This window comes from Mastigoproctus giganteus, chromosome 13 (genome assembly GCF_048544385.1).
Source record: "Mastigoproctus giganteus isolate SK-2022 chromosome 13, ASM4854438v1, whole genome shotgun sequence".
NCBI classification, from domain to species: domain Eukaryota; kingdom Metazoa; phylum Arthropoda; class Arachnida; order Uropygi; family Thelyphonidae; genus Mastigoproctus; species Mastigoproctus giganteus.
Genome location: NC_143587.1, coordinates 70,284,326 through 70,554,818, shown reverse-complemented (window position 1 = coordinate 70,554,818; position 270,493 = coordinate 70,284,326). Strand labels below are relative to the sequence as shown.

General features: G+C 37.5%; 1 protein-coding gene across 1 annotated transcript; it reads right to left on the bottom strand.

Annotated features, from left to right (window-relative positions):
- Nucleotides 1-59,886: 59,886 nt before the first annotated feature.
- Nucleotides 59,887-267,071, bottom strand: LOC150076150 (sortilin-like). Its single transcript, XM_090387580.1, has 17 exons — nucleotides 266,998-267,071; nucleotides 254,156-254,216; nucleotides 242,411-242,481; nucleotides 220,527-220,602; nucleotides 213,378-213,472; nucleotides 190,880-190,985; nucleotides 175,490-175,566; nucleotides 169,286-169,377; nucleotides 154,240-154,424; nucleotides 133,745-133,868; nucleotides 114,434-114,508; nucleotides 108,094-108,213; nucleotides 97,605-97,740; nucleotides 93,440-93,543; nucleotides 76,264-76,411; nucleotides 71,066-71,209; nucleotides 59,887-60,269 (listed from the first exon to the last, which is right to left on the bottom strand). The coding sequence occupies exons 1-17, from the start codon at nucleotides 267,010-267,012 to the stop codon at nucleotides 60,255-60,257; spliced, it is 1,644 nt and encodes a 547-aa protein (XP_090243706.1). The 5' UTR covers nucleotides 267,013-267,071; the 3' UTR covers nucleotides 59,887-60,254.
- Between the last annotated feature and the right edge of the window lie 3,422 nt (nucleotides 267,072-270,493).

The following is a 270,493-nucleotide window of genomic DNA, read 5'->3' as shown; positions in this document are numbered from 1 at the left end:
GTGTCTGTAAATTGCGTATGTTCTATGGTCGATTTGACCATAGAATATACGCAATTTACAGACACAAATACGGGTTAATGTTTTTAATTACGGGCAACCCTAAAATAATAATAATAATAATAATAATAATAATAATAATAATAATAATAATAATAATAATAATAATAATAATAATGTCCTACAGGTGTTCAGGATTGCGACTTTCTGCAGTTCCTTACAGGTGTTCTCTGGGAGACCTATTGCTGCTAGGCTGCGATGTAGAGTCTTTGGAACCATAAGGGGTAGTTGACACTGTGATCGGGATGGTCGATATTCCTTGCATATGCCACATCTCCTTGACCTCATGTCTGACGTTTGTGTGCTTATTAATTTTTTCCTCATGGGTTTTCTGGACATTACGAGTGTTGGGTACCGCTAAGTCAATTAGGTAGGTAGCCTTTTCCATCTTGTCCACAAGGGTTATGTCCGGTCTGTTGTGCTGGATGGTCTTATTTTTATTATGGCGCGGTCCCAGTACAGCTTGTGGGTTCGGGTTTCTAGCATTAGCATCAGCATTAGTAGAGGCATTTGATGCAAGAAAGCAAGCTTATGCAGCATCAGCCAAAAAAAAAAAATAAATAAATAAACAAATAAATAAAAAATAACCACTTCCACTTCACCCCTCTGTTCGCTCGAAATACCTGTCCAGCTGAGCCTTAAACTTATTAAGGCTATCAACCTCCAGGACAAGGGATGGAAGGCTGTTCCACCAACCAACCGCCCGCTGGCTAAAGGCAAATTACCTCACGTCTATCCTACATCTGTCTTTCCTCAATTTGAATTTATGCCCTCTCAGGCGATTATTCTGAGCAAGTGAATCCCATCAGCATTGAGCAGGCTCAAACCATTCAAGGCTTTATACACCTCTATCAGATCACCTCGCTGGTGCCCAGTCTCCAGACACTGTAATTTCCAAAACTTAAGCCTTTCTTCGTAAGGGCACCCCTTTGTTCCATTCACCAATCTTGTTGCCCTTCTCTGTATTCGTTCCAGCATCTCTACATCCTTCTTGAAATGAGGCCTCCAGACCTGTATACAGTACTCTAGGTGTGGCCTGACCATTGCCTTATACAAGGGAATAATCACCTCTTTATCCCTGCTAGAAAAATTCCTATATATCATCGACAATACACTATGAGCTACCCTTGCAGCCCATCTGCACTGCTCAGAAAACTTCATATCTGCCTGCACAACCACCCCAAGGTCCCTTTAATTCTCTACCACTGTCAGTGTAATACCACAGAGTTCATACGTTAGCATTTAGCATTAGTAGAGGCATTTGATGCAAGAAAGCAAGCTTATGCAGCATCAGCCAAAAAAAAAAAAAAACCACTTCCACTTCACCAATCTGTTCGTTCAAAATACCTGTCCAGCTGAGCCTTAAGCTTATTTAGGCTATCAACCTCCACCACAAGGGATGGCAGTCTGTTCACCAACCAACCACCCGCTGGCTAAAGGCAAATTTCCGCACGTCTATCCTAAATCTGTCTTTCCTCAATTTCAATTTATGCCCTCTAAGGTGATTTTTCTGAGCTAGAGGAAGAATCCCATCAGCATTGAGCATGCTTAAACCATTCAAGGCTTTATACACCTCTATCAGATCACCTCGCTGGTGCCTAGTCTGCAGACACTGTAATTTGCAAAACTTAAGCCTTTCTTCGTAAGAGCACCCCTTTGTTCCATTCACTAATCTTGTTGCCCTTCTCTGTACTCGTTCCAGCAGCTCTACATCCTTCTTGAAATGAGGCCTCCAGACCTGTATACAGTACTCTAGATGTGGCCTGACCATTGCCTTATACAATGGAATAATCACCTCCTTATCCCTGCTGGAAAAATTCCTGTATATCATTGACAATACTCCATGAGCTACTCTTGCAGCCCGTCTGCACTGCTCAGAGAACTTCATATCTGCCTGCACAATCACCCCCAAGTCCCTTTCATTCTCTACCACTGTCAGTGTAGTACCACAGAGTTGATACGTTGCTCTGGGGTTGCTGTTTCCCATGTGTAGTACTTTACATTTGTCAATGTTAAACTTCATTTGCCACCTCTCAGCCCATCTGCTCAACCTTTCCAGATCCTGTTGCAGCAGCATAGTGTCAGTAGTGTCCTTGACAACCCTGCCAACCTTTGTATCATCTGCAAACTTGGACATTAAGCTTGATATACCATCATCAATATCATTTATAAATACAGAAAACAACAATGGACCCAACACTGAGCCCTGAGGGACTCCACTAATAACATCAGTCCACGATGAGCAGTGTCCATTGATTACCACTCTCTGTCTTCTCCCTCTCAGCCACCCCTTTATCCATAGCAGCAATTTGCCTCCAATGTCACACTGCTCCAATTTGTGTAGCAGTCTTCCATGGGCAACAGTATCAAAAGCCTTTCTAAGATCCAAGTATATACTATCAAAGTTATTCCCTACATCCAGCTCTTTTGTGACTGCATCATAGTATCCAATCAAGTTGGTCAGGCAAGACTTCCCCTTAACAAAACCATGCTGTGTCTGAGCTATAACTGAAGTCTTGTGTAAATGATCCCGCAGTGCTTCTTTAACCAGTGCCTCCATTAATTTTCCTGGAACAGAAGTTAAGCACACAGGTCTATAATTACTTGTTTCAGCCTTTGATCCTCCTTTGTGAATTGGGGTCACATTTGCACATTTCCAGTCCATGGGTACCTCCCCTGAGTCCAAGGAAGCTCTCATAACTATGGCTGAGGGTTTGCTTACTTCCTTTGCTGCCTCCTTTAATATAACTGAAAAGATCCCATCCACCCCGGGTGCCTTTCTTGTGTTTATCTTCAACAGTTTCTCCTCCACTTTACTCCCAGTTATTTCAAGATTCTGTAGCTTACTGCTAGAGTTGAATACACCTCTGGCATTTCCCTTGCTGAATAACTCCTCATGTGTGAATGTCGATGCAAAATATTCATTTAGTTTGTTAGCTACCTGAGCAGGATCATCAACAGTTGACCCATCAATATCAAGTGGACCAATCTGATTCATCCCCTTCCTTCTAGAGTTTACATAAGTAAAGAACTCTTTGCTGTTTTTCTTTGCATCCCTTGCCAAGCATTTCTCGTAATCTGCCTTCGCCTGCCTAACCTCCTTTGTAACTTGGTTGCATATCAACTTGTATCTATCATAGGCTTCTGTGTCATGTGTTAATTTGTAAGTATCCCATGCATTTTCTTCTCTGCCATATGCCTCATTAGTTCATCTGACATCCATTTTGGCCTAAACCTTGAACAATATTTCTTAGTTGGTATGTAAAGCCTAGTAGCTTCCAAGATAAGTTCTTTGAATGCTTCCCATTTTGAATTTGCTGTTGGTAACATCATCAGTTGGTCCCACTGTATAGAATTTAAATACTGTCTCAGTCCATTGTAGTCGCCTTTACGGAAGCAATAACCCTTCCCTTTACCCCTAATGGTAGTTACCTCTTTCAGTAAATCCCACTTCAGCACACTGTGATCACTGCCACCTAGTGGTTCATTTATCTGCAGATTCTTAATGCATGAAGAATCACTGCTGATAATCAAATCAAGAGTATTACTCCCTCTAGTTGCCTCCCGAACATGCTGATGTAGAAAACAATCATCCAATAAATCCACGTTGCACTGGGGTTGCTGTTTCCCATATGTAGTACTTTACATTTGTCGGTGTTAAACTTCATTTGCCACCTCTCAGCCCATCTGCTTAACCTTTCCAGAACCTATTGCAGTAGCATAGTGTCAGGAGTGTCCTTGACAACCCTGCCAACCTTCGTATCGTCTGCAAACGTGGACCTTAAGCTTGATATACCATGATTAATATCATTTATAAATACAGAAAACAATAATGGACCCAATACTCAAACCTAAGGGACTCCACTAATCACATTAGTCCACGATGAGCAGTGCCCATTGATCACCACTCTCTGTCTTCTCCCCCCTCAACCACCCCTTTATCCATAGCAGCAATTTGCCTCCAATGCCACACTGCTGCAATTTGTGTAGCAGTCTTCCATGTGCAACAGTATCAAAAGCCTTTCTAAGATCCAAGTATATAAAATCAAAGTTATTCCCTGCATCCAGTTCTTTTGTGACTGCATCATAGTATCCAATCAAATTGGTAAGGCAAGACTTCCCCTTAACGAAACCATGCTGTGTCCGAGCTATAACTGAAGTCTTGTCTAGATGATCCTGCAGTGCTTCTTTAACCAGTGCCTCCATTAATTCTCCGGGAACAGAAGTTAAACTAACAGGTCTATAATTACTTGTGTCACCCTTTGATCCTTCATTGTGAATTGGGGTCACATTTGCATATCTCCAGTCCATGAGCACTTCCCCTGAGTCCATGAAAGCTCTCATAATTATGGCTAAGGTTTTGCTTGCTTCTTTTGCTGCCTCCTTTAATATAACTGGACAGATCACATCCACCCCAGGTGCCTTTCTTGTGTTTATCTTCAACAATTTCTCCTCCAATTTACTCTCAATTATCACAAGATTCTCTAGCTTACTGCCAGAGTTGAACACACCTCTGGCATTCCCCTCGCTGAATAACTCCTCATGTGTGAATGTCGATGCAAAATATTCATTTAGTTTGTTAGCTACCTGAGCAGGATCATCAACAGTTGACCCATCGATATCAAGTGGACCAATATGATTCATCCCCTTCCTTCTAGAGTTTACATAAGTAAAGAACTCTTTGCTGTTTTTCTCTGCATCGCTTGCCAAAGATTTCTCGTAATCTGCCTTCGCCTGCCTAATCTCCTTTGTAACTTGGTTACAGATCAACTTGTATCTATCATAGGCTCCTGTGTCACGTGTTAATTTGTATGTGTCCCATGCTTGTTTCCTCTCTGCCATATGTCTCATTAGTTCATCTGACATCCACTTAGGCCTAAACCTTGAACAATATTTCCTAGTTGGTATGTAAAGCCTAGGCGCTTCCAAGATACGTTCTTTGAATGCTTCCCATTTTGAATTTGCTGTTGGTAACATCATCAGTTGGTCCCACTGTATAGAATTTAAATACTGTCTCAGTCCATCTTAGTCGCCTTTACGAAAGCAATAACCCTTCCCTTTACCCCTGATGGTAGTTACCTCTTTGAGTAAATCCCACTTCAGCAAACTGTGATCACTGTCACCTAGTGGTTCATTTACCTGCATGAAGTAGTGATTCTTCATGCATTCTTCATGCATGAAGAATAACTACTAACAATGAAATCAAGTGTATTACTCCCTCTAGTTGCCTCCTGAACACGCTGATTTAGAAAACAATCATCCAATAAATCCAGAAAAGCCTTGCTAGTGTGTGAGTGACCAGCCCCAAATTCCAGTCAATATCTGGGAAATTAAAATCCCCCATTATAAGACTCTCTGATTTACTGGCCCACTCTATTTCCCTACAATTTCTTATTATACTCATCAGAGTCATTAGGCCTATAGCACACTCCTACTCTCGATTTTAATCTCCCAATGCTTATGTCACACCAAACTGACTCGACACTGCTCTTTCCAGCAATGTCGACTGGCTTCACTTCCTTGGATTTTATGTATTTCTTAACTAATAGCATAACCCCTCCTCTCTTCCTATCCTGTCTATCCCTTCTGTAGACATTGCACTACCCAAATTCCAGTTCTGCATTCCTTATATCTGTGTGACACCACCTCTCTGAAATCCCCATAATATCTGCCTTTGATGTTTTGAGCAATACCTCAAATTCATCAAATTTATTTACTAAACTCCTAGCATTGGTGTACACGCAAGTATACATGCACCTGTTCTTTTTCTTAGCTACGCTAACACAACCCATGTGTTTACTTGTACCCCAATGATTCCCAGCAGTCTCGAAAATATCCTGCATCGTATTTTCCAGGCTGCGGCTCATTAGAAGCAGTGCAAGAATCACTTTCACCTCTGCCAGTGGCTACTGTTAATCTATTAGTCCTTGTATCCCCCCCCAATCTAGTAGTTTTCCGACCCACCTAACACAGCCTCGATAGCATCAGCAAACATTCTTGCACCCTTTCTATTTAAGTGTATCCCATCCCTGTAGAAGCAGTATTTCCTGTTAACAGTGTTAACAGGACAGACTGTTAACAGTTAGTACTGCCTGTGGTTCGTACTTTTAGTATGGTACACTTTCTTTGGTCAACTGGTATTTCCTCGCTAGCTTCTGATGTATTATCCTGGCTACCTGGTCGTGTCTATGAGTGTACTCAGTCTGGGTGATCATCTTGCACCCAGCGGTGATGTGTTCAATAGTTTGTGAGGCCAGGTAGCTTCATCGGCATGTGTTATCTGACATTACGGGCTCCTTTGCGATGTATTTTCTTTGTGTTTCTGGTGTTGATTACCTGGTCTTGGATGGCCAGCATGAATCCTTCAGTCTCGGGGAAGAGCGTCCCGCTTGTGAACCATGCATTGGAAGCAATTTTATCGATGTAATCTTGATGGAGGTCATTGAGTGATGGAGTGTCTTCTTTCCCCATCATTCTAACTTCGTTTCTTGTACCGTCTGGGCGGGAGGGGGTTCCTCGCTTAGGTTGACTGAGGTATACCACTTATCTATCTTCCTTATGGCCTGGTGGAGTGGTGCTGTGTTGTCCTCGAAGTAATTCTTCAGGTTAACTATCGCTGTTTTCTGTAGGTCTATCGGGCCCCTTCTTCCCTCTTTCCCATCTATTGTTAGTCTCTCCACTTCAGGTCACTTCGGGTGGTGTTGGCGGCTCTTGGTCATCGTTATCCTTGTGTTTTGCATGATATCTTCTAGCTCGATGTTAGCCCAATCTATGACCCCGAAAGTGTATGTTAGTACTGGAGCTGCATTGCTGTTTATGGTTTTAATTGTGTTCCCTCCATTCAATTTTGCTTTCAGCAGGCTTCTGAGTCTCTGATGATATTTTTCGGTCAGGCACTTCTTAATTTCTTTGTGCTCTAACTGCTGAGCCTGCACCATCCTTGGTATTTATAAGTCTCTCCTTCTGTCATAACTTCGATCCCTTTGCCAGTCAGCAGCTGGTAGTTTCGGCCAACTAAATTTCCCTGGTGCAGTGTGTTGGTCTTCATTTGTCTAGACCAATTATTATTATTATTATTATTGGCCATATGCTACAAGGAAGCCTGAGGCTTATGCTGCAACAGACAAAAAAAAAAAAAAAAAAATCCCAAGTTACTCAGAGAGAGAGAGAGAGAGAGGAATCACCAAGAAAGCGAAGAATGACGCTGTCCAGCTCATGATCCTGGGTGTGCCAAGCCCATTCTCACCAGATGTGAGCCCCTGAGGTTATTTTGAGCGGTCCCAGTACACCTTGTGGGTTTGGGTTTCAAGTACGGCCTGGGGTTCGCACTTGTAATACGGCACACTTTCTTTGATCAACTAGTATTTACTCGCTGGCTTCTGATGTATTATCCTAGATGCCCGGTCGTGTCTACGAGCGTACTCCACCTACATGATCACCTTGCATCCTGCGGTGACGTATTGTATTGTTTCTGAAAATTTGTTGCATCGTCAACTTGTGTCATTTGTCAACACGGAGCCCTTGGAGATGAATATTCTATAGTTTCTGGTGTTGATTACCTGGATTAGGTTTGCAACATGACCCCTTCAGTGTCGGGGAAGAGCGTCCCCTTGCGAGCCATGAATACGTGGGTATAGACATATATTGCATCATTGGTAAATTTGGGGAAAATATTAGAAAGACTGATATATATATATATATTTTTTTATTATTTTTATTATTATATTTTTTTTGTAAACAAATTATGATCATAGTGTGCCCCGTAAATGATTAAATTTACCCATATATGTATTTTGTCTGTAAATTGCGTGTGTTCTATGGTCGATTTATCGGTTTGCTGGAGGAAAAAAATGTTGCTAAGCCTAAGACCGACTAAATCAACCACGGAGTAAAAAGAGCCCACTAAAGTTTCTCGTGTCATCGAAAATTCTCTTCCTTGCGAATTCCGTGAAGGCTAGGTAATCCTCCCTAGTGTCTAGGAGGTGCTGTTCTTGCCCTCTGAGTAGGTTAGTTTGGTGATCAGAATGCTATGCAGGTCGTCGTAGAGCTTGCAGTCGTACATAAGATGCTGCAAACTCTCAAATCCTCCGCAGGCACATTAGGGTGTCCTCTTGGATCCTAATAAGCGACAGTTTTGCGATTATGGGCCCATGGCCAGTAAATGGGTATGCTGGTTGTAAACCAGGGGAGAACCAGCGAAGCATCCTAGGATATACCAGGGTTATGTTGCTATAAATTTCCTTGTAATATCATCGGTAGGCGAGATTTCCCGTCTATTCTGCCAATTCAGGTAAGCGTAAATTCAGGCAGTGGGATTTTTACCCTTATATTTTGGAGTTTTCTCTTGAAGGTTTTTTTCAACTGGCTTCCTGTGAATTCAGGTTGCAGGATGCTTTTACCCCGTATTTGGGAGTTATCTCCTGGGGTGAGCGTATATATATATATATATATATAGAATATTATTAGAAAAAGTAAATCAATCCAATAATAAGAATACCATCAGGGACTTAAGAAAACGCAAAAAAAAAAAAAAAAAAAAATTATTATTATCGCTTTTTACCGACAATCTAGATGACTTCAACTGGGGCCAACCACCCAGAATGAAGGCAAAAAACGACAAAAAGTTCTCTGTTTCTGTGATGATCAATATATGCTAATTAATTTAAATCTAAACCAAATATAAACCAGTATAGGCCGAATATAAATCGAATATAAATAAATCGAATGAAGATAATTAATTAAGAAAAAATTTTGAAATATTAGAATCAAAGGTAAGAAATATAAGTAAAATATAAATGTAAGCATATATTAATCATCGTTGACCCGACAGAGAACGTAATTTAATGATTAAAATAAGATTAAATATATAATACATACTACATTTGACCGTATCTAGGACATAATGTAATAGTCGTCAAAATAATATGTGGTGCCCCCTATGTGATGGATACGGTAAAAATAAATAAATAATTAAATTAACGCAAGGGGAAACATGCAGATAGTAAGAAGAAAAAAACTAAAGGAGTAGGAAAAATAGAACCTGAACTCCACAAAGGCGAAAAATAGTGGTATAGATAAGAAATAGTTTCTCCTACGTCCTCGGATTGCCCTAATAATTTCGGAGAAATAAAAATAAAGAGTGTAGGACAGCTTAAAGGCATTACAAGATATAAGTTGTGGCTCGGGTATGCCCGGGATCGCAAACCCGTTCCTATAGTAGGATCCTGAGCTGAATTTGCATGTTATCTCAGCGTTTTTTTTTTTTTTGGTAGTTGTTGGCGCATCGGCTTCTGTGGCCATATTGCACCTCCCAAGGTTTTTGCAGTACTTTGATCCAAGCCCGAGGCGGGAATCGAACCCGCGACCTTTGGGTTGCCGGGCAGGTACTTTACCCACTCGGCTAGCCCGGTCGGCTTATCTCAGCGTGAATTTAAGTAAATTTAAATGAATTTAACTATATGTATTAAAAAGGTTAACCTAAAGACATCAGTTAATGTCTTTTAACTTTCTTTCCTTTTATCACTAATATAACTATTAATATATACAAAAGCTTTGCTTAGGTTAAGTATACACTACCTAAGATTGCTTTTTCTATTACATTTCTTTTTCTTTTTTCTTTTTTCTTAACTGCATTGATTGATCTTTCTTAATTTTACCTTCATGGATTTATGATTGCGCATCTTGATTTTATTTTATATTTTATTTTATATTAACTTTGCGCTTATTATGTCACTTAAATATAATAATAATAATATACTACATCGGCAGAGTAGGATAAAAGTGACCGAGGATACTATTGTTGCCCTGGATAGTAATCCTAACCATGTTAATACATTGACACATACACAAATATCACACACTTTACAGAGCAGTTTAGCATATAATGCTTCTGGCACTAATATCCGATCTCTTAAATTTCAACCTTGTAATAACAAATCATGTCTTACTTGCCCCTATATGCATCCAAATCATGCTACAATGAATACGAATTCACATATATTCTGTAAAATGAATAATGTTATATATATGATCACTTGTCGTACATGCAATGTTAAATATATTGGTCAAACTAGCAATAAACTAAATATCAGAATAAACCTTCATCGTTCCGATATTAAAACTTATAATAACAAATCCAGTAAGAAAACAGGTAATCTGGAACATGATATTGAATTCAGACATTTCCAAAAACATACTTTTGGTAATATTTTCATTTCAATACTTAACGTAATTAACAACGCAAATGAAAGATTATTGCAAGAAGAAATTAGCATGTTACAATATAAAACACTATATCCATACGGTCTAAATAATAAATTTAATCAAAAATATATGACGAATAATTTAAAAGATATTTGTGTTTATAATATGTTTCAAATTGCCAAACTTCGTAAATATAATCGCAATAGGAAATATAGTAAATCCAACACGTATAAAAGCAACCGAGAACATCTAGGAGACTTTATAGATTTATTCAAAATGTGGGATACGGATCCTATAAATATTAGTAAAATTCACAACACACTTTTCAGTATTAAACTTAGTGTACTCAAAGCACTAAATAGAAAAACCAATGATTACGTCTTTGCATCCTCCCCCCTTATGCACATTATATTGGATATTTTTAAATTCAGAATTAATATTTTGAATGTTAGCAAGCAGTCGGAAAACTCTGTCCACTTTCAAAATAAAATGATGGATGATTTAGATATTCATAAAACTATTAATTTACGTAATGACTTGCTGCCTATTAATAACTTACATATTAATATCAGATTTAGATATTCTAAACCATTTGGTCTTAAAGCGTGTAACTATAAAACAATAGCTACAAACCTTCACAATATTAACATCGGACAGGATACATGTGTTTGTCACAAACCTTCATTTCATAGATACGTGGATCCTAACCATAATCACATTATAACCGGCAATTTAGATATAATCCCATATCCCGAACTTAGAGATATTTTATCACTGGGTTTTAAATTTCGACCTAATCCACCTATTAATAAATCTAACTTTAAAAAATTGTTATATCTAGATTTACTAAAATACTGTATAAGATCAGCATACAAACATAATATACCGGTTGAAGCTTATCACATGTGGTTATTTACAATGCTTAATATCATATCTAACAAATATAATCAATTGAAATTCGTACAGGATAATCTATATAATACCAAATTAATAAATAGGCAGCTCAAAGATATACATGAACATTTTATAATAACTCCCGTTGACAAAGCTGCTTGCAATTATGCAATCATATGTAAATCATATTATATAGATATTATAAAAAATGAACTACAGTCTAGCCGTACATATAAACAGATAACATCTTCCTCTAATATAATAATCAAAAAATTAATTGCATTGCATAAAAAATTAAAGTTAAAGTATAATAACCTAAAATATCCATTTATCTATTGCATACCCAAATTTCATAAATCACCCATTGCTTTTAGATTCATAACATCATATAGAGATAGTTATGCTAAATTTCCCGGAAAAACGTTAGAAAAGTTACTTAAAATTATATTAAATAACTTAAATAAAACTATTATAATAAATAATAACTTACCGATTATAAATGCTATAAAAAATAACAATATTCATCAAATACAAACATTTGACTTTAACAGTCTATTTACGAGTATTAATCTTGATAATTTAAAAGTCGTCCTCCAGATACTATATTTAGAAAATAAAAATGCTATAAAGGTTGATTTAACCTATTGGGATTCTCTAATAAAATTATGCATCTTTAATAATTATGTATATGACGGAACTTCGTTATACTTACAAGTGACTGGCACCCCTATGGGAAGTCCAGCATCAAGCATAATCGCAAACCTTTATCTGTATTATACAGAAAGAGAATTTAAAGATAACCTACTTATATACAGATACGTAGATGATATATGTGTTTTTAATTGTCCACATTTTGTCCAGGATTACAGTAAATTATATCCAGTAGAACTTGTATTGGAAAAAACTAATAGTTCCGATACTATAGCAAATTACTTGGATCTTCATATAGAAATATTCCACATTAATAAAATAGACGTAAACGTATATAATAAAAGAGATGCATTTAATTTTAACGTAGTCAGCCTTACAAACTGGAAATCTAATGTAAGTAGTATAAGGTTGGGGTTCTAACCGACTTCGGCTCTATGAATTTTGGCGTCAATTTTCGTGCGTGCTGCCGCGTCGGTCGCTTGTTTTGCCGTTTAGGTTTTGAGCGTCTGCCGGTGAAGCGAGCCGAGGTTTAGGTTTAGCGGTTGCGCCGAGGCTTAGTTGCGGAAAAATATATTTTAGTTCTTATTTCGCCCGCTAGATGGCGCCACTTATTTTCGCCATTAAATTAAAAATTTTTTTTTTCTTTACCCAGGCTCGAACCCATGTCGTTGCTACTGGTGGTCCGGTGCTTATCCCCATGGCTACCCTTTCAGTTGTAAGAATATGTGTAAATGTAGCTCTTATAGTTAAGAGTGGTGTGAGTGTGACGTATGAAGTTGTATTTCGCCTTTTTCTGATTGGAGGGGGATATGAACCGATGTTCTGATTGGTTTGGGGGTATAAACCGACTTCGGCTCTGAGTCTACCGGTGATTTTCTGGTCTGTTGATGCCGTAGAAATCGTCTGCTTTTGCCGCATTGGTTTTCAAGGTGGCGTTGGAGGGTGCGCAATGAATTGTGGGTTCGCGCACGCACACACACACAAGCCCGAGCTCTTGAGCTCGCGCACGCACACACACACACACACACACACACACACACAAGAAAATAGAGCAGTAGACATTCTTTCCCAAGACAAAGGTTTTGGCGGGAAAAACGTGGACGCTGTAGACATACGGGCACTTGGGGGGGGGGGTCACAAAAGTTCGAGCCCGACGATGGCCACGACAACAGAAGCCCACGAAACAGTGCCGCCATCTAGCGAGTCATTCTGAAAGCTGAAATCAAAGATTTTATTTTATTTAAGGTGTTTAAATTTTTTTTTTTTTTTTTTTTTTTTCCTAGGTAGCTATGACTTTGCCGTTTAAATATATTTCAGTGGCTTTGCAATATGTGGCGCCATCTGTGGAAGCAATCTGAAAGCTGAAAATTAAAAGATTTTATTTAAATATATATATATATATTTTTTTTTTCCCTACATACTTCTTGAACGGAGATTGCCACGACATCGTAACAACCAAGAAAATGTGTCTCCATCTAGCGTGTCATTCTGAAAGTTGAAATTAAGGATTTTATTTAAATATATATTTTTTCTCTCACATACGGATACTTGGTGTCACAATACTTCTTGAACGGAGATTGCCAAGACATCGTAACTACCAAGAAACTGTGTCGCCATCTACCGATCTATTCTGCAAGTTGAAAAGCTGAAAAATTAAGTATTTTTATATGTTTAATGTTATGTTATGTGCTTTTTTTTGATGGTTAAATTTTTATATGTATATATTTTTACCCATAACTATTTATGATGGTTCCTCTTCAAGTTGAATTTTGTATCCTGATGCTTAGTCTATCTTGAAAAAAAAAAAAAAAAAAAACCTGAAAAGTAAAATGTATTCATGTGTATATATATTTATTTACTTTCTTCAGATTCTTTCCACAACTTTGAATTTTTTTTTTAAAAATCTATATTCGAAATCATTTCTTTCCTAAAAGTAAATTCTCAATTTTTTTAAAAAAAAAAGGTTATTGATTAATGGAAAATTAAAACTTAATTTCTACTTTCTAAGAAAAAAGACAGACAATATTTTTCAAATAGACATGTTTTTATTGGTAAGTTTTTACAGATGTTGTTACTAATCACAAAAAATCAACACAAAAACTTACATATGCACATTGCTTTGATCAGAACGGATACTTCGTATATTTCGTAGTGTAAGCAGTTTGAAGTTCTTCGATCATCGAAACTACAGCATTGTACAAAGCATAATCGTTGAACTCAGTAACTACACCTTCTTTCGAGCACTTAGCAGAAAAAATTTTAACACTTGTAGATGGTTCAGCATTTCTTACAAAGTACGCATACACGTCGTTAAACGAAACATCGATAGAGCCAGTAAACACATCGTTCTTTATACGTTCTCTAACACAATCAAGATGCTCAAGTATAACTGATTGCATTAACAGAAATGCGGGTTTTTCGTCTTCTAGACGTTGAAGAAAAGAATCTATGTCTATGATTCTATTAGATATAGCTTCAAGTTCAGAAAGGTGGAGAGTCATTCGTCGTTCTGCAGATAGCGAGAATTGTTTCCAATAGAAATCACAAGCACCGACATCTGTATTGATTCGGATCCCCGGTAGATGGATTTCATCTTTAGATCTGGCTCTTACGGAAAGCAAGATATCAGTCATTTTGTTTTTGAATTCTTCCCACTGGTTTCTGGATAGCATCATGTGCGTATTAGTTGTCTCAATCGTAACATGTGGCTCGAATTCGTGACAATAAACACGAACTGTGCTACTATGGCTCAGACGTCTGTAGAAAGTTACGTTTGGTCGTCTTATATCATCAAACATTTCGTGCTTTGGCATTTTGGAAAAAACTGCAACAGTGGAAAAATTCACAACCACACTGAGAAAGCTCCAAACTGTAATGTGGTCCACTGGCTATAGCATCATGTGATTAGAATCTAGTCGTGTTGTTACTGGCTCATAAGTTCGTGACGTGTCAGGAACAGGTAGAGGCATGTCGTACAATGGTTATATAATACCATATAGCTAACGCAGGTGTTGCTCCCAAAGTCTTTTGTTCAAATTTAGAGAGGGCTAAAGCAAAAGATAACAAAGCTAGTTCAACTTCAAAGGTGTGGGGTGATCACAGGTGGACACATGCCGTACAAAGGCTATATATCGTCATATAACTAAAGGAGATACCACCCCCAAGTCTGCGCCACCGTTCCCAAACCTTTGTTCAAAAACCGCTCCCTTAGTCTTTGTTCAAATGTAGAGTAACAAAAAAAAGCAAAAGATAGCTCACCTTCAAAGATGTCGTTCGGGAACGGCTAGACACATGTCATGCAAAGGTTATATTTCATCATATAACTAAAGGTGATACCAACCCCAAAGTCTTTGTTTAAATTTAGAGTAGTGGTAAAAGCTAGTTCAACTTCAAAGGTGTTGGCTGGGAACAAGTAGAAACATGTACAAAGGTTATATAACTAGCGCTGTTATCGTTCACATGCCCTTGTAGTAACAAAAGGTAAAAGATAACTCAGTTTCAAAAGGTTACCTTCAAAGATACCACACCTACCCTTACTGATGTGTAAGGATTTCGCTCTCATGTCATGGTATTTTCCTATTGGCGGTGACTTTCACATACTATTGAATCTAAGCACTGATTGGCTGACGTCAAATGTTGTTTCAATCCACGAGTTTGCTTTAAAAAGGGGTCAACACGACAACAATTCACAAGTGCCTTTTTTCCTATTACAAGAAATCAAAATGAGTAGTGAAGATATTTTCTTTGGGGACGAAGTAGATTCGAAGTTCATAGATGAAGTTATCAGGGTAGAGAAGGATCATGAAGATGCTAGGATGATAGAGGCTGAGATAGAATTCTGCCAAACTTTGGTATATTCGAGTGTAAGTATTTCTTTTTTCATTACTGAAAAATTTTTTTATTTGATTTTTTAAAAATGTTTATAGAATTATTGTTTGGTAACTGAGTTTCTTTTACGTTACCCTTTCAGAATGCGGAGTTCTTTGGCTATGGTGATGACGGTATTGAGCATCGACCAGGATGCTCACATGACAACACGTTAGAAGGTGCTGGGGGAGAAGAATTGGAGGCTGAGAGTCCGTTATTACTAGATGGATTTTTGAACGATGACGATGATGATGATGTAAGTATACCTATATATATATATATATATATATATATATATTTTTTTTTTTTTTTTTTTTGTTTTTCGCGAAAAACAAACACCTAAAGCTTATGCGACGTTTTTTTTTTAAATTTTAGATGGAAGAGAGAGAAGTAGCCGTACAAGAAAGTTTTGAGCAGTACTACGAAGTACAGGATGGGGTTGCACGTTATTCAAAAAAATATCAGACCTTATTTAAAACGTATGAGGTCCGGTTTACAAACATTGTAAACTTAGCAGACGGGGATCTGTTTTTTTCGAACTTTCGGCGGATGCTAGAAGAGATAATCGCCAATTTAAGTAATCAGGGTGATTATTCTCATGTTAGGTTGTGTTTAGACGCACCCAGTCTAAAAAATCCCATAAACTTGCCATTTATGCCTCTAACCGATCTGACATTTGACCGTGTGATGGCCGCATTTATTGCTGTCGACCAATCAAACAGTGAATTTATGATAACGGACGACTTGAGTCTGGACGTCATTCTTATTAATATCACGAATAGGGGGGATGGTGGTTATCGTTCTGAGAATATTAAAAAAAGGGCAATGTTGAATTTGAATGACTTTTTAAAAAAAAAAAAAGCTGTCATTCAAATCAACAATACCGATAGCTTATGTCTCGCCAGAGCATTAGCTGTTGGTATTTCGGCCCATCAGGATGATGCTAAAACATACAGACAGGTGCGAGAGGATAAGCGTAGTATGCAAACTATCAGAGCTACAAATTTACATGGTATCGCAGGGGTTGCCTTAGAAAGTTGTGGTTTGAATGAAGTTGAGTTGTTTCAGCGAGCGATCCCTGATTACCAACTGGTTGTAATTTCCGCTGAGTGCGGTTTTGAAGTTGCATATCGGGGCCCCGCTGCTGATAAACAGATATTTCTACTCAGTCACGACAGACATTATGATCTTGTGCGATCTTTGAAAGCTCTGTTTGGCAGTGATTATTATTGTCCCCTATGCCTTAAGGTTTTACCTACTCGAGAAAGATTAAACACACACAATTGCTCTTTCAAGTGCAATAGATGCAGAGCTGTCGCCGTTCATAATGAAGACAACCTTCTCCTGTGTAATTTTTGTAATCGTTTTTTCCAAGGCGAAGCATGCATTAACGCTCACAGGGCAAACAAAACCTGCTCTGAAGTGCATCGCTGTGGCGTTTGTATGTGCACTTTTCTTACCAACACAGCACACAAATGCATTGATCCCGACTTCTGTAGCTATTGTAAAACTGTGCACAAAACACAACATTGCTTTGTTCAAAAACCTGAGGACCCGAAGCACGATGTTTCTGTTGTATACTTTGACACAGAAACAGTCTTGCTGGATGGTGAGCATGTGGCTGTGCTCTGCGTTGCTTCTTTTGGCGATCAGGAACGCGTTTACTGGGGCCGCAATTGCATGGCGGAGTTTTTGGATTAGCTGTTAGGAACCCGAGAGACTTTGAAACGAGGTAGTGATGGCCGAAAACTTCGACACATAGAGCCAAAATATAAGAATGTGCGAGTAATCGCCCACAACCTTCGTGGTTTTGACGGTTACTTTGTGCTTTCTTATATTTTCGCGAAACACATAGCTCCTCACACTATCTATGATGGGTCAAAGATTTTGGGTATCTTTCTATCTTCGTTAAACATAGTCTTCTTGGACTCTTATTCTTTTCTAACAGTTCCACTCCGAAAACTGCCAGCTATGTTCGAGCTGCCAGAGGTGCGTAAGGGCTTCTTCCCTCACGAATTCCACAAGATAGACACATTAGATTATGTGGGAGCTTTGCCCGATCAAAAATATTTTAAACCGGAATTCATGAGCGAAGAAACCCGTACGGAATTCGTGTTATGGTACCAAGAGAAGTCACGAGATACATACAACCTGAAATGTGAACTTTTGGCCTATGCCTTAGACGACGTGAGAGTATTGCGAGATTCCTGCAATAAGTTCCGTTCTCTCTTTATAGCAGTCTCTCAAGTTGATCCTTTCTGTCAGGATATTACTATCGCCGGTGCTTGTAGTAGGATCTTCGCCAGAAACTATTTAGAACCAAACACAATGGCTATCCTACCACCTGGCGGCTACATAGGGAGTAACACACAGAGTAGGAAGGCGTTGGCTTGGCTTTCGTGGCAGGAACAACAGAACAACATTAAAATTCAACAAGCTCGATCACAGGGTGGTGAAGTTAGAGTAGGTCCTTTTTTATTAGATGGGGTATGTGGTAGCACCGCTTACGAATTCTACGGTTGTTACTATCACGGGTGCAAGAATTGTTTTCGATCTAGTACTATACAGACACAGAGAAACAAACCTATGGGCGCTCTATATGCTGAAACCATGGATCGCGAGGCCTTCATTAAGTCTCGAGGATATGATGTGGTTTCCGTATGGGAATGCCAGTTTGACAACCAACAGAAAAACGACCCTGCCATGAAAGAATTTGTTGCAGCTTTCATAACGTACGAATCGATTACACCACGTAGCGCTCTCAGAGGAGGTAGAGTTGACTGCTTTAAACTTTACCACCAGGTGGCGGATAACGAGGAGATTCACTATGTGGATTTCTGTTCGTTGTATCCGTGGGTTTGCAAATACGGCGTATTTCCTCGCGGTCACCCCGAAGTCATTCTTAGCGACTTTGACTATAGTCACAATGCATACTTTGGTATAATCCATGCTAGGGTCACAGCGCCCGAAAAGGAGTTCTTACCCATCCTCCCAATAAGCTCCAATGGCAAGCTAGTGTTCCCGCTATGCGGTGCTTGTGCCAAGCAGTTGTCTCCCACCTGTAATCACGAGGATCGGAGCTTTTCGGGAATCTGGTGCACGCCTGAGTTTTACCTGGCTGTTGAGAGCGGTTATAAAATTGATAACATCTACGAAGTTTGGCATTTCAAAGAGAGCCATAAGTCTTTATTTGGTGGCTACATAGACACCTTCTTGAAAATCAAACAGGAGGCGTCGGGCTGGCCCAAGGGGGTTGAACCCGATGCATACATTTCCGATTTTAAAAGTAGGGAAGGCATCTCTATGGACAGGCATGAAATAAAGGCGAACCCTGCTAGACGTTCACTTGCAAAATTATGTCTCAATAGTTTATGGGGTCGGCTCGCAATGAGAACTAATAGGGTGAGCACTGCAGTATGTAACACGAAAGCGTTGTACAGCTTTTTATGGATGACACAAAAATCATCCACGACGTCATGTTAGTGTCGGAAGAAATAATGCAAGTTGCATTTGCCCCGATTGATGGAACGGAAGAACCATACCGTCGGGGTAATGCAGTCATTGGCTCTTTCGTCGCTTCCTATGGCCGAATAAAGCTTTACAAAGCTATGGCCCCTCTACGCCAATCTCTTTTATATTGCGATACTGATTCGGTGGTGTTTGTCCAAAAACAGGGGGACGAACGTCCACCCATAGGTCACTCGCTGGGTCAGCTCACAGACGAATTGTCTGGGGACCACATTGTTGAGTTTGCCTCGACCGGTCCCAAATCTTACTCCTTCCGCACCCAAGGGGGTAAAACAGTGACCAAATGCAAGGGTGTGACACTTAATGCCAAAAACGCGAAGTTAGTCAACATGAATGTTATGACAGCTGCTGCAAAAGGCCAACATGTTGACGTTTCTGTCGATGTACCGTTTTCTGTCCGGAGAGACAAACGTACTTCTCGTCTCCTTGAGTCCTCAGTAACAAAAAGGTTTGGATTTACTTTCGCTAAACGTGTGATAGGAGACAACACACGCACTTACCCTTATGGATATTTCCAAGACACATAGCGAAAGCTAACCACCTAGTCATCATACTATCAACATTAGAAAAAAAACCCAGTGAAATCCCCATGTTTTTGACACTAAGCAGTTTTCAATGGCTACCTCTGGTGACGTCTCCTTTTTTTTTCAGGATGTCGGCGAAGTCGATCGGGCACGTCTTCCCCATCCTATTCCCACCGACGTCACATTCGTGACGGCACTCGGATGGGAATCGCAGGGCGCAGGGGGAATCGCGGCACCCCTCCCACCCATCACGTTGTGATGGGCGCGCGCACGGGGGAATCGCGGCACCCCTCCCACCCATCACGTTGTGATGGGCGCGCGCACGGGGGGATCGCGGCACCCCTCCCACCCGCCACGAAGTGTCGGGCGCGCTTAGATGGAGGAATACACTTTTTTCTGTGTCAAGAATGGTTTCATGGAAAAGACAACTTCCAAAAAAAAACCTTTTTCATAACTCACAGTTTTTTAAAAAAGGGGACAATGTTTCGTTTTTCTGGAGACGTCACCTTCTGTCTTTACAGTTGCTAGTCCTACCTCTCGCATCAGCGCGCGAACACACACATAAATACTTGGTCCAGACTAGCGCGCGCTCATTTACATAATGTTTCACCATCCATTCACAGCTATAGTCTCGGGAGCAACACAGAGTGGAAAGACGACGTTTGTATTGTCGTTATTAGAAAATAGTGAAAGTTTAATTTCGCCACCACCTCAAAGAATCGTCTATTGCTATTCAGAGTTTCAAGATACGTTTCGGTGTTACTCGCAAATCGAGTTCGTGGAGGGTTTAAACATCCCCGAATTCGATCCATCAGTAAAAAATTTACTTGTTTTAGACGATCTCATCAACCAAGCAAAGGATAGTATTGTCGTTTCTGAAATATTTATAAAAGGATCACATCATAGAAATCTGAGTGTTATTTTGTTAACACAAAACCTGTTTTCGCAAGGATCGCAGTTCCGTACTATCAGTTTGAATTCGCACTATCTGATTGTTTTTAAAAACCCTCGCGACTCAAGACAAATTTCACACCTAGCAAGTCAAGTTTTCCCCGGGAGATCACGTGTTTTAGTCGACATATATAAGCATGCAACACGCGATCCTCATTCATATTTACTGTTTGATTTTTGTCAGAACACAGATGATAGGTTGAGACTGCGCTCACACGTGTTACCAAACGAAGGACATACGATTGTTTACATCCCCATATGGCTCTGCGTCTAAAAAACAATGCTAACTTTATAAGGTATCTGTCGGAAGTTCGGCCGAAACAGGCAACCGCTTTATTAAGGAGTTCAAATCAAACAGAAATAAATTCACTCTGTGAAATATGTAAAAACATAGTCAAAGGTAGCATTCCGTTGACAGACAGAGTGAAAAGCAAGTTACAACGCAAAAAACGTCTGCTCAGAACACTAGCAGATAAAAAAGTAGCATTTAAAACTAGGCGGAAATTAATTCTTCAACAAGGAGGTTCACTGTTCCCCCTGATCGCAAGTATAGTGGTTCCGCTCATTACAAGTTTGATTAGAAGATGAGTGAATCTTTCCGTAAATTCTTGCTTGTAGCTGCACCGCCAGAACAAAAACAGATGCTCTCTTTAGACGAGAAAATGTCTGAAATCTTAAAAAGACAGGATTTGCAGCCCGAGTCTAAAGTTAAAATGTATCTTCAGATACTACAGTCATATTTAGGCCTGAAAACTAATGCCGCAAAACAAGCGTCCTCGTCGGCATCAAGCGATATCGAGACCAGCGTATCGAACGTAACGGCCTCGCTACCCACAATTCCATCCTCTGAAGCGTCGGAGCAACGGTACTCCAAGAGCGAAGTTGTAAAGCCTCGTAAGCAGGTCAAGCGCCGATATATGGCTTTAATATCGCCTCGTCGTTTGAGACGTAAACATACGTGGATTTCGTTGTGGTAAGTTTTTTTTCAATAAAACAGACACTTTTTAAAAATAAATAAAATTTTATTTTGTAAGTAAAGGTTCAATTACATGTAATGTGGCTAACAAATCATTTGCCCACAAATCTTTACAATAATATTTGTTTACAATCTTTGACATAGAAATATTTCTACACCGATGAGTCAGGAAAAAAATACAATGTAGTCCACACGCTATAGATTCTGGATGTTGAATCACCACTTTGTTATAAGTCCATTTCTTACTGTTTTGGTTAAGGAACTCTGCAATGTCCGGTGTCGGCGGTCGTGCAAAGCTGTCGAAATATTGACTTTCTCTTTTTCCTAGGAAGATACTCACCCAGTGAGTACCTGGCATGTGTGCCTTGTCTGTATTGATGACTAGCAATGCTGGTTTCCTCTGTATTTTTGACGGTAACTCGTCCCTGGCACAGACACCGATCAGATGTTTTCTCGATTCACTGTCTGCTTCTAAAACCTTTAATATATCTCTAGTGTTCATAATTCACGATGATTGAACGGTCCTTAGTCACAGAAAGAATGTTTTCGAATTCGGCATACAAGATCACTGTTACGTTTTCGGGAAGAGGTTCTGCGAATTTCAGTTCAAGTCGAACACCGCCTCGCCGTAAAGAAGTGATGTGCGTGCCAACAGCGTTACTGTCGGGAGTTAGGTCGAAAGCATAAAGCACATTCCCTTCTGTATAATCCAGGATTGATATGTCGTTTCCACAGTCTGAATTCCATTTGTTTAGCGATGTGAAAATAGACAGGTAGGACCGCGTATAATGTCCATTCTTATAATCGGGTGTTAGCGGAATGGAAGGATGCTGCACACCATCAGCCGTCAGAAGTAAATAGCACAAGTTGTAGTGACCAAAATTGAATGGGTTGGTTTTGAGGGAGCCGTTGAAACTATCACTGGACACAATACCGACTATTAAACGAGTGGGGATCTGGCCTAGATATATATTATCTCGGGTAGAGTCTGACATGCCTTTTGGTATTGAATAGTAACTTACATCAGCTCTATTAATAGGATATACAATAGGATGTTTTTCAAGAACACTCATGTGGGCTAACTGTATGCTGGGGTTAAGTTTAACTTTACGCACAAAAAGACAGGCTTCGCGTATATGAATTTTAGCAGTATTGTCGAGAGACAACAGACAGAACTCGGGCGAACTGCGAACCATTCTTAGGCGGAGCGATAAATTATTAATAATATATTTGTCTTGATGGCACAAATCTAGTCTGAGACGACCCAGAAGTTCCACAGTTTTGGTTTTCGAAAAAAACTTCATACGTTGATTCATACCACTGTCAGGCTGAGAAAACATTTGCGAAACATCCGAAAAATTGTCTTTTACGAACAGTTCTGTAGTGAGCTGTGATTTTTTTGCTCCTCTGTCAAAATTCAAAAGCGTTTCTAAATAAGCTCTATAGGGGTATGTGTCGCTGCTTGGATTAATTAATTTGTCTTGAACGAAAAGATCCACATGTTTAAACATGGAGTGAAAAAAGTTGTTGACAACTCCTACACTCGACTGTAATTCTTTTCCGTCGCTTTGAGTTAACTGTACTTTGAGTCGCAAATAAGTTTTTCCCAGGTCCAGATATTCTTCTGATGTCCCCGGTACGGAAAATTCTATTGGGCCCGGCGTATCCACTGAAGCTAAAGGCAAAAAAGTAATGTATGAAGATCGCTCGATGCATAGATTAGTGGCAGGCTGTGCAAACAGGTCTAGTTCTGACATCATAACTTCACCCATCATTGAAAGATGTCCTGATATTTTTTTTTCTTTCGACGTTTACCTCCACTCTGACTACGAACTTTTTGCTTAATGGCCTGTCCTACTTCAGAAGCTCGATTTATAAACGAGCGTTTCACGGGTGCTCCCGAAATGACATCATCTATGATATTACGACCTGCCGATAGCACTTGGCGACCGATGAATTTGGCTGCGGGCTTCAGAAGAGGAGAGAGAAATGTAAATGCTGATCTGAATATACTGCCTAAACCTTGACCTCTCTGGATCGCTGCTCCTACAAAGTAGGGATTTCCCCCCGCTTGCACTGAGTAGTAATCAACGTACGCGTTCATTGGGGTCGAAAATGTAACTTAATTAGAGTTTTACCACCTCTGAATGGAAATAACTGACCACTGTCTGTGCGAATTTGAATAGAAATGGATTGAATGTTCGAGAGCAGTACAGGGTAATAGTCCAAATGTAAGAATTCACCACTGCTTCCGAACGGTACTACTCGCAAAAGAGGCGCTCTGATATCACCCACGACCTGGTCTTCTATCACACTACTATAAACAAAATAAGAGCCTACACCTCTATTTATATCTCCGGGAAATTTCGATCTCGCTGTTCCTTCGAAACCATCGGGCATACGCTCAAAACCGAGTAACTCACCGAGTCCTGTCTCAGGGAAGCGAAGACGCACACCGCTTTCTATTTCGAAAGAAACAAAACCACGGGCATTAACAGAACCTTTAATTTCGGGGGCTATAAAAGTCATAACCTTTAGAATTTCGGAGATGCTACCGTAATTACCATAAGGAATTTTATGCTCGCGAACATCACAAGTCGGCTGTTGTACGAGTACAAGCTTCCTATCAGCACACTCACTGTTAGGCTTTAATGGTGGTAACACTATTTTACCTTTAGGTATCCACTTTCCTATGTACTCCCCTTTAAAAGTTCTAGATTTGTCAACAGCTTCACTCACTACTACTTTGTGTACTAGTCCTAGAATTCTGGCAGTTCGTAAAGTCATGCGCAACTCACAGCCATTTTTAACGCGAATTGTAAATCTCACTTTGAATTCTGTCTCTTCTACTTTAAGCTCTAAACTGGTATTAAGACCACACATATGTTCAATCAATTTAGACGAATTTTCGTACTCATCGTTCAGCATGTAAACCTCAGGGTTCCTAACTGTCGGTTCTTTCTGCAGAATTGCAAACTCGGCCCAACCTTCGGAAATATTGTCCCATGACTTAGGCACGTGTATTTCTGCAAGTGCCACCTCCCAATTGCCTTTGAGAGGTATAGTGTCGGGCAATATAATAGTAAAATTAGCTTGCGTATTCTGGGGATGGAAATCCATGCATGCATTACTCGGTAGTGTTAAGAAGAACATCTTTAGCCGAAACCCAACTGCTGTAGGAAGCAGGATATCCTAGCCACTTAACACGGAATTGACGTTCTCCTCCCACACGTCGCTCCTTAAGTACTTTTTCAATAAGATATGTATCCTGTGGCAACTTGTCGTGAATATTAACAAGTTGTAACTGTTGCTCATAAAAGGTACCTTCGATAGTGTCGCCTGCTTTGTCTTGTACTCTGTACACAACTGGCTTTCTTCGTTTCAATACTTGAGATATAGTAAAAATTTCACGCGTCCAACTGCCCCAGAATCCTTTGCGGAAAAGATTCGAACCTGTACTTAGAACGACACGATCCCCCACTTTAAATTTAGGAGTCTGTTCTTTGGTTTTTTTCAAGTACAATTTCCTGTAGACGTCTTCTTCATTATGCAAAGTGACATCGGCAGGTGGCATTCCTATAGCTCGATGTGGCGTTCGATTATAAGTAGCTACAATGTCGGGAAGAACATGCACATATTTCTTACTTTCAGAATAAGTTATCCATTTAAATATTTTTTCTTTCAGAGTTCGAATAAAACGTTCAGCGATTGCAGCCTTTTTCTCCGATCTAGTAGTATAAAAATTAATGTTGAGAGATTTAAATAGGGCCCTCACATCTTTGTTTATAAACTCTCTACCTCTGTCACTGTTAACACTGAATGGCGTTTCTTCCTTGAAAATTGATTTGAATGCTTTTACCATCTGCTTCGATGTTTTATTTCTAAGTGTTCTCACCCAGGCATATCTAGAAAAAGCGTCTATACAGACGAGTAAATAACGCACTCCGCCATTAGCATCAGACAGATTGGAAACTTCTGCTAAGTCACACTGAAACGTATGGTGTAGACCAGGAACTATTATTTGGTTTCTAGGAAAATTAACTCTTTGAGGTTTGTGTCTGACATAAGCAGGTTGAGATGACAAATACTCTTTCACGATACGTCTGGGTAATTTTGTATGTTTTTGTAATGCATTAACACCACTAAAACTTCCAACGACGCGCGGATCGTTGTAATCTTGTAACATTTCTTTTTTCTTTTCCAGATGGACTTCTACGAAAACCAGGAGTACTTATGGCGCGACCCCTGTTTCTTTGCATCTTATATGGCGGGTTTGGAAGCTAATGGTTAAAGATGGGGTAAAAATAGCGATGACCCCACTATCTTGTAATTTTTTTTTATTTTTTTTTTTATTTTTTTTTTTTTATTATTTATCAATAAACATATCTATTTGAAAAATATTGTCTGTCTTTTTTTCTTAGAAAGTAGAAATTTAAAAAAATTCAAAGTTGTGGAAAGAATCTGAAGAAGGTAAATAAATATATATACACATCAATACATTTTACTTTTCAGGTTTTTTTTTTTTTTTTTTTTTTTTCAAGATAGACTAAGCATCAGGATACAAAATTCAACTTGAAGAGGAACCATCATAAATAGTTATGGGTAAAAATATATACATATAAAAATTTAACCATCAAAAAAAAGCACATAACATAACATTAAACATATAAAAATACTTAATTTTTCAGCTTTTCAACTTGCAGAATAGATCGGTAGATGGCGACACAGTTTCTTGGTAGTTACGATGTCTTGGCAATCTCCGTTCAAGAAGTATTGTGACACCAAGTATCCGTATGTGAGAGAAAAAATATATATTTAAATAAAATCCTTAATTTCAACTTTCAGAATGACACGCTAGATGGCGACACATTTTCTTGGTTGTTACGATGTCGTGGCAATCTCCGTTCAAGAAGTATGTAGGGAAAAAAAAAAATATATATATATATTTAAATAAAATCTTTTAATTTTCAGCTTTCAGATTGCTTCCACAGATGGCGCCACATATTGCAAAGCCACTGAAATATATTTAAACGGCAAAGTCATAGCTACCTAGGAAAAAAAAAAAAAAAAAAAAAATTTAAACACCTTAAATAAAATAAAATCTTTGATTTCAGCTTTCAGAATGACTCGCTAGATGGCGGCACTGTTTCGTGGGCTTCTGTTGTCGTGGCCATCGTCGGGCTCGAACTTTTGTGACCCCCCCCCAAGTGCCCGTATGTCTACAGCGTCCACGTTTTTCCCGCCAAAACCTTTGTCTTGGGAAAGAATGTCTACTGCTCTATTTTCTTGTGTGTGTGTGTGTGTGTGTGTGTGCGTGCGCGAGCTCAAGAGCTCGGGCTTGTGTGTGTGTGCGTGCGCGAACCCACAATTCATTGCGCACCCTCCAACGCCACCTTGAAAACCAATGCGGCAAAAGCAGACGATTTCTACGGCATCAACAGACCAGAAAATCACCGGTAGACTCAGAGCCGAAGTCGGTTTATACCCCCAAACCAATCAGAACATCGGTTCATATCCCCCTCCAATCAGAAAAAGGCGAAATACAACTTCATACGTCACACTCACACCACTCTTAACTATAAGAGCTACATTTACACATATTCTTACAACTGAAAGGGTAGCCGTGGGGATAAGCACCGGACCACCAGTAGCAACGACATGGGTTCGAGCCTGGGTAAAAAAAAAAAAAAATTTTAATTTAATGGCGAAAATAAGTGGCGCCATCTAGCGGGCGAAATAAGAACTAAAATATATTTTTCCGCAACTAAGCCTCGGCGCAACCGCTAAACCTAAACCTCGGCTCGCTTCACCGGCAGACGCTCAAAACCTAAACGGCAAAACAAGCGACCGACGCGGCAGCACGCACGAAAATTGACGCCAAAATTCATAGAGCCGAAGTCGGTTAGAACCCCAACCTTATACTACTAATGTATCAAAATCAGTGCATGCTAATATAATTTTATCGCAATGTTTAAGGATTGCTTATATCTGCAATAGTAATAAAAATTGTTCAACAGGCTTAACAGCGTTGTACGGCAAGTTGATTAATAATAATTTCCCTATCGCTTACCTGAAATATCACTTCAAGAAAGCAATAAGCATAATTAATTTCAAAAATTTGTTTTCTGAACCTATCGTTTCAATATAATTTTGAATAAAATCGTTATATTTAGTGCCATGTATATATGTAAATAGGATACACTTTGCATTCTTGGTGTCTTACGGCGTAGAAAACTTGTACCCACCGGCTTGCAAATTACAGTGTATCATTTTTTTTTTTTTTTTTTTTAATACATATAGTTAAATTCATTTAAATTTACTTAAATTCACGCTGAGATAACATGCAAATTCAGCTCAGGGTCCTACTATAGGAACGGGTTTGCGATCCCGGGCATACCCGAGCCACAACTTATATCTTGTAATGCCTTTAAGCTGTCCTACACTCTTTATTTTTATTTCTCCGAAATTATTAGGGCAATCCGAGGACGTAGGAGAAACTATTTCTTATCTATACCACTATTTTTCGCCTTTGTGGAGTTCAGGTTCTATTTTTCCTACTCCTTTAGTTTTTTTTCTTCTTACTATCTGCATGTTTCCCCTTGCGTTAATTTAATTATTTATTTATTTTTACCGTATCCATCACATAGGGGGCACCACATATTATTTTGACGACTATTACATTATGTCCTAGATACGGTCAAATGTAGTATGTATTATATATTTAATCTTATTTTAATCATTAAATTACGTTCTCTGTCGGGTCAACGATGATTAATATATGCTTACATTTATATTTTACTTATATTTCTTACCTTTGATTCTAATATTTCAAAATTTTTTCTTAATTAATTATCTTCATTCGATTTATTTATATTCGATTTATATTCGGCCTATACTGGTTTATATTTGGTTTAGATTATGTATATAAAGTGCTTAGCATCATAATACACAGCCATTTCTGAATAAACAGAAAATTTTTAAGGTGGCATCGTTTTAGGTTATATCTCATATTGTGAATACCTTCCCTTCACAACGAGTTGCCATGATATTGCACTACTTCGAATAAGTAACGCTTCACCTAAGGAGAAGACTAGTGTTACTTTTTCTCAGATAGGTACCACCACCCAGACAGCACTGTTTCAGGGCTATTTGGCCCTTCGTCAGTGAGTGGGTAGGTACCCAAGTGATGCAATGATGGCAAAAACAGTTATGAAGTATAACTCCACAATATGAGAGATGCCTGATGGTGTATGATGTATTTAGACTAAGGCGCATTTAGGGCTAGAGCCTCAAGCTGCGAACAAATTTAGACTATGTATATAAAGTGCTTAGCATCATAATACACAGCCATTTCTGAATAAACAGAAAATTTTTAAGGTGGCATCGTTTTAGGTTATATCTCATATTGTGAATACCTTCACAACGAGTTGCCATGATATTGCACTACTTCGAATAAGTAACGCTTCACCTAAGGAGATTTGGTTTAGATTTAAATTACTTAGCATATATTGATCATCACAGAAACAGAGAACTTTTTGTCGTTTTTTGCCTTCATTCTGGGTGGTTGGCCCCAGTTGAAGTCATCTAGATTGTCGGTAAAAAGCGATAATAATAATTTTTTTTTTTTTTTTTTTTTTTTTGTGTTTTCTTAAGTCCCTGATGGTATTCTTATTATTGGATTGATTTACTTTTTCTAATAATATTCTATAGACATTATGGGTGTATTGCATGATTGCTTGCAACTGCATTAACCCATAAATATTAGTTAATGTCTTTTAACTTTCTTTCCTTTTATCACTAATATAACTATTAATATATATATATATATATATATATATATATATATCCTTCTTTTTTTTTTGTGGGCTCCTGGTGAGCATCCTAGGGGTGGGATGCTGGCACCCATTAGTCTTGCACTTCACTAGTGGGTGCGGGAGTCAGGTACATATTGTAGCGTTTATGATAGTAGACCTGGGCTTGGCTTTTCGTGCGAGGGCGAGCACCGGATGATATTTACTCAATTGGCTATCACCTTGTGGCTGAGTGGCCTGTTACTGTAACATACACTGAGTGATCACTGAATTATGACCACCTACCTAATACTTTGTAGGTCCTCCTTTTGCACTCAGTACAGCAGCTATCCGATGTGGCATTGATTCAACAAGATGTCGAAAGCATTCGGGAGGTATGGCCAACCAAGCTGTGTGTAATGTCGTCAGCAATGCAGGTATGGAGGTGATTGGTGTATCCAAACGCCTGATATGCCTATCCATAGTGTCCCACAAGTGCTCTATGGGATTCATATTCAGGAAGATCGGAGGCCAATCGAAATGCTGGAAGTCAGAACAGTGTTCCTGAAACCATTCCTGCACAACAAGTGCCCGATGGCTCGGCACATTGTCATCTTTGAAGACACCATCGGCATTCAGGAAAAAAGCATAACATAGCGTGTTGTACACAGTCAGCAAGCTCTCACGATAGCAGAGACCACCGATACGTTGTTCCACATGCACCAGGGGTTCAAGTTCCAGCCAGTGAAACATATCCCACACCACACAATCGCCTCCACCAGCCTGTACATTTGATACCATGCAAGATGGATTAAGAGCCTCATGTTGTTGGCACCAAATCCGCACGCGACCATCCACAGTGTGGAGTAAATAACGTGACTCATCCGACCAGCACGCACACCTTCTTCCAGTCTTCTAACGTCCAACTTGAATGATCTTGGCACTAGGCATGTCTTTTCCGCCAAAGAACCTTGGTTAGGAGAGGATTCCGTAGGGATCGTCCGCTGTTATAACTCATAAGTGCGAAGCATGGTCATGCCAGATAGGATTTCGTGTTGGCTCATGTTTTACTGGGTACTCAACTATTCAACTGTGCTGCAGCTGTTTGAGCCATCGGACCTGGCGCTCACCTCTAACATCAACCTTTCGCTAACCATTGCAGTTTTGACGTCGGGTCGTTGTTTGACCATTTTGACGCCAGTTCTGGTACACTTTAACTACGGTAGCTCTAGAACACCCCACCACTTCGGTTGTTTGGGAAATCAAGGCGCCAGCTTGTCGAGTACACACAATCTGTCCTTTATGAAAGTCCGATAAATCCTTCCTTTTACCCATCATGCACCGAATTTTACTACCTAGTGAACCACTGACACTTTATCTATGCTATGTAGATCGACTAGCTCCGCACTCTCGTTGTCAACGGGTCACATTCAGTTTTCATAGGGTGGTCATAATTGTCATCACTCAGTGTATAACACACTACATACACTTATATTAACAGTCCACCATATTTGTCATTAGCATTAGTAGAGCCATATGATGCAAGAAAGCAAGCTTATGCAGCATCAGCAAAAAAAAAAAAAAAAAAAACCGATCCCATTTCATCCCCCCATTCGTTCCAAATATATGTCCAGCTCAGCCATTAATTTCTTTAGGCTATCAACTTCCACAAAAAAGGATGGAAGTCTGTTCCATTAACCAATTGTCCGCTGGCTAAAGGCAAATTTCCGCACATATATCCTACATCGGTCTTTCCTCAATTTGAATTTATGAGCAAGAGGAAGTATCCCATCAGCATTGAGCATGCTGAGACCATTCAAGCTTTTATACACTTCAATCAGATCACCCCGCAGTTGCCTAGTCTCCAGACACTGTAATTTGCAAAACTTAAGCCTTTCTTCGTAAGAGCAACACTTTGTTCCATTCACTAACCTTGTTGCCTTTCTCTGAACTCGTTCCAACAGCTCTACATCCTTCTTAAAATGAGGCCTCCAAACATGTATACAGTACTCAAGGTGTTGCTTGACCATTTCCTCATACACGGGGAATAATCACCTCCTTCTCCCTGCTAGAAAAATTCATGTATATCATTAACAAGACACTATGAGCTACTCTTGCAGACCGTCTGCACTGATCAGAAAACTTCATATCTGCCTGCACAATTACCTCCAGTTCCTTTTCGTACTCTACCATTGCCAGTGTAGTTCCACAGAGGTGATACGTCACTCTGGGGTTACTGCTTCCCATAGGTAGCAATTTACATTTGCCAATGTCAAACTTCATTTGCCACCTCTCAGCCCATCTCCTCAACTTTTCTAGATCCTGTTGCAGCAGCGTACTGTCATTAATGTTATTAACAACCTTGCCACCCTTCGTATCGTCTGCAAACATGGATATTAAGCTTGATATACCATCATCAATATCATTTATAAATACAGAAAACAACAATAGACATAACACTGAACCCCGAGCGACTCCACTAATAATATTAGTCCACGAAGAGCAGTGTCCATTGATTACCACTCTCTGTTTTCTCCCACTCAACCATCCCTTTATCCATAGCAGCAATTTGCGTCCAATGCTACCCTACTCCAATTTGCTCAGCAGTCTTCCATGTACAATAGTATCAAAAGCCTTTCTAAGATCCAAATATATGATATCGAAGTTATTCCCATGCATCTAGTTCCTTTGTGATCACATCATAGCATCCAACCAAATTGGTCAGGCAAAACACTCCCTTAACAAAACCATGCTGTGTCCGAGCTATAACTGAAGTTTTGACTAGATGATCCTGCAGTGCTTCTTTAACCAGTGCTTTCATTAATTTTCCTTGAACAGAAGTTAAATTAACAGGACTGTTATTACTTGTGTCAAACTATTCAGTTTGATCCTCCTTTGTGGATTTGCACAACCCTATTCCATTAGGTACCTCTCCTGACTCCAAGGAAGCTCTCATAATTGTGGCTAAGGGTTTGCATACTTCCTTTGCTGCCTCCTTTAATATAACTGGATGGAGCCCATCTACCCTGGGTGCCTGTTTTTGTTTAACTTTATCAATTTCTCCTCCTCCACTTTCCTCTCAGTTATTGCAAAATCATCTAGCTCACTGACAGAATTCAATTCACCTCTGGCATTCCCCTCCCTAAATAACTCCTCATGTGTGAATGTAGATGCAAAATACTCAAATTGTTTGTTAGCTACCTGAGGAGAATCATCAACAGTCGATCCATCAAACTCCAGAGGCTCACATCTGGTGGGTATGGGCTTGGCACATCCAGCGTCCTGAGCTGGATATCATGATTCTTCTCTCTCTCTGTCTCTCACTCTCTCTCTCTCATGGTAACTTGGGAATTTTTTTTGGCTGGTGCAGCATAAGTCTCGTGATTCCTTGCACCATATGGCTAATAATAATAATATCCAGTGGACCAATCTGATTCGTCCCTTTTCTTCTAGGGTGTACATAGGTAAAGAACTCTTTGTTGTTATTCACTGCATCCTTTGCCTGCCTAATCTCTTTTGTGACTTGGTTACAGACCAGATTATATCTATCACAGACTTCCATGTGACCCATTAATTTATGTGTATCGCATGAATTTTTCTTCTCTGCCATGTGTCTCATTAGTTCATCTGACATCCATTTAGGCCCAAACCTTGAACAATATTTCTTAGTTGGTATGTAAAGCCTAATAGCTTCGAAGATAAATTCTTTGAATGCTTCCCATTTTGAATTTGCTGTTGATAACATCATCAGTTGGTCCAACCGTATAGAATTTAAATACTGTCTCAGACCACCGTAGTCGCATTTAGGAAAGCAAAAACCCTTCCTTTTATCCCTGATGTTAGTTACCTCTTTGAGTAAATCCCACTTCATCACTGCCATCTAGTGGTTCCTTTATCTGAAGATTCTTAATGCATGAAGAATCAGTACTGATAATCAGATCAAGAGTATTACTCCCTCTAATTGCCTCCCGAACATGCTGATGTAGAAAACAATTATCCAATGAATCCACAAAAGCCTTGCTAGTGTGTAAGTGACCAACCCACAAATTCCAGTCATTATCTGGGAAATTAAAATCCCCCATTACAAGACTCTGATTTACAGGCCCACTCTATTTCCCTGTACCGTGTGTGTGTGTGCGTGTGCGTGTGTGTGTGTGTGTGAGAGAGAGAGAGAGAGAGAGAGAGAGAGAGAGAGAGAGAGAGAGAGAGAGAGAGAGAGAGAGAGAGAGAGAGAGAGAGTCTTTAATGCACTTCACGGCCAAAAAGCCAGAGGTTTACATTTTTACAGCCTCCCGAAACTTCCGGGAAAATCGAACAATCATTTACAAAAAAAAAAAAAAAGTCTTATTATACTAATAGTATAATAAGAACTATATAATATAGTTCTTGTTATACTCATCAGAGTCATTAGGCCTATAACAGACTCCTACTCTCAATTTTTATCTCCCAATGCTTATGTCACACCAAACTGACTCGACACTGCACTGTCCAGCGATGTCGACTGGCTTTGTTTCCTTGGATTTTGTATTTCTTCACTAATAGCATAACCTCTACTCCCTTCCTATCCTATCTATCCTTCCTGTACACATTGTACTCCTAAAATTCCAATTCGGCCTTCCCTATATCTGTGTGACACCACGTCTCTGATGTCCCAACATCTGCCTTTGATGTTTTGAGCAATACCTCAAATTCATCAAATTTATTTACCAAACTCCTAGCATTTGTGTACATGCACCTGTTCCTATTCTTAGCTAACCTAACACAGCCTATGTGTTTACTTGTTCCTCAATGACTCCCAGCAGTCTCTGAAATACCCTGCATCTTGTTTTCTGGGCTGCTGTTCATTCCAATAGAAGCAGTGCAAGAATCACTTTAACCTCTGCCAGTGGCTACTGTTAATATTTTAGTCCTTGTATCCCGCCAAATCAGCAGTTTTTCGACCCATTTCTCTTTGTTGTAACATCTGCAAATATTCTTGCACCCTTTCTATTGAAGTGTATCCCATCCCTGTTGAAGCAGTCTCTCTTGTTAACAAGTACAGACCAGGCTGAAAAAAATTCTACCCCTTGAGCCCTGTGCAATATTTCCAGGGACGAATTGATCGACAAGACTCTAATCCTAAACTCCCTCCTATTGCGTCTGGGCAGAATTGTAGACACTTTCAAATTCAATCCTAATTCACAGCTTTTTTTCAACAGTGACCTGTACTTGTGAAGTAATTCCGCCGGTCTCCTACTCAATATCACTAGTGCCGTGTACAATATCACCTTTTGTGCCTTTAAAAGATGATATCTGTTCTACAACGTTATCAACCTTTGCCCCTGGCAGACATACCCTGGCCCACTTATCCTTTTTACATACCATGTTCCCCGTTTCCCTGACAATAGTCACCAACAACTACTAGTTCCTGTGGGACCAGCACATTCTGCCTTGGGGATTCCAACTGTGTTGCGTGATGATCAACTGCAAGCTCTTGTGTTGATGTGGGCAGCTGAGAGCTTGATGGGCCCCTCAATTTCGATCCTTCGAGGGTATCCACCGTCCTTCAAGCTATCATATAGGCCCATAATGATGCTTAGTTGTTGCCTCATTTCCGCACACTCCTTACATTGTGCACACACAGACATCCCCCTTGGCAATATCATGTCCCGTATCTGATTGTCCACAATCATCAAGCAAGCAGTGCATTTTAAAAGGCTGTGGGTCAGAGGGCAACTGCCCCCTTCTCAGTTCTGCCATGAACCACAGCATTCCATTTAGGCTGAGCCTTTTGCTTTGGTCTGAGTCATGATTTCAATTCAGATTGAGTATTATGCCTACAATTATATTGGTGGAGATGGATGCAGATCCAGGTGCCACTCTATGACAGGAAACAATGTAATGTTAAATGTAAATGCGAGTCGTGCATTGGAATCCATTTTATCTATGTATTCGTGATGGAGGTCATTACAGTGTCCGCTAGCATGGAGTGCCTTCTTTGCCCGTCATTCTGGCTTTGGTTGAGTGGGGTAGTAGTAGTAGTAGTAGTAAATAGTATAGGCATGTGATGCCAGAAAGCAAGTATGTGGGCTTATGTAGAATCAGCCAAAAAAAAAAAAAAAAAATTGACACATCCATTTCCTCTAAAAGTTTGTCCAGTTCCTCCTTGAATTTATTTAATCTATAAACTTCGACAGATGGAAGCTTGTCCAGCAATCAACTACCAGCTGGGTAAAGCCAAATTTCAGCCCCTGTATTCTACAACTCTTTCCTGAATTTGAATATATATATTCCCTCAGGTTTGTAATCTGAGCATGTGGAAGAAACCCATCAGAATTATTCAGTGTGAGCCCATCCAAAGCCTCATACAGGACCGGATTTAAACTTGTGGCCTTAAGCTATAGCACGTATGAGTGGACATCTCACTGTTACACCTTTGGTTATCTTTAACGCCTGTGGCAATATAAAAAAAAAAGTATTTTTTAAGATGGAGCGAGGCACTGTAGCTTGTTTAGCTTATCTGTAAATCTGGCCCTGGTCTTATACACCTCAATCAGATCACCTCGCAGGTGCCTAGTCTCCAGCCGCTGCAAAACTTAAGGTTTTCTACGTAAGAGAATCGTTTTGTTCCCCTCACCAATCTTGTTTCCCTTCTCTGTACATGCTCAAGCAACTCTACATCCTTCCGAAAATGAGGCCACCAGACTTATACACTGAACTTAAGGCATGGATTAACTATTGCCTTGTACAAGGGGATAATCATCTTCATTTCCCTACTAGCAAAATTCTTGTAAATCATTGACAATACCCTATGACTTACTCTGCATTGCTCACAAAACTTCATATCTGACTGCACAATTACTCCCAGGTATTTTTCATTTTCTACCACCATAAGTATAGTACAACACATTTGGTACGTTTCTCTGCAGTTACTTCTACCCACATGCAGTACTTTGCATTTGTCAATGTTAAAATTCAGTTGCCACTTCTCAGCCCATCTACTTAACTTTTCTAGATCCCGTTGCAGTAGCACACTGCCATTAATGTCATTAACAACCCAGCCTACCTTTATATTGTCTGCATACTTGGACATTAAACCTGATATACCTTCATCAATATCATTGATAAATATACAAAACAACAGCGGGCTCAATACCTAACCAACCCTGGGGGACTCCACTAATAACATTAGTCCGCAAACAGCAATGACCGTTGATTACCACTCTCTGTCGCCTCGCAATCAAGAACACTTTTATCCATCATGACAACTGTCTGCCAGGGGCAAAGGTTGATGACGTTGTGGAGCGAATATCATCTTTTAAGGGCACAAAAGGTGATATAGTTGTACACGTTGGCACTAATAATATTAAGAGTAGGAGACCGGCAGAATTACTTAACAAGTACAGGTCACTGTTGAACAAAAGCCGAGAATTAGGGTTGAATTTGAAAGTGTCTGCAATTCTGCCCAGACACGATAGGAGGGAGTATATGATGAGAGCCTTGTCGATCAATTCGGCCCTGGAAAGATGGTGCAAGGCTCAAGGGGTAGAATTTTTTTCAGCCTGGACTGTACTTGTTAACAGGAGAGATTGCTTCTACAGGGATGGGATACACTTAAATAGAAAGGGTGCAAGAATATTTGCTGATGCTATCGAGGCAGTGTTAGGTGGGTCGGAAAACTGCTAGCTTGGGGAGAGACAAAGACCAATAGATTGACAGTAGCCACTGGCAGAGGTGAAAGAGATTCTTGCACTGCTTCTATTAGAATGAGCAGAAGCCTGAAAAACAAGATGCATGGTATTTCAGAGATTGCTGGGAGCCATTGCAGTACAAGTAAACACATGGGTTGTGTTAGGGTAGCTAAGAATAGAAACAGGTGCAGGTACACTTGCGTGTACACCAATGCTAGGAGTTTAGTAAATAAATTTGATGAATTTGAGGTATTGCTCAAAACATCAAAGGCAGATATTGTTGGGATATCAGAGACGTGGTGTCACACAGATATAAGGGATGCAGATCTGCAATTTGGGGAGTACAACGTCTACAGAAAGGATAGACAGGATAGGAAGGGGGGAGGGGTTATGCTATTAGTTAAGAAACACATAAAAACCAAGGAAGTGAAGCCAGTCGACATCGCTGGACAGTGCAGTGTCGAGTCAGTTTGGTGTGACCTAAGCATTGGGAGATCAAAATTGAGAGTAGGAGTGTTCTATAGGCCTAATGACTCTGATGAGTATAATAAGGAACTGTACAGGGAAATAGAGTGGGCCAGTAAATCAGAGAGTTATAATGGGAGATTTTAATTTCCCAGATATTGACTGGAATTTGGGGGCTGGTTACTCACACACTAGCAGGACTTTTGTGGATTTATTGGATGACTGTTTTCTACCTCAGCATGTTCGGGAGGCAACTAGAGGGAGTAATACTCTTGATTTGATTATCAGCAGTGATTCTTCATGCATTAAGAATCTGCAGATAAATGAACCACTAGGTGGCAGTGATCACAGTGTGCTGAAGTGGGATTTACTGAAAGAGGTAACTACCATTAGGGGTAAAGGGAAGGGTTATTGCTTCCGTAAAGGCGACTACGATGGACTGAGACAGTATTTAAATTCTATACAGTGGGACCAACTGATGATGTTACCAACAGCAAATTCAAAATGGGAAGCATTCAAAGAACTTATCTTGGAAGCTACTAGGCTTTACATACCAACTAAGAAATATTGTTCAAGGTTTAGGCTAAAATGGATGTCAGATGAACTAATGAGGCATATGGCAGAGAAGAAAAATGCATGGGATACTTACAAATTAACACATGACACAGAAGCCTATGATAGATACAAGTTGATATGCAACCAAGTTACAAAGGAGGTTAGGCAGGCGAAGGCAGATTACGAGAAATCTTTGGCAAGGGATGCAAAGAAAAACAGCAAAGAGTTCTTTACTTATGTAAACTCTAGAAGGAAGGGGATGAATCAGATTGGTCCACTTGATATTGATGGGTCAACTGTTGATGATCCTGCTCAGGTAGCTAACAAACTAAATGAATATTTTGCATCGACATTCACGCATGAGGAGTTATTCGGCAAGGGGAATGCATGCCAGAGGTGTATTCAACTCTAGCAGTAAGCTACAGAATCTTGAAATAACTGGGAGTAAAGTGGAGGAGAAACTGTTGAAGATAAACACAAGAAAGGCACCCGGGGTGGATGGGATCTATCCAGTTATATTAAAGGAGGCAGCAAAGGAAGTAAGCAAACCCTTAGCCATAATTATGAGAGCTTCCTTGGACTCAGGGGAGGTACCCATAGACTGGAAATGTGCAAATGTGACCCCAATTCACAAAGGAGGATCAAAGGCTGACACAAGTAATTATAGACCTGTGAGCTTAACTTCAGTTCCAGGAAAATTAATGGAGGCACTGGTTAAAGAAGCACTGCAGGATCATTTAGACAAGACTTCAGTTATAGCTCAGACACAGCATGGTTTTGTTAAGGGGAAGTCTTGCCTGACCAACTTGATTGGATACTATGATGCAGTCACAAAAGAACTGGATGCAGGGAATAACTTTGATATTATATACTTGGATCTTAGAAAGGCTTTTGATACTGTTGCACATGGAAGACTACTACACAAATTGGAGCAGTGTGACATTGGAGGCAAATTGCTGCTATGGATAAAGGGGTGGTTGAGGGGGAGAAGACAGAGAGTGGTAATCAATGGACACTGCTCATCGTGGACTAATGTTATTAGTGGAGTCCCTCAGGGCTCAGTGTTGGGTCCATTATTGTTTTCTGTATTTATAAATGATATTGATGATGGTATATCAAGCTTAATGTCCAAGTTTGCAGATGATACAAAGGTTGGCAGGGTTGTCAAGGACACTACTGACACTATGCTGCTGCAACAGGATCTGGGAAGGTTGAGCAGATGGGCTGAGAGGTGGCAAATGAAGTTTAACATTGACAAATGTAAAGTACTACACATGGGAAACAGCAACCCCAGAGCAACGTAACAACTCTGTGGTACTACACTGACAGTGGTAGAGAATGAAAGGGACTTGGGGGTGGTTGTGCAGGCAGATATGAAGTTCTCTGAACAGTGCAGACGGGCTGCAAGAGTAGCTCATGGAGTATTGTCAATGATATACAGGAATTTTTCCAGCAGGGATAGGGAGGTGATTATTCCATTGTATAAGGCAATGGTCAGGCCACACCTAGAGTACTGTATACAGGTCTGGAGGCCTCATTTCAAGAAGGATGTAGAGCTGCTGGAACGAGTACAGAGAAGGGCAACAAGATTAGTGAATGGAACAAAGGGGTGCTCTTACGAAGAAAGGTTTAAGTTTTGCAAATTACAGTGTCTGGAGACTAGGCACCAGCGAGGTGATCTGATAGAGGTGTATAAAGCCTTGAATGGTTTAAGCATGCTCAATGCTCATGGGATTCTTCCTCTAGCTCAGAAAAATCACCTGAGAGGGCATAAATTCAAATTTAGGAAAGACAGATGTAGGATAGACGTGCGGAAATTTGCCTTTAGCCAGCGGGTGGTTGGTTGGTGGAACAGACTGCCATCCCTTGTGGTGGAGGTTGATAGCCTAAATAAGTTTAAGGCTCAGCTGGACAGGTATTTTGAACGAACAGAGGGGTGAAGTGGAAGTGGGTTTTTTTTTTGGCTGATGCTGCATAAGCTTGCTTTCTTGCATCAAATGCCTCTACTAATGCTAATGCTAACTTGCCCTTAATACCATACTGCTTAAATTCGTACAGTAGTCTTCAGTGTGCAGCAATATATCAAAAGCTTTCCTGAAATCATGTATATGATATATGAAAATTATTTTTTGCCTCCAGTTCCTTTGTAACCACATCATTGTATCCAATCAAATTTGTCAGAACTTTCCCTTAACATACCCATGCTCTGTCTTTATTATTACTGTGGTCTTGTCTAGATGATCCTGTAATGCTTCTTTAAACAGTGACTCCATTATTTTCCCCAGAACAGAAGTTAAACTAACAGGTCTCTAATTATTCGTCAGTTTTTGAACCCCCTTTGTGAATTGGGGATACATTTGCATATTTCCAATCTGTGGGGACTTCACCCGAGTCCAACGATGCTCTCCTAATTATGGCTAAGGTTTTGCTTACTTCCTTTGCCGTCTCGTTTACTAATACTGGGTAGATTCCATCCACCCCAGGTGCCTTTCCTCTGTTTAGCTTCAGCAATTTCTCCTCCACTTTGCTCTGTTATTATAAAACCAATAAGCTCCGTTAGAATTTAATATGCTTCTTACCTTCACTTCCCTATTGATGATCCTGGTCAGCTATCTGAGCAGAACCAACTTGATTCAACCCCTTCCTTCTAGAAGTCCTTGGTGTTTCTCTTAGCATCCTTTCTTAAAAATTCTTGCATTGTCTTTTCTTGCCTAACCTCCTTTATGACTTGATTACCAGTGGCAGCTCATGACTCGGATGTATGGGTGTGTTGCTTCTTAAAGTTACATTAAATTGCCTTGGTTATAAGGCATGTAGACAAAAATAGTAATAACAATGAGTTTAAAATACTACAAAACAAGAACTGGATGCTTAGCATTAACAGACTTGGGGGTAATCTTTAAATTTTATTTAAAAATAAAATCTATTCTTCACTTTTTATTTGTTGAAAATAGATTTAATAGCTTTTTCATTCAAGTTTGGTGCACTATTCAAAAGAACTGCAAAGTGGCAGTGCTCGCTTCAGTTCTTTTGCCTCGTTTTGTCACCTGTGAAAAATGCGTATTGGCAACCTGCCAACCTAGTTCTGGTAGGCACGTTGCTAATTTAATGACTGGGACCAAAACGTGAGATCTGCGTAGTGCACAGTACGGACTATGGTTAAACTTTAGGCCGACCGGGCTAGCCGAGTGGGTAACGTACCTGCCCGGCAACCCAAAGGTCGCGGGTTCGATTCCCGCCTCGGGCTTGGATCAAAGTACTGCAAAAAACGTTGGGAGGTGCAATATGGCCACAGAAGCCGATGCGCCAACAACTACCAAATCAAAAAAAAAAAAAAAAAAAAAAGGTTAAACTTTAAAGTTGAAAACGATTTCGTGTTTTTATTCATTGAGTTGCATTGTTCTTCACAAAATTTGATATAACTCCATTGATTGTATATTTAGATTTCAAAAGCTGGGGGAGCTGTAGCTCCACAACCAAGCCTCCCCTGTTGATTACAGACCAGCTTATATCTGCCATAAACTTCTGTGTCGCCTAATAATTTATATGCATTCCATGGATTGCCGTGACCCTCATTTGTTTATCTGACATCCATTTAGGCCTAAATCTTGAACAGTATTTCTTAGTCAGTATGAAAAGCCTAGTAGCTTCAACGATTAATTCCTTGAATGTTTCCTATTTAGGATTTGCTGTTGGCAACATCATCAGTTGATCCCCCTGTACAGAATTGAAAAACTGTCTAAGATCACTGTAGTCACCTTTACAAAAGCAAAAACCCTTCCCTTTACCCCTGATGGTAATTGTATCTTTAAGTAAACCCTACACTGTGATCACTGCCATCCAGTGGTTTCTTTATGTGCAAATTCTTAATTCACAAATAATCACTGCTGATAAACAGATCAAGAGTATTACCCTCTAGGGTATGCCACTTGTCTATCTGCCTGATGGTCTGGTAAAGTGCTGCTGTTTTTCTGGAATTAATCCTTCAGGTTAGCTATAGCTGTCTTCTGTTGCTTGATGAAGTTTATTAGGCCTCTTCCTCCCTCTTTCCCAGCTATTGTCAGTCTCTGCACAGCTGACTTTGGGTGATGTTGGCGGCATTTGGTCATCACTCTCCTTGTCTTTCTCATGATATCCATCAGCTGGTGTTAGTCAAATCTATGATCCAGGAGTATGGTAGCATTGGGACTGTATAAAAAAAATATTTTTTTAAATATTTAAAAAAAAAATAAATATTACCGGGTGACCATATTAGGGTCACCCGGTAATTTGTTACATATACCCGTATTTGTACCTGTAAATTGCATGTTCTCTGGTCGATTTGCCTGTTTTGCTGGAAGAAAAAACCTCCGTTTCTGGGAGGAGGGTGGGAAAAAATCTAGCTATCTATGCCTCAGACTGACTCAGCCACAGAGTGAAAAAAGCCCGTTAAAGTTCCTTGCATCATCGACAGGATTCGTACCCCAGCCTTTTCCACCCGGAGTGGGGAGGACAGTGATGATATCCCTGTGCAATCCGAGCAGGCACTAGACTGCATAGGTGTTTGTGGCTTTAACTGCGTTTTTTTCGTTTAGCTTTGCTTTGAGCAGGCTTCTGAGTCTCCAATGGGTTTTTTCAGTGAGGTAGGCCTTGTTCTCCTTGTGCTCTAACTGCAGTTACTGCATATATATGCACGTTAAGATATGATATGAATTAGGTGCTGTGACAAGGTTTTGCCTCGGGCACCATTTCTGTTAAAGCCTGTTTTGTTTGTGAGTCAAAGTGACGTAACGATGATTCCTCCAGTCACCAATAGGGAAAAAGACAGGTCGGGATCGCTATCACACATGGCGATCAATTCAGCAGAGCAGGCCTACCTTTTTTTCCTTCTGAAGACACAAGAACAAGAGAGGAATCCATCATGCTCTGACCTTATTCACATTCAAATCATGAATTATGCTCTCCACTGATCCCTTATCCCTGTCTTAGAAACTATCTGTTTCTAATAAATGTCACCAATAAATATAGAATACAGCAATAGACTGAACACTGGGGAAATGCACTAATAACATTAGTCCACAAAGTCAGTGCCCACTGATAGCTACTCTCTGTCTTCTTCCACTTAACCATCCCTTTATTCATAGCAACAACTTGCCCTTAATGTGACAATGCTCCAGTTTGTACAGTAGTGTTTTATGTGCAAGAGTATCAAAAGCCTTCCTGAAATCCAAGTAGGTGTACAGTTGCAATAAACATTGATAAGATACCATAATGATCTCAAGCTAATATAACAGGATGAACACTGGCTCTTCCTTAAAAACCTAAGCTACACAAAAGCCAGAACTTATATTGCCCTACAGGCAGCTAAAAATAACCTTGTAAGGCTGTCTGTCCCAAAATTTCTCATTTCTTATGTATTGAATTAAATTGTGGTTATCTCACTATATACCTCTGTAATCTGTTTGTGGATGTCAGTACCAAAACCATTAAAAACTTTGCATTTGAATTCTAGCTGCTTCACTTGATCAATAAGGTGGCAAAATAGGCTATTGCAAATTTAGATCAACAGTATATGAATGCTTCCCTGTATTACCTTTAAATTCAAAACTTCAGAGGGCTGATTATATTAGCTGAGATGTACATGGAAAATTAGATCACACAAGTCTGAAAGGAATTAGCATTAGTAGAGATATATGATGCAAGAAAGCAAGCTTATACAACATGAGCCAGAAGAAGAAAAAAGAAAAACACTTCCCATTTCACCCATCCATTCACTTAAAATGCTCTTCCAGTTCTTCCATGAATTCATTTAAGCTATCAATTTCCACAACGGCAGATGGAAGTCTGTTCTAGCAATCAGCTACCTGCTGGCTAAAGGCAAACTCTTGCACATCTGTTCTACAACTATCTTCCCTCAAATTGAGTTTATTCCCCCTCCCCTCAGGTTAGTAATCTGAGTAAGAGGAAGAATCCCACCTTTCTGAGCCTGCTCCAACCATTCAAGGCCTTATTTGCCTCAATTAGATCCCCTTGCAGGTGCCTAGTTCCCCCCCCACACTGCAATTTGCAGAATTTAAGCCTTTCTTGGTAAGGGCATCCCTTTGATCCCCTCACCAATTTTGTTACCCCTCTCTGTATATATACTCGAAAGCCTTCCTGAAGGCTCTAGCGAGTATAGAGGTGTTTTTTTTTTTTTTTTGGCTGATGCTGTATAAGCTTGCCTTCTTGCATCATATGCCTATGCTAATGCTATACAAAGGAACGATCACCTCCTTATCCCTGCTAGCAAAATTCCTGTATATCATTGACAAGACCTCATGAATTGCTCTGGCAGCCAGTCTGCACTGCTCAGTAAACTTAATATCTGACTGCCCAAATACCCATAGGTCTTTTGCATTCTCCACTACCTTGAGTGTAGTACCACACAGTTGATACATTTTTCTTATGTTACTGCTATCCATATGCAGTACTTTGAATTTGTTAATGTTCAACTTCAGTTGCCACTTCTCAGCTCATTTGCCAAACTTTTCTAGATTCTGTTGCAGTAGCATACTGTCATTAACAACCCTGCCAACCTTTGTATCATCTGAAAACTTTGACATTAAGCCAAATTTATACTCTGACAATTTATACTACCTTAATCAATATCATTGAAGAAATATACAAAAAAAAAAAAAAACAATGGGCCCAAAACTGAGTCCTGGGGTTCTCCACTAATAATATTAGTCTATGAATATTAGTCTATGAAGAGCAGTTGTAGCAGTTTGTTAAATTAAAATTAGAAATCTTGCGGATCCATACTGTTTTGGAAAGGTACGGGTTGGTCTTTTTCTGTGCTCTTTAATCATAGTACTCTAGAAGTATTAAGTGTAATTCCATGCCATTATTATATATGCCCTTGTAGCATTGAAGTACACTATAGAACCTTTTAATCCACATACTTGGGACCTGAGAGTTGCTGATTGTGGGGTTTTTCCGATTTTTGGACAGCCAAGCTTAAAATGCACAAGAACACAAGAAGAAAAATGCAGGTAAATAAAAAATAAAGTTATTAACTTATCTTTATTCTATTGTTCTGCCACCAAATTAATGTATCCTGAGTTGTTTACATAAGTTATATGGCATCATCATCAGAGGAAATATGTTCAGAAATATCTTTACTTGTTGAGAAAGATGTAGTTTATGGGATATACACAGCAGAAGTTTGTGACTGGAGCTTAGGAATAAATGAGGTACCTGCAGAGGCATGCTTCAAAGCCAGTTTTTGAAACATTTCTAAATTATTTTAGATATTTTGGTCTTACTTTTATAAGCAATTCCTGAATTTTATAGAGAGATGTTATATAGTGCTCTCCAGTAAAGCTTCTCTGTCCCATTTTCCAAATCAATTTTTCTGTAATGTTCTTGTTTAGACTCCGGCACGACCACCAGGGCAGTGGAGTTTACAATAAATCAATCAATACAAAAGTTAATCGTATTTAGCAGTCATAGGCTTGAACCCCGGTCCATTCAAAGAGCATGTGCTACTGTTGTTATTCCGTTTTTAGGAGCATTAGCAACTAAGGCCATATTGCTCTGGGGATATGCGGTGGTCATTCCTTGACCTTTCTGCATCCTCCATATTTGGTGGTCACGGGCTCGAACCCCAGTCTAATCAAGAAGCGTGTGCTACGCACTGCTGCTCCTGCTCACCTGGCTACAGAGGCACCCCATTTGCTACTGCACTTGTGCTCATGACCACTCAGCTACATCAGGCCTGATGCTTATTATTCTATAATAGGGATTCTTTCTTCAGTAGTAGCACCATTCTCCTTATCATCATCATCACTCTCATTAATATCTTTATTTTCTTTCATTACCATTTCACAGATTTCTCCACTGCCCTTGAACTAACAGACACTGTTTGTTAGTTCAAGGGCACTGGAGCATGATCATCACTATGGAGACACTCTTTCACTGCATCTTCATCCAACAGATGAGCTTTAGGGCATGGCAAATCTCTATCATAATTCATCAAGTCAGCAACAATGATCACTATAGTGCTCTCCAGTAAAGCTTCTCTGTCCCATTTTCCAAATCAATTTTTCTGTAATGTTCTTGTTTAGACTCCGGCACGACCACCAGGGCAGTGGAGTTTACAATAAATCAATCAATACAAAAGTTAATCGTATTTAGCAGTCATAGGCTTGAACCCCGGTCCATTCAAAGAGCATGTGCTACTGTTGTTATTCCGTTTTTAGGAGCATTAGCAACTAAGGCCATATTGCTCTGGGGATATGCGGTGGTCATTCCTTGACCTTTCTGCATCCTCCATATTTGGTGGTCACGGGCTCGAACCCCAGTCTAATCAAGAAGCGTGTGCTACGCACTGCTGCTCCTGCTCACCTGGCTACAGAGGCACCCCATTTGCTACTGCACTTGTGCTCATGACCACTCAGCTACATCAGGCCTGATGCTTATTATTCTATAATAGGGATTCTTTCTTCAGTAGTAGCACCATTCTCCTTATCATCATCATCACTCTCATTAATATCTTTATTTTCTTTCATTACCATTTCACAGATTTCTCCACTGCCCTTGAACTAACAGACACTGTTTGTTAGTTCAAGGGCACTGGAGCATGATCATCACTATGGAGACACTCTTTCACTGCATCTTCATCCAACAGATGAGCTTTAGGGCATGGCAAATCTCTATCATAATTCATCAAGTCAGCAACAATGATCACTATGGAGACACTCTTTCACTGCATCTTCATCCAACAGATGAGCTTTAGGGCATGGCAAATCTCTATCATAATTCATCAAGTCAGCAACAATGATCTTCTCTTTCCTAAATCCAGTAAAATCGGGCTTTTTTTGTCATCGTTATCAAAGAACATTGTTGCTGTCTCAGATAAGGCCAAACATGTTTCAAAGTGTTTTTGTCAACCCTGTCCCAGGCTTTTGCAGCAATCCAAATTGCATCTTTGATATTAAAATCTCTTTGAATGACCTGAATGAATCACACTTGAATGACCTCAGTGTTTCTTGATCCATTTCATTTTAAATTCATGAATTTATCTGGCTTGTACAATTAGATAGCAAATACGTTGTTTTTGATAAGGAACTCAGCATCATGGTGTGCTCAACAATTATTAAGAATTAACATTTACTTGCTGTTACTAGGAGCCTGGCCAACACACAATGTGAATGAGCCTATGGGTCAAAATGATTTTCAAATCAATCAAGGAAGATTTCTTTTGTTATCCATGACATTTGTTTGCCTTGTAAATAATTGGAAGACTTTTAAGTCTTCCCAGATATTTACACCAATTAGTTGACAGAAATTACCAGCTGTAGACTACTAAAGAGATTGAACCAATGACACGGGGAGAAACCTGTGGATAACCTGAGGGGGCATAAATTCAAATTGAGCAAGACAGTTGTAGAACAGATGTGCAGAAATTTTCCTTTTGCTAGCAGGTGTTTATTGCTGGAACAAACTTCCATCTGACCTTGTAAAAGTTGGCAGCTTTATAAATTCAAGGCAGAACTAGACAAACTTTTGGAGGGAATGGATAGGTAAAGTAGAATTTTTTTTCTTGGCTGATGCTGTATAAGTTTGCTTTCTTGCATTATATGCTTCTACTAATGCTAATGTAGCTTCTTTCATCTTCTCAACATTCAAGGTAAAGTACGATAGGTTGTAATACCTTTCTTGTTGTTGGGTTTCTTTAAAAAAAAAAAAAAGATCACGGACATCAATTACTGAATCGCTGGTTTTTGAAGTTGAAGTTTCATCAGAGTGAGGATGAACTTTGACAGACAAGCAGCTCTCTCTTTAGACTTTGTGAACCACTGATGGACTGAGCAACACACAGCATAAGCATCTTTTCTTAAAGCTGTTTTCAACATTTCATGGGTTTCTTCTGCACTTTTCCCTAATTTTAAACAAACTTTGGTACAAATTTGTTTTTGTTCAGTAAAATGACTCATTTTAAAATGCAAGACATAAAAAACACCTTCTATTCAATATACTCTAATTGAGACTGACAGTAGATAAACAGGTAATTCACACATTAATATATGTCTAGATGAGTAAGCAAACACATTGCAACAAGAATTGATGGGTGAAATGGCAAGTTTGGCTAATGCTATATAAGCTTGCTTTCTTGTATAATATGCTCCTGCTAATGCTAAAGTCACAACTCATTATGGCACTGCAATTTCAAGGTACAAAGTCAGTCCCTGAACTTTTTGATCACATGTATGTTATTTTATATTTTGCACTGTTTCATCTCCAACTTGATCATGCTTGTAACTTGTTACAGATTCTTACCCATCTAACATAATGCTGCATAAATAAATAAGATCTTTAACTTCCATGCCTGATCTGATATTCTTTAGTCATCTGTTTTGTGATCTTATCTCAAGCTGAACTTTCAGCTTTTTCTTACTGAACTGAGCTTTTTTTTCATTTGAAATTACTCAGGTCTTTGCTTCAGCCAGATCTGTGCTGCTCTCTATATGAATGAACTTTTTTTAATAACATACTCACTTATACTTACTTTTTCTAAACAGTACATATACTGCATTTGAGTAGGCCATGCCATCAAGCAAAAAGTCAAGAAACACTTGTTCTAGAGTATTCAGTAAATTTTTTTTGGTTCTTCTGGTGTGTTTTGCCTTCTCCCATTGTAATATGGTGTGAATATTTCTTCCAATGTGTCTCATTTTCACAATCAACCTTATAGACCCATATCATTTGATTTTATATATAATAATACCTTCCAAAAGGAAGGATTCAAGTCATCTCTATTCTTCTTTTTGCTTTTTTGGAGTACTGTTTAAATCCCAACACTTGCTTTGATCATGTTACCTAACCCCTTATTTCGCTTTAAGGTTGAATTCCTTATCTAAACCTTGGGTTTTTAATATGTGTGCTAAGTTCTTTGAAGCAGAGTAAATTAACCTGATTACAAAAAAAATCCACAGCTTAATTTATTGTCTATACTGAAATTAGATATTGTTGCAGAAAATAATTAATCAATCATTGATAAATCTTGATTTCTGGAAGTCCAAGGGTAGCAAACCTGCATCATGTCTTTTCTCATCAGAATTTCCTTGTTTAAGATCATGTTTACATAATTAAAGGTTTTATTTACAAAACAAAATTATCTGGTGTTTCTCAGCAAATAATTTCATTTTATGCAATGAAGATAATATAAATTTTCTTATGGTGGATCTATTATTATAGATGGACAGATTATGTGCTATATATAAATTCACCTGAATGAAGCTACACTACATGATATGTCAATTTCATGTGATGTTATTTATGACACATAAATAAATTGTTCCAACTGTTTTTGGTAAACTGACATGATTTTTTTGGTTGATAGATTTTAAACAATGATCTTAAAACTATCAAAAGAGCACACTCTAATACCATAAGTTGCCTAGCTGGAATAAATGTTTTCTCTGTTTGTTTGTACTGAGACTATTATTAATATTTCACTGCAGTTTAAAATTTGCTGGCCAAAATACACACAAGTGGGCAAAACAGTTCAAGTGCTTTTACATACACAGGTTGCATTAAGACTATTAAAAGTATTAAATATCAAGTACTGTTGCATGTTTATCATAAAAAAAAGAAGGAAATATGCTCTAATGATGATGGTATCAAATTAAGCTCTGTTAGCATTTTTCTGCCATTTTAATGTTAAGTTCATATGTTACCTTTGTAATTTATATAATGCTGTCTTTGGTAGTGATAACACTTGTAATACAGTTTATGTATTTTTATGCATATATACAGAGATTGATTAAGAACAGAATCAATGAATTTTTTCATTTATAATGAAAACAAGTAATAAAAAATAAAAACAAACATATGTACAGCTAAAGTACATCTAAATAAAACAGTTGCATTATTCAGATAGTTTTTTTTTTTTTTTTTCTTCTGCATGGTGCATCTCCCTATATATTACAAACTGTTTACAATTAAGTTCCAGTTTCATTTTAGTTGAAGAAAATACATCAACTTTACATAAGATCTTATATGATTTCAGTATTCATAAATATAATAAAATACATATGTATAATGTTCAGATGTTTTAAATGTATGAGGATTAGATAAAAAAAAAACAGAAGTAACATACTTTTTGGTTCCCATGAATAATGCACCAGGAATTTTGGTTCCCATGAATAATGTTCCCACGAATAAATGGGTTTCATACATTTCAAAAGCATTTTAGAATGAGCAAAATATTCGCTTCTTAATAATGAAGTGTCTCCATATATCTTCTTATCAAATTCATATTTTTGAAATATTTTCATTATTATCATATAAATGTGATATATAAAAAAATTGTATAAAGTGCCAGTGCAAGAGAGGTGTATTGTTTAAAGGATTACTTCCAAACTATTTGAAAAATTATTTTGGTAGAGATTAGCAAAGTAAGCTTACATGAAGTACATAATTTCTTCTTTTTTTTCCCCTCTTATGTATTTGTTACTATGAGTTACAAATTTTGGAGTAAAAAAAAAAAAAAGTAAAATATATTGAACATCAAGAAGATAATGATAAATACAACACCTAAACAGAGAAAAGTCATGTTTGAGTAAGTTAATGAGGATAAATTACAATATAATTCCATTTATTAGACTAAACAAAATCCTTAAATTATTATTAAATTATTGCACAATATAAGAGAATAACACAAAATATAGTCACCAAGGCCAGCTTCTAGCAGGATCAAATTGTGATAGGAGTGTAAGTTTAAGTTTCAGAAACGAGTGGTTGGACTTAGAGGTGAAACTACAAATTCTGTTCCTGCCCTTCCTCACCCCTAAGGTGGCAGACCGGGCATTTTTTGTTAGTTTTGCCACTGGTTGTACTATTCATTTCAACCAAAGAAGAGACTCTCATCTTCTTTAAAATAATTTGGGAAAAATGTTTTGGCATTCCACATTCCTTGGAGTAAGTAAGGAGAGATCTCCCCTTATCTCTTAAGGCAGGTTCCCAAACTACTGAGATCTATGGACCTTTTCAAAAATCAAAGAGTTCACGGACCCCTTTAAATATAAAAAAAAAAAAGTTTTTGGACCTCTATATATAACATATGTATATGTTATATGCATGTGTGTGTGTATATATATATATATGGCCGACCACCGTTTTGCAGATCCCCTGGAACGGTCTACGGACCCCCAGGGGTTCGAAGACCCCAGTTTGGGAAACACTGTCTTAAGGGAGATAAGGTCAGATTTGTCCTTACTACCTATTCTTACAACTTGAAGGCAATTTATATTATTAGTATTGGCAATATGATGCAAAGAAGCAAAGTTTATACAGCACCAGCCATTTAAAAAAAAAAAAAAAACCAACTATACTTATATATAAAGCAAGCAGCATTTCTCAAGAATTGCCAATAGGTACAGGTAACAAATTACTAGAAATTAATTCTAAAATAATTACTAGATCCTCATGAAAATGTAAAGTAAGGTAAGCTACATGCAAATTGAAGATACAAATTTATGTAAAATACTAGAACTGTTTTTATCTGTTTACTATTCTAAAGATGTTTCTTATAGAGAGAGAGAGAGATCTGACTGCCATAATAAATTGCAACTCCATGGGCTTTAATGAAACCAATAATCCTCTGGAGAGCACTTTCTACAAGTCTTTACTATGTGGTAACTGGAACCTTGCTCCACTCCTGCAGTTACTTCTTTGCTTGAACTAGAACATTTTGTTCTGGCTCCCAACTGTTGTTCTTATTAAAGGTGTTTAACTGGAATCAGAGCTGGGCTCTAGTCTGGAAATGGCAGAACCACTGTTATTCTTCTCAAATTAACACTGTACTGACTATTCTTTATTATGTAGAGTTGTCTATTGATACAATTATGGTCTCTTTACAAAGAATTGGCACAATGCAGGCAAGGCAACACTGTTAAGTATGTCAGAGTGTCAGCTTGCTTCATGGGTTCATTGATGATAGTGTACCAAGTCTAAACTAACTGTGCAGAATGAAAACTACCAAAACACTCCGGGAGCCCTTCTAACAGGCCTAATAATTAGAAACACTAACATCTTGAAACATCACTAAACTGTTTAAGTAGTTTCTATTGAAGTGCTTAGTTAAACTTTAACATTTTCAAGAAAGCAGTCTAATTTTTAAACATGATATATTAGTGTTACTCAGTGCAACATATCCATTAAGATTTGGTTTGGTGTTTAACAGCACGTATTGCACCAGTTCTGATGATACAAGTGAACTCTCTAGTAAAGCTCTCCAGAGAATGATTTTACAATTTTACAGATCTATCTTAAACAGATTTTGAGGCAAGGTCTCAAAACTAGTAGCAATTAGATGGAATGGTAGGATTAATTGTCTAAAAAAGGAAAAAAAAAAAAAAAAAAAATTACAGTTTCTTCATCACTGAAAAGTTGCTGCAATATATATAAATTCCCCTTGGTGCAATGACGTGAAGCACAGCTAGAGCTCATTATTAAAGGAGGGACATTTCCTCCTTTAATAATAATAATAATAACAGAGTATGAAAGAATATTGTATTGGACTGCCTGTTTACAATTCGTGTTTGGGAAAGGAAAAATCTGAATTAATAAAAAGTTACGATTCTGCTGCTTGATATATTCATAAGATGAATAACTACGTAACACCAATCTTTCAATTAAGATTACATTCTAATTTACACTCTTTTATTAAATGGTTCATGAATATTATAAAAATAAGTGGTGATAAGGTGCAGCCTTTTATCATTCTCACTCCCAGTTTAACCTCAAATCATTTTACAATGTTTTCTTCAATCCTTACTGTAGGTGTGCTATTTTTATACAAACTTTTTATTTTTCTTAAAAGATTACCTTGATACCATATTTTTCTAAAATTTTAAAGAAAATATTACCAGGTACTTTATTGTTTGCTTTTAAAAGATCAACAAATCCTAGATACAAATTCCTGTTATGTTTCCATGAGTTTTCTATAATTTGTCTTAGTGCAAATATTTGATTCTGGAATCCCATGTTTGGTCTACAACCTGCCTATTCTTTCTCAGGGTTACACTCAACAATACGTCTAACCCTTTCACTTGAGATACTTGGAGAAGCATTAAACACTTACATAATGAATGTTACTGTAGAGGTCAGACCCTACACAAGAAAGTCACTTCAGACCAATTGTACATGCCATCTGTCTTCTCAAGCTTGAGTAAAACTCTGCTTCCCTATTAACTGAGCCATATCATTACATACCATTCCACCTATAAAATTGATTGAATCTTGCCCTCTGTTTCATCATCACAAAAATAATGATGACCAAATGCCCCATCTCAACCCTTAGAGCTAAAGATGAACTTTCAGGGATATACACTGATCAGGCAGCTAAATTCAATTGTATAAATGTACTGCTCTACTTAGCTCCTGCAAACCTGCTACCAGACTAATTGAGATAATCTCTTTGAGAATGTTGCAAACTAAGAGCTCTTTATTGCTCTTATTTTCATGGGGTAAATAACAGAGATCCCATTGTTGGCTAAATGAATGATAATGAACTTCACATAACAATTTATCTACAATATCTGCAATAATGGACAAGAACTAGTTAATGCCAATAATAAAAATTTCATTGAAACAGCTTCCAATTTCACTCATCTCAAGCTAAACTAGATCAATTTACTAGCATGACCTTTTGTTAAAGCCTTCCCCTGCTATAATCCAGATGACACTTACAGGTTCTCTGTGCAAACTTAGTTGGCATGATACATTGCTATCTGCTACTCATTTGGAGAAGTCTAAGTTCGATTCCCATCAATGGTGGAGGAATCGCTTAAGCCCTCTTCAAATGAGGATATAGGTATCTGATCGCATAGCTGAAACAGATATGAGCAACAAGCTCCAATGCTGTTAAAATAATATTTTTAAATTTCAATTTTTGCCACTCATAGAAGGAAGGCCCATATATCAATCACAGAAACAAACTCTTGAGGTAATATTTAACTGAAGTTACTATACTATCTTGAATACCTTCTTTTTAAAGCCTGTTCATCAAGTGGCCCTCTTTTATTTTTGCTTATGAATTTAACTCATGTACTTTTATTAGTATTTTTACATTAGTTTAATTTATTTTTTAAATTTTTATTTCTTGATTTATTAATTAAAAAAAATTATTTAAATCTTTCCATTTTTTTAATCTTGATGGTAAATCTCCAAGGATCTATTACATAAGTATATACCAAATTCACTGTCTTATTTTTTTGGATAAATAACAGCAGAAACTTCCTGCCCTCTCCTAACAATCTCCATGACTGGTAAACTCATCCTCAGTAAGCTTAAAGATCTATCGAAAAAGTAGGGTTAGTTTTATGGAAACTGACTATTCTTTTCCAAACTTATAATAGAAAAATAATTACAATTCAGAATACAAGACTCTTTTCACTGGAGACTTGTAACAAATATGAGGAGCCAATAACTATTGTCACAATTTTACTAATTATAACAATATTTATTAACTCCTTCTATAGAACATATAAGGTGTATAAAAATAACCAATATCATATTGGTAATTTTAAAATTTTTATTTTCTGAAAATACGATCTTGCACCTTCAAGATGGTGAGACTGTTAGTAACCCTGGGTCCTGAAATACAGCACTTAGCACACTGTAGGTGACCAACCAGGTCTGAACCAATGTAAGCAGGGTCAAAGTGTGGCACCCACACCACACCATACAGAGGAATGCCATCCCTCTGTGTTACCAGGCAGTAGGTGACTCCCATCAACTAGTGCAATACAACCACTTTGCTTACTGGAGGCATGAAGTGGTGGAATCTATGTCCAGTCTCCAGAGCAAAATTCTGGCAATCCCCCCCCCATCTCTTCTATTATTTAGTATGATTGAGGTCTTTTGAGGTTAGGATAAATATTGTGGTGAGATCTAATCTTCCTTACATTTTGCCAGACTGAACCTATTGGTAACTCTTTAGGAGGCTTCTGGATCAGCTAGTGTAATCTCGTTGACTCTATTCTGCCAGACAGAGACTGGAGGAAGTAAGAGTAGTGTGTATGCGGGGGAATTGTTGAGGTTACTTTATGTGAAGGAGCTGGGTATATTCTTGCTACATGTATGCCAAATTCAAAAATTTCATTACTTCATACAGCATATCCTCCCCACCTTCTCTTAAATAACATCATGATATTAACTTCATCATCTTAATATAAACATCAAGAATTGTCAAACTAATAGAACAAACATCTGCGAAAAAATCTAAAACACAAACACTTCCTTGTTTATTTCATAAATATACATGATCGGTTCTAATCTTAATGATGTCCATTTCCACTTACAGTCTGCCAAGTCCCATGTACTTTTTCTCAAAGAATCCCAGTTATAGGCTGATTCAACCACAGTTCATTGCAGTTGTTCGAATAAATTTCTGTATAATTCCTTTCACTCCCAAAATGGTACTTAGGCATATGTCCATCGGATATTCCCTGTTAGAGATTTTGTAACTTGGAATCGCCTCTTTTCAATCTTCTCTGGCTTAAAATCTCTCTACCCATTCTGTCAAATTCATCTGTTGACTCTATCCTTCTCCCAAATCCACAAATCACTTGGAATTCTTTGACTTACTCTCTTTGAAACTTTACAAAGTCAAGTTTCAAAGAGAGGAAGTCAAAGAGATGCCTAGCAGGTCAGCTTTATCTTTCAGCCAAAGATAAAGCTGACCTGCTAGGCATCCTACTTTTCTTCTAACTTGTATATTGATCATCTTGGTAAACCACCTCCTACCACTCCCAGTACACTTCATTTAATGCCTCCTGTAGTCTTTCATCAAAGGATGCTAGAAGAATTTTGAACAATCTCGATGCTAAGAAAGTTCCAGGTTCTGATGGTATTTCTCCATTCGTCCTCAAAACCTCTGCTCCTGAACTTACTCCTGTTCTGAACTTACTCCCCTTTTTTCACTTTCTTATTCAACTGGTGTTTTTTCTTCTGCTTGGAAATTTACTCATATCCAGCCAGTTCCTAAACAGAGTGACAAATTTTTCCCATCCAATTATCATTCTATTCATTCTGCACTTCTACTCTTTCTAATGTAATAGAGAAATCAATTAACTGCCAACTCAAACTATCTAGAAACCTTCCATCTGATCAACAATCACCATTATGAATTCCATCAGTGTAGATTCAGTGGTGACATTCTGGCTTATATTACCCATCTATGGAGCAATTCAATGGAAAAGTTTGGTGAAACTCAAGCAGTTGTTCTTGACATTTCAAAGGCTGTTTTTGACTGTGTTTAGTATAAAGGTCTTCTAAATAAGCTTCCATCTTATGATTTGCCAACTTTTTTTTGTAATTGGGTATCCAGTTTTCTTTCTGACTGCTTACTATGGGTAATGGCAGATGGCTCTCTGACTTCTAACTTACTGTTCTTTTCCCCTTGTATATCGATGACCTTCTTCCCTTGATAAGAAATTCTATCTATAGTTTTTCTGATGATAGCACATTACATTACACCTTCCAGTTTGAGAAACCTTGCCCTACACAAACAACTTCAACTTCTTGAATATCCACTACCAATTCCTTAAATGCCAATCTTCAGATAATTCTGAAGTGGGACAAAGATAACTAAGTTGATTTCAATCCTAAAACTCAGTCCTGTCTTATATCTTGCAAAAAGGATTCTTCTGCTCCTATGCTTATCTTCGATGACACTCTGATTTCTAGGCAAGATCATATATCTCTATTGGGATTACCCTAACTTCTAATCTCTCTTGACATGAGCACATTACAAATATTTCTTCCTCTGCAACTAAAAAACTGGGTTTTCTCTTTTGCTCTTGGCATTACTTTTCTTCCTAACACCTGTTCATTCTGTACAAAAGCATCAGTGAGAAGGCCTATGTTTCAAGTCAATTTATTAGTTCAGCTTAGACACGCAAACAGAAGGGGCAGTGCCCCCAAAACCTCTTTCTGGCTTTAAAATTCTATTCAAAAGATATGGAATTTTAGGCTATGGCATTTAGGCTAATTAGTGACTCATGGCTAACAGTCTCTCCCCACTCTCTGTCTTATAGATGTTCTTTTTCTGCTGCATGCCTTTTCTATCCATACTTCCAAGGGTAATGTTCTTCTGAATTGGCTTCTATAATTCCTGCTCTCTCTCTCTCTCTTGCAAAGCAGTCAACATCCTTTTACTGTCCAACTTCAAATTCACAGAACCAACTTTTCTTCTTCCTTTTCATCATTTATTCATTCAATTCCTGTTTTCAGGAACAACCTTCTTTCATATGTATTTCCTGAAAATTATGATCTATAGAAATTTTAATCTAATGTCAACAAGTATCTTCTTTCAACCTTCAGCCCATACATAGTACTAAGTAGTATAGGTTCTAATACCTCTCGTGTTTGGGTGTTTCACACAAAAAAAAAAAAAAAAAAAAAGGATGGGAATAATAAGGTCATTAACAATAGTTTTTTTTTTTTTTTTTTTTTGCTCTTGTCTAGTTTTTTCTGTAGTGTTATTATTTGAAAATTTCTAGAAAATATTATAGAATATTTTCAAAAGATTGAAATAATTTTTTTTGGTAAAGCATTACTTTTTTATTAACAAGCATGTTAGGAATTATTAAAGCCAATGATATAGTAGAAATAATTTTAGTGTTATTTTTAACATTAAAAAATAGTTATTAATATTAAAAACTTTCTTCTTTAATCAAACTATGGATAAAACACAATGGGATCTACATGAATAAACAACTGTTCAATGTACTGTAAAATACCAGTAAAAACTGATAACTAAAAGTGTTAAAATCAGGGATAGTAAACAATAGTTTTCAGAGGCCTCTATGCTTCTCCCATCAGCTGTAATGGCTAATGCCCTATAGATGCCTTTATAACAAGTGCAACAGAATCATAACAATCAAAAATGTATACTGTATGGCAGCTAGGACACTGTTAATCACATTTATATCAGAAATGGAAGCCTACTACTTTCCATTTCTGGATGTACTGGAACAGAAAGGGTCTTGAAAAACGGCATCAGTGAGAAAGCCTATACTTCAGGTCAATTTATTAGTTCAGCTTAGATACACAAACACAAGGACAGCACAATAAGTCAGTTTTACAAAAGAATTAGGCTTGTAGCAGCAATTTTATGGGATTTGGAGTATTAAGGCATACTTTATTATCTTGCAAGAGTTACAGTACATTTCAGTGACCTGTAATTAATTGTAAAAGGCCCACTGGGTCCTTACTATCAAAGTATATGTGGCTTATTATTCAGACACTCCAGTGAGCACTGATCTCCCAATCAGCTGGGGGTGGGGGGACTACACTTACAGAATATGATAACTGCATAGCACCTTTGAAAAGGCTCTAGTCTATTATTACCCATTTCTTGTAAATAAGGGTTGGTGTTATATATCACGAGCATCTTCTTATAGGTGCACTATCGCAATTTGTCTCCCCTAACTATGGGACAACTTATAGTAATGTACTTATAAGACAAAATCTTAAAATGTTTAATATAAAATTGTAGAAACAATGGTGTCAAGTTTACATGGTGAATTCTGAATTCCATTTGGACAAGCATAATAATTATGCATCAGTGCAATTACTGATTCCTTATACGAAAAGTATAAGAAATGAATACAGCCATTATTATATCTCTTGGGGATAAACTGAATTATTAACAAAGAATTTGGGATGCATATATGTAAAATGAAATTTATTGGCACCAGAGCACAGAGTCTGCTTTTTTTTTTTTTGAGATTACAATTGGAAAAGACATCGTAACAATAACATACTATAAAAAAATACTATAAAAATAATAATAACATACTATATTAGTGCACGTGAGCAGGTAGTGCTATTACCAAGTAGTAGTATACAATTTTGATTGATGTGATACTGAAATGCTTATTAGTGGAGTTATAAAGGCATTAAAGGGGGTTGATGCAGTAGGTTTCAAGGCCTTGAAAAGTTGCTGCGGCTGCTGTCTCCATCTCTGATTTAATAGCTTTAATTTTATTATGAATTGATTAAATATGAATAACACTAATTAAATCACACAAATTGTTGTTATCAAGTGAATTTTATTGTTCAAAACATATCATATTAAATGTTGCTCTGGAGGTTTAATGGCACATCAGCTGCTAAGGCTATAATGTGCCTTCATATTAAATACATTAAGATAATTTCATATAAATGGAATTTACTGCTGAACTTCTAAGCAAATAGTGATATTTCTGGATTTCACACTGATGTACAGAAATGTCACCATTTATCAGACCTGATAATTACTGGGCCTCACCAGGAATGATTTTAAGGCTATTCCTTAACTTTAGAGGACTGAAGGCTCATGTAATGTTAGGAACAGCCACTAAATCCTTCCTAGTTAGGTCTGATGACAGAACGAAATCCAAATCTAATTAAGGTAATACTTTTTTACACAATAAAATTCACTTGATAACAACAATTCATAGTTTAATTAGTGTTTTTAACATTTAATTAATTTGTTATGAACAACCACATTATTTTCTTCGTTTAAAATGTCTTAATTATTGTTTATCAAATTTTAATGTGTTTCACTCACATTACACATACTATTTATTCATTTAGTTCTCAGTAATATGATTTACCAGTAATTTGTTCAGCATAAACAAGTATTATTTTTAATATTTAAATAAATTAGATCTATGACAACAACTTATAGTGCCATAAAATATCCATCAGTATGATGAAACCACTATTTACAGTATGGCTGTAAAAGAATAATAATTTGATTTACTGTTCTTATACAAACGTCTGGAAATGCACAACCATCAACAGAAACAAATATCTGCAGCATGCAATATCACTCACTCACTCATACACGAGAATTTCTCTGTATTCAGCATTTAATACCACTGAGAATTTCAATGACGTAAACTGTAGGGACTGCTCTTCAAGCTTTCAATGGGAGAGTGCAGTATTTTTGCTTATTTTTTCTTATAAATGTGGAAGAAACAGATATGTACAAATTTGATTTTTGTAACTTGTATGAAATTACAATATTTGATGAACTGTTAACTAGCTGTACTATTTCTTGTAGCAGTCTTGGCATGACATGTTTATATTTGGCACCAGAGCACCATTACTCTAAAAGTTCCTGTAAAAGAAAAGAAAAAGGAAAAAAAAAATCTATATCTTTATATATATTTTATCAGATTAAAATATATGTTAAGATCTATATGTACCCAACAGGATTATGTTGTAAATTAAATTACTGGTACATTAGATTAATCTTAAATATGTTATCATATTATATTGATTCTGAACATTGCACAGAAAAGCAAAGACTACAGCTAAAGACTATCATAAGAATTATATAAACACAACTATGAGGGATGATCATTTAATTTGTGGACTGTTGCTAGATCTTAACTTAATTATCATCATCTGAATGTGGATTTGTCCTTCTCGAAATGCTCTCCCTTGAATTTTACACACCTTCGCCATCATCGTACCCATGCATTGAATGCTTTTTCAAGCCAATTCGAGACCGCAAAGTGCTTCTGTTGTGGCTCTGCGAGCATCATTGTTGGATGCAAAATGCTTGCCTTTCAGAGCTTTCTTCAGATGTGGAAACAGGAAGAAGTCACCTGGGACTAAGTCTGGTGAATAAGGGGGATGTGGTAGAACCTCAGCACCTATGGCAGTGATCACTGGCTGCACAATATTAGCTATATGGGGCCTCGCATTGTCTTGACGGAGAAACCATTTCACACTGGAAAGTTCTTGACACTTCTCGTGAATGGCACGGCAAAGTTTGACTCTGAGAACCTCAGAGTATGCTTTCTTATTCACAGTTGTTCCATGAGGCACAGAATGTGTAACAAGAATGCCTTTTATGTCAAAAAATACAAGAATCATTTGTTTGAAAGCTGAACGGGAAGCTCAAAATTTATTTGGTCTAAGTGAATCACAATGCTCCAACTCACTTTACTGTTGTTTTGTCTCTGGATCATATTGGGGAATCGAAGTTTCATCACTTCACTGTTCGATTTAAGAAGTTTTGACTCTGTCAAAACGATCAAGCATTTCTTGGCACAAGTCTACTCTTTGCTGTTTTTGTTTTGGAGTAAAATCAAGTGGAATCAAACAGGCATAGATTTGCAAAATTTTCAGGTGATCTTTCACAATATTGTGAGCACTACAGTATGAAATGGACATTCTAACAGCTAATTCACAAAGCATAATTCACCTGTCTTCATCCAAGGTTTCCTGGGCTTTTGCAATTTGCTCATGAGTTGTTGAGGAGGAGGCTGAGTAGGTTTTGGGTCATCTGCAACAGACTCAGTGCCTTCACTAAATTGCTTGTGCCATTTAAATATGGCCATCCTACCAAGACATTCAACATCATTCACTTCATTCATCTCTAACTTTCTGATCCGTTTAAACCCTGTCTGACACAATAGCAAAGTTTCAAATGAGCAGGAAATTAATTCCAGTGAAATAAGCTTAAATAAGTTCAAGGAGTGAGAATATGTATGTGTGTCAGGATAGCAAACTGTACAAGAACACTTAGTCTTAACTGTTTATACAGTAATGTTAGGAGTATCATCAATAACATAAGTGAATTCAAATTTACGGAAAGGACAATTAATGCTGACATAATAGGGCTAATGGAAACATGGTGCCACAAATAGAGAATGATGAGTTTTGCTATAGTATGCACAATGTATTTAGGATGGATAAGGAAGATAGAAGGGGTGGTGGCATCATTCTTCTTATCAAAAGCAGCCCGAGTATGGCAAAATAAGTTATGCATGATAATACAGAATCTGTATGGTTGTTATTTGTTATTTGGTTTTTAGGAGCATTAGCAACTAAGGTCATATTGCTCTGGGGATATGCGGTGGTCATTCCCTGACCTTTCCGCATCCTCTGTATTTGGTGGCTCATGGGCTCGAACCCCGGTCTAATCAAGAAGCATGTGCTACGCACTACTGCTCCTGCCCACCTGGCTACAGGAGAATCTGTATGGCACCAGTTAATTGGAAGCAAAGGTATAATGAGAGTGGGAGTAATCTACGCACCACAAAATTATGAAAATTATGATGGGAGATTCTATATGCAAATGGAATGGCTAGCAAGTGTGAATGTCTTATTATGGGTGATTTCAATTTCTCATAATTGATTTGAGCATGTGAGGGGGAAACTCATCAAGGGAGCAAAATCTTTAAATAAATTAGATGATTCCAGCTTGTGTTGGTTCCTCCGAACGATAGCTTGCTAGTATCATACACCCACAAAATAGCATTCGACTGGAAGGAAGATGGCTTTGCACAGGGTAGTAAGAGCAATGTCTGGGTCCCCAGTCATACCTTGAGATTCTGGCAATCATTGATGCATATTTTATAATTTTTGTAGAGGTGAACCAGGTGAGGATAAAATGAAAAGCTTAGTGTCTATAATAATGCCAAGGTATTTGATCTGAGAGATGAATTTGATGGAGACATTGCTTAGTGTCACTGTAGCAGGTCTAGTAGGACTGAGGGTTCCTTTGATGAGTATGCCCTGTGTTTTTTCAGGTGAAATGTGGAGCATGAGCATCAGCATAGACAAGCAGTAGTAGGTCATCTGTAAATGCTATCAATTGTGAATACTCGGTTGAGAATTTTGTCTGTGACCAGAACATGGGGACTTGGGTTGACATGCAATTTGTAGCTGAGCTGTGGAAAATATATTCTTTTTGTAGAAATCTATTTGTGGTAATTTATCTCCAAATACACAAATTCAAAAGATGTTAAAAGGAGTGATTGGAAACCTAAACCTTACACTCTTGAATTTCCACATTAAATTACTATAATAAGCACACGTGTGTGGTATAAGAAGTGACAGGCACAAACTAAAATATAATACAACATATGGCTACTAATGACAAATGACCAATGGTCACCAACTCAGCTGTGATTATCAAATGTGAACTGACAAGGAATGATACAATGCTCCTGTTCAGAACACGTGATACTGTTCATGAAAAAATTTAGGTAATAAAACAACATGGATGTGATTTCTTTTTCAAACACAATATACAAATATCATTCAAACAGGAACATACAATAATCATCTAAGATTATATTAAAGAGAAAAAAAAAAAAAAATCATCAGTGTTTTAGTGTTATTACCAAAAATCACTACACAGATGTCTGTTATTTTGGGTAATAACACAAATTAACAATTTAATTATTTTTTAATAATTTAGCATATAGATAAATTATTTCTTAATTTGTTACCATACAAAAATAGGCGACTTTGAGAAGAAGTTCAAGTTTCAATAAAATTAGTCTTAATCAGTGTTATTCAAAAAAAAGATTCCTTTTTTTTGAATAACACTGATTAAGTACCCCCAAACTCTGCAGTGGAAATTTTTCAAATAAAAATTTTCTAAAACAAAACCACGTACGGTACTTTCTCTACAGTATATAATTCTGATATCACTGTGTTGAAGTGACTGACAAATCTGTAATTTCTGGATATATAAATGTTGCTGAACTTTATATCCACTACATGCAAAATTCTTAAGAAAATAAGACTGGATTAATGTGAGAGTTGATCAGAAAATATAATAGTTGGTCGTATTTTCACCAAAATATCAAAAATATTTAAATGCTATAGGTATATTTATGTTTGTTACTCTGACATAACATCAACATTCATTACTCACAAAAGTAATGTCATTCAAAGATAGTTTAAAATGGAAACTTGGTCTTCTGAATAACTTTTAAGGATTTTTTTTTTTTTTTTTTGTGGACAAATGTTATGACAAGAAATTTATCACCAAACTGCTAAGATTTATGGTGAAAATATATACAATATATAAATATAGTGTGGTCATGGCAATGGTGTAGAATAGTGTTTCCGAAACTGTGTTCTGTGAGATGGGAACAAGTGTTCCGCAAAAAATAGTAATTAATAATTAAAAAAATAAAATAAATAAGTTTTGCATATTTGTAGCATACGCCACTTTTGTATCATTATAATTTTTAACATTATTTTTTTTTCAGTTATTAATATACTGGCATAGACTAATAATCAAATAGATCGAGGAACACTTTATTTTGGTGGGCATTGCATAGAAAAGTATGCATAGGGGTAATGACATCTACAAAAAAGTAGCAGTGTAGTGGTCTAATATGCCATTCATATGCAATTTATCCTGGAGTACATAGGTTGAAGGAAAGGAGGAAGCGAACTGATATCATAACTAAACTCACTTCCTTGTATAAATTTTTTTTGATAATTATCAGTATTTTGAAATATTATTATTAAAATAAATGACCATGGATTTGTGGTTGAAAAAAGTAACTTTAAAACGAGAAGCAAAAGTACTTCTAGCATTGCAAAAGTGGTTGATGAAAGCAAACACAATATTGTCACACTTCAAAGTGATGAACAATTGTAGCCTTTTGTTCCCCAAAAATCCAAAGTGTAAAAACAGGAACCAACTAATAAAAGACCAAAACGAAGTATGATGACAGTTATTTGAATTTTGGCTTTACATGTGTTGGAAATAAAGTGCTCCTGATGCACAGTGAATTGTATGTAATAAAATATTAGCTAACAGTTCTTTGGCTCCCGCTAAACTTGTGTTTTGTAAGTGTTTCATAAATATATTGCAAGATGAAAAGTGTTCTGGAAATATATTGCGGGATGAAAAGGGTTCCGCAAATATATTGCGAGATGAAAAGTGTTCCATATATACAGGATGTCTCAAAAATACATGGCATAACTTCAGGAATGAGTTCCTCATATGTGGACAATAAAAATATTTTATATCAACATAGTTCCAGAAATGCTTGGTTCCCAAGCATTTCTGGAACTGCTTGGGAAATGATACAAACGATACAAACATACAAACGATAAGCCTCCCACAGGTGATTTCCTTCATCACAAGGTACTGACAAAATCTAGTGGTTTTCCATTCCGACTATGTACTCAAATCAGGAGCAAGCAGATATGCACTTTATGTACTGTTTGGCGGATGGCAATGCTCTGGAGGCTTTATCGTTTGTACTATGAAAGGTTCCCAGAACAAAGATGTCCAGACAGGAAAACGTTTGAAGGTATCCATCGCCGCATTTGTAAACATGGGACCTCGTGCTGCCGACAGAGGATGACCAAGCTTTACGACTCCTGAAGTAGAGGAGAAGATTTTGGATGTTGTGCATGCCACTCCTGGAATCAGCTCACGCAGAATAGCAATGCAACTGGCTGTTCAACAATCGACTATTTGGAGAGTGTTGCGAGAACACCAACTCTATTCTTACCATCTGCAACAGGTACAGGCCTTGTTACCAGCAGATTAGCCTGCATATATAAAGTGCATATCCGCTTGCTCCTCATTTGAGTACATGGTCGGAATGGAAAACCACCAGATTCTGTCAGTACCTTGTGATGAAGGAAATCACCTGCAGGAGATAAAACATTCCGGTTAATAATTCGGGAATGAAGCATTTCTGGAACTATGTTGATATAAAATACTTTTATTGTCTACATATGAGGAACTCATTCCTGAAGTTTTTCAGTGTGTTTTTGAGATGAAAAGTGTTCCATTACTAAAAACATTGGAAACGCTGGTGTACACAATATAGCATGGGATCAGATTTTGATTTGATTTTGGTTTTTATGGCGCAAGGGCGATTTTGATTTGATTTTGGTGGGATCATAAAATTACTGACACTAATGCACCAGATAGGAGGGGAACAGGGGCTTAGAGGGGAACAGGTATCCTGTGTTATCAGACACTCAGCCTAAAACACTGATGGATCCAATATCTCTCTATTACAGAAGATTTAGGAGAAGTCCGGTTGGCCTGCCTCCCTAAAATCCACTCATGCACACCTTCTCGATGGTAAGCCCTGTTATGTCACTTAGGTGGCAACGAACGTGTAGAGTGGTTCTCTTCAAGATGCCTGGTCAGCGCGAAGAGGAAAAGACCAAACCCTCCAGCATATGAGAGCACAACAATACAAATGGCCCTCAGTCCCCAGCAGCTTTCACTCTCCCTCTTACGGCAGCGAGAGGATCAGAGTGGAAGCAGAGGGTGCTAAGAATCTCTGGGTACGACCAGGCTGCCATGCACGGAAACTGAACTTGGCCTGTTATAACGTACGATCACTCATCGGTGAAGACAGGATATTAGAGCTGGAAAAGGAATTAGAAAACGTGAATTGGAATATCATCAGTTTGGCTGAAACAAGAAGAAGAAATGAATCACTTATAAGTTTATCAAGTGGAAATCTGCTGTACACCAATGGAAACAGTGAAAGGAGTGAAGGTGGAGTTGGGTTTCTGGTCCATAAAGATTTTAAAAACAACATTTTGGAATTCAAAAGTACATCACCAAGGGTGTCAAGACTAATACTCAAGATTTCTAAGAGGTACAAGCTAAAGATTATAATGATTTATGACCAACGTCGAGCCATGATGATGAAGAGGTTGAAGAAATGTACACCGAAATTGAGAGTCTTCTAGATGAGCAGAAAACCCACTACACTATTATTATGGGGGACTTCAATGCTAAGCTGGAAAAAGGCAAAACAGTGCAGAAAGAGGAACTATAGGAAATTTTGGAATTGGTGAAAGAAATAAAAGAGGTGAAAGACTTGTGGAATTTGCAGAATCTCAAGGACTGACAGTAATGAACACTTTTTTCAAGAAAAGGGCGAACAGAAAGTGGACATGGAAGAGTCCAAATGGATTAACAACTAATGAAATCGACTTCATCCTCACTAACAGAAGATATATTGTGAATGATGTTACCGTCCTGAATAAGGTAAATGTTGGAAGTGATCACAGAATGGTAAGATGTACACTTGATAAAGATGTAGGAAAGGAAAAAACTGACTTGAGTAAATAATACAAAGGTCATTGAGATAACAGAGGAGGAGAAAAAGCAGTATGTACTGGAACTTAAGAACAAGTTTGTGAGCTTCTGCAGACTGCTCAGGACCAAGATATCGACGAGGAATATTACAACTTTCTGAAAGTGATAAAGCCCAAGAAACCTATAGGGAAACAGAAATCCAAAGAAGAAAAAATTAGTCAAGAAACACTTGTCATGATGAACCGAAGACGACAAATGAAGAGCAAGAAAAACACTGACAGGGAGAAAATTGAGTATACTGAGTTATGCAAAGCCATTAGAAAGAGACTCAGAGAGGACATAAGAAGATTTAACACAAGAAAAGTAGAACAAGCATTAAGGGAAAACAAAGGATTTAAATCAGCAGCCATGAGCAGTAATACAGAAAGACAAATGATACTGAAACTGAAGAATAGCGATGGTGTACTTATAAACAGCAGAGAAGGCATAATTCAAATAGCAGAAGACTACTATAGAGAATTATACAAGGAGCGAGGGAATGATAGCAGCAGTGGGGAAGATGGATTGCAAAGTAGCAACACATACGACATACCCAATATTCTTCCTGATGAGGTAGAACATGCATTGAAGAAAATGAAGAATCGGAAAGCCCCGGGGGAAGATGAAGTTACTGTAGAGTTGTTAAAATTGGGAGGAAGAGACATAACACAAAAACTAGCAAGGCTCTTCACAAAGTGCATAAGAAAAGGTTTGACGCCTAAGCAGTGGAATAATGCAATCATAGTTTTGCTGCATAAGAAAGGAGATAAATCAGAAGGAAATTATAGACCAATTAGCTTGTTATCCCACATCTACAAGTTGTTCACAAGGGTCATTACTAACAGATTAGAAAGAATACTTGATGAGAATCAACCGAAAGAGCAAGCTGGCTTTAGGACAGGATTCTCAATTATGGATCACCTTCACGTAATATCACAGCTAATGGAGAAAGCAAATGAATATAAAACACTATTATGCCTGGCATTTGTGGATTATGAAAAGGCATTTGACTCCATACAGCATAAGGCAATGTTTTGGGCACTGGAAAGACAAGGCATAGATACCCCATATATTATGATTTTGAAGAAAATATATGAGAGTGCTACCTCCTTTATTAGACTAGACAAAGACAGTAGCAAATTTAAAATCGAGAAAGGAGTTCGACAAGGAGACACAATATCTCCAAAGCTGTTTACTGCTGCCCTTGAGGAAGCTTTCAGAAGATTAGACTGGTCGCAGAAAGGAGTCAATGTAAATGGAGAGTACCTAAACCATTTACGATTTGCAGATGACATTGTGGTTATAAGCCACGATCCCAAAGAATTAGAGGAAAATCTTAATCAGTTATGCACAGTTAGTAAGGATTTTGGACTAAAGATGAATATGGCTAAAACAAAAGTAATAATGAACAAGTATGCAGCAGAAAGGAAAATAATGATTGAAGGAGCAGTAATTGAAAAGGTGGAGTCATATACTTATCTGGGACAAGTTATTAGCTGTAATAATGATAAATGGCTGGAAGTCAAGAGAAGAATAAATTTTGGATGGATAGCATTCAGGAAATATAGTCACATACTGAAGAGCAATATCCCAGTTTGTCTGAAACGTAAAATAATGAATCAATGTATACTTCCCACCATGACTTATGGAAGTGAAACTTGGGCACTCACCAAAAGAATGGAAGAGAAGCTGAGAACTACACAGCGAAGAATGGAACGAATTATATTGGGAATCAGACGGTTAGATAAGAAGAGACACACATGGATTAGGCAGCAAACTCAAGTAAAGGACATTCTTATCAAAACTAAAGAACTAAAATGGTGACACATAGCTCGAAGACATGATGACAGATGGACTAAGAAAATAACAGAATGGTACCCAAGGGGAGCTAGAAGAAAACCTGGAAGACAAAGGCGGAGATGGATAGATGAAATTCATGAGTTTTTGGGTAGTGAATGGATGGCCAGTGCTCAAAACAGAAGGAACTGGAAAGTTGCTGGAGAGGCCTTCATCCTGCAGTGGATTGAAAATGGCTGATGATGATGAATGCACAAGATAGAAGGTAGCAAAATTTTTGGTAGAATACCCAGAAATGTTCACAATACAGCCAGGCCTCGCATAACACGAGTTCGATTAACGCATTTTTCAGTTAACGTGTCTTTTTTTTTTTTAAAGCAATAGTTGAAAAAGATTTGAATCGTGTGTCGGACGGACAATAAACAAACGTTTACCTGCCTCAGTGTGTTCCATCAACCATCGGAAGAAGACGTGTTACTTGGTTGCCACTAATAAAGTCAATGGAGACTTGCATTTAAAAATTCAAATTTTTAAATGAGCCAGATGAAAATGTTACTGCGAAGGAGATAATGGTAAAAGAACTAGATGAAATCTTTTGTATCGCAGAGAACCTCAAACAAAAGGAGGTTTGAGGTTCTCTGCGATATTTATTTCGCCAGGGTCCAGAGAAGATTGTTGTCAGCTATCGGAAATTGATTGATGAAAAGAGAAAGTCAACACTGTTCAAATATTTCCGCAACAGTCATTTCTTCATTGTGTATTTTATGTCAGAGGTTCCCAAACTTTTTCGGTTCACAGCACCCTTAGTGTCTCAGTAATTTTTTCACGGCTCGCCTAGACCAAAAGAAATACCTAACAGTTCCATTTATTAAGTAGTTATGTCCAAACAGCTTAATAAGAAATGTTGAAACTGTGAACTACCTCGAGTTAACAGTTCGCATGGTTTCAGACAAATGTCGAGTATCACTGTGTTTCCCTCGAAAATTTAAAATATCTGCAGTGCACAGTTTGGGAAGCACTGTTTTATGCAATAAACATTTAATTACATAATTATTTTCATTATCTTTTACATTGTACACAGTTAAAAAGTTATTTAAAATTCTTTATGGATATTCCAGGAGGTCAAGCACCAATTATAATTTTTCCTGTTGATTATTATATTCAACTAACGCGTTTCCATTTTGCGCAATGCGCTCGCGGGATGAATTAATCGCGTTAATCGAGGCCAGCCTGTATAGTCCTTTTGCTCCATTTATCTTAATTTATTTCTAAATTTAAAAAAAACTAGGCAATTGTTTGGTTAACAATTTATGACTAGTTATATACACAAAACCCCAGTTTTTTAAACATAGGCACAAACAATATGATTAAAGAATGGCTTGACTGTTTTGGTGAATTATGTGGAAAAATAGTACAGAAATTTATACAGGGTGTCCCAAATATAAAAATTGATAAATTTATTCAATTTATAAGAATATAAATTAAAAGCAAACGACGAAACCTTCCATGACAAGCGCATAACACATACTGAACAAGGATTAGCGAGAAACATCCACGCTCGCGATTTTGTCATCCCTCTCCCCCCACCCACTGAGCGCTGTTTTGACCGGGAAAGATAATTTTAGCCATGCCCATGTTTTTTTATGGTGGAAAATATTCACGGCGCTTTAAAATTCATATATTTTTAGGTTTCATTTTATATTAAATCGGTGATCGCGAATATGCAAAATCGCGAATAGCAGGGGTTTACTGTATATAGATTCATAAGCAAGTTTTTCAATAAAGCTTTCTTTGCATATGACAGGCTCTGAAACTTCACCTTCTGATCAATCCTTATACAGGGTGTCCCAAAAGTCACTATCTATTTGGCTAAATAAGATGAATTTCATAAAAATGTCCAAATGACATGATTATATTTGCATATGCATATTTTTCTACAATATATAGGTATTTATATTGTTCTACAACTTTTCATAGTTTATTAATTAGTATTTTTTCTTTCCAGAGCCAAATATACATATAATATTGCAATTATATGCATAGCATGAATTGTTGAGGAGGCTTCCATCCTGCAGTGGGTTGATAATGGCTGCACTTTACTTTTACATATAATATTGCAATAAAAACAATTTTTTGAAATTTTCCTTCTTTAGCCTAATAGATAGTGACTTTTGGGATATCCTGTATATAAACAAAATCTTATATAGAGAGATTATAAAACTGAGGGTAAATCTTACATCATCTGTATCCTCAAGAAGTGACTTTAATGCTGTCTCTGGTAAAACTTTAGATGGAGTAAGCGAGTTTGCTACTGCACAATTAGCTACAAAATGGTTAGGCATCACAGTCTGAGCATATACAGCAAGAGTGGGAGGAGATGACTGAACATGTATAAAAAAAAAAAAAAATGCATCATCAGAAGTCACAAACAGTTAAAAAAAAATCAAGAAGTCAGAAATATTTTTCTCAATTTATCACTTTTATCACTACTCCTATTTGAGCCCTTCTTTATGAGCCAATTAAATATAATCAGCTTAAACATTTTTTGCTGTTTGGTATGGATTAGTAAACTGCAACAATGGTTATTAAACTGAATTAATATATCTCAAAATATAAATTTCAAAACCTTTTCTGTAAACTTCAATTGCAGCATTTAAATTGAAACCCAAATAAATCATTATTAATGGCATTTCAGCATAAATTATAAACATAAATAATTCAAAACTTTTTATTTTTTTTTTTTTTTCTTAAAGGGAACTGAAGAATATGCAATTAATAACTTCCTTGCCCTTCCATTTCTGACACCATTGGGTGAGTAGTCTGCTTGGTAACCGGTAGTTTACAAATAAAGAAAAAGCTTCTAATTCTTTAATGTCAGCTGCTTGCAAACTATCTTTGAAATATTCTTCATTACAGAAAATACTTACTCATAACAGTAACTAGTTTCAAATGCTGACAAAAGAGAGAGAAAATGCTATTTTCTTTATTGCCAAGAATTCTGATGGCAGCTGAGACCAAGGTAAATTATACAAAGGGTACTAGGAAAGTTTTGCAATACAGCTTTGTTTATTTAATTTTTTCACAGTTATTTCCTCTACATTCAATACACCTCTCCATCCTCTGAAACCAATCTTTAAACCAGTTCTGCCAAGTTTCACTAGGGAGTAAAGCACACTCGTTGTCCCAAGCCCGTAGAAGGTCCTCATCACTGGAAAACTGCCTCCCTTTTAGCTTCATTTTCACATGCGGGAACAGTGCAAAGTCGCAGGGAGCAAGGTCTGGACTGTAGGGAGGGTGCTCGAGAAGTTTCAGTCCTGTTGTGGTAAAATATTCGGTGCAGGCTTTGGCGCGGTGAGCTGCAGCATTATCGTGATGGAGGTACCAGGTGTCCATTCTTGACTTTGGCCGCAGGTTCTTCATAGATCCAATGACTTTAGGCAGGCATTGTTCAGTATACCACTTAGCTGTGACTGTCTTCTGCGTGTCCAAAACGACACGTTCCACAATTCCACTCGATTTGAAAAATACAGCTATCATTTTCTTCTTTACAGATCGGGATTTTCTGACAATTACGGGTGTGTCGTCATCATCAAAGACCCAAACTTTGTTTTGAGCCTTGGTCGGCAGATTGTAATAGTACAGCCAAGTCTCGTCACCTGTCACGATGTTGTTCACATACCGAGATTGTCCCTTATCAAACTTTTTTAACATCTCCCGGCACCAAGTCGCACGTCGTGTCATCTGCTCTTCAGTCAGTTGATGCGGCACCCAGAGAGAACAAAGTTTCTTCACGTGCAAATGATCTTGCAGAATCGAACGAATTGCTGGTGCATTTAGGCCCAAAGTATCCTCTATCTGTTGGTAGGTCACTCGCCTGTTTTCGTCAAGCATTTTCCTCACAGCAGTAACGTTTTCCTCCGTAACTGACATTCGTGGCCTTCCCGGCCTCTCAGAATCCTCCAGAGTGAAATTTCCCCTTTAGAATTCTATTAGAATATGAGCAAATTTCCAAGCAGAAGGAAAAACAACTTTGGAAATAGAAAGTGAAAAAAGGCGGCAAAGAACAGGAGTAAGCTCAGCAGCACAGGTTTTCAGAACAAGTGGAGAAATACCATCAGGACCTGGAGCTTTCTTAGCATTGAGATTCGTCAAAATCCTTCTGACATCCTTCTGATGGAAGACCACAGGAGGTATTGAATGGAGCGTGTTGGGAATGGTGGGATATGTTTTACTAAGATCATTAATACATGAGTTGGATGAAAAATGGGATGCTAGCAGGTCTGCTTTATCCTTGGCTGAAGTGAGAACAGAACCATCTGGTTTTGACAGAGGTGGGAGCAGAGATGGGCAAAATTGCGGCCAATAGCTTTGACAAGAGACCAGAATGCTCAGCTACCATCAGGGCAAGAAGCAAGTTTTCTACTCTTAACCTGTTCAAAATCTAGTTTGGACTGATTAATAACCGCTTTACAATTTTGCGAGCTTTGGTGTAGGCAGAAAATGAAACTGAAGAATTGGAAACAAGTTAATTACAATATGCAACATTCTTCTCTTGAACAGCCTTAGCATATTTATTGGGAAACCAAGGTTTAGATAAAGGATGAGATTTTAAAGTGGAATGTGGAATAAAGGATTCCATTCCTGCAAAAATAATTTCACTGAACCGATCTGAGCAAACGGTGACATCATAAGTTTTGAAACAGTAATCCAACCAAGGAAAAGAAGAAAAGAAATCTCGCAGGTCATCCCATTTTACATTCTTGTAATACCAAACAATACGAGGTTGGGAACAGCAATGAGATAAAGGCTCCATTGGAGAAGAGACAATCAACAAGTTGTGATCCGAGGTATCTAAAGGACCACTCACTTTGACAGCGTACTTAGAAAGGTTGTTTGTGAGAAAAAGATCAAATCAAGTGTGTTGGCTGTATGGTTGGGATTGTCCCGTATTCTTGTAGGTAAATGAACAATCTGTGCAAGGTCATTAGAAATTGCAAAAGCCTCAGCATCTCGACCAGCTGGGTCGGCGTGAAGAGAAAACAGAAGCCAGCTGGAGTTGTGAACATTAAAATCACCAAGGAAAATTATCTCACTGTTAGGAAAGTTGGAATGGAGAAAGTCAAAGAGCTCCAAGTGATTAGTGGAGTTGGGAGAACAGTAGAGACAACAGATGAATTTGACACAATGAGGTAGAGATATTTTAAGCCATAGAAGATTGAAAAGAGGAGATTCCAAATTACCAAGTCTCTGAGACAGGGAATATCAGAATGGACATATGCACAGGTACCACCTTTGGGGCGAAAGGAATTATACAGCGAATAATTTGGGCAACTGAGATGAGCAATATTTGAATCAACCAATAACTGAGATTCTGTCAGAAAAAGTACATGGGGTTTGGCAGACTGCAAGTGGAAATGGACATCATTGAGATTAGAATCAAGACCACGTATATTTGTGAAATGAACTAGGAAGTGTTTGGGAGGTTTAGATGTTTTTGCAGATAAGCTTATTCTATTAGTTTGACAATTCATGATGTATTCAATAGTATGAAAAAGTGGGGAGGGAACATGCTGTATGAAGTAATGAAATTTTTGGATATGGTAAACACATGGTAAGAATATATAACCAGATCCTCGACAATGTCCCCCGCATACACAATACTCTCCATCCAGTCACTATCTGGCAGAGTAGAGGTAGCAAGATTATACACTAGCTGATCCGGAAGCCCCCTAAAGGGTTACCAATAAGTTCGGTCCGGTGTACTAACTAACGGCCGGGCTGCGAACACCGTTTTAGAGCCATATCGAAATGTAAGGAAGATTGGATCTCGCTATGATGTTCATCATAACCTCAAAAGTCATCAGTCATACTGCATGATGGAAGAAATGGGGAAGAGTTGATTGGAACTAGCTCTGGAGACTAAACATGGGCTCCACCACATCAAGCTTCCAATAAGCAAATGGTGGTATTGCACCGGTTGATGCAATGAGTTGATGAGTCATCTACCACCTTGTATTGCCTGGTAACACAGAAATGTGGCATTCCTCCATGTGGTGCGGGCACCACACCTCAACCCCTGCTTACATTGGTTCATACCTGGGTAGTCAGTCACCCACAGTGTGCTTGTGCATGGAGGATATACCCAGGATTACTAACAGGCCCACCATCGTGAAGGTGCAAGCAGAGGATTTGGCTGTCACAGACTGTCTGGACTTCACCGAAATTGGGTCTATTTGACTTGAATGTCACCTGAATATCAGTTCTATCAGTGTTTTAGACTCCCTAGCAAGTACAGCTTGTCCATATCTGAGTGAATGTCTGTGATAACCTCAAGGACCAACCAACTCCAATTGCCTTTACATTGTTTACACACAGTTTTTATGCAATTTACCTGTTTTCCAAAATCAGCTCCTTTATGTTGTTTGTTATTTGGTCTTTAGGAGCATTGGCAACTAAGGCCATATTGCTCCAGAGATATGTGGTGGTCATTCCCTGACCTTTCCGCATCCTCCGTATTTGGTGGTCACGGCTCGAACCCCTGTCTAATCAAGAAGCGCGTGCTACGCACTGCTGCTCCTGCCCACCTGACAGCTCCTTTATACAATGAATGTTCACACCTGACAGTTGTTAGCAGCACATAAACATACTATAGATTGGCAAATGCTTCATAACCTTTTGAAAAGAAATCTAGTTGCACCAACCAGCCAGTGGGGATTAGGAGATCCTGTTGTATAAGGCAATGGTTAAGCCACATCTTGAGTACTGCATACAGGTCTGGAAGCCTCTTTTGTGGAAAAATGTAGATCTGTTGGAGCAAATATAGAGAAGAGCAACAAGATTAGTGAGGGGAGCAAAAGGGGTGTGCTTACCAGGAAAGGCTTCAGTTCTACAAACTGCACTGTCTGGAGACTATAGGAGATTTGATTGAGGTGTTTAAGACTCTGAATGGATTCAGTAAGCTCAATGCCAACGAACTCCTTCCTCTTATTGAGACTATGCACCTGAAGGAACAAATTCAAACCGAGGAAGGATGGTTGCAGGATAGATATGTGGAAATGTCTACAGCCAGCACATAGCTGATTGTTGGAACAAATTTCCATCTGGTGTTGTAGAAGTAGGTACTCTGAATAGATTCAATGAAGAAGTTTGCATTACTAATACACACCTGCACATGATATGGTCTTTTCCTCTATGTTGCTTACTTAACCTTCAGAGATTTCAGTGAATTGATGATACCGATTGTTTTACATTTGGAGTTGCACAGTCTGGCTTCAATGTTCCCACCATAAGCCACAATGAGTATATTGTTGTTCTGGTGCATACACCTCAAAAAAAAAAAAAAAAAAATCCAGATTAACCTTGAACCACCACTGTTCTTGTAGAGAGATAACTCTACTAGTTTTTTTTTATTGTGATATTTTAATAGAATTTTTACTTCATTCTCTTGCTGTTGCAGCTGCTCCTCTTCTTCATCCTCTTCCTCCTCAGTTGATATATCAACTAACACTTGGGTTTCAGATTTCTGGTCTCCTTGAAGCCTTGAATCTTCTTGTTTAAGACTAGAATATCGATAAGCTGGAACTCTATATATAAAAAAATAAGTTAATTAATAACTGATTTTTAATTATTTCGAATATAATAAAATTTGTCAAACTTCCAAGCTTACCACAATATTAAAATTACAGGCTATTTTTATAAATATAAAAAATTATCTTTAATATTTGACCAACTGAGCAATAACAATTACAAGTCTTAGTGATTACTTAGAGTAGGCAACAAGGTTCAGAGATGAAGGCACATGGACCTACTGTCATAAATGGGAATTTTTCTCATTATTTCTATTGATGAAAATGCACATTCCATTTTATACCTTGAACCAGAAAACTTTTCATTTCATAGAAACAGTCAATCTAATATTCAATATATAGACCATTTTATGGTCAATATAGGTTCAGTATACAGACCATAAAATGCAACAGTTATCTTGGATATGCTGTGCAAAGGGCAAGTAAAAATAAATACTTCACTGCCTACAAGAGAATAAAAAAAAGCAGGTGATTCTATAGGGACTGCATAGGGTGTGTGTGTGTGTGTGTGTGAGAGAGAGAGAGAGAGAGAGAGAGAGATGAGAGAGAGAGAGAGAGAGAGAGAGAGAAAGAGGGAGAGAGAGGGAGCAGGAGTTGAGATCTCAGTATAACAAATACCCTTATAATGAAATTTTCAATATGGCATATTTTTTTTTCAAGACTTGGCCAAATGTCTATATGATTAAATAAAATAGATTTAAATATAACAAATTCAATAAAATGAACATCTGAATTGGCTCTAAATGAACTTTTTACTCATTGTAATGAAAAGTTCTGTCCAAGAAATAATACTGCAAACTCACTCACTATGACAGATTGACACTTAAAATTATGGAAAAAATCATTCATTATACAGATATGCTGTGTGCACACACACATGGCTTACTTTGTGTGTGTGTCAATAAACTTCTGTTTGTTGTCTGAATTTCCAATGTTTGTTTAACAGACAACATATTGTGTTCAGCTGCTGTGTTTGAACAAGTGAACATGCAAACCTTCTGTGTACCACTGATTGATGATGTGCAAATGCCTATCCTATTCACAAAGGAGGGGGGGGGGAATCAAAGAGTGAAGTTTTTTTTTTTTTTTTTTAGGAGCATTAGCAACTAAGGCTATATTGCTCCGGGTATATGCGGTGGTTTCCCTGACCTTTCCGCATCCTTTGTATTTGGTGGTCACAGGTTTGTGACTGGAGCTTAGGAATAAATGAGGTACCTGTAGAGGCATGCTTCAAAGCCAGTTTTTGAAACATTTCTAAATTATTTTAGATATTTTGGTCTTACTTTTATAAGCTGTTATTTGGTTTTTAGGAGCATTAGCAACTAAGGCTATATTGCTCTGGAGATATCCGGTGGTCATTCCCTGACCTTTCCGCATCCTCCGTATTTGGTGGTGACGGGCTCGAACCCCGGTCTAATCAAGAAGCGTGTGCTACGCACTGCTGCTCCTTCCCACCTGGCTACGGAGGCACCACTTTTATAAGCAATTCCTGAATTTTATAGAGAGATGTTATATGGTGCTCTCCAGCAAAGCTTCTCTGTCCCATTTTCCAAATCAATTTTTCTGTAATGTTCTTGTTTAGACTCTGGCACGACCACCAGGTCAGTGGAGTTTACAATAAATCAATCAATACAAATGTTAATCGTATTTAGCAGTCATAGGCTTGAACCCCGGTCCATTCAAAGAGCATGTGCTACTGTTGTTATTCCATTTTTAGGAGCATTAGCAACTAAGGCCATATTGCTCTGGGGATATGCGGTGGTCATTCCTTGACCTTTCTGCATCCTCCATATTTGGTGGTCACGGGCTCGAACCCCAGTCTAATCAAGAAGCGTGTGCTACGCACTGCTGCTCCTTCCCACCTGGCTACGGAGGCGCCAAAGAGTGAAGTAAGTAATTATAGACTTGTAAGTTTGGCTTCTGTTCCAGGGAAAATAATGGGGTCAGTGGTTAAAGAAGTAATGTAGGATCAAGAAATAGTAATGACTGGATCAAGTCATCATTATTTCTTACTGTATATTTAACATAATAAATTTCACATGTACATCAGGGATACCATGTTAATTGAATTCATTATTGTTAATCAAAGAAAGTGCACAACTTTGCATTTTGCATAAATCACAGAAGATTCTGTTTTATGATGATCATTATCTGATTTGCTTTTTTTTTTTTTTTTTGCAAACTCCATATTAGTATTAGTATTTAGTACTATTAACAGTGGCAAATGATACAAAAAAGCAGGTTCATATAGCTTCATCCTGAAAAAAAAACCAAAAAAAAAAAAAAAAAAAAAAAACCCCCTCCCATCCCATTGAATAGTTTGTGTAGGTCTTTCTTGAATTTATTCAAGCTATCCACTTCCATAACAACAGATGGATATTTGTTCCAGCAATCAATCAAAGTTCTGCATACCTATTCTACAATTCGTCCTCAATTTGAATTTATGCCTCCACCTCATGTGTGTAGTGTGAGCAAGAGGAAGAAACATGCCTGCACCGAGCTTGCTCAATCATTCAAACACCTCAATCAGGTCACCTTGCAGGTGTCTAGTTTCCAAATGATGCAGAGAATAGGCACTATGAAGTGATTTGAGATGTTTAAGGTTTTGAATGGATTCAGTAAGCTCAATGCTGATGTTGATGGGATTCTCTCTTTTGCTCAGACTACGCACAAGGGGGCACAAATTCAAATTGAAGAAGGATGGTTGCATAATAGATTGTTTGGAAGTTTGGCTTTAGGCAATGGTTGGTTGATTGCTGGAACAAACTGCCCTCTGTTGTGGAGCGGACAGCTTGAATAAATTCAAAGAAGAACTGGACAAACCGTTGGAGGGGATGGATAGGTGAAACGGGATGCATTTTTTTTGGCTGATGCTATATAAGCTTGCTTTTTGCATTATTTGCCACTACTTAACTACAGTAATCCCTCGATTAGTGCACTAAATTTTTTTGATATCAAAAATCAATTAGTGCGGTACGAAAATTCGATTAATGCGGTGGCTATAATCTGAGTCCATATTTTTTGAGCATTTATTTAGTCACCACTTTAATTTCTGTGTCTATTTTTTTTCAAGCGGCAATATAGTCACTGCTTTAATTTCACAACTGAAATCTGAAAGAAAACTGAAAGAAAATATCTTTTTTGTAAACTGCAAGTTTTCTTATGTATGGTTGTCTGCTAAATTAATTGAACAGATGCCAGATCTGTACAACCGTATCAACTGCTAACAGTACATAAATTTGTTTGTTTTTTCTTGAAGTTTAGCAAATACGCAATTTACCCTCAGCTACGAGCAAAAGAAATAGTGAAGTGAAAAGTGATTGCACAAAGAAGAGTTGAAAAGTTATTTCCTTAGAAGAAAAACTAGAAATAATAAAAAAAGCATGAACACAGTGATAGTAGGGTAAAAATAAGATGAGACCATGGGATAGGTGAATCAACAATATGAGCAATTTTGAGAAAGGAGACGAGTACAAAAAAAGGGTAAGGTTGCACCAAGTTCCGAACGTATGCAAACAACTCAAAATAGAAACTATTTGGATTGAAGATTGTAATCAAAATGAATCCTGCTAAGTACTGATATTATTAAATCAAAAGCATTAAAGTCTCTTCTTGTCTTTGAAAGAAAAGGCCACAGAAGATGAAAAAGGGAACAATGAAGAATTCAGTGCAAGTTCTGGATGGTTTGAGAGGTTTAAAAAAAGGACCAGCTTGCATAATGTTTGAATCACAGGTGAAACTGCAAGCCCAGATAAAGAGGCAGCTCAAAAATATCCAGACACTTTGAAGGAAACTGTGGAAGAAGGAGGTTATGGCAATCAACAAATATTTAATGTCGATGAAACCAGAAACACAGAAGATGAAAAAGGGAACAATGAAGAATTCGGTGCAAGTTCTGGATGGTTTGAGAGGTTTAAAAAAAGAACCAGCTTGCATAATGTTTGAATCACAGGTGAAACTGCAAGCCCAGATAAAGAGGCAGCTCAAAAATATCCAGACACTTTGAAGGAAACTGTGGAAGAAGGAGGTTATGGCAATCAACAAATATTTAATGTCGATGAAACCAGATTATTCTGGAAGCGAATGCCTTCTATGACTTTCTTGGCTAAAACAGAAAAATCACAACCTGGTTATAAAGTTGCCAAAGATAAGCTTACACTTTTATTAGAGAGTAATGCTGAGGGAGATTTCAAATTAAAGCCCATGCTTTAATTTTAAATCTCCCTCAGACATTAAATCAAGGATCACTCCCCATAATTTGGTGATCTAACAGGAAAGCGCAGATAACTAAAACTCTATTCGAAGAATGGTTCACAGGCTATTTTTTCCCAACAGCTGAAAATTATTGCAGAAAAAATAATCTTGATTTTAAAGCTTTATTACTTTTGTAAAATGCTCCTGGTCATCCCATTCCTTTTGACTCCTTGTGTGAAAATATCAAAGTGATACTTTTACCACCTAATATGACTTCCTCGCTGCAACTGATGGATCAAGGACTTATCACAACTTTTAAAAGCTTACTACCTGAGGACTTTTAAACAGGTAATTCAAGCAACATCTGGAGAGAATGCAATTTCATTGATAGAATTCTGGAAAAAGTATAGCATCAAAAATGCCACTGAAAACATTCATCAGTCAAGCTTACATCAAGCAATATGAGAGCCGTGTGGAAGCATCTTCTTCCTTGCTGTGGAAATGAATTTAAAGGCTTTCCAATAGAAATGGAAGGCATTGTTGAAGAAATAACTCACATCGGAAGGACCTTGGTTTTAATGAATCAGACAACCAAAATGTTCAAGAATTAATTAAATCCCATTTCGAAGAACTGAGCAATAGTGATCTTCTAAATTTAGATACCCAACAAGCATATGAAACTGCCGATGATTGTCAAGATGATGCAACTCCTACCCACAAAAAAGAGGTCACTCAAAAGGAGTTTGATGAGATTTTTCACACTACTGAAGTTTTTAAGCAGCAATGCTTAGATGCTAACCCTGATGTAGAGCATAGCAGTAAAATTTGTTGAAAAGTGGAAGAAGCTTTAATTCCTTATTGGCAATCCAGATGTACAATAAAAGGAAGGAGAATACACATCAAACTAAACTTACTAAATTTTTTTAAAAAAGTAGAATATTTTCCTTTATTTAACTTTTAATTTTGTTTAATTTTTATTGTGCTTTATAAATAAATTTGTTGAAAATAATTTTTAAAAAATACAGTACTGTATATTTTTGAGAATAAATAAAAAAGTCACGGAACCAATTACACTATTTTCCATAGGTTAAGTTCGATTAATGCACTTTCGATTAGTGTGGCACTTTTTGTGAGATTCATTAAATGCAATAATTGAGAGATTACTGCACTAATACAGGTAACCCTTGTATAATATGGTACTTAGGTTCCTATAAAATATCGTGTTGTGCGAAACCGTGTTATACGGGACTAAGAAAAAGTACAAAAAGGGGGTTATGTTCCAAAAGCTAACAAAAATACACCATTCTGGATTTTGTGTATCTTCTGTTCTCTTTAAAAAATCATTAATCTGGTTTTGTTTCCTTTTGCTTGATAAATCTTTTTGAATTTCATCCTATGGAGTTAGGCAATTTTGAAGCTCTCTTTTGAATTTTGGGCTTGTTTCATTCAAGAATCTGCATTCAAAAAATAAGATTCTGATTGCTTGGCTAGTTTTATGCCTTCCCGTATGCTTTTTAGTGTAAAATTTGGAAGTTTAGAATTTTCATCTGCGCTATAATCCTCTGAATTGATTTGGTTTTACCTCTGATGCCATTTCCACCAAATCTGCTTCGCCAGCCTCTTTATCTACCAGTAATTCTTAAATGTCTTCAGTAATCATATCTTTTTTTAAATTTTTTTAGGAGCATCAGCGACTAAGGCCATGTTACTCTATGTATATTGTCTATAAATTGCATGTATCCTGAGGTCGATTTTCTGTTTTGATGGACAAACAAACAGAGTTTCTGGGAGAAAAAACCATGCTACCCTCGCCTGACTAACTCAGCCATGTTATGAAAAAGACCCATAAAAATTTCCCCCCATCATTGATGGGATTCAAACTCAGATCTTTTCCACCTGATGTGGGGGAGGAGGGCAATTCTATAAACTGCGCTGCCCACGAGGGCTTCAGCTGTCATATGTCATAGCTGACACCAATGCTAGGAGTTTAGTAAATAAATTTGATGAATTTGAGGTATTGCTCAAAACATCAAAGGCAGATATTGTGGGGATTTCAGAGACGTGGTGTCACACAGATATAAGAAATGCAGAACTGGAATTTGGGGAGTACAATGTCTACAGAAAGGATAGACAGGATAGGAAGGGAGGAGGGGTTATGCTATTAGTTAAAAAACACATAAAATCCAAGGAAGTGAAGCCAGTCGACATCGCTGGACAGTGCAGTGTCGAGTCAGTTTGGTGTGACATAAGCATTGGGAGATCAAAATTGAGAGTAGGAGTGTGCTATAGGCCTAATGACTCTGATGAGTATAATAAGAAACTGTTCGGAGAAATAGAGTGGGCCAGTAAATCAGAGAGTCTTATAATGGGGGATTTTAATTTCCCAGATATTGACTGGAATTTGGGGGCTGGTCACTCACACAGTAGCAAGGCTTTTGTGGATTTATTGGATGATTGTTTTCTACATCAGCATGTTCGGGAGGCAACTAGAGGGAGTAATACTCTTGATTTGATTATCAGTAGTGATTCTTCATGCATTAAGAATCTGCAGATAAATGAACCACTTGGTGGCAGTGATCACAGTGTGCTGAAGTGGGAGTTACTCAAAGAGGTAACTACCATTAGGGGTAAAGGGAAGGGGTATTGCTTTCGTAAAGGCGACTACAATGGACTGAGACAGTATTTAAATTCTATACAGTGGGATCAACTGATGATATTGCCAACAGCAAATTCAAAATGGGAAGCATTCAAAGAACTTATCGTGGAAGCTACTAGGCTTTACATACCAACTAAGAAATATTGTTCAAGGTTTAGGCCTAAATGGTTGTCAGATGAACTAATGAGGCATATGGCAGAGAAGAAAAATGCATGGGATACATACAAATTAACACGTGACACGGACGCCTATGATAGATACAAGTTGATCTGTAACCAAGTTACAAAGGAGGTTAGGCAGGCGAAGGCAGATTACGAGAGATCCTTGGCAAGGGATGCGAAGAAAAACAGCAAAGAGTTCTTTACTTATTTAAACTCTAGAAGGAAGGGGATGAATCAGATTGGTCCACTTGAGATCGATGGGTCAACTGTTGATGACCCTGCTCGGGTAGCTAACAAACTAAATGAATATTTTGCATCGACATTCACACATGAGGAGTTATTCAGCGAGGGGAATGCCAGAGGTGTATTCAACTCTAGCAGTAAGCTAGAGAATCTTGTAATAACTGAGAGCAAAGTGGAGGAGAAATTGTTGAAGATAAACACAAGAAAGGCACCTGGGGTGGATGGGATCTATCCAGTTATATTAAAGGAGGCAGCAAAGGAGGTAAGCAAACCCTTAGCCATAATTATGAGAGCTTCCTTGGACTCAGGGGAGGTACCCATTGACTGGAGATGTGCAAATGTGACCCCAATTCACAAAGGGGGATCAAAGGCTGACACAAGTAATTATAGACCTGTGAGTTTAACTTCTGTTACCGGAAAATTAATGGAGGCACTGGTGAAAGAAGCACTGCAGGATCATCTAGACAAGACTTCAGTTATAGCTAGGACACAGCATGGTTTTGTTAAGGGGAAGTCTTGCCTGACCAATTTGATTGGATACTATGATGCAGTCACAAAAGAACTGGATGCAGGGAATAACTTTGATATTATATACTTGGATCTTAGAAAGGCTTTTGATACTGTTGCACATGGAAGACTGCTGCACAAATTGGAGCAGTGTGGCATTGGAGGCAAGTTGCTGCTATGGATAAAGGGGTGGTTGAGGGGGAGAAGACAGAGAGTGGTAATCAATGGACACTGCTCATCGTGGACTAATGTTATTAGTGGAGTCCCTCAGGGTTCAGTATTGGGGCCTTTATTGTTTTCTGTATTTATAAATGATATTGATGATGGTATATCAGGCTTAATGTCCAAGTTTGCAGACGATACGAAGGTTGGCAGGGTTGTCAAGGACACTACTGACACTATGCTGCTGCAACAGGATTTGGAAAGGTTGAGCAGATGGGCTTCGAGGAGGCAAATGAAGTTTAACATTGACAAATGTAAAGTACTACATATGGGAAACAGCAACCCCAGAGCAACGTATCAACTCTGTGGTACTACACTGACAGTGGTAGAGAATGAAAGGGACCTGGGGGTGGTGGTGCAGGCAGATATGAAGTTCTCTGAGCAGTGCAGACGAGCTGCAAGAGTAGCTCATGGTGTATTGTCAATGATATATAGGAATTTTTCTAGCAGGGATAAGGAGGTGATTATTCCCTTGTATAAGGCAATGGTCAGGCCACACCTAGAGTACTGTATACAGGCCTGGAGGCCTCATTTCAGGAAGGATGTAGAGCTGCTGGAACGAGTACAGAGAAGGGCAACTAGATTGGTGAATGGGACAAAGGGGTTCTCTTACGAAGAAAGGCTTAAGTTTTGCAAATTACAGTGTCTGGAAACTAGGCACCAGCGGGGTGATCTGATAGAGGTGTACAAAGCCTTGAATGGTTTGAGCATGCTCAATGCTGATGGGATTCTTCCTCTAGCTCAGAAAAATCACCTGAGAGGGCATAAATTCAAATTGAGGAAAGACAGATGTAGGATAGATGTGCGGAAATTTGCCTTTAGCCAGCGGGTGGTTGGTGGGTGGAACAGACTTCCATCCCTTGTCGTGGAAGTTGATAGCCTAAATAAGTTTAAGGCTCAGCTGGACAGGTATTTCGAACGAACAGAGGGGTGAAGTGGAAGTGGTTATTTTTATTTATTTATGTTACTTTTTTTTTTTTTTTTTTTTTTTTTTTTTGGCTGATGCTGCATAAGCTTGCTTTCTTGCATCAAATGCCTCTACTAATGCTAATGCTAATGGTAATGCTAATATCATCAAAACCACCCCTCCTACCGACGTAGCAAGTTCTACTATCGCACCGATTCCATTTTCTGCCAGTTCAACCATATTTCGTGAATAAACTGACTATGGCCATACATTTTTCCACATGCATTTAACATTGACAGTTTTAATCTCTTTGAGCGGTAAAGCTATGATTCCGATACAGTCCACAATTGAGAAATGTTTCCATGCCAGCATTAGCATTAGTAGAGGCATTTGATGCAAAAAAGCAAGCTTATGCAGCATCAGCCAAAAAAAATAATAATAAAATAAAAATAAATAAATAAAAATAACCACTTCCACTTCACCCCTCTGTTCATTTGAAATACCTGTCCAGCTGAGCCTTAAATTATTTAGGCTTCCACGACTATCAACTTCCACAACAAGGGATAGAAGTCTGTTCCACCAACCAACCACCCGCTGGCTAAAGGCAAATTTCCGCACGTCTATCCTACATCTGTCTTTCCTCAATTTGAATTTATGCCCTCTGAGGTGATTATTCTGAGCAAGTGGAAGAATCCCACCAGCATTGAGCATGCTCAAACCATTCAAGGCTTTATACACCTCTATCAGATCACCTTGCTGGTGCCTAGTCTTCAGACACTGAAATTTTCAAAACTTAAGCCTTCCTTTGTAAGAGTACCGAGTACCCCTTTGTTTCATTCACTAATCTTGTTGCCCTTCTCTGTACTCTTTCCAGCAGCTCTACACCCTTCTTCAAATGAGGCCTCCAGGCCTGTATACAGTACTCTAGGTGTGGTCTGACCATTGCCTTATACAAGGGAATAATCACCTCCTTATCCCTGCTAGAAAAATTCCTATATATCATTGACAATACACCATGAGCTACACTTGCAGCCCGTCTGCACTGCTCAGAGAACTTCATATCTGCCTGCACAACCACCACCAGGTTCCTTTCATTCTCTACCACTGTCAGTGTAGTACCACAGAGTTGATACGTTGCTCTGGGGTTGCAGTATCCCATATGTAGTATTTCACATTTGTCAATGTTAAACTTCATTTGCCACCTCTCAGCCCATCTGCTCAACCTTTCCAGATCCTGTTGCAGCAGCATAGTGTCAGTAGTGTCCTTGACAACCCTGTCAACCTTCGTACCATCTGCAAACTTGGACATTAAGCTTGATATGCCATCATCAATATCATTTATAAATACAGAAAACAATAATGGACCCAATACTGAATCCTGAGGGACTCCACTAATAACATTAGTCCACGATGAGCAGTCTCCATTGATTACCACTCTCTGTCTTTTCCACCTCAACCATCCCTTTATCCACAGGAGCAATTTGCATCCAATGCCACATTGCTCCAATTTGTGCAGCAGTCTTCCATGTGCAACAGTATCAAAAGCCTTTCTAAGATCCAAGTATATAATATCAGTTATTCCCTGCATCCAGTTCTTTTGTGACTGCATCATAGTATCCAATCAAATTGGTCAGGCAAGACTCCCCCTTAACAAAACCATGCTGTGTCCGAGCTATAACTGAAGTCTTGTCTAGATGATTCTGCAGTGCTTCTTTAACCAGTGCCTCCATTAATTTTCCGGGAACAGAAGTTAAATTCACAGGTCTATAATTACTTGTGTCAGCCTTTGATCCTCCTTTGTGAACTGGGGTCACATTTGCTCATCTCCAGTCCATGGGTACCTCCCCTGAGTCCAAGGAAGCTCTCATAATTATGGCTAAGGGTTTGCTTACTTCCTTTAATATAACTGGATAGAATCCATCCACCCCAGGTGCCTTTCTTGGGTTTATCTTCAACAATTTCTCCTCCATTTTACTCTCAGTTATTACAAGATTCTCTAGCTTACTGCCAGAGTTTAACAATCCTCTGGCATTCCCCTCGCTGAATAACTCCTCATGTGTGAATGTCGATGCAAAATATTCATTTAGTTTGTTAGCTACCTGAGCAGGATCATCAACAGTTGAACCATCGATATCAAGTGGACCAATCTGATTCATCCCTTTCCTTCTAGAGTTTACATAAGTAAAGAATTCTTTGCTGTTTTTCTTTGCATCCCTTACCAAAGATTTCTCGTAATCTGCCTTCGCCTGCCTAACCTCCTTTGTAACTTGGTTACAGATCAACTTGTATCTATCATAGGCTTCTGTGTCACGTGTTAATTTGTATGTATCCCACGCAGTTTTCTTCTCTGCCATATGTCTCATTAGTTCATCAGACATCCATTTAGGCCTAAACCTTGAACAACATTTCTTAGTTGGTATGTAAAGCCTAGTAGCTTCCAAGATAAGTTCTTTGAATGCTTCCCATTTTTGAATTTACTGTTGGTAACATCATCAGTTGGTCCCACTGTATAGAATTTAAATACTGTCTCAGTCCATCGTATTGCCTTTACGAAACAATAACCCTTCCCTTTACCCCTAATGGTAGTTACCTCTTTGAGTAAATCCCACTTCAGCACACTGTGATCACTGCTACCTAGTGGTTCATTTACCCGCAGATTCTTAATGCATTAAGAATCACTACTGATAATCAAATCAAGAGTTTTACTCCCCCTAGTTGCCTCCCGAACATGCTGATGTAGAAAACAATCATCCAATAAATCCACAAAAGCCTTGCTAGTGTGTGAGTGACCAGCCCCAAATTCCAGTCAATATCTGGGAAATTAAAATCCCCCATTATAAGACTCTCTGATTTACTGGCCCACTCTATTTCCCTGTACAGTTTCTTATTATACTCATCAGAGTCATTAGGCCTATAGCACACTCCTACTCTCAATCTCCCAATGCTTATGTCACACCAATCTGACTCGACACTGCACTGTCCAGCGATGTCGACTGGCTTCACTTCCTTGGATTTTATGTATTTCTTAACTAATAGCATAACCCCTCCTCCCTTCCTATCCTGTCTATCCTTTCTGTAGACATTGTACTCGCCAAATTCCAGTTCTGCATTCCTTATATCTGTGTGACACCACGTCTCTGAAATCCCAACAATATCTGCCTTTGATGTTTTGAGCAATACCTCAAATTCATCAAATTTATTTACTAAACTCCTAGCATTGGTGTACACGCAAGTATACATGCACCTGTTCTTTTTCTTAGCTACTCTAACACAACCCATGTGTTTACTTGTACCCCAATGATTCCCAGCAGTCTCTGAAATATCCTGCATCTTATTTACCAGGTTGCTGCTCATTCCAATAGAAGCAGTGCAAGAATCAAATTCACCTCTGCCAGTGGCTACTGTTAATCTATTAGTCCTTGTATCCCCCCAATCTAGCAGTTTTCCGACCCACCTAACACTGCCTCGATAGCATCAGCAAACATTCTTGCACCCTTTCTATTTAAGTGTATCCCATCCCTGTAGAAGCAGTCTCCTGTTAACAATTACTCCAATACATCAATAGATTCGGAATCAATTTTTTTCCAAAATCCATTGTAACAATTTTCTGATGTAATAAGTTTTAAAGGTTTATATAATGCTTTGATCTAATGGTTGAATGAAAGAAGTTGTATTAACCTAGTACAACTGTGGTCGTAGAAACATAACTTCAACGTTTGGATGACTTAAATCTTTTTGATGGCCTGGTATGCTATCCAATAGTAATAAAACTTTGAAATCTATATTTTTCCACAAGTTCAATACCACAAAACATAACACAGGGATTTCCCAACAAAATCAAATGATATATATATATATTTTTTTGACTAGAGAGTCAACAGTGGGGATTCAAAAAGAGTGGGAATGTTGGAAAATTACATCCAGGGCTTTCCCCACACAAAATCTCAAAAATCTCAATGTTATGCGAGATTTGCCAAAATTCTCTAACCCTGTTATACCAGTACCGCGTTATATGTGGGTTGTCTGTACTAATATGGAGTTAAAAAAAAAAGCAAAGCAAATCTGTTAATCATTAACTCATTTAACAGATGTTGAAATTGCTGCTGAAGTTTTTGTTTATTTTACTGAATTTAGATAAAGATAACATAAAACAAATATCCTATACATGATATCAAAAACAAATTACCACAACCCATAGAAAATGGTGTTTTCAAATGGAAGAAGCCATCTCATGTTTAAAGATAGATAAAAATGCTTTTATTTTTATTTATTTTTCTGATATCTCAAGAAACATATGCCGAGAATGGCATATAAAATTGGCTGTTCACTTGATTGTAAAAAATGGGAGAAAAGAAAAAAAGCAATGTACTTTACGCAAACTAAAATAGGCACATCTAAACATGTCAATTATGTTTACTTGACACTCACTTTTTGTTTTCATTTTGCTTTCAATTATTTCTGTACTATTACAACAAATTTGTTATAATAACTAAGTAATAACAAATTTACTAATATAATAAACTTTTAGTTCCTTTTTTAGTTTGTTATAAAAGGATTTAACTTTATATTCTTTCTCATAATGGTGAAAGGGACATATATATTTCAATTGTTGAAGCATATAGTCTGAAGTATATATAATCTATTTATATTAGTAAAAACACAGAGCTGCAAGGCTCAATAACTCTACATTATTACAATATATTTAAATTTCAAAATATAAGAGAAATGAAGCTCAATCCTTCCTACTTAAGTACTTTTTGTAAAATATAAAGATCTATCATAGCTTTTGATAGGAAAATTCTTCAGCCCTATGCTCACATAAAATTGATTCAATTAATACATTATGTAAAAGGACTAAATTTATAACGTGATATAATGCTTTTTAAATATTGTTAATATATACGGGTTTTTTAAAAAAAACTAATCTTATATTCAATTTCCATTATCCACTTACTGCTAAAAGAAAGAAAGTGTAGCCGATGAACATCCACCCACCCAAAATTAAACCAACCAGCAATAACAGACTGGAAATTGAAGACATCTGTCAAAATAACTTAAAATATTTTTAACTAAACTTCTTTATAAGGGACTAGGTTATTCGGTAAGATCCGATCACACAAGAAGTAAAGTGACACACTTAACAATATCCACTCTCTTATAAAATAAGATTCAATTAAAATTAGCACTCTGTGGAAAGATTATTTTTGTTAACCAATGTAAATAGTTATATTTACACATGAGCATAAAGGTCATTGTTATTTGGTTTTTAGGAGCATTAGCAACTAAGGCTATATTGCTCCAGGGATATGCGGTGGTCATTCCCTGACCTTTCTGCATCCTCCATATTTGGTGGTCACGGGCTTGAACTCCGGTCTAATCAAGAAGCATGTGCTACGCACTGCTGCTCCTGCCCACCTGGCTACGGAGGCACCGAGCATAAAGGTCTATGAGTACGAAATAGTGTATGATCTATGTACATTTATAAAGTTAGGATTTAACTTCATTTTGAGTGTTTCGGCTATTAAGAGCTTTGTATATTCATATTGTGTATTAATTACTCTTGCCTCATTAAAAAGAAAAACATGGTTCTCATGGATGGCATGAAAGAAAAGTTCAGATGCACCTGTCTTTTTTGCCATCACAGATACCTGGTGTTGTTGAATTCGCATCGAAAGATAATTTTGGGTAGAACCAATGTAAAAAGAGTTACATTCCCCACACGCAATGTTATAGACTATGTTGGTTCGTTCCATACTAACGATTGTAGTTGTCTTCCTCATCTTCAATACTGTGTGGAGTTTACTTATGGGCTGTGCAGCAATTTTAAATTCCGTGTTTTTAAAAATATTAATAAATTGTTTATACCACTGTTGTATATAAGGAACTTTAAAAAATAATATATTTTTGTGTAGTGTTCTCACTATCTTGTGAGGACGGATCATACTGAAATAACCTAGTCCCTTATAAAGAAGTTTAGTTTGTTGTTTGGTTTTTAGGAGCATTAGCAACTAAGGCCATATTGCTCCGGGATATGCGGTGGTCATGGGTTCGAACCCCTGTCTAATCAAGAAGCAGGTGCTACGCACTGCTGCTCCTTCCCACCTGGCTACGGAGGCGCCCCAAGAAGTTTAGTCAAAAATATTTTAAGTAATTTAAGTATTTTGACAATTGTCTTCGATTTCCAGTCTGTTATTGCCGGTTGGTTTAGTTTTGGGTGGGTGGATGTACATTGGCCACATTTTGCTCTTCCTTTTGGCAGTAAGCAGATAATGGAAATTGAATACAAGATTAGTTTTTAAAAAACCCGTATATATTAACAATATTTTAAAAAGCATAATATTACATTATAAATTTAGTCCTTTTATATAATGTACTAATTGAATCAATTTGATGTGAGCATAATTGAATCAATTTGATGTGACTGAAGAATTTTCCTATCAAAAGGTATGAGTAGATCTTTATATTTTACAAATATATTTAAAAGAGTAAGAGATTACCTCAATCTTTTTGCATAGAATGCTTCCAGTCAATGCTCTCCAAATGTAACGAATAAAATAAAATAAAATAAACGGATAAAATAATTTAATGAATTCTTTCACTCACAGAGATATACCGATTCAACACGCAATGGAACTGAAAGCCGAGAGCCCCATACGACCCCAAAACACATCAAACCAACTCAGCAAGACCATGAATGTGAGAAGACATTGTGTCAGAATAAATAACTAAAATCACAATTAAAAATTAAAATCATGAATAAAAATTTGGATGAACAAACAAATTTAATGAAATTCACAGCTGTTCCCTTCCATAAGCAGACAATGCTTTTCGACTGATTGCCGTGTTCACAGGATGGAAATATTGTGAAGTGACCGTGTGTGTATTAGGCTCTTAAATGGAGAGATTATTTGTATTGACGCATATGTAAAAAGACCAGAAATCTGAAATTAGGTAAGGACGTTGCACATTGATAAAATTTCCATGTAGTTTCATTTCAAGAGTTTCAGCAATTAATAATTTTATGTAATTATGTTGTATGCTTAAAATTTTCACTTCACTGAATAGGATTACATAAACTTCATTGATGGCATGAAAGACCAATTCCGATGCAGCTGCGTGAGATGTGCGGACCGAGTAAGTGAGATTCATCGAATGAAGGGTAAACTCGGTGTACTCTAGATTTACGCGCCAAGAAATACGGCGCTTCAGTCTGCACATCGTGTGCAGCTACATAGGAATGGCTTTTCATGGCATCAATGAAAGTCACGTATTACCATTCAATGAAGCAAAAATTTTAAGCATACAACATAATTACATAAAATTATTGATCACTGAAACTCTTCAAATGAAACTACACAGAAGTTCTATCAATGTGTGACGTCCTTACCTAATTTCGGATATCTGGTCTTTTTTATGCATGCGTCAATACAAATAATCTCTCCATTTAAGAGCCTAACACACACACACTTCGTGATATTTCCATCCTGTGAGCGCAGCAATCAGTCGAAAAGCACTGTCTGCTTAAGGAAGGGAAAAGCTATAAATTTCGTTTAATTTGTGTGTTCATCCAAATTTTTAATCGTGATTTTAATTTTTAATTGTGATTTTAATTATTTATTCTGACACAATGTCTTCTCACACTCATGGTCTTGCTGAATTGGTTTGATGTGTTTTGGGGTCGGATGGGGACTCCTGGCTTTTGATTCTGTTGCACATCGAATTGGTCAGTGAAAATTTAATTTATTATTTTATCTGTTTATTTTATTTTATTTGTTACATTTGGAGAGCATTGACTGGAAGCATTCTAAGCAAAAGATTGAGGTAATCTCTTACTCTTTTAAATAATCTATTTTTACAGAATAAAGTTCGTGTAATTTTTAGAATTTCAGCTAATCATTTTCTTCTGATATAATGACATCACCACTCAAAGATGTTATCTTTATCTAAGTTCAGTAAAATAAATCATTATTTGTGTACTGTAGAATTTTTTTTTTTTTTTTAGTTTGAGTAGTTCTAAGGGATAAACTATATCTAAATGAATATTCTCTCCTGCTGAGAAACACGAACATTATATAAATTAATTGGCTATCATCAAAATTGGTCAAGAATCATAGATAACCAAAATTTGAACTTACGATTTATTAAGCTGATGAAACTTGGGTATGAAGTAAACTCCCATAGCAATTATTATTCCTATTACGGTTAGGATTATTACGACTATAATAATGCTCATAGCACCCTACGAAGAAAAAAGTTTAAAATTTCAAATACAACCATTCAACCAATACAACCAATTTCAGATATTTCAAAGCACTTTTAAAGTTTACAAACAGTGACAGAGCATATTTTTATTTATAAATTAAGAAATTAGACTTAATGGAAGATATTATTTCTTTATGAATCGAAGCGTTAGCCTTCAGGAAACTTTTTGCCATTCAGAGGGGAGGAGGAAAGAGCCATATATCACTTTTGCCAAACACATTTTTGCGATGATCAATTCACTTAATCCTACTACTGTACATAAATCTAGTATTACTATTACTGCAAGGAAGCAAGCTTATATAGTCCCCTCAAAAAAAAAAAAAAAAAAAAGACTGTAACCAGTGTCACCTTAATTCCTTTATCTATTTTTTTTGAAGTACATTAAGTTAATTCAATTTGCAGAATGGACCTACTTTAATCTTCTAATCTTTGAGAGTGGTCATTATGACTACAGATTTTTCACCTTTAATGTACCTGTGCCACAAATTACAGTTTTCTTCACACGCTTGTCTCCATAAACCTCTCACACAGGCTGTAGATCTAGTACATTGTCTTGATGATGCTACATTAGTATTATACTTATAGTACAAAGAAGCCACAGGCCTTTTTTTCTTGTACTAGCCAAAAAAATATATATATATAATAATAAAATAAATAAATAAAAATAAAAAATAACAAAAAATATATATATAAGACAAAAACCCATGTGTTCCCCTCTTACATAGGTAGTTACCTACCTGAGTTTTGAATTTTCTCAAACAATTAAAAGCTTCTTACAATCCAGTATAAATCGCTTTCCTTGTAATTTGAACAAAAAGACTCTAGTTCTTGAATTATTCAAAACAGTGAAAATTTTGCCTTCCTTCATTTTATCATCCTCTCTCAGAGGTTCCTTCTAAGGTGCCTAGTTGCCAAGCTCTGTAGACCACACATTTGAAGTCTTTCCTCATATATGCTCATGAATAACTGTGTCAAAATAACTAACCAGGTTAGTTAAACATGATTTTCATTTAACAAAACTATGTTGTGTATCTTTCAGAATTACATTTCTATCTAAATCTATTGCACTCTTCATTAGGGTCTCACAATTTTCTCTACCACCGAAGTTAGATTTACCTCATCCATAGCTAACTCCTTCACTCCCAGAACTGCCTCTGTGCATATGCTAGTGATATGTTGGCACTCCTGCGACCCAGATAATTCTCTTACTCTCAAGTCCAATGATGCCCTCATAATTAATTGATTGTAATGGTTCACTGCATTCTCCTGCTGTCTCCTTCAAAATTCCTGTGTATATGCTACATACTCCAAGAGCCTTACTTAGCTTTAGGCTCAAAAGCTTTTCCAATAAATAATAAACAAATTCCATCTCACCATCCTTATGCTATATATTCTTAATGGTGTGTGTGTGTGTGTGTGGACAAATATGCATTCACTACACCAACAACGTGTAAAGGTACTTGGGGGTCTGGATGCAAAGGGGTTAAGGGGCCTCATTTATTTATGTCGAGACTTTGATGGCTCCCTTAATTGGGGTCCCCTAGATCAGGGAACCTGGCAAGGAGCATCCAGTGCACTCCCCATTTGCATGGCCCACACTCCACCCTCTTGTATCTACTCAACTGATAAAAGCCACGAAGAATCTTAAACTGTCATAACCCCTCTCTTTAAATTAAACCCCCCATCCTTTAAACAAATGCAACTTCTTTCTTCACCTTCCAACTAAGGACTGCAGATTCCCTTCTTGCTAACAGTTCCTATACTGCGAGCCTTATGATCATCTGGTTTGCAGGTAAAGATTAGAAATGGTTAAATATACTTTAGTGCATAAACTATATAAGTCTGAACAATCCCACTAAGTTATGGCAAGAGTGTCCAATGTAATCTGCAATGCTACCTTCCAATGTTGGCACTGAGAGTAAGCTGGTTTCAATTTGATGATTTTTTTTTTTTTTTTAATTACAAAAGGTCAATAGGATATAGCTTTGATTACTGCAATCTGCATTAATCCAAAAATTGGTAATTTTACAGAGCTATCACTGTCTCTTCTTCGCCTAACAATGCCTAATGGTTTTTTCTTCCATATCCAAATTTTTTTGCTATTTTGCTATCGGGAAACATATTTCTGAATTTTGCTCCTGCATGATTAAACACAACTCAGAGGAAGATTATGTTTTATGAAAAAAGATGCAAATAAATATTCAAAACATATGACATCACTGTCACCAAGAAATAGATCTATTTTTTGCATTTCTTTTTATGCACTGCATGCTGTCTTTATGCTGATTTGTTTGCAAATGGGCCAATTACATTACATTTCCCACCATTTGAAATTGAAAAATCACATTCACATATAGTACAGAGGGCAAATCAGATTTTTTCAATTCACCTTTTCAGATTTTACAATACATGGAAAATCTTGTATATATATCTCATCTGAAATTTAACACTGTATTTCTTTGGCACCTTGCTGAAAGACGTTAATTAGTTTCATACTATACAAGTACAGTCGATTCCAGTTATTTGGGACACATCGGGACTAGTGCATTTTGGCCCGATTAAGCAGCTGCCCCAATTATCTGAAGTTTCACGTAAATAGTTAAAAATACAATGCCTCCCCACCCCTTTACAATTGGTTGACTGTACAATCAAATCACGTTACGATGGAGTCACCATTGTAAAGTACCGTTCACTATATGATGTGCAGTAAGCGCCGGTCATTGTGATCACATTTGTGAATTGAATTTGAATTTAATTAAACAGCAATTCTAATTAGCAAAAATAGGAGGAATATTATCCACAGGCTATAAAAGTAAAGATATATTAAGTACAAATTTACCCTTTATTACCTTACCAATTAAAAAATTAAATGATACGTGATAATCGGAAGAATTAATACGTACTGTAATATGTACATACGAACTAGTTGACATTTCTGTTCACTGACATTTGTGGGTGGGGGTTAAAATTTAAAACAGTAAAAAGATAAGCAATCAATAACAAAGAACACGGCACACACAAATTTCAAGTAACACGATATGCGCAAGTGAGAACGGAGTAACAAATTACGAAGCTTTAAAAATAGGAACGAAGAGAAGATTATGAAAATTATTTTTTTTATATGATTGAAGATTTCATGGAAGTGTAAACACATTTTACCATAATAACCCACAGAATTCCATCTGTCGGTATTATCGCAAATTCAATAAGATCGAGTTTACTGTCCGTTTATGATAGATTTCACTAACAGAAAAGCCCAATAAACAGGTGACTGCTAATTGTTTTTATTGTTTTATGGTTGTGACCTCCAGAAATCCGACCGAACCACGTGGTTCGGTCGGAGACAATCGTAGGGTAATCTCCAGTGCTGCGGTCTCCTGCCCCGATTAAACAGCATGCTGTCCCAATTAAGCGAAGTAAACCCTGGCTATTTTCTCGATTGGTTTCTGTTTTTTAAGATTTGCCCCAAATAAAGAGCTGCCCCGATTAATCGGTGGCCCAAATAACCGGAATCCACTGTACTATGAAACGAATGCACATTAAAAAAATGCTATTAACCTGTGTTTCTATTTTGCAAAATGACACAGACACCTGATATCCAATTCAATAACAAAAATAAGCAGAAATTTGCAAAATTAAAGTAAAAAAAAAAAACAGAGAAAAACTAAGTTTGCAAAAAAAACAGGAGAACTATTCTGACATTAAATATATTGATGATGATGAAACAAAGAAGGGACAAATTGAGCAAAAAAGACAAATTCTCCACTGTCAATCTGGAAAGTTGGCAGCTATGGAACTGGCATATAAATGGTATGCATAATAAACTTTGTCAAAAATATATTATATTTTTTTTCTGTTGCCAAATGTTATCATTCAAGTTAAAAATTTCAAATTTGAGCACTACCTAAAGTGTATTTCATTTTTGTAGAGTGTGTTTTATTTAATATTTGAAGGTAAAAAAAGTTAAATTGACATTTCCCCACTAAAAAATTAATAGCAAAGTAATTAGAAAGAAGCAAACTAATTAGAAGTACACACATTTTCTCTATCATCAACGGTGAGGTTCCCAACAAGATCTTTATCTCCTTCTTTGCATTGTTTTCTCATTGATTTTTCTTTTGACTCTCCAGGATCCCATCCTCCAACACACTGGTCACCAGGAACTTTTCGATACCTGTAATTTTGATAGAGAATTGATGATTTGGTAATCTTAATTAAAATGTGATAATGGATATAACATCATACTTCCTCCTTTGATTTGTACCATAATGATTCAAATTTAAAATTTAATAACCTAAAGAAGAATATGATTCATAAATAGGAGGATTCTGCTTACACCTATGCATGCTTACAACTTTAAAGAAATCAAAATCTGTAAAAGTTTCAAAATAGTTCCACCTTTCTCACAGAATGTGCCAGGAGGACATTCAAAAATGCGTCTTCCAAATTAATAAAAACAATTTTATTAATTAATGCTTGTTATATAAACAACGTAAAAATTATGTATGCCATCATGAAATACAGCAAAGTAAAGTAATTTGCATTACTGTTATATTCTAAAAGTGCTTTTTTTGTTCCTTTTGTTCGTATTGACTATTAAAAATTTTTGTTTCAGAATCTTGTTTCATAAAAAAAAAAAAACTCCATAAAAATATAACCTTACACATGTAAAAAAGACAAAACGATTGTTTAATGCCGGTTACCAAAACAAATACTGAAATTAAAAGATAAACAGATAAATCTTTAACCTACCAGTAATGGTATATAATCGGAGTCTGCTGATGAGGCTATCTGGACAAGCAAGTTTTTCAAGAGTTGCTAAATGAAATTTAATTTATTGCTTAAAAATTATTGTTTTTTATAACTTTTGACTTTAAATTAGTAGTGTAGTAATTATTTGTGATCCTCTGATTAAGTTCGTGCATTTTTTCCATACTTGGCCTTTGTAATTGCTTAAAAATTCACAGTTGACTTCTGCTGCCACTGTGCGATTGTATTGATAAGAACATTCAAATAATTGGAGGTTTCTACATAGTTTGCAGTGTAATCAGTATCAGAAGAAGCCTATAAACTATAATTTATAGCAATACAATCATATTTTAATAACTTAACTTTGTCATGTTCAAAAGCTCATAGAGCTTTTGAACATGACAAAGAACGACATTAATAGCCATAGAGCTTTTGTATCGGTGTTTTGGCGTGAATAAGTATCATGTAACTAGTAGCGTAGTGCATGGTAGTGGAACTGTAATTGTGGTAAAAAAGTAGCTCGAAGTTTCTAACCAGATAGGTTGGAGTATATTTGTTTTTGTTTTAGCTAAGGAACTCTATTCTGGTAAGGCTAAAACTAATTTAAAACTCTATGTGGTATAGTGTAATATGTATTATTCTCAGATTAAATTGAATTTAACTTAAAATCATGCCTCAGACTAGAGTAGCAAAACAAAGGGCTCAAAATAGTAGGAGTGCTTGAAGAAGAACTGAAGGGGGGGATTGTTCTTCTACAAAGCATGGCCTAATGAAATGTACTACTTAAATTAAATTTTAAATAAAATTTTCTGTTTATACTCCGGCACGACAACCAAGTCGGTAGAGTTTACAATAAATCGTCAATACAAATATTTATCGATTTAGTAGTCATGGGCTTGAACCCCGGACCTTAAGAAAAGCATGCTATGCACTCTAACTCCTGACCACTGGGCTACGTCAGGCATTACTTGTGCAATGTTTGTGGATTGTCTGGAACAGGATATAATGCAATAACAGAACATGATGGAGCGCTAAGGAGGATGTCTTTTGGTGTGTTTGGTGCAAACTACAAGGAAATTGGGCGCGAAATGAACATTCTGATGGGTGTTTATAAGAGCTTGAACAACAGGGGGATGCCCTCAAAGGAATTAAAATAGGGGCCCATCAAGCCCTCACATGCTGGTCCCAAAGCAGATAGTTATTGTTGGTGACTATTGTCAGGAAATATGTTGTGCAAAAAGGATAGGTGGGATAGGACTAAGGTACGTCTGCCAGGAACAAAAGTAGATGATAGAGCAGATGGGTTTTTGGGTTTTGGTTTTATTGGCGCATTAGCTACTAAGGCTATAATGTGTCAAGACCAGGTCATTTGAAAAAAAATTTTAAAAACTTTCAGTGACATAATTAGTTAGGTCACTTATGTCAAAAGGTATAGCAAATATATAAAAGAAAAATGTAAAAATTTTATATACGAGTAAAAATATTTATTGATTTTAAAAAGTTAAAAACAGCAGACACATTGTCATTGTCAGATAAAATCTGACTGAGTGTACATGGCTCAGTCAGATGTTTAAAAGCGGTAAAACGGATATTGCTAAAATCTGGACATTCAATTAAAATGTGATGAATAGATAAAATGGTGCCACAGTTCTCGCACATAGGACAGTCATCTGCCCTCAGCAGAAAAGAATGTGTAAGATGACTGTGTCCTATTCGGAGGCAAGCTAGAACAACTTCCTCCTTACGATTCCTGCGCAGACTGGACTGCCACGGTTCAATTACAGGCTTTATACGATATAATTTATTCACAGTCTGTCTATTCCACGAATCCTGCCATTGGGAATGTATCTTTTGATGTATTATTTGCCTGTAGTCTGTATAGGGGACTAACAGGCAACGGTTATTATTGGGAATTGCTGATTTGGCTGCGGCGTCAGCCAAATCATTTCCCCTAATCCCAATGTGGCTGGGAATCCAGCAGAAGCGGATGTCATATTTGCGTTCATGGAGAATGTGAATCTTCTGCCGAATGCTAGACAGAACTGGATGAGGATTATATCTCACAGATATTAAAGCCTGCAACATGCTAAGAGAGTCGGAATATAAAATGAACCGTTGTTATTGGCATTAACTAATATGATCCAAGGCTAACTCTACAGCGTGCAGCTCTGCAGTAAATATGCTGCATTCAGAGGGAATCTGCTCTGATATAGTGCTGTCTGTAAAGACAGCAGCAGATCCCACATATGATTCTGACTTCAAACCGTCTGTGTAGACTGGCACGAAGTCGGAATATTCAGTTCGGTGTGCTGAATGAAGCTGCAGGTAGACACATGATGGAGTGTCCGACTTGCCCCAGTTTCTAAGCGACAAGTCGCATGCCGGGACACGAGCATGCCAGGGTGGAAAGGGTTGCTTTGATGTTTGGGCAACCTTGTCTACCTTGATATTAAGTTCATTGAGTAGCTCTTGGAGACGAATACCAAAAGGACGATTGGCAGTCTTACGGGTATTCCCATCGTGGCTCAAAAACGAAGGGCCACGTAGGATGGTCTGGCAGGGATTTCAGTTTTAAAGCGTACTTTAAAGACAACTGCTTACGTCGAAATGATAACGGTGGTTCGTTTGCTTCGACGTATAAACTCTGGACAGGAGATGTTCGAAATGCTCCAGTAGCGATACGCATAGCCTGATGATGGACAGGATCCAGCCATCGAAGTACACTGTCTCTGGCTGAAGAATATACTTGGGACCCATAATCTAATTTGGATCGCACAAGTGCACGGTAAAGCCGTAGAAGGGTGCATCGGTCTGCACCCCAAGAAAAGGAGGAGAGCGAGCGGAGCATATTAAGGGCTCTTGTGCACTTTGTGCGGAGTTGACGAATATGACCCAAAAAGGTCAATTTTTTATCGAATATGAGTCCCAAGAATTTTGTGTTCGCTGCTACTGGAATGGCATTTTGTCCGAGCCTTAATTCAGGTTCAGGATGAAGATTACGCTTGCGACAAAAGTGTACGCAAACGGTCTTCTCCGGCGAGAACCTGAAGCCATTAGTAAGTGCCCAGGAATTCAGACTATCAATGGCTTTCTGCAGTTGTCTTTCAATAACCCTCATGTTGCATGACTGGCAAAAAATGCTAAAGTCATCAACATAGAGGGCACTGTTTACAGTTGGAGGAAGTTGTTCTGTGATGGAATTTATTTTGATGGCAAAAAGCGTGACACTTAATACTGATCCTTGTGGTACTCCCTCCTCTTGGCTAAAGGAGCGAGAGAGTGAGGATCCCACACGAACTTGGAACGATCGATTGGCTAAAAAGTTTTGAATAAAAAGGGGCAGATGCCCTCTTAGGCCTAGGCTATGTAAATCTTTTAAAATGCCAAATCTCCAAGTTGTGTCATACGCTTTCTCCATGTCAAAGAACACCGACACCAAGTGTTTGCGTTTTAGGAAAGCATCCCGGATGGATGCTTCCAATCTAATAAGATGGTTCAAAGTGGACCGGTTCCTTTGGAAGCCGCACTGGATGCTGGAGAGAAGGTCATTTGATTCTAAATACCATATTAAACGAGAATTGACCATTCTCTCCAGGATTTTGCACAGACAGCTAGTCAGAGCAATAGGACGATAATTGGTGGTGACTTTTGGATCCTTTCCTGGCTTAGGAAAGGCAAGAACGATTGCCTTTCGCCAGGAGTCCGGAAACTGCCCTTCAGTAAAGATTCTGTTATACAGAAGGAGCAGACAATCCATAGATTTTGGTGAAAGATGTTTAATCATTTCATAATGGATGCCATCTGGTCCAACAGCACTTGCTTTGGAAAGAGTGAGGGCTCTTTTCAGTTCCTCTATAGTGAACGCCCCGTTGTAGGGATAGAGGCCCTTGGACTTAAAATTAAGTGCTTGTTTTTCCAGTTTATGTTTCAGGACCAGGAACTCTGGGGAGTACGAGGATGTTACGGAGATGTTAGAGAATGTTTCCCCAAGAGCATTGGCTATTGCAGTTGGATCTGCAATAGCGCATCCATTATAATCTAGGATTGAAGAAGGGTGGGATGTATATTTTCCCTTCATTTTCCGGATTTTATCCCAGACTACCTTAGAGTTGGTAGACTGGTTAATAGATGATGTAAAACGGATCCACGATTCCTTTTGACTCTGACGGCGGATATATCGTGCTTTGGCTCGTGCACGTTTAAAGGCTATAAGGTTGGTCGTGGTAGGATATCGTCGGAATATCCCCCACGCTTTGTTTTGAGCCTTTTTTGCTGCTGTGCATTGTGAATTCCACCAAGGTTTGGGAATTGGTGGAAACCGGGCAGATGTTTTTGGAACAGCAATCGCAGCTGCTTGGACAATATTTTCTGTGATGTACTTAACTGCATCATTGATAGGGTCTTCACTGACTGTGCTAAGATCAAAATTTGCCTGATGTTGGAAGGCAGTCCAGTCAGCCTGATCAATCTTCCACCGTGGTAACCTGAAGGGAAGACATGGTCACCCACTGTGTAATGAGGTTATCACAGGGAAGTGATCACTTCCGTATGGATTCTCCTCCACTTCCCAAGTGAGTGAGGGGAGTAGAGAAGGGGAGCAGATAGAGAGATCAATGACAGAGAAAGTACGGGTAGGCATGTGGAAGAAGGTATTTGTTCCAGTATTTAGAAGGGAAAGGTCATTGTCATTGAGCATACGCTCTATGACTCGTCCCCTCCGTTGATGTTAGCACTACCCCACAGGGTGTTATGTCCGTTAAAATCCCCGAGAAGTAAGAAAGGGGGAGGCAGCTGCGTTAGAAGATCATCAAGGTCTGCCTGGGAAATGTCAGTCCCAGGTGGCAAATAGATGGAGCACACAGTTAATAAAAATCCCACTGAAAGGCGAATTGCAACAGCCTCTATGCTGGTTGTAATTAGCAAGGGCTGCACTGGGGTCTTGTTACCCACAAGGATAGCCACTCCCCCATGTACAGAGCCATCTGCAATTCTATCCTTTCGAAAAAATGTGATGTTGTGCATGGTGGGATCATCATTTGCCTTCAGGTATGTCTCCTGCAAGCAAAAGCAAACTGGCTCGTGCTTTTGCAGGAGGGCCTTGATGTCATCAATATTTCGCCGGAATCCACGACAATTCCACTGTAGGAATTTAGCCATTATTTTGGCTTGGTGGGTCCATCAGGCGGCTTCCGAGGTGCTGAGGGCTTACTTTTATCAGTCTTGGATTTATCTTTTTTGGGGAAGAATGGACTCTGTCCCGTGTCCATTTCTTCCTCTGCAAAGAGTTCCAAGACTGAATCTTCGGGTACCTCCTTCTGCTCGACATCCATCTTTTCTTGGGTACTAGGGGGGACTTCCCCTTTCTTATTCTTTTCTTTCAAAATTACCTTTGTTACTTGTGGAGCATTAGGAGGTACCGATATAGGAGTGGCAGCTGATTGGTCCTTCTGTGCAGGTTTTTGGGAACTTAAGAGATAACGCGCGATGGGAGTGAAAGACTCCTTTGGAGGAATGGTCATGTCCGTCTGAGTTCCGACGGAACATCTCCCTGCTACCTTCTGGGCATAGGTAGGTCTGTTGATATTCAGGGGTTTGACCGATTTCCTTGCCTCCTGGTATGATATATTTAGCTCTGCCTTCAGCCGTTGAATTTCTTTTTCTTCTTTCCACCTCTGGCATGCCCGTGAGTAGGCCGGGTGTTCGCCTTCGCAGTTAATACAGGTGGGTTTTGCGGCTGAACATGCTGTTGTTTCGTGGTCCTTTGCACCGCATCGAGCGCATGCAAGGACTCCACGGCAGGCCATTTGAGAATGTCCATACTTCTGGCATTTAAAACACCGTAAAGGGTTCGGAACGTATGGACGTACTGAACAGTTGATGTATCCAGCTTTAATCTCGTCAGGAGGGTTAGGAGAGTTAAAAGTCAGGTTAACGCTCCTGGTTTTAACAAGTTTTCCATCCCTTCGCGCAGTAATTCTCTTGACAGCAGTAACTCCCTGGGGTTTTAATTCGGAGCAGATTTCCTCCTCGGTTACGTCGAGAAGGTCCCACTCCGAAATGACACCTCTCGATGAATTGAGTGTTCTGTGTGGTGTCACTGTTATAGGGATTCCTCCGATTGATGTTACTCGGAGTAGATGTTCAGACTGCCTGTCATTTTTTGTTTCAATGAAGAGGTCCCCAGAACGGAGCCTCTTAACTGACTTGGGTGAACCTGCTAACCCATCCAACCCTTTTTGTATAAAAAAGGGTGACATTTTACCAATTGGTGTTTCGTTAGTGGAATGTATTATTAAGAACCTTGGGACAGGCCCTGATGGTAGTTCGGTTCGCTGCCTCTTTGTAGCAATAATGCTATCTGCCTCTCCGTCATTATTTTCAGATAGGGACCGGGTTGGGGCCCCTGAAGGAATATGTTTATCAGGATTCATGAAGATTTTTATATTGTTCAGTGCCCGGGCTCCCCACCCACCACGGAGCCCAAAGGGACGCCCACTACCCGGCATGCAATAAATGTGCTCGGGAGTGGAACGCCAGGACTACCCAGACACTATACCCGCACCGCCGCCAGCCTGAATCCTGTCCCTCGGACCATGAGGGTAGGGGCGTGGCATTGACACGGTTGACCCTCGCAGGCGAGCCTACTAGCCGATTGATCCTAGCCGGGCCTTCCAGGACCACCCGTCTTGTCGAAGCAGGGGCCAAAGTGGTGTATTGAAGCTGGGCCCCCTCAACCACCAGGATCCCCCTTTCCGAATTTCCATGGGTCGCAGCGCACGGCAAACACACCGGATTCCATTGATGTAAGCCTGGAACCTGGGCTGTGGGCGTTGGATCCCAGTGATGCTAGTCTGGAAGTCCAGCAGCGTCACTGGGAGGTCCCCCTCACCACGTACAGGTGCCCACGTCGAGGGGATAGAGCAGATATCATCTTTTAAGGGCTCTATCACCTTTCCTTAAAATATATCATCTTTTAAGGAAAGGTGATATTGTTGTGCAAGTGGGCACTAATGATCTTAAGAGCAGAAGATCAGAGGACTTACTAAAAAAGTACAGGGCAATGTTGGGAAAGAGTCGCGAGTTAGGATTAAATTTGAAAATGTCTGTAATTCTGCACAATAGAAGGGAGTTAAATTGAATCTGGTTTTGGAGAGACTGTGGAAGGCTCCTGGGGAAGAATTTTTTTAAGCGTGGTCTGTGTTTGTCAATAGGAGATACTGTGTTTTTACACAGCTAGGATACACTTAAATAGAATGATTGCAAGAATACTTGCTGATACTACAAGGCAGTGTTAAGTGGGTCAGGAAATATAGCTTGGGGGGGGGATACATAGACTAACAGATTAATTAGAGCCACAGGTAGAGGTGAAAGTGATTCTACACTGCTTCTACTGGAACACGCAGAAGTCTGGGAAGCAAGATGTCAGGGATTTTAAGCCCTGCTGTGGGTCATCATGAAACAAACAAATACATGGGCTGTGTTAGGGTAAGAACAGGTGCATGTATACTAATGCTAGGAGCACAGTAAATAAATTTGAAGTACTGATTAAGTCATCAAATGCATAATATGGTATCACTCAAACATAAATGCAAAATTTTAATATGGGGAGTACAATGTGTACAGAAAGGAGAGACAGGACAGGAGGAGAGTGGGGTTACGCTCTTAGTTGAGTCAGTTTGGTGGGATATAAGCAATGGGGAAACAAAAATGAGAGGAGTGTGTTATAGGCCTAATGGCTGCAACAATGGCTCCCAGAAATTATAACAAACAACTGTATAGAGAAATAGAGTGGGCCAGTAAATTAGAATGTCTTACAGTCAGGGTTTAAACTTTCCAAATATTTACTAACTTGTTGGTTAGCTACTCACATGCTAGCAAGACTTTTTATGGATTTACTGAACTGTTTTCTACAGCAGCATATAATCTGTACACCAAAGGAAACAAACATGCCTATTCACAAAAGGCTCCATGAATGAAGTTGTGGTTGTAAAGCCACCAAGAAGGTATATTTTTGGCCCCAGAGTTTAAATTTTTCTCAAAACTGATTAAAGTGGTTAAAACACAGGTTAAAAGAAATGTGACATAAACAAATAAACATTCATATAAAAACATATGCAAAATATGCAATGCTTCTTCACTCACTGTCTTCATGTGGAGCACTTGAAAATACTACAAGCTCTTTCTCTGTTGTTATCCCTTCCAGAAAATCTCCACTAAAAAGTCTACCCATAACAGGTCAGCTGCTGCGCTTATTGATATCATTCCCAGTATCTTTTTTTTTTTCAATAGTAAAGAGTTTGAGGAAGACTTAATATACAGTAGACTTTCATAGTAAGAATATACCCAGATCCTTGACATAACGTGGCCTCGACAATGCCCTCCACATACACACTACTCGGACTCCCTCCAGTCACCATCTGGCAGAGTAGAGGTAGAAAGATTATACACTAGCTGATCCGGAAGCCTCCTAAAGAGTTACCAATAGGTTCGGTCTGGTGTACTAACTAGCGGCCGGCCTGCGAACACCGTTTTAGAGCCATATCGAAATGTAAGGAAGATTGGATCTTGCTATGATGTTCGTCATAACCTCAAAAGTCATCAGTTATACTGCATGATGAAAGAAATGGGGAAGAGTTGATCAGAACTTAGCTCTGGAGACTAAACATGGGCTCCACCACTTCAAGCCTCCAATAAGCAAAGTGGTAGTATTGCACCAGTTGATGAGTCATCTACCACCTTGTATTGCCTGGTAACACAGAGGAGTGGCATTCCTCCATGTGGTGTGGGTGTCACACCTCGACCCCTGCTTACGTTGGTTCATACCTGGGTGGTCACCCACAGTGTGCTTATGCATGGAGGTTATACCCAGGATTACTAACAGTCCCACCATCATGAAGGTGCAAGCAGAGGATTTGGCTGTCACAGACCGTCCGGACTTCACCGAAATTGGGACTCCTTGACTTGAATGTCACCCGAATATCAGTTCCATCAGCGTTTTAGACTCCCAGGTAGCCAGTACAGCTTATCTGGCATATCTGAGAGAATGTCTGTGACATCCTCAAGGACCAAATTGCACTTGACTTTTATTTATGAGTGGGATATGAAGGATTCCCCTCAAGATGTATATTTTTGAAATACAGGATGTGTTTGATCCCAATCAAGTTTACATGATAGATTATGCCCATCAGCCATATCATTGCCACTGGTTGGAATTCTACTATCCCCATTTGATTTTAATATAACTTTGCCTATCCATCAACCCCATTTTTGAACAGGTAATAACCCAGAGGGATAGCAGATGGTATCATAGGATACTGCTCAAACAGTTACTAAACCAGATGATCCTGTCATTCTGCTCTGGTAACACTTCATTAGTCTGTTTATTTATTGTAGCGTTGTTCTAAGATTTTATGCGGGACAAAGACATTCTGGGATGTCAAAAGCTACTGTTTTCTTTTTATCTCGTTTTTATCCTGCTTTTATTGCACTTTCACTTTATTTTAATTGAATATTTTTATATTTTTATTTTATTTTACTTCTGTATACTCAGTCAGTTGGAGTTATTAAAGGAATATTTTGATAATATACAGCTGCTTAATTGTATTTTTTTTTTTTTTTCAAATGTTACTCTGAAGTAACCATGTGTGCATGTTTATATGCATACCACATATATATATACAATCCCAATATGTCGCTTTTTATCAGCTGTATATTACACCATAATTCTTTTGAATGCTAGCTTCTCTATGAATTATGCAAGCTGTATATATTCACTTACCCAGAAGTTACAATTTCTATTTCCTGTCCTTCTAAACAAATGTCGGGTTCTGCTCCTTTAAACCGGATGTTTTCTTTACATTCAGTATCATCAGGACTTGGCCGGTAAAATCCAAATTCACTTGAAGACAAAAGAGAAAAAGTATTAAAGAAAAAACAGTAACTATTGCAATAATTATAAATAAGTCAAATGCTGATATTAGTATTCTCTCCATCTTGCCAGCCTGAAATACCCATAACTCACATATTTGATAAATTTTTTATCATATGTATTTTTGCATGCCACATGCTTATGCATATATATGTTTAGGAAAATGTGTATTAATCATTCAAAAACTTATGATACTGACATTGCAGCTAACCTTACTTAGTGGATTAAGTGATCCTCTGCCTTATTTGGAGCTTTATTGTTTTAGATTATTATGCAACCTATTTAAATATTATTAAATATTAACAAGAATAATTTTTGCACCATTAGACAAACACTAAATAAAGCTAATTTGGGTCTACAGATCATTTAGGTCGTTAAATGCAACAGACCATTTGAACTTATTCTGCCCTTTCATAACTGATATCCAAAATAACCTTGTTTCTGGATATCACATTTCTGGAAATTAAAATTACATTTAACTATAAAGTTCAAATTTTAAATGGCATATTTATATAGGCTTACTACTAGTAATTTATGCATTTTTAAGCAATATGGAGCCTAATCAAAAAGTATCAAGACTGAATTTGAGAAAATTAATATCTCATAAGTAGTCAATAAATCCTCTAAAGTCATAAAAATTCCGGTTACATTAAAATTCTATCAAGCACCAACCAAACCATGAAAAAAAGAGCTGAAGGCTTGGTTTAGTTGTTTTGGATTCTGCACCAAGGTAATTAAGGCCACGAGGCACTGGTGTGCAGTGTCTGTAATAAATTGCATGTAGTGTGTGGTCAGTTTACCTGTATGCTAGATGATAATACTCTGTTTCTGGAAATGAAAAAAAAAAAAAAAAAAAAAGCTCATACAAGTTCTTCCTGCTCTTCACAGGGAGGATCAAGTTCACAAAACTGAAGGATCATATAAAATTTTTGTTAATAGAATAACCATATGCATTAAAAATGTTTAAGTCAATTAAATAGTACAATTAAATATACTATTTAATTGATTTAATTAAATGTACTGTTTAATTCATTTACTTTCATTCCACATGCTAACTGATTTTAGCATGTGGAGTGAATTTACTTTTTTTAAATGAGGTTCTTAGTTGCTTATTTTTAAGTATTTTTTATTTATGTTAATTCAGATTATAATTAATAAAGTATTGTTTCTTTTTTTTTTTTTTTTTTTTTTTTTTACAGATTAAGGGTTTGTCAGCTTTTTCAGTTCAACATCACATTCTGAACAGTGCCAGACCAAGGTATTTCTGCACCCTTTACTAAAGATATAGATATTTTTGCCTTATTGTTCTTCTGTTTTTGGCAACCCTTAAAGATTGGCACCCCTGGCAAGGGCCCTGCTAGCCCATACCTTAATTTGACACTGATTCTGAACACCTAACCCTTTTGGATTACCACAAATTAAGTGAGATTTGAACATTACAGCTGCTTAATTTTGGAAGAAACAAAAGGAATTAATTGTCTCCTCTTACGGGTTGGCTGGTGTGTATTAAATGCCAATACAATTAAGGTGTCAGTATACAGTGTAAGAACATGTATTCTTTGGCAAATGTGCTTGTTTGCTGGATGAAAAACCTGAGTTTCTGGGAGATAAAATCAAAGGTCCGAGACTGACCGATGCAACTGTGTTGTGGGAAAAAAAAGCCAATAAAATTTCCTCCCACCTCGACAGGATTCAAGCTTAGGCTTTTTCCATGCAACATGAAAGGACAGCAATCATAAACCATTGTGCTAGGCAAGGTGGCTACATGCACTGGCACTTCCGTAGCTAGGTGGGCAGGAGCAGCAGTGCGTAGCACACGCTTCTTGATTAGACCGGGGTTCGAGCCCGTGACCACCAAATACGGAGGATGGTGGTCAGGGAAGACCACTGCATATCCCCGGAGCAATATTGCCTTAGTTGCTCATGCTCCTAAAAACCAAAACAACAACAACTACATGCACTCATGTACTGAGATTGTTGTTTGTTACATCTCTTCAAAAAGTAACTAGCCATTGTTCAATAAATTGATCCTGGAGACAAATTTAGTTTAAATTTGTTGTAAGGGCAGGTTTGTTAGGTTCAAATTTGATTAGTTCAGGGAAACAACCTCCTTCTCTCCAGCTATCAACAAAGAAACATGCACAAAGTCTGTTCTTAATATCTGATCATATTAAAATGCTGTATATATAAATACATAAAATAAAAATATGTTATAACCAATTAGAATTTTAACTTCTTTAACCAAAGTATTAAACAGGCATACCAGAAACTTTGCAGACATTGGAATTTATCAGCACAAGGAACACAGATTACTATACTTTTGCTTTTCACACACAAATTTTGCAAAGCTGTTGGTAAGTTTATGAAATAACAAAACAATAATATATTCTTTACATCACTATAAATCACTAATCCTTTTTTAATGACAAAATCTTCTAAAGAAATTAAAATTACAATTCTAAGGATTTTTTTTTTAATGAAAACCCCAAATGAGAGGTATAAGAACCTATAGTACTTAGTACCATGCATGGGCTGAAAGTTGAGAAGGTGAAAGAAGATCCTTGTTGCCATTAGATTTGAATTTCTGTAGATTGCAATTTTCAGAAAATGTGTGTGAAGGAAGGCTGTTCCAGAAAACAGAAGTTGAATGAATAAATGAGGAAGAAGGAAGTAGAGGAATAAAGAATGAGAGTTATGAAACAGGCACACAAAAAGTTCTTGATGCAGTGCAAAGAAGTGGTAAGGAGGACCCTAGTGCCCACTGAAGATTTATTGAACTTTTTTTTTTTTTTTTTTTTTTTTTTTGCTAAGCACAAGAGGTATTAGAACCTATAGTACTTAGTACAGTGCATGGATTGAAGGTTGAGAAGATACTTGTTGACATCAGACTAGAATTTCTGTAGAATGCAACTTTCAGGAAATATGTATGAAGGGAGGTTGTTCCAGAAAACAGAAGTTGAATGAATAAATAAGGAAGAAGAAAAATTGGTTCTAAAAGTTTGAAGTTGGACAGTAAAAGGTTGTTGACTGGTTGCGGCACATGTTCAGACTGGTTTAGAACAGAGAGTGGGAATTATAGAAGCTAATTCAGAAGAACACTGTCTGTGGAAATATCTGTAGAAAAGACATGCAGCAGAAACAGAATGTCTTTGAGACAGAGAGTGGACGGACTCTGTCAGAGATGAGTTATTAATTAGCCTAACTGCCCTCTTTTGAATGGAATCTAGAAGCCTGAGAGAGGGTTTGGGGACACCGCCCCAAATGTCAGGGCAGATTTGCAATTTGTACAGAGTGAACAGCTGTTCATTCTGTACAAATGGAATGCAATGTGCTATCATTAGCAAAACTATGGACAGGATTTCTGGTAAATGGAAGAAGGTCATTAATGAAGATTTATTTATAAGAGGTAAAGAGTGGAATAAACAACCAAACCTTGGGGGGACACCAGCATTAGTGGAGAAGTTAGAAGACAGAGAGCTATTTACCATTACCTGCAGTGAGCAGTCAGAGGGAACAATTGCTTTTCGACATAGTGAATTTACAATTCCACTGCATGAGGCAACTGTGAGACTACATTTGGCATATGTCGTTATGCCTAAAAAATTGAAATAAAAATTTTTTCACAACATTAAATTATGCTAGAACAAGGAGACAAACTGAAACTAAGGAGGAAGAATTACAGACTGGTTTATAGAAAGTATACTTTTAGTGCTCATGAGTTCTTAAGCATTGGAAGTTGCCTCTTACTGTTTGGTCGAATTCAAAGGTCTACTGGATTAGTACTTACAAAAAAGGGGAAACACAAATGGTGGCATTATTTAATTTAATTAATTTATTTTTTTATTTTTGGCCAGTGGAGCAAAAGGCTTTCTTGCACTACACAGCCAATACTAATATTAACTCACTTCACAGCCATTCAGTTTTTGCAACAAGTCATTTCTACAGATTTTCCCATGGGCACTATATATTCTATCTTCTTAACTATCATTCCATACTTGATATTTTAAATAACCTTTAATGGTTTGCCATTAAATAATACAATTTTAAAAAATCAGAACATTTACTAAATTTATTTCCATTTAGTTTATCTGCAACTGGAATAAGAAAGTAGAAATCATTAGCACGTATAATGATTTATCTATTTATAATGCATGCAAATCCAGAAGTTTGATTAAACGATTTCATTAGAATGGATGCAAAGTACCAAAGCTAAGATTAATCTGCTGCTGGAGTATACTTATGCTAGCTAGTTGAGTAATTAATTTGATAGGTTACAATGTTATTCAAAATAAATGAAACTGTTTTAAGAACTTGGTTAGAGACAAATAATTCTGATTAAGTAATCTGATTAACATAGAGATGGAGACTAAGTTAAAAACCACAATGGCATCTAAAAAGTAACATGCAAATTCATCTTTTCTTTCACAGCTTCAATATTGATAATATATTTATGTTATTTGCTTAATCTGCAAAATTAAAAAAGATAGAAGAATTTAAAGCTCAAATTAACACTTTATGATGTTTACTAACATATACCATTTATCTATATTTTATACTCCCACACGGGTCAGACAAGTTTACAACTAATCAATGTTGACAAAAATGCAATCATTAACCATATTTAGCAGACACATTAATAATTCAGATGCATGTACTAGTGGATTCCTGTGCTGACCACTTGGCTATTTTGGGGCTTAAATAATATCAAGGAGAAATGATATCATTAAAGAAAATATTCTATGGATATTTATCACATACACAACATAAAAAAAAAAATTACAAAAATAAATAAATTAAAATACACACCAAGTACAATTGCCATTCTATACAGACTATATTAGCATTAGTTGAGGCATATGGTGCAAGAAAGCAAGCTTATACAGCATCAGCCAAAAAAAAAAAAAAAAGAAAAAAAAAAAAATTCCCATTTCACCCATCTGGTTACTCCAAATGTTTATCTAGTTCTGCCTTAAATTTAATTAAGCTATCAACTTCCACAACAACAGATGGAAGTCTATTCCAGCAATATCAACTACCCACTGGCTAAAGGCAAACTTTCACACATCTATTCTGCAACTGTCTTTCCTTCTTTCCTCAATTTGAACTATGACCCCTCAGGTTCATAATCTGAGCAAGAGGAAGAATCCAATTAGCATCGAACCTGCTCAAACCATTCAAGGACTTATACATCTCAATCAGATCACTACGCAGGTGCCTAGTCTCCAGATGCTGCAACTTGCAGAACTTAAGCCTTTCTTGGTAAGAGCACCCCTTTGTTCCTCTCACCAATCTTGTTGCACTATATAGCAAAATAATGACTAGCATTCAACTTTTATTGGCGGCTGCACACTGTTTGACATGGCCTGTCATGCACCTTATAACAATACTATTTTGTATTTACATCCTTACAGCCCATGTAAATACACATTTTTTTCTATTTAGGTGGGCTATGAGGATGTTAAGATGGCTAGGACATGGGCATAACATGTCTATAATCTATAAACATGTACATTGCATGTTTACTGTTTACTGAAAAGCATGCAATTGCACATTTTATAAAAGACTCAATCTAGTTCTCTCATACAGAGAACTTGAGCTTCATAATGAGTTAGCATAGGCATAGGCATTATGAGGCCGCCGTAGCCTAGTGGTCAGGCGTGTGGGTGCATAAGTACACGTGCCTTGAGTGACCGGGGTTCAAGCCCCTTAACTGCTGAATACAGTGCAGTTTCTTGTATTCTGTCTATCTTGTGAACTCCTCTAATCATTTGGTCATCCCAGAGTATAAACAGAAAATTTATTTATATGATGCAAAACAGCAAGCTTATGCAGCATCAGCCAAAAAAAAAAAAAAAAAAACTCCATCGGCTTCAAAAGTTTGTTCAATACTTCCTTGAATTTATTTAAGATATCAACTTCCACAAAAACATATGGAAATTTGTTCCAGTAATCAACTACCTGCTGGCTAAAGGCAAATTTCTGCACATCTATTCTACAACTGTCTTTCCTTAATTTGACTTTATGCCCCCTCAGGCTTAAACTCAAATTGCTGCCCAGTACTGTACTAATTCAAGGTGGCCTGAAAAGGTTCACACAAAAAGTGCACTTGTACTTTTATCTGTAGGTATAAAAAGATTATTAACCTACAGAAAAATGTTTTTATAAGAAAACAAAGGTAACAATTCCTTACCATTCATAATCATTCACAGTACAGGTACATTGCTCTGCTTTAGTTGGTGTCATATATGACTGATCAAAATAGCACCTAGAATTAAAAAATTAATTTTCATATAATTTTTTTCATTTTCTTTAAATTTCATATACCATTTTATGAATTCTATATTTTTTCCCTAATCAATCATATCACAGTCACTCTAAATATAAAGCATCAAATTCATAAAAGAGATGGTTATTTATTTAATAAATAATTTTAAAAAATAAAGCCAATTTAAAGTACGTATTTTACTTTTTAATAAATTTTCTTAATAAATATAATTTAAAAATTGCTCTGTGACACCATTGCTGCTCAATTAAAAAAAAAAAAAAAATCACAAATTTATACACTGCTTGGCCACTTTATTAGGACCATGTAAATTTAGGCTATATGCAACAATCTATGTAAAAATATGCAAATCAAAAAACAAAAAATGCAACATATTCAAAAAAGCAGTAACTTGACTAGTGCTCAAATCAGTTCATCAGCAATGGGGAGTAGACAGGATCCAATGGACTTTCAAAGAGGTATGATTACTGGTGTCCATTTAGTAGATAGTAGAGCAGAGAGCACAGCTGCACTTGAAATGTTCAAGGACTAGTGTCATTTGAATCTTTAATGAGCACAAAACATCTGGAAAACATGTGTGAATGGACTAAAATGTAGGGTGAGGGAGTGAGGTGCTCAATGCTTGGGACTATTATTTTCAAATGTAATCACCACCAATGATGGAACAATTACTCTGTGTGGCATTTGTTGTAGAAACATCACAATGCATCAGTAGTTGCAAACAATCCCACAATGCACTATGGCAGGGCTGCCACAAGTGGATAGGTGAGGTAAACGCTGCTTATGGGCAAGCAGTTCCAGAGGGCACTGAAATTTTTTTTAATGTTGTTTTTCTGATTGGTTAATGCTTATCAGTACTCAACACTTAGGGTGGAAAATTTTATTTTGCTTACTGGTGGCACATAGGAATGCTGCATTATTGCACTATGGGAGACAAGACCTTCACATAAGCCAATGATCTCAGACACCAAATGGAAAATATGATTGTCAGGGATGCAGAAGGATTGCAAGCAAGTCATATGATCTGATTCATCCCAATATATGATTGTAAGCATTGATGGAAGAGTGCACATATGGAGGGGGGAGGAATCACGTGAAGCACTGGAACTAGCCTGTTGTTTTTTGACAGTACATGCTGCTGGAGGAGGTATAATGTTGTGGAAGCACATTTTTAAGGCATACCTTTTGACCCCTGATCCCAGTGAAAGACTAAGATATAAGATCTTACAAGTTAATTTTAATAAAGATATTGGGGTTGTTTTTCACAGAGTAAGATATTAATCAGAAAAATGTTAGATATAGTGTGATGTAAGATAAAGTGATGGTGTAAGATAAAGAAAAAGTTACAAATTAAATAAAATAAAGATAGTGGGTCTTTCGTAAGGTAAGATTAAATCAGAAGAAAGTTAAATTTAGTGAAGGGATGGGTTGAGCGTGAGAATAAATAGTAGCAAACGGATAAACTTTCAACTCCCAATATACACGAAAACAAACAGGGACAGCAGGACTAGGTAGCAGGGGTCATTTGTGAATAGGCATGAAAAGGGTTGCTCAAGAACAAACAATGGGATGGGAGACTGGATTAGACGAGGCACTTCCTTTGATCGGTAACAACGTCAGACCTAAACAGGAAGTGGGTGCCCTTCCAGTGTTCGGTTCCAAATTAAGACCGGCGTATGGCTGACGGAGATGTGAATTTTCTGATGCTTCAGAAGGCAAGGTGCAAAATGAAAATGAGTGTTTGTGGAGGTGGCCGGTCAACATCAAAGGGTCATACTGCCTGGGAAGAAAAATTAAGAATATTCAAAAAGGAGGCTGGATTGCACGTTAAGGAGACAGTTTGAGAGAAAGGTATTAGCGAATGACACGGAACGAGGATTTAAGTAGTAAGGGGAGGATTGGTTGGAGTCCTGAGCGTAGGTGTGCAGTCTTGAGGGGCGGTATAGGGTTCGGCAAACAAAAAGAGAGAGCACGGAATCGGAGAAGGATGAGATGGAAGAAAAAAAAAAAAGGATGAAGGAGTTTTGAAAGGATTGTATGAGAAGGACAGTGGTGAGGTGGTCAATGAATAAATAATGTCAAAGTGAGGTTATCAGAATTGTCGTGGAGTTTGCAAAATTTAGTGAAATGAGAAAGAAAAATTCTCACAGATGACCAAGTCCACAGCTAAAGGCTATGATACCCAGGAAGGTCTTGGAAGACAAATTGCAGGTTCAGAAAGAACATAGCAGGTCTGAAATAGAAGTAGCAGCCCTGGAGCAGAAGGAGTGTATCCGGCAGGCAGAGTAGCAGATCCTGAAAGCTGTGTAGCAGTCCTACAGTCCGCACGATATTTCCCCGGAAGCCATAAGGTATTGCACTATATGGAGCAGGATCGCAGTCCCAAATAAGGAAAGATGGAAGGCCCTAACAGAGACGTCCCGCCAGTTATTATAAGTAAGTGCCTAGATAGCATAAGTACTCCGTAACTAATATAAAGGACTATAGAAACAAAGATAAGAGAATAAATTAAAGGAGGTCATATGGGAATATATACAATAAAGTATATGCATGTAAAGGTAGATGAGTAAAATATTGTAGTTGGAATATGGTAAAGGACGGAGAATAGATAGATATGGTGAATTTACTATTGAATAAATGGATGTAAAGTAAGAAATTTTGGACGGGGAAATTAAAGGGGATGATAGAGATAAATGCTTTCATATATGTTGATCCAGATGTAATGTAATGACCAAGTTAGGAGTTTTGTTGTATAGTGCTGGTGTAAACCTGATTAATAAGATTAATGCTAGTTGAAGGATGGTGTTGATTGTATCAAGTTAAAGGTAGCTGGAGAAGGTTGTCATTTGCATCTCCAAATAAGAAGTATTGTAAAAAAAAAAAAAAAAAAAAGATAGAAAGATTTGAATGTGGACACTGAATTTCATCAATTAAAGAAAGGATCTGTTTTACGTTGGAGAAGTTAGCATAAATTAATTTCATGAAAGTGCTATTAGCCTTGTGGTAAAAAAAAAAAAAAAAAAGGATGTGCATGAATGTAAATTAACATGACCATTTAATCCACACCATGAACCATATGGATAGTGTTATTACATTGTAATATGTACATAAATATTGATCAAGTTCCTTTCTGTAAATATGTGTAATAAATAAATTGTATATAGCCTTAAACTGAAGTTGTGTCTTGTCATTTTGAACACTCAGCCAAAATCCAAAGGAGGAATATATTCAATATAGAAACTCCCTAGAGCTTGATTTCTTCTGTGAGGTACACAAGTCATGCAAATGTGGGGTACAGTAAAGGTTCAAATAAAAACATAAGAATAAAAGGTAAATAAATAAACAAAAAAGGACAACCCCCACAAGACATTGTGAATGCCAGAACATATCTCAACATCACTGAAGATAAGGGTACTTTCAAGGTGACAATGCATTCACTGAGCCAAATATTTTAGTGTGTGATTTGAGGAACATGTGGAATACTTCAAATATATGCCCTGGATAGCCAAATACCAGATCTCAATCCTACTGCACATCTGTGAAATGAACTGTTAGGTGTGTTCACCAGCACAATCTTCTACTAAAATCACTGTAGCAGTTGAGTGCAGTTTTGTTACACAAATGGTCTAATATTCGTTGTGCTGCTTTTCATGTCTCATGTCAATTTTGGTGTCATCTCTTGTTGACTCCATGCCATGCTATGCTGGAGCATTAATTTGTGACAACAACTATTAATCCACAGTCCTGATTTAGTGCAGTGTACAACTACATGAAATAAAAAAAATAAATAAAAAAAAACCAGGATAAGCAGTGTAAATCAAAGATGACAAAATGAGATTTCTTTTGAACACATCATGAAAAAAGATACATAGTCATGACTTTCACTAGGTTGTTCCAATCAATATCAGTTTCCCACACCATAAGAGAATGGAGCTAACATCACAAAAGATGTTTCTAGGAAATTGACTTTGGCTGTGCACCATTACCATAGGTATATAGATGTCATTATTAAACCCCATATTTAATTATTACTAACAAACCCCATATTGTAATTGAAGGCCAGTCAAAGTAATGCATTTGCACAGGCTCACAGACCTTCTGCAAATCATTTATAGCACAAAGGTTTCTCTGTATTTCAGCTACACAGTTCCTATTTTTGTAGTATTCTTTCACATTGCCATTGGAGATTTCAAATATGTAGCTGAAGTCTTTCAAGTTTTCAACTGCAAGACTATGGGGATTACTTTATTAGCATTAGCATTTTTATTAGCATTAGCATTAGTAGAGGCATTTGATGCAAGAAAGCAAGCTTATGCAGCATCAGCCAAAAAAAAAAAAAAAACCCACTTCCACTTCACCCCTCTGTTCTTTCAAAATACCTGTCCAGCTGAGCCTTAAACTTATTTAGGCTATCAACCTCCACCACAAGGGATGGAAGTCTGTTCCACCAACCAACGACCCGCTGGCTAAAGGCAAATTTCCGCACGTCTATCCTACATCTGTCTTTCCTCAATTTGAATTTATGCCCTCTCAAGTGATTTTTCTGAGCTAGAGGAAGAATCCCATCAGCATTGAGCACGCTTAAACCATTCAAGGCTTTATACACCTCTATCAGATCACCTCGCTGGTGCCTAGTCTCCAGACACTGTAATTTGCAAAACTTAAGCCTTTCTTCGTAAGAGCACCCCTTTGTTCCATTCACTAATCTTGTTGCCCTTCTCTGTACTCGTTCCAGCAGCTCTACATCCTTCTTGAAATGAGGCCTCCAGACCTGTATACAGTACTCTAGGTGTGGCCTGACCATCGTCTTATACAATGGAATAATCACCTCCTTATCCCTGTTGGAAAAATTCCTGTATATCATTGACAATACTCCATGAGCTACTCTTGCAGCCCGTCTGCACTGCTCAGAGAACTTCATATCTGCCTGCACAACCACCCCCAAGTCCTTTTCATTCTCTACCACTGTCAGTGTAGTACCACAGAGTTGATACGTTGCTCTGGGTTTGCTGTTTCTCATGTGTAGTACTTTACATTTGTGAATGTTAAACTTCATTTGCCACCTCTCAGCCCATCTGCTCAACCTTTCCAGATCCTGTTGCAGCAGCATAGTGTCAGTAGTGTCCTTGACAACCCTGCCAACCTTTGTATCGTCTGCAAACTTGGACATTAAGCCCGATATACCATCATCAATATCATTTATAAATACAGAAAACAATAATGGACCCAACACTGAGCCCTGAGGGACTCCACTAATAACATCAGTCCACGATGAGCAGTGTCCATTGATTACCACTCTCTGTCTTCTCCCTCTCAACCACCCCTTTCAATTAAATATATAAATTTTATTTTTGCTTTACCTAGGCTCGAGCCCATGTCGTTGCTACTGGTGGTCCGGTGCTTATCCCCACGGCTACCCTTTCAGTTATATTTTGATAAATAAAAATTCACCCTGTATGTAAAAATGTTGATATTTCTTTCTCATTCATTTCACTTCCATAAGTCATATGTTGTTGGGTTTGGTGAAGTTGGGAAAAAGATCAAGCTTCAGGTAGACTGAATTTGTGGTGTAAAATATTCTTGTTCGTAAAATCAAAAATATTGTAAGTTTGGAGATTACTGTATGCTCTTGTTTATATCATATTTTCTCTTATTAAATTTCACACATTTTCCTTAAATTTTGTTCATAAAAACACGAGTGTGTGAGATTTATGTGAGGATCTATTGGCAACAACAGATTTCATATGGTATTTTTTTCATTTAAATTATTCATATATTTATAAAATTAAGTTTTATTAATTTATTTATTAAAATTAAAGTAGTCAACAAAGTAAAACAGTAATCTTATCCATAGTTCTCTATTTTAACTGACATGCAAAGTACAATGACCTCCATCTCCCCCCTATGTTAAATTTTTATATGGCATATGGTTAAGGAAAAAATACACTATAAAAATATGAATTAGCAATAAAATTAAAACACAACTATTACAGGTTTGAAAATTCTAAGAATTACAACATTTCATTTAAATATCATATATTTACCAATATTTAAAATAAAAGGTATTATTTTACACTTAGATGCTGATATGCACCTGTAAAGTTTTAGAAATCAGATTATCTAAAACTTTAATACAGGCCAGTCTTTCAGCTGGGATACACCAAAACAGGATCTTTGAATTTTCTTCCAATTAATAATAATTAATTAGTGTGCATCATATGGTATCACAGACATTTATGTATATCATCATCATCATGAAACCAAATAAAATATAATTTAAAGTCATTTATTCCATTTATATGAAGCTTCCAGGACTTATAATGCTGCTAATGTTGGTATGTCATTTTTCATTTGTTTCTATGCAAGGACACCCACAACCTGTATCAATCATATAACATCCAATTTTGAAGCTTTGTACCATTCAAATATCCTACTTCTTGATAAAACTTTTTCACTCTATGCTTCAACAATCATTTCTATAATTTCAAATGATTTTTTCACAAATTTTTATAGAGCTTTGTTCAAAAGAGACATTTGAAAAAAATGATGATACAAAATTACTTACCATCAATTACAGATAAAAATAAATCTTTGCATATGTGCAATCAAAAATGCCACTTATAAAAAATTTTAGACATTATAGGTTACAAAATTAAATAAAAAGTTTTCTTATGCAATGTTCAGATATTTGAAGAAATTCAATGGAATTTTTTGATGCTACTTTGTATACTAGCCAAATTCACATGTATACTATACATGTGAATTATTTCTTCATGTACTGTCTTGATGCAGAATACTTTTAAAGCAGTAGCCTTTTTCACTTTCTTCAAGAAATCTGTACTAAAACATTCTGTTCATAGCAAAGACCTAATTTTTTCTGCATTTAAAATCTAAATGGACTAGCATTTTATTTAATACTGATGATCTGAATTCCATCATGTTCTTTCTGAAAATACTACAAGATTCCTTCAACAACCATAAAAGATAAGTCCCTGAAAAGTACCATGTTTGGCAAAGCTAAGGTGTCACAGAAAAGGGGGGGGGGATAGAATAAAACAATATACAACGTAAAATGAATGTTAATTTATAACAAACATGGTAATCTTCAAAGAATCTTAGCAAAATACATCTGGAAAAATAAATATTAGTCAAAAACAGGAAAATTCATAGCAAGGTGGAGACATGTTCATCCACAACAGTATATGTATGGTGCTATGAGCATGTCACTCAGAGAACAGATCATAAACAAATTTCATCTCACTGCAATACTTGGTAATTCTGCTCCCCCCCATCTATACAGCTATGAGTAGTGGGAGAATAATCTGTGATGGGTTTTGTTCAAGACATGGTTGAACTGCATATAAGGGTGGGGGGGAATCAAATTGTAAAATTTTGGTATGCAAATACAAACATTATCTCAAATCCACAGTTAGTGAGGGATTATTACTGCAAAAGTATTACATTATGTATCACTATGAAAGATAATGGGGATGGAAAACCATTTTAGATACTCTATAATAGCTTAAAATTCTACCTGCTCCATGAATACTGGTATACCTGGCCAATCTGCATCCACACTACCTTCTACTGTGGTAATAGCTGATCGCCCTATTAAACATCTTCACATGTAAAGTGGAAGATTTTTTTTTTTTTTTTTATTCCAGAGCTGGTACCACATTCAGCTTTTTGTATTGAGCAGCTATTGTATGCTAAACATGTGGGCAGTAAGGACAAGGGAATGACAGCTGGAAGGAGTCTGTTTAATTTTTTTCTCTTTGTAAAACAATTAAAATTTATAAGAGCAGCCAGATATTCTTTATTTAAGTTTTAATTCAATGTAGCATTATTTGATTCTATGTCTGAACATTGCTAGAAAATCAAGGTCGTTTTCAGCATTAAAAATTAAGTGAATATTCAGTAAAACTAAACAAGTGGGAGAGTCACTTGTTTTTAATATGCAAGTGACAATACTTACAGCTGTTTTTTTTTTTTTTTTTCATTTCATCTAATGCTCCCAGAAATGATCTCACAAACAAATTTGTGATTCACAAAGTGGGAACAAAAGGTGACACAAGTAATTACAGACCTGTTAGTTTAACTTCTCTTCCAGGGAAAATAATGGAGTCACTGGTTAAAGAAGCACTGCAGGACCATCTAGACAAGATTGTAGTAATAATTAAGACATAGCATGGGTTTTTTACGGTAAAGTCTTGTCTGACCAATTTGATTGGATACTATGATGGGTCACAAAGGAACTGGATGCAAAAAATAATTTTGATATCATATACTTGGATTTCAGGAAAGCTTTAGATACTGTTGTGCATGGAAGACTGCTGTACAAATTGGAGCAGTATGGTATTAAGGGCAAGTTGCTACAATGGATAAAAGGGTGGATGAGTGGGAAATGACATAGAGTGGTAATCAATGGATGCTGCTCTTCGTGGACTAATGTTATTAGTGGAGTCCCCCAAGGGTTTGGTGTTGGGCCCACTGCTGTTTTGTATATTTATCAATGATATTGATGAAGGTATATCAGGCTTAATGTCCAAGTATGCAGATGATATAAAGGTTGGCAGGGTTGCTAATGACAGTAATGGCAGTGTGCTACTGCAACAGGATCTAGAAAAGTTGGGCAGCTGGGCTGAGAAGTAGCAACTGAAGTTTAACATTGACAAATGCAAAGTACTGCATATGGGTAGAAGTAACCCCAGAGAAATGTACCAATTGTGTGGTACTACACTTAGGGTGGTAGAAAATGAAAAAGACCTGGGAGTAATTGTGCAGTCAGATATGAAGTTTTCTGAGTAATGCAGACAGGCTGCCAGAGCAGATCATGGGGTATTGTCAATGATATATAGTAATTTTGCTAGTAGGGAAAAGGAGGTGATTATAAATAAGGCAATGGTCAGGCCATGCCTTGAGTATTGTGTACAGGTCTGGAGGCCTCATTTTAGGAGGGATGTAGAGTTGCTTGAGCGAGTATAGAGAAGGGCAACAAGATTAGTGTGGGGGAATGAAGGGGTCCTCTTACTGAGAAAGGCTAAGTTCTGCAAATTGTAGTGGCTGGAGACTAGGCACCTGCGAGGTGATCTGATTGAGGTGTATAAGGCCTTGAATGGGTTGAGCACACAGAATTTTGATAGAATTCATCTGCCTGCTTGCTTAGATTACGAACCTGAGGGAACATAAATTCAAATTCAGGAAAGACAGTTGTAGAATAGACGTGTGGAAATTTGCCTTTAGTCAGTGGGTAGTTGATTGCAGGAACAAATTTCCATCTGTTGTTGTGAAAGTTGATAGCTTAAATAAATTCAAGGAAGAACTGTACAAACATTTACAGGGAACAGATGTGTGAAATTTATTTTTTTGGCTGATGCTAACATAAGCTCATACGCTTGCTTTATTGCATCACATGTCTCTACTACTACTGCTACTAAATACACTCAGAGAAAACTACTCTCGTGGAAAAATAAATCAATCCTAATGGAATCTGCATATTTGCAACATCTTTTTTGGGAGCAAATAATTATGAGAGTTAAGTTCATAGTTTAGAAGAACTAGATATGTAAACAAGAGAAGAACTTGTAGTAAATATGGAGACGCCACTCTAGTTTTATATTAAAACAAAAACAAAACCAAAACTATTGACTATTTGTGTGGAAGCCCATATTGATAAATTCAATAGGTTAGTATTTAAAAAATATAACACATTCAGTTAACTGAAAAGACAGATATTAAATCTCACTGATTTCTGGAAATCTGGGGAATCCACAAAAGCTGGAAGGTATACTGGTACATACTTTTGTATACATTGAGGAATAGTTTTATGTTGAATTAAAAATTAACTTTATTGAATTAGCAAACACTTCATTTAATATACATAACTCACCTCAATAACCCACAAGTTGACTTGTGCCAATTTCATCAGTATGTAAGTTCTGTCTAACAATAGGCTTGTAGTTTTACTGTACCACTGCCAGCTTGCTTGCTACGCCTGAAATGAGTTTTTGTGAACAGACATTAAATTAGTTTTTTCCACTTATGCCCAAATGAATTCTTTCTTCAACAAGCATCTGGATACAAAACACCACGTTATATAGGATTATAAATATATAGTTTATTTAATTTAATGTCAAGATGGATGTAATGCAAAATAGATCAGAAGTATGTCCACTCTATTTCTTCTTCCCATGCTAAACTTACTATCATAAATTAAGCCTCAGGAGTAATTACAGCAAATTGGACTTTAAATTCATTATCAATTAACACAACACAACCCAAAAGAAGATGAAACAAATTATCCTTAGGAAAATCCTGTAAGGTTGTATATTATTATTTTAAAATTTATTTGCACACACAGAAGCCATCAATTTGGCACACAAATAAGAAATTCTCTTTATTGCATCATCATGAATAATCCAATTCAAAGTGCACTGTGAATACATTGTTTTTTTATTTCACCTGCACATTTATTCTTCCAAATTGATTGATGATGAGATGACATGGAAAGCTTCAAATTCAAAATATAATTTTTTCAACTCCTTCTACGGTTTACAAAAAGTGCTTTTTTTTAAACAGAAATTGTACATTCTCTTTAGGGGACCATCTCTAGTTCAGTTATAAATTTTAATTTTCACTTTCCTTGCTCACAAGTCAACACATGGGTTATTGAGGTAAGTTGCATATTAAATGAAACATTTGCTAATTCATTGTGGTTTATACTTTTAAAATGAACTTAAATATTTTTTTATAAATTATTAAAAATATAACTTCTCACTTACCTTATTCATTGTTGCTGGTATCATCATCTGAACTTTTTTTTGAAGGGATATCACTGTTTATATTCTATATCTATAGGTATATCCTCATTACTGTTATCTCATATAGTAACTGCCCTTTTGTCAAGCACATTCAATTCCAAACTTGAGGAAGCATTTTCAGGTAATCTCCATTGATGTCATGTTCCAGGCCTGTATGATCCAGTCATGCAAAAAAATTTTAAGGAAGGTCTTCTAATCTTGCCTGTTGGTATCAATGATGTATATTTAACCCACAATTTTTGAACATTGCCCTTGAAAGATTAGTTGTTTGGGGTTCCTTGATATCATCTAGCTCACAGCATACTGAATTTATGATCTGAATACAATCTTTTGAAAACTTTGGTTTTGAAATGAACTTAAAATCTTCTGAAGGAAAGTCCACTGTGTTTACAAGTGTATTTTCACAAGCTATTCTGCATATTTAATGGAATAACTCACAGAAGAAACTAAGAAAAGGAAAGGTGCTAATTACAAATTCACTGAAGAGGCCTTTATTCCTACAGTCTTCAACATTATTTGCAACCAGATCCCCTTCCAAATGAGTGGCAAGTGATAAAGTCACTATGCTATTTTAGAGAACCCTTCAAAGGTTTCTTTCACATCTGCATAAAGAGGCTGCAGACAATGTATCAGGCCATTGGATGTAACTGAGGCACATGCTAAGGTTATATTTAGCATGTCAATGTTGAAGTGATGAAAACTAACAATGTTTCATCAAAATCATTAGGCTTTCTACAGCTAGGGGATGTTCATCATCAAAGTGACAGTCTTTTTCATTTCATATACCTGCTCATCTGTCCCACAGTTAGTTTAAACTTGTCAGTCATTTCCTCTTTATGTCATTTCCATTCACTTTAAAAAATGCATCATCTTATACAAAGTACCCCATCTATCATTTAGCATACTTTTTTACATTTATAACAATTTATCATCTTGAGGTAATACATAGTAAATTCCCTATTTGTAGTGGTTGTCACATTTATTCACATATTCAATAACATTAATTTAAATGTTTCTGTACAGCTCAAATATTTCTGTATACCAAAGATATAGCAATTTATTTTTCATGAGAAATCTTTGTGAACACTGTAAAAATCTAAGATCATGACCCAAAGAACCAATGCATTATCTGTATCCCTGTGTTAGTTAGTACTAAATACTAGTAATTTTTATCAGACTATCCTATAATTTTGAAAATCTAGCTTTTCTTTCTTTCTTTTTTTTTTTTTTTTATGAAAACCCCATTTTTTTTTTTTTTTATGAAAACCCCATTTTTTTTTTTTTTTATGAAAACCCCAAACACGAAAGGTATCAAAACCTATAGTACTTAGTACCGTGCATGGGTTGAAGGTGAAGCATGGAGGGGAGGGGGGGGGATGCCGGAAACTTTGCTCTAGAGACTAAACATGGGTTTCACCACTTCAAGCCTCCAATAAGCAAAGTGGTGGTATTTCACCGGTTGATCTTGGCTATTCTTTTAATATTTTTACTTCATTTTTCATTTACATAATCTCTGTTGCTGTGGTAAAGAAATTACTTTGTCACAAAAAAAAAAAATAATAAAATAATAATACAAAAAAAGATTAATAAATATTTCACTCTGTGATCTTCATTTCTTGTGCACACCTATCTACTGCTTTGTTTCAACTAACTGCTCTAATATCTGCTACTGAAGCATGCACATCTTTCTATTCCACCTTTCTCAACCAACTGAACAATAATAAAACACCTTGTTGTTCCATTGTATTTCCTTTATATAAGTCATTAACCCTTTACTGAAGGTGAAAACTTTCACACATTTAGTTCAGAGAATTAAATATCATTAATACAGAGCTCAGATTAAAAGAACTCTTAAAACATTGGTTATTATTATGACCTGGGTTTGATTATCCATTTTCCCTGCTATTTCACTATATTCAGTTCTGATATTCTGTAAGTTTATCTATTTAGTTGTAAATTTAAAAATAAATTAAACTGCATCCATTGCCAGGTGAATTTAGTAAATATGCTTTCTGTATTAAATTTATACTGAAAAGTATGAATATTTTAATACATTTCAAACAAAATAAAATATAATGGTAGGCTAAATTAGTAATTGGAAATTAAATAATTAAGGAGATAATGAGAAACATATACAAGATAAATATTTTTCAACTTAATAAATAACAGGGGTTACATCAGATTTAGATTTCCAGCCATAAAAGAAAAATTATAAATATTAGCATTAATAGTGGAAAATGATGCAAGGAAGCAAGCTTATACAGCATAAGAAAAAAAAAAACCCAACACTTCCATTTCACCTATCCATTGTCTCCAATAGTTTGTCTAGTTCTAAATAGAATTTATTTAAGCTATCAACTTCCATGACAACAGATAGATCTTTTCTAGCAATCGCAGGAAAAGATCCATCTTTTGCAGAATAAAGGCAAACTTCAGGACATCTATTCTACAACCATCCTTCCTCAATTAGAATTTATGCTCCTTCATGCGTGTAGTTTGAACAAGAGGAAGAATCCAATCGGCATTGAGCTTGCTCAATCCATTTAAAGCCTTAAACATCTCAATCAGATTATCTTGCATGTGCCTAGTCTCTAGATGCTAAAATTTAGAAAACTGAAGCCTTTCTTAGTAAGAGTACCCTCTGTTTCCCTTCTATGTACTTGTTCCAACAGCTCGACATCCTTCCTAAAATGTGACCTCCAGACCATTGCCTTATACAATGGGATAATCACATCCTTATCCCTGCTAGCAAAATTCCTGTATATCATTGACAAAATCTCATGAGCTGTCCTGGCAGCTTGTCTGGACTGCTCAGAGAACTTCATATCTGACTGCACAATTATTCCCACTATAGTACCACACAGTTGGTATGTTACTGTGGGAGTTAGTGTTACCCACATGCAGTATTTTGCATTTGTTAATGTTAAACTTCAATTAGAATTTCTTAGCCCAGGATCTAACTTTTCTAGATCCTGTTGCAGTAGCATACTGTTATGCTTGTCATTAATCAACCTGCCAACATTTGTATCATCTGCAAACTTGGATATTAAGCCTGTTATGCCATCATCAATATTATTGATACATAGAGAAAACAACAATGGGTCCAACACTGAACACTGGGGGGGGATTCCACTAATAATATTAGACCAGGAAGAGCAGTGTCCATTGATTAACACTCTCTGTCTCTCCCACTCAACCATCCCTTTAATCACAGCAGCAACTTGCCCTTAATGTTACACAGATCCAATTTGTACAGCAGTCTTTTTTGTGCAACAGTATTAAAAGCTTTCATGAAATCCAAGTATATGATATCAATATTATTTTTTGCATCCACTTATTTTGTGACAACATCATGGTATCCAATTAAACTGGTCAGGAAAGATTTCCCCTTAACAAGCCTATGTTGTGTCTGAAGTATAATTGTAGCCTTGTCTCGACGATCCTGCATTACTTCTTTAATCAGTGACTCCATTATTTTCCCTGGAACAGAAGTTAATCTTACAGGTCTGTAATTACTTATATCACCATTTGATACCCATTTATGAATTGGGAATACATTCCCACATATCCAGTACGCAGGGACCACCCATGTATCCAAGGATGCTCTCTTAATTATGGCTAAGGGTTTGCTTACTTCCTTCGCTGCCTCCCTTAATATAATTGGATAGATCTTGTCCATGACAGGTGACTTTTTTATTTAACTTCAACAATTTCTCTTGCACTTTCCTCTCAGTTATTACAAAATCATTTAGCTCTCTGTTAGAGTTTGATAAACTTTTGGCATCCTCTTCCCTAAAGAATTCCTCATATGTGACTGTAGAAGCAACATACTCATTCAGTTTGTCAGCAACCTGAGCAGGATCATCAACAGTTGAACCATCGATATCAAGTGGACCAACTTGATTCACCCCTTTCTTCTAAAATTTACAAAAGTAAAGAAGTCTTTGCTGTTTTTCTTTGCATCCTTTGCCAAAGATTTCTCGTAATCTGCCTAAACTTTGTGACTTGATTACAGACTAGTTTATATTCATCACAGGTTTCTGTCACCTGATAATTTCTGTGCATCTCATGCATTTTTCTTCTGTGCCAAGCATATTATTAGTTCATCTGACATCCATTCAGGCCTTGAAGATTATTTCTCAGTTGCTATGAAAAGCCATTGCAATTGTTGCTTCTATGATTAACATTTAGAATTTGCTGTTGGTAACATCATCAGATGGTCTCATTGTATAGAATTTAAAAACTGTCTGAGACCACTGTAAGTCACCTTTATGAAAACAAAAACCCTTCCCTTTATTCTTAACAATTACATCTTTAAGTAAATCCTAAACCAAAACACTGTGATCATTGCCAGCTGTTAGTTTTTTTTTTATCAGCAGATTCTTAATGCATGAATAATCACTGCTGATAATCAGATTAAGAGTTTTACTCCCTCTTATTGCCTCTCTAACATGCTGCTATATAAAACAGTCATCCAATAAATCCAGAAATGTCTTGCTATTGTGTGAGTGACCAACCCACAAATTCTAGTTAATATCTGCAAAGTTAAAATCTCACATTATACAACATTCTGATTTACTGAACCACTCTATTTCTCTGTACAGTTGTTCACTGTACTCATCAGTCATTAGGCTTTAATAGTACATGATGAACATGTCAGAATTACAAATATATTGTAATCATTATATGTTATAGATATTTCAGTATTATAAATATTGATGCATCCCAGATAAGGAATTAGAATCCTATCCTGTGCTCCTAACATTAGTATGATATCATAACTTCTATGATGTAAATTTGTTGTGTACATGGCAATTATCTTTACCAATCATTCAGCTATAGTTATGTGTGAAATGAACAGTGAATTATTACTTATTATTAAAATTAGAATGGGCAACATTTCTTTGTACTGATATGATACAGAACAAGGCTTATACTGTGATAGTATTAGAGGTATTTCACTTCTTCCATGAGAATTATCAAAGGCAATTAACAAAGAAACAAGAGATCAAAATAAATCAGCAGCCAAATGATTTTGTATATCACTACAGTGTTTAATAAAAGCATCCATAAAAAATGAAGTAATAAATAGAAATGTTTAATAGAAGTATTTTAAAATGTAAGATAATATTTTAAACAACATACACTAGTTTATGTTAGGACAGAGTGAGCAGATTTTAAATTGGACATTTGCTTCTGCAATTGTAGTTCTAAGAAGCATAAATGGATTACATGAAATATAAGGGCAAATTTATTATTTTTTTGATTTCACAATGAAAAATGAGGATGTACGAATTATATATTGAGAATTATGGGAGTAAATATGGTATTATATTCCCCAGCAATTAATTTAAAACAGTTCATACACAATCCTATTATAATCTACATTGGATTTTGTGTAACTCTGCATAACACCAAATGCACAAGAGAATTATCAGATTGCATAATGAAACTGCACACAGCTGGACCTCTGTTAACGAAATTGATCATTCCCTTGAAAAAATTCGTTAAACAGAAATTTCATTATAAAGAAATATGATCTTTTCAGCAATGAAAAATACCGTAAATTACAGAAATATAGTAAAATATCGGAAATAAATCAGAAATAAGTGAAAATGAATAAAATTTCTAACATTAAAAAAAAAAAGTAATTTGTTAATACATACATATTAACAAATGACTACATGATGTGCACAATATATTAGTAGACTTTTAAGAATTATGTCGTAAAATATTTGGTTATTTTTTTGTTGTACATTGGATTCTACTGTACACTGTTCATAAAAATGTTTGCATTTGTTTAAACACGCAAATAGAGTTTCTGTTACATTTTCTTCCCACTGAAGGCCTTGATGCAAAGTTTCAAATGATGCCAACATTTCTTGTCTGGAAGGTTTAATAATTGCCCCCATTTTCATCCACTCATCGTCGATATTGTCCAGTTTTTTAAATACACTCCAAAATGTTGGTGTGACTCAGATATTCAGCTACTATGATCCCATCATTATCAACTCCTAAAAATTTGTCAAGAACAATTTCTCCACTGATAAAACCTCACTTGAAACTTTTCCCAAGATTGCTTAATGTCTTGTAGTAGTTCATCCCCCTCATCGCTGTTAATTAGCTTTTTAGGAGAACAAAGCTTTTGCTATAGATTCTATAACAGAATATATTGGTTGGTTTCTATTCTCAGTATAATATTTTTCAGTATGCATCTTCGGTAATGCATTTTCAAATTCTTGATAATCCATTGGTCCACTGGTTACTGCATTTTAGATGAAGTATCAGGGGAAGAAAACAAGCTTCACACTTTTAAGTCTCAAAATTTCCGAATGAAAGTTGGCAGGGCAGTTGTCGACAATCAATGCAGTTTTTCTGTTTTTCTTCCTCATCTTTCTATCGAAATTTAAAATCCACTATTCAAAAATTTCACGTCATCCAAGCTTTTTTGTTGTAGTTGTAGTCCAATTCTAATGACTTTACTCCTTTGAAACAACGAGGTTGTTTACTTTTTCCTATTACCCAAATCTTCATTACTGGCATTTTTGCGCCAACCAAGACATTTCTCTCCTTTAAAAGTCAGTGTCTTGTTTGGCAAACATTTAAAAAATAGACCTGTTTCATTAACATCGAATATGTCTTTGGGCTCAGTGTTTCATAATTTTTTTCAAAACTGTTTCTTTCCGATGGGTATTGTCTTCTTTGATAACAAGAACACAATAAAAAGTTATTTCATCAGAAATAACTTTTTTGAGTAAGCCATCCCGCTCTTTAAATTTACCCAGCCAACGAGAATTGGCTTGGAACATTTTATGACCCAGAAAAGATGCATATTCCATAGCCTTTTCTTTCATTAATGGCCCTGATATTGGCATTTTGATCTGGAACCAACTTCACCCACTTAAAAACTGCTTCATCTACACCTTCACACAGGAATAATTTCGCATGCTTTGACTGGGTTCCGTTTCCTCAAATAGTTTCAGAAGCGAAACACGGTTTTTCAGTTGACACACTACTGGCAGCAGAGATACCAAATTTTAAAGAGATTTTTTAATTTTTTATTTATTTTTTTATGCCCCGATTTACACTATTAAGCACTTCCACTTTTTCACACTACACTCAAGGATTTCCTCTTAGACGCTGTAAGGTTATTTGCTTAGCAACTAAAAAAAAAAAAAAAACTGATTTAGGGACCACTTTTAACAAAACAATATAAACAGAGACAGGTGATTTTTAGTGAAAGTGTTAATGACTCATTTCTGTGAAACAACAGATGAATTTCCAGGGTAAAGGAAAAACACTCTCTCTCCAATGCTTACAGCAGAAAACAGGTTGACAAGAGCCAATCTGTGCATCGGTAATATACCTTAATCTTTGCTAATGCCTGTGGTCACATAGACAGCAGTTAACCAGCAAGACTTCTTGGTACAGTAGTGTACAGGTTTTACTTCTTCTTTTTTGGCAATTGCTGACCCTCTGTTGGGCAAAGGCCTCTTCTAAAACCTTTCATCTTTTTTTTCTATTCCACACCATGGTTGGCCAGTTTCCTCCTGCAGAGCTTTGCAGGCACCAATAAATTGTAAATGTTTTAGCTCTTAATTCATGGAATTAATCTCTTCAGTTCTTAAAAGCTAAAGGGTTTAATTCTTAATCCTTTTAGCTCTTAATTCATTCTTTCTACAGCATCAGCTTCATTGCCTTAAGGCCAGAGGTGCGAACAATCCGTATCCAGGTCCCTCAAAATCAGTTCGTTATATGGAAATTTCCTTCATTATGCGGAAACCATTTTCAATGTAATGACCAAGGGGAATTCAAAAAAAAGTTCGCTACATAGAAAAATTCATTATATGGAAGTTCATTAAAGAGAGGTCTGACTATCTGAGCAACAGTTCCCAATGAAGTTGTTTTCAATTCTGCACAGTTAGTAGTTTCAACACAATAAAAGTTTCTAAGAACCGTTACCATGACATTACTACTCAGCAATAAAAATTTCAAGGTTCATGACAAAATTTCTTTCTTAATATTTTGTAAAATGATATGGAAGTCAGTTATAATGATGAAGGTGAAGTCGCTATACCATGTAAACAAAGTATAGCAATACTATAATGAAAATTATTCCCGAATGTTACACAGCCTCAAACATGCAATGTAATCATTCTTACAGTTCACAATTTGTAATTGATTTGAGAAATGAAAAATGTATCTAATATAACATGACAGCAGAAGTAAAAAAAAAAAAAAAAAAAAAAAAAGGCTTTTACTTCCAATCAGGATCATTATTTGTTTTAAAAAAAAAAAAAAAAAGGGAAACCTCAGCTTTTCTTAGAAGTAAATGAACCCATCATCATATAACAGGCTTTTATACTAGTAAATAAATAAACAAATATACATAACTTACAATGATCCCCTTTTAAGTTTTCGGAATGTTTGCTTCAAACCTAAGATGCAGCCTCTTGAATGCTTATTAGCATCATTATTTTTTTCATGTGCCAAGAAATCTTCAAAGTCTCCAGGTTCCTGGCCTAAATAAAAAAAATAAATAAAAAAAACCATGTTATGTCAAGGATCTGGGCATATTCTTACCATGTGGTGTATGCCATATCCAAAAATTTCATTACTTCATACAGCATGTTCCCCCACTTTTTCTTACTATTGAATACACCATGAATTGTAAAACTAATAGAGTAAACTTATCTGTAAAAAGATTTGAACTTCCCAAACTTCCTAGTTCATTTCACAAATATACGTGGTCTCAATTCTAATCTCAACGATTCAATATATCATAAATGCAATATGTTATTGTATTATTTATTATTTGTAAATGCTATAATAATATACATCTACAATATATGCTACATTATATATACGCAGTTGTCTCCCACTACAGTACAATTCATTTAGCACCCGTTCACTATAGCTCTCGGTATTTTTTGACACCACCCTCAGAGTTACCCTCTGTTCTTTTTGGAATAGTAGGGAAGAGCTATCTGTTAGCAGGTTTTTGGGTAGCTGAGAGACCCGTTGAGGGGGAAAAAATTCTCTTCCAATCAACTGCAATTCACAGTGCTAACCTTGAAAGGGGTGTCCTTTGATTTTACACTGACTTTAAACTAATACTGTAATTAATGAGAAAATGCTGAATTACCAACCACACTGAAAATGCTGCAATGCATTTCCAATTTATGACAAGGAGAAACTTTGAAAGTGTCTGTTTATTTCCCAAAAGTTTCATGCTTATGAATAATTTACATCTGTGTTAATTATTTGTAGCTGTTTGTACTAGCACAAGTTTCCTATATACACAGCTGTAAAATGTCAGTCACATGCACCATCTCTTCCATATTACAAAAATATACGTTCGCCTGCCACTCAATAAGTTATGGGAAAGGGAGTTCCTGCTCCATGGCTCTAATATCATCATCATTCTTCTCTTTCTTGATGAGATGATTCCTTTCTATTTCTCTCTCTCTCAGGGTAACTCAGAAATTTTCTTTGGCTGGTGCAGCATAAGCCTCAGGCTTCCTTGCACCAATGGCCAATAATAATAATAATAATTAACTGAAGTTTATTGAAATGTTATTTATAAAACTTCTCTTTAGAAATTCATTTCCTGACAGGAGCACTGCCCAGCAATGCTATTTTCAATTTAGTTTTGGTTTCCAGTCATTTCTGGTTTATGTATTGTTTATGTCATTTTGTGTCTGTATGACCAATTTTAGTTTACCACATAGTACTAGCTTCAATGTATGATTTTTTCAAAAATGGACCCAAAGAGACTAAGCGAGTCAGCTAACACTAATAATGGAAAGATGGTGAAAAGCAATCAGAAACACTTGTCATATGAAACTAAATTAAACATTCTAAAAATAAAGTCTGGAAAGGTGCTAGAATAGCATAATAATGTAAAATGTAAATACAGTATGCATATATGGTTCCATAATTTTAAGTAAATTTTCTTGGATTTTCTTGAACATATACTGTATTCATGTTTCATTTATGCATTTAGAGCTATATTTAAAGGTTTCGGGGAGGGAACTCTGGTCACGGAAGAAAACAATTGGTGGATTTTTGGCTGCTGTAAAGGTATAAGTATTTTTGATATTTTTACCGTATTTTTCGTTAATTAATATACTACATTTTGTTTTACAGAGATATTAAATAGGTACAGTAACATTCGTTAGCTTCTTATTTTGAATTTAACTAGTGATTTTTGGAAGTTACGACTCCTGCTGTTGGTGCCAATATTGTTGAACTAGCCACATATTGTAGTCGATAAGAAATAGTGTAATACGAAGCACTGTATTAGGAATCTGTTAGCTTATTTCTCAAAAATATTATTAATCTTAATATTAAATTTCATTGTTAATTAAATTGTATTAAAACAGAAATTATGACCCAGACTAGAGCTGTGAAGCAAAGATCACAGACCAGCGAGAGTGCTGTGACTTGGGGAGAAACAAAGGGGGTGATTCTCCAACGCATCAGTGTCAAAAAATGTGCGAAATGTGAAATGTTTGCCAACCTTTCTAAAACAGGACATGATCTAGCCAAGGAGGATGTCTTTGTGTGTGTTAGGTGTCTAGAGTGTCAAGAAATTAGGCACCAACTTAGCGTTCTGATGGGTTCAGAGCTTGAGGTGTAGGGTAAAAGCCCTTGAACAAATTAATAAGGGCCTATCAAGCTCTCAGATGCCCAGCTCAATGGCAGAGCTCACTCCTGTGCATCAGGCAACACAGAAGCAATATCCAAGGCAGAATATGCTGGTCCCGCAGGAACTAGTTATTGTTGGTGACTTTATTGTCAAGGAGATGGGGAATATACTATGAAAGAAGGATAGGTGGAACAGGATATGTCTTCCAGGGGCAAAGGTTGATGACGTTGTAGAGTAGTTATCTTTTAAGGCACAAAAGGTGATATTGTTGTACACGGAACTAATGACATTAAGAGATCTGCAGAGTTACTCAAAAAGTACAGGTCAATGTTGAAAAAAAGTTGCTGTTTGTTGTTTGGTTTTTAGGAGCATTAGCAACTAAGGCCATATTGCTCCGGGATATGCGGTGGTCATTCCCTGACCTTTCCGCATCCTCCATATTTGGTGGTGACGGGCTCGAACCCCGGTCTAATCAAGAAGCGTGTGCTATGCACTGCTGCTCCTTCCCACCTGGCTACGGAGGCGCCAAAAAAAAAAAAAAGTTGCGAGTTAGGGTTGAATGTGAAAGTGTCTGCAATTCTGCCCAGACACGATAGGAGGGAGTATATGATGAGAACGTTGTCAATCAATTTAGCCTTGGAGAGATTGTGCAAGGCTCAAGGGGTAGAATTTTTTCAGCCTTGTCTGTGCTTGTTGACAGGAGAGACTGCTTCTACAGGGATGTGGTACACTTAAATAAAAAGGGTGCAATAATATTTGCTGATGCTATTGAGGCACTGTTAAGTAGGTCGGAAAACTGCTAGCTTGGGGGATACACAGGCTAATATGTGCTTGGCACACCCAGGGTCCTGAGCTGGATATCATCATTTTTCTCCTTCTTGGTAATTCCCTTCTACTTTTGACTGTCTCTCTCTTCCTCTCTTTATCAGGGTAACTCAGGAAATTTTTTTTTTTTTTTTTTTGGCTGGTGCAGCATAAGCCTCAGGCTTCCTTGCGCCATATAGCTAATAATAATAATAAACAAAAGGTAAACAATGGTCGCAGACAGAGGCTAAAGTGATTCTTGCACTGGTTCATTAGAATGAGCAGCAGCCTGGAAAGCAAGGCAATGGAGATTTTCAGGACTGCTGGGAGGTACAGTGGAACAAATAAATACATGGGTTGTGTTAGGGTAACTAAGAGTAGAAACAGGTGCATGTACACCAATGCCAGGAGTATAGTTAATAAATTTGATGAGCTTGAAGTGCTAGTCAAGACATCAAAGGCAGATATTGTTGGCATATCAGAGACGTGGTGTCACACACATAAGCAGTGCAGAATTGGAATTTGAGAAGAACAATGTGTACAGAAAGGAGAGACAGGACAGGAAGGGAGGAGGAGTTATGCTATTAGTTAAGAAACACAAAATCTAAGAAAGTGCATCCAATTGATGTTGGTGCACAATGCAATATTGAGTCTGTTTGGTATGACATAACCACTGGGAAAGGAAAAATGGGAGTAGGTGTGCGCTGTAGCCCTAATGAATGATGAGTATAATGAGCAATTGTGCAGAGAAATAGAGTGGGCCAGAAAATCAGAATGTCTCATAATGGGGGATTTTAACTTTCCAGATATTGACTGCAACTTGTGGATTGGTCATTCGCACACTAGCAAGGCTTTTGTGGATTTATTGGATGACTGTTTCTTACAGCACCATGTTCGAAAGGCAACCAGAGGGAGTAATACTCTTGATCTGATTATCAGCAGTGATTATTCATGCATTAAGAATTTGCAGATAAAGGAACCATTGGGTGACAATGATCACAATGTACTGATGTGGGAATTACTTAAAGATGTACTACAATCAAGGCTAAAGGAAAGGGCTATTGCTTTCATAAAGGTGACTACAGGAGTCTCAGACAGTTTTTAAATTCTGTACAGTGGGATCAGCTGATGATGTTACCAACGTTGAATTCTAAATGGAATGCCTTCAGGGACTTAATTTTGGAGGCTACTAGGCTTTTCATTCCAACTAAGAAATATTGTTCAAGGATTAGGCCTAAATGGATGTCAGATGAATTAATGAAGCTCATCATGGTAGAGAAGAAAAATGTATGGGATGCATATAAATTATCAGGTGACACAGAAGCCTATGGCAGATATAAGCTGGTCTGTAATGAAATTAGAAAGGAGGTTAGGGAGGCAAAGGCAGATTACAAGAAATCCTTGGCAAAAGATGCATTAGCATTAGTAGAGGCATATGATGCAAGAAAGCAAGCTTATGCAGCATTAGCAAAAAAAAACAAAAAAAAAAACCCACTCCCATTTCACCCCTCCGTTCGTTTGAAATACTTGTCCAGCTGAGCCTTAAATTTATTTAGGCTATCAACTTCCACAACAAGGGATGGAAATCTGTTCCACCAACCAACCAACTACCTGCTGGCTAAAGGCAAATTTTCACACATCTATCCTACATCTGCCTTTGCTCAATTTGAATTTATGCCCTCTCACATGATTATTCTGAGCAAGAGGAAGAATCCCATCGGCATTGAGCATACTCAAACCATTCAAAGCTTTACACACCTCTATCAGATCACCTCACCAGTGCCTAGTCTCCAGACACTGTAATTTGCAAAATTTAAGCCTTTCTTCGTAAGAGCAACCCTTTGTTCCATTCACTAATCTTGTTGCCCTTCTCTGTACTCGTTCTAGCAGCTCTACATCCTTCTTGAAATGAGGCCTCCAGACCTGTATACAGTACTCAAAGTGTGGCCTGACCATTGCCTTATACAAGGGAATAATCACCTCCTTATCCCTGCTAGAAAAATTCCTGTATATCATTGACAAGACACAATGAGCTACTCTTGCAGCCCGTCCGCACTGCTCAGAAAACTTCATATCTGCCTGCACAATTATTTCCATGTCCTTTTCATTCTCTACCATTGTCAGTGTAGTACCACAGAGTTGATACGTTGATCTTGTGTTACTGTTTCCCATATGTAGTACTTTACATTTGTGAATGTTAAACTTCATTTGCCATCTCTCAGCCCATCTACTCAACCTTTCCAGATCCCGTTGCAGCAGCATAGCGTCAGTAGTGTCCTTAACAACCCTGCCAACTTTGTATCATCTGCAAACTTGCACATTAAGCTTGATATGCCATCATCAATATCATTTATAAATACAGAAAACAACAATGAACCCAACACTGAACCCTGAGGGACTCCACTAATAACATTAGTCCACAATGAGCAGTGTCCATTGATTACCACTCTCTGTCTTCTCCCCCTCAACCATCCCTTTACCCATATCAGCAATTTGCCTCCAATGCCACACTGCTCCAATTTATGCAGCAGTCTTCCATGTGCAACAGTATCAAAAGCCTTTACAAGATCCAAGTATATAATATCAAAGTTATTCCCTGCATCCAGTTCTTTTGTGACTGCATCATAGTATCCAATCAAATTGGTCAGGCAAGACTTTCCCTTAACAAAACCATGCTGTTTCTGAGCTATAACTGAAGTCTTGTCTAGATGATCCTGCAGTGCTTCTTTAACCAGTGCCTCCATTAATTTTCCTGGAATAGAAGTTAAACTCACAGGTCTATAATTACTTGTGTCAGCCTTTGATACTCCTTTGTGAATTGGGGTCACATTTGCACATCTCCAGTCTATGGGTACCTCCCCCTGAGTCCAAAGAAGTTCTTATAATTATGGCTAAGGGTTTGCTTACTTCCTTTGCTGCCTCCTTTAATGTAACTTGATAGATCTCATGCTTCCTGGGTGCCTTTTTTATGTTTCTCCTCAACAATTTCTCCTCCACTTTTCCTCTCAGTTATTACAAAATCATCTAGCTCACTGCCAGAGTTCACTTCACCTCTGGCATTCCCCTTCCTGAATAACTCCTCATGTGTGCATGTAGATGCAAAATACTCGTTTAGTTTGTTAGCCACCTGAGCAGGGTCCTCAACTGTTGATCCATCAATATCCAATGGATGCAAAGAAAAACAGCAGAGTTCTTTACTTAGATGAAAATCCTAGATGGAAAGGGATAAATCAGATTGGACCACTTTACATAGATGGGTTGACTATTAATGATCATGCTCAGGTAGCTGATAAGTTGAATGAGTATTTTGCATCTACATTCACATACGTGGAGTATTTCAATGAGGGGAATGCAAGAGGCTTATCAAACACTAACATAGAGCTAAGTGATTTTGTAATAACTGAGAGCAAAGTGGAGGAGAAATTGTTGAAGTTAAACATAAGGAAGGCACGTTGGGTGGACAGGATCCATCCAGTTATATTAAAGGAGGCAGCAAAGAAAGTAAACAAACCCTTAGCCATAATTATGAGATCTTCCGTGGACTCAGGGTAGGTCCCCATGGACTGGAGATGTGCAAATGTATCACCAGTTCACAAAGGGGGTTCAAGGGGTGACACAAGCAATTACAGACTTGTTTGTTTTGCTTCTGTTCCAGGGAAACAATGGAGTCATTGGTTAAAGAAGCATTGCAGGATCATCTAGACAAGACTGCAGTAATAGTGAAGACACGTGGGTTTGTTAAACGGAGGTCTTGTCGGACCAGTTTGATTGGATACTATGATGTGGTCACAAAGGAACTGAATGCCAAAAATAATTTTGATATCATATACTTGGATTTCAGGAAAGCTTTTGATACTTTTGCATATGGAAGACTGCTGTACAAATTGGAGAGGTATGGCATTAAGGGTAAGTTGCTACAATGGATAAAGGGATGGTTGAGTGGGAGACGACAGAGAATGGTAATCAATGGACACTGCTCTTCGTGGACAAATGTTATTAGTGCAGTTCCCCAGGGTGTGGTGTTGGGCCCATTGTTGTTTTGTATATTTATCAATGATACTGATGAAGGCATATCAGGTTTAATGTTCAAGTTTGCAGATGATACAAAGACTGGCAGGAATGACAGTAAAGACAGTATGCTACTCCAACTGGATCTAGATAAGTTTAGCAAATGGGCTGAGAAGTGGAACTAAAGTTTAACATTAATAAATGCAAAGTACTGCATATGGGTAGCAATAACCCAAGAGAAAGTACCAACTGTGTGATACTACACTCAGGGAAGTGTAAAGTGAAAAAGACCTGGGGGGTAATTGTGCAGTCAAATATGAAGTTCGCTGAGCAGTGCAGATGATACAAAGATTGGCAGGATTGTTAACGACAGTAAAGATAGTATGCCAGGGCAGGTCATGGAGTCTTGTCAATGATATATAGGAATTTTGCTAGCAGGGACAGGGAGGTGATTATCCCATTATACAAGGCAATGGTCAAGACACACCTAGAGTACTGTGTACAGGTCTGGAGGCCTCATTTTAGGCAAGATGTAGAGTTGCTAGAATGAGTACAAAGAAGGGCAACAAGATTGGTGGGGGAACAAAGGGGTGCTCTTACGAAGAAAGGCTTAAGTTCTGCAAACTTCAGTTCCTGGAGGGTAGGCACCTGTGAGGCGGTCTGATTGGGGTGTATAAGGCTTTGAATGGGTTGAACAAGCTGAATGCTGATGGGATTCTTCCTCTTGCTCACATTAAGAATCTGAGGGGGCATAGATCAAATTGAGGAAAGACAGTTGTAGAACAGAACATTCGCAAATTATTATAATTCTGGAAGACAAGATACAGTGGATTTACGATAACTAAAGTAATTGATGTGTACCTGCATTTGCAACGTATCTAAATGTCTCTAGAAAGCAGCGTAGACTGAAGTACTAACCTTGTAGTTGAAACGACATATGCAGCTGTTTGGGGCACCTAACAATGGAATGTTACAAAAATGCGAGACGAAAAAATAAATTGTTGACAAATACTTGTATTGTTGCAATCATACTTACCTCAGAAAGTATGGTTATGTGATGTCATACAATTAAAAAATTTTAAAAAGTTAGAACTCGACATACTATCGTATCCAGGTATCATCGTAAGGGGGGGCATGATGACCAGACTGACTCGAGATATCATACTGGTCACGAAAAATGCGTCACATGCTCTAATCACACTACTAGTGAGTGCTTGGTGCAGACTAGTAGTGTGAACGTGGAAATCACTTCTGGTGGAAGCCTGCCATGGATGACATCACTTCTGGTGGAAGCCTGCCATGGATGACATCACTTCTGTGAACTCATCTGCGGCAGTAATCCCCAAGGATGTTTCACATCAGAAAGTCAGCAAAACTGCGAGCTCATTGTTAAAATATTCACAGCTCAACACTGTGTAAGGTGCACTTAATTCATTCAATTCAATGAAGTATCTAATTGCAAAAGAGTGCCTCTATGCAATTTTTTTTTGTTGCTTGCAGATTGTTTACAGACAATGTCATCTGAATGTTACCTCAAACAATCATTAATATAGAAATTGTAAAGGTGAATGATTTGGTACAAAAAAACTGAATGAAAGGTTTGAAATCATGAAATTTCACAGTGTAACCACTGTGACCACTTGCATTATGAAGGTTGTGTTCAACGTAGGTGTCAAGATACTTTACATACAATCAGATGAATGTGCATATGGATCTCTATTTGCAAAGGGGGTTTATTCCTGCAGTTACCAGAGATGAACTTGTTGTTGTTGGTTGAGGGATTTATTAGGTGCATTGGCAACTATGGCCATAGTGCGGCAACAGAGATGAACTATGATGGCACTTATTAGCATTAGTAGAGGCATATGATGCAAGAAAGCAAGCTTATACAGCATCAGCCAAAAAAAAAAACCTTCCCATTTCATCCATCCATTAGCTCCAAAATGTTTGTCTAGTTCCAACTTGAATTTATTTAAGCTATCAACTTCTACGATAGATGGAACTTTGTTCCAGCAATCAACTATCCACCTGGCTAAAGACAAATTTCCACATATCTATTCTACAACTGTCTTTCCTCAATTTGAATTTATGTCCCCTCAGGCAATTAATCTGTAATCTGGGCAAGAGGAAGAATTTCATCAACATCAAGCTTGCTCATGCCATCAAGGCCTTATATGCCTCATTCAGATCACCTCACAGGTACCTAGTCTCCAGACACTGTAATTTGCAAAACTTAAGCCTTTCTTCGTAAGAGCAACCCTTTGTTCCATTCACTAATCTTGTTGCCCTTCTCTGTACTCATTCCAACAGCTCTACATCCTTCCTAAAATGAGGAAGACCTGTATACAGTACTTAAAGTGTGGCCTCACCACTGCCTTATACAAGGGGATAATCACCTTCTTATCCCAGCTAGAAAATTTCCTGTAATTTCTTGCAGACCATCTGCACTGCTCAGAAAACTTCATATTTGATTGCACAATTACCCCCCAGGTCATTTTCATTCTTTATCACCCTGAGTGTAGTACCACACAGTTTATACATTACTCTGGGGTTACTGCTACCCATATGCAGTACTTTACATTTGTCAAACTTCAGTTGCCAACTCTCTCAGCCCATCTGCTCAACTTTTCTAGATTCTGTTGCCATAACGTAGTGTCATTAACAACTCTGCCAACCTTTGTATTGTCTGCAAACCTAGACATTAAGTGTGATATATCTTCATTAATATTATTAATAAATGCAGAAAACAAATCAATATTATTAATAAATACATAGTATGAATCAGAGCTGTAATGCTCAATTCGTTCTACATTGATATTAATATTTGTAAAATAATAAGAGGAGTTCACCTCGATATAGTACATAGAACACTTCGGTATGATACTCTCCAGAAATTAAAACGAAAAAATCGAAACACTTACATTAGAGTAACAAATAATTAAAAATCAATTTAATACAATTAAAATCAGTTTAACACAATTAAAAACCAATTTAATGCAATTAAAAATATTAAAAAGAATCTAACGAAAATATTCAAAATGATCTTCCTTCCTTAGGAAGGAAAATCGTTTCCCTCATGTTTGGTCACTCTTTCTTTCACCAAAACTGCCATTTATTCCCTTTTACCATAATTCCTAGTTCACTCAGTGCCCGACCTATTCATTCTGTCTTTCATTCTCATTCATTCATTCTTCTTTCATTCTACATTGCACCCCCTTGCTACCAGCTTACTGATATTTTTCAGCTAATCTGCTTCCCTGGCTGCCTGTACATCTCCCTCCCCCACATGGTTGCTTATTTGGTGTGGGGCCCCAGGTTCCTACACATGGCAGGGTAGTCTTGGGGAGTTTTGTCATGTCAGGTTTCTGTCAGGGCACAGAATACTGCTATCCTGACAGTTTTTAAGTCATCGCCTGGGTGCGGTGGGAAACTTGGGCAATTTTAACTATTGATTATTGTTTAATTGCTGGGGGACTGAATTGCCATTCTTTGGATTGTTCTGTGCATTTCGAATACTTTCTGTGTGAAAGATGTAAAGGCTTTATAATTTTTCTCTTCTATGATGAACAGGTGTTCTTGTCCTCTGGGAAGAGGGCCAATCTGGGCTATTAGCTCTGTTCTGGGGATGTCATATATTATACATTCATATAGAATGTGTGCCCAGTCTTCACTCTCGCATACACAGTTGCAATTTGGATCATCAGTCAGCCCTAAGGAGGTTAGTTTTGCCTATAAGGAGCTGTGATCTGTCAATATGAATGTTGTAAAAAGTCCAGGGGCATACCACTTAGGTGGCTTTGGGCTAACCATTGACACCTGTGGCAGAAACTGTTTGGTAACCAGACCTCTGGTTTCCTGCTCCCACTTTGTTTGCCATAGCTCATGGAGCTTTGTGGCTATTCTTTTGTTTTCATCATTGAATGTGTTGGTTGTATCAAGGGCTATCCCCTTGATACAACCAGAAATTCTGTGGGTATGCCTTTTTTAAATCTATAATATAAGCCTCTTTTGGCTACTTCCAGGTAGCGGGAGAGCTCTGGCCAGCAACTGTAGTGCAGGTGTGCTTACTGTGCGACATGCCCTGGTAATAGCGAGTAGTATTGTCCTGTGTATCGATTCTAATTTATTCCTATTTCTTACTATGGCTGAGCGCTATACCATGCACTGGCTCCATAGGTGATAACAAGTAGGAACATTGCATGGTATATGATTGCCAGGGTCTTTCGTTTGAGTCCCCAGTCTGATCGACTGATCCTGGCAATCACACCCATAATTTCTCACTTTTTTCTCCAAGTAGATCAAATGGGGGTAAAAAGTTACTTTTGAATCAAAAACCACTCCAAGATATTTTAGTTCTGTTACCATTTTCATAGCGGTTGTGTTAATTTTGATTTGTGGATGTCTTCTTATGTCTAAATTGCCTTTTAGAAGTATTTGTTTCGTTTTTTTCAGGCGATATTTTGAGCATGTGCATTTGTGCCCACTCCTGCAGCTGCAAGAGGGCGGCATTTGATCTTTGCTCTACAACCACTTGTGTGTTACCTTTTACAAGGAAAATCATGTCATCTGCAAAGGTCAGGCTTTCCACGGAGCCAGGATTCAAGGCCAGAAATTCGTCCAGAACAATGTTCCAGAAGAAACGGCCAAGGATTGAACCCTGTGGGCAGCCTTTATTCACAGTACATGTCAATTCCTGGAACCTTGTGTGTACTGAGACACTTCTGTCTGTAAGGTAGCTGTTTATTACCTTATAGAAGTTTTGTGGGGCATTTGCCTGGCGGAGTCTCCTAAGGACACTAGGTCACCAGAGTGAGTCAAATGCCCCAGCAAAGTCAATGGAGATTGCCAGCATATATTTCTTCTCTGTGTTTTTAACTGTTGTCAGTAGGTGGTGCATGGCATCCTCCGTAGGGTTGCCCTGCTTAAAACCATACTGATTGTTGGAATGTAAACCTGTTTCTGTGTAATATTGGGCTAATCTGCTATATATTAGTCTTTCATATATTTTTCCTAGTACAGGGGGTGGGCTATTGGTCTATCTGATTTGGGATCAGTAGGGAGTTTTTCAGGGTTTTTGAGAATTAATCTTAACACTGCTTATTTTTGGGCATATACCTTCTGTCATACAGTTATTATATAGTGCTATTTCTGCTAATTTTTTAATAATCTCAAGCTCTAAGAGATCAAATCCTGGGCATTTATTGTTTTTGGTTTTAGATAGTGCTATTTCTAAGTCTTGTATAGTGAACAGAGGTTCAATTGGCATTGTCATGTTCAGTGTTTTCTTTTATAATGTCCGACTGGGTGGGGGAGAGATACCCAGTTTCAGTTTGAATAATATTGTCTAGGATGTTATTTACAGAGTCTGCCCAACACAGGGTTGGAGATTCATCTGGTTTGACAGTCGTTTCTAAGACATCTCCTCTTGGCAGCTTGTTGGTCACTATTATGTAGACAACTCACCAAGGGTTATTGTTTCCAGTGGTTCCCACCAAGTGCCTCCAGCATTCCTTTTTCTTGTCCCTTATGAGGGCTGTATACTGATTCCTGAGAGTTCTATAAGAATCTCTCAGTGCATCCACCTCATTTTGTGGCTAAGATGTTCTGGCTCTTTGAAAATTTCTCCTCGCCTGGTGCACCCTTCTTCTAAGTATAGTCAGTTCAGGGCACCACCAGGGGACTGCCTGCTTCCTCAGTTTTTTCCGTGAGATAGACAGGTCTGCTGTTATCTTCAAAAAGGCCTCTAAGGTTGGGAGAATAATACATATCCAGAATTTAAAACAATAATAATATAGATATATAAACAATAATAATATAGATATCTTGGAGTACCAAGATATCTATATTATTTTCTTCCAATTTGAGTTTGATCTGATCTACAATGGCTCTTGCTCTTTGAGCATTCAATCGAACAAGATTTAGAGCCCTAGTCACATTTATGTTTTCAATCTGGCCCATAGTTGGTCCTAGATTGTATAAGTTTTACCATCTTTTTATAACAGGGACATTTATCATCCCTGATACTATGTGCATAGTCAGTCAGCCATGCTACTTTACTGGTAGCACATTTTGGCAGTTCTTGTAATCATGGCCAGTGACTGCGCAGTGGCCACAGACAGGGGAATTCTGACTGCAGTCTCTGGCAGTATGGCCATATTTATGACAGTTAAAGCACTCCTGTACAGGAAGGAATTCCCTGAATTTATGGCTGGTCCAGCCAGCGTAGACTCTTTGCAGTCTTTGTAGGTTTTTCCAAATTCTGGGTGACACTTCCACAATGACATTGAATTGCCCATTTCTTTTGTTTTTTGTCTCTCTTTTTAGAAGAAATTCTTTGGCAAACTCGTCCAGTTCCATTATATTGATAAAGTTTTTGTTGTAGAAATCCAACATAAGATCTCTTTCCAGAGTTGTCTCAGGGATGTCAAATATAATAATGTTGGGGTTGCTGCCCCTTGGCTTTTCTGTTTGCAGTCCCAGTTTTACTACCTCTGGGTTGGTTTCAATCTTTTTAACATCCTCTTTATTTGTTACTTCAATTAAAACTCTTTTATTTTATTATTAACATGAGAAAAATCTTTTATTTTTCTCATGTTATTCACTTTTATTTCTTTCAAATGAGGTTTTAATTTTGTCACGACAGTATCCCTGACCGTCGTTTTTGTAGATATACGTAATACTTTATATACGTAAAACCGTTATTTCATTCGAATCTTGCAGGCATTGTTTTTGTATATAGTGATAGGGAATTCAAATTTTTAATTGAGGTAGCTAGGTAGCTCTAACATATAATTATAGAAACAGTAATATGCTTCACTGTTTCTATTAGATAGCATAGTATTGACATTTAATTAATTTAATTTATTGATCTTATTAATTTAAAATATCATGCCCCAAACTAGAGCAGCAAAGCAACGGGCACAAAGTGGCAGGAGTGCTGTGACTTGTGGGAGAACTGAGGGGGGCGATTCTCCAATGCATCACAGCCTAAAAAAATGTGCAACTCGTGAAATGTTTGCAGGACTATCTGGAGCGGAACATGATATTGTCATGGGGGATGGCGACAGGCAATCAGGCGACAACTCAGCGTTGTTGTGGGCCTATATGAGAGTTTGAAGGACAGGGTGGATGCCCTCGAAAGATCTAAATTGAGGGGCTCATCAGGCTCTCAGCTGCCCACATCAACGCCAGAGCTTGCACTTGGTCATCACGCAACATAGCAGCAACCCCCAAGGCAGAATGCGCTGGTCCCACAGGAACTAGTAGTTGTTGGTGACTCTATTGTCAGGGAAACGGGGAACATGCTTTGTAAAAAGGATAGGTGGAACAGGTCCAGGGTATGTCTGCCAGGGGCAAAGGTTGATGACGTTGTAGAGCAGATATCATCTTTTAAGGGCACAAAAGGTGATATAGTTGTACACGTTGGCACTAATGATATCAAGAGTAGGAGACTGGCAGAATTACTTAACAAGTACAGGTCACAGATGAAAAAAAGCCGTGAATTAGGGTTGAATTTGAAAGTGTCTGCAATTCTGCCCACACACGATAGGAGGGAGTATATCATGAGAGCCTTGTCGATCAATTTGGCCCTGGAAAGATTGTGCAAGGCTCAAGGGATAGAATTTTTTTCAGCCTGGACTGTACTTATTAACAGGAGAGACTGCTTCTACAGGGATGGGATACACTTAAACAGAAAGGGTGCAATAATATTTGCTGATGCTATCGAGGCAGTGTTGGGTGGGTCGGAAAACTGATAGCTTGGGGGGATACCAGGACTAATAGTTTAATAGTAGTCATAGGCAGAGGTCAAGGTGATTCTTGCACAACTTCTATTAGAATAAGTAGCGACCTGGAACGAGGGGTGTTGGGGGTTTCAGGGACGGGTGGCAGTCATCGTGAAACAGGTGGGTATATGGGATGTGTTAGAGTAACTAAGAATAAGAATAGATGCATGTATACCAATGCTAGAAGTATAGTAAATAAATTTGATGAATTTGAAGTGTTGGTCAAGACATCAAAGGCAGATATTGTTGGGATATCAGAGACGTGGTGTCACACAGATATAAGGAATGCCGAACTGGAATTTGGGGAGTACAATGTGTACATAAAGGATAGACAGGATAGGAAGGGAAGAGGTGTTATGCTGTTAATTAAGAAAAACAAAATCAAAAGAAGTGCATCCAGTTGATATAGACGAACAGTGCACTGTTGAGTCAGTTTGGTGTGACATAAGAACTGCAAAAGCTAAAATAAGAGTAGGAGTGTGTTATAGGCCTAATGACTCGAATGAGTACAATGAACAATTGTACAGAGAAATAGAGTGGGCTAGTAAATCAGAATGTCTTATAATGGGGGATTTTAACTTCCCAGATATTGACTGGAACTTGTGGGTTGGGCACTCACACACTAGTCAGACTTTTGTGGATTTATTGGATGATTGTTTTCTGCAGCAGCATGTTCGAGAGGCAACCAGAGAAAGTAATACTCTTGATCTGGTTATCAGCAGTGATCATTCATGTATTAGGAATTTGCAGATAAAAGAACCACTAGGTGGCAGTGATCACAGTGTACTGACGTGGGATTTACTTAAAGATTTAATTACCATCAGGGGTAAAGGAAAGGGTTTTTGCTTCCGTAAAGGCGAGTACAGTTGGTCTCCGACAGTTTTTAAATTCTGTACAGTGGGATCAACTGACGATGTTACCAACAGTAAATTCTACGTGGGAAGCATTCAAGGAATTAATCGTGGAAGCTACTAAAAGTTTCATACCTATTAAGAAATATTGTTCAAGGTTTAGGCCTAAATGGTTATCAAATGAACTAATGAGACTCGTAACAGAGAAGAAAAATGCATGGGATGCATATAAATTATCAAGCGACTCAAAAGCCTATGGCAGATATAAGTTAATCTGTAATCAGGTCACAAAGGAGGTTCGGCAGACGAAGGCAGATTACGAGAAATCCTTGGCAAAAGATGCTAAGAAAAACAACAAGGATTTCTTTACTTATATAAACTCTAAAAGGAAGGGGTTGAATATGATTGGTCCACTTGACATCGATGGTTCGACTGTTGATGATCCTGCTCAGATAGCAAACAAACTGAATGAGTATTTTGCATCTACATTCACACGTGAGGAATTATTAAGTTTTGAAAATGGCAGAAGGTTATCAAATTGTAGCAGGATACTTAATGATTTTGTAATAACTGAGAGCAAAGTGAAAGAGAAACTGCTGAAGTTAAACGTAAGAAAAGCACCTGGGGTGGATGGGATCTATCCAGTTATATTAAAGGAGGCGGCAAAGCAACTAAGCAAACCCTTAGCCATAATTATGAGTGCATCCTTGGACTCAGGGGAGGTTCCCACGGACTGGAGATGTGCAAATGTATCCCCAATTCACAAAGGGGGATCGAAGGGTGACACGAGTAATTACAGACCAGTTAGTTTAAGTTCTGTTCCGGGTAAAATAATGGAGTCGCTGGTTAAAGATGCATTGCAGGATCATCTAGACAAGACTGCAGCAATAATTCAGACACAGCATGGGTTTGTTAAGGGAAAGTCTTGTCTGACAAATTTGATAGGATATTATGATGTGGTTACAAAGGAACTGGATGCAAAAAATAATTTTGATATCATATATTTGGATTTCAGGAAAGCTTTTGACACTGTTGCGCATGGAAGACTATTGTACAAATTGGAGCAGAATGGTATTAAGGGTAAGTTGCTACAATGGATAAAAGGATGGTTAAGTGCGAGAAGACAGAGGGTGGTAATCAATGGGTGCTGCTCTTCTTGGACTAATGTTATTAGTGGAGTCCCACAGGGTTCGGTGTTGGGTCCACTGTTGTTTTGTATATTTATCAATGATATTGATGAAGGTATATCAGGCTTAATGTCGAAGTTTGCAGATGATACAAAGGTTGGCAGGGTTATTAATGACAGTAATGGCAGTATGCTACTGCAACAGGATCTGGATAATTTGGGCAGATGGGCTAAGAAGTGGCAACTGAAGTTTAACCTTGACAAATGCAAAGTACTGCATATGGGTAGAAGTAACCCCAGAGAAACGTACCAACTGTGTGGTACTACACTTAAGGTGGTAGAAAATGAAAAAGACCTGGGAGTAATTGTGCAGGCAGATATGAAGTTTTCTGAGCAATGCAGACAGGCTGCCAGGGGCAGGTCATGGGGTTTTGTCAATGATATATAGGAATTTTGCTAGCAGGGTAAAGGAGGTGATTATCCCTCTGTATAAGGCAATAGTCAGGCCACGCCTTAAGTACTGCATACAGGTTTGGAGGCCTCATTTTAGGAAGGATGTAGATTTACTTGAGCGTGTACAGAGAAAGGCAACAAGATTGGTGAGGGGAATGAAGGGATCCTCTTATCAAGAGAGGCTAAAGTTCTGCAAATTGCAGTGGCTGGAGACTAGGCACCTGCACAGTGATCTGATTGAGGTGTATAAGGCCTTGAATGGGTTCAGCCCGCTGAACTCTGATGGGATCCTTCCACTTGTTCAGATTACGAACCTAAGGGGCATAAATTCAAATTAAGAAAGGACAGAGGTAGAATAGATGTGCGGAAATTTGCCTTTAGCCAGCGGGTGGTTAATTGCTGGAACAAACTTCCATCTGTCATTGTGGAAGTTGATAGGTTGAATAAATTTAAGGAGGAACTGGACAGGCATTTGGAGGGAATGGTGTGATTTTTTTTTCTTTTTTTGGCTGATGCTGCATAAGCTCATACATTTGCTTTCTTGCCTCACATGCCACTACTACTACTACTGCCTCACAGGCGCCTCCGTAGCCAGGTGGGAAGGAGCAGCAGTGCGTAGCACACGCTTCTTGATTAGACCGGGGTTTCAGCCCATCACCACCAAATACGGAGGATGCGGAAAGGTCAGGGAATGACCACCACATATCCCGGAGCAATATGGCCTTAGTTGCTAATGCTCCTAAAAACCAAATAACAATAACAACTAACTGCCTCACTGGATTTGTATGTAGAGTCAGGCTTAGCCTTTATAATGATTATGTTTGTTTCTTTTGCCTTTGGTATTTCCTTAGTCTTATTGTTGGTTTGTTTAGTTTTTGATGAATCTGTTTTGGTGGTCCTTGCTACTTGGGCGTAAATCAAAGTATTTATTTCTTTATAATTATTCTTCTCTTCGATCACCATTTCTACTTTTGATTTCAATACTTTGTTTTCTGTATTAAGTTCAACCACTCTATGTTCCAAAACAGACCAGCAGTTCACTATTTGCAATCTTGTTGCAGATGTAATCCTATTTGTCTGTTTATAAAGAAACTCTTCTAGGAACAGTTTCATTTCTTTAATTTGTCTTATGGGATCCTCTATTTGATTTATAAGCTGAAATTTCCTCTCCTCTTCTGTTTTTGTTACCTGTGGCTCTAAATTATCATTCTCCTTTTGATCTGTATTTTCTACCTGGTTTTTGCTTTTTATAGCCTGTTTTATACTATGGTGGCTAAGTCTTCATTTGTAATTTCTTCATTGTTTAGTACCTCTATCCCACAATCAGGCAGGTCCTTCAAGTCAGGATCGTGATCGATATTTTTTGATTTTTCAGTTTTTTTCCCGTGAGTTTTGGTCTTTGCCAGTCATTTTGCTGTTATTATAACATTCCTTATATCCAGGAGAGTAATTTAGGGTATATTTTATCATTGTGGGCCCATTAAAACAGTCACACACAAAGAAAGGTACTCTTATACGCAAGAATACGTTTAATCTAAGTGAAATTCACATTTCTCCTCACAAATAACATGTATCCAGCTAATTTGATCGACAAATTTATCCCAATTTTTGGAATTTTGAGGCATTGCAGTACGATTGTTACAGCGTTAGCTGTAACAATCGTACCGCAATGCCTCAAAATTCCGTGCAGTACGTTTACGTGCAGTACGATTGTTACAGCGTTAGCTGTAACAATCGTACTGCACGTAAACACGTTCAAAAGCCAACAATAGTTAAAAACAACTATAACTAACAAGCATGTCTGAATAATACTAGTTGTTTTCATCTGTACACAACATGAAGAATCCAAGTTCTATGGTTTTTGAAGCCGGAAAATCCAAGAAATCCTCCCTGCTGCCATCGGCCACTATCCGCCGTTTATATCAAGTGGAGCTTCTTGCAGATGTGTCCATTCACCTCCGTGATCACAGCATGCCCTCCCAGTACAGGGAGTAGATTTGGACACTGGAGAAATTCCCAAAACAGCTGAGATATAATCCTTCACACTGCTCAAGATTATACAAAAAGATGAAAGAAATTTGGCTGAAGGTGAATGCATGCTGCCTAGTGGCTGCATATGTTCTGTTTCAGAAGGAACAGTTAGAACTGCAGATGCCAGTGAAGAATAGTACTTATGAAATATCTACAGAAAACATCTAGATCAAAGATGGAAAACCACCCAAAGATTTTACAATAAACTATACAATATATTCATGAAATGTAAAAGTTTTGAGTTTCTTCAAATTTTTATGTGGACTTCTGCTGTTGGTGATATGCCTATTAATAACTTGGTGAATGACCAGGTAGAAAGGTCCCTTTGCAGATATAGCATGCTGGAATGAATACTGATGAATGATCAGATGGAAAGTTTCAGGGTACTGTAAAATTTACCTATCAATGGATTTCTCCATTACATTACAAAAGGTTGATAAAGCAAGATAATATTTGGATGGGAAAGATTTGTTTTCTTTTTAGTAACAGTCAAGTTGTGGGAAAATTTTCAAATAGAGAAACATACCAGTGGAATATAAGTACACCCATCTCCTTCAATCCATGCACGGTACTAAGAGAACTACAGGTTTTGATACCTTTCGTGCAAGAGTTTTCATAAAAAAATAAAAAGTTAGGCAATAGAGAAGATAACCCTGGTGCATACATATTAAAAAGAATTAAAAGCTTATTCACAGGATCAAAATACTTCAGATCATCCTCTCTTTATTGGTGAAAAATCGCTATTTTTTAGTAAGGTAGACATCTGCCAAGAATGTCAATGCAAGAGACCAAGAAAAAGCATGGCACTAGTAGATCAGCAGATGTAAAAGTGGAAGTACAGATGGATGAAGGGATGGAAATTGTACCAATGGCTTTAGTGTGGAATGGAAAAGAATGGCTGACATCTGGCCATGATGTTAAGTTTTTGACTTTTTGAACTTTACAAAATTAACTGTGGATGTATTAAAAACATGATTTTAGCTACTGTAAGTTTTTGTGCAGGCAGAAAAGGAGCTGTCAATTTTAATGTAAATAAGTTCTGAAATTCTGATCAAAAATGACTTCAAGTTTATTTGTTTTAAATAAGGCTTAGATAAGGTGTTAAGAAGTGAAATATTATATTTTAAAACAGTCTGACATTTTTTAATAATTTTGCCTTCACTACTTGTAAAAACTAAAACTTACATTTCCTCCTCAAAACATTTGTAAAATTTAAAACTGTTAGGTGCCATGAACTGTTACTAGGTATCTGGCTAATGATGGTTACAAGAAGGCTTGTGCTATCACCACTTGATACAAGTTGCTTCACAGCTACAGGTTGACTTGCAAATATAAATTCATGCCATGTTTGGCCTTCATCAACTGAAAATCTGTAATGAAATAATTTGAAATTGCAAAAAATTAAAGATAGGTGAGCAGCAGGAGAACTGACACTGTAAAAATAGAAAGACGAATTCTGTCCCTTTATTTCTATTCTATCCTGCAAAAATGAGGAAAATCTTTTATAAGCAATACAGAATTTGGCTAGCTGGTGGACAGTAGTTTCCTGGTGGGATGGCAATATCATAAGAAATATAATGGGAGTGCCATCTTTTTGGAGAAATGCCAAAACAGATCTCCTTTGGGTAGCACTGTACTGAAAATAAAATGAAAAAGGGAACTTTTAACATGAAACAAAAAACTAAGACTATATTAGGTCTTTTTCACAGGTTACAATGGAAAAAGAGACAAAACTGTTCCTTCTATTTTACATATTTCCAAAATAACTTGCACTGATTATGTATTAAAAGTGAAAACACTGTTGGCAGCATGATGACTGATGGCAGAATTTACTATATACTTTATGTATACTACATATTATATACTTTATATATACTCCATATTATATACTTTATATATACTACATATTATATACTTTATATATACTACATATTATATGTTTGTTGTTATTTGGTTTTTAGGAACATTAGCAACTAAGGCCATATTGCTCTGGGGATATGCAGTGGTCATTCCCTAACCTTTCCGCATAGTCCATATTTGGTGGTCACGGGCTCGAACCCCTGTCTAATCAAGAAGCATGTGCTACGCACTGCTGCTCCTGCCCACCTGGCTACGGAGGCGCCGAGCATAAAGTTCTACGAGTATGAAATAGTGTATGGTCTATGTACATTTATAAAGTTAGGATTTAACTTCATTTTGAGTGTTTCGGCTATTAAGAGCTTTGTATATTCGTGTTGTGAATTAATTACTCTTGCCTCATTAAAAAGAAAAACATGGTTCTCCAAATGGTATTTCACGAACACCAGTTATCTGCTTTAAACACATATCTATAATCAATAATAGTTCTGCACTAATCATACTAACTTCATCGATTATAATATAATCGATGAAGAATTATATTACTAAGTTGAAGATTATTTGATAGACATACAGAAAGCAGAATGCATTGTTGCACCATCAATTGCCACAGCGCCATTGCCTGTGGAGGCACAAGTAACATATGCATTGTGAACATGTTATATATTACAAAAGTGATTATACGTTTCCATCAATAATTTAAGAGTAAATGTCTTTCCACAGCCAGCAGGTCCAGTGAGAATTACTTGTATCAGTTCATGTATCTGATTATCAATTTGACGATAAATAGCTTCAAGTAATAATGCGCATTGTTCTTTATTAGTACAGTCTGTCCTCGTATAGCACGATAGTTGTGTTCCTAGAAACCCTCGTGCAATGCAAAATCGTGCAATATAAACAACAGGCCCTATGGGAAAAGTGGGGTTAGGTGCCAACCACCCAAGATTGAACACACATTTGGAACCAAAACATTATCAAACAATAAATAATCGGGTAATTTTAATCGTTATAAAATACTTACGTATTTTTAGTATTAAATAAAATAGTCGTAATAAAATACTTACGTATTTTATAACACGTAAGTATAAATTATAATACGTAAGTCGTAATAAAATCTTACGTATTTTATTACGACTATTACGTAATAAAATATTGCTAATGCCTTTGCTTCTCTCGTAAGCAAACTTGTTTTTTGTTTGATTTTCTATCCAAACAGATGACAGGTGTTCCATCTCTTCCAATTCTTGTGTCTTAATCCAATGGATTTTAATTACACTTTCAGTTGTTCCCGCTATGAAAGTTGTTTTTATTTTCTCCGCATTCTTTGCAATTCTCGGCGTTGCCTCATTTAGGTCTGTAGCACGTGCAATATCACATGGTCTTTCATTTCACAATTTCATATTTTTTTCTCTATCGACATAGGCGGACTGGACATAAGCTTTACCCGGGAAATCCCGGTGGGCCAGAGGCCGGTGTGATTTTGGCCATAAACCGTAGTATGAGGCCACTATAAATTTTCCCGGGTAAGAATTTTTGACTCAGTCCACCTCTGTTTATCGATATTGCTTTTTTTTCTCTCTGAATCTGCAGTGTCTTCGCCAGGACGCTTCCTCTTCACACCTTTTAAGTATTTTACTAATTTTTAGGGAATAAAGTGCAATTACAAAACGAGGAGGCACGCTTGATACACATAAACAAAGCTGCGCGCGTATAGCAACTGAATAAACAACACCGTAAAGGCCGAGATACACTATTAACACCCCACATTTTACTAAAGCACATTTCTCGGGATTACTACCATAAAACAATAAAAACAATTTCCAGTTTCGTTTCTGCTAGTGGAATCTGTTATAAACTGGTAGTAAACTCCATCTAATTGCATACCGATAGCTGGAATTGTGTTGGTTTTTACGTTATTATGGTGAAATGTGTTTCCCCTTCACTGATATAAAACACATAAATACATTTTCAGAATCTTCTTCATTCCTATTGTGTTGCGTTCGGTTGGGGTGATTCCGCGTTCGACTGCCATTTCTTGTAAACACAAAGGCGAATCGTGCATAAGCGAATTCGGTTCGTGTTATACTTTCCCCTATTTATAAATCGTGTATGACCGGATTCGTGTAATGTAAACACGTGTTATACGAGGACCGACTGTACTATGCATCAAACGACAGTATTCTTCAGATGGTAACACATTCTCTTGCTTCTTAACGATAGATGATAATTTATCCCTCATTGCCATTCTCATCTCCTCATTAGTAAAGAAATCATCATCAATTTCTTTTGATTTAAGAAATTCTTCAATTTTTTCTACCACCAGTCCATTTTCATCATTTTCATCAAGTGTGATACAAAGTTGCCACTCAAGGGCCAGTAAATCAAATTGCTAGCATCTTTTCAATATCAATATCAGATTCAAACTCTTTTCTTCTCAAGGTAATTATCTCTTTGTTGGTTTCATAAAGTTTAAAATATTTATTTTCATTCTCCTCAAAATTTCATTCTCCTCATTGATAAATAGTATGTGTAAAGTTACCATTTCGCGTATAAGTTCATGAAGACATGTATTATAATTCCGATACAGTATTATTTTAGGGAATTGTCTTTTCACCCATCCTTCATTTCCTTTTCGATAATGAGCAGTAAATTGTGCAACAGTTATATCTTTTAACGTTTTGCCCTGTTTTTCATATTTATCAAAAATACTATCTTTCCATATATCCAAAGACTCACTATCAACTTGTTGTTCATCCAATTCAGCTGTTGATTTAAGTAATTTTTGCTGCTCATGTGGTTATACCGTTGGCACGTATTCAATCGCTCTTGAAGACATGGACATTGGGTATCATAATACCAAGCTGCCTCTTGTGAACTCATCTCCACAGAATTCAATACATCTACGCTTAATGCTCATGTTAGATCAGTTATATCCATATCAGGATATTCTTCTTGTAGCTCTATAATTTTCCATTGCAGGTTGCTTATTCCTCTGTGAGTTTTATTCACATATTCAACTACATATGCTGCACATGAATATTCTTTTATGATAAACTGTAAATCTGAATTAGACTTCAGCACTCCTAAAATCCAAGGATTGTAATTATTCATAAATTTATCTTCTATCTTTTGGTACCAGGTCGTTTGATACCAGCCCTCAAAATATAGCCCTCAAGATATTAAGAGTAGGAGACCGATGAATTACTTAACAAGTACAGATCACTGTTGAAATAAAGCTGTGAATTAGGGTTGAATTTGAGTGTGTGTGTGTGGTATGGTTGTTTAATGGCGCACAAGCTGCTATGGTTGAATCTGAAAGTGTGTGCAATTCTGCCCACATACTATAGGAGGCGTATATGATGAGAGTTTTGTTGATCAATTCAGCCCTGGAGAGAATGTACAAGGCTGTGGTAAAAGTTTTCTCAGCCTGGACTGTGCTTGTTTACAGGAGAAATTGCATCTACAGGGATGGGATATGCTTAAATAGATAGAAAGGGTGCAAGAATATTTTCTGATGCTATCGAGGCATGTTAGGTGGATTGGAAAACTGATAGCTTGGGGGAATACATGGACTAATAGATTAACAGTAGTTGCTGGCAGAGGTGAAACTGATTCTTGCACTGCTTCTACTGGAATGAGCAGCAGCAGCCTGGAAAACAAGATGCAGGGGATTTCAGAGACTATTGGGGGTCACTGTGGTACAAGTAAACAAATGGGCTGTGTTAGGGTAGCTAAGAATAGGAATAGGCACATGTAAACTTGCGAGTACAGTACACCAATGCTAGGAGTTTGGTAAATAAATTTGATGAATTTGAGGTGTTGGTCAAAACATCAAAGGCAGATATTGCTGGGATATCAGAGACGTGGTGTCACACAGATATAAGGAATGTAGAACTGGAATTTGGGGAATACAGTGTGTACAGAAAGGATAGACAGGACAGGAAGGGAGGAGGGGTTATGCTATTAGTTAGGAAACTCATAAAATCCAAGGAAGTGAAGCCAGTCAACATCGCTGGACAGTGCAGTGTCGAGTCAGTTTTGTGTGGCATAAGCACTGGGAAATCAAAATTGAGAGTAGGAGTGTGTTATAGGCTTAATGACTCTGATGAGTATAATAAACAACTGTACAGGGAAGTAGAGTGGGCCAGTAAATCAGAGAGTCTTACAATGGGGGATTTTAATTTCTCAGATATTGAGTGGAATTTGTGGGTTGGTCATACACACACTAGCAAGGCTTTTGTGGATTTATTGGATGATTGTTTTCTACAGCAGCAAGTTCGGAAGGCAACTAGAGAGAGTAATACTCTTGATCTGATTATCGGTAGTGATTCTTCATGCATTAAGAATCTGCAGATAAAGGAAACACTACGAGGCAGTGATCACAGTGTGTTGAAGTGGGATTTACTCAAAGAGGTAACTATCATCAGGGGTAAAGGGAAGGGTTTTTGCTTTCATAAAGGCGACTATGGAGGTCTGAGACAGTATTTAAATTCTATACGGTGGGACCAACTGAGGATGTTACCAACAGCAAATTCAAAATGGGAAGCATTCAAAGAATTAATCTTGGAAGCTACTAGATTAATTAAAACCAACAAAAAAAATATTGTTCAAGGTTTAGGCTTAAATGGATGTCAGATGAACTAATGAGACATATGGCAGAGAAGAAAAATGCATGGGATACATATAAATTAACATGTGACACAGAAGCCTATGGCAGATATAAGTTGATCTGTAACCAAGTTACAAAGGAGGTTAGGCAGGCGAAGGCAGATTACAAATCTTTGGCAAACGATGCAAAGAATAACAGCAAAGAGTTCTTTACTTATGTAAACTCTAGGATGACGGGGATGAACCAGATTGGTCCACTTGATATCAATGGTTCAGCTGTTGATGATTGTGCTCAGGTAGCTAACAAACTAAATAAGTATTTTGCATTTACATTCACACATGAGGAGTTATTCAGGGAGGGGAATGCCAGAAGTGTATTAAACTGGCAATGAGCTAGATGATTTTGTAATAACTGAGAGCAAAGTGGAGGAGAAATTATTGAAGATAAACATAAGAAAGGCACCTAGGATGGAGGTAGCAAAGGAAGTAAACAAATTCTTAGCCCTGATTATGAGAGCTTCATTGGACTCAGGGGAGGTAGCCATAGACTGGAGATGTGCAAATGTGATGCTTTCTGAGCAGTGCCGACGGCTTTCAAGAGTAGCTCATGGTGTCTTGTCAATGATATACAGGGATTTTTCTAGCAGTGATAAGGAGGTGATTATCCACTTGTATAAGACAAGGGTCAGGCCAGACCTTGAGTACTGTATACAGGTCTGGAGGCCTCATTATAGGAAGGATGTAGAGCTGCTGGAGCAAGTGCAGAGAAGGGCAACAAGTTAGTGAATGGAACAAAGGGTTGCTCTTACGAAGAAAGGCTTAAGTTTTGCAAATTACAGTGTCTGGAGACTAGGCACCGGTGAGGTGATCTGATAGAGGTGTATAATGCCTTGAATGGTTTGATCAAGCTCAATGCCAATGGGATTCTTCTTCTTGCTCAGAATAATAGTCTGAGAGGGCATAAATTCAATGGGTGCCTCCGTAGCCAGGTGGGCAGGAGCAGCAGTGCATAGCACACACTTCTTGATTAGACCGGGGTTCGAGCCCGTGACCACCAAATACGGAGGATGCGGAAAGGTCAGGGAATGACCACCGCATATCCCTGAAGCAGTATGGCTTTAGTTTCTAATGCTCCTAAAAACCAAATAACAACAGCATAAATTAAAATTGAGGAAAGACAGTTGTAGGATAGATGTGCGAACGTTTGCCTTTAGCCAGCATGTGGTTGATTGCTGGAACAAGCTTCCATCTGTCATTGTTGAAGTTGATAGCTTAAATAGATTCAAGGCAGAATTAGACAAACATGTGGAACGAGTGGATGGGTGAAATTAGACAATTTTTTTTTTTTTTTTTTTGGCTGATGCTATATGAGCTTCCTTTCTTGCATCATGTGCTTTTACTAATGCTAATGCTAATATTTAGATATTCTTCTTCTGATTGGCATTGATTTGATTTAAGGAATTTTTTGAAATTAACATGATTATCCAATTGTAACGAGTTGTGCAATTTACGATATTTTTTGCAAAAAGCTGATCTTCAATTGTTATCTGTGGCCACTAGTATCAATATACGAGTTTGCGAGGGGCGCCTCCGTAGCCAGGTGGGAAGGAGCAGCAGTGCGTAGCACACGCTTCTTGATTAGACCGGGGGTTCGAGCCCGTCACCACCAAATACGGAGCATGCGGAAAGGTCAGGGAATGACCACCGCACTGGAGCAATATGGCCTTAGTTGCTAATGCTCCTAAAAACCAAATAACAACAACAACAACAACAACAACGAGTTTGCGACATTGGCCAAAAAGGTGCTTCAAATCGACATTAGCGTCGATTTGCATTATTATTTTTATAACAGGTAAAAGCATGTTTATGCTGCTGTAAATTTGAATAACCTGAAGTTTTCTCTATAGAACATAATGCATCTATCATTTGGATTGCTTCTTTCATCCCACCTTCTTTTTTTTCTAATAGTGCAGAGGGTGCATTGTTCATTCATAATAATATATGCGTATGTGGACTTCCTCAATGTTGAAATTCAAATGCATTTAAAGAAATTTACAACATAATATTTCCCAAAAGGACTATAGGTTTTTGATTTTGAAATTTTGAGTATACTGTCAACAATTTTATTAAAGTATATGGCAAACGTTATGGGGTCTTCATTCATTAACGTAGCTCATTCCATGTAAGGTAGATCCATAACTTCATTAGTTGTAATTTCTCATTTATATCTGAATTTGTATAACATACATAGTAATACGGGCCATGTTGGTTCATACGCACTCAATGTCAAGAATTGTAGGGTTTCCTAATTGACGAATCATAGCAAACACATCTCATTTACATTGACTCCAATAATATGCTGAATTGGGAATTGATTTTAGAAATGTTAAGTTAGACTCTAATGATTTGTTTATAAATTCTTTCGATTCCAATAGAGAATGAGTAATATTAGCTGTTTGAGTGGTTTCATTTTCCAACTGTGAACGTTTTTCAAAATGGCTACAATATACAGTACTATTATTCTTGAATATAGAAAAAGATAGGAAATTTCAAGGTCAATAAATTTTAAGGAACTGTGATCAGTCACTGGGGCCTTTTAAAGAACAGTTGTGCTACATGATAGCTTTGCTGTAGATGTTTTCAAGTTACCAAATTGTATTTAAAAATACTCACTTGTTGCTGAGTTATTAATTTTTATAAATTTCAAGGTCACAGTAATTCTACCGAGTCAGCCATTTGGATTTATCCATGAGATAAAATAACTACTGCAGTGCCACTTGCTTGTTCAGTGGTAACTAGCAAATCAGCATAAATTGCTTAAAATTGTTAATTTACATTTTTACAATAGATAACAATTGAAGGGTTATTTGAATCTGGGAAGAAGGGGATAGGGAATATCAAGATATACAAGTTAAAGTAGTAGATTTGGATAAACATGGATAGAACTGCGAAATCACAAGGAAGCTTCACCATTGAATAAGAGCTACTACATTTAACCCAAGCACGGTACTAAGTACTATAGGTTCTAATACCTCTCGTGTTTGGGGTTCACATAAAAAAAAAAATCTATATGGCTGTGACAGGCTTGGCAGATCGGCAGCTTAAATTTATTGCCTTCAATAGAAAAAGAAGCCTCAAAGCTAATTAGCCCGGACATGGTGGTATCTGCAAACAACAAGATCAGCTGATGACGACATATATTAAATTAGCCACACTCCATATTATGACATTGTCAGGAAAAATTGAGTGTGTGGATATCTTAAAGAAAAATAAGCATACTTGGATTGAGTGAATCAAAATGGAAGGGAAATGGGTGTAGAGAGTTACAAGGAGGCTATTACTTATATTGGTCTGGGGTGATGTAGCGAGGAAGAGTGTAGCCATCATTATAGATCACAGGATTAACGAAGGCAAATAGAGGTGAATAATATCAGCGACAGACTCATGTCAATGAAACTGCAAACGAATGACAGCGAAACATTGAAGATAGTACAATGTTGCACACCGCAAACCAGTTGCGAAGAAATGGAGAAGCAGCTTGAAGAGAACATCACAGGTAGAGATATAGTTATCATGGGTGAGCGGAACACAAAAGTCGGAGTGGAGGGGCAAGGACTAGAATATGTTATGGGTCCGCATGGTTGGGGACCTAGGAATGATGATGGTGACAAGCTGTTGGATTTCTGTATGGAACAGCTTGGTCATAGGAAACACCTGGTTCAAGAAGAGAAAGAGTCACAAAGTGACAAGATATAGTTGGGACGGTCAACAGGAATCCCTCATTGACTATACACTCGTGGATAAAGAGCAACACAGAAGACTAGTGGACGTTAAGGTCATTTCTAGTGTCTCCCTTGGTAGTGATCACAGGTTAGTTGTTGGGGTTTTAAGATTCCCTAAATTGAAGAGGATCAAAGTAACAAGAGAGAGAAAACTACAGGTGTGGAAGTTGAAAGAAGAGGAAAAAGGGGCGATGTTCAGTGAAGAGTTCAAGAAGGTTGTATATAAGACAGTAGTGAACAGCAGGGAATCAGAATTGAAAGCATTCAAAGACTGTATAGCGTATAGTAGGACTGATAAGCAATAGAAGGAGATGGAAAGAAACTCCATGGTTGAATGATAGGATGGGAGAGGCTGTGAAAATCATTCAGAACCTACTTTCAGAACAGAAATGATGAGAATAAAGAGAGATATGAAACCATGAAGAGAGAGGCTAAGAGGATAGTTAACAAGGAAAGATGACTGTGGTTGGAAGAATGGAGTGAAACTTTACACGATATCGACGGTAATAAAAAGATGCTGTATGGTATGGTGAGGAATAGAAGCAGAGATGGTGAACAGAGCAAATATTTGATGGATGAGAATGAGAACCTAATAACCAAGGATGAAGAGATAAGAGAAACATGGAAGTATTTTGAAAATCTGTTGAATGTGCAGGACAGCCAGCAAAAGGGACAAAGGCAGGTCGATCATAGAAGAGGGGATGAAAGAGAAGATATGAAGAGAGAGCAGACAGACAACGTAGAATGATGTAGTGCAAGCATGGAAATACATCAAGACAGGCAAGTCTGCTGGTATGGATGAGATAAACGGAGAGATGCTGAAGGCTACAGGCAAGGCAGGGATAACGTGGACATACAGAATGTTCCGTAAGATCCGGGATGAGAGACAGGTGCTGAAGGACTGGAAAGAAGGTTTTGTTTCATCATCCTGTTGTTTAAGAAGGGGAACAGGAAAAAGCGTTCCAATTATAGGGGCATCACACTGACATCACATGTGAGTAAGCTGTATGAGAGAATGCTAGAGCAGAAGATAAGAGGAGCAACTGAAAATAGGATGGCCGAGGAACAGTATAGCTTTAGGCCTGGCAGATCGACAGTAGATCTAATTTTCTGCATCAGGCAACTGATGGAAAAGTGTTATGAACACAATAGAGAATTATGGATGGCATTTTTGGATGTAAAGAAAGCATTTGATGCCGTAAAGAGAGAGAAAGTGTGGGAAGTTTTGAGAAACTTGGGGATAGAGGAACATCTTGGAGAGATAATTGAGAATATGTGCACCAATACAGTGAGTAAAGTAAGAACAATGATGAGGTTGATGGAGATCTTCGAAATAACATTAGGTTTGATGGACGCATCCTGTCACCATTGCTATTCATAGCTGTCGTGAATGAAGTGTAATGTAGAGTGGTGGAACAACTTGGACAGGACCAGATGAAAGTCATGCTCTTCACAGATGACCTCTTCATTGTGCGGAGAGAGCAGGGAACAAGTGCAACGGCAAGTTGATATATGGGCTAGGATGGCCAATGAATTTGAACTGGTTTTCACTCAGGAGAAGAGTGAAATAATGGTTTTAAAGAGGAGTGGTGAGCTTGACGGATACATTACAATGGAAGGGAAACAGCTAAAAATGGTTAACAACTTCAAGTATCTAGGAAGCACCATTACAAAGCCTGGAGTGACAGACGAAGAAGGATAGTGGGTGGGAATTTCTATAGGCAGACAAGAGATCTGATCTGGAACAGGAACATACCACTGAAGTGTAAGAAGGTTATATATCAGGCCTATTATGTACCAATTCTGATGTATGCATCTGAAACTTGGACTATGAGGAAAAAGGATGAAAGCAGAATTCAGCGGGCAGAAATGAGATTTGTGAGGAGCATAGCTGGAAAGACAAGGTGCAACAAAATCAGAAATGATGTGATTAGGGAGAGAATTTAGGTTGAAAACTCCAGAATAGGATTCAAAGGTCCCATTTGAAATGGTTTGGACATGTCGAGAGGATGAATGAGAGGCATTTGCCAAGAATGAGATGGCAAGACATAATAAAGACCGATATCATTAAGAGAGGAGGGAATCGGAGTGAAATCAATGACGGAGAGAAGTACTCAGACAGGGCATGGTGGCGAGGCTTCATATGTCGATCTGTGGAATAGCGGAAAGATGACAGATGATGAATGTTAACTGTTATTCCTACTGATTTAAATGCAATTTGCAAATTTTCTGCAGTACGCATTCACATAATTTTCATTACCATATATAACAAATGTTGGGGAGTTACCCCACGATGATCAGATCTACGAATTTAAAGGGAGTAATTTTCAATCCATTTTTAAATTTTCGTGTATTTCAAATATACACTGGTGTTCAAAGAAAGTGCATCACATAGGAATTTCACATCTCTAATCATTTTTCGTGATGGTATGTTACATTAATGACTAGCATTACAATATATATACAAACAAAAGATATTTATTAATAGTTAAGGCAAAGCTAAGTAATATTTGACAGGTGCTCTCAAAATATTCCAAAATGAGCATTTGCAACCTTTATACAACAGTTTTGGTAAAAACGACAATTATGGCTGAAATGTTATCAGAAACCCTCAATTTACTTCAGTTTATCATTTTAAATGGAAAACAAAATGAAAAGTTCACCAGGTGCCAACTAATATTTAGTTGAACCGCCTCTGGCCCTGATGACAGCAGCACACCATTGAGGCATTGACAAGATCAATTTCTGAAGATAATCAACTGATAGTTCATGGTTCCAAACACGAATTATGGCTTCCTGAAGTTCACAAACGGTCTTTGGTTTCTTTCTGGCAACTGCAGGTTCCCGACGATGACAACAGTTCTCTATAGGATTCAGGTCCAGGCTGTTTTGTTGTTGTTATTTGGTTTTTAGGAGCATTAGCAACTAAGGCCATATTGCTCCGGGAATATGTGGTGGTCATTCCCTGACCTTTCGGCATTCTCTGTATTTGGTGGTGATGGGCTCGAATCCCGGTCTAATCAAGAAGCATGTGCTACGCACTGCTGCTCCTTCCCACCTGACTACGGAGGCGCCAGGTCCAGGCTGTTTCCTGGCCAGCTAACAGTTGTAATGGATCGTTCTTCCAATAATTTTTTCACCAGTAACAAATGTAAACACATTACTGTCGAACCTCTGATGCAGAAATGAAGCTAAAGTAACTAAAAAAGTGCCTACTTACACTTTTTGCCCAATGACAAGGAGCAGTCGTCCTGAAAGATGCATTACTTGGCAGGTTGAAATGGTCTCTAATAGTAGGCAGCAATTAGCCTTCCAATATAGCCAGGTATCCATTGGCATTTATGGAACCTTTTATAAACTGCAGGTGACCTACTCCGTGATACAAAATGCATCCCATATCATTTGGCTGGTAGGGCATTTCACTGTAGACATCATACAGTCTGGATGGTATTCTTCACCACATCTACGGCAAATTGTTTGTCTTCCTTCAGAGCCATGCAGGTTGAATTTCTTCTCATCCGAGAAAATAACTGACTTTCACTGTTTGGGGATCCATTTGATATGCTCCTTACACCAAATTAATCGGGCCTTTTTCATTTTTTGTGTGAGGAGGAGCTTCTTCTTAGGACAACGGGCTACAAGTCTATTTTTGAAGAAGCACCTTCTGAGTGTTACTGCACTTGCTACCACTCCTGTATGTTCTTCCCATTTTATTTTCAGCTCAAATAGTTTTTAAGGCATAAATGCTTCAAAATGCAGTCCTGTTTTGGTGTAGAGACTTGTTTGCATCTGGTTCCTTTTTTTCTATCAGAAGAACCAGTATTCTTGATTTTGGAAAGAAATCTACTCACTGTCGACTGATTACAAGACACTTTCTTCGTGGCATCAACTGCACGTAACTCTCCATCCTGACACAAGCAAGGAATGACTGCAACTCTTGCAGAGCATGCTTATATAGCTGATGCAATATTACGTCATCACCTACGCATGTCAATCTTATCTAATGCAATCAGTAAGAAATATTGCCATATACTTACGCTATTCGGATGATAATTACAATTTTATGGGGTGATGCACTTTCTTTGAATACCAGTGTATGGCTGGAAAAGAAGGTTCTTCTGTATGTATATCAAATATGAAACTTGTTGGAGATGATTTCTGACCTGGTGCTATACATAAATATTTATCTTCAGGCCATAATAATGTTTGTTGTTGAATTAACAATAGTTCATCATCACTGTTGACAGGTTCCACAATTTCATCTGAATGTTCCTGTTCACTATCATCATTTGGCCCCAACAAATCTTCACTCACTTTAATGCCGCAGAATTTATACAAAGGTGAATTTATCAAATACTGTAACCATATTTTCACTATTTTCTTCTGCACACATCCTTGTAGATATGATGATTTATGTATGAGTCTTCGTTTTATATGTACATTAATGGCATAATCGTCATCTAATTCTCTATGTAATTGATGAACCATCACATTTACATTAACTGGTACATTTATTACTTGTCCAACGATCCCATATTGTCCAAGTTCATAACGTAAACAACGAATTTGTATAAAGGGTAATTGTAGTGATATCAAACGCTCCATTACAACATCCAGTGAAGGCAAATCAGTAGAATATGTTGGATATATAAATCCATTTGACGTGGCCATAGTTGGTATCCGTCCCTCTTTTAATGAAGTATGACATGTATTACACATCACGAAAGTACTCACTTCTTGTAAAGGAAATTCATTTTGAAGTAATTCATATGAAGTCATTGTGAAAATGGTATCAAATCTAATTGAAACCATAAACGATCACAAACATTACAACTAAATCCAAATGGGTTTTTGTACACTGGTTTTTCAAACTCACTGTCACGAGCTGACAGTGAGTTTGAAAAAAAAAAAAAAAAAAAAATCAGCTCTTATTAATTTCCCTTTCTATCAAACCTGCTTTTTGAATTTTAAATTGTTATCAACAATGTTCCACTAATCCCTTTGGTAAAAATTAAATTTTTAGGTTATCTTAGTCTCAAAATTTTCATTTAAAATATAAAATAAGTCATAATTCAATAAGTATTTTTGTACTGTAGTTTGTTACTCTTATTACCATTTTTCACACCTCTAAAATTTGTTAGGTGTCTATCCATCATCTATGAAAACCTTAATAAAAACCTATTCAAGTCACTGTTTCTGCTGAAAAAACAAAGATTAAAAATTTTGATTGTTTTGTTTGTTGTTAGTTAATTCTATATTGATTTGAATAGGTATGATTTGTCTTACTTTACTATGCTTAAGTAATCTTTCCCCCATCCCATACACTCTTGCTTTAGTGCCGGTGACCTACTCCGCAGGTATCCATTATCAGGGTACAAATATCACAGACATCACTCTCCTCCATTTTGAGACAGTCTCCCCACAGGACTATCCCAAATCTCCCACCTATAAATAAGGACTGGCCAAGAACTATTCAGCAATTTGAAATCAAAATTATATTTGCATGCACAAAGTCTAAACTCCTATAAGTGTCTCTTTAGTAAGTCCCAATAATAATGAAAATTAGTAAAAGTTCAGAGGCTAAACACACACTTTCAATGTCACACTTTTAAAGTCTTATGTACTTTAGTAGTGAAATAAATCATATTGTAAGGTAAAATGGATTCCTTCTGACAGTACACTAAAATAATATTACACAATCACCATAAGATTTCAATGCCTGGCGAGCACCTAAAATTTAAACAAAGTATATTTCACTATCTTAATAATGTTAATGTAAATATATAGTTTTTATGCATTCAGCATTAAATTTATGTTATAAAGCCTCCTCCCCCCACCCTGTCAAAAACCTAATGTTATAACATTGTGATTAAGAAAGTTGTCTTGCATATGTTGGCATTTTCCAGGAATGAATAATCAATTTTGATTGTGAAGGTTACTTATACTATACTTACACAAATAAGATACTGGAAGCTAATACTTACTTAAAACTCTTAGTCACATTATCTGATTTGGACACAGCTACTAAAAGACTGCCATGGTTTGATATGGTATACAAATGAGGCCCTACTAATGCCTATAAATAAAACAAAAAGTTTGGGTAAAATGTTATTTTAAGTAATGCATAAAAATTGCAATGACACTCAATAACTGTTGTAAAGTATTTTATCGCTATTTAAAATATGTAACAGGATTTTTATATATTTTATTATCAAAGAAATAAAGTAACTTTAAATTTTGCTGTATTATGGATAAATTCTTTTAATTTAGTATACTGAAGAGGTAAGCTAATTTAAAATAATTTATCACATTATTATAATAATAATGGCCAAAATTTCACATAATATCAGTTTCCAAAGATTACTGTGTTTGCCAATGTACTGTGATTCTACCGTTTGAGAGTGTCTAAAGGCAGAAGCCCAAGATGAGAGGCACGTGTTGTAGGCAGTAGATTAGTTGCTTACATAAATTTTTTCCTGGAACCATCTTATTCCTTACTCTCTCTCTCTCTCTCTTTTGCTTTCAGCAATACTTTTCTTCTAAGCAGTTACTTAATCTGTAGAAATCATCACAAACCTGCCCTACCATGGAATACTGTTTGATGCAGTCAGAAATGTGTGAGAACAACAGCTCCCCCCAACAAACTTGTTTTTAACTCCTGGAATCCAATATCAAATGAAGAGAGCCAGATTACTTAATAATTTAACTCAAACTCACTTCTATCCCTCTCATACAGAGATTCAGTTTCTGTTGAATGCCTTTCTTATTATATACTGAAGTAATTTCCTGTTAATCATCCACATAACTGAATCTACTGCTGCAAATAAAGGTGTTTATTAAAGATAATGTTCAAGTCTTTAGGGTGATTTTTGCTGAAAAAAATGTCAGATGCACTAATTTAATATTTAGTGATAGATTTAACAAACAATCAACAACCAAGTATGCAACTAGTCTGTTTGCATGGTTAGAATAATTTTTAAATCACCTGTGAAATAATCTCTGTAGTCTGAAAAAATGGTTAAAGTACTGCTGCAAACATGGCACTAGCCAGCCAGTAAACTTGTTGTGGTTAAGGGAAAGGACAACAGTGAAGATGTACCTGACAGGTACACCCTCAATGGGGTCATCTTGGATCACTCCACTAATAACTTTAGTTATTAGTGGAGTGACCCAAGGTTCAGTTCTGGGCCCATTGTTGTTTTCTATATTTATTAATGATATTGATGAAGGTATATCAGGCTTAATGTCTAAGCTTTCAGATGATAAAAAGGTAGACGGGGTGGGTAATGACAGTAATCAAGGTAAGCTATTGCAACAAGTTCTAGAAAAATTAGACAGATGGACTGAGAAATGGCAGTTGAAGTTTAACATGACAAATACAAGGTAATGCACATGGGTAACAATAATCCCAGATTAAAATACACACTCAGAGTAGCGGAAAAAAAAAGACTCGGGGATAATTGTGTAGTCAGATATGATGTTCTCTGAGCAGCTCATGGGGTTTTGTTAATAATATATAGGAACTTTGCTATCAGAGAGTGGTTATTCCATTGTATAAGGCAATGGTTGAGCCATATCTTGAGTACTGCATATAGTTCTGGAGACCTAATTTTTGGAAGGATTTGCTAGAATGGGTACAGAGAAAGGCAATGAGATTACTGAAAGGAACAAAAGGAAGGTCTTACCAAGGAAGGCTTCAGTTCTGCAAATCACCTCACAGGTGCCTGGGGACAGGCACCTGTGAGGTGATCTGATTGTGGTGTTTAAGGCTTTGAATGGATTGAGAAAGCACAATGCTAATGGTATTCTTCCTATTGCTCAGATTATATACATGAGGAGGTACTATATACATGATTCAAATCGAGGAAAGATGGTGGTAGGATAGATGTGTGAAAGTTTGCCTTCAGCCAGCAGGTGGTTGATTATTGAAAAAAACTTCTGTCTGTTGTTATGGAAGTGGGTAGTTTAAATAGATTCAAGTTAAACTAGACAAACTATAAGAAGGAATTTTTTTTTTTTTTTTTTTTTTTTTTGGCTGATGCTTTATTAGTTTGCTTTCTTGCATCATTTACCACTACTAATACTAATACTAAACCACCATCTTGAAACGTGATAGCTAGTACTGCAGTTATAGGTGAAACTGTTTGGAATTTTTTTGTCTTACAGACCGACTTAAGCAAAAGTAGTTGATAAATTTTAGTATCTGCTTACTTATTGTAATAATTTGTTAATTTAATTTTTATTTTAATAATGGTTGCTACAGGATCCACTTTGAATACTTCTTCCAAGGATATAATCATCCAGAAGGAAATGGCCATAGACAATTCACATGTGAATAATGAGTTCACTTGTAAATTCTGTGGCATGCATTCCAAAGTCAATTTATTAGGTAATCTTAGCTCAACTGATCACCCTTTTCTTGCGATTAGTCTTTTTTAAGTAAGTTTCCAATGTAAGGATTCTACTGATCTAAAATTACAACTTGGTACTTTAGTAATTAGAACTAGATGAAATTCAGTCACTCAACTGACTCCCATCCACACCCCAAGGATTGGTACTAGGAGCATACCAATGTTGTTTCTGCTTTTCTTAAATAACATCAATAAAGGTATACTGGGCCACATTAAAATTTGAAGATGATGGGTGGAAGCTATATTTTAATACAGCAACATTCAAGGGCTTACACTTAAGTTAGAGCAAACCCAAAACAACTCTAGCAGGGATAAGGAGGTGATTATCCCCTTGTATAAGGCAATGGTCAGGCCACACCTTGAGTACTGTATACAGGTCAGAAGGCCTCATTTTAGGAAGGATGTAGAGCTGCTGGAAAGAGTACAGAGAAGGGCAACAAGATTAGTGAATGGAACAAAGGGTTGCACTTATGAAGAAAGGTTCAAGTTTTGCAAATTACAGTGTCTGGAGACTAGGCACCTGTGAGGTGATCTGACTGAGGTGTATAAGGCTTTGAATGGTTTGAGAAAGCTCAATGTTAATAGACTCTTCCTCTTGCCCAGATTAATCACCTGAGGGACCATAAATTCAAATTGAGGAAAGACAGTTGTAGAATGGATGTGTGGAAGTTTGTCTTTAGCCAGTGGGTGGCTGATTGCTGGAACAGGCTTCTCTCTGTTGTAGAAGTTGACAGCTTAAATAAATTCAAGGCAGAACTAGACAACCATTTGGAGCTAATGGATGGGTGAAATGAGAAGGTTTTTTTTTTTTTTGGCTGATGCTGTATAAGCTTGCTTTCTTGCATCATATGCCTCTACGAATGCTAATGGTAACTTTATATACTTGGTGGGGTTGAATTAAAAACGGTAAAGGGGAAAAGGGATTTGGAAATCATATATGAGTGGACACAAAGTTCCCTGAACTGATCAGATAGGTTGCAAGGAAGGTCTATGTCATCCAATTGATGATTTATCAAACATTTGCTTGTAGAGACAGGGTTGTCATATTCCCAATGTATAAGGCAGTTGTAAGGCTGTCCTTGGAATACTGTATCCAAGTATGAAGACTAACTTAAAAAAAAAAAAAAAAATTGAGCTTCTTGAAGGATTGAAGAATCTTAAGATATGCAAAATTCTTGGTGAGATCAACAAAAGGGTGTTTTTTTGAGGAAATAATTTTAATATGTGAGCTAGTTCTTAGTAACTAGGCACCTTTTGGAGGAAGGGGGGGGCTAATTGAGGTCCATAAGGCTCTGAGAGGAAAAAGTACGAATGCTGGGTGAAATTTTCACTGTTATAAATTATTCAAGTACTAGAGGACATAGGGGAAAAAGGTTTATACCAGATTATAGGAAGTTTTCTTTTAACCAGTGAGTTGTTAATTACTGGTGTATTCAACCTACCATTCATGGGTGGCTGAGATTCTCAGTCACTCATGAATGGGAGGTTGAGTCTCATAGGCACCTAAGTGAGAAGGGAATCAAAAATACTGGGGCTTCCTTGCACCATATGGATAATAATAATACTAAAATTTACAGGTCTTATGAGTGGAAATGAGAGCACACTCTTCTGCAAGTATTTTTATTTTGATTTACCATCTTGTCACAAGATGGTGATCATCTTGGAAGAGCTATTTGTTTAGAACTCATTTGTTTACAGATTAATCCAGACTAAATTTGCAATACTTTCTGGGAGGAGTAAGAGGGGAAGTACACACCTATCATCCTTGCTGGGATAATTTATTTTGAACCACCATCTTGAAACAAGACAGCCACCACAACCTTAATTTACAGTACGTTTGAAACTCTTCTGTTTACAACAGAGTTCCAAACATTTAAACAGAACACAAAATTTTACACATCTTATGAATAGGTATTAGGTTGCACTGTAAGCAAAGTATACCTCAGGACATGTCCCCAGGTACATCCTCACTCAGATAACTGCATTTTATTGGCATCTTGAAAAAAGGCAGCAATGGAATTATAAGTGCAATTTGTTTTAAACAAAATTTACAGGTCTTATTACATGCCTCTCATACCCATCATCTTAAGAGATGATGGGTATGAGAGGCATGCTGCTGGAGAAGGAGGCAATTTTATTTTTATTGGTAGATGACTTTCATCAACCGGTGAAATACCACCACTTTGCTTATTGGAGGCTTGAAGTGTTGAAACCCATGTTTAGTCTCTAGAGCAAAGTTTCCGGCATCCCCCCCCCATACTTCTCCTTCAACCCATGCACGGTACTAAGTACCATAGGTTTTGATACCTTTCGTGTTTGGGGTTTTCATAAAAAAAAAAAAAAACCTTGAAACAAGATGACTGCTGTTTGACGTAAGTGTCACCTATTTATAACTTGCGTTTAGTCAAATGAAACTGAAAATTAAATTACCAAATAAAACTCACGCTACTTTGTTTTTGGAGAGGGTGGGGAGAACACACTGTGATAGGTTTACTAGTCATTCAATCCTCTATCATGAAATAAGATGTTGCCACTCAAATCATGTGCCAATTATATGAGTATAGTGTGTGTGTGTGTGTGTGTGTGTGTGTAAACAGGTAGTATGTAATCCATATCAATACACTGTGATCAATGCCACATAGTAGGTCTTCTACATTCAGATTCTTAATGAATGAAGAACTGCTGCTGATAATCAGATCAAGAGTAAATAAAATAAAACCTTTTCAAAATAATTTCCCACAGAAAAATTGAAAAACAGATTAGTAATAAAAAGTTTAAAATATTTTTCCAGAACTAGAACCAGAAATTAAAATATAATCCAGAACATGATTCACCACCACAATTTCCATTTCTAAATTGCTACTATCCACCATTTTCATCACAAAAATCAATTATATAAAACAATAAATAGAATAAATCTTAGAGAATAAAAGTTCAAATATTTTTCCATTATATTTCACAATAATAAAGTGAAAAAAAGCAAACATATCAACACCAGTCAAAGAAATCTTCCCTTATGCATTCACACAAAACTAAAAGCAAGTGTTGTTTTTTGTGACAAAAGTGATGAAAATAAAATCACCTAGTAAACAGTGGCTAAATTATAATTAAAAAAAAAAAATTGTTTTACAGGCAATCACATAATGCAAATATGATTGACTATTTATTTGCATCCAAAACAAAACCAGCACATCAAACTCAACGTGCACGCACCAGAAACATTCAAGTAAATTTTGAACAGACAGGTCTACTCATATATTATATGCTGGCAAGTGGCAAATTTCCCCTTTGATATGTCTAAATTTTTCTGGCATCAAGCAGTGCCACTTACAGGGGTACTGCAAGTGGCACTGCTTGATCCTTGACGAGCACAAGTAATTCTTACTTTTGTGCTCATTCCACTTCACCACTACGTGCAATACCTCTAACTGGCTGAGCACATGCACAGCATCATTTCACCCCCCCAACTCATGTTAAAGCATTCAGTTTGTTTCTGGTGCCCCTTTCATATTAATTTTTCTCCTCTTTTATAGCTATATTTTAATTAAACCTCTTAGGTGTGAGTAGTAATATATTCAAGAATTTTATAGCAGTAATAATTTACACAATTATAAAAAAAATTACAATTATATTTCTTAAAATAAAAAATATGTTAAATAATGCTAACAAGTCCTATTTATTTATTCAACATTTTTATTTTAACTAAATATGAATTCAACTTATGGATATGTTGAATTTGGTAGATTTTTATGGAAAATTTAGAAATAGAAAGCTAACCTGATTCCAAGTGTAACCTCCATCACTGGAAACAAAAACATCAGGAGTTCCATTCTGCAGGCTTTGAGCAACATAACCTAAAATTATGCACATCGATAAAAGCATTCATTTTTTTTGAGACACCTAAATATAGCTTAAAAATACACGCTATTATTTCTAGTTCACAAGTCATTTATATAGTACGAAAAACATGTAATGGCTTTTTCAATGTGGTTTTAAGTGAAACTTTTTATGAAAAGTCAGAAAAACAGAAAAAAACAGAATAATTTGGATGATGAATCTTATTTTAAAATATTATCAATGCTTCCTAATATAACTTTATACTTAAGGCCATGCTAATGTTAATTCATGCTGTGCAATGAATAACCAATAAATAGAGAATATTCAAGAAAGTGAATGAATAAAACAAAGCGAAAGTATAAAGTGGGCTAAATATTTCTCATAACTTATGGAAAACATATGCAACATTACATTTGCAATATGCAATCTACAAATTCAATTTGTAAATTTACAAATGTACAATTTCTCAATGTTTTTTCTAACACTGAGAAACAATTTCTATTGTTCTAGTAAGACAAGGACATTTGTTAAGAGTATATTGTGTGAGGGATATTCTGCGTAATGAATACTCAAAAATTTACAAATTTATTGAGTCCCGAAAGTAGAAATCTTACACCAATTTTCTATTAACAGCTACATTCAGCTAAATAATATTGCACTAATTTTTTTTTTGCATCCAACTTTGGGTATCCATTATCAACACAAAACTAAGAGAAAGTGATGAAAAGAATATACAAGGATATGATTAATTAATTACATCAACTATACTTCTGGACTTGTATTGGATTCTGTTATCTAATGTTTCATATGAATAAAATAATATAACAAAAGACTCATACCAAAATCAATTCTGCAAGTAAAGATTATGAGCTAACAGGCTAAAATTCTTAAGATATCCAAGAAATTCACACCAGTACAGTTATAGGTGGAAATGTCACTTACTTTATTGATCTCCTTCAACTTTGCCAACAAACTGCAGTTGAAAGGGGAAGAATATTAACTACAGCAAGAAATGTAGTGAGTTAACTTTGAACTAAGTAACCTATTAAACAACTAGCCAGTTATCTAAAATAAGGAAATCCTGAGTCTAATAAACAGAGAATAATGGTCAGGACATTTCTATAAATAAAACAGAAAGACAATAATAAGGGCTAAGTTTATAATATTATGAGTTAAATAAATTTTGGAATATGGTAACATTGTGAAGGTTTCAACAGTGAATTGGCACAGACTAAAACCACGTTTATGTTAATTAATCAAATGGAAGGTTTCATCAGAGAAATTAAAATTATGGTCTACTAAGCAAAGCCAAAATGAGGAATGAAGTAAAAATAACAAGGACACATTTTATCATTTCCACTCTATAAAGGCAAGGGAAGGGCTTTACAAGAGAAATGTTTTAACCAAAATTAGGAACAAAGGAATGAAAAATGAATAAATAATTAAAATAATAATAATTATTCAATGAATAACTATAAATTAAAAATAAACCACCAAAATGTGCAAATAAAAAAATTATATTCATACTGAAATAATATAAAAAATAAAACTAATATAAACTGCTGGTTTGGGAAGATACAATAACTTTAATAAATAAGCAAAGGCATGCCACCACAACTCTGCCCCCTCCCCTGGGCAACAGCACAAAGATGCTCAAGAAATTGAAATTATATAGGGAAATATGATCTGAAAAATGGAATTATTTGTAAGAATTACAAGTTAATGCTGTTGGTAGGCAACTATATTTAGTCTATTAGAAATAAAAAAGATGTATAATCACAGCTCTAAATTCAGATTTCTGGAAGTGTGATGGTGAAATGAGGTAACAGTCATCTCAAGGTGTACTGGCTTCCATCAGTTAATATTTTACACCTATCTGGTCATTTCTTCAGCTCCATATCACTTCTGGACTGGACTTCCTTTTGTATATTGCAACATACTGAAGAAAAGAGAATGCACAGGAGATCCCTCTATATGCATTAAATAGAGTGAGAGGCAATATGTGAAAACTTGGCATTTTGAGAGATGAAACTGTATTTGAAGAAAAAAGTTAATGCCCTTGAAGGAAATAAATCGGGGAGGGGGCTCAAGAAATCTGGATAGAATGGGTACAACAATATTTACTGATACTATCGAGGCAGTGTTAAGTCATTCTGAAAACTGATGGTTTTGGAAGATATAGCCTATAAGCAATTGACTTGCATTGACTCTACTGGATAATAAAGTAACTTGGAAAGTGAAGATGGGGTCTCCTCATTGAATATGCAATTATATGGGATATGTTAGAGTAACTAGGTGTATACTTGACAGGCAGACATATCTTTGCTTTTACACTAATGTTATGAACACAGTAAATAATTTGATGAATCTGAAGTATTGGTTAAGTCATCAAAGCTAACATATAGGAATTTCAGAAACATGGTATTACTCTGATATAGGGGTCATAGAATGTGAATATAGGGCATACAATATATACAGAAAGGATAGACAAGACAGGAAGGAGAGAGAGAGAGAGAGACAGAGAGACAGACAGAGAGAGAGAGAGAGAGAGAGAGAGAGAGAGAGAGAGAGAGAGATGAGTTATTCATTTGCTGAATGTAACAAGTCAATCTTGGATGACAATAAGGAAAAAAACATAATATTAGGAGTATGTTATAGGAATACAGGAATATCAGAAACATGGTGCCACTCTGATACAGAGGTTTCAGAATTTGAATATGGTGTGTACAAATTATACAGGAACAGGAGGGATTATTCAATTTCTCAATGTAATACTGAGTTAATCTTGCATGACATAAGCAATGGAAAAAATAATAACAGTAAGAGTATGTTATAGACCAAGTGACTGTGGTGAGAATAATAATAAACAACTTTACAGACAAATAGAGTAAGCCTCCAAATCAGAGTGTCTTATCATGGGATATTTAATTTTTCAGATATTAATGGAACTTTTGCATTAGTCACTCACTCAGTAGCAGAACAACTCTACATTTACTGGATGGCTGCTTTCCTCTACCAGCATGTTAGCAAGGCTACCAGAGAAAGCAACAGGCTTGATTTGATTATTATCAGTAATTCAGAGTATTAAGAATTCAACTTGTGGTCTTTAAGGAAAGGAACCACAACGTGACAGCGATCACAGTATACTGATGTGAGATTTATACAGAGAAACAACTACACACAAGGGTAAAGAGGCAGGATTTTAAGAGAAGGAATTAATGATTATAAATTAAAAAATAACACATCTAAAACATGCCCTTCAATCAGAAATCAAACTACACTCACAGTTTTCAGTTAGAAAAAATCATGTGGTCTTTTGCACAGTCTATCTTTGATCTAATCAGTGATTTTTAACATTTTTACATCATTACCACTTGAGCCAACCAGTGAAACTAAAATTAAAATTACTCCATTTGAAAATATATCCAAATTCTGTTTTTTACCTTTTGAAATTTAAAACAGACTTTGTTTTCTCACTTCTTGACTTCTTTTATATGTAAATTTATATTTTCAGATATTTTGAGGAGGTATTTCAAACATTTTTATTTCTAAGCAACTCTCATGTATAGAAGGCAGATATAAGCAAGAAACATATTATAAGTTAAAAATCAATTAAAGTTAAAGAACAACTCACCTGAGGTAATAAGTAAATTCAATTCAACTATTAACTACAATATTTTGCTACATCTATTAACTTGACCTAAACTGAACTGTACTTGGACTGCTCAAGTCATATCAAGCCATTATGCAAAACATAACAAGTTATAGTATGTCTCCTAATAACACAATTCAGAAGGAAGAAGATTAAAAATTCGAGACTAGAATAATTAATTCAGAGAATGAACTAAACACAATAAAACTTCTAGTAGCAACCATCTCCTTAAATGGACCAGCTCTGGAGATGACCAAAATTTGTTGGAATGGTTTAAAGAGATACCATATTCATGCTAATTCTCTTTAAGGCACCACAACTTCCTAACACCCTCTCTTCATGACTGCTATTTCTCAGAACTGAGTTAATGTAAAGGTTAGTCTAGAGCAGTGCTTCTCAAAGTGGGCGATATTGCCTCCTGGGGGGATTGAATTATCCATGGGGGTGATAGGCATGAAAGGGGCGATGGGGGGTGATACGTATGATTGTGTGTAACAGGCTATGAAGCCTTCCAGATTACATGAGCACTTAAATAAGGTGCATTCAGATAAGGCAAATAATGACTTGTCTTACTTTCAAAAGCTACGTGACAAATTTGAAAAGCACCCAACATTATCGAGCATGTTTTCTTGTGCGTCACAACAAAACAATGATGGCTTGCGGGCCTCGTACAATATTTCACTGTTGATTGCAAAAGCTGGTAAGCCTCATACAATTGGTGAAGAATTAATTTTGCCTGCAATTTCTGAAGTTATCAGTACTGTTTTACATAAATCACCGCACAATATAATAAAATCTATTCCACTTAGCAATGATACAGTTCAGAGATGGATAGAAGAAATGGCCAAAGACAGAAAATACCCTATGCAACATTTTACGAACCACAGAATTTTTACTACTAGCATATGTACATTTTATAAAAGATGAAAAGTTGAACGAAGAATTATTATTTGCAAGATATCTAAAAACGTATACCAAAGGAGAGTCTATATTTCAGGTTACTGAAAAGTTTTTTAAAGACAGGGAAATTCCACTTACAAATGTACTTGCTTGTGGAACGGATGGAGCACCATCAATGATTGGCCCTTACAAGGGTTTTATGGCTTATTTAAAAAATGCTGAGCCAAATATTATTACTGTTCATTGTGTCATTCACCGTCAGCATTTAGTTGCGAAAAAACTTGGTGATCAATTACACAATTCTCTACAAACTGTTATTACTGCTATAAACAAAATTAAAGCATATTCTTTGAATGATCATATATTTCGAAAGCTTTGTGATCAAAACAGTGAAGATTTTGAACGACTGCTACTTCACTCCGAGGTTTGGTGGTTGTTGTTGTTGTTGTTGTTGTTCGGTTTAACGACACAAGGGCTACTAAGGCCAAATTGTGTCTCTTCAGCGTTAATTGGCAAAAAGCATATTGTTAGAGAAATTACATTATATGCTTCCGTACAAACCAATATGTTTCAGATATAATAAAAGTTCTTCAATATTTGCTTCATTTCCTAAGATGCGAGATAAATCAGGTGATATATTCAATTTAGAGAGAGACTGAAAATTGTTTGACCGGATGGTTGAATGTAAGGGACAATCAACCAGGAAATGACGGACTGTAAGTTGCGTCTTACAGGATGGGCACTGGGGTGGGTTTTCACCCAATAATAGAAAGAGATGAGTATGGTGAGTGTGACCAATTCTGAGTCTTGCCAGTACCACTTCCTCTCGTCTGTTTCTTCGGAAGCCAGACAGCCACAGCTTTGGATCTTCTTTTATCTGGTAAAGTTTATTGTTAGGGTCACTTTTCCAGGCCTGTGACCATTTATTGTAGCAGGCTTTGCGTACGACAGACTTAAAATCAGAGAAAGGAACCTGAGGATGTTGTGAGAGAGCGGGTTGAGGATGTTTAGCGGCAAAGTCGGCACTTTCATTTCCCGGAATGCCTGAATGGCCAGGGATCCAGCAAAAACTAATTGACCGATTGGACACACTGCAAGCAAATAGCTGGGAATGAATCTGTTTCAATATAGGGTGAGGAATGGAGGAATTCTTACTTATGGCAGAGACAGCACTAAGAGAATCTGTGTAAATTATGGCAGATGAGATGGAAAGCTCAATTACCTTACTAAGCGCCAACTTAATGGCATATAATTCAGCTGTGAAGACACTGCAAGCAAGCGGTAGTGTGGCTGAAATTGTACATAAAGGAAAAACTGCCGCAGCACCTACCATACTCTCAGTTTTTGAACCATCGGTATAAATTTTACAGGCATGGTTGTCCGTAGCATGAGCTGAATGTAACTGTCTGATGTTGCAGGAAGGTATATTTTTCCCCCACTGGAGGAAGTATGTATCGTGAGAGACAGACACATATGTCCAAGGAGCAACAGGTGTAGTTGTGTCTTGGAAGATTTCATTTAAATCGACGTTCCAAGTCTGAACAAGCTCTTTGATCCTGAGGGAGGCGGGTCTATTTTCTTTTGGCTTGCTCTCAAAGAAGGCTTCCCAACGAGTATTATAGAGATATTCCCAACTTGGGTGCGATGGTAGACTCTGGATCTTAGCAGCGTAGTGAAGCAGTAGTGTTTTTCTACGCAGGTGTAATGGGGGATCATGAGCTTCAATATATAGACTTTGGATCGGAGAAGTCCTGAAAGCTCCCAGCGCAGTCCTCAGAGCACTATGATGGATCATATTTAGCCGTTTTAAAGTAGTGCTCCTGGCAGAGTCATACACTGGACAACCATAATCTAACCGTGAACGGATTAAGCTTCTATAAAGATGCAGCAAAGTACACCGATCAGCTCCCCATGACATAGATGAGACCGAACGAAGTATATTCAAATGCTTTAAGCAAGAAGTTCTCAAATAAGTGATGTGAGCTTGGAAATTTAGTTTGCGGTCTAATATTAATCCAAGAAATTTAACGGTATTAACTAGAGGGATTTGAGTATTGTTTATTTGTAATTCAGGTTCAGGATGGAGAGCTCGCTTCTTGCAAAAGTGAGTGACAGTGCATTTATTTTCTGATAGTCTGTAACCGTTCCGTGAAGTCCAGGATTCTATTTTGGTTATGGCAAGTTGTAGCTGCCGTTCAATGGTATTCATACTTTGGGATTGACAGGAAATGGCAAGATCATCTGCATACATATAAGTTTGAACAGTTTTTGGGATATCTCGGGTCATGCTGCTAACTCGGATTGAAAACAGTGTTGGACTGAGTATTGATCCCTGCGGGACTCCCTCTTCCTGAATGTGAGATGTAGAGAGGACGTTTTTGTATCGGACTTGAAAAGAGCGCAATTGCAGGAAATTCTGAATTATTTCTGGCAAATGACCCCTAAGCCCCAGATGGTAAAGGTCCATAATAATACCATGCCGCCATGTAGTGTCAAATGCCTTTTCAAGATCTAAATTTACCATGACTAGATGTTGTTTCATGACAAAGGCATTCCGGATATGAGACTCGGCTTTAATGAGCACATCTAGGGTTGATCTATTTTTTCGAAAGCCATATTGGTGATCTGGAAGGAGATTCTCTGACTCTAGGATGTAAGTGAGCCTAGTATGAACCATTCTTTCGAAAATTTTTCCCATGCAGCTTGTAAGAGATATTGGCCTGTAGTTTTCAACACAGGAAGGATTTTTCCCTGGTTTTGGTAAGGCGATAATGAACGAATGGCGCCATGAAGATGGATAGGCATTTTCAGAGTAGATCCGATTGTAAAAAATTAATAGGGTTCTCAAGTCTTCTTCAAGTAAATGCTTTAACATAATGTAATGAACTCCATCCGGACCTGCAGCACTATTGGAAGATCTGTTTAATGATTCTTGAAGTTCTGTTAACGTAAACGGTTGGTTGTACGGGAATGAACGGCGCGTGGAGAAGTTAATTTTATACCGTTCTGCACCTGCTTTGATTATCTGGAAGGTGGAGGCATAGGTGGCAGAAGCTGATATTTTTGCAAATGATTCTGCTAATGCATTTGCCACTTCTTCGGGAGTAGAAATGTCTTTCCCTTTCCAATGAAGTATCGGAGAGGGCGGCCGAGCAAATTTGCCATTTAGTGCCTGTATTCTTTTCCAGATGACTTGTGTGTCCGTGTCTTTGGTAATGGTGGAGGCAAAAGCAATCCATGAATCCCGTTTCGCTTTCCGCCTAACTTGTCTAGCTTTTGCTTTTAGTCTTTTAAAAGCAATTAGGTTAGTAGTGGTGGGATACTTGCGGAAATGATTCCAGGCGCGGTTTTTATCCTGTTTGGCAATTAAACAATCTGTATTCCACCAGTTATTTCTGTGTTTTCGATATGGTGTGGATTTTGGAATGGAGGCCTTAGCTGCAGTCAGAATCTGATTGGTTATGTAAGTGTTGACATCATCAATATGTTGCCTTTGAACATAAAATCTGTCTAAACGTATCTGGGCAGAATAGCCACCCCAGTTTGCCTTTTTAAACTGCCAAGTGGATCGTTGGTCAGGATTTGAAGTTACCCCTGTTTGTAGAGAGCAAATAATTGGAAAGTGATCACTGTTGAAGGGATCGGTTAATACCGACCATGTCATGATTGGAAATATGGATGGTGAACAAATTGACAAGTCTATTGCGGAAGCAGATCCGGTTGCTAAGTGGATGTAGGTAGGAGATCCAGAATTTAATAAATTAAGATCATTATTATGCATGAATTCCTCCATCAATTTGCCTCTTATATCCATTGTGGCCGATCCCCACATTGGATGGTGTCCATTAAAGTCACCAAAAAGACAAATTGGAGTTGGCAGTTGTGCAATTAGGTTGTTAAGTTCTGAAAGCAGAAGTGGTGCAGATGGCGGAATATAAATAGAAACAATGGTAAATGACGTACCAGCTGCAAGGCGAGCTGCCACAGCTTCTAGGGTAGTTCTCAATTGAATCGGCTTAGATGGTATGCTAGCGTTAACAAGAATAGCAACTCCTCCACGTGCAGGTGATACCGAGTTCCTATCTCGTCTGTAAATGGTATAACCTGAAAATTTTGGCAAAACTTGAGGTGACAAGAATGTTTCCTGTAAGCATACGCCTATGGGATTAAATTGAGCTATTAAATCTCTTACGTCATCAGAATGAGTGCTTAGTCCTCTGCAATTCCATTGTATGATATTGTTCATTATTTAGGTTTACCTGAGGGTGATTCATCTGACTGTTTTCTGTACGTGGGACATTTTTTCCGGTCCTTTTTTGAGAATGTGGGGCGTCCAGTATCCATGGTGTCCTCTGCATGGAGTTCTAGAATAGGTTCCTCATTGTCTAGCAGCTCATCTACATCCATGCTTTTGGAGGGAGATTCCGTTTTTTTAGAGACTGATTCAGATTTTAATTGTTCTTTTCCAATTGGGACTAATGGGGTATGAGTAGGAATGCTGATTGGAGTGTTTGTGGCTTCGCTAGTTCTTTTTGGAGGATTATCTTTCTTTGAGGTTGAAAGCGTAGATTTGAGCCAGCTCGCTAGAGAGGTGTTAGGTGGAACTGATACATCTGTTTGAGCTGCGGTAGAAACGAAGTTCCGAGTGCGAGCTGCATAGGAACGACTACTAGGCAGGGTCGACATAATTTGTCTACGTGCCTCAGGAAACGTGACTTTATTTTCTATTTTGTACTTTTGAATTTTCTTTCCTGTAATCCATAGCTCACATGTTTTGGAAAAAGCTGGGTGGCTTTCTTTGCAATTTGGACAAACAGGGGTTTTGACAGAGCAATCCGCTTGAGTGTGATCTTTAGAACCACAGATGGGACATATGGCCTCACCTCTACATGCCTGCTGTGAATGCCCGTATTTCTGGCATTTGAAGCAGCGAACGGGATTTGGGATAAATGGTCTTATACGACAATTCAAATAGCCAGCTTTAATTGAGGATGGTAAGTCTGGCGTGCTGAATGTTAAAATGATGGATCTCGTTGGAGTGAGATTTCCATCTTTTTTAGTCATAATCCGTTTCACATTTGTAACTTTTTGACTACTTAGTTCTTGAAGTAGCTCTTCTTCGGAGACTGTAATTAGGTCCCACTCACTGATTACACCCTTTGATGAATTTAAGGTTCTGTGTGGAGTTACTGATACTGTGAGCCCACAAAATGATGTTGTGTTTAAGAGCCGCTCAGAATGTTTAGCGGTGGCAGTTTCAATGAGGAGATCTCCGGATTGTAGTCTTTTCACCATTTTTGGTGATCCAGTAATTGATTCCAAATATTTCTGAATCAAAAATGGTGACAATTTGCCTACAGGTTGGGAGGATAAGGAATGAATCACCAAGAAATTTGGTAATTCTTCATGGCATTCAGGTTCCCTTCTAAACCTTTTGGGCTGGTTAGTGTCACGGTCATTGTCAGGAATTTCTGACCTTGAGCTTGATGGCTCTAAAGGTGGATAATTACTCGTATCCATGTTAGCTCCTTTTGGCCCTGGGGGTATATTTTTACCACCCAGATTACCGGCCCCGCCACGGGGAGGCAGGAGCAGTGCCGCTTGTGGCCAAGCGTATAGGTTAGTACAATTAGTAAGACTAATTTAATTAAAGAAAAAGGTTCTTTCCTTCTTCTGGGCTCTCTTCTTAGTGCTTTTAAGAAAAAGGGCTACTTAAAGAAAAAGTTTAATAATCAAGGGAGAAAACAAAATAGAACCTAGTCGCTTACAAAAAACGCTTTTCTATCGCACGAGAATCGCTTGGCCACGGAAACGCTTGGCACCCGGGGCCCCTTGGTGGTTGTCAAAAGGCAACTGTCTCAACAGATTTTATGAACTCTTTGATACTATTCTCGAGTTTTTTGAAGATAGGAACGACCTTAGTAATGACCTCAAGAAAATGAAAACTGATATTGCTTATCTTGCAGATTTATTTACTAGATTCAACTCAATGAACTTACATTTACAAGGCCAAGATGTAACTCTTATTAAGGCTGAAAACTCAAATTTCAGCATTTATTTCAAAATTAAAGCTTTTTATGCGCAACATAGGATGACGTGAATTGTATCAATTTCCAAATCTGTTGGAAATAGAGAAAAAAGAAAAAATAGCTGATGAAACTCTACTAACGTTTTGTAATCATCTAGAAATGTTGCACAGAGATATGCAGGAAAGGTTTGAAGATCTTAATTTGAAAATTCCAGATTGGGTTATAAATACTTTTTTAAATAATGACGATGGTTTTGTAGAAGAAGAATTGATTGAGTTACAAAATGAAGCTGAACTGAAGCCAAAATTTCAAAATTCATATAAGGAATTTTGGTTACAAAAGAAAATCCCTGACCATTATCCTGCATTGTGGGGAATTGTAAAAAAAAAATTACTTATTTCTTTTCCAACATCATATCTAGTCGAAACCGGTTTCAGTGCTGTATCTCAATTGCTGACAAAACAAAGAAATTGTCTGGATGTTGTTAAACGTGGCGATTTATGACTTCTACTTACAGATATTAAACCCAATACTGATAAGCTAATAAATCTCCACAAAGCTCATCCATCGCATTAAATATTAAAATATAATTAACTATTTCCATTAATATCATGACTTATTTATGTAATTAACTTTAATTTTTATGACTTAATTTAAGTGACTATAACTGACTTTATTTATGTAGCTGTAATTTTTTTATGAAGAAGAAATAAAGTGCAGTAATAGTTTTCTTTATAATTCATACATGCAGGGCTGCATTTATGTTTTTGGAGGCAAAAAGACAAATATTCATTTCAGGTATTTAGCTTCACTTTATATTGGTTGGCTAAAAAAAAGCCCTGGCGAGGACTTTTTTTTAGGGGGGGGGGTGATCTAAAAAAGTTTGAGAAGCACTGGTCTAGAGATATAACTTGAAGGATTTTTTCTGGTAAGGATGAGGGGGAGCATTAATTACTGTTTCTGTTTACTGGAGACAACATGAATTGCAACAAGAGCAGAAATGTTGTCAGAAAAAAAAATTAAATAATAAATAAACAAATAGCTGACTATCAATGAGGATTAATAACCAGAAGGGACTTGATAAAATTCTCATTTCATCTTTCACAGCATTAATTTGAGGATAAGTCTATGTATTATGTATGTAATTGAATAAAGGGAAGAGAACACTCAGGAAACCTTCATAATTTCAGTTAAATAAATAAAAAAAAAAAAAAAAAAATATATATATATATATATTGGTGTTGATCCAACTTTCCATCTTGAGTAATGCCTAACCATCTGAAACTGATACAGGTTTCTGTTGAAGAAGCCAAAACTTTGGGGAGGGGGGAAGATGTGGAATCAGAATTGATCCTAAAATCTTCCCAGAAACTAATAGAACATGTGAATAGAACTAATAGAAAATATAGCATCAATCTGACATTTCACTGTAAAACAGACATCAAACATCCAAAACACTTTCATTTCTGTATAGACTTAGCTTTAAATTTTATATAATTTCTATCGGTTCAATTTTAATTAACACATTCGCTGCCGATCACGCACCAGCGCGTGATGTTGCAGCAGTATTGAAGAGCCGATCACGCTCTGGCGCGGGATGTGGCATCATTACCCAGTAGCCAATCACGCGCGGGTGCGGGATTCACTAGACTTTTGTATGAAGTTGTCAACTTCAGTTGGCATTGTGTTTCTGCTGTTTATATTTGTTTTGGCGTTAAGTAAAGGGTTTAAACTATATGTAGTTGTATGTGGTGTTGAATATTTTGTTACGTGACGTGAGGAAAAGCCTTGTAATATGAGTTGTGCAGATGACAGTTTAGCAGGCCAGTCGGGCCCGAAAAGAAGAAAAGTGCACTATAAAAAATCCCTTACAGATGAAGAAATTGCAGAAATATTGGAGGATTTATCTGACGTATATTCCAGTGACGTCAGTTACGACGACGATGAAGATTTTATCCCTCCAAAGGACGCTTCGGATTCGGAAAGTGTAGATGAAGAAGGTATTGTGGAAGAGGCTACACTTTCACTGCAGGATCCCTGTAAGTTGGAAAACGTCGTGTGGGAAAATGACGTAACATCGATGAAACAGTTTCGTTTCACAAAATCCGAGTCTTTGCTGCAACCCGTGCCAGGTGAGAATCCAATAGATTACTTTCGTCATTTATTAACCGACAATATCTTGGATGAAATAATTACACAAACAAATGTTTATGCTCATGAAATACTTCTTCCCAGAGAAAATAAAGAACATTCTCGAATAAATGCATGGAAGGACACCACTAGAGATGAAATGCTGGTATTTTTAGGATTAATTTTACATATGGGAACCATTCGACTGAACCGCATACAAGATTATTGGAAAACAGATAAGCTGTTTGGATTACATGTATTCGCAGACAACATGAGCAGGAATCGTTTTTTATTATTACTGCGGGCCTTGCATTTTGCAAAAACTCCAGAAAAGAAAGAGGTATGTCCACAGGATCGCCTATATAAAATTCGGAAAATGGTGAATCTGTTCAATGAACGAATGTCGGAAATATATTATCCAGGACGTGAGATTAGCTTAGATGAGTCTATGATATTGTGGCGTGGAAGGCTTGTTTTTCGACAGTACATTCAAAACAAACGCCATAAGTACGGCATCAAGTTGTATATGATCACAACGCCTACTGGCATGGTTATCAAATTTCAAGTGTATACCGGTATGTTGGATGATTCTGGTGGAAAAGGACATGCACAAAAAGTCGTCATGAACTTACTTGATGGGATGTTAGATGTCGGGCATAGCATATTTATGGACAATTATTACAATAGCTATGAACTCGCTAAGTGTCTCGCTGACAGACAAACACATTGTACTGGGACAATCAGAAGTAATAGGAAAACATTTCCGAAAGAGGTTCGAGAAAAAAAACTGAAGAAAGGAGAAACTTTATCAAGGTGTGCCCGTGGTGTAATGATTGCTAAGTGGAAGGATAGAAGAGATGTCAGTTACATATCTACAGAATACCAAAATGATATGGTGGAAATGCAGAACAAACGAGGCGAACTGAAATCAAAACCATTGCCTATAATTGAGTATAATAGGTTTATGTCAGGCATTGACAAGCAAGATCAAATGCTTGCCTATTATCCTTGCGAAAGGAAAACCATTAGGTGGCCTACAAAAATATTTATGCATATTTTGCAACTAATAATGATAAATGCACACCATATCTATAATAAATATTCACATAACAAGGTGCAACTTTATGACTTCCGTTTATCAGTGATCAGATCTTTATTAAAACAGCCATCTGATCTCCCTCATACTGTGCATCATGTACCTGAACTGGAACATGTGCTCAAACCACGGGAAGAAAGAAAAGGTGGAAAGATATTGAGGAAGCAGTGCAAACGTTGCTATTCCGAAGGGAAACGTAAGGATACAATCTATATCTGCAGTGTTTGTGAAGGATCACCCGGCTATTGCTTAGATTGTGCGAAAATTATACATAAGTAACATTCTGACACACAGTATTTATAATCTGTATTGGTTCGGTATGAAATAAAACGTATTTCTTAATGTTACCATGTTTTTTGTTTTATTATTTACAAACTATATTATTATGTTTTTATGTCACGCGCCAGCGCGTGATGCGGCATTTAAAGCCAAATTTGACCTCCAGTGCCTATCACGCGCTGGCGCGTGAATCTCAAAATCTTTTGGAAACTGCTTATACGACACTTAAATATTGATATGGTATACCGAACAATCCCTTATTACCAATTTTCAAGCTTTTTGGTTATGGAAACACAGTCGGCTTCTGGCGACAGTCTCCGCCTTCTGTGCCACGCTATTGACGATAGCATGCTGATACTGATGACCGGCAGCGAACGTGTTAATGAAATTTGGGATGAATCAACAAATCTTTCTAAAAGATCCAAATATAAAATTTCACTGAAATTCATCCAATGGGAATTGGTTCATTAGATACAACTGGATGGATGGACGGACTGATGGATGGATGGACGGAGACAGACATGATGAAGGCAGCAGGTGCATTACACATTTGTGAAAATTCCTAAAAAGCTACTTTACTGGACTGAAAACTGCAGCTACGTCCGAAAATAAAACATCAAATTGTACAGTTATTCTTCCGCGCACCTTGAATTCTTAAAACAAAATTCATCCAATTAATATTAATAGATCTACATTAAAGCATGCTGAACAACTGCAGTGGATGATGGTAATTAACACTTATTTACTGAAGGATTTATAGTTAAGAACACAAATTATTTGTAATTTGAAATGAAATTTATTTGCCAAACCATGGCTATAGATTATTGGACAAGAAGAAAAGTTCTGATATTAGTAAAGAATTAGGTATTGATCCAATAATAGATAGAATCTACAAATATAGAGGAAAATTGATTAATCATTTGGATAGGATGCATCCAGAAAGATTACCAATGAAGATTATGAAATATCGGATCCAGGACGTCAAAAAAAAAGATGGACTGAGACCGGAACAGACCATTTGGCCTAAATCCTTGAAAGGATGATGATTATTTGTAATTTTTCCAGTTAATCATTACATAAAAATAACACTCATTGTATGTGCAAATATAACAAAAAAATCAAATTTAACATCTTAGCTGGATTTATTTACTTCTCAAATATGCAATAACCCTTGTGTAATTTATTTATTTATTATTTATGAGATATGCAGCCCGGATTCAGCATAAAGAAATAATCAGACTTACCATGCACTAAAATGAGGCCAACAGCTGCTTCTATACTTAGTGGTCCTTGAGGAACTGGTAGCTTTTTTAGTTTACTGTACTGATAAGCTATATGTAAGTGACAATCCTAAATTAAACAAAACTCAATATTATGGATTTAAGAGTATACTAAATTTTTCTAAATAAATTTAATAATATATTACATAAGTTGATTGATCATTTATATAAGTTTATAAAATTTATTCTTACTTTGTCATGTTTCAACCTGAAATTCTTTTGTTTATTATTAATTTTATTTATTTAGTTGCTTTATCCAGTTCTTACAGTGAAGTTCAATCCAAAAGTCCATAGACTGGCAGTACAATACAATACAACTTGGCTCACAAGGTGTCCTTATATAGCTTCATTATGACAAAGTTTGGTGAGTTTTGACATTACAGTAAGCTGTGTTGTTTCATAACCACTATTTAAGAGTGCATGTGTGCGTGCATAAGTTCAGAGTGTTTTATGATTAGTAAAATGGATGAGGTGAAAGAGCAAAGTATTAGTATCAAGTTTTGCATTAAATTCATGAAATGCTAAATATTCCTTATTTAGCTTTTGGTTAAGATGCCATGGGAAGGCAACATATAGAATGTTTTTTTGGGTTCAAAGGCAGTCAAACATTGGCAGATTCAGAGCATTCAGGTTGTCCATCATCAAAGCAGGAAAAAAGTATGTCAAGACATCCATAAAAAACTGACAATGCATCATTAATAATGTAGCTGGGATGTTAGGCTTATCACACAGAACATGCTGGTCCATTTTAATGGAAGATTTGTCTATACAATAGGTTACAGTTAGTAGTGACGAATGATAAAGGAAGCAAGCTTATAAAGAATCAGCTAAAAAAAACTACCCTCATTTATACATTCACCACTCCCCCTCAATAATTAGCAAGTACTTCCTAAAATTCATTCAAACTATCCATTTTCACAACACATCAGGTTTTTTTTTTTATGTGGACCCCAAACATGAGAGGTATTAGAACCTATAGTACTTAGCACCATACTTGGGTTGGAGGTTGAGAAGACGAAAGAAGATATTTGTTGACATTGGACTTGAACTTCTGTAGATTGTAATTTTCAGGAAATACGTATGAAGGAAGGTTGTTCCAGAAAACGGCAGTTGAATGAATCAACGAGGAAGGTGAAAAGTTGGTTCTGTGGGTTTGAAGTTGGACAGTAAATGGATGTTGGCGGCACATGTTCGGACTGTTTTGAAAGAGAGAGCGGGAATTACAGAAGCCACTTCAGAAGAACAGTGCCCATGGAAGTATCTGTAGAAGAGGCATGCAGCAGAAACAGTGCGTCTATGAGAAAGCGAGTGGAGAGACTCTGTTAGAGATGAATCATTAATTAACCTAACTGCCTTCTTCTGAATGGAATCAAGAAGCCTGAGAGAGGTTTTGGGGGCACCACCCCAGAAGTGGGAACAATATTCCATGGCAGGGCGGATTTACGATTTATACAGAGTGAGCAGCTGTTTGGAAGAAAAGTAATGCCAAGAGCGGAAGAGAAAACCAAGTTTTTTAGATACACAGGAAGCAATATTTGTAATGTGCTTGTGCCAAAAGAGATTAGAAGTCAGGGTAATCCCCAAAAGAGATATATCATTTTGCCTAGAAATCGGAGTATCACTAAAGATAAGTATAGGAGCAGAAGAATCCTTTTTGCGAGATATAAGACAAAACTGAGTTTTAGAAGGGTTGCAATCAACTAAATTGTCTTTGCCCCACTGGAGAATTACCTGAAGATCGGCATTTAAGGAATTGGTAGCAGATTTTCGAGAAGTTGAAGCTGATTCAGCAGGACAAGGTTTCTCAAAATGGAAAGTGGAATGCAATGTGCTAGTATCGGCAAAACTATGGATAGGATTTCCAGTCAATGGAAGGTCATTAATATACAAGAGGAAAAGAGTGGGTGAAAGAATTGAAACTTGGAGGACACCAGCATTAGTGGAGAAGTTAGAAGACAGAGAGTCATCGACTATCACCCTCAGTGAGCGATCAGAGAGAAAACTGGATAACCAATTACAAAAAACAGTTGGCAAACCATAAGATGGAAGCTTGTTTAGAAGACTTTTAGGCCAAACACGATCAAAAGCCTTTGAGATGTCAAGAGCAACTACTTGTGTTTCACCGAACCTTTCCATTGAATTAGTCCATAAATGGGTAACATAAGCCAGAATATCACCAGTGGATCGACACTGACAGAATCCATACTGGCGATCATTGATCAGACGGAAGGTTTCTAGGTAGTTTAAGAGTTGGTGGTTAATTGATTTCTCCATTACTTTAGAAAGAGTAGAAGTAATTGCAATGGGACGATAATTGGATAGGAGGGATTTGTCACCCTTTTTAGGAACTGGCTGGATATGAGCAAATTTCCAAGCAGAAGGAAAAACACGTCTGGAATAAGAAAGTGAAAAAAGGCGGCAAAGAATAGGAGTAAGTTCAGGAGCACAGGTTTTGAGAACAAGTGGAGAAATACCATCAGGACCTGGAGCTTTTTTAGCATCAAGATTCATCAAAATCCTTCTGATATCCTTTTGACGGAAGACCACAGGAGGCATTGAATGGAGCGTGTTGGGAATGGTGGGAGGTGTTTTTCCAAGATCATTAATACATGAGCTGGAAGAAAAATGGGATGCTAGCAGGTCAGCTTTATCCTTGGCTAAAGTGACAACAGAACCATCTGGTTTTGACAGAGGTGGGAGCAAAGATGGGAAAAGTTGTGGCCAATAGCTTTGGCAAGAGACCAGAATGCTCGGCTACCATTAGGGCAAGAAGCAAGTTTTCTACTCTTAGCCTGTTCAAACTCTAGTTTGGACTGATTGATAACTGCTTTACAATTGTTGCGAGCTTTGGTGTAGGCAGAAAATGAAACTGAAGAATTAGAAACAAGCCAATTACAATATGCAACATTCTTCTCTTGAACAGCCTTAGCACATTTATTGGAAAACAAAGGTTTAGATAAAGGATGAGATTTTAAAGTGGAGTGTGGGATAAAGGATTCCATTCCTACAAGAATAATTTCACTGACACAATCTGAGCAAACAATGAAATCAGAAGTTTCAAAAACAGTAATCCAACAAAGGAAAAGAAAAAAAGAAATCTTGCAGGTCATCCCAATTTGCATTCTTGTAATGCCAAACAACACGAGGTTGGGAATAGCCATGAGATAAAGGTTCCATTGGAGATGAGACAATCACCAAGTTGTGATCTGAAGTGCCTAAAGGACCTCTCACTTCGACCGTGTACTTAGAAGGGTTGTTTGTGAGAAAAAGATCAAGCATATTGTCTGTATGATTAGGATTGTCTGGTATTCTTGTAAGTAAAGGAACAATCTGTGCTAGGTCATTAGTAATCGCAAAAGCCTCAGCATCTTGACCTGCTGTGTCGGTGTGACTAGAAAATGGAAGCCAGCTGGAGTTGTGAACATTAAAATCACCAAGGAAAATTACCTCACTGTTAGGAAAGTTGGACTGGAGAAAGTCAAGTTGCAAAGAGAGGAAGTCAAAGAGCTCCAAGTGATTAGTGGAGTTGGGAGAACGGTAGAGACAACAGATGAATTTGACACAATGAGGTAGAGAGATTTTAAGCCTGAGAAGATCAAAGAGAGGAGATTCCAAATTGCCAAGTCTCTGACAGGGAATATCAGAACGGACATATGCACAAGTACCACCTTTGAGGCGAAAGGAATCATACAGCGAATAATTTGGGCATCTGAGATGAGCAGTAGTTGAATCAACTGATAACTGAGATTCTGTCAGAAAAAGTACATGGGGTTTGGCAGATTGCAAGTGGAAATGGACATTGCTGAGATTAGAATTGAGACCACGTATATTTGTGAAATGAAAAAGTGGATGTGTTGTGAAAATGGTTTCTTTGCCTGAAAGAAAATTTTCACATATCTATCTATCTTGCAACCATCCTTTTTCAATTTGAACTTGTGTTTCTTTTTTGTGGTTGTTCATGAAATCAACAACCACATAAATGATAAATGTAATCAGCATTTAGTTTACTCAATCAGTTCAAAACCTTAAAACCTATCAATCAGTTGTTTAAGGAAGTCAAAACATGTTCAAGTTTAGCCCAGTATAAGAAATCCAGTTTGTTATAATCTATGCTTGAAGGTAGGCCATGGCTTTTGATATTTTTGTTTTTATGTATTTTCATCTAAAAATGACCTATATGGGAGCAGTTTTTTTTTTTTTTTTTTGTCGATGCTGCATAAGCTTGCTTTCTTGCATCGTATGCCTCTACTAATGCTAATATATTTAGATAACAATACTAAAAAAAAATATAAAAAAAGTATTTTTTATGTTTCATATTATATAAAAATAACCTATTTTTAAAATCTGCAAAAATTAAAAATAAACTAGAAGATACTGAATATTTTCATTTTTTTTAATTTGTAAAATATTCTGATATTTTACAAATAAAATAATTGATAGAGCAAATTTCGAATAATTTTAGAAACTCCCATTAAAAATGTAGTTCAGATTTCTTATCAGGAGTAAAACATCAGAGAACTTTTCTTAAAATGCAGACTAATGGTGTTATTGTTGCCACCCAGTGGTGTGGTTCTTTTGTCTCAATGCATGGAGAGTCACTGCTGATAATCACATCAAGTGTATTGCTTTCACTTCTTGCCTTCCTAAAAGGCTGGTGGCTGGTGTAGAAAACAGTCATCCAATAAATCCAGAAAATTTCTGCTACTCTATCAGCGACCAACCCACAAATTTCAATCATTATGTGTGAAAAAGTTAAAATTACCAATTATAAGGTATTCTGATTTACTGGCCCATTCTATATGTCTGTATATTTGTTCATTATACTCATCACAGCAATTTGGCTTACATTTGTTCTTATTTTTGTTTTCTCAGTGCTTAAGTAACACCAAACTGACTCAACATTACACTGGTCGTTCACATTAACTTGGTGTTCTGCCTTAGTTTTTATGTTCTTAACCAAGGGTGTACCCACCTTCCACAATAATCTAAGAACAGCCCATCTCATATACAAGGCACAACTTGAAGAATGAGAAATTACTGCCATAGAGCTGGAAGAAGCAATAACCAATATGCAGTCGGGCAAATGCCCAGGCGTGGGTAACATAGAGGTGGAGGCTTTAAAGAAAGCCTGGAAGATAACACCTATATCAATCAGAATGGCATATAATGCATGCCTAAAGGAAGGGGTTTTCTCCAGGAAATGGAAAGAGGCAAACCTTAAAATCTTGCTCAAAAAAACAGACCAGGCCAGTGCAAGAACCAAGCTCATACTGACCCATTGCCCTTCTGCCAGTCATGGGTAAGGCAATGGAGAAAGTCATGAAGAATAGGATACAACAAAGCTACCAGGACAATGGTCCGAGGACTAGGAACCAGTATGGATTCACAAAGGGAAGGAGTGCAGAGGATACAATTGCTGAGCTCATTAACACAAGGTCCACAATGGAAAGCAAATACCTCCTCAGCCTCTTTGTGGATTTCAAAGGGAGCCTTTGACACCTTATGGTGGCAGAGTGTCCTGAGAGATTGATTTTTTTTTTTTTTTTTTTTGATTTGGTAGTTGTTGGCGCATCGGCTTCTGTGGCCATATTGCACCTCCCAAGGTTTTTGCAGTACTTTGATCCAAGCCCGAGGCGGGAATCAAACCCGCGACCTTTGGGTTGCCGGGCAGGTACTTTACCCACTCGGCTAGCCCGGTCGGCATGTCCTGAGAGATCCTGGGAGGGCGGGGTATCCGAACCCCTCTATTAAATGATAAGCAGCTATTTGAGGACAGAGAGGTCATAGTACAAACAAAATACAGGAAGGTAATCTGCAAAGTCACAAGGGAGTGTGACTTTGCAGATTACCTGCAAAGTTACAAGAAGTTCTGGAATATTGTTTTTGGCAGCTGGCTGGCCAATGAATATAACATTGACCAGCTGGCTGGCAGCTGGTCAATGTTATATTCATTGCATATGCTGATGATTTGGCAATACTAATTAAAGGAAACTGTAGGTGCAACTTGGAAATTAAGACAAATCAGGTACTACAAGACCTTGCTATCTGGATGCAAAACCACAAACTAACAGTATCAACCATGAAAACAATTCAGATACTACTAAATGGCTCACTAGACAGAAATAAAATATAAAATATAATAGAAAAAAATAAATAAATAAAATCAGCAACCAACTGCAATTACTTTGGTGTCATTATGCATGACAAACTCTCCTTTGCTCATCACACCAGACATCTAAAAGAGAAAATTAAAAGGTATTCAGGACTAATTGTCAGAATAGCAAAGAAGAAATGGGGTTTAAAGTCTAGAACCCTGAAGCTATACTATCATGCAGTCTTTCTACCCATAATGACCTATGCTGCTGGGGCATGGGGGTGGAGGGCTGACAAATATATCATCATCAAACAGCTTAACCAGGCACCAAGGGCCATACTACTGGTAATATCAAGGCCCTGCAGGAATTACGAAAATTTTGCAATTGGTAGCAGAGTTTTTCTCTAGCTGTCCTAAAGAAATGTAGTCCATGTTGCCCTGGAAATAAGGAACCGATAGAATGATGGATATCTCCCGAAATCTGAAATGCGTAAGGTCCACGACCAGCCAGCAGTTTCATATTTGCTTTGAAAGAAACAAAAGAGAAAGCATTATTGTATTACCTGTTATTTTCATGAAAATTTTTGGACAATTCATTATCATCTGTATATAAAGGACTTATGTAAGCAAGAAAGCACTAGTAGGGAAAATTGGCCCATTCTGTAAAATAAAACTATTTGGAATTTTTATATTTTCCCATATTTCTGCACACCTAGGAAAAAATATCTTCGATTTGAGACCAGATTGGTTAGGCCTATCATATGCAATGGCTACACTTAGCTTTACACTTTGCGAAAATTTTACAATTGCTAGCAAAGTTTTTCTCTAGCTGTCCTAATATTATTATTTTGGAACAAAGGACATGATTGTGCGAATGTGCAAACTGTTAATCAGAAAAAAATGCCTTATCAACTTAGACCGCTGTTTGTTTAACAGGTACCATCTTACTGTGGCTCCATCTATGAAGTGAATGTTGAACTATTCTCGTTTGTAGTACAAAACTGGCCCATTCCGTAAAATAAAACTATTTGGAATTTTTAAATTTTACCATGTTTCTGCCTACCTAGGAATATATATCTTAAATTTGAACTTTCAGCCCAATCAGTTAGGCCTATTGTTCACAGTGACCATCTCAAGAAAACGGCTTCCGTATTAATATATAGATTATCATGGAGAAACGCTGGTTTAAATTGTAGTTACTCATTTCTGAATTTATTGGATGATTGTTTTGTTTGTTTGTTATTTGGTTTTTAGGAGCATTAGTAACTAAGGCCATATTGCTCCGGGATATGCGGTGGTCATTCCCTGACCTTTCCGCATCCTCCGTATTTGGTGGTGACAGGCTCGAATTCCGGTCTAATCAAGAAGTGTGTGCTATGCACTGCTGCTCCTTCCCACCTGGCTACAGAGGCACCCCGATGATTGTTTTCTACACAAGCATATTAGAGAGTCAACAAGAGAAAGCAATACATTTGATCTGATTACCAGCAGTAACTCTTCATGCCTTAAGAATCTCCAGATAAAGGAACCACTAGGCAGTAATGATTACAGTGTAATCATATGGGATTTACTTAAATATATAAAATAATATTGATGTAGATACACCATAGACAACTCTCAAACAAAAAACCTACGACAGTAGTGTAAAGGGCATCATTTCATCTGTATCTCATATTGTGCTCATCTTTCACGATGAGTTGCCAAGTATTGCACTACCTCAAATAGGTAACACTTCACTAATAGAGAAGACTATTGTTACTTATTCTCAGACAAGCCTTGAAATGGTGCTGTCTGGGTGGTGGTGGTGATCACTGAAAATAAGTAACATATAGTCTTCTCTATTAGTGAAGCATTACTTATTCGAGGTAGTGCAATACATGGCAACTCGTTGTGAAGGATGAGCACATATGAGATACAAATGAAACGATTCCCTTTACACTACTATCGTAGTTTTTGTAAGAGTTGTCTATGGTGTATCTACACCAATATTATATAGATAATTTATACTCTTAAAAGTATTATGCCTAGTTGCATTTAGTCTTACTTAAATATATAAGTAGTATCAAGGGTAAAGGGAAGGGATTATGGTGCTGTTTCTTGTATTCTGTCTATCTTGTTAACTCCTCTGAGTGTTTGGTCGTCCCGGAGTATAAACAGAAAATTTATTATTTATAATGGCCGGCGTAGCCTAGTGGTCAGGCGCGCGGGTGCATAAGTACACGTGCCTTGAGTGACCGGGGTTCAAGCCCGTGATTGCTGAATACGGTGCTGTTTCTTGTATTCTATCTATCTTGTGAACTCCTCTGACCGTTTGGTCGTCCCGGAGTATAAACAGAAAATTTATTATTTATATTGTTTTCATAAAGATGATTACAATGTCTTAGACAGCTTTTAAATTCTTTTCAGTAGGACCAACTGATGATGTTAACAATTACAAATACTAAAAGGGAGGTGGTTGGGGAAGTAATCCTAGAAGCTATTAGCGGAGATATTGTTTAGGTTCTAGACCTAACTGGATACCAGATGAACTGATATCACTAGAAGCAAGGAAGGAAAATGCATGGGACAGTTATAAGCAGGGACACAAGCCTACAGTAAGAACATACTAGTACTTATGGCAATCAGTTAACTAAGGGAGTTATGCAAGATAAGGCAGATTACAAGACATCTTTGACAAAGAAAAGAAGCAAAAAGTAACAGCAGAAGAAAATGGATAAACTACACTAGTCCACTAGATACAAATGATCTAACTATTGACAATCCTGTTCAGGTTGCTGACAAACAATAAATATTTTGCATCTACATCCATGTTGTGTATGTTGATGCAAATATTCATTTAAGAAGTGGTAAAAGAGGTAAGCAAACAGTGAGCCAAAATTATGAGAGTATTGTTGGATTTGTGATGTGAAACTTGACTCTCGTATTGAGAAAGTGGGATAAAAGGATGAAGTGAGTAATTAGGATCATTTTGATAGAAATGCAGTTATATGGCAATCACAGCACAGATTTGTTACGGGATTTTGTTCTTATTTAAAAGCTACTATGAAATAGTCCCAAAGGAACTGGATGCAAAAAATATAACATCATATACTTAAATTTTAATAAAGCTTTTGCACTATTCTAGATGAAAGACTGCTGTACAAATTAGAGCAGTGTGACATTAGGAAAAAGTTACTGTTATAGATAAAGGACAGTTGAGTATCAGGATACAGAGAATGGTTATTAATGGTCACTATTCTTTATAGGCTAATGTTATTAGTGGGATTTCTTAAGGTTCAGTGCTAGAGACTGTTTTCTATATTTATTAAACGTATCAAGGCAAATAAAATTTAATGTATACGTTTGTTGATAACGCATCATTTGGCATAGTGATTAATGACAGGAATCAGGGTAGGCTACTGCAACAAAGAATTTCTCTAGACAAATGGACTTCTCAATAAATTTGCCTGGAGAAATTAGGGGAAATAGAAGAAATTAGTCAAATGGACTGAGAAGTGGCAACGACATTAGTGAAGGGAATAAAAAGGGGGAACTTACCAAGAAAGGCTTCAGTTTCTTTAAAGTTATCGGATTGAGGTGTTTAAGGCTTTGAATGGATTGAGCAAGCTCAATGCTGATAGTACCCTTTCTGTTGCTCAGACTACATAGGAGGTGGGGGTCATAAATTAAAATTGAGGAAGGAAGATTGGAGGGCAGATGCGCAGAAGTTTGCTTTCAACCAGTAGGTGGTCAACTCCGCCATGGACGGTTCCAAGCCCGGCTGCGAAAGGAGGAGGGTGGTCATCCTGCTGAAATGATCAGAACCGGGGAAACTAGGCAAGAAACCGCATGAAATTCGGAACAAGCTCTTACAACAATGTTACTGCATCCGGGGTAGCCGATGCGCCAGCACTGGGGACCCAGGGTGCTGGTGTGAAGTGGACCACTGGCCACAGAACAAGCTCTTATAACAATGTTACCGCATCTGGGGAAGCCAATGCGCCAGCACTGGGGACCCAGGGTGCTGGTGTGAAGTGGACCACTGGCCATAGAACAAGCTCTTACAACAATGTTACCGCATCCTGGGTAGCCGATGCGCCAGCACTGGGGACCCTGGGTGCTGGTGTAAAGTGGACCACTGGCCATAGCAATAAGCTTACTACGCCGAAAAGGGCAATTAACATTGGCTAATGGAATGTTCGAACGGGACACCACGTTGGACAAAAGGAAATCATTGCCCAAGAACTACTTAGGTGCAAGGTATCAATCACGGCATTATCCGAATTAAGGCTCACTGGGTCTGGAACGATGATCATCCAACCACCAGCACCTAACGAAGCGGTTATGCTATTCTACTCTGGCGGTGAGAAACGAGAAGCAGGAGTGGGCTTTATGGTCGATGTTCAGGCCACCAGTAGTGTGATCGCTTTCCAACCAATATCGGACCGCCTGGCAGTCCTTACTGTCAAGGGCACCATCAAGACCCATATTATCTCCGCCTATGCACCAACTGAGACTAGCCTGGACCCGACCAAGAATGACTTCTACAACCAGCCCCAACATACACTGGATTCAATTCCACAGACAGAAGTGATCATCCTCGCAGGGGACTTTAATGCCCACATTGGCGTGGACAGATCTGGTTGGGAAACAACAATGGGCAAGTTTGGCCATGGGAAGATCAATGACAACGGACTACGTTTGTTGTCCTTTGCCGCATCTAACAACCTGATCATCGGAAACAGCCATTTCCAGCACCCTCAAAAACATCAACTTACATGGCGAAATCCATCTGGCAAGGACTCAGCAATCCTGGACTACATTCTGATCAACGCCTGATTTCGCTCATCACTCATGGACGTTCGTGCCACGAGGGGACCTGATTGCGGATCTGATCACTACCTCATCCGGGCTAAGGTGCAGCTCAAATTACGGCATGCAAAAAAGGTCATCTCGGTCAGCCAAGCTGGACTGGAGGCAGCTAATGAATGCTGCAAACAAAAGGGCATATCAGATCGCCCTATCCAACCGCTTCGAGACGCTAGCCGTGCCCGAGGATATAAATGAAGAAGAAAAGCAGATCTCTGATGCCATCCTGGAATGTGCCAAGCCCCTATGTCCACCTGCCTGACGTCGAACGCAACCATGGATATCAGACGAGTGCCTCGACCTCGTGGACAAACGGAAACAGGCAAAGTTGGTCAACTTTGAATGGTACCGGCAGCTAAACCGAGAAGTCCGACAAAGGATGACAGTGGAAAGAGAAGCATACTGGAACCAAGTGGCAGACGATCTTGAAGTGGCAGCATCCAAGAACGAGTACCGCACCCTCAGATGTCTGAGTGGAAAGACCAAATTGACTAGTGACAACATCAAGAATGCTGATGGGACCTTCGTGCGATCACTGTCCGAACGCCTGCAACGGTGGAGTGAATTCTTCAAAGCATTGTATAATCACGAGCCACCTCAGGGACCGCCAGAAGCCGCACTATCGATCGATCCCCCTGAAGTCTCCATGGTCGATGTTGAGCCTACAGTAGAAGAACTGAAAGCAGCCATATAGTCCCTAAAGAATGGCAGGGCACCAGGAGTGGACCAAGTCACCACAGAAGCGATCAAAGCCGGGGGAGATGTACTGCTTCACCGACTACACTCACTCCTCAAAACCATCTGGTGCACTGAACAAATTCCGCTAACATGGAGGAAAGCCATTATCGTACCGATCCACAAGAAAGGTGATAACCGGGATTGCAAGAACCACCGTGGCATCAGCCTCCTTTCCATCATCGGAAAGGTCTTTATGAAGATCATCCAGTCAAGGCTGCAAAAACATCGCGAGCAAACCAGTCAAGAAGAACAGGCGGGATTTAGACCCGGGCGAGGATGCTGTGTGGACAGCGAACCGTCATTGTTTTCATTGACTTTAAGTCTGCTTTCGACTGTGTCCATCGGCCTGCCTTATGGAAACTACTAGAGGTCGAACATGTACCTCGAAAAGTCATCATACTACTCCAAACTGCATACAATGGTTTAACCAGCCAGGTGTGCATCCAGAATGATTTATCTGAGGAATTTACCATCCAAACTGGAGTCCGCCAAGGGGATGTAGCCTCCCCGTTGCTTTTCAACCTCGTGGTCGACGCCATTACGAGGCAAGCATTCAGAAACAGACGGGGCATACAATATGACAAGGATCACTATATGACTGACCTGATGTTTGCCGATGATAGTGCTATTTTGCTGGTAACGACTCTGAAGCCACGGACATCCTCTACGACATTGCCCGCATTGCCCGGCCATACGGTTTGAAGATCAATGCTGATAAGACAAAGGCCCTGACAACAGATGGGTCGCAAGCCACCATCTATCTCGAAGGCGTCCAGATCGAGCAAGTGCAGGACTTTAAATACCTTGGGTCGCTGGTCCAGGAGAAGAAAGTTGCATCCACCATGGAAATCCACGCAGAATTGGACAGGCGGCCACTGCTTTCGCCTCACACAAATGGTGTCTGTGGAAGAAGACCAACATTTCCTCAAAGACTAAAATCCGACTCTTCCGGACTTTGATCCTGCCCATTCTCCTTTCAGAAACATGGATTTGTCTCAAGCTAGATTTAAACAAACTTGAGGTATTCCAAATGCGATGCCTGCGGCAGATTTTGGGCATCTCACTTCGTGACCGCATCACTAATGATGCCATCCGCACCAGATGCCAACAGCAACCAACCATTGCCGACCAAATCCAGAAGCGAAGGCTTAGATGGTTTGGCCATGTATGTAGAATGGGCACGAACAGAATACCATCCACACTCCTTTGGAGACAACGACCCGCCCAATGGAGCATCCAACGGACCACACCTAGGAAAACGTGGGCCAAGCAAGTGGAAAATGACTTGAAGAGCCGACATCTCGACCTTAACCAGGCCAGGACTGACGCCATGGATCGTAAAGTATGGAAGAACATCACAGAGCAAGTCCGAAACCCTGCGGCACCTACAGCAGCATACTGGTTGCATGGCCAACCGCTTCCTCCAGCTGCCAGCTAAGGACCAAAGAAGAAGAAGAAGGTGGTCGACTGTTGGAACAAATCTCCATCTGTTGTTGTCAAGGGGATAGTTTGAATAAATTCAAAGAACTAGACAAATTATTGGAGAGGATGGAATGCAGATGTGGGAAGGTTTTTTTTTTATAAGCTTGCTTTCTTGCATCATCTGCCACTACTAAAACTAAACGCAATGTATAGCACTTGGGCAGCAGTAATTCTAGAATACCATAACAATTGGATGGTGTCACACTCAATATGGCAGAGAATGAAAAGAATCTAAGATAAACATAGTCTAACATGAAGTTCTCTGAACAGTGCAGAGAACTTCACATCAGAGCTGTCCCAGCAGCCTATGGGATTCTGTTAATGATATAAAGAAAATCTGTCATGGAGGTGATTATCTCTTTGTACAAGGCAATAGTTAGACCATAGTTTGAGTACTGCACACAAGTCCAGAAGGCTCATTTTAAGAAGGATGTGTGATTGCTGGAAGAAGTCAGGGGTACAAAAGAGTATTCTTCCAAAAAAGACTTTGGTTCTGTAATTTATTGGAAACTAAGCATTTGGCATGTGAGGAAAACTGATTGAAGTGTTTAAGCCTTTAAATGGATTAAGAAAACTAAATGCTGATGGCATCCTTACTTTTTCTTGGATGATGTACATAAAGGGAAAATTTAAATTGAAAAAGAATGGTTGTAGGATAGATGTGTGAAAATCTGCTGCCACCAAGAGAGTAAATGACTGTTGGAACAAATGTCCATTTGATGTTGTGGAAGTTGGTAATTTGAATAAATTAAGGAGGATTAGATAAATTATAGAGGAGAAAAATAAATTGTGCGGTTTTTATTTATTTTTGACTGATTCTGTATGAAGCTTGCTTCCGTGCATCATTTGCCATTACTATTAAATAAACTACTTTATCGAGCCTTTGAAGTATTGAATTTTGAATTGCACCAAGTCACAGTAAGTCCTCTTACTGTGACTTGGTGCAATTGAATACCAGCAAAACAAAATCTTGACATGGAATCCTGCTATCATGTATCAATGTAAATGCCATTGTTGATGTTTTTATTAAATCGAAAATGGATTTAATAAAAGATCAGGTGCCTCCGTAGCCAGGTGGGCAGGAGCAGCAGTGCGTAGCACACGCTTCTTGATTAGACCAGGGTTCGAGCCTGTGACCACCAAATACAGAAGATGTGGAAAGTTCAGGGCAGACCACTGCATATCCCAGAGCAATATGGCTTTAGTTGCTAATGCTCCTAAAATCCAAATAACAAACAAACAATAAAAGATCAATTTTCTTCGGCATTACTGGCATTTCAAACACTTTTGACAGTGTATACATATGAACTGTTGAGACACGTGGCAGAGAAGAAAAACACACAGAATGCATATAAATTATGATATGATAGAATCATAAAGTACTAGTATTAGCAGTGCTTTTTTGGGTTGGTACGGTGTACCAGCACCTTTATTAACAGTGACATTTGGATGCAGTGCACTTCGAAATTTATAATATTCTGTAAATGTTTTTCACATATTTACCTACTATTCAAATAAATTTAAGATTATTTACCTAAATTTGCATTTTTCATTGCCTATTGTTAAGATATTTTCTATATAAAACTGTATAACTATTTTTATAATTCTAAATTACTCAGTCGGACTTCTGTTTAACGAAGTCCTTTTATAGCGAATTATTTTGAATTCCCCTTTGAAGTTACATTTAAAATTCTTTCTGTTGAGCGAAGAAAATTTTCATATAGTGAACGGATTAGGATAGAATTAACTCGGTACACACTGTTCGCATTTCTGGCCTTCAGGCAATTAGTGCTGCTGCGTGCATTAAGAGAGCTAAAGGGATTACCATTCTACAACTTAGTGGTACTTGGCAAAACCTATCCGACCACCTGTCCCACATACGGAGAAGTCGCTCTGGTCAACAGTGAGCAGATCAAGGGGTATTCCCAATGGGCGCTGGTCCACCTTCTACTGCGGTGGTGTCCAAATTTTTCTAGTACAGGGGCCATATTCAAAAAAAATTCGAAGTTAGATTTTTTTAGAGTGTTACATTTTAAATATCTTGTTGCTTGTAAAAGTAAAATTGAAAATACACTGGAGTCCCGCTAGTCCGAAATAATTGGGACCGAGCCCTGTTTGAACTAGCAGAATTTCGGATTAGCTGAATAATGTGCCCCAGGTTTTAAAATGAATAAGGAGCGAGTGACGTTGATAGCTTGAAGTAATGCTTCAGGAAATCACAAGCTACATTTGATGATGACCGTTAAATCAGCGAAGCCGAAAGTTTTTAAAAATATGAACATTAACAATCTTCCAGTTTGTTACAAAAGTAAAAAAAAAAGCTTGGATGAACGGACAGCTTTTCATTGAGTGGTTTAATAATCAATTTGTCCCAGCAGTGAAACGTTTCAGCAATGAAAATGATTTGTCACCTCGTGCCATTCTCCTCATAGACAATGCGCCGTCCCACTCAGACGTTTCCGAGTTTACATCAGGGGATATAAAGGCAGCTTTCTTACCGCCTAATGTAACACAGTTATTACAGCCCACGGACCAGGGGATGTTACAGTCTATCAAGCTTACATACAGAAAGAAATATCTGAGGTCCTTGATAGAAGATAACACCAATTCACTTTCTTTACATGAGAAAATGAAACAAGTGAACTTAAAATATGTTGTATATTGGGTTGCTAAGTTGTGGGAGAGTGTAACTGGCAAAGCGGTGGCGAAACATAGCATCTTCTAGCCGATTTTCATTGTTACGTCAAAAGAAATTAACAGAGTTTGTTACTTCTGAAAAATGACTTTTGTTCCTGTTTTGGTGTGTAAGTATAGATCTGTAGTTTTAATAGGCCATGTCAAACGCTGATTTATTAATTTTGTATTAGTATGGTACTACAATAAAATACAATACAATTTTTGGTAAAATACAATTTTTTTGTGGAATTCTAAATGTTTTTGTACCATTAATACCATTTAAATTTAACGTATATTTTGCGAATTAAAAAATTTCCTCTCCGCTGACCGAAACGTGTTCGGATTAGCGGGGTTCGGATTATCGGGAGTCCACTGTATTCGAAAATTTTATTAATCACAATTACATTTACTGTTACACAATTATATTTACTGAACAAAATATTTAATGAGAAATTTTTTGACAATTAACAAAATTTAAAATGCTCTTTTAGTTCACTTTCCCGGAGGGGCCATAAGTTGGACACCGCTGTGAATCAACTGTAAGCACCCCGTTACAGAATTAGGAGAGAGTGATTTTCTTTTACCCCGACTTTTTTCCCTAAATTTTCCCTATCTCTGTTTACATGGTCACAGTACCTGAATATCCGAATGACACTGACATTTTGGACAGTTTCAAAAAAAAAAAAAAAAAAAAAAAAAGAAAAGAAAAATTTTAATTTAAGAACTAATGACAATACTGATGACGAGAGAAGGAAAACGAGGACAACGAAGGTATTAATCCTTCTAAACATAAATTGTTGGCATTTGGTGAAAATAAAGTTAGAAAATTCAATTAGAAAATTACAGTTAAATGAAAGAGATGCAATTCGTGGATTTCGGGTATACCTAATTGGAAAGATGGTTTTGGAAGAATCGAAGCATTTGATGGATGCTCTGAGTACGATACCAATTTCATCGAGTGAATGTGAAAGAGGATTTTCACAAATGAGTCTGATCGCCAATCCAACTAGAGCTTCGTTGATGACAAAAACAGTTTCTTCACTACTGTTTCTTAAAATTGTAGGCCCACCACTGACCCACTTCGATCCAGCAAAATATGTCGATTCAAAGCTGCTTCGGAAACATCATTCAGCAACAGACACACAAAGAGGAAGAAAAGAAGTGGGCATAAGCTGTCCGATGAAAACTTAATGAAAATTTGGAATATTCTCCAAAAACTTTATTATAAAATTATTTTTACTTATTATTTTTAGGGCCCATAGTTAGTCTAACGAAGGACCCTCATAATGTCATTCGGTTGTCTGTCTGTCCATCCGTGTGTCACAGCATTCTATCTCTGGAACCACTCAACCTAATGACTTGAAATTTTGCATGGATTTGTACATCATGTGGGCCAACATACGCCATATTGATCGTTGTTGACAAAAATTTGTCTGAAAAATGGGGGCAAAAAATGGGGGGGACATAAAATGTCGACAACTTATAGCTTATTACACACCGTTGGAAAGAGTTCCACTAGTAGGTTTAAAATATAATTTAAAAATATTTTTAAAAATAAAAATGGCGGCGCCAGACAGGAAAATGTGAGTAATTTTCGTGTCCCCCACCCTCTATTTCCATCGTTAATGGAGCTAAAAATTTAAAAATCACATTAGCTATGCGTTATTCAATGCTTATCAAGGGAAAACTATTCCAATTGAAATGTATGATTTACTTTTTGTGTTAAAATAAAAAAAAAAAAAAAAAAAAAAACATTTTATTGCACTTCGATAGCACGCTTTTTTGTACTAAGTAACTCTCCTTTTGTTGACAAAAAGGTTGCTAAATAGTTAGTTAATAATTCTATAAAGGTCATTTATAAATTTTGCAACGAGAAGTATTTTTTTTTAACAATTTTCAAAGCTGGAGTTGTCCCGGCAAGGAGGTACTCAGAGAGCCAGTGTTGAGGCAGCGGTAGTGGGGAGGCACCTGTGCAGAGTCTTGCATAGCCCTCACCTGCCAGTCGCTTTTTCCACAAGACTTTAATCGCTTCCCCAGGAAGAAGTCAGAGTTGCTTCTCCCACCCTTGTCATTCACAACAACTGAAAAGACTCGAATAGACAACGTTTTCGTTAGTTCCTCAGTTTTAGGCCAAGCCAGGGTACTAGAAACTTTTATTCAGTTACCACAAAGCTCTCTATTTGAGATACTACACTAACGCCCATTCGTGACTACGGACCCTTCATCCCAAGTGCCCGGCACTCATTAGTTGTTTGCCCGATTTATTTACTTATTTTACTTATTCTTTTATATACTTGAATAATAAATTTATGCTTAATAAACTGTGTTAATACACTAAATTTGTTGTTCTTATTCCAAAAACATTACTACTAAAGTAACAATATCAAGAAAAAAAAATTTTAGAGTACTTTTCATATCCTTTTAATTTTCAATTTTTCCTGATAGCAAAGAATGAGTACCGGCACCTATTTTTTTACAAAAAAAGCACTGAGCATTAGTAATGGCCATATGGTGCAAGGAAGCGTAAGGCTTATGCTGCACCAGCCAAAAAAAAAAAAAAAGAGAAAGAGGAAAAAAAAAAAAAAAAAAAAGTAAAATAATAATAAAATAAAATAAATAATTACCGTATTTCTCCATGAATAAGACGCACCTTAATTTTGGGGCCCGAAATTTGAAAAAAAAAATGTATTACAAAGTTATTGAACTCAAGTTTTATTCATCATAAAATTCATACAACTCCTCATCACTGTCAAAACTCCCATCCATTAGCTTGTTCTCATCTGTGTCTGATGACGAATTACTGTCTTCATATATTGCCTCATCCTCAGTTCCATGTATGGTATTTGAAATGACACATTTCTTAAATGACTTGACAACAATCTCAATCTTGATATTATCCCAGGATCTTTTCACCCAGGTACAAACTTCTCCTATAGTTGGTTTCTTCACTCTTCCTGCTGGTGTCAAATTGTTACTTCATCCATTGGTTCCATTCGTCTCTCATGGCAGCTTTGAGGGGTTAATGCTGACATCAAGTGATTGGAGCTGTGATGTCAAGCCTCCAGGTATGATGGCAAGTTTTGTTTTTTGCTCTGCAGCAATCTTCTTTGTGTTTTTTGTTATGTGTGCCCTGAACTGATCAAGCACCAATAGGGCAGGTTTGCATAAGAGCCCACCTGGACCCCTGCTCCAAACTTTCTCAAACCAGATCCATCCAACACTTGTCATGAACGTGGACAATCACTCCTCGAGGAATGTCTTCTTTTGGCATTGTTTTGAGTTTGAAAATCAGCATAGGAGGGCAGCTTGGTTCCATTGGCACAAGCTAGAACAAAACTGTATAATGGCTCTTTTCATGTCCACTTGTCTTCACAGTTACAGTTTTCACCCCCTTCTTATCAACAGTTCTGTTACTTGAGACATCAAATTGAAGGGGGGACTTTGTCCATATTTGCAATCTGTCCCAACTCAAACTGATGTGTCTTTCAACATTGAATGACAAAACAATGAAATTCGAGGACCTTCTGCTCATAGCTTTCAGGCATCTTTTGGGCAAGTCTGGTGCATGTACGCATGCTTAGTCCATTCTGTTTCATGAACCTGAAGCACCAATTGTGTCCTCCTTTGAAATCAGTAACTTCTTTTTCATCAGCAATTCTTCTTGCCTCATGCTGAACCATCTTTGTGGACACAGGAATTCCAATTGCCCTTTGCTCTTCAATCCATATCTTCAATTCCCTCCCTAAATCAGGCCATTTTGCTGACTTACCTCTCTTGCCTTCTTCTGCCGTGACGTTTTCAGTAGGGTTTCTTCTTCCCGTAGCCAGTCTCGGATTGTTTTCTCAGTTAGAGGAGGACCAAACTTACGTTCAGCAGCACAAATTCCATTCACTTTTGCAAACTGGATCACTTTTAACTTGAATTCAGCACTGAATGAAAATCTTTTCTGAGCCATTTCTGGGTAGAACGTGGCAAAACATAACCTAATATACCAGTAACAAGTGCGAAACAATGAGCACAAAGACAACAAGTGCGAAAAAGCGGGAAATGCAAGTAAAAAAATTTACAACCACTGTATAAGATGCACCCAGTTTTTATACCCCAAATTTTTTCGAAAAAGGGTGCATCTTATACACGGGGAAATACGGTAATAAATAATAAAAGAATATGAAATAGACAATCTATACATTTCCCTCCTCACATAGGTAACTATTCAGCTGACTTTTGAATTTCCCCAAACTGTCAGCCTCAACCACCTACATAGGTAACTTATTCCAGTAATTTATGACCCCTAGTTCTAGAATCATTTATAACTGTAACAGTCTGCAATCAAGTCACAAAGGAGGTTATGCAAGCCAAGGTAGATTACAAGAAGTCTCTGGCAAAGAAAGTCAAGATAAGCAGAAAAGACTTCTTTACTTATATTAATTGTAGAAGGAAGGGGTTTAATCACATTGGTCCACTTGATGTCGACAGTTTAATTGTTGATAATCCTGCTAAGGTTGCTGACACACTAAATGGGTATTTTGCATCTACATTCACACAAGAGGAATTGTTTAGGGAAGGGGACATCAGAAGTTTATCAAATTCTAAAAGCGAGCTGAATGAGTTTGTGATATCTGAGAGGAAAGTGGAAGAGAAATTGTTGAAGTTAAATATAAAAAAGGCATCTGGGGTGGATGGGATCTATCCAAACATATTAAGGAGGTAATAGGTTTGGATAGATCTCATCAAAGGAGGTAAGTAAACACTTAGCCATACTTATGAGAGTATCTTTGGATTCAGGGGAGGTCCCTGTGGACTGGAGATGTGCTAATGTATCCCCAATTCACAAGGGAGATCAAAGGGTGACATGAGTAATTATTGACCTGTTCCACGGAAAATAATGGATTTGTTAAGGGGAGATCTTGTTTGCGTAGCTGAGTGGTCAGCAGCAGGAATGCAGTAGCACACGCTCTTTGAGTAGACCGGGGTTCAAGCCCCTGATTGCTAAATACGGTCGATCTGCCAACCCGCACTGGACCAGCGTGGCAGATTATGGTCCATTTCCTTCAACATGAATTGTTGAGGAGGCTTCCATCCTGCAGTGGGTTGATAAGGCTGCAGTTTACTTTTACTTGTCTGACCAATCTGATTGGATACTGTGATGCAAAAATTATTTTTGATGTTATATACTTAGATTTCTAAGTATAAAAGATTGCCATGCACATAAAAGACTAGCCGACCGGGCTAGCCAGGTGGGTAAAGTGCCTGCCTGGCAACCCAAAGGTCGCGGGTTCGAATCCCGCCTTGGGCTTAGATCAAAGTACTGCAAAAACTTTGGGAGGTGCACTATGGCCACAGAAGCCGATGTGCCAACAACTACAAAAAAAAAAAAAAAAAAAAAAAAAAAAAACCATAAAAGACTGCCATTCAAATTGGAGCAATGTAGCATAGAGGAAAAGTTGCTGCTGTGAATAAAGGGATAGCGGAGTGGGAGAAGACAGAGAGTGGTTATTAACGCTGCTCTTCATGGACTAATATTGTTAGTGTGGAGTCCCACTGCTCTTCAAGGGCTAATGTTGTTAGTAGAGTGCCACAGGAATCAATGCTGGTTTTTCTGTATTTATTAATGATACTGATGAGGTTATATCATGCTTAATGTCTAAGTCTGCAAATGATACAAAGGTTGGCAGGGTAGTTAACGACAGTAATGAAGTTATGCTGATGCTGCAGCAAGATCTATAAAAAATTTACACAGATGGTCTGAGAAATGGCATCTAAAGTTTAACACAATCGATGCATGCAAGGTACTGATTATATGGGTAGCAGTAATCCCAGAATAACATATCAACTGTGTGGTACTATACTACACTCAAGGTAACGGAAAATGAAAATAACCTGGGGATAAATGTGCAGTCTAATATGAATTTCTTTGAGCAGTGCAGACAAGCTGCCAGGGCAGCTCATGGGGTTTCGTCAATGATATACTCGAATGTTGTTAGCATGGATAAGGAGATGATTATCCCATTGTATAAGGCAAAGGTCAGGACCCATCGAGTCAGCATACAGGTATGGAGGCCTCACTTTAGGAGGGATATAGAGCTGCTGGAGTGGGGTACAGAGGAAATTGAGATTAGTGAGGGGAACAGAGGGGTGCTCTTAACAAGAAATGCTTCAGTTCTGAAAATTGTAGCATCTGGAGACTAGGCACTTGCAAGGTGATCTCTGAGTGAGGTGTTTAAGGGTTTGAATGGCTTGATAAAATCAATATTGATGGAATTCTTCCTCTTGTTTGGACTGGGCACATGAGGGGCATAAATTCAAATTGAGGAAGGATGGTTGCAGAATAGATGTGCGAAAGTTTGCCTTCAGTCAATATGTGTTAGATTACCGGAACAAGCTTCCATCTGTTGTTGTGTAAATGGATAATTTGAATAAATTCAAGAAAGAACTAGACAAACTATTAGAGGGGATGGATGTGAAATGGTTTTTTTTTTTTTTTTTTGGTTGATGCTGTACAAGCTTGCTTTCTTGCATCATTTGCCTCTATTAATACTAATACTATAAGAAAATGGAGAAGAATTTTGCTTGCTAATATTTAATTATAGGATTTTTTACAGAAATCAAATAATTACTTCTCACCTCTGAATTATCTGGACAGTTTGCTCCTTCTGGTTTACCCAATTGTTGCCATGTAGCACCTCGATTAAAAGTGATCATAGACTTGATGTTTAGCTCTGCAAGAATAAGATTATACAAATGATATATGATATATCAAATATTAAAAATAAAAAAATATGTTTGTTCAGAATTTGAAATTTCAAGATCCTGTTTTTTTTTTTTGTTTTTCAAAAAAAAAAAAAAAAAAAAAATTCCTATTCCATCAGATTTTTTTGTCAAACGAATAAAGCAAAAATCACTTGCAACTAAGAAGTTTTCTAAGAAAACACTATACCCACATGATATATAATTTTAGTTTATTCAATTTTCTAATATAAAAAGCCTTTCACCCATTATGCCTGATTACTACACATTTTCAGGTCATATTTCAGATAATGTAACATATTTCAGAAAGTGTAATACCCTTAAAACACTCCTATATTATAGGAGTTTTTTAAGGGTATTACACTTTCTGCATTCTGGATAATGGAATACAACAGAAAGAATTCATTAAAAAGGCCTCTGGAGTCAGGAACTCAATAATTCATTTTTAATGCTGCTAAACACTGAATCAAGACTGCACATATAACTTTATTTACAATAAAATAAAATGTATTATAAAAATATAACAGTACATTCAAAAACTGAAATTAAAATAAAGTAAAATAAAAGTGTATGTTACAATAATAAGATCACTAAAAAAATTAAAATCACTTAAAACCACTATACAATAGCTTTCAGCAGCAACAACAGTGCCTTTATCAGCTGAAATGGTTACAGGCTATCCAACAATACATATATATATATATATATATATATATCTATCTAATTCTATCCCAGCAGGTCCATAAAGACGCTACAGCACATGAGTATTACTAACTTCCCGTACACTGGAACTGGAAACGGCTCGGGAATGAACCATTCTAAACCACTCATCCCTCCCTAAAATGAGGGTCTCGAAAAGCAGATGAATACGGCAACCCTTATCCCTATTAATGCTATATCGTTCGGATGAACATATTTGTAAGCTCTCTAGCCACTTCCGGTTCCAGAAACCCTTAGCTCTGTCGACAACCAATGCTCCTTTGGCTGAAATACCATGCCCAGTTTCCCAAGCATGTTCAGCTACGGCTGAGCTCCCATAATCTGCTGTCTTGATGGCTCTATCATGTTCACCTAGGCGACCGAGTAATCTACGCTTTGTTTCTTCCACATAACACTCCCCACATTCCGAGCATTCAATCTCGTATATGACCCCTCTGGTGTCACCGGTATCAATAGAATCTTTAATCCTGGACACCACAGTGTTAAGTCTCTGAGCAGGAAGCTGCACACAGCGTGAAAACATCCCTATGACCCCTACTCATGTCCTTTAAACAACCCTCAATAATGCCCTAGGGATAGCCACACATCTTGAAGTCAACTGTAACCTGTCAAATCTCGTCATCCCTCTCCTCAGAGGAGGAACAATGTGACCCCACCCTTCCCATCAAAGTCTTGACCACAGTCTTCTTGTGGACATTGGCCCGAGCTGATTTAAAGTGCATGCACTGGCTGCGACACATAGGTTTTCTATAAACCTTAGTTCTCAGGTGTCGGCCTTCCCTGTACACATACATATCAAGGAAAAGCAGGGTCCCCTCCACCTCTACCTCCATGGTAAGCTGAAGAATATAGGGCAAACCATCATTCAACCAACTGAGCACTTCATTATCCCGACCCCTCTGCATTACCGTATGAAGTGCTCATTGGTTGAATGATGGTTTGCCCTATATTCAGTTTACCATGGAGGTAGAGGCAGAGGGGAACCCTGCTTTTCCTTGATGTGTATGTGTACAGGGAAGGCTGACACCTGAGAACTAAGCTCAGGATGTTTAAACCCTCATTATTAAAGGTTCATAGGGATGAACCCTTAATAACGAAGGATTCATAGGGATGTTTTTATGCCTAGGGCCACCGCATACATTCCTACTATCCTGCAATTTTAGAACCCACTGCACGTATTTTACGCTTGTGTCAGATATGCCATGTGCAGCTTCCTGGTCGGAGACTTCACATGGTAGTAAAGTTATATATGCAATCTTGAGTCAGTGTTAGTATTAGCATTAGCATTATAGAGGCATATGATGCAAGAAAGCAAGCTTATGCAGCATCAGCCAAAGGAAAAAAAAAAACTCTCCCATTTCACCCCTCCATTCATTCCAAATGCCTGTCCAGCTCAGCCTTAAATTTATTTAGTCTATTAAACCTTCCACAACAAAAGATGGAAGCCAGTTCCACCAATCAACTACTCGCTGACTAAAGGCAAATTTCCGCACATCTATTCTACAACTATCTTTTCTCAATTTGAAACTGTGCCCCTCAGGTTCTTAGTCTGAACAAGAGGAAGAATCCCATCAGCATTCAGCTTGCTCAACCCATTCAAGGCCTTATACACCTTAACCAGATCTCCTTGCAGGTGCCTACTCTCCAGGCAAGGCAATTTGTAGAACTTAAGCCTTTCTTGGTAAGAGCACCTCTTTGTTTGCCTCACCAATCTTGTTGCCCCTCTCTGTACTCGTTCTAGTAACTCTACATCCTTTCTAAAATGAGGCCTCCAGACCTGTACACAGTACTCTAGGTGTGGCCTGACCATTGCCTTGCATAACGGAATAATCACTTTCCTGTCCCTGCTAGCAAAATTCCTATATATCATTGACAAGACTCCAATGACCTGCCCTGGCAGCCCATCTACACTGCTCAGCGAACTTCGTATTTGACTGCACAATTACCCCAAGGTATTTTTCTCTTTCCACTTCCCTGAGTGTAGTACCACACAGTTGGTACGTTTCTCTGCATATGCTACCCATATGCAGTACTTTGCATTTGTCAATGTTAAACTTCAGTTGCCACTTCTCAGCCCATTTTCCAAACTTATCTAGATCCAGTTGGAGTAGCATACTGTCTTTACTTTTGTTAACAACCCTGCCAACCTTTGTATCATCTGCAAAAATGGACATTAAACCCAATATACCTTCATCAATATCATTGATAAATATACAAAACAACAATGGGCACAACACCGAACCCAGGGGAACTCCACTAACATTTGTCCACGAAGAGCAGTGTTCATTGATTACCACTCTCTGTTATCTCCCACTCGACCATCCCTTTATCCATTGTAGCAACTTACCCTTAATGCCATACCTCTCCAATTTGTACAGCAGTCGTCCATGTGCAACAGTATCAAAAGCTTTCCTGAAATCCAAGTATATGATATCAGAATTATTTTTGGCATTCAGTTCCTTGTGACCATATCATAGTATCCAATCAAATTGGTCAGACAAGATTTCTGTTTAACAAACCCATGCTGTGTCTTAACTATTACTGCAGTCTTGTCTAGATGATCCTGCAATGCTTCTTTAGCCAGTGATTCCATTATTTTCCTGGGAACACAAGTTAAGTGTTCAGGGGAAAGTGTTTGGTGGCATTAAAAATGAATTAATGAAACAGAAAGAAGTTCATTCTGTAGGAATGAATAATGAAGGCTGCCACTCATGAGTGTTATTCCTAGATGCTTCACTAAAAGATATAGATTAGGAAATCACTTGAGAAATTATTTTTCCCAAAGCTAAATTCAATGATATGCTTCACGTGCGACTGCTAAAATGCCAAAATGTAATAAGAACTGTGTATAATCAGCAGGATAAAATATCTTGTGATAGTCATCATCACAAAATCTAATAAAAAAATCTAATAAATCAAAAAAATATTGTCTCCAGTAAAATATAATAAATTTTCTGTTTCTATTCCAGGATTACCACCGTGAGGTCAGAGGAGTTCACAAGTAATCTATCGATTTAAGAACATCTGATTTAAAAAATTTCAACCATACAAACAAAATTTTTTGATTCCACAAATCACATTTATGAACTCAAAGCTCAATCACATAAATTTCTGCTAAAGCTGAGTGGGCATCACTTTTTGAAATTACAGGGTTGTTAAAATTAAAGTATCCCTATGTAGAGGGCTCTGGAGCAAGTTCTAAGGCTCGTACTGAAGAGAAATTTGGACAATAGGCACAGTATAGAATGCACTTGCCATTTATTGGGAAAAAAAAATTAGTTACAAAATTTGTCACTGTGGCAATACAAATCACTTGAACAGCGCTAAAATTGTTCAACGTGTCCTCCATTTTGGTCAACAACTGTTTCCATTTGAAGACAGCATTTTCTACTGCAGAATGTAACATGTCAACTGGAATAGCCAGCACATGACGTCTAATACTGTCCTTCAGATCTGCCCGAGTTTGACATCCTTCCCAATACACCTGGTTCTTCAAAAAATCCCACAACCAGAAGTTGCATGGAGTGAGATCTGGTGATCGGGGTGGCCAAGATGTCTGGAAACAATGGCTGATGACCTGTTCATCTGTAAAGTGTTGCCATAGCAATCTTTGGACGGTGGATGTGGGGTGGCACATCATCTTGCATGAATATGGTATCCTGAAGGCACCCACGTTGTTGCAGCTCTGGTATTGCAAAATTTGCCAACATTTCATAATATTGCTGCTGAGTGAGAGAACAGGTGCGGGGTCCAATCGGTGTTACCCGTTCAAAAAAATATAGCCCAATCATGAATGTGGCCGTAAATCCACACCACACTATCACTTTTGGAGAATATAACGGGACCTCTTGGATAACTCGAGGGTTTTCTGTTGCCCAAATGCGACAGTTGTGTGTATTCACTTGTCCATTTAAGCGGAAGTGGGCTTCATCACTACAAAGGATGTTCCATAACCAAGTGATATCCACTGTCATTCGCACCAGAAACTGAAGTGCGTATGTGAAACGAATATCTGCATCACCATGCTTTAGCTGCTGTAGCACGTGCATCTTGTAAGGATAGTACCACAACACCTGGTGCATTACTAGCCTTACAGTGGAATACGGCATGTCCACTTCACAAGAAACAGCTGGCACACTTGTGCTACCACATGGAGATTGACTTGATAAATCCACAACAGCCATAGCCACAGGTTCAACACGAGAGGAGTCCACTCGTCTTCGACCTCTACCTGGTAGAACACCAAGATCTCCTGTCACTTCAAATTTCACAATCATTTTACGGAAAGCACAAACAGTCATAGGTCCATGCCTTATGCACTTCTGACACCGAAATTCACTGATAGCCGCAGCTATATTGCTGCTGTTCTGATAGTATGGCTTTACTAATGGCACCTTTTCCTGCAATGTTGTTGATATTGCTGCTGCTATCAGCAGCAATACCAACAACTGCTGTAGTTTTGTTTGTTTGTTTGTTATTTGGTTTTTAGGAGCATTAGCAACTAAGGCCATATTGCTCCGTGAATATGCGGTGGTCATTCCTGACCTTTCCGCATCCTCCGTATTTGGTGGTGACGGGCTCAAACCCCGGTCTAATCAAGAAGCGTGTGCTATGCACTGCTGCTCCTTCCCACCTGGCTACAGAGGCGCCTAACTGCTGTAGTGCAGGCAAACATCTACTGTATGATTTTGAAGGGATTGCTTTGCTTTTATACAGTATAGTAGAAATGAGTAGTGGCACAGCGGCAATAACTTACGATTATGCAAATAAAGTAAGTTATTTACATAATCGTAACTAAGATAGTTACGAGCCATACAGTGACAAATTTTGTAACTAATTTTTTTTCCCCAATAAATGAGGCACCTCCATAGCCAGGTGGGAAGGAGCAGCAGTGCGTAGCACACGCTTCTTGATTAGACCAGGGTTCGAGCCCGTCACCACCAAATACGGAGAATGCGGAAAGGTCAGGGAATGACCACTGCATATCCCGGAGCAATATGGCCTTAGTTGCTAATGCTCCTAAAAACCAAATAACAACAACCCAATAAATGGTGAGCACATTCTTTATTGTATCTGTCATCCAAATTTCTCTTCAGTACAAGGCTTAGAACTCGCTCAAGAGCCCTCTACATAGAGTTTAATTTTAACAACCCTGTATAATGAATGAAAAAGAAATAATTTTAACATTTATGTATTTAATGTATATCCATATAACACACTGCACTGCACCGCACCACATTAAGGTGGAAGTCTGTAAGCATTGCATCCATGCATTTCTTTTTTTTTTTTTTTTTTGGAAAATTTGTTACTAATGCAGTATTTTTCTTATTTTATATTAATTTAACAAAGGAAATACTTTTTATTACTAAGGTTCTACTTTACTGTACTATATAGTGGAGTACATCACATCACCATTACAACTGGAAATTTCAAAAAATAAATTAATTAAAAAATAAAATAAATATATACAATTCCTGATTTTAAAATGAGTTATGTTCTAGACTTTTTAAACTTTTAATTCCAGAATGAAACCTCACCGACAGTTATACCTCATTATACACTTATAATGCAATTTATTTTTACTCTAATATACATACTATACTGAATGTAAAGCAGAATACATGCATGCATGCATTCTGCTTTACTTAATTAAGGGATGTATTAACAGTACCATAAGTAGCATGAAAAATTGTTTTTTGAATGCATTCCTTCATTATATCATTATGTATATGAGCTGCTTTTCAAGAACACAACATTTACATTGGGCAGTTAATATATTCTCTACCTTATATACTGGTTAATTTTACGGTGATGGCCAGATTGTTGATTAGTCAATACCTCATAGGTTTAGGTTCACTGCAAAGATGAAGTTATGAAATATCACTATGAAAATTAAAAATATACATTATATCACTATGAATATTAAAAATATATAGTTTTAAAGTGGTTTCTTATACCTTTGTTACTAGCACAGTAAAAATTAGTAATAGTATTTGCCATATAGTGTAAGGAAGCCACAGGCTTCTGTTGCACTCACAAAAAAAAAAAAAAAAAAAGTAGATAAGAAAACAAATTATATGCTTCCCTCCTCACACAGGTAAGTATCCAGTTGACCTCTGAATTTATTCAAACTGTCAGCCTCAACTACCTGTGAGGGCAACTTGTTCTAACAATCAACAATTTGCTAGCTAAAAGAAATTAATTAGCTCATCAAAATAAATATCAGAATCTAGAACCCTCACATTCCCCTATAAAAGTCTTCATAAAAGAGTTAATAACAACGATTTTATCATTACAAAAACTTACTTGGTTGAAGGTGATTTGTTATGTATACTCCTCGCATAGACCGAACGCTATAAAAATCACTGATACCACCAGTAAACTAAAAGTACAGAAATTAAAATATATTTAAGAAATCTCAAGCAATGAAACATAAAAGTCTAATATCAAACATAATAAATCAGTGCTCTTCAATGTATTATAAACTGCATTCTCTTGCCATTCAGTGTATTGTAAATTGTAAGGGAATGCATTTCTGGAGTTAGAGAGAAAATTTATTTTACAAAGAAAATATTCCCTCAGTGAGAGAATTATTTTATGCGATATATATACAAGAGTATAAAATAAATTCAAGGATTTTAGGCCTTATATTTCTCAAAGTACTTGTTGGAAAGAGTTGAAATTTTGGAATATTCCTATATTAGATATGCACTAAAGATATCTATTACATTTGCATAATTGTGCAGTTTAAGTATGTGTCCCTAAATGTAGGATGGGGTAGTATTATTAAGCCAAATAATACAGATTGACACAAACAATGACTGTCAGAAAACTTTTTATCAGTACAAAATTTACAAGATTATTTCAGATTACTTCAAGATTACCAAGGAAAGATCATATTGTGCCACTGTGTATTATGGCTGTAAAAGTTTAGTCACATGCTAATTTGCATGTTTGGGAAAGCTAAAAAGTCTGGAAATGACTCACGGTGAGGACCTTACTCCTTCCACCTCAGATCCACTACCTACAGCTTTGATTAAAGAGGCTGTAGAAATTTGTCCAATCTATGACAGGAGTCAAACCCAATTTTCTTCAAAAGAATGATGAGTGTTTTTTTTTTTTTTTTTTAGGAGCATTAGCAACTAAGGCCATATTGCTCTGGGAATATGCAGTGGTCATTCCCTGACCTTTCTGCATCCTCCATATTTGGTGGTGACGGCTCGAACCCCAGTCTAATCAAGAAGCATCTGCTACGCACTGCTGCTCCTTCCCACCTGGCTATGGAGGTGCCAAGTGATGAGTGGATAGACCACTGTAACATAATAGAGAATCCATATTGCTGATCACTTACAAAAGAGCCAATGAAAGCACTTCACCTGAGATGTATGTCACCCACTTTAATTAAAACTGCTTTCAGTTGTGGAAAAGTTTTAGGGAGAAATTTGTCCAGTCTGTGAGAGGACTCAAACCCAGATTTCTTCAAAAAAGTGACAAGTGGATGAACCACTGTAACATAATGGAGGATCCATATTGCTGATCACTTATAAGAGCTGAGGAAAGCACTTTGTCTGGGATGTATGTCACCCTCTTTAATTAAAACTGCTTTCGGTTAGGGATCCCTGTATAAATTGGGACTTTTGGCATCCTCCTAGGCCATATGCATGGAAAGTGACAAAAACTATCATATGAGAAACATGTTTACTAAGAATTTAACAGAAATAATTTAAGGAGAAACTGGCAAAAAAGTTACAGAGTTGAGTTAGTAATTGTTAGAGGCACCATTCCATGCTAAGGTGTAGCTAGCAGCTAACGGGTAAGCTAGCTGTGAGTTAGCAGTACTCTGTTCAATAAAGAATGATCAAAAATTTTCATGAAAAACCATGCTGCTTGCTGCTGGGCTGCGGAATTTAAGATCAAGCCAAGCTACATCACATAGAAAATGCACAGTTGATTTGTGTGCATGGTGTGACCTTGGCAGTCAGTCAAGTTTATGCCTGTTCAGTTTTGCTTCTGTAAAAATGGATGTGACATGCGAGGAACAGTATGCTGCTCTCAAATTTTGTTTCCTTCTTTCAAGAAAACATCTGATGAAGCATATGAAATGTTAAAAGAAGCTTGTGGTGAATCTACACTTTGATATAACAAACTGGCAGATGATTTAGAATGTTTAAAGATGGATGTGATTCAATCACAAAAATTGGCAGTCCTGGAGTTCCAACCACTGCTGTCATCACAGAAACCATAAACACTGCTTCTGTAATTGTGAGACAAGATTGTCATACCAGAGATGTTGAGAATATGAGTAGGAAGCAGATATGGTATTTTACAGAACCATTTGTATATGGCATGTGTTTGTGCATGCTGGGTTCCAAGAATACTCACACATAAGCAACAACAATTTTGCAAGGAGGTTTGTCAGGAGTTGCAATGAATGGTTACTGAAGATGGTGAGGTTCTGTACAATGTGATAATGGTAGATGAGACATGGCTTTATCATTTCGGCTCAGAGTTTTGGAATAGAATTCCAAAACTCTGTTTGGAATTCTATGTTATTGCAAACACCAAAAGAAGCAAATCTGTGTCTTCTACAGGAAAGGTTATGGTGTCTTTTTTGACATACAACGAATGGTTTACCAGCATGTTTTGCCGTCACATGACTGTTACAGGACCTTAGTACAGAACTGTACTGCACACTTTGCAGGATCACATTCATCGCAAATAACCACAACTGCATGCAGGTGGGTGAATGCTGCATCACGACAATGTGAGACCTCACACTGCTCATATTTTCATTGAAAACTTAGCCAGCATTAATGACAAATATGTTCCTCATCTACCCTACAGCCCCTGACATTTTTTTTTATTTATTTCCAAAGTTAAAGGAGCTGTAAAGAAAATGTTTCCAGAAGAAATTGTAAAGACATTGGAAGCAATTCTCAAATACATGTCAAAAATGGCTTCCACCATGTTTTTGAAGAATGGTAGAAACACCAGAGTAAGTCCATTTCATCAAATGGAGACTATTTTGAAAAGAACCATAAAAATATGAATGATTAATAAAGGTATGTTTTGAAAAAAAAATTATGTTCATTCTATACTGAACAACCCTCATATATGATATATACAGAAAGTCCTCACTGTCCTTTGATGGTTACATCCTTCAGAACAGCAGTGAACAATGGGGTGGATCAACCTATGACTGTGTTAACCCATATATAGATGCAGCATTAGCAGAGGCATACGATGCAAGAAAGCAAACATAAAAGTGTCAGCAAAAAAAAAAAAAAAAAAAAACACTTCCCATTTTGCCTATTCATTCATTCCAAAAGTTTGTCCAGTACTTCCTTGAACCTATATCTATTTATGCTATCCACTTCCACAACGACAAATGGAAGTTTGTTCCAGCAATCAACCACTTGGTGGCTAAAGGAAAATTTCCTCAAGTACATAATTGAGAAAGAGGAAGAATCCCACCAGCATTGAGCTTGTTCAAACCATTCAAAGCCTTATATACCTCAATCAGATCACCTCACAGGTGCCTAGTCTCCAGACACTGCAATTTTCAGAATTTAAGCCTTTCTTGGTAAGCATACTCCTTTGTTTCCCTCACCAATCTCATTGCCCTTCTCTGTACTCATTCCAGCAGCTCTACATCCTTTCTAAAATGAGGCCTCCAGACCTGTATGCAGTACTAGACTCAAGTCTAGTAGAAGTAGTTGTTGTTGTTATTTGGTTTTTAGGAGCATTAGCAACTAAGGCCATATTGCGCCGGGGATATTGTGGTGGTCATTCCCTGACCTTTCTGCATCCTCCGTATTTGGTAGCTCATGGGCTCGAACCCTGGTCTAATCAAGAAGCATGTGCTACGCACTGCTGCTCCTGCCCATCTGGCTATGGAGGGGCCTAGTAGAAGTAGTAATGGCAAACGATGCAAGCTTATATATACATATAGCATCAGCCATATGTACTGCACAAAATGCCTATGCAGCTGCAGAGTACTGTTCTCCAGTTTGGCTTAACAGTAACCACATAAAAAAGGTGGATATACAGCTAAATAACACCATGCACATCATAATCGGAAAAGTCAGGTCCACCCCTACCTTTTGGCTACCCATCTTGAGTCACATCCTGCCAATAGATCTCCAAAGAAAATGTGCCCTCATCAGAGAATACAGAAAAATAACAGACAATCCTGAATTACCAACAAACTCCGACATTCGAGATCTAGGAATAAACATGCTCCGTTCCAGACATCCACCAATTCTGATGGCTGAAACATTGCAACAAGCCAATTTTAACCTTCTGGATGCAAGAGTGGCTACAAAATTCCCCTTCTAGATGCCATACCATACCTTGTATCTCTGAAACACCACCTGGTTTTGACCAGCTTTGTAGGATATGGCTAGCATTAAACAGGGTATGAACGAACCATGGTAGATGTGCAGACCTTCTCCATAAGTGGGGTAAAATTCCTTCCCTGACATGCAACTGTGGAGCCAATAGACAGACCATCCAACACATAATAGAGGACTGTGCCTTGCGAGCGTACGAAGGAAACCCTGGAGACTTCCTGATGGTGACCGATGCGGAAATTGACTATTTAAATAAGTTAAATGTTCACCTGTGATTCTTGTTCTATTTAATTTAATTTTATAATTAATTTTATCTGTCATTCTTGAGTCGTAATTTTTTTCCACGTGTACTGTATAAGCCATACGATAAATAAATAAATAATTGCACAAAAGATGTTTTCTAAAAGAAAAATGTTTTATTTATTTGGGAAAAAGCATAGGCAAATTTACAAGAACACATTTATCATCCTCTCAACCACATAATGACTTTGAGCTGTCAAATGTTTTCCTTTTTAGTATAAACAGCACGTAACATAACCTATAAACAAAATAGGTCATCCATTTATTTTTGCAAGGACTAAGATACAGCTGCTTCATTTTTCTTAAAGAAAGAACTGCTTTTTGATTGTTTAATTTATTTATTTTTTCTCTTTGTAACAGGAAAATGTATCTTCAAATTTCCTTGCTATGGCACTACAATAGCCCACATTAGGATCATTTTCAAAAGCACTTTTCATAGTTTGATTTATCATATGAAAGATCTCAGAAGGTGCTTAGCATGTAAAGGTGAAGAATGTGGTGGAGCTTCTTCACCACATTCTGTTGTGCAATCTGTACAATGGTGCTGTGAATCTGAGACAATTCAGGAGTTATAGAAATCATCAAAAAGTTAAACTGTTTTCCACACCTTGTTTATGCAGCTGATTGCTACTTCATTCTATGCCTCTTATTTTTCACATCTTATCAAAGAAACCATAATGGTATTGGTATGTTTATTATTGGCACAAAGGCTACTGTGCCAGATTATATGTGATGCAACTTTGCTAAACTATAGAGGTTAGATGTACTGCCATTAGAAATGAGAAGAGTTCAAATAAAATTGCATTGTCTCCAATGATATGAACAAGTGTAACAGGATCTTGTATTTGTGAGAAAGCAAAATATTCTGTCATTCCTTCTGATACAGTGTATAGTTCAGCACAACATGTTTCACTGTCAAATCAGTATTGCATGCAGTGGTGCATTTTCACCTGTATACATCAGCATCTAAGGCCCATGTGTTTTGTATGTCTGTACAATGGTGCTGTGAATCTGAGACAATTCAGGAGTTATAGAAATCATCAAAAAGTTAAACTGTTTTCCACACCTTGTTTATGCAGCTGATTGCTACTTCATTCCATGGGTTGAAAAGTTTTTAGCCCAATATAGATCACAAAGGTTTTCGTGAAAGACAATACTGCCAACTTGTGCTGTGACTTCTTGTATGTACACAGAAAATTTCAAGTTTGTAGCTATATTCTTCTCCTTTACAGAGAGTGTTGAGGTGTGGAAGATGAATGAAGATGATTGATGACTGTTGAGAGAATCAAGTATCGTGCAGTCAATGTGTACCTTCATTTAAAGGGAATGTCACCGAAAGAAATTCATGAAGACAAATAGCAAACATTAGGAGAATCAATCTTGTCTTTCATATGCCATGATCAAAAAAGGAGTTACAGAATTTAAATGTAGAAAAGAGTGTTGAAGATGCACCCTTTAGTGGGGGGCTTTTAAACATCAGCAAATGTAGATGCCATTCATAACCTGATCATACAAGACCGCAGAATAACATTGAAACACATTGAGACAACATTCAACATCCCCCACAATTGAGTTCACAATATTCTGGTGAACATTTTAGAAATGAAGGTTTCTTTGAGGTGGGTCCCTAAAGCACTAAATGCAGATCAGAAGCAGGAAAGGGTGAGGTATTGTCATGAGGCTGTATAGCATTTTGAAGTTTTGTTTTGTGGGTGGTATGTCACCACTTTGATCCTGAAACAAAAGAGCAAACAAAACAGCAGAAGCATCCCTCTTCTCCCCTCCTAAAAACTTTCTCAAGTGCAGGAGTCAGCTGGAAAGGCCATGGCATCCATTTTCTGGGATGCAGGAGGAGTGATCACAGTTGATTTCCTGTAACAAGGTAGCACTATCAATGCAGTATTATTCTAATCTACTGCGCTGTTTCTGTGAGTAACTGAAGCTCAAGAGGCCAAAGGAGTTTATTTTGCATCAAGACAATGCACTGGCACATACAGCGTTTGTGACTCAGGCAACAATGTGTGACTGGGTTCGAGCTATTATAGCCTCCACCCATCCTTGAGAGGACTGAAATTCGACAGATACTGTTGAATTTCAGTGACAACGCTGTGATGGATGCAGTCAACAACCAGTTTGAGTCAAAATCTTCTGAATTTTATTTAAGCAGGCTGAAAGTTAGTCGATTGTGCCAGAAAGTATTGACTTAGGGGATGGGGAACTATGTTTAAAAATTCAACTTTATACAACTTTCCAGCATTACTTCTATGAGGCTAGAAACTTTTTCCATCTCCCCTTGATGGTGGCTAATGTAATATCTTTGTGTCTACTTCAGTGAGGGCTGGAATGTCACAATGATGGTTGTTTTTTGATCTATATTAATTTATTTAATAAATATTTATTCCATATATTCTGCCATTTTAATTGGCACACTGGCATATTTTAATTGCACATGTGGATTTTGTAGTTTCTTGAAAGGCCACTTCATGGTTGCCACTCTTTATTCCATAGGATGTTTTTCAGCATGATCTGTTTTCTCATTACTTGGTATCCCGAAGTGTGTGATGGAATCTGACAGAACACAAAGATGTGATGGTTTTTCTGGGCCTTAGTGTGTTTGTTTTAAATTTCACTCAATGGTAGATGTCAGAACACCTTGTTAATTTGTAAGGCCCACATTTCACTTAGTGAGTCAGTGTAAATTATGTGTTTTGTTGTCACACTCTTCTCTGTGCATCCAATGACTTGAGATATTGCATATAATTCTGAAGAAATTACTATATTTAACTAGAAGTGAGAATGAACTTTAAGGATTGATGTGTAACAGCTGCTCCCACTGTAGAATCTTTTTTAGAAGCATATGTATTTGAGAAAAATTACATAATTATGTAAATTTGTGAAGCTGTCTAATAATAATATTCAGTGGACACCTCTTTCGGTGAGAATCTATGTTGCAGGTAGTATGTCTTAAATGCACCGATCACTCCCTGGTCCATGGGCGTCATTATTAATGTTGTGTTAGGTGAGAAAAATGCCAAAGATTCAAAATCAACTGGATGATGGGCATTGTCAAGGAGTAGTAAAGCTTTTTTTGGTAGGTCATTTTTCTTGCAGTATTTTAAAACCTTGGAAAAAATCCCATACAAATCACTCTTTAAAATGTCTTGAGTAATCCATACTTTTCATGGGTTACTCAAAACATTTGAACACCATAATTACAGGTAGTTTGAACACCATATTACAGGTAGGCTTGCCTTGTTGTAACCCTTTAGTGCTCTAGGATCTTTTGTAAAAAGCAATGTTTTTAAATTTAAATCTCCTGTTCAGTTTTCTCGAAGCAAAAAAGCCAGGCAGACTTTGTCTGTCTTAAAGACATGCAAATTTCTCCTTGTGCCCAATAAATGTATCATCTATATTAAAGATTAAATCTCCACTTTTCTATTATGGCCTTAAAAGTTGCAGAATGTTCCTCTGTTGCCTGTATGTCTGCATTTGCTGCCTCTCCAGAAATTTTGATGCTGTGCAAGTTGCTGTGGTGTTTAAAAGCAGTTAAACCAATCATAACTAGCATTCAAAGCTTCTTCATTTGCAACTTCACCCAAATTCTCTTTATACACATATGAAACCCAATGTAGAAACTCATTGTCCATAACAGGCATATGTTGCTGCTGATTTATATCCTCAATCCAGACTGCTGAAAGTTTTTCCATTCTATTCATAATATTGCTTCTTGTTATTTTGGTTACACCAATGGAAGAACATTTTTGCACTAAATCTGCTACTTTTTTTTTCCGATAAGCTCTTACCATAGTCAATCATGAATAAAACTTGAGTAATGTACACCAGCTTCAAACCTGCAAATAATGTTCAACTTTTGCTCCAATATCATGTTTTTATACTTTCTTCTTAACATAAAAATATTACTTGCTGTTGCAGGTCATTTAGATGTCATAATTAAATAGGGTGTGATTTTCACACTTACATTAACTCAATAAATACAAAACATAACTGATTTAACAGCAATATAATCTAATGTGAGTGCCATCGCAGATACCACCATGGCAGGAAACATGTAATCCCGGGCGCCTCCATAGCCAGGTGGGCAGGAGCAGCAGTGCGTAGCACACGCTTCTTGATTAGACCAGGGTTCGAGCCTGTGACCACCAAATACGGAAAGGTCAAGAATGAGCACTGCATATTCCCGGAGCAATATGGCCTTAGTTGCTAATGCTCCTAAAAACCAAATAACATGTAATCCCAAATGCTTTGTTCTGAGCATGCTCCAAGTGAAGACAAATTAATGAAATAAACATTATTATAAAACAGAGTGAGCACCAGCAAGAACTTAGAGTGTGTGTGTATATATATAGAGGCTGGCCTCGATTAATGCGATTAATTCGTCCCGCGAGCGCATCGCGCAAAACGGAATCGCGTTAATCGAATATAATAATCAATAGGAAAAATTATAATTGGTCCTTGACCTTCTGGAATGTCCATAAAGAATTTTAAAAATACCTTTTAAATAACATTTTACCTGCATGCCATGTAAAAGATAATAAAAATTATAAAATTAAATGTTTATTGCTCAAAATATATAATGGAGAAACTAACTATTTGCTACGGAAATATTTGAATACAGTCGTTTGAACAGTTTTGGCTTTCGTTTTTTCATCATACAATTTCCAATAGCCGACAACAAGCTTCTCTAGGCCCTGGCGAAATAACATGCTTCTTTCGATGTTAGGATCAACATCCATTATCTTTTGTTTAAGGTTCTCTGCTATACGAAAGATTTCGCCTAGTTCTTTTACCGTGATCTCCTTTGAGGTAATATTTTCATCTGGCTCGCACTCTTTTTCTTCAGCTTCTTTGTGCGCACGCTGTTGCTCTATTTGAAGGAGATCATTGTCACTTAGCTGTTCTAAATGCAAATTCAGTGATTCTCGAACGTTAGCCACATCCAAGTCTTTGAAGCCAAGATTTTTTTTTTTTTTGATTTGGTAGTTGTTGGCGCATCGGCTTCTGTGACCATATTGCACCTCCCAAAGTTTTTGCAGTACTTTGATCCAAGCCCGAAGCGGGAATCGAACCCGCGACCTTTGGGTTGCCAGGCAGGTACTTTACCCACTCGGCTAGCCCGGTCGGCTTGAAGCCAAGGTCATTACCAATATTAGTTATGTCTTCAATAACTTTTTAACCTGCATCTTTGAAGCAAGTAAAATCGTTTGTGCGGGATAAAAGATGCTTCCAAACTGCTCTCATATTGCTGGCTGTCACTTCTTCCCATGCTGCATGAATGTTTTCAGTGGCCACTCGTATGTTATATTTTTTCCAAAATTCTGGTTCAGAAATTGCATTATCTCCTGTTGTAGCTTCAAGTGCCTGTGCAAAGGTTCTGCGGAGATAGGAAGCCTTGAAAGTTGCAATCGTCCCCTGGTCCATGGGTTGCAATAACAAAGTCGTATTCGCCAGTAAAAAAACAACTTTCACATTTTCATTTAAGTCACCAAGTGCAGAAGGATGTCCAGGTGCATTATCTAAAAGCAACAGAGCTTTTAAAGTAAGATCATTTTTCTTGCAATAGGCTTCAACTGTTGGACAGAAATAAGACGTAAACCAGTCTTCAAATAGGGCTTTGGTCATCTATGCTTTTTTATTTGAATGAAAAATGACTGGAAGAGTGCAATGGCTGTATCCTTTTAAAGTCCTAGGATTTTGTGTATGGTACACAAGCATGGGCTTCAATTTAAAATCACCTTCGGCATTACCTTCTAATAAAAGTGTTAGTCGATCTTTTGAGACTTTATACCCAGGTTGTGATACTTCATTTGCAGCCAAATAAGTTTTAGTTGGCATCTGTTTCCAAAATACGCCCGTTTCGTCTACATTAAATATTTGCCGATCGTCGTATTCAGCATCCTGAATGATTTTTTGCAATTCTGCAGGAAATTTGGCTGCAGCATCTTCATCAGCACTAGCAGCTTCCCCTGTTACTTTAACATTATGCAGTCATGCTCGATTTTTGAAACGTCCAAAACACCCTGAACTAGCAACAAACGTTTCAGTCTCCCCTTGATATTTTGTTTCTTTGAGCTTAGTAAAAAGGTTAATAGCTTTGCTCTGAATATTGTCCTTAGGTAATGGAATTCTTTTTTGATTGCAATCTTCTATCCAAATTGATAAAAGACTTTCCATTTCAATCATTATTGGAGTTCTGTTTCTGGTATTTTGTAAGACAAAAGAAGATGATGAAACTTTACCTTTCTCTTTATATTCATCCTTACGGCTCAAGATAGTTCGTACGGTAAACTCACCGTATCCTAGATCTCTTACGATTTTCGCATGGTTTGCACCACGTTCATGTTTTTTAATAACTTCAAGTTTATCAGCTAAAGTAATAACTTTTTTTTTTTTTTTTTTTTTTTATTACAGTCACATTGTTTTTCACTCTTTCTTTTATCCGTAATTAACAGGGGTAGAAAATTAGAATTTTTAAATATGTCTGCACGTGACTTTATTAGGTGGAACAAACAAGAAACACGTCTACTTAGATGATGGAACACACTGAGGCGGGAAGCGGGCAAACGCTTGTTTATTGGCAGTCAGACATCTAGTGCGCGATTCAAATCTTTTTCAACTATCAGAAATAAAAGATCGCGTTAACTGGAAATTTGCATCGCGTAAAGTAAAAAGTGGTATCATTTTTTCAAATCGCGGTAACTGAAAACCGTGTTAAGCGAGGCCTGCCTGTATATATTGGTTATAACTGTAGTCATGATAAAAAATTTGGGATATATTATGGGGTCCAAAATAAGAAAACAAAAGTTGTGCTATAAACATATGGCTGAAAATGGTACATATTTCACAACAATTATTGAAAGTGACATCCCTAAATATGGAGGATGGTTTTTGCCTCACTGTAAATGTCCATCAAATACAAGCAAAAATGTCATTACAATTCATTCCTGCAGGTTTGAAAGATGGTACAGGTAGCTTCAGCTTATTGCTGGAATTCAACAAGCTCCAGAATGCCTGTTGTATACATCAAACTTTTTAAACAATCCTGCTGAAAGTAACCCAACAGATTCATGTCTGGTGACGGTGGTGATCAAACATCAAGGCCACTCAACCTGTCCACTGCAAAGTATTGATAATAACAAGGTGGATTTCAATTGGTTACTGAAAGATGCGTATGTTTTATGTATTTATTTATTTACTCTATTTGAATAAATATCCATCATGTGTTCCACCATTCATAATCCATATCTAAACCTCAATGAAAACTCTTTTAGTCTCATTAAAACAAGGATACTAGACAAAAAATTAGTCCATTATGGTATTTTGGGCATGTAACATATTTTCTATGCTTGTTTGCTTACAGCACTGAAATTAACCAGTTTTCTCTATTTACATATAGACCAATAGTGACTGAAGAAGCAAGGGTTTCACCAAGAAAGATGGGGTGCAGAAAAGATGATAGTAAGTGGCAAGAAGAAGTGACAGCACTTGACTGGTCTAAAGAATATTTTGTTAAAGAAGTAGCTAAATCGCTGGTGTTTCAGGAAGAACAGTAATAACAGTTTATAAGGAATGGTGCAAATTGAAATCAAGCAGAAATCGGTGCCAGAATTGTCATCGAAAATCTGTGCTACGTGATTGTGATTGGTGACAAATATCTAATCTAGTAAGTGAAAATTAATTTTAAACAAGACAAGAACTGCTGCAAACAGTTAACCAAGGACCACATCAGCCAGTTTCGAAGAAAACACTATGAAGTGAATTGCATAAACTAGATATTTGGAGTAGAATCTCCTGAAAAATACCAACATTAACAGCTGTACATGAAAAGGCTAATATGTGCTGAAAGGCATAAAAACTGGACTGTTGATGACTGGAAAATGCTGTCATATGGCCTGATGAATCCAAATTCTGCCTATACTCTAATGATGCCAGGCACCAAGTTCATATGAGAAGCAATGAGACATTTTATGCAGACTGTGCACAAGGTGTTGTACAAGGTTGTGGCGTGTCATTAATGATTTGAGGATATTTTAACCATTATCAAGTGGATCCCATACTGTAAATACCAACTAGGATAAATTAGGCTGGCTATACAAATATTCTGGATGGTCAAGTTGCGCCTTTTGCTGAATGTTTGAGGGATACCCATGATTTCAATACTCCTCTATTCCAGAATGACAACTGTCTGGTTCACAGTGTCTCTACTGTTTCAAACAACATCCAGAAAATTCACCAAAAATATAATTTATCAAAAAAAAGGTCATTGAAAACACAGTTCACCAATAAATAAATAACACATTAAAAAAAAGTAACACAGTAATAGTGTTTATTTTTTTATGTCTTTCATTAGAATCTTAATTAAAATTTAATATTTAATTTTTACAAAGGGTACTAGGAAAGTTTTGCAATATGACGCAACAATGAATCACAGGAAGCTGCTTGTTGGTGCATGTTGAGACATGTTCATACGTGCATAGTAGCCGCCGCGCCAAGTCGATGGGCACAGTTATTCATTAGTAGTGAGAGTGTAAAGTGCTTGCGATGGCATCGTGGTCACGAAATGAGATAAGGACAGTTTTGCGGTATAATTTCGTGCGTGGTTTAACCATAGACCAGTGCTTAGAAGAAATGACTCTTGCATTAGATGATGATTGTCCACATCGTACAACGATATTCATGTGGTATAGAGAATTCCAAAGGGGAAATTTCACTCTGGAGGATTCTGAGAGGCCGGGAAGGCCACGAACGTCAGTTACGGAGGAAAACATTACTGCTGTGAGGAAAATGCTTGACGAAAACAGGCGAGTGACCTACCAACAAATAGAGGATACTTTGGGCCTAAATGCACCAGCAATTCGTTCGATTCTGCGAGATCATTTGCACGTGAAGAAACTTTGTTCTCTCTGGGTGCCGCATCAACTGACTGAAGAGCAGATGACACGACGTGTGACTTGGTGCCGGGAGATGTTAAAAAAGTTTGATAAGGGACAATCTCGGTATGTGAACAACATCGTGACAGGTGACGAGACTTGGCTGTACTATTACGATCTGCCGACCAAGGCTCAAAACAAAGTTTGGGTCTTTGATGATGACGACACACCCGTAATTGTCAGAAAATCCCGATCTGTAAAGAAGAAAATGATAACTGTATTTTTCAAATCGAGTGGAATTGTGGAACGTGTCGTTTTGGACACGCAGAAGACAGTCACAGCTAAGTGGTATACTGAACAATTCCTGCCTAAAGTCATTGGATCTATGAGGAACCTGCGGCCAAAGTCAAGAATGGACACCTGGTACCTCCATCACGATAATGCTGCAGCTCATCGCGCCAAAGCCTGCACCGAATATTTGACCACGACAGGACTGAAACTTCTCGAGCACCCTCCCTACAGTCCAGACCTTGCTCCCTGCGACTTTGCACTGTTCCCGCATGTGAAAATGAAGCTAAAAGGGAGGCAGTTTTCCAGTGATGAGGACCTTCTACGGGCTTGGGACAACGAGTGTGCTTTACTCCCTAGTGAAACTTGGCAGAACTGGTTTAAAGATTGGTTTCGGAGGATGGAGAGGTGTATTGAATGTAGAGGAAATTACTTTGAAAAAATTAAATAAACAAAGCTGTATTGCAAAACTTTCCTAGTACCCTTTGTATAATCATCATCAGCCATTTTCAATCCACTGCAGGATGAAGGCCTCTCCAGCAACTTTCCAGTTCCTTCTGTTTTGAGCACTGGCCATCCATTTACTACTCAAAAACTCATGAATTTCATCTATCCATCTCCGTCTTTGTCTTCCAGGTTTTCTTCTAGCTCCTCTTGGGTACCATTCTGTTATTTTCTTAGTCCATCTGTCATCATGTCTTCGAGCTATGTGTCCTGCCCAAGACCATTTTAGTTCTTTAGTTTTGATAAGAATGTCCTTTACTTGAGTTTGCTGCCTAATCCATGTGTTTCTCTTCTTATCTAACAGTCTGATTCCCAATATAATTCGTTCCATTCTTCGCTGTGTAGTTCTTAGCATTTTTGTAGAATGCTAAGAACTACAAAATTAAGTATTAAATTTTAATTATCAAAATAAATATTTCTTCAAAATATATAATACATATATCATAGAAACCAATATCCTAACTAGATGTTTATCACTTACGAAATATCAATAAATATTCTCTTTAGTATAAAACATCTGATTATTCCATAACGAGCCTTCTATAAATCATAATCTACTAATTGCTAGAATAATTATAATCAATACAAATATTCAATATTTCTATCATAAACAGAATATTTGCCATTGATGCTCATTACAAATAACCTATCAACATTGAACATTAGATGATTATTTATGGATGCCCTTTTCATAGAGAAACTTAAAACCAGTTTTATAATGTCTCTGAATATATCAATAAGAACACCTATTATAAAATTACAAAGGGACCAAAAAATACACAAGAAGAAGAATCTTTATTGCAATGTGTAGAAGAATAATTTACATAGCAGTAGTTGCAACAGCCCGTCATGGCACAGTGGCCAGCGGTTAACAATGTACTACAGAGACATTATTGCCTCAATAAGCCAAAAATACATAAATAAATAATAGAATAATAAATAAGTGAAATAAAGCACAGGAAATGGGGAAATGACTTATGTATACTATATATATATAGAAAATTAAGTGAGTGTACAACCATTTGTTTCAAAATATACTGATGTGCATAAATATGTACATAGTTGGTTTGGTTAAGAATATACATTGCTCAAGACTCGTATTATAATAGTAGTAACCTTGGCCACCTCACTGAGTATTCTTTTCTTATATTGTCGATCTCAACAGAACTCATTGAAGTCGACATCTGAGTCTTGGACTCGAGATAGCATCTGCTGAGGAAGAAACCGGTCCGATAGATGAAGGCATCTTTGCAGAGGGTACAGCTAGGGAATTGCTCATAGATGTGCCAGCGGGATCCTCCATGAACAGTTGTCCCAGAAGGAGGGGGGAGGAAATGAGACTGGTCATGAATTTGACTGTTGTGATGAGCCTCCTTTCGTTAATGAGCGACACGAGCCTTGGGATGTTAAGTGCATTGGCCAAAGCGGTGGTCCAGAGCTGGGGAGGCAGGCTGAGTTTGTGGCACACCCACTTGAGAAGCCAATACTTGGATGAGAAAACTGGTTTGGTGGTAGAGGGAGATACAGATGCCCAAATCTCTGCAGCATAGAGAAGTGGCAGATACACTATTGCTGAAATGTATCTCACCATGGTGGATTTGTCTGTTACATTGTGCAGATCGTGCTTGCATATCCATCTCAGTCTGGCAGCTTTTGTGAGGAGTGTGTCTACATATGCTGGCCGAAAAGAAGCTTTGGGCCGAATCTGATTCCTAGATCAATGTGATGTTGGACAAGTGGGATGGAGGCGAGGCTCCATTGAGGGCTGGATATATTTTTGTTGGCTGTTGCTTTAATGAGAAGACCATGATTTCTGACTTCTCAGGATTGATACGGAGACCAAATTGTTTGAGGTAGATACATATTGAGGAGAGAGAGAGAGTGTGGATGTTAGCTCTTCTGAGATTTTGTGAGGGTCTTTGTTTGCCTTAATTGGCACAAATACCTTTAGATCGTCAGCATATATCAGGATATTTAACTTTTGAATTACCAGTAGAGCAATAAGGGCAGTGAAGAAGCCAGTTTGAGGTAGATACATATTGAGGAGAGAGTGGAGTGGAGGTTAGCTCTTCTGAGATTTGGTGAGGGTCTTTGTTTGCTTTTATTGGCATGAATACCTTTAGATCGTCAGCATATACCAGGATTTTGACTATGCGGTTATTCAGCAGAGATGTGAGGAAAGCTAAGATGTTGCCTCCTATCTGATAGTGGTCTTCTAGTAGCTTTAGGAGAGATGGGATGTGCACGGCATGAAATTCAGATTCAATGTCTACATAGGTGGCTACCATCTCTTCTCTGTTCTCAAAGGCTGTGAGGATTCTGTTAGTTGTTGCTAGAAGGTTGGTCACAGTTTATCTGTGTGGGAGTGCATAGTGGATTTGTGGGGTTGTCTGGCAGGATTTGATTAGTGAGGATTGGCAGCAGTATTTTTTCTAGCAGTTTCAATAAGCAGGATGAGTTTGAGATCAGTCTGTAGCGTTTCACAAGTGATGGAACTCAAATTTTTGGCCTTGGTTTGACTAGGTATTCCTTCCATTGGAGTGGGAAACAGGGCTTTGAGAGTGCTGAGTTAAAGATATGTAACAGAGGTTGTAGGATGTAAGGACTCAGGCTCTTAAGCATAAATTTCAAAATCCCATCAGGTCCAATAGTAGAAGTTGCTGGCAGTAATTTAACTCTTGTTGTCAATGGGTTAAAACTGGTGTCAGATGTTGGTAGTGAATGCTGGTCTTCTGGGTTGACAGTGGCAGTAAATCTGGTGATGTAGTCAAGCCAGCTTCGGGGATCAAGTTGAGGGGGAAAACCTGAAGGGGAATCCTTATATGGAACTTTACCTGTGCATATGGTCCTATCAAGGTACAATTTAATTGCTATGGATTTCAGGTGGTTTAATTCAGCTCGAGCTCTAGAGTAGGCAATTCTGTCCATAACATTACGAGGCTGCTTCCACAATTTGTGTAGGTGTTGCTTAAGGTTGAATCGCTTCTTCAGGTCATGGGACCACCATGCTTTAGAGTGAGGGGAGATTTTAATCTTTCTTGTGGCCACATAGCTTGTCACAGAGATAGTCCAACTGGAAAGGAGGGTGACAGCTAACTGGACATCACATGACCCGAGAATCGACCAGGGGATAAACGATGCTGCCTCGATGCATCTCAGTATGTTCAGGAATGTAGGGCTGACGTGAGGCATGGTTTTGGTCTGTCGATTTGGAAGATGGCAATTAGTTGGTAGTTGAAATAGCATTAAAAGTGCATCATTGTCAGAGTTGAGCACCATCTCTAGGGTTTTATTGATGGTGAATGGTATGGAGGCTAGTATTAGATCAAGTTGGTAAGGCCCATGAGTTGGGGGTTTGCTGACAAGGTGGGAGAGGAGCTGCTGCTTTAGGTTATTAAGTTGAGGGGGTAGATTGAAGTCACCACATACAATGTCGACAGTGGCCCATTGTAGCTGGTGCAGAATCCGGTTTCTACTTCAAGAATAAGGTCTTGATATGGTGAAAGGGGCACACAGACTACAGTCACTTGAAGTGTGGTAGATTGGTACTTGAGTTTGCTGTTTGCTAGAGGTGGCTTCAAAATCTTGCAATTCACTTGAAATGGTAGGGATCAGTGTGAAGAGGGTTTGTCTATGATAGATGGTGGTACCCCTCTCCTCTTGACGTAAAGGCGGATCCGTATCCAGCTGGGATAGTGAACGCAATACATTCTCGACAGGACTCTAACCACATTTCTGTGATGCAGAGAATGTCCAAGTGTGCAGCTAGGAGTAATTGCTCTAAAGCATCAATTTTATTTCGGATGCTGAGCACGTTTTGGTAGAGTAGCTAAAGCATAGCAGTCATTGGGATTTTTACCAAGGTTGCTGGCCTATAATATTTATTTTTTGGTCGCTTTGGGATCCTGGTTGGCATAGTCATGTCCATTTGGTTTGGAGGTAGCATGCATACAGGAGATGAAAAAGATTGGTGTTTAAAAATGCAAGCTTAAAAATAAATTTTAAACTGGAGGACAATAGTCATCCACATGACTAAATGTGTCACCAACGATCACATGACTACTAAAGGGTTAAATAATTTTATTATTGATGTTGATGGGTCAAGTGTTGATGATCCTGCTCAGGTAGCTAACAAACTAAATGAATATTTTGCATCGACATTCACACATGAGGAGTTATTCAGCGAGGGGAATGCCAGAGGTGTATTCAACTCTAGCAGTAAGCTACAGAATCTTGAAATAACTGGGAGTAAAGTGGAGGAGAAACTGTTGAAGATAAACACAAGAAAGGCACCCGGGGTGGATGGGATCTATCCAGTTATATTAAAGGAGGCAGCAAAGGAAGTAAGCAAACCCTTAGCCATAATTATGAGAGCTTCCTTGGACTCAGGGGAGGTACCCATAGACTGGAAATGTGCAAATGTGACCCCAATTCACAAAGGAGGATCAAAGGCTGACACAAGTAATTATAGACCTGTGAGCTTAACTTCTGTTCCAGGAAAATTAATGGAGGCACTGGTTAAAGAAGCACTGCAGGATCATCTAGACAAGACTTCAGTTATAGCTCGGACGCAGCATGGTTTTGTTAAGGGGAAGTCTTGCCTGACCAACTTGATTGGATACTATGATGCAGTCACAAAAGAACTGGATGCAGGGAATAACTTTGATATTATATACTTGGATCTTAGAAAGGCTTTTGATACTGTTGCACATGGAAGACTGCTACACAAATTGGAGCAGTGTGACATTGGAGGCAAATTGCTGCTATGGATAAAGGGGTGGTTGAGGGGGAGAAGACAGAGAGTGGTAATCAATGGACACTGCTCATCGTGGACTGATGTTATTAGTGGAGTCCCTCAGGGCTCAGTGTTGGGTCCATTATTGTTTTCTGTATTTATAAATGATATTGATGATGGTATATCGGGCTTAATGTCCAAGTTTGCAGACGATACAAAGGTTGGCAGGGTTGTCAAGGACACTACTGACACTATGCTGCTGCAACAGGATCTGGAAAGGTTGAGCAGATGGGCTGAGAGGTGGCAAATGAAGTTTAACATTGACAAATGTAAAGTACTACACATGGGAAACAGCAACCCCAGAGCAACGTATCAACTCTGTGGTACTACACTGACAGTGGTAGAGAATGAAAGGGACTTGGGGGTGGTTGTGCAGGCAGATATGAAGTTCTCTGAGCAGTGCAGACGGGCTGCAAGAGTAGCTCATGGAGTATTGTCAATGATATACAGGAATTTTTCCAGCAGGGATAAGGAGGTGATTATTCCATTGTATAAGGCGATGGTCAGGCCACACCTAGAGTACTGTGTACAGGTCTGGAGGCCTCATTTCAAGAAGGATGTAGAGCTGCTGGAACGAGTACAGAGAAGGGCAACAAGATTAGTGAATGGAACAAAGGGGTGCTCTTACGAAGAAAGGCTTAAGTTTTGCAAATTACAGTGTCTGGAGACTAGGCACCAGCGAGGTGATCTGATAGAGGTGTATAAAGCCTTGAATGGTTTAAGCATGCTCAATGCTGATGGGATTCTTCCTCTAGCTCAGAAAAATCACCTGAGAGGGCATAAATTCAAATTGAGGAAAGACAGATGTAGGATAGACGTGCGGAAATTTGCCTTTAGCCAGCGGGTGGTTTGTTGGTGGAACAGACTTCCATCCCTTGTGGTGGAGGTTGACAGCCTAAATAAGTTTAAGGCTCAGCTGGACAGGTATTTTGAACGAACAGAGGGGTGAAGTGGAAGTGGGTTTTTTTTTTTTTGGCTGATGCTGCATAAGCTTGCTTTCTTGCATCAAATGCCTTTACTAATGCTAATGCTAATTACTTTTGCAGAAATAGTTATAACAGATGTAGGTTTAGTTTTTCTGCTTTACACAGTTCTTAACAATTAAATTTCATAAAACGTCAGACCATATTGAAAGACTTGCCTTTTAAAATACTACCTTGTATTTTCAATGTGAAGAATATTTATATAATTATTATATATTTCAATAAAATTTATTTTTTTATATTCTTGATGAATTATAGATAATAGGCTCCAGACCTGTTATATTCAATTCTTCAAGATTATAAACATTATTACCATGTTACTTATTCTAATTTATTTATCAGATGTAGACCTCAGACTTCAGACCATATCGAAAGACTTGCCTTTTAAAATACTACCTTGTATTTTCAATGTGAAGAATATTTATATAATCATTATATATTTCAATAAAATTTATTTTTTTAATCTTCTTGATGAATTATAGATAATAGGCTCCAGACCTGTTATATTCAATTCTTCAAGATTATAAACATTATTATCATGTTACTTATTCTAATTTATTTATCAGTGAATTTATATTCAGTGAACTATTTTTTTTTGATAATAGTGGCATAGTGTTTTGTGAAAGTTGCCACTGGTGGTTTCCCACATCTGTACCATACTACTTTGTGAAGAAATACAGAATCTCTGTAAAAGCCAGAAAAAGTGTAATGTCTGGTTTCTGTCAGAGTAGTGTTATGATTTGTTGTGTCTCTGGCTGCTTGGCCGCAGAGCCCCTAGTGGGACCCCACACTGCCCACCACCACCACCACTGGGAGGTGAGCCAGGGGCTGCCCATCATACACTGGCTGGCGTTTGCCAGGGTTGCCTGAGCTTCCTGATAGAGACCAAATAAAAAAAAAATAAAAAAAAAAGAGGAAACATAGAACAGGGGTACAGGTTAGAAGGGACAGAAAGCTGAGGAGGAGGAGCCTACTATTTGTAAGGCGAAAATAGGGGTCTGGGAGTTCAAGTTTCAGGGGACAGGTGCCCCTGCATGATTGCCAGAGGCCAGTGGACTTTGTATCCTGCACTCAGAGAGAGTGCCAGCAATCCTGCACTTGTACAGTGCCAGCAGTATTCAACTCTTGTGGGTTAGAGTCTAAATCCTGCACTCAGAAGTTCTCCAGAGTCTCAGCAATCCCACACCAGAACGGTGCCAGCTGATCTTACCCTATAAGAGGTTTGCAGCAGTATCCCACACTCTATGAGGGGCCAGCAATCCTGCACCAGAACGGTGCCAACGGTGTTCCTACCCTTAAAGGATTAGCAAGTTGTCAGGGCAGAGTCCTCTAGCAGAGAAGGTGCTAACCCACACCTGTCTGATTCAGGCCTTGGGGGGCATATATTGTATTTTTGGTGAATTTTCCTTCACCTATTTTAAACTGGCAAGGGTAACATGGTCGAATGCTAGGGCATTTAAACTGGCTAGCCAAGTCACGATGCAAATTCTACACAGAAAGTATGGGACTATCCTTAACAAAAAGTGAAAACACAACATCCAAAAAATATTTTTATGAATTATGGTCTCAACTTGTTCAAAATGGCTTAATATTGATAGAAACTATATATTATTAAGTGAAAAATTATACAGGTCAGTAATTTATTGCCTGGGGTGCTTATCGTATTGCTATATATATTCAGGATCAGCAGCTATTTCAAATTTTGTTTAATATAAAAAAAAAAAAAAAAACTGGATTTTTTTGGAAATATAAAAACAATTATAGTACCAAAATGTAAACACACACACACACACACACACACACACACACACACACACACACACACACACACACACACACACACACACACACACACACACACACACACACAAAACGTTTAATGTTTTTTAAAAATAAAATTACAGATGATATTTGAAGATAATTAACTGTTTGTTTTATTACAAATTGGTAACTTACTAAATGTCTTTTCACTGACACACACACACACACACACAATAAATGCTTAATGTTTTCAAAAATAAAATTACACAAGACATTTGAAGATAATTAAATGTTTATTTTTGACAAATTGGTAACTTACTAAATGCCTTTTCATTGATGTGGAAAATATAATTCCATCAGCATCTGAAGTATATAGTGTTCCATAACCCTCTGTAACATTTAAAGAAAGTGAAAGAAAGTGAAATCAACAAATTTTGTTTAATATTAAATATAATTTTAAAAAAGAAACTGGATTCTTTTGGATATAAAAAAAAAAACTACAGTAGATGAATTCAACAGTAGAATACATGCATCCATAACCTTTGCTGCTCTTTTTAATTGGGGCTGTAAAAACAGTGCATTAAGTGAATCTGCATTAAGTGGTAGTGATTTATCCATAGATTATAATGTAACTAATTTTAATAGGTTGGTGTAACTCATGTTTATGGTTGATTTTACAGCATCATTTCTGTATATAACAATATTAAATGTAGCAGAAATATTTAGAGCATTACACATAAAATTTAAATTTATAAATTATGCAATAAAACATAAATACAATATAAGTTCAATAAAATGCAAAGAAGTTTGCTTAAAATTATGAAAATTTATATGCATACTGCATTTACATTATTTACAAAACAACTTGTTGATAGTGTTGATTTTCAAACTGCTCAAAAGCATTAATGTTAAATCTAGTGCTATCCCAAATCCAGTCTTTTTAAAATGTCCACTTTAGTTTCCAACAAAACAATTTTCCGATAGCTTTTCACCTCTTTTTTTCATTATGAACACTAAATGACTCACTTGATCTCTTTAAGGTAAATAAAGAGAAGTCAAAACTATCTACACAGTATGCTAAACTCAATCACAGACATAAACAATCATTGTCACAAAAGTCACAAGCAACATGTAAATCAAAACTAAACTAAAAACAGCACTGCTGACCAGTGCTATCAAGCACTGTGCAGCTCAAAGCAACTCCCTGTCAGGAAACAATAGTTACTAAAGAGAAGTTTTATAAACAACACCAATAAACTACAGCTAATTAGAACCTCTGAGTGAGCATTCCCGTTTCAAAAACATCCCCAGGCAGGATGATGTATAAAGTGTATATTTTTGTAATATGCAAGAAATGGTCCAGTGCTTGGATATATTTTCCACCATGAATGAGCATAGCATTTTACAATTGTAGACACAGAAAACTTGGGGCAGTACAAACATCTACAGAAAATTAACACAGAGATGTACAAAACTGTGAGCTATGATGTATAGCTCACAGTATAAAAGGCCAAACAGCTTCCTACACTAGAGTTATGATAATTTGCATCTGGTCATGCAAGCCAGAGCGATAAAGTAGCAGTTAGTGAATGTACAGTGTCAAAAAAGGGTAAGATTGTGGGCCTGTGCATCATGTACTTCCATATCAGAAACAGCATGTCTTGCTGGGTGCTCACAGTCTACTGTGATTATGGTGCACAAAAAAATGGTGTCAAAAGTGTTAAACCACCTCCCATTAGCAGAACTGTAAGGGATTACACAAGGTAGAGAGGTTTGTCATGACTGAAGGGTGCAGTGCATTTTACAGGCTGAAAGCCAGGTCACTGTGCAACAGTGAACATCACAATACAATATGGGGAATGCAAGAACCTCAAGGCTCACCCCCCCCCAGGTCCTTTACTTTTCATTGTTTTCATAAATGATCTTCCTCCTTTCATCTGCACCTCCACTGTTCAAGTTGCTCTCTGTGCCGATGATCTTAAGCTCTACTCAGCAGTGAAGGAGATTACTGATTCTCAACTGCTTCAATACACCCTCAATAAATTCTCTCTGTGATTATCTCTGAATGGCTTGTCTTCTAACCCCCTCGAAGTGCAAAGTAATCTCTTTCTCATCCTGCAGTTCTCCACAACTAATAAATACACTATTAACTCTGTGATCATCGAAAGATGTGACCAAGTTAAGGACTTGGGGATTCTCTTCTCCAGTAGTGCTAAATTTGATGCCCATGTCCTTAAAATCACCAGCAAAGCATTCAAAACACTGGGATTTATCAAACGGAACACCTACAAGTTCAAAAACTACAGATATGATGTTATCCTTTATAAAATTACTGTTCTGCCAATCTCTGATTTCAGCTAACCCATCTGGAATCCTCACACAAAGAATTTAATTAACAAAATTGAAGCAGTCCAAAAAAATTTTGTCTGTTACCTTACATTCCGTAATCCTCTGTTTTATCACTCGGTGTACTATGAATCACTGTGTGATTACTTTCATCTGAGGCCTCTGTGCACTAGAAGAGTTAATGCTGAGTTTATGAAGCATCTGATATCCCCAGTAAAATCAACTTCAATGCTCCTTGTAGACAAGTCAGGAACTTTATGCTGTTTTGCCTTGACTCTGCGACCACTGACTTTATGAAGTTCAGTCCACTGAACAGAATCAGCAAATGAATCTCTCATTGGCTTTTTTGACAACTCCCAATCACTGAACTTCATCCACAAGTTTGCCTCTTCTCTTGAACTGCTAAGTGACTAGCCCTCATTTAATTATTGTACTTTATTATTATTATTTGTTTTATTATTTTTCTAGTCTCTAATTAATTTATTTATTATTTGTGTTTTACTGGTAACTTAATGCATACATCTTTTGTATATATGATTTTAATGTTTGAATCTATATCAATGTTTATCTTACTGTTGGATTTCTTATTATTGTTATCAACTCTGTTCACTGTTCTCCTCTCAGATACACTGTTAATGGTTACCTGTTGTGTATCTTGTTATTAATAAAAATAAAAAATAAAATATCCCAAATAATGATGCACCGCACACTCAGACGTATGAGGTTCCACAGCAAACAAACCAAAAGGCACCCTTTCCTCACTGCTGATTATCATTGAGTGAATGCTGTGGTGTCAACAACATGTTGCTTGGAAACAAGTATATTAGTTAGATGAGTCCAAATATCTGGTGCAAAATGGGTCCATGGACCCATTATGCATGGTGCCCACTATCCCAGGCAGGTGGCAGAGGTTGTTTAATATGGGGCATGTCTTGCTGTTAAGAACTAGGACCCTGGTGTGTATGGACCAACATTTCACTCATACTCATGAGGTCTACTAGCATTTCTTAGGAGAACACATGCACCTTGCCATGTTTCATTTTTTCTGGATGGAAACAGGATCTTTCAAGAAGATAATGTAGCGTGCCTGCAATTAACATTAACATTAGTAGAGGCATATAATGCAAGAAAGCAAGCTTATGCAGCATCAGCCAAAAAAAAGAGAGAAAAAAAAAAAACTTTCCACTTCACCCCTCCGTTCGTTCAAAATACCTGTCCAGCTGAGCCTTAAATTTATTTAGGCTATCAACTTCCACAACAAGGGATGGAAGTCTGTTCCACCAACCAACTACCCGCTGGCTAAAGGCAAATTTCCGGACATCTAACCTACATCTGTCATTCCTCAATTTGAATTTATGCCCTCTCAGGTGATTATTCTGAGCAAGAGGCAGAATCCCATCAGCATTGAACATGCTCAAACCATTCAAGGCTTTATACACCTCTATCAGAATACCTCGCCAGTGCCTAGTCTCCAGACACTGCAATTTGCAAAACTTAAGCCTTTCTTCATAAGAGCAACCCTCTGTTCCATTCACAACCTTGTTGCCCTTCTCTGTACTCGTTCCAGCAGCTCTACATCCATCTTGAAATGAGGATGTAGATCCTGTTGCAGGAGCATAGCATCATTAGTGTCCTTGACAACCCTGCCAACTTTTGTATCGTCTGCAAACTTGGACATTCAGCTTGATATACCATCATCAATATTATTTATAAATACAGAAAACAATAATGGACCCAACACTGAACCCAGAGGGACTCCACTAACAACATTAGTCCATGATGAGCGGTGTCCATTGATTACCACTCTCTGTCTTCTCCACCTCAACCATCCCTTTATCTATAGCAGCAATTTGCCTCCAATGCAACATTGCTCCAATTTGTGCAGCAGTCTTCCATGTGCAACAGTATCAAAACCTTTCTAAGATCCAAGTATATAATATCAAAGTTATTCCCTGCATCCAGTTCTTTTGTGACTGCATCATAGTATCCAATCAAATTGGTCAGGCAAGACTTCCCCTTCACAAAACCATGCTGTGTCCGAGCTATAACTGAAGTCTTGTCTAGATGATCCTTCAGTGCTTCTTTAACCAGTGCCTCTATTAATTTTCCTGGAACAGAAGTTAAACTCACAGGTCTATAATTACTTGTGTCAGCCTTTGATCCTCCTTTGTGAATTGGGGTCACATTTGCACATCTCCAGTCTATGGGTACCTCCCCTGAGTCCAAGTAAGCTCTCATAATTATGGCTAGGGGTTTGCTTATTTCCTTTGTTGCTTCCTTTAATATAACTGGATAGATCCCATCCACCCCAGGTGCCTTTCTTGTGTTTATCTTCAACAATTTCTCCTCCACTTTACTCTCAGTTATTACAAGATTATCTAGCTTACTGCTAGAGTTTAATACACCTATGGCATTCCCCTCGCTAAATAACTCCTCATGTGTGAATGTCGATGCAAAATATTCATTTAGTTTGTTAGCTACCTGAGCAGGATCATTAACAGTTGAACCATCGATATCAAGTGGACCAATCTGATTCATCCCCTTCCTTCTAGAGTTTACATAAGTAAAGAACTCTTTGCTGTTTTTCTTTGCATCCCTTGCCAAAGATTTCTCATAATCTGCCTTCCCCTTCCTTTGTAACTTGGTTACAGGTCAACTTATATCTATCATAGGTTTCTGTGTCACATGTTAATTTATATGTATCCTAAGCATTTTTCTTCTCTGCCATATGTCTCATTAGTTCATCTGACATCCATTTAGGCCTAAACCTTGAACAATATTTCTTAGTTGGTACGTAAAGCCTAGTAGCTTCCAAGATAAGTTCTTTGAATGCTTCCCATTTTGAATTTGCTGTTGGTAACATCATCAGTTGGTCCCACTGTATAGAATTTAAATACTGTCTCAGACCACTGTAGTTGCCTTTACGAAAGCAAAAATCCTTCCCTTTATCCCTGATGGTAGTTACCGCTTTGAGTAAATCCCACTTCAGCACACTGTGATCACTGCCACCTAGTGGTTCCTCTATCTGCAGATTCTTAATGCATGAAGATTCACTACTGATAATCAAATCAAGGGTATTACTCCCTCTAGTTGCCTCCCAAACATGCTGATGTAGAAAACAATCATCCATTAAATCCACAAATGTCTTGCTAGTGTGTGAGTGACCAACCCACAAATTCCAATCAATATCTGTGAAATTAAAATCCCCCATTATAAGACTCTCTGATTTACTGGCTCACTCTATTTCCCTGTACAGTTTCTTATTATACTCATCAGAGTCATTAGGCCTATAGCACACTCCTAACTTTGTTAAGGTAACTTTGTTTCATTGTATGGGCTTGATCTCAAAGTGTGTGAATTTTTATCTACACATTGCTCCAGGATTACAGCTGACTAAGAAAAAAATTAACATGAATATGTTATAAAATGATAAATATTGCAGATGCAAAACTAGTTATGTTATCATTTCTACTATATATTTTTTAAAAATTTAATTCTTGGGGCTACGAATGTAGTCACAACAATTAAATTTGCTTAACTGTAAATTTGCAATTTACAGTTAAGGTAAATGTAGAGTTGCTAACCAGAAAAAACAAAATTCATTGAGATATACATGGCAACATTATAAATTTATAAATATGTGAAAATTACCCATTAAGCCAGTTATGTTGTGAACTTGTTTTAAAAAAAAAAACTGCTGAATTTATAAGTATGATATTTTACTTTTAATTAATACAGGCTGACCTCAATTAACGCGATTAATTCGTCCCGTGAACCCATCATGCAAAACGGAAACGCGTGAATCGAATATAATAATCAATAAGAAAAATTATAATTGGTCCTTGACCTTCAGGAATGTCCATAAAGAATTTTAAATAACTTTTTAACTGTATACCATGTAAAAGATAATGAAAATAATCATGGAATTAAATATTTATTGCATAAAACAACAATTCCCAAACTGTGCGCCGCAAAATATTTAAAATTTTCAAAGGAAAACACAGCGATACTCGCCATCTGTGGGATACCGCATGAAGTACTAGCTCGAGGTAGTTCATAGTTTCAACATTACTTGTTAAGTTGTTTGGACCTAACTTAAAAAATGGAACTGTTAGGTATTTTTTTTGGTCTAGGCGTGCCATGAAAAAATTACTGAGACACTAAGGGCGCCATGAACCGAGAAAGTTTTGGGAACTTCTGACATAAAATACACAGTGAAGAAACAATTTGTGACAGAAATATTTGAACAGAGTCGTTTGAACAGTGTTGACTTCCTCTTTTCATCAATCAATTCCCGATAGCCGACAACAATCTTCTCTGGGCCATGGCAAAATAAATATCGCAAAATAAATATCTCTGCGATATAAAAGATGAAATCTTTTATATCGCAGAGAACCTCAAACCTTTTGTTTGAGGTTCTCTGCGATATAAAAGATTTCATCTAGTTCTTTTACCGTTATCTCCTTCGCGGTAACATTTTCATCTGGCTCATTTAAAAATTAGAATTTTTAAATGCAAGTCTGCATTGACTTTATTAGCGGGAGACAAACAAGTAACATGTCTTCTTCCGATTGTTGATGGAACACACTGAGGCGGGCAGCAGGCAAATGTTTGTTTATTGCCCATCCAACGCGCAGTAAGTTTAACACGCGATTCAAATCTTTTTCAAATATTGCACACAAAAAAAAAAAAAAAAAAAAAGATCGTGTTAACTGGAAATTTGCATTGTGTAAAGTGAAAAATAGTATAATTTTTTCAAATAACGGTAACTGAAAAATGCATTAATCGAACTTGTATTATGGAAGGCCTGGCTGTACCTTTCATGCTTGGGGTTTTCATTAAAAAACAAAAAGTTTCTATGGTCAATAGAAAACATGAGCTTCAATTTCAAAATATTTCTTGGGCTTTAACTGGAGAACAACTGCGTACTATTGTATATGGGTTCATTATGGGAATGGGAAGTATTCAAATTAATTTTTCTGGAAGCTACAAATGCATTCATTCCAATGTATTGTTATTGTTCTAAACAATAAATCTCTATAATCTTTATTGTTCTAAACAATAAAGATTACAAACCAAACTGGATGACAAGAGGGATTAAGGTTGTTAAGCAAAAGAAGAGTTACAGACTATTACAGGTTACTGAATATTATAAATGTACACACTGCCAGACCACTAGTTAGGACATACAAAAGCTGAGTATGAGAAATTGCCAGCAAAGAGTTAAAAATGGAGACATGGAGTTTGTCTTGTACATGAATACAAAAAGGAACAGTGGATCAGATAGGTCCCTTACTTGATTGAAGTGGAAGAATCATCAATAACCCAATAGAAGTGTATGACAAGTTAAATAGATGTATTGCAGTGATATATATATATATATATATATATATATATATAATTAAAAGACCACTCAAGCCATAGGGAACAGTGACATGGAGTTAGTATGCTGTAAAATAAATGATATAGTAGTCTGGTAGAAGTCTATCAGAAAAGCAAAAGCTACTTAGGCTGAGAGAAATGAAGAAAGTAAAAGTTAAGAGTTGGATATTATACATCCTGCTATACTAAAAAGTAAATTACTCCCTTGGGAATGTTAGTGATCACTATTACACTTCAGGACCCCCACCTTCCAGACTTAAGTTCTGCAAATTGCAGCATCTGGAGACTAGGCACATGCGAGGTGATCTGATTGTGACATATAAGGCCTTGAATGGATTGAAGAACCTGAGGGAGTATAGATTCAAAGTGAGGAAAGACAGTTGTCAAATAGACATGCAGAAATGTGCTTTTAGCCAGCGGTTGGTTGATTGCTGGAACAAACTTCCATCTGTTGTTGTGGAAGTTGATAGCTTAAATAAATTCAAGGAATAAGTGGACAACCTTTTGGAGTGAATTGATGGGCAAAATGGGAAGGGTGATTTTTTTTTTTGGCTGATGCTGTATAAGCTTGCTTTCTTGCATCATGTGCCTCTACTAATGCTAATCCACAAAGGAGGTGCAAAGACAGGATAAAAAATTAATGACCTGTGAGTGTGAATTGAGTGGTGAGTAAGATCACGGAGTAAATGGCTAAAGATAAGGTAGTGAGCCATCTCAATAGGAACGATATTCTTAATGGATCATAGCTTGGGTTCATGAAAGTGAACTCTTGCCTGAACATTCTGATAAATCATTATGATGACATCGCAAACCAGTTTGATGCAAGAAACAATTTTGATGCTGTTTGCCCTTAACTTCAGTACAAAATTATATATCTGAACAGGATCATCAACAGTCGATGGTTCGGCTGTTGATGATCCTGTTCAGATAGCTGATAATCTGAATGAGTATTTTGCATCTAGATTCATACATGAGGAATTATTAAGGGAGGAAAATGCCAGAAGTTTAACAAACTGCAACAGGGTGCTTAATGATTTTACAATTACTGAGAGCAAAGTGGAGGAGAAATTGTTGAAGTTAAACATAAGGAAGGCACCTTGGATGGATGGGATCTGTCCAGTTATATTAAAGCAGGTGGCAAAGGAAGTAAGCTTAGCCATAATTATGAAAGCATACTTGGACTGGAGATGTGCAAATGTATCCCCAATTCACAAAGGGGGATCTAAGGGTGACACGAGTAATTACAGACCAGTTAGTTTAACTTCTGTTCCAGGGAAAATAATGGAGTCACTGGTTACAGATGCATTGCAGGATCATCTAGACAAGATTGCAGTAATAATTCAGACACAGCTTGGGTTTGTTAAGGGACAGTGTTGTCTCTCAAATTTGATTGGATACTATGATGTGGTTATAAAGGAACTGGAGGCAAAAAATAATTTTGATATCATATACTTGGATTTCAGGAAAGCTTTTGACACTGTTGTGCATGGTATAAAAATTGGAGTGGTACAGTATTAAGGTGAAGTTGCTACAATGGATAAAAGGGTGGTTGAGTGACATAGAGTGGTAATCAGTGGACACTGCTTTTTGTGGACTAATGTTATTAGTGGAGTCCCCCAGGGTTCGGTGTTGGGCCCGCTGTTGTTTTGTATATTTTTTAGTGATATTGATGAAGGTATATCAGGCTTAATGTTGAAGTTTGCAGATGATACAAAGGTTGGCAGGGTTGTTAATGACAATAATGGCACTGTGCTACATATGTACTGCATATGGGGTCGCCTCCGTAGCCAGGTGGGAAGGAGTAGCAGTGTGTAGCACACGCTTCTTGATTAGACCATGTGTATCTCTTTATGCTCACAGATTACTAAATTAATGGTTCCTTTCAGCAAGATAATGCATATTATACTTCACAGGCCTGCTCAGCTACCAGATTTCAATTTGATGTAAGTAATCTGTGGGATCAAGTGAATGAGCTATCATGACAGATTTACCACTGCCCAAGCTGAGGTAACTGTGGGATGCAAATGAGTCTGTGTGGGTCAGTGTCTCTATGAAGCAATTCTGGCACCAATGCCCCAACAACTCAAGGCTGTTCTAAGGGCTAAATGAGGGATCAATAACTTTCCACACAGCGTACAATTTTTTAATTATTGTATCTGTATTTTAATTATTTACTGTTTGTTTGTTGTTTGTTATTTGGTTTTTAGGAGCATTAAAAACTAAGGCCATATTGCTCCGGGAATATGCGATGGTCATTCCCTTGACCTTTCCGCATCCTCCGTATTTGGTGGTGACGGGCTCGAACCTCGGTCTAATCAAGAAGCGTGTGCTATGCACTGCTGCTCCTTCCCACCTGGCTACGGAGGCGCCTTAATTATTTACTCAAAAGTTTGTTTGTTTGTTTGTTATTTGGTTTTTAGGAGCATTAGCAACTAAGGCCATATTGCTCCGAGGATATGCAGTGGTCATTCATTCCCTGACCTCTCCACATCCTCCGTATTTGGTGGTAACAGGCTTGAGCCCCAGTCTAATCAAGAAGCGTGTGCTACGCACTGCTGCTCCTGCCCACCTGGCTACGGACGATCCTCACTAAAAAGACATTACATAAAGTGAATATGACTAAAGCATCAAACTGAGGTCAAACAGGGAACATGTGACTCTGGCTGCAAGCATAGCTGTATAATCAGAACATGTCAAGTCCTACTTGATTCATATTACAATTATGAAGATATAATAAGCAAGTTGTTGTTGATATATATCTATTTTTTTGGTGCACCCACTACTTTGTTCATGGTGTATTACAAGTTCACTGTAGTGCATTGACCCCACCTCTGTCTTACCCCCCCCAGTCTTCAGTCTCCCTACCCTCTCTCTAACTTTGCAGCTGTGTCTAATGAAACCAAAATTATTCCAAACCCACACTTAAAAACTTAAGTTACCCGTGCAACAACCCTATTACCATTTGGCCAATCCCCTTTCAGCGTAAATTATAGTAACTTTTTTTTTTTTTTTTTAGGTCTTAGCCACTGAAATCTCAGGAAATTAGGTGGCAGGACTTGCCAGAGTAAATATAACTATACTGGGTGTACGTGGTATGCCTCCACAGGGCATAGTGTGGTCAACAGTGGGTCCCATTACGAGCCTAACAGCTAAAAGGCCATATGAATAATAGTACAAAACATTACACACCTCCATATCCATACACACTTTTAAATCTCTGGCCTCTACAGTGTACTGTATCACACGACAATGTATACTGCGCAGAGATGGGGAAAAACCCTGGTGCCATTTGACCCAAAACACTTTACACTGCCTTTCACCACTATGAAAAACCTTCCTGCATCTTTTTTTTCATTGTTTGATGGCTTATTAATCATTATCTACGATTGTGGAAGATAGATCATTCACTAAAGTTGATTATTCACTGACTCTGTCCCCCCACTCAAAACAGTGGATAACCAATGATCTACTGTATATAGAAAATGTAGCCAATATAAGTAATAACTTCACATTAGATTGAAGGAGTGATTAGAGATTCACTCCTTTCAACCACCTACTGTCATACGGGTACTACTGAAAGTGGGATTTGAAACTGAACACTACTCAGTACAGCCTAGCACTCCTGCTAATTTGGCTACCAGGCCCGACTGCCTCATATAGGTACTGGAAACAAAGCTATCACTTAGCCCTTACTTTAGTGCTTGTAAGTGATGAAATTAATTTACTTATTGGGTTGGTGTCAAAAACATAGTGACCTCAAAGAGACTGCTTTAAATGCAATGAAGATATCCTGAGTAAAGGTTAAAAATAAAGATAATTGCCAAAAAAAGACAGTAAACTAAAGAAATGAGTAGGTTTATCATATATCAAGCAGTTTTTGAAAGCATCTAGAGAGCATGCTTTTTAATATTGGGTTCCAATATTCATTAATAATTTCTTGTCGTTTATGTATAGGTGGCTTTACTGGAATATAGAATCATAAAGATATACACCTTATGGACTGCTAATAATGTTTCTATCCTTATTTTTGATAAATACTTTCAATATTGCTTTTTATTGGCATTATGTAAATAGATTGCTGTTATTTAGCAATTAAGGATTAACATTTGTACAGAAGATCACTTTGGCTCATTTTTTTAAAAAAACTTACTCATATTTTTATTGATATATACTGTATATTATAAACTTTTCTTTGTCTTCAGATAATACAATATGAAAATTCCTCTGGATAAAAATATCCAATATGCAAAGAAGCAATACTATATTTAGCAAACAGCATCGAGCAATCTAGATTGATGGAATTTAATTACACTATCCTCATTTACAATTTTCTTACCTTTTGGCTCATCCACATGGATAAATACCATTCCTTCAGAAGAATCTACCACTTTGTAAAACTGGAAAGAGAGGGATAAAAAAAAAAAAAAAAAAAAAAGAAGAAAAACTATACATAACCAAGAATGATTTATATTAGTATTATTAACTATTAAGAGCTTATGTCTGACAATGCAAGTTCTCCATACAAAATAATAAAACAAGATCACTCATTCGGTTTCACTCTCCTCCCTCAATCCATAGTGTTAAGATGCCTATTGCTTTTCTCTTTATTATAACTGGAAATGACATTCTTATAATTTGAAAGTTCAAGGGGAAAAAAAAGATAATTACCAATAATTGCACTATAAATTTCCTTTAGAAGGATATTAACACAAGCATTAATGTTTGTAAATAAAAACCACTACAATATAATAAAGAGTTAAAGAGAAGTAAAGAGAATCCGAGAATAAAAAAAAAAAAAATTAAAAAATTAAAATAAATAAATAAATAAAAAAAAGTGTTCATCTTGGGTGCATGCATATCCACTTAATACTGAAAGATAAATGGAACCGATAACATTTCAAAAGAATAAGTGCAGATAAAAGTAAAGGAGGATTTATAATTTGCAGAAAGAAATTGCATAAAAAATCAAGGTACAGTAACAACCAAATTTACGAACAAGAATATTTTACACCACAAATTCACTTTACAAACTCAATGCCTTAGAAGAAGCAGAATAGAGAGTACTACCAAAATCTTCACTTGATCTTGGCAAGTTATGCTCAATTTTGGCAGCTGTGCAGTACTCTACCTTTCAAAAGTAGAATGAATGAGAATGAAATAGTAGGACCACATAAATCCAGTATCACTGGACTAGTACAAGTTGGATTTTTGAAAATTCTTATTTTAGGAAAGTTATGAATATAGCCTAAGTATTTAGAAATAATTCATATTATGCAGATATTCTATAATCAGCAAGCTGCATAAAATTATTCTGATAGCATAATGTAATGTGTACAGTAATATGATCAAAGGAAAAAAAAAATTTTTTTCACCAATTTCTGAATTCAGGGAAGAGCTTTTAATTGCATAATGAAGACGTATGTGAACTGATGATGCTGGATTGATCCAATGAGTAACATGCCTGCCCAAGAAACAAAGGTCACGGGTTCAAATTACACCTCTTGTATAGGTATTATACTACTGTACATACTACTAAGTATCATACTAGATAGTATGAATCAGAGCTGTACTACTCAATATGTTCTTCGTTGATAATAATATTAGTAAATAATAAGAGGAGTTTACCTCAATATAGTGCATAGAACACTTCCGTATGATACCCTCCAGAAATTAAAACGGAAAAAACAAAAAAACGACAACTTACCGGTACATTAGAGTAAAATATAAATAATTAAATAATCAATTTAACACAATTCAAATCGATTTAAAACAATTAAAAATCTAATTAATGCAATTAAAAGAATCTAACAAAAATATTCAAAACGATTTTCCTTCCTGAAGCTGACAACGCTTTTCGACCATATGTCGTGATCACAGGAATGAAAATTACCAAATCGGGTTAAACCTGGTACTTAAATAGAGATTATTTGTCTTCGCGCATGCGCGTAAAGGTCCACGCATCGGAGATCAAATATGGCCGCCGAACATTAACAGAATTCTCGTGTAATTTAATTTAAATGGTTTCTGCAATTAATAGTCGCGTATAATTACGTTGAACATTAAGTATTTTGGCTTCGTTAAATAAAAAAAGTATGTTTTTCGTTAATGGCATGAAAGGCTAATTCTGACGCTGCTGAACGAGAAGCACGAACTGAGGCTTCATGTTGATTTACCCGAATATTAAGAGAAAATCGGGTCTAACCCTGATAAGACGAGTCGCAATCACCGCAAGAAATGTTGTATACCAGATCATTAATTTGTGTTGCGAACGCTGAAAGAACCGAGCGATTGTTCAGTATAGTGTGTAACTTCCGTATTGGCCTAGCTACAATTTTAAATTCGGTATCTTTAAAGAATCTGTTAAGCTGTTTGTGCCACTTTTCAACATATGGGCCAGAAATAAAGTATTTTTTGATATTACTATTGTTGATTGGTGTAGTATTTTGTATCCTATCCTTAGCTTGTACCCTAATTCGGTTTATTGTGGTAATGGAATAACCCCTGTTTAAGAATCTGCTAGTTAATATTTGTATTTCTGAGTCCAAAGCAGATTCCGTCGTTGAATATTCATAGGCATTAAGAAATTGATTAAAGATAATCGATCTTTTGTAGGTGAACGGGTGACAGCTATTATAATGTAGAAGCATACCGGTGTTTGTAGGTTTTCGATAGATGCTAAATTGTATTTTATTCGAGTCCCGGGTAAGAGTGAAATTTAGAAAGTTTAATGACTTAGTATCCGTATCCTCCCTTTCCAATGTAAATTTGAGTCTAGAATGAATATTATTAAACGATTGTAAAATGTCTTGGATAGTATTACTATCGGTAATAACTAGAACATCATCTAAATACCTCCCATAGTATGTTCGAAAAGGTGTCAAATGTATCTGCTCAATCGTTGAGAGATAGATCTCTGACATTAAGCCACTCAGGCTCAAACCCATTGGTAATCCAAAAATTTGTTTGTATACCTTGTCTCGAAAGGTGATGTAGTTAGCCTCAACTAACAGTTTAATTAAGTGAAAAATTTCCTTAATAGATAGCTTTGTATAATTAATCGGTGTCGAGTTTTTATTTAACATATCCCAAATAATATCTGATGTGTATTCAACGTTTACATTCGTATATAATGAGGTAACATCTAGTGAGAATAAATTGTCATTGTCGCCGAGTCTACAGTCTTTAAGTTTATTAAATAATGTATCGTAGTTCTTAATCCCAAATTGTATTACCTGTCTAAAGGGTTTTATAATGTTATATACATGTGTGGCTAAGGATGAAAATGCCGAGTTCCTGTAGGAAACAATAGGTCGAATAGGAAACCCAGTCTTGTGTAATTTTACCTGACCGAAAAGTGCAGGAATATTGTATGTTCTGGACTTCAATTCCTTTAACTGAACCATAGTAATGTAGTCATTTTTTCGATACGTGGTTAACGTTTTATTGTATTGATTGACCAAATTGGTAAACAGTGCCGGGTCTACTTCACGATAAGTGGAGGTATCTGACACAACTGAATCTAACTTATTAATATAATCATGTTTATCTAGTATTACCACTGTATCTCCTTTATCTGCCCTCTGTATAATAATGTCCTTATTTCCCCGAAGTTCTCGTAAAGCTGAACTGTCATGTGTATTCAATTTAGGAAGTCGCGTTTCTTTTATGTTATTCACTACTTGGTTAACTTGTTGAATAAATACATCTTTTTGTGGAACATTTCGAAGTCCAAATTCAATATCAATTACGCATTGTTTTTTAGGCAGTTTTCGAGGTGGTAAATTATAATTTAGTCCTTTGGATAAAAGCGAAATCTGGTCCTGTGATAGTGTACACGAGGAAAGATTCGTAACCTGCTGATGTCAGTTCGTTGGATAATTGGTGAGGGGGTGTTCGTGAACTAGCTGGCATATTCTGTGGTAACACATTGTGTGTCTGTGGGGGGGGATGTCACCCAACTCGTATGAACTTGGTCGCAAGCCCGCGACAATGTGTTAGAATTCGCATGAACGTGTCTTGACCTATCCGATAATGTTTGCAACTTATTAACATGTCTGTTTTTTTATTTCTGAGGCCTGTGCTTCCCGTCGCAAATCTATGGAGGTCTTCAAAACAGACCAATCGTTCGGATGTAGATAATTTTTTATTTTATCACGAAGCTTCCTAACCTGAGAAAGGTATTTTTGTTTATTCGAATATCGAGATTTTAAGGCAAGTTTAACAATATTACGCGATGTCGCCAGTGTTAGTTGTTTTATGCCTGAAATTTTTTGATTTAAATTCACCCTGGCAAACTTTGGAATGATGTTGTTTTGAAGGCAATATTTTAGAAAAGAAATATGGTAACTTTGGGCCGAGTACCTTAGTGTAGATTTAATGTAATTTTGTATCAAGCCATTCAAAAAATAATCCATAGTTGTGTGTATCGAGGCGGGATTCGAACCCGCAACCTAATATAGACAGATCCGAAACTTTTATACAGAAACTATTAAGAAAAACAAAAAAACATCCTGGGAACGAGTTGTCCAAGTAACAGGAAATACTGAACCCTGGGAGTGGTGTATAAAATCACCACAAACAAACTCCCCAGAGGCAAAGTGATGACGGCAACAAAGACGGCACAAGGAACACTCACTGCAACATGGCAGGACTCAATAAAGAAGTCAATAAAGAAGGACTCAATAATAAAGGACTCAACTCAGCAATCTAATCCAAGACCCACCAGGCATACTAACAGAGGACCAGAAAGCCATCTGCCAAGCAAACGAAGAATACGAGACCCAACAACTAGAACCCCCTTTCACAGCCAACGAACTACAAGAAGCGGTATCACAAACCAGGAAAAAAAGTGCCCTGGCCCCGATCTCATCGAGCCGGAAATGGTCAAGAAAGCAGCGGAGGTTATGCCGGACCTCCTGCTCCGACTGTACACCTGTATCAAAGCGAGCCAGTTCCCCACCAGCTGAAGGACGGCCAATCTAAAACTGATCCTCAAAAATCGAAACAGACACCAGGAAAATCCCAATTCACATAGACCCATAGCCTTATTGTCGACACTAAGCAAGCTTTACAAAAGATTATTACATAAAAGGATCCACAACCACTATAATGAGGCAAACCTGAATTCACCCAAGCAATACAGCTTCAAATCGGGATCTTCGACCATAGATGCTGTCCAAGGCCTAATCACCAAAGCGATGCAGTGTACCAAGAAATATTTCCTTGTCATAGCCGTCGACTTTGCTGGGGCGTTCCACACCCTCTGGTGGCCGAGCGTCCTTTGCAGGCTCAGGGCAGCGAGAACACCAAGCAATTTGTACAGGAGCATCAAAACTTATCTCTCGGACAGAAACGTCCAAGTAATAACGCCCTACAAGAAGTTGACCTGGCCGGTCCGCAGGGGCTGCCCTCAGGGATCTGTCCTGGGGCCGCTCCCGTGGAATATAGTGTTTGACGAGTTCCTCACCATGGACCTGGGGGAGGTGGAGGTCCAGGCCTTCGCAGACGACCTCGTACTGACGGTCACGGCAGATTCCAGACAGCACCTTGAAATGCTTGCAAACCAAGCCCTTGAAACCTTGCAGGACTGGGCAAAACTACACACCTTAACAACCTCGCCAACGAAGATGGAATCAGTACTACTGAGAGGGAGGTTAAACCTTAGAAGACCGCCACAAATCAAGCTGGCAGGACAAACAATCAAACTGTCAACGCAAATTAAATATCTAGGACTGATCATCGATCAGAACTTATCATTTAAACCGCAGCTAATCTATCTAAAAGAGAAACTGCGGAAATACACAGCGCTTGTTGCCAGAGTTACACGCAGGGACTGGGGGCTAAACAGGAGAACCCTGTCCCTGTATTATAAAGCCATCTTCATCATCCCGATAATAACATATGGATCTCCCATATGGTACAAGAAAGCAGGAACAGCAGTGAATAAAAGGATACTGGACACGATCCAACGCAACATATTATTAACAATAACAAGAGCATGTAACACGGTTAGTACGAGTGCCCTACAGGTCCTTGCAGGGACCCTACCCTTGGATTTGGAGGTGTTTGTGTATGTTTGTTTGTGATTTGGTTTTTAGGAGCATTAGCAACTAAGGCCATATTGCTCCGGGATATGCGGGGGTCATTCCCAGACCTTTTCCGCATCCTCCGTATTTGGTGGTGACGGGCTCGAACCCCGGTTTAATCAAGAAGCGTGTGCTACGCACTGCTGCTCCTTCCCACCTGGCTACGGAGGCGCCTGGATTTGGAGGTAACCCGCTGCGGACTTATGTATCTACTAGCCAAAGGAACCCAAACCACCTACAATGGTCTTACCATTGACATCACCAATAACAGGAAAAACGAGAAACAAAAAATAGTGGACCACCTCGTACAAATTTGGCAGAGAAGATGAACAGACGTGGAAAAAGGAGTGGTAACAAAAAAATTTATTTCCCAAGTAACCAAGCTGTATCCCAAGGCTCCCGCATGGCTGTACCCAGGCCTAAACACTACTTTCTACTCACCGGCCATGGGCCTTTCAAGGCCAAATTAAATGCCATGGGCATAATCGAGGAATCACGCTGTCTCTGCGGTGAACTAGAAACATGGCATCACGTTATGCATCAGTGTGAAATATACGAAGACATCAGATGTCAAATGATCACGAGAATTAAATACATCCCTAACACCCAGGAACCCCATCTCCTGGACACACCAGAAGAATTTGCAGCCTTTAGTCGCTTTGACCAGGATGTCTTCTCCAGAAGAAAACGACAAATAGCCATCCACCAAGGCCAACAGGAGTAATGAAACCAAATATGGACACCAAGGAATACGAGAAACTAAGGATGGCGATATCAACCAATGATGATGACCAAAGAAAGAGGAACACAAGTATGCGGCTTGCCCCATGAGTGACAATGAAGAAAAATAGACGTGAGACAAAGGCCATATTGGAGACTTGAAGAGGGCACTCTAGCCCTCTTTACCTATAATTCCTAACTCCCCGGGAGGAGGGGACGGCCACACGGTCCCCCCTTCTCGCCTTGTTTCCTCTCTGGTGGGGCATGGGCATGCCCCACTGAAACTGGGGCCGCCTTCTCTATTGGCTCCATACTTCTGCCTTTTCCCCCCAGTCTTCTGTCTCCCTCCCCTCTATCTTCACGCTAGCGAAGTCCCACACATCAAAATTAATATATCAAAACCGCCATATGCCCAGCATTCGGTCTAAGAAATTAAAGCGATAATATCCCCACATCAACGCAAATAACAAAAATCATTTTATTTTATTTTCTTGATGACCATTGGAATATGCCACCCAAATTTTTTTTTTTTTTTTGGTCCTAGCCGCTGAAATCTCAGGAAACTAAGTGGCAGGACCTGCCAGAGTAAACTAAGTCTACGGAGTTCCTGGCCTGCCCCCACGGAGCGTAAGCGGGGCAACTTTGGATCCCAACAGGGGTCCAGCGGCTAAATGGCCAGAAGAACAACGGTACACAACATTACATGATCCAAGATCCATACACTTTTAAATCTCTGGCATTTACAGTGTACTGTAATACACCACAACGTAAACTACGCGGAGATGGGGGGAACCCCATGGTGCCGCTTGACCCTAAAAACACTTACACACACTTACTACCTTTGGGTTGCTAGGCAGGCACTTTACCCACCTGGCTAGCCCGGTCAGCGTGAAATATGCAATTGCACTAACCTGTACATATGTGAAATGAATGAGGAAGTATTTGGAAGATTTAGATGTTCTCACAGATAGTTTGTTCTATTATTTTGATAATTCATGGCGTATTGAGAAGTAAGAAAAGGTGGCAAGGTCATGCTGTATGAAGTAATGAAATTTTTGGATATGGTGTACACATGGTAAGAATATGTCTAGCACCTTGACATAATGTGGCCTCTGCTACATCCCCCCACTTACACACTTCTCAGACTCCCTCCAGTCACTATCTAGTAGAGTAGATAGATTATACTAGTTCGGTCCAGTGAACTATCTAGCGAACGTCCTGCAAAACTGTTTTTGAGCTCTACCTCGAAATGTAAGGAAGATTGGATCTCTCTCTTGCCACAATGTTCATCATAAACTCAAAAGACATCAATCATACTGCATAATGGAATGCCAGAGTTTTGCTCTGAAGACTGAACATGGATTCCACCACTTCAAGCCTCCAATAACTACCATCAAGGGTAAAGGGAAGGGTTATTGCTTTTGTAAAGGTGTTCTCAAACAGTTTTTAAATTCTATACAGTGGGACCAACTGATGATGTTACCAACAGTGAATTCTAAATGGGAAGCATTCAAAGAAGTAATCTTGGAAACTACTAGGCTCTTTGTTCCAACTAAGAAATATTGTTCTAGGTTTAAGCCCAAATGAATGTCAGATGAAATAATGAGACTCGTGGCAGAGAAGAAAAATGCATGGGATGCATATAAACTATTAGGTGACACAGAAGCCTATGGTATATATAAGCTAGTCTGTAATTAAGTCACAAAGGAAGTTAGGCAAGTGAAGGCAGATTATGAGAAATTTTTGGCAATGGATGCAAAGAACAACAGTAAAGACTTCTTTACTTATATAAATGCTAAAAGGAAGTGGATGAATCAGATTGGTCCACTTGATATCAATGGTTTAACTGTAGATGATCATTCTCAGATAGCTGCCAATTTAAATGAGTGTTCTGCATTTACATTCGCACATGAGGAGTTATTCAAGGAGGAGAGGGCCGATTGTTTATCAAACTCTAACAGGGAGCTAAATGATTTTGTAATAACTGTGAGCAAAGTGGAAGAGAAATTGTTGAAGTTAAACATAAAGACACTTGGGGTGGATGGGATCTATCCAGTTATATTAAAGGAGGTGGCAAAGGAAGTAAGCAAACCCTTAGTCATAATTATAAGAGCATCCTTGGACTCAGGGAAAGTCCCCACAGACTGGAGAAAGGAGATATCACCCTTTGTGAATTGGACAGATATCTCCAATTCACAAAGGGTGACCCAAGTACAAAGGGTACTAGGAAAGTTTTGCAATACAGCTTTGTTTATTTAATTTTTTCAAAGTAATTTCCTCTACATTCAATACACCTCTCCATCCTCCGAAACCAATCTTTAAACCAGTTCTGCCAAGTTTCACATAGGGAGTAAAGCACACTCGTTGTCCCAAGCCCGTAGAAGGTCCTCATCACTGGAAAACCGCCTCCCTTTTAGCTTCATTTTCACATGCGGGAACAGTGCAAAGTCGCAGGGAGCAAGGTCTGGACTGTAGGGAGGGTGCTCGAGAAGTTTCAGTCCTGTCGTGGTCAAATATTCGGTGCAGGCTTTGGCGCGGTGAGCTGGAGCATTTTCGTGATGGAGGTACCAGGTGTCCATTCTTGACTTTGGCCGCAGGTTCTTCATAGATCCAATGACTTTAGGCAGGCATTGTTCAGTATACCACTTAGCTGTGACTGTCTTCTGCGTGTCCAAAACGACACGTTCCACAATTCCACTCGATTTGAAAAATACAGTTATCATTTTCTTCTTTACAGATTTCTGACAATTACGGGTGTGTCGTTATCATCAAAGACCCAAACTTTGTTTTGAGCCTTGGTCGGCAGATCGTAATAGTACAGCCAAGTCTCGTCACCTGTCACGATGTTGTTCACATACCGAGATTGTCCCTTATCAAACTTTTTTAACATCTCCCGGCACCAAGTCACACGTCGTGTCATCTGCTCTTCAGTCAGTTGATGCGGCACCCAGAGAGAACAAAGTTTCTTCACGTGCAAATGATCTTGCAGAATCAAACGAATTGCTGGTGCATTTAGGCCCAAAGTATCCTCTATCTGTTGGTAGGTCACTCGCCTGTTTTCGTCAAGCATTTTCCTCACAGCAGTGACGTTTTCCTCCGTAACTGACGTTCGTGGCCTTCCCGGCCTCTCAGAATCCACCAGAGTGAAATTTCCCCTTTGGAATTCTCTATACCACCTGAATATCGTTGTACGATGTGGACAATCATCATCTAGTGCAAGAGTCATTTCTTCTAAGCACTGGTCTATGGTTAAACCACGCACGAAATTATACCGCAAAACTGTCCTTATCTCATTTCGTGACTACGATGCCATCGCAAGCACTTTACACTCTCACTACTAATGAATAACTGAGCCCATCGACTTGGCGCGGCGGCTACTATGCACGTATGAACATGTCTCAACATGCAGCAACAAGCAGCTTCCTGTGATTCATTGTTGCGTCATATTGCAAAACTTTCCTAGTACCCTTTGTAATTACAGACCTGTTCGTATGACATCTGTTCCAGGGAAAATAATGGAGTTACTGGTTAAAGAAGCATTGCAGGATCATCTAGACATGACAGCAGTACTAATACAGACACAGAATGGGTTTTTTAAGGAGAAGTCTTGTCTGAACAATTTCATTGGATACTACGATGTGGTCACAAAAGAACTGGATGCAAAAAATAATTTTGATATCATATACTTGGATTTCAGGAAAGCTTTTGATACTGTTGCATATGGAAGATTGCTGTACAAATTGGAGTGGTATGGCATTAAGGGCAAGTTGCTGCAATGAATAAAGGGATGGTTGAGTTATTGTTATTTGTTATTTTTGGTTTTTAGGAGCATTAGCAACTAAGGCCATATTGCTCTGGGAAATGCGGTGGTCATTCTCTGACCTTTCCACATCCTCCGTATTTGGTGGTGATGGGCTCAAACCCCGGTCTAATCAAGAAGCGTGTGCTACGGACTGCTGCTCCTTCCCACCTGGCTACGGAGGCGCCTGATGGTTGAGTGGGAGATGGCAGAGAGTGGTAATAAATGGACAATTCTCTACGTGGACTAATGTTATTAGTGGATTCCCCCAGGGTTCGGTGCTGGGCCCATTGTTATTTTGTGTATTTATCAATGATAGTATATCAGGCTTAATGTCAAAGTTTGCAGATGATACAAAGGTTGGCAGGGTTGTTAATGACACTAAAGACAGTATGCTACTGCAAAAGGATCTAGAAAAGTTAGGCAGATGGACTGAGAAGCGGCAACTGAAGTTTAACATTGACAAATGCAAAGTACTGCATATGGGTAGCAGTAACCCAAGAGAAACGTACCAACCGCGTGGTACTACACTCAGGGAGGTGGAGAATGAAAAAGACCTGGGGGTAATTGTATAGTCAGATATGAAGTTCTCTGAGCAGTGCAGACAGGCTGCCAGAGCAGGTCATAGAGTTTTGTCAATGATATATAGGAATTTTGCTAGCAGAGACAAGGAGGTGATTATCCCTTTGTATAAGGCATTGGTCAGGCCACACCTTGAATATTGCATAAAGGTCTGGAGGCCTCACTTTAGGATGGATGTAGAGTTGCTAGAACGAGTACAGAGAAGGGCAATAAGATTGGTGAGAGGAATAAAGGGGTGCGCTTATGAAGAAAGGCTTAAGTTCTGCAAGTTGTAGCATCAGAAGACTAGGCACCTGCGAGGTGATCTGATTGAGGTGTATAAGGCCTTGAATGATTTGAGCAAGCTCAATGCTTCCACTTGCTCAGACTAAGAATCTGAGGGGGCAGAGATTCAAATGAGGAAAGACAGTTGTAGAATAGATGTGCAGAAGTTTGCTTTTAACCAGTGGATAGTTGATTGCTGGAACAGACTTCCATCTGTTGTTTTGGACGTTGATAGCTTAAATAAATTTAAGGGTGAACTAGACAAACGTTTGGAATTACCAGATGGACGAAATAGGAGGGCTTTTTTTTTTTTTTTTTTCGGCTGATGTTGTATAAGCTTGCTTTCTTGCATCATACACCTCAACTAATGCTAATACTAATGCTAAAAAGCAAAGTGGTTGTATTGTACCAGTTGATGAGAGTGCTCTACCAGGGGGTCAAGGTGTGGTGTAGGTGCCACACCTTTACTCCCTGCTTACATTGGTTCACAACTGGGCAGTCACCTATAGTGTGCTAGGTGCTACTTCAGGACTTGCACATGGGGTTTATATCCAGGGTTGCTAACAGTTCCACCATCATGATGGTGCAAGCAGAGGATTTGGCTGTCACGGACCAACTGGACTTTGTCATAATTAGGTCCACTTGACTTGAGTGTCACCTGACTATCAGTTCCATCAGCATTTTAGACTGCCAGGTAATAAGCACAGCTTGGCATATCTGAGAGAACGACTGTAACTGCCTCAAGGACCTATGAGAGTTACTAATTTTAAGGCCTTGACCCACCTACAGTATTTAGTTGATCTGCTTGCTTCTAAGAACAAACTTCATAGTTTCTTTTATAAGTATTCCTGATACATAGATAGGAAGTATGATTCATTTTTAGTAAATCTCAAAGATATTCCGATATATTTGGCAAGTGAGTGAGTACATATATGTACATGTATGTGTGCACATTTATATATATGTATTTGCACACTTGCCACGCTTCACAAACACCAATGTTATTACATTGTACTGCCAAGGAAAACAGATTTTCTGTGGCAGACACCAATGACTTAGGAATTCATTCCCATTAGCCAAAGGTTGTGGCATCACAGCCAAAATTCCCATTGTGTGTTTTACTTATTTTAACAAGTGCAATCTTAGTTCGTTAATTTCATATAAATGAGTAAGATAAATAAAAGTAGTGCTTTTAAAAATTACCAATACTACACAATGTTCAGCATTTATTTTTTAATAATTCAAGTATTTACTTCTTGTGTGATGTCATACAAACTGCATACAAATCAAGATTAAGATTTGATTAATATTTTTATTGTGCTATTAAAGCTTTTTAGCTTAACAGTTATGAGTGCATCTTATTATTCTGTTTAAATTGATTAACATTTTTTAAAATTTTACTTATACTTTAATTTACTTTTAATCTTATATTCACTATCTAAAATAGTAAATCAATCTCTCATAAAATGAATTAACTTTTATATACCTTACACTTCATATTACTGGACACACCACAGCTTACACGTGGCTTTCTGTAATGCACAGCAGTGGAAAAGTAGCATATACAATTTGCCAAAATTTCACTATCCATTAAAAAAAATCAGATAGCTTGAAACAACTTAAGTCAAAAATTTTTAGTTAACAAATTTTAAGTCTAAAATTTAAGTTAACAAAGATATTATCATACCATCTTAGTACCATAAAAAGTAGTAAACTTCTTCACATTACCTCATCACTGCGCATGGTAGGGAGTTGAACTTCATTCCATTTTGTACCTTCTGAAGTAGAAACTCTTAGTATTGTACTATTTTTGTTCTGTAATAGAGTGTTATGTTATACATAAGCAACACGTTACATTCACAAAAATCAATGAAACTATTAACATACACACACATTCATAGACATAAACGGTTGGTGTGTATGTTTAACATTGGTAGTATTAATCCCAACCTCAGAGGCCTTATTGTTAAATTTCTTAGTTTTAATTATTTAAATATCATCTGAATCATATCTGCAATAAGGCCTCTGAGGTTGGGATTATTCATACTACCAATTTTAAACACACACACCAACCGTTTATGACTGATTGAATAATGAAATAAAATAAAATAAAATGATAGAAAAGACTGTAAAATAATATTTACAAAAAACTTTTAATTATTTACAAAAAACTGAACTATAACAAAAATAAAAGAAATAAAATAAGTAAATAAGTTAAAATGCATTAAAATATAAATATAAAAGGGATAAAAAAGACGATAAAAACACTATTAGAGCTTTCGGAGGTGTCTACCTCCTTCCTCAGTAATAGTGAGACTTAAGCGACACATCCTTAAATACCAGGTTTTTTATCGCTTTTATATTTATACTTTAATGCATTTTAACTTATTTACTTATTTTATTTCTTTTTGTTATAGTTCAGTTTTTTGTAAATAATTAAAAGTTTTTTGTAAATATTATTTTACAGTCTTTTCTATCATTTTATTTTATTTTATTTCATTATTCAATCAGTCATAAACGGTTGGTGTGTGTGTTTAAAATTGGTATCATCTGAATCAGTTTTAGTAATTTATTGGCAAGATAAAGACGTTCTTAACACACTCTTAAAGATATTTAAAGGTCGAAAAAAAAAAAAAAAAAAACAGTGAACTAAAAATAGGTATTAAAATGTTTAATACAGTGAAATTGAACTATTTAAACTATTTTTGATTTTTGTGGCGCAAAAACAGCAAGGTTATAGTGCGCCAACTATTTAAACTAAGTGTATGTAAAGTACACTATTAGTTTAAATAGTTTAAAGTCAAAATAAATAGTCTAAATAGAAATAAAACACAGAAAACATAAATACCAAAAGTGATAAAAATATACTGACATGAAAGTATCTTCACCTTCTGGGTATTCACAACTTTCTTTAAAAAATGGAAGTACAATGGTGATATGTTTTTCTAAGTTGTGCCAAGGCAGCAGAGAAATGGTGAGCAAAACTGGCATCCCATTAATGCTGAATAGTGTAAAACTGTGGCCTCAATTATCAGGAAGAAGGCTATACCTATACTTGTTTGTGGGATCCACTCTGTCATATTCAATATCTAGTTTGCAATATAATTAGTTTCTTATCAAAAATTGAGTTATTAAGGCTTCCATTAGATCAGTCCCATAATTATGTCCAACAATTCTGCCAAAAATGCAATTAACCACTAATCAGCAGTCACCTTCTTCCTTAGTCTATCTCTAAATATTCTATGAGGCTCTGACATAAAGATCCTCAAAGTTGTGGTAATGTACACCACAAGCAATTTTTCTTTTGTAGAGAAGCGACATTTTAAGTAAATGGGAGACTAATGCTATGGAAGCAAGCCTAAATAATGTCAAGGGGTGTGTCAGAGTAGAAAACCATAAAAGAAAAATTAGCTTAATCATGTCTACAGTAATGAATCGGGCGTGTTGTCAATAAAATGAGTGAATTCATGCTTCTGGTCACAAAACACCAACATAAAAGAGCTAATGAAAATGTGGTATCACATAGAAATAGGGAAGTTGAGTTTCTCTATGGTATTTAGAATAAATTTAGAAAGGATAGGCAAGGCAGAAATTGGGGGGAGGGAATCATGCTTATTATCAAAAGTAGCCTGAGAATGGAAAAAAGCTTTCCAAGATTCAGAACTTATGCATGCCAGCACTGAATATCTGGTAGGCTACAGACCAGAAGATTGTGAGGAATACAATCAGAGCCTCTACATGCAGATGAAATGGGCAAGTAAATGTGAATGTCATATTATGTGTTATTTCAATTTGTCCCTTATGATTGGAGCAAGTGGGAATAAAAACTTGCCATGAGAAACAAAATTTTTAAATAAACTATATGATTACTATTTGTATCAGCATATTAGAGCAAACACTAAGAACACTAGATCTGATCATTTACCCACAAAATAGGTGATGCCACAGAGCTCACAGTACAGGGTCCATCAGAAGAACATGAACATGCAGTTCATTTCAGGAAAAGATGCATGAAATGGGACTATGTCCCATTTCATGGATCTTTTAAAGCAATAGTTGCAGATGTCACAAATGTATCTGTATCATTAAGAAAACATAGCATAAGGAAGATGCCTGAGATGGAAGAATACAATTCTAGAGTCTAACAGAGTAAAAAAGATTGCATGGGAAAGTTACTGAGTGATGAAAAGTACTGAAGCCTATAATGGCTACAAACTGATCTTAACAACACCACAGGAAAGATTAGACTGTCAAAGGTTGATTATTACATATCAGCTAAGAGGGAAAAGAATGGGAACAAGGAGTTTCTTATATATGTGAACACAAATAGGAAAACAATGAATCAGATCGGACGCTGTGTAATGGATGTTCTAGATAACCCAGATGATGCTGATGATAAATCATATAGGTATTTTACATTGATCCTTACAAAAGAAAGGACCTTCACAGTGGGAGGAGCTGTGCAAGTGAAATTAGTGATACTGAAATTCATTGCAAAGATTGTATATTGCAAAAATTTTTAACCGGGAGGCAAGTAAGGCTGCTGGAGTTGATGGCATATACCCATAATTTTGAGGGAGGCAAAAAGAGAATGCACAGAATCATTAAGATTAATTATGAGCATATCATTTGACTCAGAAAGGATCCCTTTCGATTGGGCAGGTGCCAATGTATTGTCAACACATACTGGCAGTTTTAAGCTCAAATTTGATAACTACAGACAGCAAAATTTTGTGAAACCAAGTTGCAAGCTCAGTAAAGTTACAATCACTTCCAGATCACAATAAATTTTTGTTATACCTTGTTTAATTAATTTTATTCAGGAAGAATTCCATATAATAAATAAATATTTCTATTAAACAACAACAACATGACCTTTAAATTATGTTTTGACAAGTCTATAAGAAGTCTCCAGTCTTTAGGGTTATCACTGACCTAGCATGTCCATTAAGCCAATATTATCATTTCAGAAAGTGAGATATGTCATAGGGGAAAAAAAAATCTATTAAATCCTTTTGGAAGCAGCAATATACAGTTATTGCTATGTGTTTTGTGCATAAGTTCTATACCTATAGTCTGGAACCCAAGAATTCAGCTTGAGTAAGAAAGTATTTAAATCTCATAACTCTCTTTGGTTGGTCATTTTGTAAAGGTGATGAACAAGCGGAAGTGTCCTTGTTGGACACTTCCGTTTGTTCATCACCTTTACAAAATGACATATTGC

Excerpts from the sequence above, each read along its gene's own strand:
- LOC150076150 (XM_090387580.1), bottom strand. Across the intron at positions 175,567-190,879 it reads TGGCCTCATTTTAGTGCATG|GTTATGTTGCTCAAAGCCTG; the intron begins GTAAGTCTGATT and ends GCATAATTTTAG. Across the intron at positions 108,214-114,433 it reads ACTGTGAATGATTATGAATG|TGAATTTGGATTTTACCGGC; the intron begins GTAAGGAATTGT and ends TTTGTCTTCAAG.